General features: G+C 43.7%; 16 protein-coding genes across 37 annotated transcripts; 8 read left to right on the forward strand and 8 right to left on the reverse strand.

Moving 5' to 3' along the window:
* Positions 1–7,786: 7,786 nt before the first annotated feature.
* On the forward strand, positions 7,787–29,997 carry aak1a (AP2 associated kinase 1a). Of its 7 annotated transcripts, XM_076730097.1 has the most exons (20): positions 7,862–8,725; positions 12,542–12,660; positions 13,322–13,430; positions 14,053–14,195; positions 14,338–14,459; positions 14,541–14,622; positions 14,756–14,888; positions 15,134–15,237; positions 15,861–15,940; positions 16,033–16,196; positions 16,802–16,992; positions 17,280–17,507; positions 18,104–18,291; positions 18,596–18,789; positions 18,889–18,957; positions 21,291–21,392; positions 21,907–22,074; positions 22,443–22,532; positions 23,092–23,191; positions 27,293–27,419. In XM_076730097.1, the coding sequence occupies exons 1-19, from the start codon at positions 8,566–8,568 to the stop codon at positions 23,184–23,186; spliced, it is 2,541 nt and encodes an 846-aa protein (XP_076586212.1). In that variant the 5' UTR covers positions 7,862–8,565; the 3' UTR covers positions 23,187–23,191; positions 27,293–27,419. The 7 variants fall into 7 exon arrangements, with proteins under 7 accessions (XP_076586213.1, XP_076586212.1, XP_076586207.1 ...); XM_076730098.1 differs by lacking the exon at positions 17,280–17,507 and having other exon boundaries at positions 7,787–8,725; XM_076730092.1 differs by lacking the exon at positions 23,092–23,191 and having other exon boundaries at positions 27,293–29,997.
* A 405-nt stretch (positions 29,998–30,402) lies between these two features.
* med22 (mediator complex subunit 22) lies at positions 30,403–34,187 on the forward strand. 2 transcript variants are annotated; one of them, XM_076731466.1, is made up of 5 exons: positions 30,403–30,491; positions 30,701–30,856; positions 31,006–31,086; positions 31,435–31,643; positions 33,215–34,187. In XM_076731466.1, exons 2-5 carry the CDS (start codon positions 30,734–30,736, stop codon positions 33,405–33,407), a joined length of 606 nt encoding a protein of 201 aa, XP_076587581.1. In that variant the 5' UTR covers positions 30,403–30,491; positions 30,701–30,733; the 3' UTR covers positions 33,408–34,187. The 2 variants fall into 2 exon arrangements, with proteins under 2 accessions (XP_076587581.1, XP_076587582.1); XM_076731467.1 differs by lacking the exon at positions 33,215–34,187 and having other exon boundaries at positions 31,435–32,830.
* c5h9orf78 (chromosome 5 C9orf78 homolog) lies at positions 34,181–36,694 on the reverse strand. The gene is made up of 9 exons (XM_076731465.1): positions 36,531–36,694; positions 36,271–36,330; positions 36,117–36,168; positions 35,958–36,028; positions 35,754–35,831; positions 35,348–35,545; positions 35,115–35,251; positions 34,908–35,012; positions 34,181–34,709 (listed from the first exon to the last, which is right to left on the reverse strand). The coding sequence occupies exons 1-9, from the start codon at positions 36,605–36,607 to the stop codon at positions 34,612–34,614; spliced, it is 876 nt and encodes a 291-aa protein (XP_076587580.1). The 5' UTR covers positions 36,608–36,694; the 3' UTR covers positions 34,181–34,611.
* Positions 36,695–36,729: 35 nt separating this feature from the next.
* nfu1 (NFU1 iron-sulfur cluster scaffold homolog (S. cerevisiae)) lies at positions 36,730–40,430 on the forward strand. The gene is made up of 8 exons (XM_076730487.1): positions 36,730–36,832; positions 38,244–38,344; positions 38,448–38,583; positions 39,030–39,096; positions 39,193–39,310; positions 39,413–39,476; positions 39,566–39,740; positions 40,043–40,430. Exons 1-8 carry the CDS (start codon positions 36,774–36,776, stop codon positions 40,079–40,081), a joined length of 759 nt encoding a protein of 252 aa, XP_076586602.1. The 5' UTR covers positions 36,730–36,773; the 3' UTR covers positions 40,082–40,430.
* A 927-nt stretch (positions 40,431–41,357) lies between these two features.
* gfpt1 (glutamine--fructose-6-phosphate transaminase 1) lies at positions 41,358–57,114 on the forward strand. Its single transcript, XM_076730486.1, has 19 exons — positions 41,358–41,426; positions 43,878–43,985; positions 44,584–44,691; positions 44,813–44,938; positions 45,081–45,139; positions 45,227–45,361; positions 45,450–45,511; positions 45,595–45,674; positions 45,764–45,872; positions 46,019–46,182; positions 47,847–47,942; positions 48,263–48,360; positions 48,584–48,704; positions 49,092–49,249; positions 51,428–51,542; positions 51,949–52,076; positions 52,178–52,345; positions 52,932–53,093; positions 55,076–57,114. The coding sequence occupies exons 1-19, from the start codon at positions 41,420–41,422 to the stop codon at positions 55,118–55,120; spliced, it is 2,049 nt and encodes a 682-aa protein (XP_076586601.1). The 5' UTR covers positions 41,358–41,419; the 3' UTR covers positions 55,121–57,114.
* Positions 57,115–59,482: 2,368 nt separating this feature from the next.
* antxr1a (ANTXR cell adhesion molecule 1a) lies at positions 59,483–82,047 on the reverse strand. 2 transcript variants are annotated; one of them, XM_076731667.1, is made up of 18 exons: positions 81,489–82,047; positions 78,195–78,266; positions 78,016–78,087; positions 77,375–77,456; positions 77,154–77,187; positions 76,534–76,613; positions 75,736–75,804; positions 75,161–75,241; positions 74,255–74,315; positions 73,826–73,924; positions 70,271–70,340; positions 70,077–70,155; positions 69,652–69,747; positions 68,041–68,082; positions 66,986–67,081; positions 66,516–66,683; positions 65,612–65,692; positions 59,483–61,306 (listed from the first exon to the last, which is right to left on the reverse strand). In XM_076731667.1, the coding sequence occupies exons 1-18, from the start codon at positions 81,668–81,670 to the stop codon at positions 60,902–60,904; spliced, it is 1,869 nt and encodes a 622-aa protein (XP_076587782.1). In that variant the 5' UTR covers positions 81,671–82,047; the 3' UTR covers positions 59,483–60,901. The 2 variants fall into 2 exon arrangements, with proteins under 2 accessions (XP_076587782.1, XP_076587783.1); XM_076731668.1 differs by lacking the exon at positions 81,489–82,047 and adding an exon at positions 79,275–79,336.
* A 2,637-nt stretch (positions 82,048–84,684) lies between these two features.
* Positions 84,685–87,119, reverse strand: msmbl (microseminoprotein, beta-like). Its single transcript, XM_076730689.1, has 4 exons — positions 87,012–87,119; positions 85,227–85,308; positions 84,968–85,073; positions 84,685–84,863 (listed from the first exon to the last, which is right to left on the reverse strand). The coding sequence occupies exons 1-4, from the start codon at positions 87,099–87,101 to the stop codon at positions 84,734–84,736; spliced, it is 408 nt and encodes a 135-aa protein (XP_076586804.1). The 5' UTR covers positions 87,102–87,119; the 3' UTR covers positions 84,685–84,733.
* Positions 87,096–99,280, forward strand: kansl3 (KAT8 regulatory NSL complex subunit 3). Of its 10 annotated transcripts, none has more exons than XM_076730679.1 (21): positions 87,096–87,307; positions 87,444–87,614; positions 87,734–87,824; positions 88,928–89,113; positions 89,226–89,354; positions 89,449–89,565; positions 89,658–89,756; positions 90,292–90,363; positions 90,467–90,541; positions 90,688–90,845; positions 91,164–91,227; positions 91,359–91,547; positions 92,230–92,386; positions 92,713–92,790; positions 93,062–93,241; positions 94,374–94,461; positions 94,680–94,807; positions 95,191–95,297; positions 95,548–95,746; positions 96,710–96,828; positions 98,192–99,280. In XM_076730679.1, the coding sequence occupies exons 1-21, from the start codon at positions 87,096–87,098 to the stop codon at positions 98,195–98,197; spliced, it is 2,625 nt and encodes an 874-aa protein (XP_076586794.1). In that variant the 3' UTR covers positions 98,198–99,280. The 10 variants fall into 10 exon arrangements, 9 of the variants coding, with proteins under 9 accessions (XP_076586794.1, XP_076586795.1, XP_076586796.1 ...); XM_076730680.1 differs by having other exon boundaries at positions 96,713–96,828; XR_013077182.1 differs by lacking the exon at positions 94,680–94,807 and having other exon boundaries at positions 96,713–96,828.
* A 1,693-nt stretch (positions 99,281–100,973) lies between these two features.
* bmp1a (bone morphogenetic protein 1a) lies at positions 100,974–133,142 on the forward strand. 2 transcript variants are annotated; one of them, XM_076730644.1, is made up of 20 exons: positions 100,974–101,173; positions 109,409–109,522; positions 113,223–113,348; positions 113,938–114,055; positions 115,482–115,660; positions 117,270–117,375; positions 122,197–122,321; positions 123,966–124,081; positions 124,248–124,350; positions 125,727–125,843; positions 126,265–126,410; positions 126,509–126,704; positions 126,943–127,068; positions 128,112–128,284; positions 128,442–128,622; positions 128,738–128,863; positions 129,067–129,194; positions 129,615–129,828; positions 130,182–130,432; positions 131,819–133,142. In XM_076730644.1, exons 1-20 carry the CDS (start codon positions 101,029–101,031, stop codon positions 131,951–131,953), a joined length of 2,925 nt encoding a protein of 974 aa, XP_076586759.1. In that variant the 5' UTR covers positions 100,974–101,028; the 3' UTR covers positions 131,954–133,142. The 2 variants fall into 2 exon arrangements, with proteins under 2 accessions (XP_076586759.1, XP_076586760.1); XM_076730645.1 differs by having other exon boundaries at positions 128,112–128,272.
* Positions 133,143–134,801: 1,659 nt separating this feature from the next.
* Positions 134,802–148,060, reverse strand: disp3 (dispatched RND transporter family member 3). Of its 2 annotated transcripts, none has more exons than XM_076730646.1 (22): positions 147,996–148,060; positions 147,657–147,758; positions 142,687–143,673; positions 142,360–142,579; positions 142,132–142,268; positions 141,881–142,015; positions 141,183–141,343; positions 140,868–141,007; positions 140,657–140,748; positions 140,367–140,531; positions 139,853–140,014; positions 139,627–139,770; positions 139,381–139,517; positions 139,098–139,267; positions 138,878–139,008; positions 138,401–138,585; positions 138,161–138,287; positions 137,823–137,968; positions 137,553–137,712; positions 137,341–137,454; positions 137,065–137,237; positions 134,802–136,897 (listed from the first exon to the last, which is right to left on the reverse strand). In XM_076730646.1, exons 1-22 carry the CDS (start codon positions 148,057–148,059, stop codon positions 136,541–136,543), a joined length of 4,209 nt encoding a protein of 1,402 aa, XP_076586761.1. In that variant the 5' UTR covers position 148,060; the 3' UTR covers positions 134,802–136,540. The 2 variants fall into 2 exon arrangements, with proteins under 2 accessions (XP_076586761.1, XP_076586763.1); XM_076730648.1 differs by lacking the exon at positions 147,996–148,060 and adding an exon at positions 147,890–147,972.
* Positions 148,061–149,133: 1,073 nt separating this feature from the next.
* Positions 149,134–156,667, reverse strand: LOC143320747 (dynamin-1-like protein). Of its 3 annotated transcripts, none has more exons than XM_076730640.1 (18): positions 156,484–156,667; positions 155,782–155,908; positions 155,404–155,545; positions 155,066–155,104; positions 154,810–154,856; positions 154,639–154,710; positions 154,456–154,542; positions 154,117–154,279; positions 153,471–153,591; positions 152,997–153,335; positions 152,468–152,588; positions 152,197–152,352; positions 152,017–152,106; positions 151,814–151,912; positions 151,499–151,615; positions 151,301–151,410; positions 151,012–151,171; positions 149,134–150,883 (listed from the first exon to the last, which is right to left on the reverse strand). In XM_076730640.1, exons 2-18 carry the CDS (start codon positions 155,881–155,883, stop codon positions 150,827–150,829), a joined length of 2,022 nt encoding a protein of 673 aa, XP_076586755.1. In that variant the 5' UTR covers positions 155,884–155,908; positions 156,484–156,667; the 3' UTR covers positions 149,134–150,826. The 3 variants fall into 3 exon arrangements, with proteins under 3 accessions (XP_076586755.1, XP_076586756.1, XP_076586757.1); XM_076730641.1 differs by having other exon boundaries at positions 155,782–155,905; positions 156,484–156,648; XM_076730642.1 differs by lacking the exon at positions 155,066–155,104.
* A 237-nt stretch (positions 156,668–156,904) lies between these two features.
* Positions 156,905–160,461, reverse strand: ubl4a (ubiquitin like 4A). Its single transcript, XM_076730643.1, has 4 exons — positions 160,270–160,461; positions 158,862–158,967; positions 158,509–158,732; positions 156,905–157,557 (listed from the first exon to the last, which is right to left on the reverse strand). The coding sequence occupies exons 1-4, from the start codon at positions 160,315–160,317 to the stop codon at positions 157,450–157,452; spliced, it is 486 nt and encodes a 161-aa protein (XP_076586758.1). The 5' UTR covers positions 160,318–160,461; the 3' UTR covers positions 156,905–157,449.
* Positions 160,462–162,014: 1,553 nt separating this feature from the next.
* Positions 162,015–170,320, forward strand: prkg1l (protein kinase cGMP-dependent 1, like). The gene is made up of 20 exons (XM_076730975.1): positions 162,015–162,186; positions 163,627–163,819; positions 163,919–164,042; positions 164,244–164,410; positions 164,990–165,103; positions 166,597–166,702; positions 166,972–167,035; positions 167,293–167,370; positions 167,570–167,664; positions 167,785–167,850; positions 167,962–168,039; positions 168,140–168,236; positions 168,330–168,469; positions 168,556–168,645; positions 168,862–169,003; positions 169,082–169,245; positions 169,328–169,450; positions 169,637–169,699; positions 169,793–169,859; positions 169,947–170,320. Exons 2-20 carry the CDS (start codon positions 163,630–163,632, stop codon positions 170,028–170,030), a joined length of 2,052 nt encoding a protein of 683 aa, XP_076587090.1. The 5' UTR covers positions 162,015–162,186; positions 163,627–163,629; the 3' UTR covers positions 170,031–170,320.
* Positions 170,321–171,068: 748 nt separating this feature from the next.
* Positions 171,069–186,312, forward strand: acsl2 (acyl-CoA synthetase long chain family member 2). Its single transcript, XM_076729785.1, has 20 exons — positions 171,069–171,150; positions 178,818–179,068; positions 179,171–179,285; positions 179,553–179,617; positions 179,706–179,807; positions 180,395–180,494; positions 181,252–181,430; positions 181,554–181,586; positions 181,786–181,837; positions 181,994–182,067; positions 182,385–182,462; positions 182,554–182,688; positions 182,800–182,934; positions 183,406–183,574; positions 183,680–183,768; positions 183,850–183,966; positions 184,045–184,188; positions 184,284–184,385; positions 184,470–184,541; positions 184,630–186,312. Exons 2-20 carry the CDS (start codon positions 178,820–178,822, stop codon positions 184,768–184,770), a joined length of 2,151 nt encoding a protein of 716 aa, XP_076585900.1. The 5' UTR covers positions 171,069–171,150; positions 178,818–178,819; the 3' UTR covers positions 184,771–186,312.
* Positions 186,180–216,329, reverse strand: bin3 (bridging integrator 3). The gene is made up of 9 exons (XM_076729787.1): positions 216,214–216,329; positions 209,463–209,511; positions 208,562–208,602; positions 202,915–202,976; positions 201,186–201,322; positions 196,711–196,751; positions 191,392–191,533; positions 190,149–190,283; positions 186,180–187,748 (listed from the first exon to the last, which is right to left on the reverse strand). The coding sequence occupies exons 1-9, from the start codon at positions 216,219–216,221 to the stop codon at positions 187,602–187,604; spliced, it is 762 nt and encodes a 253-aa protein (XP_076585902.1). The 5' UTR covers positions 216,222–216,329; the 3' UTR covers positions 186,180–187,601.
* A 263-nt stretch (positions 216,330–216,592) lies between these two features.
* egr3 (early growth response 3) lies at positions 216,593–225,556 on the reverse strand. The gene is made up of 2 exons (XM_076729786.1): positions 225,056–225,556; positions 216,593–222,393 (listed from the first exon to the last, which is right to left on the reverse strand). The coding sequence occupies exons 1-2, from the start codon at positions 225,207–225,209 to the stop codon at positions 221,315–221,317; spliced, it is 1,233 nt and encodes a 410-aa protein (XP_076585901.1). The 5' UTR covers positions 225,210–225,556; the 3' UTR covers positions 216,593–221,314.
* Positions 225,557–227,188: the final 1,632 nt, after the last annotated feature.

A 227,188-nucleotide genomic window follows, 5' to 3' on the forward strand; every position in this document is an offset into this window, starting at 1 on the left:
GGCAATAAAACTTATGACTGAATCTCAAAGGGCTTTGTGACTGTCTGTCCAGCTGCATCCTGCAGTAAAGAAAGATTCAAAATATATTCAGAAGAAGTCAACTTCAGCGTATCTCACCTCCGAGTTTTTCTGGATAAAAAGCTTCACAGTAAATCTTACACTACCTGGCAGCAACCTCTGATTTTTAAGATGAACTGTGAAAGGACTCGAGCACCACGTGATATGAAATAATGTTCAATTCTTATGGCAGGTAGGTTTTTTGGTAAAAAAAATACACCTTTTCAACGTATTAGGACCATATCTGCACATATACATATACATCTTGTTGTTATCCCTGACCTGGACCGTCATTATGCAGAAAGATGACAGCTGATTTTCCGAATGTCACCAATGGAAATAATGAAATGTGTGTCCGCGTGTTGAGGCAGTGCCATCACATCCATTTCGCTGTTGTTATTACTGATCTGTGGCCTCCGGGGAGCCTGAGGTCAGGCCCAAGGACTCCGCTGACTACTCATTACTGTGATGCTACAATCCACCAGGGGATTGTTGTACATTTGATGAATGCAGTCTGTTGTGCCAGGAGCTAGATGAAAGTGGTAAGGGTATCTGTTCCAGCCACTCCGGGAAACAAGCAGCTTTATTTTCATCTACACAAAACGATATCTGAATACAGTGTGAACTTTGCACAAAAAAAAAATATTTGTCTGTTTTGTTTTTTCTCATCATTTCGAAATAATAATGGTAAATGAATAGTGATGAATAGCTGGAGTCAATTGGAACGGATGCTGTGCACCCACATAATCTGATGATAAAAGAAAGGAAATTCCACCAGGGAAATTAAAACCATGGATAAAGGAATTGGCAAAGTGCTAATTTTATTTCCTAAATCACTGAAGACATAACGAATGCTGCACCAGTGACTGTTACATATTGCATATCCAGTTTCTAGCAGCGCACATGCATACATCTGTTATCGATGACATGGTATTAAACCATATTCAACTGATTTGCTCTAGTGAATTCTTTATGGATGCAAAGGCTTAAAGCTGTGTTTTAATAGAGGAGAAAGCAGCTACAGTTAGAGATTGAAATGGTGTTTTGACAGTTTCCCCACTGGGACGCTGATTTCAGGGTCATCTCTATAAACTCTCTTATCACAGAGATGGTCAGCAGTTTCTCACTGATCTGATCAGACATCCAAAAACAATCCAACACTGGGGAATATCCTTGAAGAAACTGTATTTTAGGCACTGAAACAGTTGAATTTTGATTTTACCAACTGTTTGTTATCACATTTCATCATATGAAAAGTGATATTTTTATTTATATAGTCTAAAAGTGAACTTAATTTTCTTTAAATATTACAGATCATTAAGCAGACCTGGGTATTGTTTCAGCCACTAACCAATCGTTCTTCTATTAAAGGCCTAAAAGATTTATTCTTAAGATTATTTTAAATACATGATGAAATGCGCCATTAAAAATCAAATTAAGCATCTGACGCAGCAGCCAGCTGGTGACTCGTCCTCAGTGAAATGTGCTCTGATTCACTCGTAGCTTTCTGCATCACAGAGTCACTTCCTCATTCCTGAAAGAAGTCTTATCTTCCAAAATGACTGTCTCTGTTTACTAACACAGGGAAGTGTTCTTGCTTAGTGTACTGTGACCAGAAATCATTTAAAAAAAAAAAAAAAGAAAGAAATAGGGTAAAATGCTCCCCTCTTCTGTCTGTACGAAGCACTCCACCCTTTGCTGGAGTAAAGAGAAACATTCCACAGGAAGTTTACCCGCCGCCTCTTCCCTTCATCCCTCACTCTTCCTGCCTCCACCGATCTTAACTGATTACTGTTGGCTGGGTGGGCTGATAAGAGATGCTAATTAGGAGAGGAGACCCATAGACATTCAGTGGTGTGAAACTTATAGATAAGTTCTGCAAAAATTGCTAAAAACATCGTATGTTATATCATCAGAGGGGGAGATAAGAGAAATGAGGGTGGCATTTTATTTGTATGGCAGTCAAAAGTCAGTGTACACAGCGTGCTCTGATTTGAAAGCACAGACAGGTGACCGGCCCGTCTCAAAGCTTCATACTGCACATCCAGACTCCATCCAAGGGTCAGAGATTTGATTTTCTTTCCCTACAAAAGGACTGTTGTAGCAGCTGCCATCCAATAGCGTGATCATTCCAGGCAGGTCGGCTGTTTGTCACCACGGCCGTCAACGCCATCCGCTCCTGGTCAGCACACCTGCCGCCACTGCAATCAGAAGACTGATCCAAAAGCTGCTGCTGCATTGTCTGTGGCTGACAGAATAGCTGCCTGTCACCACAGACCTGTGAGAGGCAGCACGTCCCAGTGCCACCAACCCTGTTCATGCGCTCGGTACTCTGCTGCAGAGCAGGTGAATGTGGCCTTTACACTGTCGCTGACACACAAACATGCTCAGAGTTTTGCACAGAGAATTCAGGAGAGTGCAGCCATCACTGTGGTTCAGGGGTACAACATGTCTGCATGGCTTTCCTACGCTAAATCCGTGCATGTCGTACGAGTGATTATCTGTCTGTGCTGGTGTTAACACAGTGTTTTCCTGCCTGCTGACCCCTGCATGTCAGGCAGGGCTGGAACCAGGATTTTACAAATACTGATGCCACGTTCACAGCAGAGCGGTGTTTGGCTGGTGTAATGAGTACGTATTTGTTTGGTTTTCAGAAACTTATTATGAGGCGACAATCGAATATATTAGTTAGGGTTTGTTTTCAAACCCTAGCATGTGCTTGTCTGACAGATGGCTGCTCAATGGCAGCTACGGCTCGGACGCCAGGATACAGTCAGCAGGTTTACAGTTCAGCCACATTTGATTCTGAATAGAAATGGACAGATAAATATTAAAACTACTGACTGTACCACTAGCAGCACAAGTGTTAACTGCAACTGAAGGTGGGTTTTGACCCCTACAATATGCACATCTATATTTTGTTATTTGCAGCTGAAAAGATGTGTCTATCCTCCAGAGTTTTAACATATATTTTCTCTTGAATTAGCACTTCAAGGGGAATGAAAAGGGAATTAGCATGTGTTGGCTGACGATGAGGCATTACAACAGGCTTATACGCATCACAGCCAAACTTAAATGCAAAAAGGAAATCTGCTCTCAATTTTCTGCACTGTTACTTTCTGTGTTTCCTTTTCCAAAATGAAATTGGTGCAATGCGGGTCAAAAAGGGTGGAAAATTAAGTGAGGAAAAAGCTGGGACAATTTTCACTCAGTCACACACTGGTAAAGGGCCCCAGTCATGATCCGTGAAGCTGGAACGGGCTCTTCCCTATGTTCCCAGGGTTCTATGCAAATTGCACAAGAATGAAGGGAGGTGGACGTTTCAAATGCAATTTGAATGATAAAAATCTGTTCAGCCTCTGTGGAGATATCAATGTCTGAAGTCGAGAAAACTTCCCTACAAATGAGGGTTGTAGGTTTCAAGGAGTGTAACATCACTTGGCTCTGAACTATAGGTGGATTTCAACATATTGACCCAGGGAAACATACATTTAAGAGGAGGTATGGAAAAAACATTGCTGATGAAATAAAATCATTTGAAAACTCTCCTCAATGTGTCATATTAAGAGAATATTGAGCTGGGGACCGAGAGACCATGGAGGCATAGATACACTCCCACTGGAATATCAGAAAGTAGACCCAGCCATGAATAAAGAGTTCAAATGTGTGGCTCTAATGATGGTTAGAAGGTGAAGATTGAAGCAGAGAAAGTGAGGACAGACTGTATTCATGTTAAAAAAGCAAACACGCTATGATTTGAACCATGACGTGCACCAGGCGACCGTATAAAGGAAGTGAACATCTTATTCCTCTAAAATTTTCCTCTTGATACTCAAGATGCACTTCACTGCACAGTGTCAGGATTTCTTGAGGAGCCAAATTTCTTTCAAAATGCGCCGGTTGGGCTTCCAGAATCTCTATATAATGTCAGAGTTTGGACCATACCGATAAAAATCTTTACACGTTTGACAAATGGGCTCAGAAATTAAGGCTTGGACCTCTCCATTGCTGAATCCCAAAAAAGTCAAGAGTGTACACTCAGGTATGTGATGATTGGCTCTCTCTAACAGGGGGATGAGATCCAGATGTGTGGTGTGTCTGCTACTGGAGTGAAAGAGGGCACTCCAGCTCGCACATGTGGGCATATTGTGTCTCACACACTCCAAAAGTCTAATAATCAGCTACTCCAAAATAGCAGCCAATGCCAAAACAAGCCAGCAGATAGGAAGGAATCTGACGGTCCCTCTTCTAACAATCGTGTGAGATTTGTTTTTCAAAAATAAACCACCATCTATCAGGAACTGGGATCCGGCTGCTTTGATTGGGATTTAATATACGTAACGACTTTGTTCTGTTTTCAGCAAGCTTGATGGAATAGCTAATCAAAATTTGGATGCTGGCTTGAGGGGCTTTGATTACCTGCTGTAAATATGACAATACCATATTTTTCTTGAGTAATGCAATCCTACATTTATGAATAACATTAAAGGTCAAATTACCATCAGGGGAGAGTAATGTTTGTCTGTATTGACTAAAGGAACCATCCTAGAGTCACTACACCATTTGGCTGCAACACCCAGTTGTGACAGTTAGACAATGAACAATATACTGTATGACATTCCCCTCAGAGCGCGGGAAAGATAATGAAAGGTCATTCAATCTGGAAAAGGCCACCTTGATGAGAAAAGCTCCCTGGAATTGAGGAAAGATAAAGGTCAGGTTGTGTCATTAAGGATAAGTGGTTTCATTTTCTTTAGTGTGCTCGGCAGTACAAGCTATTTCAACCAAAGCTTGCAGTATGTAGGGACCAAATCATTCTTTCAATTCATTTCAGGAGGCTTTGAGGTGAAGTTGAGGTAAAAGCGGAAAATTAATCCTTGTTTTCTTGCCTGCTATTTTGAAATTATTGCCGTGAGAAAGGGGGCAAAGAAGTGAAACATTAATACGACTTCCATGTCCCTCTGAGAAATGTTATTCTGTGTTGAATAATTTAAAGGATCATTTCGAGCATGAAGGAGAAAAATCTGCATTTGGGAGGATTCCTGGCCGATTGTTAAAGGGAAATTCTACCCAAACCTCTTGCACTATCTTGTGATTTTGATGGAAGCAGCATATTTAGTCACATTTTTACGAACCTACGACTGTGTGGAGCAAAATGAGGGTACAGATGGACAAAAGACAAGTGGATCATGGCACAAGAGTGGTTTGAGAAGTTTCTATGTATGGATGCATTGATACTTTCAAGCCTACTGGTCTCCACTGATGAGGAAAACTATAAACCTCTTATAACTGAGCAAAAAAACCCTTCCACTAGCTTTTTCTTAAGAGTTTTACCACCTCTTTTCAATCTCACAGAGGGTTTTAAACCCAAAAGATAGATTTTGGTTAGACTGACATTTAAATATTTCCAAATCTTGGATACGTCAGATGTCAGAAATTTATTAATGTGACCACAAATCCACTTTGACTCACTAAAATAGTATAATATCAACATTAATGAGACCTTTTTCAAAGTGACCAACTTCTCTAATGACGTAGCTGAAGCTCTACTCAGTTCACAGACACCGTCAGACTCTAATGTTCTAATACTTGTTGGTATGCATATGTAATGCTTGCTTATTTGACCCTGCCTTTTCACATTATCTAAATCCAGACACCGAATTGTAAGGATGTTTTGGTTCTCAGGGGACCACACAAAATGAGAACAAAGTATGTTTACCTTCAGCTTTTGGGTCAGCAATGATTTAGCATATTGTAGATGAACACAGAGGAAAGAATGCATCAAAGCTTTGTCATTTATCACCAGGGCACTAACAACTCCGCTGCTCAAATAGCTTAATGGCTCAATTATTTTAGCAAAATGGTCACCACATGTTGAAAAGTGTGGCTAAATTGATTCCAAGACATTAGCTGTACTGGAACAAATGTCCTCTACTCTGTAAACAAATAATCATGCATACATAGATGGTCAAAGAGAGACATGAGAGCACAATATGAATCAACAGCCATGTTTCTATAAGAATTCCATTAAGCGTTAAGTATATAAACCATTTACAGTAGAAATGCTAAACACATGCACTTGGTGCTTGATTAATTATCTGTAATGAAAACACTTTAGGTGGCACTGGTAGTCAGAGATTTGGGAATAAGTGGTGAATAATTAAACTGGCTCCTGTGGAATTTCACCTGTTTACCAGTGAATAAAAAGGTCTATAAAAGAGTGAGAAAAGTCAGTAGTCAAATTTGTCCAAAGCCTAATATGGTTGCCCAAAAACACACACACAGGCAAGTACAACTCCCCTGTTGAGATAAGGAGTGATTGTCGGTAGTACTGGTGGAAAGAGAGAGGAACCAAAAAAACGGGCTCTGCACATTTATTTAGTGATGAAACAGTGACCCCTGCAGGAGAAATTCTCACACTGTCATGAAGATTTTTTTCATCATGTCATTATATCATTCATAACACACAGCCTCTGCTGCAAGATTGCAAATAATAATATAATTTGACCTGATATAGGCAAGACAGAAGGATTTATTTGACCATGTCCGTCCCTCTGGACTTATCAAAGAAAAGGAATAGACAGACAGACAGAAAGAAAGAAAGAAAGAAAGAAAGAAAGAAGGAAAGGAAAGAAAATGAAAGGAAAGGAAACAGTAATAACAGCAAGGGCACCTCATGATGCTGTACAACATTAAATATTAGAAATTGTCTTGGTAGAGATTAGATGGCAGAAGCTGAATTTTAATAATACTGTCAGCACAAACAACAAGAGTGTGGACTGTCAGTTTGTTTCAGTTTGCAGACGGCCCCAATGAGTTGTTATCTCTTAGCTCTGAAATAATATTTGACTCTAATCTGATGCTAAGTAACAAAAGGCTGGTAAAAATGATTATTAGCATCTACTCACGGTTATCATTGCTTTCCACCACAGACGATGAGGATCAGCAGGATTCCCATTACAGTTTTTCTCATATTCATAAATGCAGACTTTTAGTTTTTATTACTTTTGACATAAATTAAACCCTAAATCCTCAAAATATGAAGTTTGGGTTTCAAAAGCTACAACACTGTAAACAGGATTAGTTTTATAAAGACCTGAGATCACTACAGATACTCTAAAGGCATGTTACCTGTGCCAGTAAAGTTCATCATTCTCTGACATTGCAGTGTTCAGTGTTTCATTGCCCTCAGTGATAACCTTACCTCAGCTGCATCATCCATCCATCCCACCTCACTCTTCCTCTCAGGTGGATCCCTGCACATCAGGTTCAGTGTGACACAGTTCAGCACTCAGTCAGTCATAGAGGGGCTCACCTTGAACCTTCAGTGGTAACACAAGGAAGAAAAACAGAAAGGTGACAAAATGGAAATAATGGAAATAGAGTAGATGCAAGTCCAAGCATTTTTGGTGTTTTTCCTGTCTTAAACTACCTGCACTTAAATACAAATATAGCAGACAAAAATGCCCCACTTTTCTCCATTAAATGAGTTTTTTTTTTTTTCTCAACATCCGAATGTGTATTAGCCCATGAACTGAATCTAATCTCCTTGCACAGTCTGACAGCTGTTGGAATGAAGGACCTGCCGTTAATTATTGAAATTATTGCTCTGCAAAAAATATATTTATTTTATTGTACCTCTCCAGTCAACTTTAACATTACAGCTGATCACTGCTGGCCGGGTTAACTTGGAAGAGCTGGGACTGGTTCGGTTTTCTTACTGGGGACCAGAGTTTGGAGACAAGAGCAGACTAACAGGAAGTCGATGCTCATTTGACCAATCACAACAAGGGAAGTCCAGCAGGACGGAGCCCGCAGAGAGGAGCCCGAGAGGACTCATCTCATTAGCTTTCACACTGTTTGTAGCTCCGTTAGCTCTGTCATTAAGTTAGTTGACCAGCCTTCTTACAGCCGGCTGGACGCACAAAAGCAGCGGAGGTCTGTCACTCCTTCCACGATACAGACGAGCAGGGCAGCGGGTGAACTCGGTAATATTTCGGGTGGAAGATATCGGTGGAGATGTGTAATAAGCTGCATTGGACACTAAGGACCTACCTGGCTGCCAGTCTATCAACTGACAGCTGTCACCGCACCTAGCTGCTTAAGCTAGCTGGCTAGGTGAGCTAACAGCTAACAAGTGTTTTTTCGGACTCGTAGCCTGGCTAATTTAGCCAGCCAGGGCTGCTGTCGGTTCGCGGGGGTAAGCAGCGACTTCTGCTGATCATTATATCTTATTATTTTCTCAAGAACATTTGACTCCACCTGCTGTTCAAACTATGAGGTAACCAAGGAGCATCGGACAGCAGTGTTTGGGATATTTTGAGGTCCAGCTAGTTGGCTAACATTTAGCTTGAAGCTAGCTGACTGCATTCATTCAATTACTGGAAAACTGCTTAAGCGTTAATACCAGCACCTCAACGAACAGAACCTGGTTATACCCAAACATATTTATTGTTACGACACTAATACATTTCGGACTTGACCGTGCTTTGGCTAACCTCGGAGGAAATGAAGAAATTTTTTGATTCTCGACGGGAGTTGGTGAGCTCCGGGCCTGGCTCCGGAGTCGGAGGAGGAGGCGCTGGTTCCGGCGGCGGTGGCAGCTTCATCGGACGGGTCTTTACCATTGGACGATATCAAGTGACCGTCGAGGAAATTGTCGCCGAAGGTGAATAATTTGGCTTTCTGTTGTGTGGGTTAAAACACATGTCTTACAAACACGTTTAACTAGATCCACTATCTGACCTGTATCGCATTGTTGTGAGGATGGTCAGACAGGTAACAGTAGTTAACTGAGAGGGCCTCTTTTTGTCGGGCTATGGCCCAGATAAGACTCACCATCACCATTAGTTTATGTCACTGATAGAAAAGGCGGTGGTCATGCTTATCGGCTTTATCAGTTGGGACCACCCCAGCTCTTATGATGTTCATTTACCTGCCAGGTGGCCTTGACGCCATTCAGACTTTGTTCTTTTGTGGCCTGAGCTTATTTATTTGTGTGTTATGGTCTCAAAAGTTGGAAAAAAAACAAAATTTCAAGGCAGAAAATTCGAATATGGGAGAAGGTGTTATATAATTGACAGTTGTCAAGACTGTCTTGTCTGTGCATCACTCTTTACCTTAAGGCTGGGAGGAGCATTGTATAACTGGATTTTCTACAGTCTTGTAAAAGACCAATGCCATGCTGAGTCATGGTCATGATATTTACAGAGGGAGTGAGAAATCACAGGTGTAGATTTCAGAAGTTTTGATAAACAATTAATTAGATCAGGTTAGAAAGGGATAAAGGTTAAAAGGATGTCTAGCCACATAAAAGCATGACCTCCTGACAAGGAGCACTTTTCTATGTCAAAGCAATCTTGCATGTTCTTAAGCTGTAGGTGAAAATAAAACATGGAGAAATGTTTTGTTGGAAACAGGTCTTCACTTGAAAGGCAGTCTTTACCAGAACACAGTTAAACAGGCTTCGTGATAGAGGTTTACAGGTTTCCCAGAGTCATTTATCTTTGCAATGAGATTCTGCCATGCTCTGTTAGCCAAGAGCGCCCGGTACTAAATAATAGATGAAAGAAGACTGATTAATTCATCAGTACTATAGATGGGCCCCATCTGTTTGGCCACACTGTGGCTTTATGAATGGGTGAGACGTCTAACCGCAGTGCTACCCTGCACTGAAATGTCAGAGAAAACTTTCAACAGAATTTGTTCTGTTAGTGAGGACTTATGATAGTTTTCTTCTGAGTCACAGAAGTATGTTGGACTTGATGCAGATGTTCACTTGAGAGAGGCAGCATTGAGATTGGTAGTTCTCATAAACAGGATTTTACATATAAATCTTTGATATTTTCATATCATATTATTATTGTTATTGCTCCAGCATTGGAGCTCCTACTTGCAATGTGACTCCCCTGAGTGTCACCATACCTATTTATTCAGATGATTTTGGTTGTATTCTGGGTATTAGTTTGTTAGCCAGTCGCTGTTTTTTTCCCCTCTGTCTACTCCCTTTGTTATCATTGTTGAACTTTGTTGCCTGCAGCTGAAATATACACACTTTTCACATTACACAGACAAAAGCAGTCAGAGGGACATACTGGCTTTTGTGGCGTCAGACCCAAAGTTGCACGCTTGTTGTTTTCGTTTCAGACATTTGTGATTTGTTCTCAGCTAGTTGTCTGCGGATTTTCCAGGACACAGCTTTCTATCTTTACTATCAACAACATGTGTTTTCTTCTGTCCATGTAGAGTCACTGCTGGTAACTTTAGACCTGTTCGTGACATCTGTGTAATTTATCGCATTGTAACAGATAATGTGTCCCCAGTTCCTGCCAGACTACACAACATACCCTCATTTGTAAACCAAAATCATCCAGTTTTCCATGCATAAATTCACTTAAGCTCAGACTGGTTAGTAAATGCTAATTTTGCCTCCTGTAGGTGAAACCGCTGCTAGTATTTCTTGCTGTTATTGCAGTGTCCTGCACCCTTGCGTGTTTGTAAACAGCATAGTAGTCTTGACAACATGTGTAGTAGTCCCAAGCCTAAATGGTAGTTATGTAAGTCCCATTACACTGATGACAAACTGTGACCGAACACCATGGCCATTCACTGCGCTTTTCATAGCACTGCCCGAAGGTGTATTTTTGTGTGCATTTGCTTGAGCGTGTATGCATAAGATAGAGTGGTATAATCCTGACAGACGGTGACGTCAAGAGGCAGCAGCTATTTGTAGCTGTGCTTACAATTATTTGTTCACACTGTCTGCTGAGATTGTAGACCACTGCTCAATGTTTCTTAAGGCTGCTAATCCCTCTCATTTCTTACAGGCATCTCAGATTAGACTGTGCGAGACAGCAGGGGTTCAGCTGTCTGAACTCTGACATACCAGTCAGACACGCACAAACACAAACACACTTAGGGCCTGTGTTTCATGTGCTCATGAAGTCTGGTTCTCTGTCTTTTTTCTCATTCAGGATACGATCTCAGTTAATTTCATTGAAATCCACTTCACAAGCACATTGCTGCTCTGTGTCTTAATAACGCTAATTATGCAGCCAAGCGCTCTGCCAGTGCCACGTCGCTTGGACGCACTGTGCTCCAAATTTTTGCACTTCATTGTGAAATTTCAAGTATTGAATTTATAGGTGGTGACATGAGTGAGATTTGTTATCATCCTTGGTGACCCAGCTCCACCCTGCCGCGGAGCACTGAAACACACATGGTTTTCTAGGTGAAGGTTATGCCTTTATTGAACTTTTTGGGCACGCCTGTCAAAAAAATAATGATTCAGTCCTTCTCGTTCCCATCGCCTTTGTGTACGCTGTTCATTTCTTTGGTAATATAGCTCACAGCAATGTTGCCCAAGGCAGTCTTTATCAAACGACACCCAGACCAGTCACGTGGAGCTGTCCTTGGCTTAGCGATGCCAGCTGGATGAGTCAGCCCAGTGCGTGGCATTAATACAAGCCGTGAGCAAAAGAGCTGCAGTAGCAACAGAATTCAGACCTTTGCAGTGAAAGCAGCATGCTGTCAACATAAAATCAAGAGAGAGCCAAATGCAAGCCGAGGTCAGTTCATAAGAAGAAGTCAGTGACGACAATAGACTATTCCACAGTCCACAGCTCAGTGCAGTATTACAACCAGAACTGTTCATAGATTTTTTCTGGCTTAATTAATAAAACCAGGAAAAGCTTGAGATGTCAGCTGCATGTGTAAATGCTGTCTCACTCATGACTTGACTCAGATTATGTTTTTTATTCATCTGTTGTGGTTCAAGTTGCTGTAGATGGATACAGCCATCTCGTGGTTTTCCCCATGTGTCAGCATCATTGCAACCAAAGGTGGTATGATGAATTCTCTCACTTCCTGTATCCTCTGTCAGTTTTGTCTGTTTCTTGCCTCCTTCCCCTCAGCACACAGCTGCTGACTCACACAATGCTGTTTCGGGCCGCTCTTACCAGCGTGCCAGCCATGCACTCGTCATAGACAGTAATCCCTTGAAGCATCCCGTTCCTTACGTCATCGCTATGATAACGTGAAATTCATACATATAGAGATATATTAGTTTAACAGAAGTCAACTCCATTATTCCATCAGTCGGCCCCATTAGCTGCCTGATTAGGAGATGTCTGATCTACTAGAGTCAGAGCATAGCTGAGGGACACCGAAGACGTTCTGTGAAAGATAAATTGTGGAATCTTATGTTGCTGTCACAATCACTTTAATTGACATACAGTACTTGTACAGGAGTCTCTCTTGCACAGTCACTGTAGGGAAAAGTGAAATTAACCATATATATATGTATGTATGTATATATAATCACCATGTATGGCTGCTGTTGTTGCTGAAAGTCCTAAAATGGAGTGGAACAGGATATTTTAAGGTAGTAATTCAGGATCACCGTGTATTGATTTGGTGTTGTGCTTTTGAAATTTGTACATGTTCATTCACTTTTCCCATCCTCTCTCTCTCTACTCATTTGCAGGAGGTTTTGCCATAGTTTTTTTGGTGCGGACTCATCAAGGCCTGCGCTGTGCACTAAAAAGAATGTATGTCAACAATGAACATGATCTGCAGGTCTGCAAACTTGAAATACAGATTATGGTGAGTAAGATAGTCCAGTAACTGACTGCTGAATGCAGGAAACCACATTTTCTGTTTGACACTGCTAGGAGGTGGTGTTGTAAGAGTGGAGTGTGTATTTGCGCTCCAAGGTGGGTGTGATGACTGACATCAGGGAAATGCAGCTAGTGTAACATAACTTTCCACACACGCAGAAATACAGAATTGACACTCACACACTTGCTCTAATTTTCTGAACATGACTAACCCTGAATGCTTGAAGTCCTGTGTGCTTCATGTACAAACACTGACTTTTATTTGAAAATACTCTTTGACCCAGGAATAGTGATGCTAACAGAGGGGCCTCAGTGTCATAAATGTGCTTTTAACATGAGGAATTCTGCTGAAAATGTTGAATTGGCACTTCTAAGCTCCCTTGCTCATCCACTTACTTACTTACTGTAAGTGGAACTAAGTGGGTCCTGCAGCCACACCCTGGGTGGCGTGACTATTACTGGATGGTTATCGTCATTATTTCCTGTCCTTTGGCAGAGAGTCAGCATCTCTCAGCAGATTAAAATAGACTGATTCTTTACAAACATTAATCTTTTGTATGTTGTTATTTTGTAAGCCAAATGTGTTAGGATGGTAGAGCTGTATCTCTGTTGTTTGTCATCATTGCTCTCTGTGTTTGTTTACACAGAGGGACCTAGTGGGCAACAAAAACATAGTTGGTTTCCTGGACTCCAGCATAACTGCAGTTGGAGCTGGCGATGTGTGGGAAGTCCTAATCTTAATGGACTTCTGTCGAGGTAAATTTGCCCACCCACCCCCATCCCTCTCTGTCTCTGCTGAATTCAAAGCTCCATTACACTCAGCTCCTCACGGCATCCTGTTCTGTTCGAAGGCAAACGCTCAACTGATAGCTGTTGTGGTCAATAGAACTTCTGTCTCAGTCGATACACAACCGAGTGGTGTTATTTATAGAAAGGTCACATTTTAACATCACTGTGTAGCTGTTGAAGCGTCTGTAGAGTCAAGTTAACAGAGAACAGAAGACAGTTCTGTTGTGTTTTAAATGAACGTGCCACTATTATCTGGACAAGCTGCAGTGGTGATGCAGTGTTAAAGTGACCAGTCACAGTTACATCTACATCATCTTCTTATCTTGTTTTTTGATTTTTAAATGATCAGATTTGTTGCTCTGTAGAAAGCTGATGAAACAAATTGGTTGACGTCTTTCAGGACTTCTATGGGAACTGGCTGTTTTCAGTGTATAATGAACAATTAGATAAATGTAAGCTTTTATATTTATTGTCACTATAGACTGAGCCCTTCTTATAGCTATTGATATACCCGTTAGACGGAGACGTTGTCAACTTTGCATCAGCTGACTTTTCATAGACTCTTCGTTGACCTGTTAATCTCATGTAGGTGGTCAGGTGGTAAACCTAATGAACCAGCGGTTACAGACGGGCTTCACTGAGGCCGAGGTGTTACAAATCTTTTGTGACACTTGCGAGGCGGTCGCTCGTCTCCACCAGTGCAAGAGTCCAATCATCCATCGAGATCTCAAGGTGAGTTTGAATTCATTTACCAACATGCACATACCGCTCACCGCGTAAGGCGTGACGATTAAAGGCCTAATTATTTGGAAGTAATTTCTTGTGACGTTGTCTCATCAGTTCTGACAGGTCTCGTCTTGTCTTCCTTGTATAGGTGGAAAACATTCTTTTGCACGACCGGGGACACTATGTGCTCTGTGATTTTGGAAGTGCCACTAATCGCTTCCAAAACCCTCAGACAGAGGGGGTGGCGGTCGTGGAGGAGGAAATCAAAAAGTGAGTTTTTGAGCTGTGTATACCTCCTGTCCTCTCTCTTTGTTAGTATTCAGGTGCTCATTGGTGTGCTCTTTAAACCAGGTACACTACCCTGTCATACCGCGCTCCAGAGATGGTCAACCTCTATGGAGGAAAGATCATCACAACAAAGGCAGACATTTGGGTGAGAAGGACTGTGTTCATTAGCTCTGTGCTACATTACAATGACTGTTTGATTATGTTAAATTCACCATGATAAAGACACATGCGTGCATTACTGACATGCTAGCAATGTGTTGATGCTCTTGTCTATACAGGCCATGGGTTGTCTGCTCTATAAGCTGTGCTTCTTCATACTCCCCTTTGGGGAGAGCCAAGTGGCCATCTGTGATGGAAGTTTCACCATCCCAGACAACTCCCGCTACTCCCATGACATGCACTGTCTCATCAGTGAGTAACCCCGTTCCTCAGAATATACGCACTGCCCTACATACAGCCTGTACATCCTGTGTGTGCAGTTTAGCTTTGGGCGGTATGCTAAAATTTTCCAACCAGCCACCATCAGCCCAACAACCAGTGTTCACACAGGTGTGTTTTAGCTTTATAAGCAAAACAGAAAAATAACCCAGCTCTGATGCAGTCACGCTTTGAATGTATATTTTCACGTGTCTGAACATCCCTGTTTGATTTCTCAGGATACATGCTGGAGCCTGACCCAGAAAAGAGACCTGACATCTACCAAATATCCTACTTTGCCTTTAAACTGGCTCGACGAGAGTGTCCAGTCCAAAATGTACATGTAAGTCACTGTGGCAGGAATTTGAGATGGGAATGTGCTTTTTATGAGTCTTGCATACAGTTTTTTTCTGTTGGTTTGTTGCTTCTAAGGAAAGTAATGTAGGACATAATGATATTCAAGATTCAAGATTCAAGATTGCTTTTATTGTCATTGAGCATAGCCATGTCAATGAAATTTTTGTTGCAACCCCCGTGTGAAAAAGAAAAGATATTGGAGAGAAACTATGCTCTCTAGCTATTACCAGCTGGCTGCTCTCCATTCATCATGCTTTTCTAATGCATTTACAACCGTGATTCCAAAAAGAGTTTGCAAAGTTGTTTAGAAGGTAAATAAAAACAGAATGCAATCATTTGAAAACAAACTGTGTTTACCATTTCCAGAGCGCCTGTAGTTATTTTCATCCAATCATGTGTTCACAAAGCGCTGAACCTCACTCCATCCTCGCTTGTGAAAGATGACCCTTTCATACCTAATCATGATACTATCACCTGTTAGGCGATAATGGTGCATTCATTGAAACTGCAAATCTCAAAATGTTTTCTTGGTACCTGATTGATGTCAGAGATTTTAACTCTTTGGGTTTGATAAGCAAATAAAAATTGCAAATCCCCTTGTTGTTGTAGAATTCACCTATTCCTGCAAAACTTCCTGAGCCTATCAGAGCCAGTGAAGCTGTGGCCAAAAAGAGTCAAACCAAAGCCAGGTGAGTGAAAAGCAAAGCATATGAGTGCTGTAATCTCTGTAAGAAACTTCAACGTTACTAGTCGGCTTCCTCCTTTCCTTCCTTTCCATCAGGCTCACAGACCCCATTCCGACCACAGAAACCTCAATTGCACCTCGGCAGCGGCCCAAAGCTGGCCAGGCTCAGCCCCAGCCGATATCAGGCATTCTTCCCATCCAGCCAGCTCTCACCCCACGCAAGAGACCCAATGTGGCTGCTGGAGCCCCCCAGGCCATAGGTATAAGTAGCTCTGTGATACTGTGCGTCAGCGTTAAGACTATTCTACCAGTTAACATGGGCCTGTGTTTATGGTGACAGTTATCCTGGGAACAGTATGCTCAAATTGACATCTTGTATTAATTTCAGTTTAGTGAACTGCTCAAGAATTTAACTCTAAAGTCTACCAAGGGCTTGTTTTTTGTAGGTCACTTGTGGCTTTGGTTTAAAATGTATAATGTTGAAAAACAAACCTTAAAACATCAGAGATACAGATTTTAGCTAAGTTAAATGCTTTTGCTATATAGATATTACCTTAGGATATAGTAGAGTATTTGTCTGTTTTTGTCTTCAGAGAATTTGGAGATTAGCCCCACAGCATCAGCTTGCCAAAATATTACTGGTTATTGAAGGTCTTTTTTGACATTTAAGGAAGTCTACAGTTACACAGATACAAACATTGAATTCACCACTGATTTTTACTTGGCAGTTAGATAAAAACAACAATCTGTGCAATTCAGATTACTCAGGTCACTGGAAATGTGGTTGCTTTTAAAAAAGATGCTTTTGATGTGATAAATGATAGGTCTCTGTTCTTCTCATTGTTCTTATTGTTCTTCCTTCCAGGTGTTGGTATCAATGTCCCACCTCCAGCTGCAGCTGCAGTCCAACCTGCTCAGCAGGGTCCTGCTGCACAGGCTGCACCGCAGCCCACTCAGACTGCCAACATGCAGCCACAGGCTACACCACAGCATCAGCAGCTCCTCATGAAGCAGCAACAAGCCTCAGCCTTCTTAAGCCCACAGAGTAACCAGCAGGTAGGCTTCCTGGAAGAACGAGAATGGAAATGCTTCTTGGTCACATTGTGGAAATGGCTTTCAGGGGTGCTGACGGAGGGTGTGTGGAAATGCTGTGCACATGTGTTCACTTCATTTTCAGGCACAACGCCCTTCTCTCTGTCCTATGTTTTCTCTTGATTTCCTTTGTGTGCTGTCAAAAAACGTACATGAGAAACCCTGAAAATGATATTTTAACGCTGCTGCACTCATCAAATATCTGTGAAGTGGGTCCTCCTCACGCTTGGCTGTGTGGTATTCCTATGTAGCATCAACTGGTGCACACCCTCCTCCAGCAGCAGCAGCAGCAAACAGCGACTCAGGTGTCTCCCCTGCTGCACTCCAAAGCTAAGCCCGTCCCTCCAGTTGTTACCCTACAACTGCAACACCAGCAGCTGCAGCAGCATGTAGCCGCTGTCCATGAAACACCAGCTTCTCATCTGACCCCAATCCCCGAATCTGCAGTCATCGGTCCTGCAGCTGACCCGGAGGTCATGGTAACATCCTACCCCCGTTGCCGTCTGCTGCTCTTTTGGGCCAGGGAGTTGATTACCTGCTCATCTCTAGCCAATCACATCCAGATCTTTACTTTTCCTCTGCTGGGACACAGGGGAGGCAGAAATGCTGTGTGAATGTTGTGTAGCTAGAAATTCTTCCTGTACTGCCATCTTTGTTAGAAAGACACAGCGGTAACAGACTGTATAAATCATGTAATAACCAAATCTTTTCTTTCAGCTATCAAACCTCTTTTTTTTCATGCTTTGGTGACCTCACTCTATGTATTTTGCCTAAAGCTTGAACTTAGCAGTCTCTCGATTCATGTGTCTGTTTCCGTAAGATCTCTGTAGTGGGAATACTTTCCTCCTTTTCCATAACGCCTTTCATCTCTTTTTGCCGTGGTTTTTGAAGAATTTATAACCAGTCTTCCTTTTCAGATTTGCTTTTCCAGTGGATCTTGCTTGCTTGGTTTTTGTATGTTTGGTGGTTTGATTTGTTTCTTTCTCTTTATATTCTTAACTTTAATTCTCTCTGTTGGCATCAAGGACATTTTCCCTCATGTTTCAGCCTCTCTACCTTTTTCTTCTCCTTATAGATGGCTGGCCGAGGGGTTCACAAAGTCGGCTCCTTGACACCCCCCTCGTCGCCAAAGATGGCCCCAAAGAGCGGCCACAGACGCATCCTGAGCGATGTCACTCACAGTGCCGTGTTTGGGGTCCCGGTCAGCAAATCCACCCAGCTACTCCAGGCAGCCGCAGCTGAGGCCAGCCTCAACAAGTCCAAGTGAGCAGAATTAACTCCCTTCAGTGATCTGAGGATGAACTGTCCTTTCATGGCACTCAGTGAGCTCAGAAGGCCAATAGACAGTCCATTCATATGACAGAACCCCGAAGGAGGATAAACGACCCTTTTACATCGCAGAGAATCCAGCTAAAGAAGAATCACTCAATTCAGTCTTTAAATAACTCTGTTCACTCGCTCTTATTTGCATACATCAGTAGGCCAGAGTCCACACACTGAACGCCCATGATCAAATTTCACTGTGCGCTCTTACACTTGTTGATGTTTACACCTCTGTTTGCTGCAGATCAGCCAGCACTACTCCCTCTGGCTCCCCCTGCTCATCCCAGCAGAGTGTGTACCATCCAGGTGACGGCGATGCCCAAGCAGGCCATAGTGCACCCAACACACAGCCCAGCTGGAACCCCTTTGGCGACGATAACTTCTCTAAGCTAACAGCAGAGGAGCTGCTAAATAAAGACTTTGCAAAGCTAGCTGAGAGTAAGTTCACCTTGTTCGCTACATGCTAACACCTGCAGCATTGGTAAATAGCAGTCCGGCCTGAAACTTCTTGCTCCTTTGCTGTTTGTTTGTGCACAGCTGCTGCACCAGGAGACAAGATCACAGGCTCCAGTGAAAACCTCATTCCAGGGCTCAATGCTTTTCCAGGTAAGACTGATTCTTCTCAGTGTGCCGTCTCATTGCTTTGCATACATTATTTCCCAGGAGGCCTTTCTGTGATTGATATGCAGTATCAGCCCTGACATTTCTCTCAGCGGCCTTTGTGCCATTTTGCTGAATTAAGTTGTTGCTCTCTTGACAGATATCTACAGTCATAAAAGTTGTCATAAAAGTTAGCATATGCCCAACCCACACTCTTCTTCTGTTGTTCACGCTCTCACCTTCCTTCATTTGTTCTCTTCACTGTGTAAATTAAGGCGAAAGATCTGCAGGCATCATGAGTGCAGGTTCAGCGTTGTTGACTCTCCTGGACCATTTTATTACCCTCTCTGACACCACAGGTGGTTTTCTTGTCACAACATGATGCAGAACGAGCCGTTTCTGTGATTCTCCCAGGCCTTAGGCTCTTGAACAAATATATTCTTAGAGCTTATGAGTCACCTTTTTATTTCCTCAAGTCGTTTCCTGGATATCACACTTCCCACAGGTCAATTTATGAGGGCTAGTTTTGTGGTTTGGATTTGTACAAGGTCCTATCTTGTTGACATAGCAAGCAGCCTCACAGTGGCTCCTTGTCAGCTTCCATGAATAGAGGCCGTAGCTACAGCTAGATCGCATCTCATTTGCAGATCTGTGCTTTCGCTGTTGCCTGGCAACGTGAAGGACAAATTCTCCTTTGTTAATTGGATTGCCTCACTGCTGGAGGAGCCTGCTTACCAGTGGCCCTAAGAACAAGAGAAAGTTTAGCACGTTGCCTCGTTAAAATGATGACCCAGCCTTTCATGTTCTCCTCGGTTCAGCCTTTTGCCCTTTTGGAAGTGCATGCTTCTTAGCTGTGTAACCTCCCTTGTGCCGTTGCTGTTTCAGGCCTGGACCCAGTGGATAAAAATGTTGAGGCTATTACATAATCAGGATGTGGTTAATCTTCTCCACCCAGCCTAAGCTGTCTCTTTGACTCCCTCTGTTTGCTCACTCAAATAGGATGCACACACAAGCAAACAGCCTCCTGCTGGTGCAGCATAGAGCCCCGTCTGAGCAGGATAAGGATAGCCTTGTATAGCATTATTAATATTACATATGTTCTCTTTTGCCTTTATTCAAAGAATTAGCTGTTTGACCTTTAGGATTAATAAAGCGTTTCATCAGTGTTGGCCTCTTTCCTATAGCGAAGGGGGCAAAAGGTCACATCTGCTGTGCCATTTTCTGAGCCAACACATTCCTTGTCTAAGACCCCCCCAACCTCATTTTGCCCCATAGCAGTTTCCTGTAAGTATGAGCCCCGCTGAAATGGCAGTAATTTGTCCTTTCATGCATGGACTGTATTTCAGTTTAATCAAGTTTTTTTATATGAAGGTTCTGATAAAGCCAATTAACAAAGATGTCCTCTGCTCGTTTGTCTGCACTGGTCCAGAGATGAGCTGATGGGGTTGGCATGTGGACAGTGACAGTGCATCGGGACAATCTAATGAGTGCTGTGAAGACACTCACTTTGCTGTGTCTTGTTTTGTATGATTTAATGTTTGCTGTTGAAGTTTGTATTAGAACAGCTCCGTCCTTTTAAAGCATGGGATTTCACTCAGCGTGCTGGTCTTGGAGTGTCAGGCAGTGGTGGTTTCATAGATGCTGCACACAAGCTAACATCAAGTCATGTGAATGTAAAAAAAAATAAAAGCTTGAAATGTGGACATAATTGTCTTCATGCAGTCATGATCCTGTCATTTCCTTCCTTTCCTACATCACCGCTTGTTGCCTCTGAACATATTTTGTCCCTGAAAATATCAGCAGCTTGTCGTCTACTCTATGATAAATATTATAATCAACCTCAGTGGTATTGACCACATGTTAAATTCTTCCAACATTTCTGGCGTTCCACATCTCTTTAGTTTTCCTGCTCCTTTTTTATTTGTATGCAAAATCCTCCCTCGTGGCCTTTTTCCCCGTCTTGCCATCTGTTGCCGCCATCTTCTCTCCATCTCCTCTCTCTGGCTCGCTCACTGAGGGACTGAAGCTCCCTGAAACTTCTCTGCTGCTCCCCGACCTTTTAACCCTGGCTGACCCCTTCAGTAGTTCTGCGGGGAGCTCCACCAGTGGTATTAGATCTGTTTTTGTCCCCTGCCTCGCCCTAAAATTCCCTGTCTGCTCCGCATGCTCTACTCTTCTCCTCTTTCACTCACATGGCCATGCAGTCAGAAAACAAACATTGGGGGAATTATTAAAGAAGGCCATCTATTGTATCCACAGTAAGGCAATCTATTTTTTCTTTTAAAGTGCTATTAATATCTTTGTGTCGCTGTTTTTTTCCACTCACTGGCTCGGTGTAGCGAAGGCAGAGGTGTGTGTGGACTCATTGATTCCTGGTTTGGAAGCCCCCCAGGCCCAGCGACATTCAGGCCAGCCAGAGCTCATCCCTGCCAGCATGCCAGGTTAGCATCCTGGACCACAGAACAGGAAATCTTCACATAACTCTTTGCTGCGTTTTCACCAAGGAGTAATTGTTTCCAGCTGCGGTCGCGATGCCCTTGTCATTTGTTTATATCATCGTGACCTGAGCTTTTTTATTGAGAGAGTGCTACAACTGCAGGCACCGTCCTGGCAAAAACACGAAAACAGCTAATCATTTTGGTCTGTTGCACTTTCAACATGGCAGCTAACTTCAGTGACTGGAGCAGCTGCTTTTACGTAGCGCAGTGATGTGTACCATGAGCCGTTGAAGCGTCAGTTCTGTCCACCCACAGTCTACAGACCTGTAATGATCAGTATTAGCTGTGTAGCTTTTCATAGCGACCGCTGAATGTTAAAGTGTAGCTGCTGTCCCTGACTTTCAGAGATAAAAGTGAACTGTCTTTACTAACAAAATGCATTTTCTGCTCTGTAAGCTAACAGTCTTCTCCTCACTGTGACCCTTTGTCCCTCTGGCTTTGCTTCATCCTGTCTCAGACTCTCTCACTGGGGAGGACTCTCTGCTGGGCTGCGATCTGTTATCTCATACTTCTCCTCATGGAAGCCAGTCTGTCTCTGCTCTCCCTTCCTCCTGCTCCTCTGCTCCTCCTGGCTCCAGCTCTGGCTCCTGTCTGGAGGAGCTGCCGCCTGGTCAGACAGCTTCTGGTAAGACATCTCCCTTTGCAGCAACACTCAGCTAGCCTTACGTCCGCTGGCTGATTCGGCCCTTGAAACCATCACAGGCTACAGATCCTTGCAGAAAGAGGTGGGCCTGTTCAAACAGAGAAACCGTAGAGTGACTCATGATGTGGAAATGAAATTAGAGACATTCAGTGACAGCTTCACAGACCCTTGACTCATTTGTAGAAGAGCCAAAAGCCACCTAAGATGCATGGCTTTTAAATACTGTGACTGCCCTGGTTCCATCTATTTTTAATCTACTTGCATCCTCCTTTCTTTTAGCCCTTTTCTTTGGCTGAGTTAACTTCTTTCCCCCCTCCATCATTCCTTCACTCCCTCTTCCTTCACCGCAGACTCTGCTTTCCTCATGTCGTGTGGGGAGAAGGGCAATGACGACGAGTTTGACCCTATTCCTGTGCTCATCTCCAAAAACTCAAATCAAGGTAAGGTTAACAGAATCCAGAGATGAGCACTCACACCCGCTGAAGCGCAGACCATGAGCCGCAACGATGACTGCCTTAGCACCCACACGTAGTCGCCTTAGCTGTTTCCTGTGATGTGAGGAGGCTTGTATGGGTGTGCTTGTCACATCAAGGCTTTTTTTAACCCATCAAGCTCTCACATTAGTCACCTCTCTCTTGTTTTTACTGTTATACTGCCAGCGGTTGTCCACCTCGCAGGTGTTTGGCTCTTTGTAGCTTACCTTGAAAGTCTCCTCATGTTAGAATGGCATTCCCTGACTCTCCCCCCTGTAATGATGCAGCTGTATAAAGATTATCCCAGCTCACTCTCTGCCTGTTTCTCTCCCTCTTTCTGCCCCCGTTCACGCATCTCTCTGCTCTGCCATCATCTTCCCTCCACCTCCATCAACTCCTCGCTCTTAATTTCTCCATACAATCTCTGTTAATATTCCTTTTTGCTTGTTTTTCACCATCTCCCTCGGCTCTTCCATGTCCATCCCTCTCTCTCTCTCTCTCTCTCTCTCTTTCTGGCACGTTTCAGGTGGTCACTCGCGCAGCAACAGTGGCAGTTCAGAGTCCAGCATCCCCAACTTGGCCCGCTCCCTTCTGCTGGTGGATCAGCTCATCGACCTCTAGAGGGGGTGGGAGAGGTCGAAGGGGCAGTGTGCAATCCTAACAAAGGGAGGGAGGGTGGGGGATAGAGATGGGGAAACAGAGGCACTTAATGTAGCACCTTATGAAGTGAAACAGAGGAGCCGGCACTGATCGGTTCAGAGGAACCTTTCTTTTCACGTGCCTCCTTGGCCTCAGCTCCATCTCTAGTTGCCTGATAAGCTGGTTTCATATATCTCTGCTGGCCGTTGACATTCCCACGCTGGTAAAAATCTTCTCATTAACGCCTGAGCATATCGTCTGCTTCTGTCCCGGCTACGCCATGGTCTCCCTCATGCTTTCCTCATGTTTGCATTAATATCCCTCATTCAGTGCACTGCCATGGTGATCGACCGTCGTCGTACGCACGCGTTAAGCCGCTTGATCACAGCTGCATTGTGTTCACTTTGTGCACTTGTTCAGGGTTGAAGCTTTATTTAAACAAGCCACCTTCAGGCATGCTCATTTGTGTCATGGGTCTGACTAAAGAGTGAGGAGTCAAAATGCTGTAGACCTCCAGGATGTGCGACGCACTTTCCTGTGAGAGCTTTGAACTAAACCACTGATCAAACGAAGACGCACCTCTGAGAGCTGTTTACGCTGATGGAACCAGTTTGTAAAGAAAACAAATGTCAGCTTTGTTTTTTTCTTTACAGATTTGTGGTTCAGTCTTGTGCAAGAAGAATTAGGCTGCCTTTTTCAGACATCTAAGGAAGTCAGATCTGGTCAGTTCTGTGTTGCTGTCCCCACAGAGACCAGTTATCCTTGTCTTTAACAGCTATTTATCTAAACTAACATAGTATGCATATTAGGAGCTGCAGCTTCAGCTTAACTGTATATGGTCACCTCTTTGTGGATGTTAAGCAGGACATTATTAATCCTAAAACTGCAGCTGTAAATCTGTCAGCCGTGATGATGTGTTGAAATCCTGAAACTGGTGAAGTCAGTGTTAACATGGCTGATTCAATCGGCTCCTTTGCCACAGCACGATGCTTTCACTGTCAGCATTATGTACACCACCTCGTATGACCGTTAATGGTTTTTATGATGACAACTTTTTATGTGTAGGCTCATATGTTCACTGTCATGTCTTTGAGCCGTTGTGAAGATGAGCACAGCAGGAACAAAAAGACATTTATTTGACGTGTAGCCATGCCAAAGCTGAAGGAGAGACTTTATTATTGAGCTGTGTTCGTGGTCATGTGTCACTCTGCCCTCAGGGTCAGTGAAGATGAGCAGATTTTTAGCAGCATAGTCACAGAGAGGGAGGTTCAGTGTCGATTAAACTGTAGATACTGTGCTATCAAAGAAGTTTTACATGAAAATCTCCCTCTCCCATCGACACCCCCTCTGTGTCATCTGTCCCACACGGTGTCATTTCAGCCAGAGGAGAAATTCACAAAAACTCCTTTATGTGTACATAAAATCACTGTTTATTTTTCCTCATTTCTGCTTGTCAGCACTGGTAAAAGTAGTTTTTTGTTTGTTTTTTTTTCAGCGTGTAATATTTAAAGGCATTTCATCTATCATGGTGTGAATAAATGTGACTATTCCTGATAGTGCTTTAGAATGAATGTATGAACATTATGAGAAATGTAAAATTAAGGATATATAGATAAAACAGATATTTGTGTATGAAGCTGTATTTAAGAGTGCAAAGTCCTTCTGTCTTCACCCTCCATTCATGTCAAGCATTAAGCTAGTGCTTCTGTTTTAGACGCCATCATGGATACATGAAACAAAGTGCTTATGACTTACCTGAGGGGGTAGTATTTCTATCTCTCCATCACAATTCTTTACATAACACTGGTACTTGTTACTGGGGTAGATTTTATCCAACAGGCAGCAGAACAGAGCTAATGACGGACTTTATTTGCTGATGATTTCCTGATATCTCTGTAGCACCTTTCACCTCTGTTACCTGTTGTCTTTCATTTGGCTGATGATCAGAAGAAAGGCTCATGTGACTCGAAAAACAGCTGCATCACATCCGATCACAGTCACTACAGCAGACTTTGCGTCACATCTTTAATGTCCAAACGCCATTGAAGGTCCATTGCAAAGGCTTAAGTCTCTTTTTAGGGTGCATATCACCTTAGATGTGTACATGCAAACAGAAAACAGTACATTTTAAAGTTTTGTGCATCAGTAGCTTTCAGTAATACTTAATACAATAACACAAAAAGACACGCGCATCACAATACCCAATGGTCTGGGTGCTGGATCACAGAAGAGATCGACACACCAAACAGCTCCTGTTTGAAAGACTTTAACGAGCTGCTGAATCGTTAGCATCCTTCAGACGGGAGCTGCTTGGTGCCGATCTGTCTCCTTCGCTTTATCTTGTAAAGGTTAGTCAGAGACATTGGCTCTTCTCTAAGAGCTGGCACGGATAAATGAAACTATGATTTTTCTCTTTCATCGAATGTTCAGTTAAGTCATTTGCATTTTTGTGGTTAATCTATGCAATCCTACAATAATGCTTCACGTTCCTGTCAGACACTACAGCGCTGCGCCCTGTAGAGTTCCCGCCTTGGCCGTAGAGTTTTCCTTGTGTTGCCGTGTGAAACCGATGTACTTGTCGTGCTGGTTGGGTTGATTTGGTGGCAGGTTTAAAAATGACTTTGATTCAGATGTCCATGTGTCAAAGCAGGACCGTGATGGAGTGTGTACTTCTATTTTTATGAATTAACGTTCAAAAAGAGAGACGGAATAAAACTCATTAATGTGAATGTAAATGAAGTCTTTGGGTCACGTTATTTGATTTGTCCTCTGAAGAGAAAAGAGTCCGTCGGCTTTATTGACAGTCTGAAGATTCATTTTTTCCATTTCTGTTGTTTTAATTATCGGAGAGATCATTTTTCCTTCTGGGAACCAAATTAGATTGCAGATACTCTAACTCGATCAGAGGCCTTTCCACTCAGATTTCAGTATTGAGCCATTTTTAGTGTCTGCCGATATGGAGATTTATTTGAACCTTTCAGTACGGCCGTCGTCAGGCACTTGTGCGTCTGACAGCTTTATGGACGACTCCAGTCTTTTAAAGGTTTTCCTTTTGCTCCTCTTTCACGTCACCTCCTCGTATCTTACTTCTGTTCTTCCTGGATGTTGTAGACCTGCTGTTGTGAATCCAGGTCAGAAACTTTGGTTAAAAAACAAAACAACTTTGAGTCCCTGAATCGTGTCGCTTTGTGTTGGATTGTACCAAAGATCGACTGTAGAGTCTGAGAGCTGTAACATGAGGAGTTGTTATCTGTTTATTCCACATCATGACATGAACAGTCTCTCTGTTTGTTGCTGTGTTGGTCGTCGGCTCTGACCGCTGAGATCATCTGTAGGTCACTTTTCAGTTTCATTAACTTTGGCTTAAAATCGTGTCCTCTGTGAAGTGGACAGTTTAAAACAGACGAGCGATGAAGGAAATTTCCCTGAAGTAAAAACAAAAACTGGTGCTTTCCTTTCATGGCTTCAACTAACATCTTCCCAAGAGCTGCCCGTTAACAGCTGCTGCCGTCACCGCTGAGGTAAGACTGATCTGTCTCTGCTCACCTGTGCAAACCTGTCTGTCCCTAATCACCTCCACCTTTGCTGTGAAGGCTCTCTGTCCTTGTTTCCACAGACCAACGACTCCTTCTGAGTTCCCTCTACCTCAACACAGTCGCTCCTAACTAAAAGCTAAACTGCTGTCACCGTCTCTCCTAACACGAGGCATGTTTTTGAGTATACTGCTGCGGCTGTGGAAACCGTTTATGGAATAATTTGTGGAAACAAGGTTATTTGTTGTTGTAATGGTAGAGCTGGCTAGTCTTGTCTGTCTTATGTGACTTTCAGAGTAGAATGTGTCTGTGCTGTTGTAGTCCTGTGCTGGTTTCTCACTGTTGGGTCGTTCTCATTGATTCTTCAGTGGTTACAGATGTTACAGATGCTCCATCGGTCATATAGTATGTCACGTGTGACTGAGGTTTGATGGTCTGGTAGATAAATGGGCAGCTGGACCTGAGATGGTAACTTTTCTTGTTAAAATATTCAAACTGATGAATGTTTTTGTTCACCTCTCATATGTTCTTCTCTGTCTCTGCTCTCTGATGCAGATGCTCAAGGGGAGAGTAACGGCTACTCTGCGCTCGGTGAGGGACAAGAGACCGAACCTCCACAAGGAGATCCTCAGACAAACGAGGGATGTGTGCACTCGAGTGATGAAGATGAGGAGAAAGAAGCACACAAGGAGCAGCAGCAGGAGGGGGAGGGAGCCGTTGAGAGTCACGCGACGGCCCATGACTGCAGCGGCTCCCAGCCTCTGCTGCTGGACTCTGAGGATGAAGAGGAACCTCAGTTAGCCCTCCACTCATCGTCGCACTCCAACGCAGCACCATCACAACCATCCACTACCTTCCACCAACCCGCCCCAGGCACCTTTGCTCAGAATCATTCCCAGCAACTACACGAGCCAGCAATGGGGGCAGAAGTCGCTGCAGATGTTTTCTCAAAAGCCCCCTTTCGGATCGGACAAGAAGACGCGTGTGATGTGTTCGCCAACGCTCCGTTCCCACGCGCCCCCCTCTCAGCCCAGCAGCAGCTCGACGTGTTCTCTCAGGCTCCCTTCGGAAAAAGAAAGGAGGCCACAGGCGCTCAGGCCAAGACCTCATATCCTCACGCAGCTGGAGTCCAAGGTGTGACCCCGGAGCAAGGTGTGTTGGGACAAGTCGCCCAGCAACCGTTCCGCCCGCAAGCTCTGGCCAAATACTCCCGACACTTTGAGGGACCTGTGCCGCAGCAGCCAGTAGCAGCTCACAGAGTGGTGTCCAACGTGAGCAGACAAGCCGCTGTGGCGTCCGTCCCAGTCGGACCTCTTCACTCATGGACCTCAGAAGTGAGCGCTGTTGACCCTTTCGTCTCTGCGCCCTTTCACCTCAAGGCCCCGCAAGAAAAGCCCTGAACGCACACTCAGAGGTCGGGGCAGTGGGTACCGGCGCCACTCAGATATGCAAACTACCACAGGCGTACTGCATGCTGTCACCAGCGCTGCAGCTGGACTGCAGGCCTGCATGGATCTTATTCTTAACCGGCTCCAATTAGTTCTAATAGTGCAAGGTCATCTTTACACTTGAATGCTCCATTAGAGGAAGAAAAGTCGCATCATCCCCAGACTCCCGCTCGCCTTTTATTTTTCCTGTCACGTCCTTTTACCTTTTGAATTGTCTTTAACCCTTTTGGTACGTACATCTACACAAAGACAACCCGGTGGTCAAGCATTTGATTGTTTTCTTGCCTACCTCAGTTACTTTTTGTGTCAGCGCTAAGATGCCACACCGTGAGGCAGTTGGTTGATAGTCTGCAGCTTTGGCGCTCTCATTTCCTGTATATTTGAGCTGTACTGTGAAACCATGATCTGATAACACCTCACTCCTCCATTGTATTAGTTCTCAGAAAGGACACATTCAGCTTGAATCACATGATCATGACTTCACAGAAGCTTGAAGAGGAAAGACGATGCATCGCGCCACGAGTGAGCGAAACATCCGCAGTCTGACAACACTATTGTTTTTTGTTTTTTGTTTTTTGTGACAAGATGTTTCAGCATCAAACGACATTTTCACCGGCCTTACGATTTTCTGCTCAAAGTCACAGTTTTAGGCCCTCTGGTCCTCATGCTTGACCGATGCTGGATAATGATGCTTTGACACTTCAAGGAACATTTGTTGATATGAAATGTAACTTTTTTTTTCCAACATGTTTGCATTTTTGTCATGTGTATCATGTTCGTGGTCGCTGTCCTGTCTGCTGGAAAATCAGTGTTCATTCCATTTGAACGTGTAGAAATGCTAGAAGATACAGTGTAGTAGTTCATTTCTTATATAAAAGTAGCAGATTCACTTTTCCTTGTTTCTCCTGACATTAACAGATGACATCTCTGAAGCCTTACACTTTTAAAACACTTCCCTCCGACCACACTAGACAGCACAAAAAACACTTTTGCCTTTTGTGCCCTCCTGAAACAAACTGCTGCATTTACATCATTTTATTGCACTTGCATTCATTACCAAATACTTGTGTACAATCACGTACAACTACTGTCTGCAGAATGCTAATGCACCAAGATTCCTATCCAGCTCTTTAATGCATCTCTATCGTAGACATCTCTAGAAACTGCAAATGTGTACTAACTGTGACTCACACTTAGGAGCAACTTAAGTGAAAACTTACACTGCAGCTTTAAGAAATGCTTTCCTGCAGTCACACAAATATCGACAGCACTTACGCTTAGCAGTTCCAGTCAGGGATTGGAATAGAAGTGTCTTGTGAGATCTTGATTAGTGGCTGATTGATGACATTCCTTTTTGAATTTATTTCCATCGCCATTTGGGAATATTTTATTTTCTTTGTGCTTTGTAAAATCATGGAACACTTTTTGGTTCCCACCATGGCACTTTTGAGAAAGGGGATCCAACCTGTTTCAACCCAAAGTTTAATTCATGTATTCCTCTGTTGCAATGTAAAATCCTCTGTTTTCGTTTTGAAGTGTACAATCTTTTTTATAAATGCTCACTTTTCTCATCCAACTTGTATACATGAAGGTTGCACATAGTCACTGAAACAGAGTCAGGGTTCCCTAAGAATGTGTTTTGATTGTAACACAGCTGTAAAATGTATTTCGACCGGTGTCATATAGGAAATCTGTGGAGGATTCAACATGTTGAACAAAAAAAGCACTCGAAATACTTATTATGCTGCACAGCCTGCCTTTGAATACTATGTTGTAAGTCATAAAAAAAAATATTAAATGAATGTAAATCAATGTTGCACAGCTCTCGCAGTTATTTATCTACACTGACACATACATAGTTGTGGATGCAACTCGATACAGGATTAGACTTTACTTACAACATGTTCATAAAGTTGTTTAAAGCATGACCTTGGCGAAGTGCAGAATTAAATTACTGCTTATGTTAATACAATCAACAATAATAATCCAGTTTTATCATATAGGGGCTGACAGGGAGCCTTCTTCTGCTTTCATACTTCGAGTAAAATCTTCAGATCATACTTTTGTGCTGTAACTTAAGAATGTAGGTCGTCCACCTTTTAAAATCGTCCTCACAAACGTTATTTTATTATTGAGGTATGACATCAGTAATTATCCGCTAGAGGGCGATAGTACACAGACAAACCGGATGTTAGCCACCATTAAACATCACGAAGAAGAAGAGGAGGCGGAACCGATGTAGTAGCTTTGCGAGTGGCTGTCGTTTTATACAATAACGACACTGTTTACAAAGTATGCGGTAAAAAGTAAGTAATTAACAGCTCAGAATGTATATTAGAATATATTTATGCAGTTCTACAAGTATGAAAGTCACGCAACTCACGTTTTTTTCGCCCGTTTCTGTTTTGAAAGTACGCGCCTTTTCATGCTAGCTAGCTACTCGCTCATGAACATTTTGTCTCCGCAATGTCTTTTTATTCAAAACTTGAATGGATTTCTGTGTTAATGTGAACAGGTATCGTACACTGTTTTGCCTTTTCTGAGCACGATGGCTACTCAGAGAGTGCTCCCTCAGAGCAAAGAGACTCTGCTGCAGAACTACAACAAGAGACTGAAGGATGACATCAGGTCCATCTTGGACAACTTCACAGAAATTATCAAAACAGCGAAGGTACAAAGATACATCTGATAGAAAGTTTGGAAATATCACAAATCCTTCTTACTGGTTATCAGCATCACTTTCGTTTCCTATCTTTTCTCTAACTATTTCTCTCTTTTCCCTCCAAACACACGAGTAATATCTAATGTTTCTTCCTCCAGATTGAGGATGAGACACAGGTTTCAAGAGCAACCCAAGCAGAGCAGGACCACTATGAGATGCACGTCAGAGCAGCCAACATTGTGAGTGGAAGCAGTTACATCTGCTTCAAAAGCAGCTCAACATCAACACATCACTTTAAAGAAATCAAATTAAAAGTGGAGACATACACTGAATCTGCTGTTTGTGTTAGAATTTTTATAGCTCCATATCTTCCCTTAATTGTTCACCATGTTAAGCATTTCTATTCTTTTTGTCACAGTATTACAACTTGCAGTATTTCTTTTTATATTTCTATTCAGTTTCATTCACATCATATAAAATGAAGTGCTTCATAGCACTTCATTTTTACTGAGGCTTTGTCTAGACTTGTAGACATTATTTGGGTATCTGATATTCATTATAACTTATTTCCTGTGTTGGTGAATCAGGTGCGAGCTGGGGAGTCCCTGATGAAGCTGGTGTCCGATCTGAAGCAGTTCCTGATTCTGAACGACTTTCCCTCCGTGAACGACGCCATCAGCCTGCAGAACCAGCAGCTGCGCTCGCTGCAGGAGGAGTGTGACAAGAAGCTCACCTCGCTCCGTGACGAGATCGCCATCGACCTGTATGAGCTAGAGGAAGAATATTACTCCTCCAGGTACAAGTAGGCTCGTACTTGCCCCCATCCCACCGCCCCTCTGTTGTCCCATGCCCAGCACCATGTACTGTCTCACCTTTACCATTCACTGCTGAGCCCATGGAAGCCTTTATTTCTGCCAGCATCTAATCGTGACGCCTTTTGGGTTGAATTTATCTCATCGTCATATCAAAACGGCACCATTCATCAACACAAAGCATTGCTGAGGGTCGTTGTGATGGAGCTCATCTCACTAAGTGACTTCATGTTGTTACTGGTTAGTAAGTGCCTTGACTTTTTCCCGCTCTCTGACGTGTCATAATTGGTCAAAGTGGAGAGGACCTCAGCATTAAAGGAGTGTACAAGTGAATATCAGCAGTGTAAATGTACGCAGCTGTTGAACTACGACAGTGCAGGATGTATTTTTGGACCTTTGATGCAGTTTACTGATGCAGTATGAAAGCCAGCAGGCTTTTCTGGTGGTGACAAGGAAACAATTCAGAATTGAGAGCAGAAAGCATTGGCGTTCTTCTGCTGGGTTTATTTCTAAGTGGTGATCAGACTATCAGTTTCCTGGTCTGCAGCATCTAATAGGCTTGAGAGAGGTTTTCACAAATATTTTCAGGTGCATGGGAGAGGTGGTGCAGTGAAATGTCAGCAGTGTGACCTTTGCTAACTAAAATATTTTAATGACCAGTTCATTAAAATCCATGAATTAGAAGCACATGCTATTTTATGTATGGATGAACTGTTGTGAAAAGGCTTCTGAGTATTGCAGCTTTATAGAGAAAGTGAACTCCCTTTTAAAGAATTACACATTGAAAAAACTAAAATTATATCTGAATATACTTTTTATATAAATGTGCCATTCATGTAAGTTTATTTATATATAATATTTAAATCCTAAATGTAATGCTGATGACATAAATGGTAGATTTTAAGGATGAATGTTTGCTATAGACTGTAAAATTAGACGTGACAGCTTCTTATTTATTCAAGGTCAAAGCTGAAGCTACTGACAGTTTCTTAGTAGAATTTCTGTAAAGGTAATTAGGTATTTTTAATTGATTCCGTCCTTTAAGACCACACGTGACTCAAGCTGTAACCATGCACGCCATCACACACGGTGTGGTTGCCCATGTGTACCAGTTTGTGCCAGCTGTTCCAGTAGACCCAGAATGATTAAGAAATAAAGCAGAGACAAAGCACTGCAGTAGTTTGTCTTGTTTTCTGTGAGAAAGCATTAAAGTGTCTCTCAGCCCTGTTTGGAGCATGCTGGGTGTGGGCCTTCCTTCCTCACTGCACTCGCTCTGCTTTCTCCTCCATCAGCAACTAATTGCACCTTTTTGCTGAACTTGAAATCGGTTGAGACATCATGCGTCTGACTGCAGCATCTAGCGATACGCGGCTGTTTTATGCATTGATCCAGTTTCCAGTGCTTCTGCATAACCTCCATGCTTCTGTCGTATGTGTGCCCTCATGTGCTCCTCTACGTGTATGAATGTGCTTATTTTGACCTGCCGCTCTTGTCTGCTCCTCTCTTTCTGTGCTGCGCTGACTCTTTGCCTCTTACTGGTTTCCGCTCCACAAAGCTACAGTCAGTGGGACAGCACTGACCTGCCCCTGTGCGAGGCCTACCGCCGACGAGACAGCTGGGCCTCCCCGGGCAGCAGCTGCAGCTCTACCCAGGGTGACCGAGAGGACGCGGAGGGACCTCCTTCACAGGAGGCAAACCCCCAGCACCACCTCAACGGACACGGGACCTCCTCTATGGAGAAACCGTGAAGAGGAACGTGGACACTGATTGGAATGCTTGTGCTGTTTGGACTTCAGTGGTTTTGGCTCATTTAGTTTCCATTACACATCTGCCTCGTTTTCATGCCGTGGTATCGCTCGACTCGCGTGGAACGGTTCCTGTTGTGGACAGTACCGGGTTCTGTTGTTTTTTTTTTTAGTATCACCTTGTCGAGGTTCCAAGCAAGTTGAGCCGGTTCTAAAGGATGGAGTTCAAACACTGCACATCACTGATTGGTCAGAGAGATTCTGCATTGAAAGAAGTACCCGTCGAGCCGTACCCTGCGGCGGAAATGGGGCTATTGTGAACTCATGTCTGATTAGGTTTGCCACCATGTTATGGACAAAAACTTAAAGGATTTCTTTTGGATAAACTGTATCAGGAAAAAAAAGAGTAAACAAGAACTACCTGAAACGCTTGTTAAAATCAGAACAGTTTCCTCCAGAATACATCAGATGTAATTCTGTCAGTCTAAATTACTTCCAAAATGAACTGAATCATTTTCATACACTGGCTTATGTACTGTACATACAATACTGCTAAATTAAGATGAAGACGACTTCATGAATTTTTCACGAACCTTTGCAGCATTTAAATACCAGTACTCATTTTTTCTCATTTTTTATATTCTTAGGTTGGACTTGGCTTGAGTATTGAATATGAGTGTATTTTCTTACATTTATTTAGTATGTTTTTGTAACATTTTATTTCTGCTTTTTTTTTTTTTTTTAATCTCTAAGCACTGGTCACATTAAAGAACAACTTCAATCATGTGGTTTTATGTTTTTAATCAAATCTGTTTTTTTGAAAGCCCTAAAAACACAATTCTCCAACTAAAGGTCAAAAGTTAAAGTGAACTAAGACGCAGATCTCTCACAGTTCAGAGCAGGTATACGACTCAGCATCATGCATTAACGGATTCAGGTCCCCGGTCATCAGACGATCCTGAACCACATGATCTCCTCAGTGATATGGAATTCTCCTTTAACATAACATCGCAAAGCAAATGTACTGTGTACACGTAGCCACAGGGAGATATTTACAACCTTTACAAAACTCTGGGCTCCCTCGTTAGCCTTCTCATTAACAGTTATTTGAGAAAATCAGCCTGCTAATCTGGAGGCTTCAGTCTTTATAAAGATGGACATCGAGTTGAGTAATAATCCGTAAAAAAAAAACAAAACATCCAGCTCCTCAGTATCGCCGATTCATCTTCTTGAACTTCTCATAATGGTAGTCATCTGTGGCCTTTTCGTTGTTTGGACGTTTGCGGTAGTTTGGTGGTGACGATGCTGTGGAGTAACACAAGTTAGAGATAATAAGATTATAGCTTCGGAAGAGCAGTAAGCAACTATTACAATATTTCTATAAATGCTGCAAGTAAAAGTTTTTACGTGCTCCTCTGTTTGAGTGTGCTACAACATAACTCTGCAGTCTGGTGCTGAGCTGCTGCACCATGAGGAACAGTGCATGGCTGTGCAGCCTCTTACCCTCTGGACCTGGTTTCTCAGTGTCTCCCACACGTAGTGGCCTTGCTTTGGGCTCCTCTCTGTGTCTGTGGTGCCTCTGTGGTGCATTCACATCCTCGTGATAGACTGAGAAAAGACATTTAGATGTTTCACCAACCATTCACCTCAGTACCCTCTGGTGTCCTCTCACCATTAGACCCCCAACGTTTACAGACTGACGGAACTCACAGCGGTTGTGTTGGACGTAGTTGACAGCAATGTTGGTGGGTACAAATGATGTCCCATGGTCTTTTTTCTTGTTCCTCTGTTCTGCCAGAAGCTTGGCTTTCGCCTCCTCCGTGAAGATAATGTTCTTTATCTTTGCGCTGGGAAAGGAATCGCAGAAACAAGCAATCAGAGTTACAACCTGTCTGTCAGCTCAGACAACCAACGGGATCGTTTTGAGAGTCTTCTATACATACTCAATGCCAAGATCAACTTCAGGAATCCCGCTCAGCATCTGATTGGACAGCATCTCCTCCGTCTTCTTGGCAGAATTGACTCGGATGTTCTCAGGCAGCTCATACAGGTGGTCCTCCGCGTTCTTCACCTTAACTTTCTGTTCCTCAGCTTCCACCAAACCCTTCTTCTTTTTCAGCTCTGTCTCAATATATTTCATCCTGTGAGGATCGATTTATGGAAAAAATGAGATTTTACAGTGTTTCTGGGAAGCACAACTGTGTGCAAGTATCCATGATTGTGTCAGATTAGTCTTGTGTTTTATGTCATTTACATGTGCTGCAGAAGTATTGAAGGAAATTCACTCAGCTATTAAACTTAAAAGAGTTGTGTGTGCATGTGTGTCACAACTGGAAAAAGAAGACATACATGTCCGCATCCTCGTCTCTTCTGTTTGTTTCAGCCGAAAAGGAGGTGCCCAGGTTGAGGTCTGTCTCGTCTTCCGTCCTGCATGTGGAACAGAGGTCATCTTTGGGTCAAATCAGTGTCAAATGTGATGACACACATTTTCCATTTGGTACCGGTACACAGAGAGTGCGTCAAAATAATCAAAGCAGCCACAGGTTTGCTTACATGTCTCTATTCCTGTCTTTGACTTTCTTCATGTCCACAACCCCCCCAGTCTTCAGTTTAAAAGGATCATTCTGTGAGAAATGATTATTTCAATGGTCAGACATTACACGGTTCATTCTGGTTCATCCCAATTAATTCAAATTAAAAAATGTCACTTACATCAATTTCAGCCTCTGGCGGCAGTTTCTCTCCCACCAACAGGGCGGTCACACTAAACAAAAAGGAAATTTGAGTGTCAATTTATTTTTCACGTGTTTCGTGTGTTTCAGTCATTGTTTGAGAAACAGCATCACAAACGTTACATTCACGTTACCTGACTCCGGTCTGCCGTTTCCGCAAACTTTGAAGCTCTTTAGCCTCTTCTACTTTTGATCTAAACGACCAAGAAATACGCATTAATTATAAACAACATTGGCAAAAAATAGAACAAAGACCAACGACGAAGTTCGTTAATAAATGGGTAGTTATCGTTGTTAACTGTGATGTAGCTAGCAGTTGGCTATGCTAGCTAACATAACGTTAATCTAGATAACATTTGTATTCATGCTGTAGACTTTCAATAAAGTACTGTACCTCAGTTCTTCAGTTATTTCATCCTCCTCCACATCTGACGAGTCCCTTCTCCTCCTAAAGCTTTTACCGCTCGGCATTTTCAACGCAGCTTAACGTTGTTTCCAGGAGCTTTTACAAAACTACGTTCAAGTACAGCAGATCGCTCGGTGTCAGGGGAAGGTTTTACCAGACGTACAATAATATTATGTCACTTCCGCAAAGTAGACCGGGCACTTCCGTTCTGTTTAGGTAACCATAATAAACATGGCAACTTACAGACAGGTCGGCAGGTTGTTTGGCATTTCAGCAAGACTTTCGCGTCCGTAAGTTTACCTTTTTGTCAGTTGAGATAGTGCGATGTTTTCTCACTATGCGTTTTTATTACTTGTGTGAATGCATCGACCTCCTCATACTAGAGTCCGGCTAACGTTAGCTATTAGCGGCTAGCTAGCTAAGTACCAGAGTGACGCAGGCTGATCAGAGCAGCGTGATGGGATGAATGTGCATTTTATTGTTTTGACATAGTCAGTTATTAAAGCTTTTTTGACTCAAAAATGGCTCTTTAATGTCGCGCCATAAGCAAACCTTTTTCAAATTGAATTAAGTGAAGTACACATATACATCCTATTATCATCAGTTAACGACAGGCTTGAGTCAGTGTGCGCATTTGGACAATGCAATGTTTCATCTTAAGTTTTTTTTTTTTTTTTTTGCAAAACTGCTAAAAGTCTGTCAAAATTATCTCCAATGATTTGGAACAGTGGCCTCTTCGCAGTTTATTTGATATTACTTTGGTATGATTGAACTGAACTATAGTTCTATATTAGTGATAGTAGGTATATTTTTGTGTTATCCCTCTCTTACTGCATTTTTAGAACTTTATCATGGATTTGTTTGGAGCTTGCTTCTGTTTTTGACAGGAAATTGATCAACTAGGAACTTTCAGATAAAGATATATTTAACCAGCGATAATTAGCCACACCTCAGTTAGTCGTAGATGGTCTCCAGTCAACTAATTGTGCGATTTTTGATAACAATTGAGATGTCTGACAAGAAAGCTTAATTAATCCATTGTGATTCAATGGTGTAAAACTTTGGTTTTGACAAGCAAAGACAATATAATAATGTGCTTCATGAACCATTTGCAGGGCTTCTTTAATCAGGCCCCGTGTAACAGTCTGTATTACTTCTGCTGCAGAGGAATTATGTGTTGAGCCTAAAAGGGCTTTAGTAGATTAGTTTCACTCAGCTGGTTCTTTCTTGAATCTGTTTCTGCCACATCCACAGGTGTGAGGAAATGAAACAGGCTTACACGAGAACTGAATAATCAGATTTTTTAGCAGCATGCATTTGTTCATGAAGTGTGAGTTTTGCTGTTGTAACTAGTGGTGGAAAGTAAGGTAGCACATTTACTTAAACACTGGATTTAAATACAGTTATGAGGTACTTGTACTTTACTTGAATATTTCCATTATCTGCTACTTTATACTGCTGCTCCATACAATTTAAAACAAAATATTGTACTTTTTGCTCCACTATATTTATATGACAACTGTTGTTACTAATTACTTTGCAGATTTGCATTAATAATACAGAATTACACATTAATAATTAGCCGCACCTTTACCAGCTGCAACATTAAAACAATGCACTGTTGAATGCATCAATAACTATAATACAATAATATGGACACCACTGGTAGTAACCTTTTCAGTCTGTTATGTGTTGTCTCAGTCTTGCAGGCAGTGGATGTCAGTGCGCTGGATTACACTGGTCTTCACATAACACAGGAGTCTCTCACAGATGGCCTCAAAACCCTCTCTGGGTTGTCCCTGGTTTGTATATCAGCAGTATCCTTGTGTCTCTGTCTAACTTGGAGGAAACATTATATAATGACTGATGTTACATTCTTGCTCTTTGTGTTTTGTCTCTTTGCAGGAAGGACCATGTTTGTGCAGACGCAGGACACACCAAATCCAAACAGTCTAAAGTTTCTGCCCGGTCGCACAGTCCTTGAATCAGGAACAATGAATTTTGCCAGCCCTCGTGACGCACACTGCTCACCCTTAGCCAGGTATATGACTTCTTAAATACAAGGCCACTGAATGAAGAGTAATAAATCACTTTCACAGCTGAAATGCAGTCATATTATTATTAGTCACACTTGTGTTTGGCAAGTCACCCCTGAGCTGCCAATCCAGTGACATGAGAACCAAAGCAGTGTCTGCTCTCATAAAATAAGTTTTAGTTCTTGCTAAGTGTGTTCCTCATGTTATCATTGAGTTGCAGCCAGTGTCCTTAAAACTGAGCACACTGTTCCTCTGTCTGTCCAATGTAGTGCTTATAAACATGTGACACACAGTGTTTTCGCCAGTGTATGATTTGATTCTGTGACTGTGGTTGTTTGTCTGAGCTTTGAATCTGAATGAGCGTTAAACCTTTCAGTGTAAACAGTTCTAAAGGAAAAACTATGTGCTGCAATAAATAAGAAACTTCAGTAATGTTTAGTGTTGTCTTCAGACAGCTGTTCAGGATCGATGGAGTCAAGGGTGTGTTCCTGGGCCCAGACTTCATCACCATATCAAAGGTAAAACCACCAGGTCCAACTTATGTATACCTCATAGTGTGGCATGTTGTCATGTCCTTGCTTGGAATAACTTGTTTCATTTCGCTCACTATTTAGTCTGATGCAAATATGGAATGGAAAGTGATCAAGCCAGATGTGTTTGCTGCCATTATGGACTTTTTCACTTCTGGACTTCCTGTTGTCAATGAGAACAGCAAGCCTAGTGAGGATACAGGTAATGATTGCTGTCAGCTGTGCAGGGCAAAACACTGAAATAAAAGGAACAGGTAGGGCAAGATGTATGTGAATGTCAAGGAATCTCCATTTGTCTTTTCAGCTCCATCAGATGACGATGATGAAGTAGTTGCCATGATCAAAGAACTGCTGGATACTCGAATAAGGTAGCAAAGACACACTCCAGTATCAGCATCTGTTCCTTATTATGTCTTTATGTCCTTTTCCCACGCTCATTGATGCCCTCCCTCCCCAGGCCAACAGTGCAGGAGGATGGAGGTGATGTTCTGTATCGGGGGTTTGAAGATGGCATTGTTAAACTGAAGCTGCAGGGCTCCTGCACCAGTTGTCCCAGTTCCATTATTACTTTGAAGAGTGGAATCCAAAACATGCTGCAGTTTTACGTCCCTGAAGTTGAGTCAGTGGAGCAGGTCTGTTCTCCGGCCAGAGGATACATCGTACACATGCTGTTTAATTTAGCTGCAGTGATGCATGCGTCTGCTTTCTGACCTCTTCATCAATATTGTTTTCATTTTGCCATGTTTTAGGTCATAGTAAGGGCTCAAACAGTAATTTATGTATAACTGATAACTATATACATTGATGACTGGATAACTGTTTAGATTGGCACATGCACTGTTATTACATCTGCACACATAAAATTGCATCAAAGAAAATAAGTGGTGGAAAAAGCTACTCGAAAATGTTGGCTGAACTTTTTTTTTCTCCACAGGTGAAGGACGAGGAGGAGGAGGAAGCTGCTCAAGTTTGAACTACACTGAAACCAGAACCACATTTTCACATTCCTCCCTCCCCCTGGTCACATAATGCAAGCCATAGCTGCAATAAAATGAGGCGGTGTATCGCAAAGCAGTGTGAGAGAACTCATCGTCATCATTCATTCACGTGTTATTCTTGATTTTGCTCGGTATTTTATGTACTTTAACAGTATTTTAAAAGCTGGGATAGAAGAGCGGAGTCTTAGAAACTGATGACTGCAGAGCTGAAATAAATTTTATTTATTGTTTCATGTTGTTACACCTTTTCTGAGTCTAAACAGCCTTAATGGCTAAAATATGTATACTGTGTGTATATAAATAAAGTTTATTGAAATATTTTAAGACTGCTATGCCTCCTAATATATCAGTATATTGTGTATATGTACTGAACAATTTATGTGCTTAATATTACAGGATCATGCTTTGTTCCAAGCCTCTTCCAGTTTAATCATGTAAGAATACATTTGCTAGATATCACTCACTTTTTAAAAAGTTTTTCTAGGATTATTTAGTCATTTTGCATGTAAATATACCAAAGAATAGCATCATTACAATTTGATTACTAAGGGCTCTTTAACAGATTAGTTAAGCAATATTACTGAAGTGGGCCTGTGACTAAGATCATGTACTCTAATCTCTGTTTGACATGAAGAGGCATTACTATTCTGTAATACACAATGTTCAATGTTTTTTCAAGGCTGACTCATTTTTGTCCTTGATCAACTTTAAATTGGATTAAATCACCTTTTAAATGTATTTTTTAAGACAAAATGGATTTGGTGTTCTCCACCAGTATTCCACACCTGGCAGAGCAGCCTGGCTTTGACATGGTATTTATATCTTAGAGAGATAAGATTCAGAGGTGTGGAGTTTTAAAAATATTCAGAAAAATTCAGAAAGGCGTCAGATAGATATTATTTAAGCCTTGGATACATCCTTCTATTGAAGGCTTTACGTGCATTTCTCATTAGACACTGATAAATGATTAGTCAATTAATCAGTCTTAACAGTAACTGACAGTTCGCTCTAATGCTGCACCATATTTTGATTGGCAGTCGGTAGGGAGCGCAGGCCCAGAGTAGTGCAGTGATGTTGGTTTTAAGGGAGCAGCGGGGTCTGCTGGGTATCCTGCCCACGATCCGCATCCTGGTGCCACGTCAGGAGTGCCTGCGTTGTTAGGTACAAGTGACTGACACGCCTCTGGACCAATGAGACGGCGCCATGGAAGAAGCCGGTTGGCTCTGATTCAGTGAAATCAGAATGGGGCGAATCCTATGTGACAGGCGTTCCCAGCTACCCGAGTAGCTGTAACTGGCACCCGAGCTGTAGACATGTGTGGTGAGTACTGAATAAATCCTACATTTATATTATTCAGTGAAACATTCACCTTATTGCCTCTTTATCGGAACGGCGAGTAAATCAAATTGGAAATAAAGATAGCATCGTTAGTTTAGACTAAAGGTGCAATTAGCTGTTGAAATTAGCTAGGGGTGGCTAACCTGACTTCGCGAAGATGAGCTGGTGCTGCTGATGCTGTTAGCTTGTCAGATATAAAGCTGCCGGTGTCTCATTTTACTGTACGTGCTAACAGTGTGCTTTGACGGTAAGAGTGTCCAACGGAATGTCGACATCTGTGGGTAACGTTAAAATAATCCCGCTTTCTTCCTGCTAACGTGAGACAGTTTACGTGCTTTGCGGTAACGATACGTCCATCGCGTAACTTTCCACGAAATCTTAACGTTAGTTACTGGTTTGTTCATTCAGCGTTAAATGATTTGACTCAACTGCGACTTAATATTGACATTATGTATCAACGGGAGTCTTCCTCGTGTTGTTTTTAAAAATGAAAGTATGGATAGGGCTGCCCGATGCTTGAACGTAAATGATTAATGTGTCCCAGTTTAACTGGTGATATTCACGTGCGTGAGCCAGATGCATCGCGCGCGTGGCTTTCACTAAACCAGGAAATACACATTCCCATTACTTCGCTTTATTATGGCAGTTATTTGTCGGTGTCATTTCAGACATTGCAATAGAAACAGTTTGCAGGGGCATTAATATTGGAAATATTGGACATCTTCACGAGGAAAGATTCACTGTCTGGTCACATAAAACCAGCAAAAGTCGTTTTTCAGGCTGATGGCAGCATTGAGGGAAGATATCACATTGGTAAATACTTAACTGTGGTGTATTGTAGCCATACAACATAAAACTTTGCAGTATATTCTATAAATACTGCCAGTGTTTTCTGCCTTGCCACCAAAGTCCTTAACAAAGCCTTAACTGTTGAGATAGTACCTGGAAAATGATGCCTTGGGTCATGCTCAGTTTGGGAAATGTAGTTGAGATTCTGCTCTATCTGTTACCTTCTCTCACACACTGACTGATAACTGATGCCTTGCTGTCTCCCATCACTGTCACAACAATCTGAGTACACTAATCAGACCAGATAGACTAGTTGCTATTCTTAGGATACAGAAGCAAATGCTCTTCTTTTAGTGTCAACGTAAGACGTTGCTTTGTTCTGGTTAACTTTTACTCTTGTTAATCGCGTGATTCTTGCCTTCTTGTTGCAACATTTTCCCTTGGCCTTCGCTGCCCTCTTGAATCACCTGCTGTTCTGAATGAATGCTCTGTTGAAGCAGGCAGCCCCCTGGCTCTGCATTTGCATTTATCTGTCAGTGCTTAGCTGTATAACAGGGCTGTATTTCAGGCCTCCCCCTTGGCCAATTAAGGTGACGGTCCTGTCAGTGAGAGTTACTCGCTGGATAAAGATTGAACTGGCTGTTTCTGCTGAATCTCTGCAGGAGGACGTGCTGATTATTGCTGAAGTTTGTCAGTAACTGCTTTAGTAGTGATTTATGTCCTGAAATGGTACTATAGTAGTATTCGAGTCAGTTTTGTAATTGTACACAAACAGCTTTCAGTCTGATTTGCAGAGTGGGACTGTAAACATCTTATGATTAAGATAGGTTTGATGTTTCGTCACTGTTGTACATAAAACCAGGTTGCATTTCTGGGACAGTTACTTCCTTTTCCACGTTTTTACTAGGAAGGAGGTGTCAGCTTGCAAAACTCCACGTCTATAGATAAACTCCATTGTCTGTAAGCAGGTCTGCTTAGGCGTACCCAGTCAGGAGAACATCATCTGTTTTTCCAGTGCGGTAACCTCTCCTGTAAGACTGGTTTCTCAGGCTTTACCTACCATAGTTTCAATTTGGAATCCTAAGTTTTAGAGGTTGACATCACTAATACTTGTGCCACTTTGATATTTCTTACTAACATAATAACTTTATCGCATAATAACTTAAGGTCATTCGTTTTTGTCTTAAGCTTAGATCAGAAATTCTGTATTATTATGTATCATATTCTGTTGGTTGTATCGTCACAGTATGACAAAGCGAGTAAAGATTTTTGATTTTCATGTCTCAAGAGTTTTGTCTAGAGTAATGAATAACAGTAGAACGCAGATTACTTCATGTTTTTGCACAAACGTGTAAAATCACAACAGATATTGTATCAGAAAATATTCTTATTAATACTGTGATATGCTTAATGCCATGTCACTGAGCCCTTTGTATCTTGTTGTTTCTTAAATTTGCATGCAGTGGTGTACACTCATTTGGTGATACCAGGGCTGCAAACGGCATTAAGCGGTGAATTAACTTGCACTGGATGTACCAGTCTAGCAGGCAGTTCAATCGAACTGCAGACATGCAGTTGCACGTCTAAGCTGACTTTTAAAGAAGAACACAGCACTGAATCTTGACATTTTTCTCCTCTCTCCAGGAATCTTTGCCTATCTCAACTACCATGTGCCAAGGACTCGCCGTGAGATCCTTGAGATCCTCCTCAAAGGCCTGCAACGCCTGGAGTACCGAGGCTATGACTCAGCCGGTGAGAGAGAGATTGAAAAGGCTCATATCACCAACACACCCTCATTTGTTTCGTTTTGTTTTAATCAGGCCACTTTCCTTCAAGTTCCTGTCCTGTTCCTGTCCTGTTTGACAGCAGGACAGTTATTCTGATAATGCCACCAAGTTGCTGATAGTATTTTTAGTGGTGTCCAATGCCAAGGTTCAAGTTCAAGTTTCTTTTATTACCACATGGCTCGGTGGTAATTTAACGTTAATGCAGCATAAGTACATGTTTTGTTTATTTGTTCTAATGAGTTAGAAAAACAAAGCAAGAATGATGTTCACAGTGAATTATTGAACAGCCGTTATTGGGCTGCTGGGTTAGACTCACTGCACTGCTAATGAAACCAATTTACTATGTGTTAAGTCCATTTGCATTTCACGCAGGCCTTACATGTTTTCTCCATGCAGAAGTAAGCAGCATGTTATGTTGTAGATCTGCACTGATATTAGACAAAAAAACAAAACAAAACATGACATTACTTGCAAATTGGTAATAGCACCACATTGCTGTTGATACTGGACGACTTGTGATCAAAGTAATTCTCATGCCGTTTCTTATTTCTGAATTTTCGCAGGTGTGGGCATTGATGGCGGCAATGGTAAAGACTGGGAGTCAAATGCCAAAAGTATCCATCTGATCAAGCAACGTGGAAAAGTGAAGGTTCTTGATGAGGAGATCCACAGTAAGTCCTTCTCTTGACGAGAGTCAGTCATTAACAAATGGAGCCTTGACTTGTCATAATGTTTGCTGTTGTACAGCCGGGATACTTAATATTTTGTGTGCTGTGTTTGTTTGACCTGTAGAACAGCAGGATATGGACCTGGATGTGGAGTTTGATGTTCACATCGGCATCGCTCACACCCGCTGGGCTACCCACGGTGTACCGAGCCCGCTTAACAGCCATCCACATAGATCTGACAAGACAAATGGTTAGTTGTATTTAAAATAGAAGGATAAATCGCTCCACACAGCAAAACTTTTGACCTTGTATTACACAATAGCTCCCCTTTTTTAACCTGGGTGCAGGCATCTTGATATCTTACAGTTTATGATAATCTTTCTGGTCTGCAGAGTTCGTTGTCATTCACAATGGAATCATCACCAACTACAAAGACCTGCGGAAATTCCTGGTGAGCAAATATCTTTCATGAACTATTCTAGATGTCTTTCCATCCTGCTGACGGGTGACAGGACTAACTCTCTCTCCGTCTCCACAGGAGAGCAAAGGCTACGAGTTTGAGTCAGAGACTGACACAGAGAGCATCGCCAAGCTGGTGAAGTACATGTATGACAACCGGGAGAATGAGGACATCAGTTTCGCTACTTTGGTGGAGCAGGTGACCCAGCAGCTGGTAAGGACCTGCTTGTGCACTCCTCTGCTCCTGACGTTTTCAGCTGATAAAAGAGCCTGTCTGATGTGTTTGTTCTTCCACCTGCCAGGAGGGAGCCTTTGCTCTGGTCTTCAAGAGCGTGCACTACCCCGGAGAGGCAGTTGGCACAAGGTACGCTCCCACTGATGCTGTTAAACTGTTGTTAGTTACTGCAGATGAAGGTGTTGTTGGCTCAGACAAATGTTGCTGTGCAGGAGGGGAAGTCCCCTGCTGATGGGAGTGAGGAGTGATCACAAGCTGTCTACAGATCATATTCCTGTGGTCTACTGTTCCTGTAAGTTTCAGTTTCTGGTTTTGCTCTAATTTGACTGCATGTGGTTGCAGAAATGTGACTGAGGCCCAGTTTTTCTCTTTTCTCCTCAGCTAGTAAAGACAAGAAGGGCAGCAGTGCCCTGCCCAGGACAGACCAGGACACCTCCCTGTTCCCTGTGGATGAGAAAGCTGTGGAGTACTACTTTGCCTCTGATGCAAGGCAAGCACATACGGGCGTCTTTGCATCTTTTACAGCGTCCAAACATTCTCTATGAAACATGTTCTCAGTCCCACACGTCTCAGCTTTCTCTGTGGATTGTGAATCAAATGTTTGATGTCTCTGCTCCGCTTCTCTCGTCACAACAGCGCAGTGATCGAGCACACAAACCGTGTGATCTTCCTGGAGGACGACGATGTAGCCGCCGTGATGGACGGCCGGCTGTCCATCCACAGGATTAAGCGTACAGCCGGGGACTATCCAGCCCGCGCCGTCCAGACCCTGCAGATGGAGCTTCAGCAGATCATGAAGGGTGAGTGGAAGGTCAGCTTTTGTTCAGTTCATGTTCTCCCCACCGTTCATTTCCCCTCAACTTATTTGCTAATAAATCATGGGTGCTCTGCCTTGTAATTTTGTCCTGAACCCCGTTATTATTGTGTAAGTCTTAATGGGACAGTTGCTGCTTATTTAGCTGAACTGGCTTTTAACGTCCAGCCCTGAAGCCATCCTTGTTATCATGCATCCAGTTACAACCCTGCAGGAAGCCGCTGCCATTAAAATGACCCCTGAGTTGCAGGACTTTATCACCCTCACCTTCCCTCTTTGTGCCTGAGTGACAGTGAAGCACTTTGTAGTGTTGTTTTTAGCTTTGTGCTCCAGCATACAGCATTTGAAATTAAAGGTTCATTAGGCTAAAGTTTAAATTTCAGATTTAATTTCAGAGTATTTAGAGCAATTATAGCTTTTTTTAGAACGAGTTCCCCAAATTGAAGAAAATGTTCAACATTTTCAGAAATGTGCTTATGCTACCTTTATAACATAAAACAATGTTTAAAATTATAGTTCATCTTTGAAGTGGTGGTTGTGAGCCAGGCTGTTTCTTGGCTGGTACCAGCTGAAAGGAAACCAATGGAGACTTCACAAAGTTACTGGTCCCAGCCAAGAAATAGTCGGGCACATGACCCCCATAAAACCTTGAATTGTAGATTTTTAGACTTTGCTTTTTATGCATATTAAACAAATGTGTTAATGTGTTAATAAGTGAGTTTCAGAGGTGCTGGACCCTCTGCGAGAGCCAGGCTAGCCGTTCCCTCCTGCTTCCAGTGTTTGAGCTAAGATGGCTAACTGGCTGTAGCCTCATATGCCCACCCGACATGAGAGTCGCCTAACCCTCATCAAGAAAGCGAATAAACTTTATTTCCCAAAATATCAAACTACTCCTCTGAAGGGACTTGGGCTGTGTTTTCATTATTGCTTAAGCTGATGAACACCTAAAAAGTCGTAGTAGTAGTGTAGTGAAAATCATCCATCAGAACTTCCCAGATCCCAAAGTGATTTATTTTAAATGCCTTGTTTTATCCAACCAACAGTCCAAAACAAAAAATATATCATACATTAGTAAACCACAGTAACATTTATTCCTCTGCTGACTCTTCCTCAAGAGTCCAGCAGAGGGCAGAGGTAAACTGACGCTGGCTGGTCTCGACATTCCTTTGTGGTCCTGTCATTACTCAGCCTCTCTCCTCCGTTTCAGTTTCTGGAGCCTTTCTGCTGAATAACCTAATTCTCATGACCCAAATTGCTGTCAGAGGCAAGCTGACAAACGCTCGCATATTTCAGTGTCACAGTTTATTATTGATGGAAAAACACTATCTCCTTGATGTCTCATGCTTGTTTTTCCTTCATTTAAGGGGTGCCCAACCCTGTGGCTCTGAATATGTTAATAAAGCAACAAAAAGACATTTCCAGGAGAGCCTGATTATCAGTGAAACCCTGTAAAGAGTTTTCTTGCTCCTCCCGGAGGCTGTGGTTTGCATTTTCAGGTACTTAATGTGAGTCAACAAGACCCTTCTCAGACAGCCTCATGCGGACTCACACTTTATAAAAAGTCCATCACTGTGTTCTTAAGAGGCCTTTACCTTTTTTTTTTTAATAGTGTTGGAAATGTTCCCCTGATTTCTGATCCTCCCACCACAGGCAACTACAGCTCCTTCATGCAGAAAGAGATCTTTGAGCAGCCGGAGTCTGTGGTCAACACCATGAGAGGGAGAGTCAACTTTGACAACAACACAGGTCAGAGTGGGGTCTGCAAGCTTTCATGTAATAACACACCCACAAATGCAGCGTTAGTGCCTGCATGCTTAAACTCATGTCTGCAGTTCAGGATTTCAGAAGAGGGAAGCACATGAGAACACACTGATTATTTCAGTTACCTGCAAACCTCCAAGCTAAAATTTGTGTTTTTTCCTCACTGTGCCCGAATAGCTTTAACAGAGCTACATGAATGTGAAAAAAAGTAAAATCACTCTCACTGGCTCTTTTTGGGCCTTTTCTCAATGAGGTGGGAAATAAGGCGGCAGGATGATGGATTAACTGTTCGATTTGCTTTTCAGTGATCCTGGGTGGACTGAAGGACCACATCAAAGAGATCCAGAGGTGTCGGCGACTTATCCTCATTGCGTGCGGCACCAGCTACCATGCTGGCGTGGCGGTGAGTAGCAGCTAACCGAATGCTTTCTCTCCTTCCATGTGTGAATGCACATAATGGAAACGTGTATTGCCATCCACCTTGAATCCGTCGGACTGGTGGGAAATGTGATGTCTGTATTGTGGACACAGGTGTGAGGTTCGTGCGCTGGCACGTTCTCTGCTCTTCAGCTCGGCTGGCTTGTTTTAGCAGAATGATGCTGAGCCGCGCTCTGTTGTTTTCCCAGACCCGCCAGGTCCTGGAGGAGCTGACCGAGCTGCCTGTCATGGTGGAGCTGGCCAGCGACTTCCTGGACAGGAACACTCCTGTCTTCCGAGACGACGTCTGCTTCTTTATCAGCCAGTCAGGTGGGGAGGCTGGTGCCATTTGGACTTGATCGAGTGCACATTCCCCAGTTGTCTTCCACTTTCCATCCCTGGGAGCCATTCTGGCTCTTCCTGATTTTTCTTGTGCTCAGCTTGAGTCTGAGCAAATTGTTAATTCAGACTTGTGCAGTTGAGTTTTCTGTGCATATTCTGCTCTGCAGCTCTCTTCTGAATGTGTGTGGGGTCTTTTTGTGGGTGATATTATTTTTTGTAAGATGTGTGATATTTCTTTGATGGTTGTTCTGTGAAGCTGTTTCAAATCTGAGGCCCATGTGGTGCAAAAGCTATTTCCGAACATCTCATAAATCAGCATCATTATTGTTGCATTACGTCAACTGTTATGTTTTTCCCTCAATGCAAACCCTCCAGGGGAGACTGCTGACAGCCTCATGGCCCTGCGCTACTGTAAGGAGAGAGGAGCTCTGACTGTGGGCATCACCAACACAGTGGGCAGCTCCATCTCCAGGGAGACCGACTGCGGAGTCCACATCAACGCCGGCCCTGAGATCGGAGTAGCCAGCACCAAGGTGAGTCTATAATGTTTTTACATAAAGACACAAACAGGACACATGAATCACTTCTGTGTTAGGGGGAAATTGATATGTGCAATGTACCGTCATTACCTGAAATGATTAGTTGATCAAGAGAAAATTAAAGTTTGGTCAGTTGTTTAAGTCAGTTTTTAATGCAAAAAACTGCATTTGATCCAGCTTCATTTTCTCGTTTTCTTAGTCCTCTTAGGTGGATGTATTTGGATTTTGAACTGTTAGTTGGACAAAAAAACGCACTTTGAAGCACTTTATGTACTTTTCCAGGTACAGCTAACTCACCCACCCCCACTGAATTTATTGTTGTCACAAACGAGTGAGAACTGCCACATTTTCATCAGAGTTAGGAAGCGTACCTCACATCCAATCACACCATAAATATTTGCATTGACAGATGGCCCTGAGTTAGAGGAAACGTGTTTTTCTGTGAACTGTCTTTTATACTGAGCTCAAAGAAACTGTACATCAATTTGTTGCATCATCTCATAAATGAACTCGACGCCCACCGGCACTGAATGAAACCCAGATGAAAACTCCATTGTGAGTCTGGTCCCGCCTCTTGGAAGCTGACATTTTCCTCCACTCTGATCCCACGGGAAGTTGAAGAAGCCTGATATTCTCATCTCAACTCATGTAAAGCTAGGATCTTGGTTTTCTGCCTCTCCCCCCTCCGTCGTCTTTAAACCTGATTTGCCAGTTTGGACTGGGAGCAGAGCAGAGAGGTGGTGGAGCCCCAGCTAGTGAGGAGAGGGGGGAGAGAGTGCAGCAGGTCCCTCCCTGGCCCAGCCCTTGGGCTTGGCTCGGCGACTCTCGCGCTGCTCCAAAGCCCCAGAGCACGCCTCAGAGACGCCATCATTTACTGCTTGGCTGGCTGGGCCACATCCCCACACCCAGCTCGACCAAAAGCTGCACAACCGAGCTCATCAACTCACTGGAGAACGCGTATCGCACCCAAATGCTAAATGAGTCCAAATTCATCAACTTGGCCCCTATTTCCTACATTTCATGATAATTTGAGGTTTTTTTGTGGACTGGAAGAGAGGGGAAAAAAAGGAGAAACGTTTTTTTTTCCAATTCCTCTGATCATATTCAGGATTTATGGAAAAAAATTGAGACTTGAGGCAAAATACTTTGATGCTATCAAAAGGCAAATCCTTCTGGCGGGTCAGCTGACAGTAAATGGAAGAAGACTGCTTTCATGAATCACCATTACCATTTGTATCCATGGGGAATTTACAGGGTTACAAAGTTTGCTTTCTGCGTGAGAGGAAGCTGTTCGTGTTTCAGCTGTATGTAAGGGTGGTCATCTTTGCATGGTAACAGTTCTGCATGAAAAAAGCTGGTGACATGAACACAGAAAAACACCACGGTTTACTATGTGTGGATTAAATATGTTGCCACATCTGACCCAACAGTGCAGCCTGTCAGAGTTCTGAGGGACTGTGGTTAGCGTGCTGTCAGGGAAAAAAAAACAGCCCAAAGGTTTTACAGCTATTTTCTTGGCTCTAGACACAGGCATTTCTGAGTCTGGAGGGTCCCATGAAATGACTTGGCTTCACCCGAGCGCTGATTAAATCCCCCAAATGGGCATGGAAGGCCTCCAAACGTGCTCGCAGATGAAGGAACAGAGAGGGAGTGGGCGGTGATGACGACAGGCATGGAGTCTCTGATGTGCTGGGCTCGTGAGCGATCCGAGAGCGTGCTCTCTGATGGGATGTTGTGCGCTCACAAAGTTTTCCAGGATGAGCGGCGTTAGTTTGACTGAGCTCAACAGCATGCATTTTAATTCTGCTTGGCGTGTGCTGAAACCCACCTCTCCTGCCATGTGTCATCTGGTGCAGATTATTAGCTGGAGTTCTCAGGGAGACAAGAAGCACAGACTCAGGACTGTACTGAAAGAGAGGCTCAAGTCAGGATCTGGTCGCTGCTTTTGTATTCAGTACTGTGCTGCTAAACAGGAAAACTACTGTAACATTAGTAAACAGGTCACAGCAAGTAATATCGCAGTGTCCCTTGGAAGTTTTATGAGCATTTCTGTGTTCATGCACACATCATCAAACAGCTGTTTATCAGTCTGTGGATAAGAAATAAATAGATGAAAAGATGACTCAGATAATATTAACACATACTTTGCTTTTCTGACTCTGTGCCCTGCAGGCCTACACCAGCCAGTTTGTGGCCCTGATCATGTTTGCGCTCCTGATGTGCGATGACAGGATTTCCGTGCAGCCCAGACGCCGTGAGATAATCCAGGGTCTGAGAGTGCTCCCAGGTAAACAAGCCACCAGTATTCTGGGTCAGACAGGGAAATCCTTAACACAGGTGAGAATAAAATGTACACAGATGGAAAAGCAGCCCTGAGAGGAAAGATCAAGTACATCCAAAGCCTGTTTAGTGTTTGTGCAAACAGTCCTCTTGGAAGAGGAAGCTTAGTGATGAGAGAGAGAGAAGAGGAGCTGTTGGCTGTAAGCCCTCGCATGCTTCTCTGGATCTAAAGCATATGATGGCATATCTATAATGGTAAACTAATGCAGAATGTCTGGCCACTCAGCCGCTGCCAGTCCACGTGACAGCAGCAGAATGTTGGCCCAGTGTTTAATTCAGGATTTATTTTTGTTCATCCCACTATCAAAAAAAAATCCTCACTCATGTCTGTTTTTCTGTTCTGTCCGTGTTAGATCTGATTAAGGAGGTCCTCAGTTTGGATGATGAGATCCAGAAGCTGGCGACGGAGCTGTACAAGCAGAAGAGTGTGCTGATCATGGGCAGAGGCTACCATTATGCTACCTGCCTGGAAGGAGCGCTGGTGAGCAAGTGCAACCTTCTTTTCAGCATAAGTACAGAGATGGATATATACGGCATATACTGAGATTTTCTTAACCTGTCGCTGTTTTTAATTCCACGTAGAAAATCAAGGAAATCACGTACATGCACTCAGAGGGCATCCTGGCCGGAGAGCTGAAACACGGCCCGCTGGCCCTGGTGGATAAACTCATGCCAGTCATCATGATCATCATGAGAGACCACACCTACGTCAAATGTCAGAACGCCCTGCAGCAGGTTGTAGCCCGCCAGGTAAGACCAATACACACACCCCAAAAAATCAAACGGAATGGGCACCGTGTCATAAATGTTTTCCCCCTAAGATTATGATCCAGTCTTAAATATCCTGTTTCAGCATAAAGTGACCCTGCAGATGTATTCACTCACTGAAATGCTCGGGAAACATAGAATAGCTAATGTGTGATGCTATAAAAACGTATAACGTCCCATTGCAGAAGCTGCTTCGATCGACTTATTTGACTTTTGATTGTACATGTAATCTTTCTTTTACTTTTGTGCCGTCGCTGCGAACGTGAACGTCAGATGTTCAGTATTTACATTTTAAACTGGCTGAACATTTGATGACAGCGGTGCATTTTGCTCGTTAGGTTAAATTTCACAGTCCTGTCTGTGCTGCACCTCTGATCCTTCACTTCAATAAATACAAGGGAGGGGTTACTTCAGCGTGACATCACCGCTGTTAGTAATGTGCAGCAGATGTGGGTTTAAGAGGTGTGAAAATCAGCTGAGAAAAGCGGCGGCGGGTGGGCAGGTACTTCTCAGATTCAGCCTTGTGCGACTGGGATCACGCTGACAGTGGATTTTCTATGATTTACAGGGCCGCCCCATTGTGATCTGTGACAAAGACGATTACGAGACCATCAAGAACTCCAGCCGCACCATCAAAGTGCCTCACTGCGTGGACTGCCTGCAGGGCGTCCTGAGCGTCATCCCGCTGCAGCTGCTGTCCTTCCACCTGGCTGTGCTCCGAGGTTACGACGTAAGTGCCGTCCCTCCAGGCTAGATGATAACGGACTGTTTTGCCAGACGAGATTTATTACCTCATCTGTCAAACAGAGTTTCTCACCCTTTGTGCCTGCAGTCGTCATCCTGACGAAAAACCCTCAGCGTCGTGTTTACACACACTGCTCAGTTAAGCAGAGGAAAGTTGAGAACAAATAATTTTGACATTTAGAGGTGAAACATTCAAAAGATGCTGCACCTCATTATACTGGAGATGTGTTTTTGCACTACGCTCAGTGGGCCTGATTATCTTGCCGTACACTCATGCCAGAAATAAACAACATGCGGTGTTTATATATGCAGGTCATTGTGTTTCTGACTCGTCTGATTTTGAGTAAACTTTGTTATTTCAGAACACTGTGATGGAGGTGATAGTGAGGATTACAATTACAACCCCGACTCCAAAGAAAGTTGGGACGATGTGTAAAATGTAAATAAAATCAGAATGCAGACATTAGCAAACGAACTGTGTTTACTGACAACAGATTCATGAAGTGTTCCTGAGCTCATGTAGTAACATCCTTCATCCTATCATGTGTTCACAAAGTGGTGAACCTCGCTCCATCCTCACTGAGCCTTTCCAGGATGCCCCGTTCATGCCCAATCATTATACTATCGCCTGTTACCAATGAACCTGTTTACCTGTGGAGCATTCCAAACAGGTGTTTTTGGAGCATTCCACAACTTTCTCAGTCTTTAGTCGCTCCTGTTTCAGCGTATTTGAAATGTGCTGCTGCATCAAATTAAAAATAAGCAGATATTTACTAAAAACAAAGAAGCTGATGAGCTCAAACATTCAATATATTGTGTCTGTGCTGATTTTAGTTGAGTATATGTCAGAAATGCACAGCAAATGATCACATTTTGTTTTATTTATGTTTCATACAGCGTCCCAGCTTTTTTGGAAATGGGGTTGTACATGTAAACACCTCAATCTGTGCACAAATTCAGACTTCAGAAAACAAAAAACCCTGCTGGCAAAGAACACCAGCTATGAGTGTTATTAGTGGATCAGTTTTATTGTTTCTTTCTCCATTTTTAGACCACTATTTAAACAAGATTGGACTAGCTGTTCCTTTTGTATACTTGACTGGCTCTGCTGTACTACAGAACGACAAAGGTCAAAGTAAACAGCTTAACTGAAGTAGAGCATGAAAGTATAGCGAGTGTTGATGCTGCTTTTGGAGCACTTCACTTCAGAGAGATGACCTGACAGCGCAGCCCAGTTAGCTCTTGTTTTTAAGTCAATAAGTACTCACAGCCGCGCCAGAGTGCACTGCTGCTCTGACAGAGAAGCAAACATTTCTGTGCACGCAGCTCCATCGCACGCCCACCTGCTTTTTTTTTTTTTTTTTGGAAAAGTATGTCCAAATATATGAAGTCTGAGTGATGACCCATCAATCGAACCCTTATGAGGGGGAGTTTGGTCTCGGTCTGGACCCAAACGAACCGCAGAGCAGTTTGTTTGTGGTGGGAATGTGGTCTGACCTCGATCCGATCCAACTACTGTGACGTACTCTGCAAGTATGAGTGAACAGGCTCCCGTGGCCAGGTGTTTTGTGCATTGAAGGATGCAGATGAGCAGATTTAAGTTGCAAGTAGCTAGACGGAGAATGAGTCGAGGTCGGGTCTGGATGAGATGTAGTATGTTGTATTTGTCCAGTGGACCTCCTGCAGGACCTTTTTCCTGTGTTTTTCTTGTTCCTGCCTCAGACACATCTGACCAATGAGCTAACATTCTCACATGGTTTATAGTTCTGCACTTCACTTTGATTTTTCTCTGCATGAAAAGAAACTGAATCGAGGGGAAAACGCACCAAATTCACCAACTCATCAACTGATTCGGAAAACTGTACATGTGAAAATGTGCTTCGTCAGCAGCAGAGCTTCTTCAGTTCTTGTTGACCACACATACAGTTGTTTGTCATGCAGTAAATGACCTCTTCTGTTTGAATACAGGTGGACTGTCCAAGAAACCTGGCCAAGTCCGTGACAGTAGAGTGAGCCGCACCGTTCATCACCCAACAACAAAAGCCTGGCAGACACACATTCAAGCAGACGGCGAGGGAGCGTCTGTACGCAGAAACCAAAAGAAGACAACGCTCCGTTTATGTGTCTCGTGTCACGGCTCTTTTTAATCTTTTACTCAACAGTCGTGTATCTCACTGTTGTATATTATCTGTATCTCACCGTCTATTTTGTCAGAAACCTTTGGCATCATTGTCGTATTATTGTTAGCGAAGTTGTTTTGTCCGAGATGGCACGGCCTGGGCTGGCGCTGACATCGTCTTCATCACTCTGTGGGTTTGTGAAGCAGCTGACACTGACTGTTTGGGTTTATTCACATTCATGCTCATAACTTGTGAGCAAGCCCTCCTTGTATATTTGTGCTGATTAGTCTCACTGGGAGCATCTTGGGGCTGATGTTAAAGCTGTTGACTGACAGAAGTTAGGATTTAAAGACCTCACTGGCTCTTTTTTTTTGTCTTTACTGCAATGATTTGTAGTTTAGTTGGGGTATTTTTCTTTGGCAGCTAATCATCTGAAGTGTCTTCACTCCACAGTTGAAGTAAACGAGTCTTAAATCATTCCAAGCCACAGGTCACCGCTTCATAATTGCAGCACAGTTTGCCAGATTTGACTCTTGGACCTTCTTCTGAGGACACAGAATTCACAGCAGGAGCAGCAGCAGTTAGATCACAGAAAAGCTTGTGAATACACTACTGTGTGTGCCTGGGGAGGTTGCAAAAGCTTGTCCTGGTCTCAGTCAGCTCAGTTAACGAGAATACGCCTCGTTTACTGAGCCCCCTGCGCCAGAGTGCGACATTGTGTTTACCATTTTTACTGTCTGTGCTTTAAAGCTGTTAGTGCACAATTAAGTGATTAATTCTTGTGTTAAACCCGGTTGCCTCACTCCTCGATAGAAAGACTCCAGTTTACATTTAAACCAGAAACTGAAGTAATTCAAGCGAGATGAAGAGCGAACCTGTAGAGTAGAAGTTGCACCCAGTCGCCAGCCCGCGCCCTGCCACCACGACTTCTGCAATATTGGGACCATTTGAAGCAGTTCTTTTTTTCTTTATGTTATATTTGTTTGTCTTTAAGAAGGTAATTTTATATTATTGAAGTTACTCTTTGATCAAAAATGTGAATATTACTGTAATTTGACATGTTCTGTCAAACCAAAAATCTCTACAGTGGCTTTGGCAGTAAACCAAAACATATAGATTTTATATGTTGATCCTGCATTTTCTTTTGTAGCCAAACCTGAACTGATGCTGGTAGCTTGTGTGCTGTGAAGAGGGGCATATACACAGTTTTATGGCAGCATGTCAGACTGTAGATGTTTATTTAGATAGAAACTCAGATGCCAGGTGTGTGTGTGTGCGTGTGCGTGTGCGTGCGCGTGCGTGTGTGTGTGATCTCAAATGTCTGTTTCAAAAGCCAAGGAAAGCGTGCCGTCGTAGACAAACACACACTTATTGTAGTGAAGAAATAGGAGCTGCTTGTTTTCATCACATATTTTCAGTTTATCATATTTATCTTGCTTTTGTAATCAAGCCTTAACTCGATTTTTGCATTTATTTTCCCAAACATTGAGCTTCTTCTGAGCCAGTGGAAGGGTTTGAAAACTGGACAACGTTGGTACTTCTGTAACCCACATACACGACAGATTCTTGACTGGAGGCACTGACAAAAGGAAGCTGCACTGAATCCTAGCAACATCTGTTGGGCTACTGAGGGAGTGGGGGGCACTTTGTGTTAGTGGAACTGATGCAATAAAGTGTCATGTACTTCCCTTTTTGAGTGTCCGAGCTCATTCGCTGAAAAGGTTGTTCATGCTCGTCACAGTCCCACACATCCTGACAATGATGCCAAATATTGTGCTTTATTAGAGCAGGCTGCAAATATTTCAGAATTATTTTATTAAAATAAAAACAGTAGAAATCCATTCATAGGCTCACATTTGGAATGATATTAAAAGTTTGCAAATCATTTTTGGCTAGTTTCATGTTTTCTGTGCGTTGTATGCAAAGAGGAGACATTCAGGGGCTGCTAATGAGTGACGGCGCATCCCAAACGACTCCCAGTACCTGTGCACAGTAACCGGTCACAGTCTGGAAGGTGGACAGTAGTGACCTGATGCAGCCACATAGAGTCCTAACGGTGGACACGCTGGGTCTGGAGTCACTGCACAGAGCTGATAGTGCCACATGGATGAGGGTCCTGCAGGCACTCAGTGAACGCCTGCAGAGCGCAGGCACAGCATGCAGTGCCAACTTCAACCACCCCACGCTTCTCCCTACTCCACAGCACAGAGGAGAGCAGCTGTTGTTTCTGGAGGCCTGTGATGAAGGCCAGATGGAGCGGCTCAAGGGTCCACGCTGGTCCAGCTCCTCTCGTGAGAGGCGCACACCTGCCAGCGTCATCCTGAGGAATGCATTCAGCCTCAGCATGGTCCAAAGGCAGAAAGCTAAACTGTTGGTGAAAGCAAGTGCGACACTCAGAAGGATTTCATTGCACTCACTGACCACAACGATGGCTTCAAGTGCAGCTGCAGAGTAATTAGAGAAGGCGGCCACAGCTTTGAACAAAGGCGGCCTCCATTCTCCAACCACAGGGAGCATTGTGGGTAGTTTTTCATCTATAAAGAGCATCATTTCAGGTAAGATCATCTGTGCTGCAGCCTTCACCATGTGCACAAACCAGCAGCTGCTTTATGGAGTCTGGGTGGGACTGAGTAACTATCAGCAGGTGTCTCAATCATGACCCATTGTGAAGCAGTTCTGGGTTTTTTGATCAAACATTTAGAATTGTCGCAGCAGGAAAAGCACAGATGCAGCAAATAACACTAACGATGTATTTATGCGTCTGAGTCAGCGTGTCAGTGATCCAGCTCAGACAAAACCAGGAGCCTGAACTGGATCAGAGCTTCAGCTCCTCTTTTCATCCTATAAGCCAAAATGTCAGCTGTGAAAATGGGGCAGCGGGAGAGATGTTTTGTGTTTCTTTCTCATTTTTGAAACGCCTTTTTAGGCTCAAGACTCGAGACTTTAGATTCAATACCAAGCGATGAAGCCGGTGAATATATTGTCCTGTGTGGATCTCATGATTATACTGTCATGAAATTTTCTGCTGGGTTGGACTTTGTCGCCTGGGCCCTGTTCTTCATAGCTGAGGCAGCTTAACAACAGGGAGAGACAACAAGTGAAGTGGCCTAAAAGCATCTGTGGAGCTGAAGTCGTTTACGTGACAGCAATGAAACCGTGTGCTTTTAGTTAAAAACTTTCCCTGCTGATGGATAATTTGAAGTCAGAGATAAGCACACATTTCATTTTGAATACTGAATGATCTCAGTGCACAACCTGAACACAAACGATCAGATTTTTGATTTAATCTAATCTACCAAGAAAGATAAATGCAGGCCAGCGGCGGGTGAATGTAGGTTTAACACGAATCTGGCCTCACTTACAGAGCTGACAACAGAAAAATCTGTCAGTCACTCGTTAAGGTCAAGGGTTCACAGTGATGAAGCACGCCACTCAAATCCCTCCCCACAAATGATCTTAAAGGAGACCCAGCATAACACCAGAGCTTTTATCATATGGGAGACGTCTGAGTGATGGCTCTAATCTGTGATGCAATGTTCATATGTGTTAGTGACATCTGCGCTGTCGTAGTTTAGACAGAGTGGAAACAAAAAGCTGACAGCAGACTCGAGACATCTTGCATCGAGTTTGTCTGACATGGAAATTTCATTGAAAACAGCCCCGGTATAAAACCTGCTCGCATCCTGTCAACTTCACATGACAAAAGAAAAAGCATTAAATCTCAAAGCGCATCAGTCCACCCTGTTCCCAAATGATGTCACGGACGATTTGCACCAGCGCACCTTTCCTACAGCCTGCCCACGTTTCCTGAGGATTAGATGGTGTCTAATATTTTCCAAGATAGCTCACTCCATTCGTGGCTGTGACATAATGCAACATATGAACATCTGGAGTTAGTTAGCCATGCTCTGCATACTCTTTTCTGTTTTTTCCTCCAATCACAGGGAGCAAGTGAGGTGCTCTGAGCTTTCTGCAAACAGCCACTCTCAACTGTGTGAAGCCATCAGCCCAGATCTCCACATTACTGTTAAAGAAATGTTATATCTTAACATGCTATGGAATAAACGGCATGTGGGAGACAGAGCACCTTGTGATAAAAAGTGACTTAAGGAAACATGAGGGACAGCCCATTAAAGTCTTTACAGGCTTTTGATGAAAGCTTTCGAGAGCAAAGCAGGGCTCAGTGACTGTTTCCACGTCGTCAGCAAGTAAATCACAGCGGGTCAGCAATACAGGAAGACAAAGAGTCCAGATTAATACACTTAAACTGTTTACTTTCATTTTGAATGAAACAAACATTGGTGTCTACATACTGTACTGGTGGAAAGTTACATACAGCCTTATCAGTTATGCCATGACATTTATGCTAAAGGATGAGCTTGTAATGTGCATTCTGCTGAGATTCCTCTGATCACCATCAAAGAACAGCTTCATATGAACCTTTTATTGAACTGAACTTCATGAAACAATGCTTTTATTGTGCCCCACGGGTCATTTTGTTTGAGTTGATGGTGTACTGGCCCAGGTTGGTTTACTGCAGGAGCGCTGTCACAAATACATGTAGTAGACTAGTCTTCTCTTTCTGTCCAACGCGCACACACACACACACACACACACACACACACACACACACACACACACACACACACACACAGATATCTGAACACACATGGTTATATCAAATGCTTATTTACACATGTTGCTAGAGGCCAATGTGCAAAGCTTTCCCCTGCCTCTGACGCCTTGTTCAGGTCAGTTACAGTAACAAGGCCAATTTAGTGTCTAAACCCCAATTTATTGTTTGCTCTCGTGTGCATAAAAACTAGGCCAGCTATGACTCGCTTCAGGCTGCTTTAGTAATACGGAAGTCAAAAGTTCGGGTACGTTGCACTGCAGTTTCAATACACTTCCTGTACAAGTGTTTATCAGAAATGCTCTTCTAACCGTAAAAATCAAAACTCAGAGAATGTGACCTACTCAACGCTAAAAGTACAAATAAAAATATGTTGTATAAAACAAGGTAGAAACATTATAAAAAGAACAAAAATGCTGACTCAAACACTATTGCATGCAATTGCTCAACATTCAAGAGTACAAAAACGGGGCTTTTCAGATTCTTTTAAATCTGTGTGGAACATCTGCACTACGAGTCTTTTGTCTCTTATCAGGAAAATATAGGAATGTTACACAGGCACATATTTTACTGTCATGATCATTTTGAACACGTCTGTGCTCCTTGTTGAGGGCCTATGTGGAGAGGCGTTAGCACAAGCCTCTGTTCCTCTGCTTGGTCAGGATTCTTCCAATCTAGTGAGCTCATGGCGGGGACAACAGGGCCTGAAGCAGCTCTGAGGACAGCAGAGGCAAATGTTTTTGAGCCGGCCTGCGTGACCTCATTTGCAGGGAATGTCTGTGTAATTCAAGCATCAGAGCAATTGCACTGTTGGGCTAAATGTGTACAAAAGTCACTGTAGACAAATAGCTGGAAAGAAGTCCTCGCTGCTCCACTTCACAGGGCAGAAAGGCCGCGGCCCACCAAACGCGGCACAAGGCATTCGTGTGTCCTCGCTTGCAGGTACAATCAAGGATGGTCATGTGCTGATTGCTGGGGGGGGGGGGCTCTGAGTGGCCTTTTTAAATCCTGTTAAAGTCTCTCCCACCTGCTGCCAGAGCTCTACAGGCCAGGGCGAGGCGGCGGGCGGGCAGGTGGAGGGGCTCGTCCCGGAGGGGGTCCCTGTGGCAGAGGAGGCAGGGAGCCTGTGGGGGAGGCAGGGGGCGTAGTGGTGGGTGGGGGTGCCAGCGGGGCGGGTATGTGCAGGGTTGGAGGAAGAGCCCGGTTCGGAGGTGGCGTGTAGGGGGGAGGCGTGAGGGGAGGGGAAGGAGTGGTAGAGGTGGGAGAAGGAGGCAGCAGTGGAAGGTTGGAGGTGGAGAACGATGGAGATGATGGAGGGCTGCCGGGGGTCGGTGGGAGGGTGCCCTTCGGTGGAGGCGGAGGGTTGTAGATGGGAGATGGCTGGTGGTTGTAGTGTGGGTAGTGAGGAGGTGAAGACTTTATGCGGGTGAAGTTCATGCATTTGCCCTGAAATTTGAAAACAGCAGATTTTAGACGATAAACAACAGACTGTAGGACAAGAATAAAACGCAGCACATTGCATTATGGGATTGTTAGCAGAAACTAGTGAGCATGCAGTGGGCTCATTTTCTGTTCACTACATGGAGAATGAAAAGCTCAAAGGAAACAGCAGACAGCCCATACGCTAAACCCCAGCGTTTTAGCTAGCTACCTATCTGAAGCTAACTTTGTTCACAAACTAAAATAAAGCTAACTATCCTCACACTGTACGACAAACTGCTGCAGCATCACTGCATAAACGTTTTCAACAGTAACTAAAGCTTCTTATCTAATGAGCTAATGCTAACAAAGTTAGCTAGCTAACTAAATGAGCGAGTAAAGTCATAAACAGACGAGTAAAATGGATCAAATTTGTATTTATTCTGTCAGTGTTGCTTTTTCTACATTTGGTCAGTTTTGTAGCTCCATATGCTCGCAGTGGTAGAGCGGGAACGTGTTTATCAAACTAACAAACTAAACTAGGCTTAAAAACCCAGAGCAAAGCCAGTTTAACATATTAAAAAACTATTTTCAGACAAAATGCTCTGTAGGACCATCTCGTGTGTAATTCACATTCTGAGAACTGTGATGAATATGACATTTCTCCACCACTGTGTTTGTTTCTCATTATGCCTCTTTGGTCTAACATTAGTTTGGTAGTCTGGAGTTGGAAAATGGCATCCTTGCTTCAAAGACTTTGCTTTTCTAAACCTCATTTCTTTGACAAAACACACGACTTCCCGGCATCGACAGCTGAATCAGTCTAAGATATAAAAATGTCCCTCGCCGCTTTCTCTAACAAATCGTACGGACTGATGACTACAGCTGATGGTGCTGTGACTCCCACTTACTGAAGCCTTGCCTATTGTCCACGCACATTTACATGACTGTGTGTCAATGCCAACAAACCTCCACATATGCTGGATTTCTCAATCACAGCTTTAGTTATGGGCAGTTATGTGTATTCTCTGCTCAGCTGGACAGGATAGCCTGCCACCACTCTCCCCCCAGTCCAAACCAAAGTGAGGTCATGCAAAAGAGACTATCATATTCCAGAAACGAGCTACACCCCAGGAGCAGCTGCACTGAGGGGATCAGGGAGTTTGCGGTGGACTGATAAGGGATGACAGTGCAGCTTGGTGCCTCTCATTTACCAGCGGGGTGAAACCAGGCGAAACGTGGCATGTGCTCATGTACAGCGAGGATCGAGAGATAAACTTGAGCTGTTTTATTATTCCCTTTGTGCAGGAGAGACAGTGAAAATCATGAATCTTAATGCCTCTTAGACTCTGCTCTGCATTGTAGGTTCCACTGACCTTAAAATCAGACAATGCTGAAGAAAATGTGTTATTGTTACTCTTAAGTGTTTTAAGATGTTTAAGACGAGTTTTTAACCTGTTACATTGTGCTTTGTGTTTTGATTCCTTCACTAATTACTCAAAACAGTCTTCAAAGCTCAGAAACACATGACACGTTACAGGAACCTGACTCTCAGGCAGGCCTCCTCCCTCCCACCGCTGCCTTCATTTAGGGGAAGTTATAAAAGCAAAGCTTTGACAAGAGACTCCTAATTGCAACCAGAACAAGCTTGTTTACTGCAAATCATGAAGGATACTAGAGCTGAGCTTTTTTCCAGTGCACTAATGAAGAGCTTTATGGTGTGGAGGACTCACTCATACACTTCTAATTACACAGTGCTGTGCTAGCTGTGCTCACTGTACTGGAAAAAAAAAAAGCAGGCAATGTGACCCTTTGGGATTGTTTGACGATGAGTGAAGTGAGGTGAGCAAGTCCGCCTCACCTTCAAGGCTGATTAGTTTCCAATCGGCCCCAGGGGCCTCGTTTAGTAACACGCTCTTCGATTTATACTTGAATTTGGTCTGAAAATCATTTCCACTGTTGGAAAACTGCTTCCAGGGTGAAGACATTCAGAAACTCTGTTTGCAGTGTTGACATGTGGACAGAGAAAACTGAGTTTCTGGCTTGTGATGACAGCATGTGCTCTGTTATCTCCTTTGTTTACTCTGGCAAGGCAGGTAATGTCCTCACCATAGAAGAATTGCACCTCTACTTGCACATAGCCTACCGGTAATAGCCTCCAGCATGGTGTTAGGGTTATATCACCACCTCTTGGTTTGCATGCTCTTGACAGCACTTCAGCTGTGTTTTTGCATTTTCACGTGGATTCACATTTCTTTTTTATAATCTAATCCAATGTAAGACAACATGGTATGCTTCAGACAGTGGTCAGCAGTGAAGTATACAGTATTACTTTGTACACTGTATATACTCATAGTCTCTGTGGGGTGCTTTGCTCTCTCTATCCAGGAATGAGATGTTTTGGTAGAGTCTCAGTGCGCTGCATTAGAGTCTCATCATGCTGACACAGCTCTGGTTGTTTCTGCAGACGTCACTTTGTTGTTGCAGGCCTTCATACGCCTCCAGTGAGCAGATGGGGGCTCATTTTGTCAGCCTCTACATGAGATGAAAAAGGCCTTTTTCTGTTGTTTTCCTTAATGTATATCCTTGTTCTTACTTTCTTTCCTTCAAAAGTTTACTTTCAGAATGTTTTTTGAGCCACATCAAAGAGAAATTTCCTTCATGCACATCTGTAGTAAAAGTACAGCCTGAGGTCCTGCAAGATGGTATTTTCTCATCGATTTTGCACAGTTATGGTTAGAGAGAAGCCTTTTTTAAACATTTCTGTTTTACAAAAACTCAAAATTCACCTTAATTATTCTGTTTATGATCACCTGCAGGGGATTGCGGCGTGCATCAAACCTGCACACTTCCGTGCCACACTATCCAAATATACCTGCTGCTGTAGAGATTTCATCGACTGAAGCTGAAGGTTTGATGCAGTCTAAAAGCAGCTGGTGATAGATATTAATAATCTACCTTCAGATCAGCAGATTAAACAATGTTCTGATTCTCAGTCCCAGATTTTATAGGCTAAATTTGAGACTGATTTCACTCCAAATAGTTCATAAGATTGACAGTGTTTTAAATATGATATTTTGTTTATATATACAGAGAGAGTGTGTGTGTATGTAACTGTGGTTTAGCACTGTGGCTATAATATCTGATTTTCTGTTCATGAGATGTGTCTACAGCTGGTCGATAAAACGCTTTAGAATGAACCGTCAGACGTCTTAAGAGCTCTGTATGATTGTAAAGCATTCTGTCAACTTGTTGCAACATATCACGTCATCTGCAGTTCCAGTATACAATGATGCCTGAACTGAGGGAAATATTTATTATTTTGATGGCTGCACCATCATATCAGATGGAAATATTTTGCATAATTTAATTCACATTTCTGCTGACATACTGTAGTTGGTATCTTCACCACAAGTCTCAAATAAATCAAATTTTCCCTGGAAACTGGGCCTTTGTTATTCCTTCTCTACGTGTGTTCCTGTGAGTGGAAACAGCAGCACTTGATGATGATGGTGGCTTCCCTAAACCGTGGCCACATGGGCATTGTTTCATCCTCCCATTTAATTAAACTGTACCATATATATAAGTCTTGAGTGTCAAAACAGCTGTGTGCCACCCTACAGAGCTCGATCACAATGGGACCAGCCCTTCCGCAGACTATAGACTGTACGGAGGCCTGTGTTTAACAGCAGACATGGTTTAATATACTATAAATGACACAAAGTACAGTAACCTCGACTACAAATGAGGCTCCATGTTTGTTAAAGTGTAGAACTGAAAAGACTGAGGAGTAAATGTTAAAGTTTCTAAAGATCTTTTCAAACTTTGAGGCTAATTGCTGCTCTTAGATCAACGTTTCTTCCTCAGGGAAAGATGTAGCATTACATAAACTCATGCGGGTGAAGCATCGTTACATATATACAACCTTCCCTCAGACTCATTTTTCAACACTTGCAGATCCCACAGTCTCAGACTACATGTCAGCTGCCAGCAGCAGAGGTCATCGCACTGTTATCCCCCCACTACAGCTGGCCTTTGAGGAATTACATTTGCCTTTCTGTAATGACTTCCCCAGACGTCTTTACATCGCAGCGCACTGTGGCCAGACGCTGCAGACTGTATCCCAACTCACCACAAGTTTCATCATGAGTGTCTCTGTGCACACTGCACTGCTCACAGCTGGTTCATTCTCTCAAAGTTTTCAGATACAAAAGAATCCCCTCCTTCGCCAAATGCTAATGCACAGCCAAGGCCTTACGTCAGCCGGTAAAATACAGGCTGATTACCGGTGCAACTTTACCGCCTACCTGTGCAGCTGTGAGTTATTCTTACCTTGTCACCTGGGTGAGGTCTCATTACAGACACACGGTCGTAGCCTTTTCTTAAAAGCACCCACAGTGCGTCCAGTTTGCTCTATGAAAAAACAGAGAGAGTGGAGTCACACTTTGACACCATTGCAATAATCAGAAATTACCTTTATTTAAAGCGATGCTTTTTCCTAAACCTGATCAGGTCTCTGGTATCTCTCCTGGGGACACAAAACACAGTTCCCACACTGTGCACCTAATCCTGCAGCCATTTGAAATGAAATTGTTTCAGCCCATTGTGAACTGACTCGTCATAGTTTTTAAACAGCAAATTCTTTAAGGATAAGGGCAGAAAATGCAGCTGTTTTTCTTCACAAAACTGCTGGCTGTGCAGCCCTGCTCCCTGGAGGTCAGTCCAACAGGAGTCTGGTTTCTATTAACAATCCCCTGCTGACTGGGAAGGCTTCGGAACGACTCCTTTAACCCCATGCTGGCCCTGGAGGAAAGGACTGTGTGCCAGTAGTCACCTAAGCATTACTACCTTAACACATCTCATGCTATTTTCACTACGACATTTTAATAAAGCTATTACTTACGTATCCTCAGCCAGATTAGCATGCAGTAATTTGTAACAGATGCTGTACTTCATGCAGTACACATGCAAACAGCTGAAGGAAGCATGTCCCAGCAGAACTTTTAAACGATTGTGAATGCTTTTATTAATTTAATGTAAGCTGAGCTATATTCACAGACTTGTTGGACAAATATCTCACAAATCCTACATCATTTCTTATTTTTTATGCTGAACTGCTGTAAGTCCTACATGCTTTCATTTTTAGTTGATGTCAACAATGAGACTTGAAAGAGCATCTGCAGTCCAAACACATTCCCCAGACACTTCCTCCTGGCTGCTTCTGTTGGTGCTATACCTTGATGGGGGAGTACCACTTGCGCGGCCCTGGGGGTTTGTGCATGCCATTGTTGAGAACCCGCGTGGGCGGTGGCATATACTCCTGCTCAGGCATCTTCACTTTGGCATTTTTGGCCTTTTCCAGCTTTGCTCCTTCTTCAGTGGAGCCTTTCTCACCCCAGCGAACCTAATAATGGAGAGTACGGAGAGGAAGAGCCACGCGCTGCCTTTAAAGCTTTGCATATTTAGCAAATATGGAAATAGATGGTCAGGAGTGTATAACTGTGAACGTGTCGGGCTTCAAATTCAAAGATGAAATGCTCCTGTGCAGCGTAGGTGCAATTAAAGTGAGTTTTGATTGAACTTTATTTGAACTAGAGGTGTTGCAGTTTTCAATCATTCTACAGTTCTTCATTAGCAGGCTGCTTTCAAGCCCCTCATCCTCGTTAATTAACACAACAGACAGCTTAGAGATTTACTTGATCTCACCTCCATCCTTTTGATTCCCCCAACTCCTCTTCCTCCATAGTAGGAGGCATCTACAGTCGGCCATTTCTTCTTAGGGGCTTCAAAGTCTTCATCATCCTGTGGGAGCGTAACAGGAAGTAGGTTTTACTGTGGTATATTTATTAACGAGCCATCTAACCAGCTACAATTAAGGGACAATAAAAGGGTGAATTACCCTTCATTGTTTTTACATAAATGCACTCATACCAGATGAACGTGTCAGAGCTATCTGGCATAAATGCCATCTCACTGGTCACTGGGCAAGTAAATAGCTTTGTGTCCATCCTCCTCACTCCAAGCCCAACCCTAATATTTGTCCCCTCTGTGCTGGCTGCAAGATCAGAGGAAATTGCAAAGCCCACTGGCCAAACTTGTGATGTTTCAGCCCTTTAATACACCCTGTCTGACTCATAATCTAGCAGGATGTCAGACAGAGGAAGCCATAATCAAGGCTGAAAGTTGTCTTTGAGGGCCACGGTTGTCATTGGAGTATGTTTTTAGGATAAATTTACCAGTTAAACCTAATTTTCAGTTTAATTGGTGCAAATAAATGCAGTCTGACGTTTCCCGCAGTTGCATGTCAGCTTGCTGTTATTGCGTTGAGATTTTGGGCCGTTGAAATGTATTTTAATAGCATGAATTTGTTAATCAAAGTCACGAGAAATATCCTCATTAGTGCGTTTAATTTCACATCATATTCCATGAAGATCCTAAAGAGCTCCAGAGGAAGTGATTTGAAAAACATGAAGTCTTGAAAACAAAACTGGCTCCTTTGAAACAGGAGAGGGAAAAAAAAGCAAAGAAAAAACAGTGAAAGTCAGGATTTCATTGTTATTCTAAGAGGGCGTTAACGCACATCACATTTGATGATTTACTCAACAAGTGAAATCAGAGTTTTATGTCAGGGAGCGAGTGAATCGACGCCGCATGGCCAAATAAACTGCAGCAATTACACAACCTAAACACTGGCAACAGTCTGAAACTTAAATATGAGGAGTCATAAGAAACAGATCATGTGGAGACAGCGCAGCTCCTACCGAACTCTCCTCCACAGGCGGCGGTGGGGGCTCATGGATGATCTGTGGGGAGGGGAAAGAAAAGATCGCATGAGAGGAGAAGTGTGGAAGGTGACAACAAAAGTCACCAACACGCAAATCAAAATAGATTTTTTATATAATCGTGTCACAGCAATGTGTTCTCTGTGTGCAACAAGGAGGTTACACAACAACACATGGCTGAGGAATTGTTTTTTCCTCTGAGTCTCTACTACTTTACAAGAGCAATGCACTGACCTAGAAATCTGCTATCCAGATTTTTTGGCCTGAGGTTGTTGATTAGGAGAAGGGAAGAGTAACGGGCTCATAAATACTGTATTATGTGCCCTTACATTCTGTATGGAGCAATGTTATCCATAAAATTTTATAGTATTTATACTTTTTGTTTTTCCTTTGTATCTAAATTATTCCTTTTTATCAATCTAGTTCCATTTTCAGACTGTGCTGTAGAGCTGCTACGCTGCTGCACACAGACCGAATGTAGACTTCAGCCTCTGTCTTGTGCATTTTGTCTTTCACCGTACGTAAGTCACCTCATGAGCTGCTGCTGTGTTTTTTCACCAGCGTAATAAAGACAGCTTTTCTACATTAAATCCACTTGGCAAATTAAGCGATTCTGATTCTTATTTGTCATTTTCCTCCATGCTTCTCCAGATCCTGGAACACTAAACCATTCCCCATGGTAACCCAGCATCGCTTTCCTAAACACACTCGCTGCACAGACTTGAATTTGCAACTTAATGGACAAGAACAGAAAAAGTAAAGGGAGGGACAGCCATGTTGTAAAAGCTGACATCTCCCTCTGGCAATTCTCAACTTTCCTGTTTCCAGCGCTGGAAACATTGGAGTGGATTTTTGAAGAGACAATGCGCTCTTCATTTGAGGGCAGAAATACAGATTTTGACAGAGTGGCTGGTAACAAGTTTGTTGAAATGTTGTGATGCTGGCAGTTTGGTCACTGTCTAAATAATGGTACATACGGTAGATGCTTTTCAGCTTTTAACTGTATCCAGAGCAACTTACTGTCATAAATCAGATCACTGTTTTTTTAATTTCTGGTTATTTTGCTTCTAAAACTTTCATCTCTAAAACAGCCTATTTGAGCTTTTACTTCCGTGTCACCAGCTGGAGTTTACTAAAGTTTACTAAGTCTGACCACTTGAAGTCTCTCAGTGAATACTCTGAGGAACTGTTGAGACGTAAGACTCAGAGGTCACCTGCTGTGACCTCTGGAAAAACAAATTATTTCAACAGCAGCATAATTACTTCCACACACGTTCACCCGGTGGCCTTGACCTCTTCTGGTTGTGGACTACATTCAGCTGCAGGGATCCAAAAGGGCCACACGCCCTTATTGACTCATAGGCCCTAACCTTCTCACCATGGGAATGCTAATAAGATGCCTTAAGGGTTGTTAGCCAGACGAGACAGACCTGGAAAAGACATTTCTCTCTATCTTATTGTCCGCAAGCAATATCACTGCATTCCAGACGCGTTTGAAGCCATCTACAGTTCGAAAAGAGTGGACCAGAAGCTATCTGTAAAGCAGCATGTGTGCATATTATCATTGCATGAGTGTTTTAGAAAGCTCACCACAGTGCAGCAGAGAGGCCAGAACCACCAGAGGAGAGCCAAGACGAGGAGCAGCATCAGGATGAGCAGAGCTATGGCCAAGATGGTCCCATCAGACTGTGACAGAGACAGACACGTCAACACACACTGTCTGAATGTGTCGAGCACTAAAAAGATGTAAACCACTTCTCCAGGCTTAATGCTTTGTGCAGGAAAGAGGCTCTTTTGGTTTTATCTTCCAGAATCAGTGCGTAAAGGCTGTGATTCTGCCGATGCTGGAATGCTTTAATTAATCTGCATCCATCATTTAGACATCTTCTTAAGTTTTTATTGCACTGTTTGGATTGGTTTGTTATCTGTTAGTGCTGTTTTTACAGCTGGAACGCACCATTACCCAAATCAATACAGCTCTGAAGCTAAACGCTGGTACATTAAATTGTACTCACGCAGCCAACAGTGGTAATGGTGACCGAACTGGAGATGAAACTGAGACCTTCGTTCATACTGACATAAAGGTTTGCTGCCCTGGAAAAGAAAAAGAGAGAATGTCTCGGCTGCCATTCATGCGGTGCCTCAAAAGAGTAGATGGTGTCATTTGAAACCTCACATTTACTGTATTGAAATAAATTACAGGACTTACATCCCCTCTTCTTGAAGTACTGGTGCAGGGCAGAGGAGATATGTATCTTCCACAACCAAAGGCTTCACCACTAGAGAAGAAGAGGGAAAAGGGTCATGAAAGACAGCAAATCAGCCAAACATTCCAGCCTTGTCTTGTGGTAGGAGTCAGTATTATTCACTGAAATACAGTATAATGCTTCCAAACCAGGAGGTTTTATGAACTGAATCGCCTTTCAGATAATGTCTCTGTTTAATCTGATTACAGTGAGACATTAGGAGTTTATTGACTGATCAACGTCACATGACTTCATTTCAATTCAATAAGAGACGAGGAACCATGCACATGTTCACAGAAGTTAAATGATGTCACATCTTTCACTGCAAGTCCATTAACAGACTGTCTGAGAGGAGCGTTCCTTCAAAACAAGTGCTTTGTTGTCTACTGTCTGAAGACATCTGTATCCCTCTCAGAAACACCAACTATTTCACCCCAGCTTTTTGTTTTTCAGGCAAATCTAGGTCCTCTCCTCGTCCAGCTGGCTTTTAGGAACCCGGCTCCAACAAGCATCGTCGCCCAAGTCTGTCTGTTTATCCTGGCAGGAGGAGAGCATACCGCAGAACTGAGGAAATCAACAGACCCGCATGGGTCGCGGCTGCTCCTCTCTCGAAACACCACGCAGGACAGACGGGAGGGGGGAGCAACGCTGCCAAAAACAGCTCAGAGCCAATACAAACTGGCCCAGATTTGGTCCCGCTCAGAGTTCATCTCTGCACCCACCTTGCACTCAGAGTGGCCTCACAATATCAAAGCATGACGAAAAGGATTGAGAGCCATTTAAAGGACAAATTACAGGGAAGGCCAGTACAGAGCTGATGGGACCTGATTCTGCAGACATCCATGGTTAAAATCCCTTGAGGATAAAGATGCTGAGAGTCCATATAATGACCTTTTATTAGACTATTTACTCAAACGCAGAGAGGTCCTGTTTTATTGTACCCAGAGTTCAACTTAAGCCAGTGAATTACTTGGAATGATTGCTTAAGCTAATATCTGAGAGACCGATCTGGACACACTGTCTGCAAGGTCAGTTTAGAGAGAATTATGGGAAAACAGCAGTATCTTTAAGGTGATGAAGAAATTCACATGAAGTATTCAAATTTATCAGATTTAGCTAAAATTGTACTTGTTGGGAAATACGCAAATTTGCTTTTGATAGCACTGATAGAGTACATCTGAAGCTCCAGCCCAACTGGAGACAGCTGGGTTGACGCCTGGCTCTGTCCATTGGAAACAAAATCCACCAACCAGCATCCCTAAAGTTCAGAAATAGCTCAGGTTATATCCAGTTTGTTAAATCTGTACAAGGAAAGAAGTGTAAAAACGAAAAATTGTGGTTTTACGTGTTTCTATGTGCCAGACTATTTCCTGGCCAGGAGAAGGAACTTCCTGGAGTTTTATCGTGACAGGAGACAGAAAGTAAAACCACCAACTGTATTTTTGGTTTTTTGTAAGCGTTAAACAAATGAGATGTAATAATATGTCACTTAATGAGTTTTGGGGTGTTATTAGGCAGATTTGTTACCTTTGCAAAGAAATAAGCTCACTGTTTCCTGATGTTTTCAGTCTTTTTGCTGAGGTAAGCATAAAGGCTTTAGCTTCATATTTAGCGTACAGACAGATTGGTATCAATCTTCCCATCTTACTCTTGCCAAGAAAACAAAGGGGTATTTTCCAAAATGTTAAGCTATTTCTTTAAAGTCATGTTTGCCATTATTCACACAGTTCAATAGTGTCCATGGCACCATAGTTGCAACATCTGTCACTGAAACAATGGATAGCTCAGGACTGGACCTGCCAAATCCCGGTCCGCCTGTCTGTATTTGCTGCTACTTTTTCCTGGAGACAGATACTCAAACACTGATTCATCTGCTCAACACATGCAGGTACATGTTGCTGCTTTCCTTTTGACCATTTCACCATATCTGTTAAGTATGCAGAGGGCTGCAGCGGGGGAGTCAGCGAGGGCAAGTAAAGATGCATTCGAGAGAAGAGAAATGGTTTGCCTTATGGCCGGTCAAATACTCATATCCAGGCGAGCAAACTGTGGCCTAATTATTTTCATTTTGAGTTTACCCCTGATGTGAAGTAAACAAGTTCCAGAGGATTGTGTGTAAACGATATAGAGAAGTGAACGTATCTGGAGGAGGAGTATGCAAGTATAATGGGATTAACATAAGGAGATCATTTTAGTCAAATTGTTTCCATGTCCGCTGTTTGTCTGCAGGAAATTAGATGTTGTATCACGCAGAAAAAAGTTATGATTCTGAGAAAATCTAAATGTTTGATTGATACTTAGAAATCTTTTATTGACTTTACTTCAAGAGTTTGATTTAAAGAGCAAGATGCCAGCGCTGAATGTTGATCAGCAAAGCAATCGCATTAAAGTGAAGAAAACAGTGTCTCTGGGGGTGGCTAATAAGTCCTGCATGTGTGCTATCATGCATATGATATGCAGTATATACATGAGGAAGCAGGAAAGACAGTTAATCATCATGCAGTGTGGTGCATTGAACTCGAAAACACTTGTACAGAAGAAACCTCAGAGAGTTCACAGCAGGACACTTTCCTCCGTCAGATTATATGGAAGACGACGAGTTCCAGCGGACCGATTGAGACATGGAGACGCACCGACACGACTGTTCCCACTTCTCCCTCGGAGGAGCAGACCTTTTGTTTGTACCTCAGCGCTGGGGAATATCTTGCTTTGTAATTAGAGCAGCACCTCCTGCAGCGACTGTGGGATGCCTGGTAGGAAGTGGTTTTCACAACTATTACAGTAAGCCACCAGTAAAGACAGTGGGGAAACTGGTCGTATCCTTAAGGCCTTTGCCTCCTTCTGCCTCGTGTGTGGTACTCCTTCTCTTTTATCTCTTGTTTCTAGTTCCTTTCCAGGCTATAAAATTATCCAACGTGTTGTTCAAAACAAAGAGCCATGATACCAGCATGGCTGCGTGTTTGATCGCAGAGGACTCCAGCTGGGCGGCTGACTTGGCGTTTGACTTTGGGAAGCTCGGCTAGGTGTAATTTTGAAGGATTTCACAATGGCCCGCACGCTCATCTGTTTATTCCAGCAGTTTTTATTGTAAATGAGCTGAGCGATCAGCTTTGATGATTTGAGTCAATGTGTAGTCAGTGAAAACGCTCGTGTGATAAAACAGAGCATGGACCACATGTTCACCATGAGCTAGCTGCTTACTAGCACGCCTATTAGTAGCATATTGGCTCTTTATTAGTCATTATAAAGCACTTATTAATGCCTTATTCAGGGGGTTAGGGTTATTAAGATGGTCATCAATGTTCTTAGTTGTTGGCCTAATAGTTGGAGAATGTAGTTATGCAGAATAAGGCATTAATAAGTGCTTTATAATGACTAATAATGAGCCAAAATCTTACAAATATACATGCTAGTAAGCATCTAGTTAATGATGAATATGTGCACCTTAATATAAAGTGTTGCTAGAGTGTGTAGTGAATCGGGGACACTGAAGAGATGCTCAGTGATGTTTCACTCACTCTTTGTCAGGGTGTCGTTGATGCGGAAGCTGCACAGGACCTTATCGACATTTCGGGCGTGGAGGAACCCGTTTCCTCTCACCACCACTTGGAAGGATTCTGAGTGAGGAGATGAGAAACACAAATTTAAACTCAATTTACCATAAGAAGAAAAAGAGTTTGCAAGGAGTGCAGCTGTGTCCTTCTGGTGCTCTTCAGTTTGGGGATCCGAATAGTTAAGAATGTGTAGGCATGCGCTTACCTGTATTTTAAATTAATAGCCAGTCTGACTTAAGCTTCAAAGCAACACCCAAACGTCTCATCATGCTATGTGACAGGTATGAAACTCAAGACATGCCACAATAAAACTGTGTTACAGTTACTAAAGCAGTGAATAAAACAATGTTGTTTGGAGACCTGGAGGACCTGAAGAAAGGGGGTAAATCTCACCTCCTGCACAGATACTCGAGGGCTCTGCTGCCAGGATCTCGATGCAGGACTTCTTCAGGATCTGGAGAGATGAGCAGAAAGGCATTACACAACTCACCAATGCAATACTTTTCAGCAGACCGCCAACAAATATCAGATGTTGGGTCGTTCTTAAAAGCACAATCAAGGAGACTTTTAAAAACAGTCTTTGCTTACAGCTTCATTACTGTTTAAGGATTATCTTTTGGTGCAGTTATTTGGTTACACTGTCGCTTTCTGATCTCTTCTCTTCTAAACACAGTGACGGTTTCTGGGCTTGAAGCTTCCATTTATTGTTATATGTGCTCTGCAGATGTATCTGTGCTCGCTGCTCTTCAGGAAAGTGTAACCCTGAAGTCTGATTCATGACCCAGTGCCCCGCTCACATGAATGAGAAGCAACAGCTTTCAGTTTGCTGTTAATCTGCTCCAGACGGCAGTCAGATGCGTGACCTCCAACTCTGCCCAACAAACCTCGTATCCCAGTGACAAAAGACTCTTCATGACAAACTGTTTTTCATTTCTCGCTCGCTAGAAAATGCAAAAATTTAAGACAACACCACAGAGGTGGGTCTTAAGAGATACAGCACGCACTTTGATCGTGTTTGGCCAGACGTCAGCTGTGATGATCAAAAGCAGGAAAGTCACAGTCACAGCAGGTTTTCCTGGAATTTCGTTCCTGGCCAGGCTCCATGGATGGAATAACGTACTACGCTGTGCTTTAAACCTATTTTGTCGTCTTTCTTGTGTGCTATTTGATCAGTGTGTTGATGGATTTAAGAAGAAGTGAATGGGGAGATTATATGAAGTGCATGCAAGCAAGAGGATTTCCTGTAGACCTCTAAGACATTTTATCAGGAAACTATATAAGTGCAGTTGAACGGCTTACCGAGTCGATGACCCCTTGCAAGGCCTCAAATCCATCATTTACAGGGAAGACGTGGTCCTTACTATCAGCAATCTTTGCCAGCTAGAGAGGAAACAAGTCATTACAATCACACATGACAAATCCACACATTGATCCAAGACTCCATCCCAAGAGAATTAGTTAAGCTTACAGCATGACTGATTACAGGAGTGGCTCATATGAACACAATCAACAATATTGCCTTGTGTCCTTGTTTTGGAAGACAAACTAAAACAATTTTCACGCTAAATAGCAGAGGAAAGGGCTTCTTGACTCATACTGTAATCGTTAGGCTACCAAACACTTGGATAGTTGTGTATACACTGTTTGATGTCAATCTCATGTCCTTATTAGAACTCTTCAACCACATTTACTTCATTTTGCGGGGAAGAGGATTGGTGAGCACTTCATAACTACTGAAAAACACTGGTGTCAATGTTTTCTGATCAAAAGTTTGATTTACAGAGCTTTGAATTTACAACCTCACTATGCATTTCACTCCCTGACGTCATGAGACATTAATGTGCACACAAAAAACACAAACAAAAAAAACAAACCTGTGTCTCATTGAAGTCCTTCACCCCCACACAGTAAACTGAGGCACCCAGACTTCGGGAGCGGTTGGCCTGTCAGATATGCACAGATTCACAGCGAAAACAGGAAGAAGCTCAGCACCTGGGTTCAATTACACCTCTGCATTTCATAACACCATCCAAAACACAGTCAAAAAAGGCTCATGTTTGTCTGGCTGCTAACAAGGTTTTACAAGAAGTTGGGCAACACCGTGTTCCTGGTGAATAGATTTAGATTAAGACTTGTTGTCCAAGAGGGATTTACATCTGAATAATATTATTCAGACGTCATCTAACAAAAGAAATGTCACCCAGATGCCTGAATGCCAAACACAGCACACAAGCCAAAACTTCATTTCTAAGTAATAGTGCTTGTGGATTTTGGTGTTGACACGAAATGACAACCTAAAGCAGCCCGCAGCTGTCAAGGGAAACATATCCAGCTACTGGAAACGTCAGCCTGATTTCATCCCTGCAGTCAACGCGTGTCCAGGGGCACTCAAAGCTGATTAGAGCCTCAGGCTTTTGTACACTGTCACCTGTACTGCCTGAATTGTCTGAGGAGCATATAAATCATTAGATCCCAGTGCAGATGTGAAGAGAACGACTGGGCTTGAATATATAAATCTAACAAACGCTCTGACCCCATTTTTCCAGACTACAGGAAGAGGATCAAAGTGGTGATGTATAGGGTGGCAGTGTTTGATCTGGTCCATCACGTGCTCAGCGTTTCATCTGGTTACAATTTGTGTGGCCCATTTAACCTCTCTTCCTCTCTCTCACCTCTCGCTCAGCATAGAAGAAAAGATCCTCGTGCAGCTCTCCATCTGTGAGAGCTATGATAACACTGGCAGTGCGATAACCTGCAGACAGAAAGAACCGGTCACCCCTGCTGCAATGTCACTCTTATCTCATCCTCCACAGCAAATAACCATACAACACTGTTAAGATTAGTTTGTGGTAATGCATCTCTATTAAGAAACACACACACACACATTCATTCTGAGCTGTCACTAAGTCAAGGAGCAAATCCAAACTGCAGATACGTTTGTGTCACTGGCGACTAAAATGATATAAAGTCCACTCAGAAAGCTTTGTTCAGGGTTACATACTTCTTTAAACTGTGAGCAGGTTGTTTCATTTGAATCCTACGTATGACTGAAGCCATAAAACCTCCCAGTTTTCAAAAATACAGCAGAAAAATGTTCTTTTTCCAAAACTTTCAAATCAATTCATGACCACTCAGATATTTCTTGGACATCCCCATGCTTAGGAACCACTGACTTAATGCAAAGACCCACAGAAACAGGCAAAATCAATCATATGTTTATTTTAAAAAGTGCTGGTTTATACAATGATACTAGCTTATGAAAAATTTAGTGTGTAAGAAAAGTAATACACACCTTCAGTGTTTCCATAGTATATCTGCTCACTGGCCTGTGAAAAAAGAAGAGCTGGTTTGAACCAGTTGACTATCTATCTGGTAGCATGCAGCCAATAAAGGAACTCCTCCACGATCTAACATAACAGCAATTTAGCTCTCTGGACCGTGTGGTGTTTGTTCTGGTGCCAGAGCAGATAAAGCAGATGCCTGCTTGGAGGTGGACACACAGAGGCCGCTCACCCTCAGGATGCCCTCATGCATGAAGGTGTCTCCCCCAGGACGTACCCTCTGGAGCTCCTCCAGACCTTTGCGAATGCGTTCCCTGAGCAGACATACAGAAGACGAGCTAAGCCACATTGTTGATAATTTAATCTAATTGAAAATATTTATTTTGTCAGGTTCATTTGTGAACATACGTCTGACTAAAACCAGACGCTGGGAGGCGTGGTAACGGGATAATAGTTTCCATAAGGGCAGCATTTGCAGAAAATACCAGCAATGTGTTGCAGATGAATGAATTGAAACAGTATTGGCTTGAGAAACTGTCACGCAGATAGACAGGAAATGAGCCTTTTGTAGGATAAGATATGAAGAGTGAAACAGTGAAAAGACTTTGTGGCCGCTGAGGAAAGATTAGACACTCAAGCTGCCCACAATGTGTCAAAAACTACAGGACGAAGTAGCTGTCCAGGCCGACGACAGTACAGACAGATCACAGCGAAGGAAAGTATCTGTCTGGATTCTCTTCTTGGTCATAAAAATTCAGAGGGAATTAAATGTGTGTGACCTGTGTCCAAATCTGGTATTACACTCATTCCTTTCAGCTGGATGATAAAAAAAAGTGAAGGATTAAAAGCAGTTTTCAGGGGATCTGCACCCACCTGTCTTCTGTCAGGCTCATTAAGATCCTTCCCTCAGTGGAAAACACAATGAAGGACATTCGCAACTGTGGACTGAGGCAAGCAGAGGAGACAAATATTCTCCGTTAGATCAGTGGTCATGTCTTCTTACATGTTTTCCCACACACACTTGATGACACGATCCTGTTTCTTTCATTTACCTTATGAATTTATGAGCTAGATGTTCAACAAAGTGGTAGATTTCCGTCCAGTGATTCTGTACACTCCCAGATCTGAGAAGAGAAAAGCCAAATGAATGAGAGGATGTCTTCTTCAACCGCTGCTGTGCATCTAGACCTCCTGACCTCTGGTCTGTCCTAGAACTGAGACAAAGGACCCCAGACTGAAAGAGGCACAAAAAATGCACCTCTTTGCATTCATTTTGTATCTCTTAGCATTCATTTTGCACCTCTTCACAGCTGTTTTCTGTCTTTTTGTAGTAGGTTTGCATCTCTGTGTAGTCATTTTGTGCCTCTGTGTGATAGTTTTGTGTCTCTTTGTAGTTGTTTTGTCTCTTTGTGGTTGGTTGTATCTCATTGTGGTTGTTTTGTGTTTCTTTGTAGTCATTAAGCATCTCTTTGTACTTGTTTTGTGGTCATTTTGCATCTCTGTTGCCATTTTGCATTGTCTTTACAGTCATTTTGCATCTTTGCTCTGACCTCTGGCATCCCTGGCTGTGTGCCCAGTAGGTCAGTAGTCCATCCATGGAATAGACTCGTACAGGGAAAGTAAGAGTGAATGTTTTCAGCAGCACAGCTGGTTTACCCTGAGCAGTAGTAATGATGTTGAACTCCTCAGATTACTGTTAACATCTTTTTAATGCCCCTGTTGTTATTTGAGTGTTACTGGACTCAGATGAATGTACGCTCATTAAGCCTTCATGCAACCTGCTCTGTGATCACAGCTTGGTCAGTGTGGATGTCGTATTACACTCTATTCCCTTTTGCTAATAACTCAAAGCTGGGCTGGTGTTATTCACATTTTTTTACATGATGTTTATTGGATTGTATAGCAACACAAAGTTCTCCGTATCCTGATCTGTTGTTTGGAAATTAGGAGGGAGCCTAATTTAATTATCAAAAGATATCAAGATACAGTTGCATCAAATTTTCTAAAGAATAGTTTGTCAGCTTGGTGTTTCATTGTTGGTGCTTATCAAAATGTCTTTCATTTAAATTGCGTTTTTATAACCCCACACCCCGCTGCATCATTCCTTAAAACACCTATGTTTCCATTGTTACCATGACACAAGTCCCGGCACAAACAGCCCAGCCAACAGGCTGAAACACTGGAACATCTGGACATGATGGAGAAAGGGCAGTGCAGACATGGAGAAGAGAGAAGAGAGAAGAAGAGAAGCAAGTGGATAGTGAGGGCAGGTGGAGGACTTCACTGCTGAGAAGCAGCAGAGCGACAAAGATCCCACCTGGAGAGATGACAGTAAGAGAAAAGTAAGAGGAACAGCTAATGCAGTGAACCGATGCCCGACAATAAACGCTGTCACATCACACATGCAATATAAATGTGTCGTTAAAACATGGCTCACGCTAACAATTACTCTCTGTTACACATGATTGCCTTATTTCCCCTCAGAGGAACAGCAGTGTGCCTGGAGTTGGCAATGACATGTTGTAGGACAACTGGAAAATCCATCACCATCTTTGGAGGGAGAGCGAGAGGGCAATGGTGGACTGCAGTCCTCGTCTTCCAGGTTAGGACAATGAGTTGAATGAGGTGAATGATAAATGTTGTTGACCTAGTTGGCAAACATTTTCGTTTGGGGTAAAAAAAAATGTAATAAAAACAAGCAGTTTTAAGTCAGCTTTGCAAAACACAAATGTCATAAGGTAAGTACTCTGTTATAGTCCAAAGGAAACAGCCTGCGTAAGCTAGCAGCCGGTGCCAGAGGAGCTGTGTGCATATTTATCTACAGTATACAGTGCTTTCCCTACAGCAGCCAGTCAGCAAAACTCAGGTAAACACTACTCATGTATGGCACTGACCCATTCTGAGGACCTTAAACTGTTTTCACATGACTGGCTTAATGACTTTGCTCAGTTCCTGTTTAGCTAAATTTGAAGAGCCTGTAAATTAAAGTCTTACTTACAAATGCATCATGCATATCCTCCAGACAACTTCAGAAAAACATCAGATATTAAAAGAACTGTATCATGCCTCATCAAAATGTTACTGATACAATCAAGTAAATATTCAATTTGGTGACTTTGATCAGGTGCCCATGTTGGCTGAAGGGGAACGCAGAGATCACTGAAAACCAGGTTAGATAAACATGGAAATTGTTTCTAAATCAGACCAATGTATCCAAAAGACTTTGCAGGAAGTCCAAACATCCTGTGTCCTACTTGAGATACACTGACTATGTTAGAAATCCAAGAAGATGAGGAAGGCTGCAGATCATTTGTGCGCTTACTGGCCAGCAATTCTGGACAAAAACTGCCCACATGGTGTATGTTATGTTAAAGGTGATCAATACTAAACACAACAGTCAGCTATAGTGCTTATAGTCTGTGCCGCCTGCGGCAGACTGATGAATGGGGTGACACCTAACACAGAAGTAATCGTTACCAGCTGTAGACATATGCCAAGCTGAAACGTACGAACCAGTTCCAAAACAGGGTGAAGGCTGCGTGAAACATAAATAAAAAAAGAATGTGATAACTTGCTAATCCTTTTTGACATCTACTCAATTGAAAACAGCACAAAGACAATATATTTAATGTCTGACCTCATCGGCTTCATTGATTTTTGTAAATATCTGCTTATTGTGAATCTGATGCAGCGACACGTTTCAAACAAGTTGGGACAGGAGCAACAAAAGACTGGGGAAGATGTGGAATGCTCCAAAAACACCTGTCTGGAACATTCCACAGGTAAACAGGTTGATTGGTAACAGGTGATAGTATCATGATTGGGTATGAAAGGGCATCCTGGAAAGGCTCAGTGAGGATGGAGCGAGGTTCGCCACTTTGTGAACACATGATTGGATAAAGGAGATTACACTGCATCCCAACTATTTTGGAATCAGGGTTGTAGCTCCAGGCCTATCAGAGCAGTGCATCACCAGTCCATCCATCCATTTTCTTGCATGACATGAAACCAGCAGGCGTAATGATAACAGAATGGGGATGACGTCATGAAAACATTCTGGCAGACCGTGATGGGAGAAGCACAAGAACAAAATAAAATCATGCAAATCCACTTCATGCATTAATGTGCTTTCATGATAACGCACAAGGTCACATGTCATGATACCTTCTTTAAGGCCATCAGCATCGACAGGTGAAACATTCAAATGAAGCTCAGTCACAGGAATAATTAAAGAATATATTGTTTCTCATAGACATTCACATTAATGGCTTTCACTTGTCAACAGAAACCATCCGACTAATCCATCCACCCTAAGTGTGTCTGGTAATGTGTGTCAGGTAACTCACTTGTCCAAAACAAAGTAAAGGTCAAAGCCTCCAAAGCATGAGGACGACCCAGCCTGCCTCCTGTCCTGGTTCGGTCCAGCATTACCAGCAGTAAGAACAACCAGCGCAGCACCAAACACCACGGGAAACCAGGAGCTTCTACTCCAGCACGAAGGCATTATTCCAGCTGAAGAAAATCTCATACAGACGAGATGATGAATAAAGCCAACTTCAGTGAAAACAAAAAAGGCTGATTGCTGCAGAGTTAATCCTCCTTGCAGATTCTCCTTTCAATCCTCCACATGCGTCTTCAGCATCGAAACAAAGCAATAATCCAGAGGAAGGCAGTGAGTGTGGCTCAGAGGTTGAAGTGGAGGGGAGAGAGAAAGCATGAGTGCTGTGGGTCTCACTGTTGTTGGGAAAGTCTCATCACTGGGTCCAAAACAGTGTGCACAAAGATGAGACGAGCTCCACAGCCTCCCACTCCTGCTGCTTTTTGTTAATGACAAGGCTATGCATCAGAGAGAGCCACAGACCTTGGATGTCTGACTCTTTGCAAAACTCTCTTTGTATTTTCAACTCTCTCTCTCTCTCTCTCTCTTTGGAGAGGAAGAGAGTGATGAAGACAATATATTGCAAACACCAGAATCTGTTGGCTTGTCCTGCCCCCTAGTGGTGACATTAGCTGGTGGCTTCTTTTCAGCCACTAGACCATAACAAATATAAACTCAGTGACCCCTGAATACCATAAAACAGCATACCAGGGCGACAAACAGTGGAGAAAGTGTGTCACACAGGTGGTGACTCATTTCTAACTTAAATCTTTAGTGCTTGATTATACTGAGGGATGCTTCTGAAGTACTGATTACCTCTTTGTGCAGACCTTTTCCGGGAACCTTTGGAATTAAACAAGAGCGAGGTGTGGTCTGTCCTATCAGCCTCTGACTTCCAGTAAACCAGAGTGGAATTAAATGTCAGTCAGAGACAGATGAGCCACTGCGGGTCATATAAATGATTATCGGTTTATTTGGCACATTACATAAAACACAATGATTTTACACTCAAAAGACAGAAAGATCTTTTCATTTTAGGTTTGATACCATGATATATAGAAAGAGAAAGTCCTGAATAGCCATATATTCACTGTTTCTCCATTGAGATCCTACAGCGGGCCATGTTTTATCCACATCCTGACAGTGGGTCATGCCTGTGGGGGTATAATAATAACACTGCAATGAAGACAGATGGTGTGTGTGTACATATATACAATCCTGATTGCAAAAATCTTGGGACATTGTGTATAACATAAATAAAAACAGAATGCAATCATTTGCAAATGCCGTGTGCAATCAAGTCTTTTTTTGATGTGGGTATTGTTTCATTCACCTGGTCTCACGTCCCTTGTGAAACATTGTGCATTTCCTATCTATCACAGTCTAACACGACAGTGATGTAAAAGGCAGGAAATGATAGTATAATCATGAGATGGGTTGTTTCTTGATGGGTGCAGCGAGTTCCTGGAAGCTTGACACTGCTCCCTGCAAGTAAGAGGTGGATTTTATTATCTTTGGACAGAGCCAGGTTTGCTGTTCACTCTCACATTTTATCAAATCAAGGAAATATCAACTCGGAATCAACATTTAAACCAAACACTTGTTGTGTTACAATGAAAAGTCTCTGTATTAGAATGTGTATTGAACCTGGAAATGAACGGTGCTTCTGGATGGTGTAATGATTTTTATATATGCACAGTCAGAAGCGTTCAGTCCTCTGCAATTTGAAGGAAGGCCTCAAACAAGAACTTCATGTCTATTAAAAACACTGTTTTTCAAAATTTTATGGTTAAAAATGCACCAAACTAAAACAGTGAGCTGCTGTTTTGGGATGGTAATTTTAGGTCAAGTAAGAAAATAGTCTGTTTTTAAGGCAAAGTCTGTCTGAGTGAACAGAAACCTTTGGAGTTAAACAGGACGGAGGTGTGGTCTGTCCTATCAGCCTCTAACTTCCAGTAAACCAGCACTAAAGCATGTTTGTATGAGTGACAGATGAGCCGCTATCGGTTATGAAATACCTGATTATCGATTTTTATGGCATCTCAGCAACAGGTTCCAAGAAGATGTAGCCTTGTGTCTTTGCTCTATTGACTTTTCCTCTGGTGCCACCATGAGGTTGACATGTATGGTTTTGAGAGAAACGTCTTGACAACTGTTGGATGGACACTGATACACACATTCATGTTCCCGTCAGGATTTATTGTGATAAGTGTTCTCCTCCTTTCATTTAGCCATGATTAGGTCACATTTCCAGTGTGTCTGATACTTTGGTTGTTGGTTGCACCAACCTTTAGGGGGCCCTAATAAAAATTTCATTTAATTCAAAGGATGCATTCTTCTTTTCCTCTTTTTTATTTTCAACCCCATAAATCAAGCCGGACTATTATATTATATTGCTAAACATCACCGATCATCATTTAATATCACACGAACTTAAATAAAATAAGTAAATAAATAACTCAACAAATCTCTGATCGATATTAATCAATCATTTGCCACCAGTTGCATCCTTAAGTTGAATCCTGAGCTGAGCTCTCCTGTGTGGTTTATCTTTCTCGGCTGAAACACAACACCAGTTTGTTTGTTTTCCTCTCGTTTCGGCTGTGCGCCGATTTAATGGCTCCGCCCGGAATGGAAACTGAAAATGAATCTTCAGTTCCATCTCTTTTTTTTTTTTTTTTTTTTTTTTTGCAGGTGGTTTTACTTTAACAATGATTTCTTCCAATCTTTGTGATATGTACTCCTTTCTGTCATTTCAGTATCTCCGTTTTAAGTCAACAGACATGATATCTCACAAAACAATTTCAAGCTCTCGTGTGACATTTCAAGAGCTCGTGGGGGCCCCCTGGTGGTCACGAGGGCCCTAAGCAGGCGCTTCGGTCGCTTGCCAATTAGCATAACATTAACAACATAGGCAAACATTGGACAACTTCCTCTGGAGCCACAAAAGGCATTATACAACTACACGTCCTGATATCCAATCAGTGTAATGTTTTCTGTCACAAAAATTCTATTCTTTCACACACAAAGTTATGCAATGACAAGGAAATCTTGAGAAAATGTGTGATTTATTTATTCACTCATTTGAAATTTCATTTGTAACAGTATTTCTTTTTCCAGCAGCTGTGATTCCTGTCCAGCAAACACAACAGTGAGGGATCATGTCTCGGCTGCTCTGTCTCTCTCCAATGCGTCAGACCTGCAGACCTGTCTTTACTTTCCTACTGAAGCATAAACTGGACATTGTACACTTGGGTTGTTCTTCTTGTGCACTATGTATTCACATGCCTCAGAGTCGAACACTGACACACAGTCATCAGGGAACTGCCTGGGGGTTGAATACCTGCAATTACACATTAAACAGACAGTTAACTGTAGAATGTGTAAATACAGAGATAAATAAATAAAATTCCCATTTAAAAATGAAAATGTGATCTGTGTACTTACGCAGCACAACATCTACCACAAGAACAGTCCATACATTCACTGTTTCTCCATTGAGATCCTACAGCATGCCATGTTTTATCCACCTCGTCCTGACAGTGGGTCGTGCCTGTGAGGGGAGAAAGGAAAAGCATATGTAAAGTATATGTCAGCACAGTCATAATGTTTTATTGTCTTAATTGTTGATATTGTTCTAATGAATAAGAATTATGTGTATATGTCATAAATATCCTCTGAAAGTGTTGTTTTTCTTTTCCTTTACCTGGTTTCACTTCCTTAAAGGAGCATTGAGCGTTTGACAGTGACACCAGAGCACAGAGCAGCGAAGCCAGAGCCAAAAATTTCTTCACAGGAAACCACAAACAAATATCATGGTTTTAATATTTGGTCTCAGGATAGTGAATTCAGGTATGTGTCCACGCATTTATTTGGTGAAAAAGCGGGAAAAGTCCTTCAACGGTGTTCATTATTACTTTTACTCACTAGTAATCATCATATCAAGCATGATTTACATCCCTTTATCCTGTCAAAACACAAAAAAGCTACTGACAAGCAATTTCATAAGTCAACGTTTTATTTAAAACTCACCATGATGGCAGTCTATCGTGTTCCAGTTTTTGATGTGTTTTTGGTAAGAGGCTGAAATATTTCTCAGTGACAGGCAGTGTCTTTTAAACAGTGTATCTGCAGGGACCTTTGGAATTAAATAGTGGAGGGTAGGAGTGGTCTGCATACAGTAAGGGGTCACCACTGGTTTTATCTGTCCTCTGAGTCACATCTACGTTTACTTTTTGCATTAAAAATGTTTAAATGTTTTATTGGCTTATGATAAGATAAGGACTTTATTGATTTCACCAGTCTGGCTCGGCTGAAATCCAGTCCATGTTTTGCGTCACTCACTGACGCGCCACAGACTGGGTTGCCAGTTTGGGGCCTCGACGTCTAGTTGTTTTTAGTTCACTGAAAAGGAGGGACGTTAAGCTAGCATGGCAACAAACCACACAACAAAAGGAAGTGAGGCTTGTACGCACTAAATATATGTGTTTATATAACCTCTAGAACTTCCCGATAAAAACGTGATTCCTGGTTCACAGTTGGCTCAGAAGAAGAGTTTAAACCGTCTCGACAAACATGGAATAACAGAGCGATAAGGTGAGCAGCAGAACGCAGCGATAGCGCCATTCGGTTAGCTTTTAGCGTGCTATGCTAACGTTAGCATGCTAGGCCAGCCCACAGCCGCCAGTCCCTTTATACGGCGTTAACATGAATGCTAAATGTTGAGCTAACAGCCAAGTAAATGCGTTATTATATATAGTTATTGTGTTAATGTTTTGTGTAGAAAATAACGCTATATACTATCCAAAGATCAATATCATATGCGCTAACAATCCAGTATATGGCAGTAATGGGTGGTGCTCGCTGTGGACAAAGCACCTGCGTGTTTGAACGTCACATTATGCTAAATCTTTAACTGACTGTGACTGACATTATCATTTATTCTTAACTTAAATTAGTCTGTGAAATTCCAGAAAATGGATAAATTATATCCATTACTTTCACACAATGTAAGGCAGCGTCTTCAAATGTTTTGTTCCAAACAGAGCTTCAGCGATTATTGATTTAATCGATTAGTTGTCAGCTAATAGATTAATTGCCTGCAATTTAGGTAATTAATTAATCGGATTGAGTGATTTAGAAAAAAGTCAAAATTATCTGATTGTGGATAAAATAAGACACCTGAGGATGTCATCTTTGGCATTTGGAATTGCTGATCATGATTTTGATTGATTGACAATGGTAGTTGCTTGCTGCCCTTGTCCAAAACCTAAAGACATGTAATTTACTGTTAGTATTTAGTACAACAGCATGTAATCACTCTTAAGAAGCTGGAACCAGTTATCTTTTAGCATTTTTCTGTAAGCAATTATGTAAATGATCGATCAATTATAGAAACTGTCAACTCGAGATTATGTTCAACATCTTAATTGCTGCTTTGTAGTATTATAATCAAGCCCAAAATCCTTGGCGTTATTTCCGTCTGTCTCACATTTGGGCTCCTCTTCACCAGTTGGGTCTGAATCCACACAAGTTGTCGAGCTCTTCCCGGGGCCCTCTGGGGCCCAGGAAGAGGATGCATCGAGGTGGGGATAAGGACTTCCAGATATCAGCACGGAAGATGGGCACATCCTTGCTTTTCCAGCTGTCGGCTCATGAAAGAGAGCTGGATTTGGTGTTTCTGGACCACAGCTATGCCAAACCATGGAACGCCCACCCAGATGCCAGCAGCGCCCGGCCCACAAGGACGCTGTTTGTTACCTCCCGTCGGCAGCCCGAAGCCTCGTCGTGAGTCAAAAAGCTCCTCATCATAGCTGAACTCGATATCATGCTGCAGCTTGGGCTTGTCATCAGCCTCCCACGCTGTGTCTTGGTTCTAATGAAATGAATCTGAGCAGTAACTTGATCTTTTCTTCGTCTGCAGAGACTCTGATTCTGTAATCGATGTGGAAACGGTCACACCAACGCCCGTTCCTCTGTACGATAATCAGAAAGCTCTGAGTGTGATGAAGGAGTGTGAGCGCCACGTTCTGTTTGCTCGCACGGTTGCAGAGAGCCCCCCACCCCCCGACGACTGGGAGGAACATATAAACAAGTATGGAGCAAACCACTGTTTGTTTACTGTGGACTGTTTTACTGGATACCTGTCGAGAATAGAAGTAACAGTTGAGAATATCTCAGTTAAAGTCCGTTGTTATGGTTATTCTGTTTCAGGACTGGATGGTCAGTGACTCAGAACAAACTGTTCAATAAAGTCCTTAAAGCTCTGCAGGCTGAAAGACTGGCTCGCCTGGCCAATGAAAATGTAAGTTGTGCTCATTTATCTTATTCTTTTTTAAGACATTGTGCAGGGCAGAGCAGGAAACAAGGAAAGAAGTGTTTTGTCATTTGTGTGACACTCTTCTAATCTCAGACTCAAACGCTAATGGTTGCATGTGTGTTGAAACATGCTTAAGTTAATCTTGATCACCTTTAGCCCATTTATAGACTTTATTGCATCATTAAAACACAACAATAACAATTAATGAGTTGTTCACAGACAGTCAGACAGCAGTTTGTGGAAAAGTCAAATTATATAAATACAGTCCATTTCTTCATAATATGTAATTGCCACTTACTGTTATTGCGCCATTGGTTTTGGCCTTGGTGGCCTACATTTTGGCCAGAAAGCTACAATGAATTTGTACTTGTCGAAGGCCAAAGAGGCCTTGCCCTGAAAATGACCTGTTTGTAAGTTCTTCTGCACCGTTTGTGAGCGCTGGATTGAAACAGCTCAGCATTTATTCCTCTCTGAAATCACCAGTTATTGCACAGTGACCATGCAGAGCTTCGTGTAGAACAGAGTGTGCGCTTTCCCCCTTGTTTGAAAACACTGTAAAAAAATATGTGCATCAATGCTGTTTGGAGTGTATTATATAGCTTGTTGTCATTGCTCTGTTGGATTGTCATTATGGACGTGGATGGTTTTCATCCATCACTCAACAAGTCAATACAACTGTATCTCCAAAGCTGTTACAAAACAGTCTGCTCTGTTGGGAGTTAACATAACATTTGCCAGAGACAGACTTTGCCCACCAGTACAACATATTTTCCAGATTAAAAAATGTGTTTGGGTTTGGTCTTCATATAAGAGAGCAGATCAATAAGGTGTTCTTGTAGTCTTGTAGTCAATGCACGACCTAATCGATATCCCGTGTGAAAGTTATTAATAAATCAGCATGTAACATCATTTGAAACACACCTCTCCAGTCATTCTGTGCAGTGATACGTGTAACAGAAGTCATTTGTAAATAATTGTTTACATAACAGAATTTATTTTTCTTTTAAATTAAATCATGGCTCTGGATATTTTTTAATTATTCAGTTATTAAATTATTGAAATATTACTGGGTCTCTTGTTTTCCTCAGACTTCCAATGAGCCAATTTTGCGGAGGATAGCGGTGGACAAGTGCGCCAGGAAGGTGCGGCACGCGCTAGCCGGTGTGAACTGGGACACCAAACTGACGCAGTGGTTACACACCACCATGATTGAATCCTTAAGCCTCGCCATGCTTGCTGCTTACCTGGATGTGCTGCAGACTCTCAAAAGCAAGGTATGATGTGTGTAGTTGAATGAATCGGTCTATTTCCTGTCAGATATGTGCACTGGTGTCTGCACCATCTAGGATTCTTGATTCATCTCTACTCCTCTTTGTGTCTTGGAAGCTGCCCTTGCTGATTGACAGAATGTTGCTGACATCGGCAAAGACTGGCGCTCCGAGTGCCGAGGCTTTGTCACTGCTACTGAAACGGCCCTGGGACCCAGCTGTTGGAGTCCTGTCCCAAAACAAACCGGTAACACTTAACCCCCCTCATCCTGTGACACAAGGAGTTTTCTATTTTTCTTTTGTAACAGTTAAGACCAGATCCCGGTCTGTTTTCCTTTCAGAGCAAGCTTCCTGGATCCCCACTCATCCTGATTGCCCCATCAAGCCCGACCAATCCCGCCCTCTCTACCTCACGGCGAATGAGATTCTGGCAGTCGCAGCTCTCTTGCTTGGGAAAGGTCTTAAGTCTCATGCAATTAAATCTATTTTATATCTTATATCTTTTATAAATCTCAGAAAAATGCCTATAACAGATTTTCCTCTTCGTCAGGTCATCCCTGTGCACAGTCATGTCAGCAGCAGCGCAAATATTGGCATCACACAGTGCCTAGAGCACATGTTAGGCACTGTCAGGGCCAAGGTCATGGAGGTAGGATGGACTGTTTTTTGTCACTTACAAGACTGTGGTTGCAGTGTGATAATGATGTTTGTTAAATTCATGTCATGAACAGGCTTTATTTTCAGTGTGCACATTTAAAATGGCATTTATTTCATGCTTGCTCGGATGTGTGGAACAAGTAATTATTTTGTATTTGTGATGGCCCCCCTGTGGCCTCATTAGAGAGCAGCGTTTGCTTTTATCAGTTTGGGCTCAGGGTAAAGTTTGTGTTGTAATATATTAATTTCCTTTATTATTTCTGTCTTTTTTTTAATTTAGCTTTTTTGCTTGCAGTGGTACTTTCTTATTTGGTGCATATTAGTAAAAGACATTAAACCACACACTTACTCACTACACACATTATGTTAAAATGTCTCTTATTGAAAGTAATTTCGCTAAAATAATGTTGTCTCAGCAGTTTTTCAAAATAGAAAAATTAAAAGTGTATAAAATACGGATTCTGTTTTGCTTTATGTTTGATTTTTCCGCAGTTATGCTCATTATGTGTTATCAATCTAACCACCAGGTTCACAGCCACTTCCCTCACAAACCCATCATTCTGGTCGGCTGGAACACTGGTGCTCTCATCGCTTGTCATGTGAGATTTCTAATAACATCACAGTGATCTAATGTGAAGGCAAACAGTTTTCACCCCCGAAAAACCTCAAATGATTTTACTCATTAGCACTGATTAATTACAGGTATCCCTCATGGAGTATCTGACGGCTGTGGTTTGTCTCAGCTTCCCTCTGCTGACAGTCAACGGGCCAAGAGGGGTGAGAACAAAAGTATTATCTTCCAATACTATGCATTTTTCCTTTTTTACATTAATGCTTCTGTTAGCAGTTTCAGTATTTCTGAGAAACCTGAACTTTGGCTTCGAGTCAGTCGTAGTGAGTTTTAATGCATTGCTGGTTTGCAGGATGTGGATGACCCGCTGCTGGACATGAAGACCCCGGTGTTGTTTGTGGTCGGACAGAATGCTCTGCAGTGCAGCATAGAGGGCATGGAGGAGTTCAGAGAGAAGCTGAGGGCAGACAACAGCATGGTGATGGTGGGTGGAGCAGACGACAACCTCAGGTCAGTCTCGAACTCTGATCGGCACTTTAAAGGACCGATGTTTAGGATTTAGTGGCATCTAGTGGTGGGGTCCAGCACCTCTCGCCTCACCCTCTACGGTGGCCGTGAAAACCGAGAAAGAGCACAAACGCAGTTATTCTTATTTTAATGAAAACATGCTTATGAAAATTTGTTTTCTGTTGCTAGATCCTTCTAAGTCTTAAACACTGGTCCTTTAAGGAGAATGACATCGTACAGTCTCATCTTCTTTCCAGCTGAGTTAAAGGACTTTAACGTCATTCTCTAGTAATAGAAACACGAAAGCTTCTCCCTCCACAGAATCAATTCAGCAAAGATGAAATCAGAGGGACTGACGCAGACCATGGTGGACCGCTGCATTCAGGTTGGTCCTTGTAACTGCAAATGCTCAGTTTACAAAGTTTTCTCTGGAGTGTTTCTCATCCTCTGCAGTTCCCTTTGAGAACAAAAGTCTGTATGATGTTGATTTTTTCTTCTTTCATCTCCGACCTGCAGGATGAGATCGCTGACTTCTTGTCAGGCGTCCTCACGCGGGCGGAGGGCCATGGCCACGGCTCAGGGGAGATGAGGGACCTGGACACGGAGAAGAAGAAGAGGCCCAGACGGGAGCTTCCCTTCGAGATGGAGAGAGGACGACCTTCCTCCCCTGCACTCAGAGTTCCCATCTCACCGTCAGGTTCAGAGGTCAGTGGACATCAGCTGCAATTTCCAACATTTTTCAAAGGTTGATTGACTAATTTGCAGCCTTTAGATGAACCATCTGATTATTGTTTTGCTGTAAGAATACTTTAGATAATATTTCTGTTTTTCCATGGAATATCACTCCATGTTGCTCCGTTTACCCAAGGTTGGGGAAGTTCTAGACGAGCTGTCCAGTTGTGGAAAATGATGGGAAATAAGGGGAACTAGTAGTGTTTTGAAAGTGATTGTCTTCCTCAAAAGAAACTGACATCTTGTCACATTTCCTAATTTTCGCTGAGTGCAAAATGATAATGTAAAAACTGTGTTGAAGGTGGCATTTTTTTCTTTTGAGGCGTTTTCACGTCCTCCACTCACTAGAGTTACAGAATTCAGAATTAACTCCTGAAAAGTGGCTTTCTGAGTGAGTCCTGCCATGCCAACTCTGTATCACTGAAAATGTCTCTGTGCTGGACAGTGATTTATTGAAGAAAGAGGGAACCCCAGTTTCTTTGTTATCTGTCTTTGGCTCACAGCAATAATAACGTTTTGTACACTGTATTTGGGAGGAACATGCAGACCTTGTTTGGCAGCAACTGTGTTCACATTTACACTGTCTAGATATTCAGTGACTGACTGCGATGAATCATAACTCATCAGCCGTTTCTCTTCTTCCCTGCGTCCTCAGGATCTGTCCAGTGTCTGCAGCAGCCCCACTTCAAGTCCCAAACCCAAGACATGTGGTCTGTCTCCAGCGCAGAAGTCCAGTCTGATCACAGCCACGCAGCTCCTCAAGACACACATGCAGCGCTCTGGCACAGTGCTCACTCACAAGCAGGCTCAAGGTCAGTTGAACACCACACTCGACTCTGAGAGCGCTCTCCTTCACCTGCTCGTGCACAGTGATCCATTCTCCCCACTTGTTTGTACAAACTTGTTCCAGTGAGTCATTCACTTAAACTTCTGCTGAATTTTACGAAAAGCTGTGCCAGCTGGGCAGACGGGGTGGCATGTGAGATGTGAAACTGATTGCAAATAAAATTTGTGAGAGATTATCACGTCACGACATCTGATGGGGCAAGATGGAACGTGACTGAAATACTCTCCTCTCATCCTCTGTCTCTTCTCTTCCTTCAACTTTCCTTTCCGGCTTTTTTCCGATTCATTCCAGCTCAGTTTGCTGCTTTTATGAAACAAAACATGCTTGTGAGGAAAAATCTTCCTCCTGGCACCCCTCCTTGTATTTTTGGTAAGTGTCTGTCCCTCTTCCTTTCTCTTTCCTCTGTGTCTTTTCACTTCTTTTCTTCCCATCGCCCTAATTTTATATGAATGTCACATACTGAAATACTGATTTTTAACTAGAATAATAGGAAATTGCTTAAATGTGAGATTTAAGATCAGTGGTAGGGTTACAGGAGGATAAAACTGCCCAGCAAGTCATCTCAGCAGTCTAATCAGTATCTATGTTTGTGTGGGTGTGTGTGTGTGCTGGTGTGTGCGTGTGTGTTTGCCTGGTGCAGTGCCAGTGACCAGTGATCAGATGGAGGGCCTGGACAGAGATGAACTGAGGTCCCATGGAAAGAGGAGGCAGACGCCTAGTCCCACACCAAGCAAAGCCTCCAAGAGAGCCAAGATCAAGGTCACCATTGTTTCCCAAAACGAGTCAGCAGGGGGCGCCATGAGTGCTGCTGCACAGGAAGGTACAAAACCCAGTATCCTGATTTTGTTACTGACATGTGAGACTCTATAAGCAATTTTCTTTAAACGTTGAGGAAACCTGCCTGGGCTTTTTATGCTTTTTATGGCATTGTGTTTTCGGGTTGTCCGTACGCACGTCGCATTCTTGTGCATGTGATGTCTCAGGAACACTTCGAAGGAGTTTCTTCAAATCTGACCAAACGTCCACTTTGACTCAAAGATGAAATGATTAGATTTTGGTGGTCAAAGGTCACTGTGACCTCCCAAAACACGGTTTGGGCTATAACTCAAGGATTCATACAGTAATTCTCAGTGTCTCACAGGGTGAAAATATGACAGTTCATATCCAAAAGGCCAAAGGTCAGCTTCTCTATGACATTGTAATATTCTGCAGAAAGACTCTGCTCATCATTCACCCCATAACTCAGGAATAGAAGGGGAGACAGTATTTCGCATTTGTTCAGAGACTGAATTGGTGACTCTAATCTTGGGCGTCCACCTTCAAACTGTGTTCGTTGTAAAGATCGTCTGTGCTGCCGGGTTGAAGATGTGTGAAGCGTCCACGTTTTACAGTTTGTAGCTTCTTTGCAGCAGCATCCATATTTGAGGCATTATAGCCCACCACAAGCTCATCGGTCCTCAGATGGTTCTTTTATTATTCACTAGAGTCACACATCAGTATAGCGGAAACTTCCATTTTGCCAAAAAATACAATTAATACAGTAAAATTCTTTCAAAGTCTTTACTCCATCTGAGTCTGGACAGACATGGATGGCTGGTTGGTGGAGGCAGACAGCCAGTAATTCGAGTTTGTTAGTATGATCAGAGTAAACACACCGTTCTTTGTTGTCTTGTGGGTTGATAAAATCAGTTGTGGGCAGACAGGATGGAAATATCTGAAACTGTAAGCAGCTCATCTTCATACAGATCTTGAGATGGAAACATGAGAAGAGAAACATGTTTTTGTTTGCTTCAGTGTCGCTAAAGTGAAAGTAAGGTTTCTGAAAACGTGCTTCCTGTAGTGCATGACCGTGTAGTTGTTCTTGGTTATTGTTTTAGCCTGCGATACGCAGCATTTTTTTTCCTCCCAAGTTAAATAACCGACCATCATGACATGATCCTTTTTCCATGCAGTGGGTGTTTCTGGGAAGCCCTTAACAGTGACAGTGGGACAGACTGTGGCTGGAGCCAAGGAGCTCTCTGGACTTCTCACAGGCCAGCGGTAAGCTAGCCTCCCCTGCTACACACAGGCACATTCAGTATAGAGCGCTTAAACCCCAAGTCATGCCTGCACCCACGCCCACTCCCATCCTATTGGACAAAAGTGTGACTGGTGCAGAGGGATTGATGAGTGGTGCACTCGGAGTTTGGGAATGATGGCCAAACAGCACTTGCTGGGTTAGTTCCTGAGTAGATTGGTGGTTATGTGTGTCACTGCAGGTCTGGTAGTCTCTCAGAGATGTCTGGTGCCCTGTCCCCAGGCTCCAGCTCATTCAGCAGCGTGCAGCCTTGCATGGTGTCAGGGTCCTCCACACCAGTCCAGGCGCAAGCTCCGCCTACTGCCCAAGGTATCTCTGTCCTGTCCTGCCCTGCACGCCTGTTTGCGCTCTCAACTGTGCAGCTGATCTGTGCGCAGTAGCCTCAACACACAGTGCAGTTCTAACCACTTTGCACAAGGAGGTTAAAGTATTGAACACTGGATGAGAACAGTGTGTGAGGACAACATATTTAAGCAAACATCATCATTGATCACCTCTTGCGCCATCGCTGTCTGTCGCTGTCCCAAATCTTGCCCTTTGGACGTGATTTTCATGTGGTGTGTTTGTGCTTGTGCCCATCTAGTTTAGGCCTGTCGGGGGGGAGCAGTCTGCAAAAGTAGGATTTGTCTGGTTAATATATTTTCACCCAAATGTCAGCCCCATTGATTGACCATCTTTGTGTTTGTGTTCAGCGCCGTCCGCCAGCAGTCTGCTTCAAGGCCTAAGTTTCAGTCTTCAGGAGATCGTCACCAAAGCTCCTAGTCTGCCCTCCACTGCCGCCAACGCAGGCAGCACCCAGGTACCTCTTATATACATGAAAGTTTGATTATTTTCTTCTTTTATTTGAAATTTTCATACAAAACAAATTATTCTGTCATACAGCCCAACCCTTTGTTGTTTCAAATATTTTGTCCAATGCATTTACGTCACTAAGGCTGGGCTGAATATTAGAGACTGATGGGAGTGAAAGATGACCGACTTCACTCTGTTGTTGTTCACACCTATGACTGAACCTCACGCTCTTTGTTTGTCTTGTCCTCCACCCTCAGGCGGTTTGTGGGAAGCCCCAGGGTCAAGTCCTGAGCTCCATCGGTACCAGCAGCAGCACTCTGCTCCGGGCGGTGCCTGTGGTCACCACAGGAGGAGTGACTAAAACCACCGCCATCCACCAGCTGCTCACCAATGGCGGGCTGGCCAAACTTGCTAGCAGCTTGCCCGGCTTGGCGCACATCACCAATCAGACCGCCGGTATGTCTCGAACTGCCAAAACACGACGGCCACGTTGAACGGCCAGCGTTCATTCATCCTTTGTTTTGGAAACAGTAGATCAGGATGTCTGTAGGCCAGGCAGGACTGCAGCAGTAGAGGACCGTAGAGGACAGATAGTTTGGCTGGAAGAACGTGACTGTTAGGTTAGAGTCAGATGTGCAGCTACGCAGCATCGTGGGCAGATCAGTGGCGTGCGACATGTTTTGTTTTCATGTTCAGAAAGAGCCATATGGGAAATGTATGGTCGAAGTTCCCAGCTTATGCTTGACACATAATGTTTATGTAGAAGTGGATGCAAATGTAAAATATACAGAAATGTACGACGATACATTGAAACAGAAGAATTGTGAGTAAAGTTAAAGTCAGTGTTGGTGAGGTTGACCAGTTGAATAAGATGCCCAAAAGTTGAGTCCAGGTCACTTTTGTTTGTCAGATTTGGTTGTTAGTTGCTGAGTCATTTCATGTTTGTGTTTATTTTGTTTGCCTCTTCGTGCAGTAGCATTTTGTAAACCCTCCCATTAAACCACCTGCTTATAATATCCATAAGTATGAATGCTGACTTTCACAGAGACGTGTTGAAAAGCAATAAAACCAGCGCATGGCCTCACCGAGCTCTGTTCCTGTTGTTATAATAAAGACTGGAATCAAACTCATGTTTTCATTGCTGCTCTTTTGTTTTCTTTCCGTGTGAATCCGTTGTTTGTCTCACCCCTCTGATTTAACAAAAACCCCAGATTTGCTTTTAGTCCTCATTAAGTTCATTGTCCGACACCCTGCTGTTGTTTTAATTTGCTAACCAAACCGCAGATTAAAAGGTCATTCTGTGACTTCCATCACATGTTTGACAGCTTTTCAGAAGTCAAATGCTCAAGTCCATTTTAGTGTATTTTCAGGATCAGCATGTCCAGCTGTTAGTGCTCAGTAGTTCTGTTTGTGTGTCAGTAGGGCAGAAAGCCCCCACTTCGATAACGGTGACCCTTCGAGGAGCGCAGCCGAGTCGAGTGGGATCTCTCAGCCAAGCTGGTGAGGTCGTGACGCCGGCTCGCACCCACGAGCCAAAGGTGCGTCTCGTTTAAGCATGTAAAGACTCTGGTTGTGGGCACTTTTTACTTGGAGCTCTTTATCTTTTTACTCATCTCTCCTATGAGGGCACATGTGGTTTCTTCTTGTTGGTTCATGCAACCTCTACCTTTTCTGACTTGCTTTTTTTTTCATTAGACAAAATGATCCATGTACAACAATCCAAAGCACAAATATATCCCCCGTCCTCCTTCATTGCTCCCTCTCCAGCTGTGTAAATAACAGGGACAAACACTTCAAAAATAAATGTGGTTTCATTGAGATAAAACCTCGGTACTTTAATCCTCAGTGCAGATGAAGACTTTCAAGGACGTAAATCCACCTGGAAATACTTTGATTCATTCGCTTCCACCTTGCCCTTACTCTTGTGCTCTTCTATTATTCTGACCTGTTAGTTTCTGTGTGAAATCTTTCATACGCAGCAGCTTTTCCTGTTCCTGAGAAGCAGGTTTTCATCTGAGACTATTTTACCTTATCATTGTCGCAGCCTGGATCCATTTCTTCACACACAGCCCCAAAATGTTAAGCTATAACTTCAATAATAAAGCCATGAATCTTCATCCAGAAGTTGTTTTGGGGCATAACTGCACTGCACGTATGCGAGCGCATTTGCATTTTGTGCTTTCACACTGCCCACATCGTTATCTATACAACTCAAGGAAATTTCCTTTTTGGGTAGCTTATAATTATCTCCACTGTCATGGCAACCACAATGCCATGAAGTAATTTTGCAGACTGCAGCTATTTTTTGTAGAGTTTAAGAGGATTAAATAATAATTGATAATCTCCTCCAAATAGTCATTTTTTACCCAGTTTATCTTGGTATTTAGTAGTTTAATGTGCATTGAAGTTAAAAGCCGTACTCAGGTTTTCTATGAACAAAAGCACACTGATCCGTTTCCATGTTGTTTGAAATGATGGTGACTGCGCTTTAATTAAAGACCTTGTTTTACAGAGCAGCTGTTTCCACAGATGCCCTCTTTTAGAACATTTTCATAAATAAGAGAAAGCTGAGGAGTCGTTCTTCATATTTTGACGTAGAGTCTTCACAGGGAATTACATGAGTCTGACTGCAGAGTGGAAACGACTTCCTCAGCTGATTAAGTCTTATCTTAATCTAAATGTGAGGCTGTGCATAAAGCGGAGCTGCACTTCTGAAAATGCTTATCTGATATGGCTCAAAATATCCTCAAATTAATACTGCACATGCTGTGCACGCTCTAAAGTTGTTGTCAGCCAGTTTTAGAGCCAAAGAAGTAAATGCCAAACATTTCTTTGTCCTTAATATAAATAGGTTTATAATTACATTTTCTGTACTTTTCATTTCACTGTGCCCTTTTACAGCAGTGAAAATCTCGGCTCACGGTTCCCATGAGGTGATACACCTGATGTAAGCTGGTGCTGTGCCAGAGGCGTCTGGGAGCCAATCAGACTGTCCCCTCCCTGCAATGATGAACGCACCACCCCACAACACACAGCACACCTGCCTCACTTCCTCCAGAGAGCTCCCCGGGCGCGATGGTTGGAAAAGGCCAGGCAGTCACTGTCGGCTGCGGCTGAGCGGCGGCGATGCTTAACCTCCCTGTGCAGAGCACCGACTCTACTAACACTGCAGTGGTGGTCCTCATGCCACAGCCTGCGCTCTCTTCTCGCACCTTTAACTTTTATGAGCAAATCCTGACAGCCAGATATACAACATCATCACATGCTCTCCTCTCGGGAGGGAATTATTTCATGTGAGGATAAAGTGCAGCCTACTGGACTGTGATAATGTCCCTGTACAGGCTGCAAAGGGACAGACTGAATGATGGCACACATACAGCACATTTCAGCTAAATAAGGATTAAGAAAAACTTTTATTAGATTGCATATTAACTTGAAATCCTTTAGTCATTATCCCTTTTGCATCTCATGTATCATGGGCCATCATAGACAAGTATGATTAACAGGAAATTAAAAGAAAGGGTATCTCCATATCTGTGAGATAATTACATCTGAATGTTGATCGTGGCTTTGATATTATTTACCACAGTAATTATACTCACATCATGACAGTATTCCATCATAATTTTCTTGAAGCAGTTTTCTTTCATCATGTAATAGGCCTAAAATATGTTAAGAGCTAAATTTCCACACTAATTAAATGTCAGCATCAGGTCATAATCATGTGATTGCAGAAGCTGCAGGATATCGACTGTTGACTGTGCACCTGTGCGGTACTCTGAACAAAATGCACTCCGAAAGATGCAATACATGAGCAGGACATGTCTGTTGATATTTATGCTGACAGTATTTGTTATATTTGTTTCCTCTATAACCTCATGTCCCATAAACTACTGTAGAAGGCAATATTTCCCATCTGCACTGAGTCATGACTTATATGGACTTTTTGCTTGAAACTGCCTCAGTAAAAACAACTGATTTGCCTGCAGACACTCAACTGTGTTCCCTGTTTGCTAATCTAAATATTTGGTCCTGTGTGTTCAACACTTGTAGCGTTGAGCAAACTGAAAAACTCGTCTTATTCAAAATATAATGAAGACGCTTGCTCTCATGCGTGACGGTTATACTGCTGTGTTTACAGCAAGAGCATAAATACAGCCCACTCATCTCAGCAGACATCCTGTCTTAAATTCCACACTTAGACAGCAGTCAGATAAGATAAAGAGAGGAGTGTGTGTCTTCCCTCCAGAAACGAGGCTTTGTGTGTAATAGGCAGGGACAGGATAACTGATGCCAGTCGGACAGAGAACAACAGAGCTGCTGGCGAAGCCTCCCATCAGCAGCAGCAGCAGCAGCAGTGGATATTCAAGCAATCCACCTGAGGTCTCTCCATCTAATCTCCACATTAAGGCCAAGAAATTGACTGTGGTGTGATAAATGAAGAAGAAACCGAGCCAGCCCTCATTTCTCTCCTCTCTGAATACATTTTGGTTGATATTTCAGCCACAGTTCGATTGATTAAAGTCAGAATGGGCCAGTTACATAAGAGAGAAAATCACGCAGTATTGGAAAGATTAAGAACAAATGAATCAGTAATAGAAATTATGAATTGATGTTAGAAAGAAATTTAGACTTTAAGTCAAGGAGAGCAATCTGTGTGTGGCGAACCTGACCCAGCGTAAATAATTAATTATTCATAAATAAATTAATGAAACTATGATTTTTGGCCAAACTCAGGCTATCACGATTCACCACGCTGCCTTTCATATTTATTTACTTTTGACTCACAGTCTCTTCGTGTATTGTTCCGTTAATTGCCAACAGGTGGCGCTCTAACCACTTCGATTTGCTGGTGACTCCTCATACGCGAGTAAATCTATGCCGGAAAGGTCAAGCTCAGTCTGTTTGTTTGATTTGTTTGTTTATTTGTTTGTGCGCGCGCGTGTGATAGCGCGAGTGGGCGGCTGGAGTGCGCACTTGTGAAAAATGTACGTGCGTAAACGGTGCGCGCGTTGCCGTCTCCTGCGCCGCGTGTGCGTTAAAGGAACCCAAAAGAAAGCAGAGGAGAGTTTACGCGAGTTTAATTCAGCTGTGAAAAGATACGGAAAACAGTAAGGGCCTAACGTGTCAGGTGAGCACAGCTTTATCTCAACTTCTGAATTTTAAAAACAACACGAGCGCCAAACTTGGCGCAAAGGGGCCCCTTTTATACAAGCTCGTTCTCCAGGGAGCCAAATATGATGAAATCTTTGCTCGATTTTACACTGAAATAATGTCTTTAGCTACAAACAGAGGACTGTGGAGACACCAGAGAAGAAACTACAAGATGATATCTAGTGAACTAAATCATGGGCCCTTACAGGCTCCTCGAGGACCCCTGATGGACCAACGAGGGAGCGATAAAAACGCACAGGGGCATCACCGCGTAAAAGGCCGTTTTCACCGCCCCTGTGGAGCTGCCATATCATCAAAGTTTGTCAGGCAGGACTGCGCGCCAGCCCGAAGCTCCGGCTGGAGGAGAGAAATCACTGCCCCCAGAGCCAAGAAGACACCGGAGAGAGGCTGGATTTAAAACCCGCCCTCCGGAGGGATCTCGTTTCCCCCAAAAACCTCCCATTTTCTCTCTCTCTCTCTTTCTCTCTCACTCTTCTCTCTCTCTCTCTCTCTTTCTCTCTCTCTCTCCCTCTCTCTTCCTTTACCTTTATCCCTCGCCTTTCGCCGTTTCCCCCACCACAATAATGGATCTCACGGCGAGATGTTGGTTTCTTCTACCCTGTCTCGGCGTGATATTGGCGATCGATTTGGAAGCGATTGATCCGGGCTACTATGTGGACCCCACTGCCACATCAGAGGCGATCGACTATAAGGATCCCTGTAAAGCTGGTGAGATTTTTTCCCCCTTTTTCTCTGTTCTGCGCTGTGTGATTCACCTTTTATGTGGAGGTAGAAACATGCCACGAATCTGTTTGTGGAGCTCGCAGAGATCGGCCGGAGAAAAGGCTTTTAGAGAGATGACAGTGCGTGGATGTAGTTTGGGAAAAGCTTGATGGAACATTATGTGCATTTGTTTTGCACAGACTGACATAGTTTCTGCAGTTTGAAACATTTGAAGCACACACCGAGTCGCCTAGGATAACCCAGCTCGGAGAGCGGCTGCAAGGATCGTGAGAATGAGAATAAAAACGGATGAGTGCCTCCATACGTTATCCAGACTTGAAAAGTTTTGACCAAAGCGCTCGTAGAAAAGTTGCAGCCTGCTGTTTGCGGCTAAATCCACTTTTATTCTCTAAAAATGGGATCGTGTAGCTCCTGCAGGCTGTGTTTTATTAAAAAAAGCTTTGGGGCAAACAAAGGAAATCTGCACTTTGATTTTAAACACTTCTGCTCCCTTTCTGCTGGTTTTTGTCACTGCACAAATAGTCTTTTTTTCCACCGGCTGTTCACACGGCCACTAAAACAAAGTGGAGGAGGGGAGAGAGGAGAGTACAGTGGAGCTCAGAAATTATGCACACATAATTCTGCTGGCTGCTGTGGCTCAAGGTATAAATATGTCTGCTTCTTTTCTGCTCTGGTGAGACCTGCATATTTTGCCGTTATTTAGCCAAAGCATATCTGACTTGTCATTGTAATCTTTATGTGTGTGTGTACGTGTACTGTGAACTCTCTGTCTTGCCAAATCCCTCTGGGGGAATTTGAACAGATTGTGTTTTCCATCTGGTGAAAGTATTCAGGTTACAGATACAGAGAGCTGGCTTCAGTCGAATGACCTCTAAAGTCCTGGAAGTGCTTACTGATTTGGCATTTGACAATTTCTGATGTGGCGGTGGAGGAGAAAACCCAGTTGAACCCCGGGCCTCTCGGCCACCCGCCTGTCTGCTTTCTCCATCTTTCCCCTGAGAAGAGTCGAGGGAGACCTAAAGATCAGGCTTTAGGAGTGTTGTGGCTTCGCATAAACATGACAAAGGTCAGGCAGCAGATGACCCATGTCCTACCTGCAAGTCAGCAAAGATGTCGCTTCCTGTTTTTGCTTGATTTGAGTCATCCAAGTGGTTGCATCAGATTGTTTTTGCATCGCACGTATGGACGTGGTGTTCACATAAGGCTGAGGGGTAAACTGACGAAGGGTCGATGATGCTGTGTTTACATTTCAAGTGATTTTTCGGCCTTTGTTTAGAAGAAATCGTTGATATTTGAGGGAAATGTCTCAGCTGGGACATTTCAACTTACTAATCCCCCTTCATGTTTGGTGTTGGCCTTGTTTGTGAGGATGTTGTCATTGTTAGTAATCCACTTTCAAGCGTCACTAGAACAGAGTGCAGTTTTGCTTATGGTTTCCTCTGGGCACGTCTGCAGACAGGTGGTTGGGAGACGGTCACAAGTACAAACTCCCACTCTCTTAACCCTCCCAGTCTCCAGCTCTTCCAACACCCACCTGCTTTTCTCCTTCCCACCAAGCAGCAAAATGTCCAAGATCTCTCAGCTCTCCCTTTTTACTCCCAACTCCTCCTCACTCAGCTGCAATACACCAGAGACAGCATTTTTCACCACAGTCACACTAGCACCAAGCGCGGACTTGGTGATTCTTGCATTATTGATTTTCCTTCTTTTTGATTCTCATTTTTCAAGCACACCGCTGCACTGAGTGTATTTGATCGCTTTCTGTGGCCTCCAGGTCAGCATTTTTTATGTCATGCTGCTTCCGCCCAGGAAAATGCTTACGGCCGTGTGAGGTTTCTGGTGCAGGAAAGCTCTGTGAGGAGTTTGTTTCATGCTTGTCCTCTGCGTGGCCGTCCTTGCTTAGCACTTCCTTGATGTCAGGATTTTCACTGATTGACGGGGAGATACGTGTGTGTTGAAAGTGAACACAGTCACGACTCCTGTTCAGGTGTTTTTGATAGTTGCTCAGTTGACCAAGTGGTGACCACCATTTAATTTCCTCAGATTTCTAAAATTGCCCTCAGTGAGGTCTTCGTTTCTTGCCACATCGCATGTGTGCCACTCCTCTGCAGTTAAGCCAAAAAAAAATCCCTAAAAAATGTTCACATTTACAAAGGATTAAATAACTCATCACTATACCAGACAAGATAGAAATGTGCATTGATTGAAGCGAGCAGTGCAATAACACTGAAGTAATGCCATCTATTTAGGAAGTTAACCAGTGGAAAATTCCTTAGTTTGCAGAACTCCAAACTTGGCAGCATCCCAGGAAGTCATTTAAGACTCTAACAACCCGCTGAGATTAGATCCACTCGTTTTTGAAATGAAAAATGGATGAGAACCAGTCACGCTCATTGTCTGCTCTGCTTAAATGATGATCATGAAAACAGTGATGTGTACGTATGCGTTCATGTATGAAGCAGACATGTTAATCTATATAAGACCTCTGACAGCAGTGTGTGTCTGTGTGTGTGTGTGCATGTTTAAGCTGTGGATGAGCGCTTTTGTGCCTGAGCTCCTGGGCTGCAGACAACCTTAACACCCCCTTCTCATCTTGTCGTCTCTTACGCAAGCGGTTTTTCTCGTCTCCCTGGGCCCCCCGGCTCTCTGCTCTGACTGGCTCAAACACTTCACACAGACTGTGGGTCATTCACCTCGTGCCAGGGGGAAAGCACGGCTGGAAGGTGGAGGGCAGGCCAGCCGCGCTGTGCCACACCAGCCCAGGTGAGGAGTGCAGGCCATTCATGGCAGCACTCGGTAGGTTATCCACAACCCACTCGCTGCCTCTGAAGTGTTTGTTGCAGTCAGCGGAGACTTCTGCCGACTTTGATTTGGTCATTTAAAATACAACAGCTGGATTGTTTTAGATAGCAGTGTTTCAGAGTTTTTATTTTCTCATAAGTCTGGTTTTTATTCACTCACTTGCTGTTAAAGGCCTTTAAAAAGCCACTGTGACCTACTACATAATGATTACTCATCAGGAGGCCACTGTGCAGGAGCGACTTATAATTTGATGTTAAGATGTGAAACAATCTTCTGCTTAAAAGCATCAACATGAATTTTTAACAGGAAGTTGTGGGTTGCGTTGACTGGGTTTTTTTATGAATGGGTTCATCAGAGGCTCTGAAAACAGCAGCTGGTTGCGCAGCTCCATCCCTCAGTCCTGCTCCGGTAATGCGATGGGGCTGTTGAACTTCATGATTGGGCCTTTAAGCAACACTTAAGCAGATGCTTTTCTTTTATCATGGTATTGAGGCTGTATAGCCGAGCCCACACTGGGTGTTTTTTTACATTACAGGACCCCTGCCACTTCTCTCTCTGCAGGGTTCGGGTGATTAAGGAGCCAATCTATTGGCACGATCTTGGTGCGTTAGTTGGAACAATATGTTTGTTGTCAGAGCTAAGTAATAACTAATCTTGCATTACATTAATACCAAGTCTGAGTACGGAGCCTAACTAACAACAAATGCTTTGGACGAGCTCATTTAAATGGCTCAAAGGATGCCCAATTAGCCTGCCATAATGAACAGCTTAGCAGTCACTTCTTCATTATTCACCGTTTGTTTTTTTCGAGGTAATTCACCCGTGCTACGTTGCTGTTCATTTGGAAGAATTGTTTTTCTGTTCCCTCCACCTGTAGTGAATACTTAAGGTGTTTTCTTCAGCTGTTATTTATGGAAAGTGTTGAGGGTTGAAGATATCTTCCAGATTTAGTTCATCCACAAACCCGTTTAAACTTTGCTTTGGACATCTGTTCTGAGAAAACCTGCTCTTTCCTCGCACCAGACTGTGTGAGTATGTGTTAGTCTGCCGTCTAAACCACAAATATGAAGTCTGGATGGTCAAAATAAGTTCTGTGAAAGGTGAAAATCGCTGCCGTGTGGCGATGAATTATTCATCCATGTAAGGAGCTCAAACGCTGTGTATCGTTGACATTAAAAAAGACAAATGGCCGGCGAGCTGATGAGTCATTACAGGGGGTTCGACTGGCAGTGGGGTGTATCAGTAATCAGTGGCAGGGATGAGCTGGGAAATCCAATCTGCTAATGGGCTTGATGGAGTGTGAAATGTTAAAGGAGGAGGCAGCTTCTTGCTGTGTGCCCTTTGCATCTGAAGCCGCTCTCATTTTGTCAATAAGACTGAAGCTGCAGCGCGGTGACAGCAACGCTGATGAGACCGCAGGCTTTTATTGGAAAATAATTACTCGAATCTCAGGCTGTAGCTTGACTTCGCCTGAATCTCTCTTCTAATTATACCTTGGATAACTTTTTGAAATGAGCCGAGCGCAGATAAGTAGAGTTTTTTTTCCCTCCCTCTCCCGCCTTGAGCTCAAATTGCAGCGTTAGGAAATGTCAAGGTAAGCATTTGCTGAAGAATAACAGCTGGTGTAGTTTTTACAGAGGAGAGAGGTACCATATTTACACAACAGCAGCCCTGCATAATGCAATTCATCACTCCTTAGTTGGGAAGATGCTTTATTTTTCTTGTTTTTGCCTCAGTATTCATATTTCTGTGCTACCGTACTTCTTTTTTCTTTTTCCATGCAGTGTTTGGTGGGGCTGTGGCCAGCATGTGGCAGGAAGGGCTGGTACAGAATGAAACCTGAAAAGTGATACTTACACTGTCATCAGATGGTAATCACCTTAACGCAATACACTATTGGCCTCCATTGGAATTCAAATGCAGCGTTTGTTACCAAACAGAGGCTGTGAAAGGCGGTGCCAGGGCATTGTGATGCATTCCAGGCTTACATATTGGCCAGGCTTTCTCATCCCTCATCATTAGGTCTTGCATAGGGAAGGACTGCCTTAACGTCTGTATGAGCACAGCGAGGAGCGACCTCACAGTGGAGCTGGCCTTCTAAATATAGGCTGGTGTCGGTGTCTGTTTAGGCTTAGTATTGATGTTTGTGCAGGTTTCAGTGGCAGATGTCGCGGTCTGGCATTCACGGAAGGAGATTTATGGGAATAGTCGTGGAGCGTTTGACACCGCAGAGGTCGAGGCTAGGGCATTACACGAATCAATGGGATTAATTTGATTGAGATCGCATGTGTAATCTGACTGGGTACGGCGATTGATGGGGCCAGCCTGAGATGAGAAGGATTATGATGGGTTAGATTAACGAAAAAATTCAATGACGGGGGGAGGAGTTTGGAGTTTATCACACATTAATTATGTTCAATATTTCACTTTAAGTCATTTGTAACATGGTTTGTACTTAAAGTTAAATTCCCTTTTCTTATTCTTTTCTCCACCTTAAAGGGGATAAATGAACTATAACAGCAGCTAAAACCTACCTAAAATCTATTCTGCATAGATATTAGTATTATAACTGCAGCTGTTGTCATTTAGGTAATGAATGTTTGGACAGAGATGCAGCACTGTACTCTACGGTGATCACTTGCCATCTGCCACATTCACGAGGTTTTAATCTACAGTACAACACACGCGCCTCGCTGTGTTTGTTCTTCACATCATGACAGCGCTCTCTATCTAGATGAGTTTATCACCTTTCTCCATGGTCTGCCCTCAATCCAAGCCCAGAGTTGTGTACAAAAGATTCCCAAAACCGTGTGTCTGTGGATAATTAAAGCCAGGAGACAAGGGGATTAATTCACAATCCCTGTGAGTCTTTTCCATAAACCTGCAACAGCGTCTCCAGGACGACTGCTGCGCCCGGGGGAAATGAGTCCTAATGCCGCCGGGCCGTGCATTTGCTCACTTCAATCTCCACTGTTGTCTGAGAACAATGACACTGCGGATTAACTGGCCTGTCTTCAGCACAGTGGTGGATGATTGGGCAGAGAGCGCAGCCCTCTGTGAACCTCATGGGGGTGGAGGAAAGCCTGCACCTCGTTATTTGGTCACAGCCTGCACGTGACGCTGCTAATATTTGCCAATTGTTGTTGTTTGCTTTTCTTCAGAGTGAAAAAGAGTTTCATAGAATTGTTTTGAATACTTTTTCTCAGTGCTTATGGTCTTTTATGACAGCAACTTGGCAATAATTGTTCACGTACTGCCTGTTCTTTGCAGCGCTCAGCCAGTTCTGGGAATCACATAAAAAATGTGAAGATAAAAGAGAAGAATCTTGTCTTCAGCCTGTCCATCCTATACTGCTCGACATCTGGTAGCTTCCCCTTATCAGTGCTGTTTTTGGCAGCGCCTGTCTGATTGTCAGAAGTCTGTTTTGTGTCTCAGGGATTTTGCAGTGAATCAGTGTGTTTTTTGCGAGCACAAATTAGAGGATCCCTTTGACCTCCGGAATTTAAACCTGCCCTCTGTGCGTGCCTCGTCTTGCCGGCAGTGATCTACACCTTGTCTTATTGCTGTCATTAGCCTCTAATCCCAAACACAGTCATTCTGCGGTGCATCCTCTACGACCTGCAGGCTGGAAGACTGGCCTGCAACTCCAGACTGTTTCAATAATCCTCTTCTGCTGAACGGGGAGGCGAGCCAAGTGTGTTTTCGTCTTTGTTTCCATTGTGCTTTTCATCCCCTTTTCTCTCGTCTCAGACTTTCGTAGGAGTGCGGGAGATGAATGTTTTTGTTGCAGAAAAGGAAGGAAAAAAGTTTTGAGCGGAAATAAATAAAATCAAGTTTATCTACACATGATGAATTTTCTTTTGTATTTCACGGTGTGAGCTTTAGTGTGGTCTGCAGAGGTCCACAAGCGTGGGGTGAGATTGAGAAGGCTATGAAAACGTCACTGTCTGTGTCAGCTGAGGATTCTTAACTCAACCATTATTTTTACTTCCCATATGTCGCTGTTCATTGTATATTCAACCAATGTTTAGACTGATGAATAAATGTCTTTGAACCAATTAGTCCTTTTTTTTAGCTTTGCTTAGTCTTAAGTGTTTTGTATGTTGGAAATGTTACCGTGTTAGACATGTTAGTGAGTATATATGATAAATATCATCGGCTTAGTGTCTGAGCCAGCCTTCACATAGCTTGTCAGGGTGTCCCATTGTCTGATATGTTTGTATCTGCATTTGAACTGTGAATAACTGGACTGGAGCAGTAAAGGCAGCTTGCATCGCGTTGAAGATTTACAGACTCAAACGTTTGACAAACACAACTACTGTAAATCATTCCCATTAACTCTACAGTTTAGTGGTTCCCCCAGCTTCTTACCCCCCGCGGGTTGGTCTCCCGTCCACCACACTAACCTCCAAACACACATCCAGAAGGCTGTCATTTTCTCTCTGCTGCACATCTGTGTCCCTATTCAGAGCTGTGGTTTGGGCAGAGGGGAGATGCCTTCCTCCTCTCTTCCCTTCCCTTCCCATCTCATTGTCATCTCCTGTTCAGACATGGATTACAGTGCCACACCTTTGCCTTTCTCCCCCCCTCTGCGTCTCCAAAAAAAAAAAAACCCAACAACCCCCCGCTCACCCTCTCTCTCCCCCCCAACTTTTGCATACAAGCTGGGCCATAAATTCTAGAGACGTGCTGGTGTTAAAAGCCTGTAAAACTGAGCGCCCTGTCTCTGCGGAGAGGACTAGCTTATCCTCCACAGAAATGGGGCATTTAGTAAGGAATCCCATAAAGCACATTCCTCATAAAGTGGGACTATTTGGTTATTTTTCCCTCTCCTTGGCCTCATTAAAGAGCTATTACTTGTTCAAGGTGCCCCATATTACTCCATTGAGGCAGTGTCAGTGTCTCACTGTGTCATATCTGATAGCTCTCATTCACTTATTAAGGACGCCAAAGCGCACAGTGTGAATTGTGTTGTCGCTAACATCTGGATTGAAGATGGCTCGATTAATCACACCAGCGATCAGGTTTCTGAGTTCATCCTCTCTCCTCATTACATGAACCTGCACAAGCCATGTGCAATATGTTGCTTACATTTCCATCCTGTAATTTGGAGACCAGAGAAGGCGGCGTGCCTGTTATCCAAACAGACATGCTGTTGTTTCACAATTCTGTTTCTATTTCACTGCAAGGAAAGGGTAAACAGAGCAGACCCAAGAAAGGAATGAAGTCTATATTTTTAAATGTGTGTGCTACATGCTCTAGGCCTTCCACGAGAGCTTTGACTGGGCCTCCATGCATCCTACTCAGTCTGAGTGGCAGGAAGCGCTTGAGGCAACTGGGCGGCTCAGACTGATGCTTTGTATCGTTTGGTTGTCTCTCAGTCGTCTGACATGTGCTGTCTCTGTTTGTCTGTTTCAGCTGCCTTTCTGGGAGACATTGCTCTGGATGAGGAGGACCTGCGATCGTTTAAAGTGGACAGAATAATAGATATGGCCCAGAGAACCGTCCAGATTGTTAATCACACGGACACAGGTAACAACAGCAGAAAGCGTGGCTTGAAGGATTACAGCTTGAGGTGAAAAGTCCTCATTAGAGCACTGAGGCAAAGTCTTCTGGCTTGTCACTCCAGATAAAATTGCAACAAAACGGCTGAAATGAACTTGGTTACCTCATTTTGCTTCTCACTGGGGAATAATTGTATGTACGGCCATTTCACTCTCCAGCACTAAAAGTCAAACCGCTCACGTCCTCTGAAACTGAGAGTCTGCAGCAGCATCTGTCGGCTGTCAGCTTTGTGTTTTTATGAGCTCTCTTTAAAGGTTTTCGCCTACGACTGTCATGTTTCCACTACACGTTGCTTCACCTGCCCCACCGTGTTCGACAGTAATTGCTGGGCTTTGTCAGGTTAAATGTTGTTCTTAAAATGAAAACCGTGTTTAAGCAACAGCTGTGAGCCAGCAGGGACCAATAGGCCTCACAATCCTATAAACTATAGGTAAGCGTGAACCGACAAGTACGCGCATGTTGCCTTCGGTGCTGGAATGATGTCAATTTGCTGTTTTTCATTCAGATTAATGAGCATTTTGGGGAAAAGAAACATTTTGCAGGATTAAAAACACGTTTCAACTGCTGTTAGATTGATTTTCAGACTAAAAAGTGATCTCTGGGGTAGGGAGTTCACAGGACAGGAGACAGACTATGTGCGCACTCGTCTCTGAATAATCGTTTGTCCACTTGAGCAGATAAGTCCTTGCACATCTAATTGTTGGACAGTGGAAAAGCTACTCTAGTCTTCAGAGTTACGAAGTGTACTACAAAACTGACAAAAAGACATCAGGACCGAGGCAAATAACGAAACAGATAAATACGAATAATAAAATACAGATAAGACGTGTTGGCACATACGTTGTGAGAAGTAAAAGATGTCACTGATTCTGCAAGCCTCAGATCCTCAGGCAGGCTGAGGGGCATCACTGCAACAGCCCGGTCACCTTTGGTCCCGAGTCGGTGCTCAGGAACAGCCAGCAGAGTCCTGGCCAAGGATCTGAGGCCACCCCGGCTCACAGGGGAGCGAAGCCATGAAGCGCTCTGAAGGTGATCGGCAAAATCCTAAAATCAATTCCAAAACTGACTGGTGACCAGCGAAGAGAGGCTGAAGCAGGGCTGATATCACCCTGCCGTCTGGTATTTGTTAAAAGCCGAGCAGCTGCGTTTTGTCCCGGCTGAAGGCGGGACCGTCTCGATCAGGCCATGAGAGAAAGGAATTGATCTTTGCAATGCTCCTTGATGACTGAACAGCAGTTGTAATTTGTTTTTCACAAGAAAGGTCACTGACGGATATCACACACAGGTTTCTGGCTGCAGGTTTGTTATTTATCGACAAGAAACCAAACTGTTTCTGAAAAACAGTTTCGTCCCTGTGCACCTTCCTCAGGCTGCACACACACACACACACACACACACACACACACACACACTGCAGCATTCAGACCAGATAACCATACACAGATGTGCCTCTGAATTAGCAGCCAAGATAACCTTTTCACTTTTTTGTCATATTTTTCATTCATCCCACACGGTGTCGATGAATTCAGTTTGTCCGTCACCGTCAGTTATCATACACCTGAACGCAGCAGCTGCATGGTTAACGTGGTCATGTCTCTTCACCTGATCTCAACTGTTGCCCTCCACACATTAATCAAAGAGCAGGGACATTCGTTTGAGTAAGTAACACAATCAGAATAATAATAAAACCTTTGACCTAAAAGCCTTCCCTCTCTACCTATGAATGAAGGTGGTAGATGTAATCATATTATTGTAATTAACACGTCCACAAGTTCTGTCTCTCCAGCACTCGTTCTTATCAGTTAACCCAGCAGATTTGGCTGTTATCAGACTTTTCCTCAACACATGCACAAGTGTACGTGCTAATTGATCTCGCCAGGCTGCTAGGATTTATTCCTGCAGACCGAAATTCAACAGAACACATTGTTCCAGCAAATTAAAAAACACTTGCTGCAAACTGTGGCTTGCATGCTAATCAAATTTCGTTAGCAAAGATGAGGGCTCGCGGTAGCACGGCCTCATGCAGCCCTCATTGTGCAGGGTGTACTGAAACCAGATGTACTTGTTTTTGTCTCTACAGCGATACTTAGAGTATAAAGAACAACCTAATTGTGAGACAAACACGTTCCAGCTTGTGGCCTTCATCAGGGTCATCCAGGTAGTGTCTCACAATAAAGATCCTCTTTATGCTACAAGTGTTGCTGGAGTTATGACCTACTCAGACTGTTTCCGTCTCCATAAACCACTGAACCAGGTGCCTGAAATCCCTGCTGTGCTCTACTTTTTCTGCAGCCATCACCTAAAACTCCACAGTGCATAGAGGTCAGCATGCTAATTAATTGTTTAATAATGTTAATCATTTATTAACCCCTGACATGGACAGGCATCAGGGTACCAAGGGGATCCTGCAGGTTTTCATTAAAGACGGATTACATGAGCACCTTCGCCCAAATATGAGAAAAAGAGTGGAATCAGCTGTTGGAGTCTTTATGTGGAAAGAAAACCTCTAGTTATCCCTATCCTAAACATTTTGGTTGAATGAAAATAATTAGAAGAAACAATGTGAAGGCACAGCAGCACATGGTCTTTTTATAGAAATGTTAATTGTATGGCTTCTTCTCAACACACCCATTAAATGGCTCCTCTGCATGAACCGTATGGAAAGACGTTTTTCAATAGTTTCTCAGTCTTGGTCTACCTTTTAAACAAAGGATGTATTTATGTATAAGGACGTAATGGGAGCATGCGTTATCAAAAGTCAGCATTTGTTTCCTTTAAAGGTCACAAAGCTCATTCTCTCTCTGTAGTTCAGCACGTTTTTTTCTGCTGAAAAGGGAACGTCGCTCCGGGAAATGATGCACTGAAGCATCACTGTACCTCCAGATGTGACGCAATCTTTAATTAGATTGTCTAGAATTAAAATCTAGACGCTTGTTTGACATTTCGGCTTAATTCACGTAATAAGAGCAGATCATTGTGATGCTTTAATCTGCTTGTATTCGTTCATTTATTGCCCTGAGGGCTAATACCAAAACATAAGATACCAATTAAAACTAAAGTAATTATGTCACTGGAAAAACTCTTTCCATTCTTTTGCCGCAAAGCTGCATCATTCAGTAAATCAAACAAAAACACATGTACTTTCCATTACTTATTATTTTTATCTTCAGGATACACACTTTCTGTGTATGACTGAGGAGAGCTGAAGAGGTCCAGAGTACGTTACGTCTTTTCTGCAGCATCGTGACGTTCAGTGGGCAGATTAAGCTTTAGGTGGTTCACATATGGATGTTTCGTACTGTAATCACCAGGTTTAGGTGGGAGCTTAGTCTCCATGGTTACTCTGCATTTATGTGTGTTTGAGTGACGTTAAAGTGGCGAAATTAATTTGAAAGAAGAAAGAATTAAGCTTCAGTAAAATCCTTTAGTGCAAAACAGGAAGAACATTGTTGTTTGAACAAACGTCTCTCTTCAGGGAGCGAATGTAATTTCCTAAATGAGAAATAATAATTAGGATTTTCTGAACGGCATCAAACCTTGATTAATGTTCTGTAGTAAAGCTTTTTTGGCTCTTAATAAAAACATTGGAGAAACATTTCCTCGGTCAGACCCAGAGGTGAATTCAACCTTCTGTGTCGTTTCTGTTGTCTTGATCTGACATCTTCAGGCTCCACCGATCAGAGCAGCCAGAACAGGCAAGGCTCACACCGCAGGAAAAGGGCTGCCACCTCCAGACCTGAGCGTGTTTGGCCTGAAGGTGTTATTCCCTATGTCATCAGCGGTAACTTTAGTGGTAAGTAGCAAGCGTTTGCTAATCACTTAGATCCTTTAAATGTCACTAATTTTAAAACTGTAAAACACGATTCCTGCTTGTGGTTGTTGATGGCGTCTCGCTCCTGTAATTCACTATATTTCCCACTGAAAGGGGACGTCGCTGCAGGGAATGAAGCACTGAGGCATCGTCTTTAAGTGACTAATTCCTAAATCCTCACAGTGAATAAAGAGATAAAGAAATGCACTGCTGTCATCTGATCGTGTCGCCTTAAAAAAAAGTATAATGGGATTGTGCTGGGTGATTGTTCAAAAGCCAAATAAACATTTCTTTTATAACAAAACATGATTATGAAGCTTTGGTGTAAGTGTTAGAAAAAGCTTTACATCATGATGGCATGCATAGAGCTGTGACTTCATTTCCAGTAACTCTGTGTACAACTTCATGTCCCAAAACAGCACCCAGCTGCCTCCTTTTCTATTCATCTCCTCCTTTCTATAAAACACTGTCAGTGTGTGTGTGTGTGTGTGTGTGTGTGTGTGTGTGTGTGTGTGTGTGTGTGTGTGTGTGTCAGCTCCACTGATCTCACCCTCTCTGTCATCCCATTCAGGCAGCCAGCGGGCTATATTCCGCCAAGCCATGCGGCACTGGGAGAAGCACACCTGTGTGACCTTCATTGAGAGGACGCAGGAGGAGAGCTATATTGTCTTCACCTACCGACCATGCGGGTGAGCCGGTGGGGTTTTTTTTAGCTCCCGCGTGAAGGAACTGAACAATGGTCGTCCTCTGTTGAGCCTCCGTTATCTCCGGCTAATTATTTAGCGCCTAAGCGCTCCTCCTTGCCTCCTGCTCAGCAGCCTTTCACCATTGTTCATCCTCTCTGTTCGCAGTCTCTGTGCGAGTTGTTATTTCAGCCCCCCGCCAGTCCTGAGAGAGACGGCCATTCAGTGGCCAGGAATGTTTCCTGTGCCCCATCATCGCACCGCGTCCATCACTGAGCACTTGTGTCCTGCACGGCGAACAATATTGCACCCAAGAGCGAGACTTCCTCAGCCTCTGTAACCCTGTTTACTCTGCTGAAGTTGGGCTCAGTGTCCACTCAGCATTTCCTCAGATAGTCCGGTTGGTTGTGGCTCCTGTTGTTGCTAAGCGACTATGACAACCTGTTTGGACGCGCGGGGCTATTTTATTTAACGACGAAATATTTCTAAATTAAAGCACTTGCTGCTGTTGGGAACGCAAACCAGTTCAACCTATTAATTTGAGAATTTGAGTGAAAGAGGCCAGAGCTGTTAGAAGTATTAGAGAGGTTCCCAGAGGACACACAAACCAAAATGTTCCCAGTTCCCAATGTTTTAACCTCACACAGATTTAGAAAACAAGCTGGAACCATTATGTCATTACACACAATGCACCTCTCCCACTGATATGTATCATTCGGCGCACACAGCTTAACAAAAAGCGGATGCAGCTCATGAAACTCAACTTTTTCCAGCCAACTGTTGATAGCCATTTTTAGCCTGCTAACTGGCCTCTGGAGCAACAGGGATGACATTATCCACGCAGGCGGCAGCGGTTAGCAGTGGGAACGCTTGACTCTGCTGCATATTCAGCAGGCCCCCATCTGTCCTGTGCAAAGTTCAAGGCGTGTCTCAGGAGAGCCTGGCTGGCCTCGCAGTAATTAGAGAGCGGCTGTCTGGCCCACAGGGCCGTGATGTGTGTGCCCGTCCTCCAGACTCCCACACTGAACCTTTCATGTCACGCTGAGATGGAGCGCCGCAGCCAGCCAGCTCCCACCGTCACTCTCAGCATTTGCATTGGCACACGGATGAATGAATGTCACTGCTGTATGTGTGGATGACGGGTCGCCTCGTAAGGCTCTCCCGTAAAACAGACCAGAGGCTGTTAAGATAATGTCGCTCTCGTTACAAGCTTCATTATATATGTACAGAGCAGGTTGAAATATAGGAGCTCGTAGACGTTTTAGAGCCAGAGGCACATTCCGTCTTCTTCTCTCCTGGGAAACATGGCTGTTTTGGCCTCCCTCTGTAGTTTCCACTTGCTTGTTAGTGTTTTTTTCATTTATAAAGTCTAGTCACTACATTTTGGCTTTATTAACACTGCCTCTGTGTGTGTCTGGCTGCTGATTCATAGGTGCTGCTCCTATGTGGGTCGTCGCGGTGGAGGCCCCCAGGCCATATCCATCGGGAAAAACTGCGACAAGTTTGGTATTGTGGTGCACGAGTTGGGTCACGTGATCGGATTCTGGCACGAACACACGCGGCCTGACCGAGATGAACACGTCAGCATCATCAGGGACAACATTCAGCCAGGTATGAGCGCGTGTCTCTCAGCAATTTTGTTGGAAAGGAGCAGTGAGAGTAAGAGAACTAATAAAAGTAACACATTTGTACTCACAGAAAGTCTGGGTTATGAGGGTAAAAACACCAGCGGGGTGTACGCTCATCCACAGCCTGCAGCTTTCTATTAAACCAGGTGTTTCTTGTCTGTAGCCTCATTGTTTGATCATTTTTTAGTAGAGCTGTATTCACCTTTTGACATACAGTCATGGCCCAAAACATTGGAATCTTTGCATTTTTTAAAAAATAAAACGCCATTTCTTCCCCAAAATTGTGAAATTAAAACATCTTTTGTTATCCACCAATGTATTTCTTTGGTTTGCAGAGGAACAAAACAAAAGGTTTTTTTTAAAAAATACTGAATCCTACTTTATTCCACACAGAAATCCAACAGTAACCTGCACAATATTGGCACATTTTTAGAAGCTACAAGAGGTAATTGGATATCAAGCAGGTGATTCACCTTGGTGGTGATCACAGGTGCCTGCGATCTAATAATCTCTTGTTGAACCAGTTGCATGTCCCACACTGATGGTGTGCCAGAGAGAGTGAGAGATCAGAAAGAAAATGATCAGCATGGTCAAGGCTTCAAGACCAGTCCAAGTTTTATGACGCTTTCAAATATTATTTAGAAGTTTAGCGTCCTTGCAACCGTAGCCAGCCCCCCTGAACGCTGCGGCAGCAGGAAAATGTGAACAGTAAATAAAGAAGTGAAGATAACCGCCAAAGAGACACAAGATGAACCTCAAGCACAAGCTACGTCAGTGTCCGATCGCATCATGCGCCACTTTTTGAGCCAAAGTGGCCTCCATGGAAGAAGAGCAGCAGGGCTCCACTTTTGAAAAAAAAAAAAAATCTAAAAAAGCCAGCCTGGAATTTGCTAAAATGCATATTGACAAACCACAATCCTTCTGGGAGAAGAAACGAAGCTTTCAAAGAAAAGAACAGAGTGAAACATGGAGGTTCAGTTTTGTTTCGAGGCTGCTTTGCTGCACCTAACACAGGGTGCCTTGAATCTGTGTTGGCCATAATGAAATCTCAAGACTATCGAGGCATTCTGGGAGAAAATGAGTATCAGAAAGCTCAGTCTCAGTCACAGGTCAGGCGTCCTCTAACAGGATAATGTCCCAAAACTCACAGCTAAAAGCACCTAAGAATGGAAAAGAACAAAACACTTTCAGAACAACTATCCTGAAGTGGCCTTTTATGAATCCTGATCTGAATCTCATCAACATTGATGGAAAGAGCTGAAACTCTGCAGAAAGCATGAAACCTGAGACAGCAGTTTGTTCAGAACAAACTACCTGTTAACCGGTGCTGTGATTGCCTCTAAAGGTTGTGCAACACATTGTTAAATCATGTTTGTCAATGCTGTTTTCATTGGGTTTTATTTAAAATGTTCTGAACGTGGATAAAAATCAATCAAAAGAAAAGTCTGATTTCTTTGAGATATGGAATAAACAGTGGTGGGTGCTCATTACTTTTGTTGGTTTCAAGTTACTTCAGAGAAATGTGTGCATTCGTTGTTGCACAGTGTGACTCAGCTTCACTTTCAACTGCTTTTCTCTTTTTCCTCTCACAGGACAGGAGTATAACTTTTTGAAGATGGAGCCGGGTGAGGTGGACTCTTTGGGAGAAGTCTATGACTTTGACAGTATCATGCACTACGCCAGGAATACATTCTCCAGGTAGGAGCGCGGCCAAGTTCCACTCCGTACGCCCCAGACATGAAAACTAGTCTTAGATCAAGTCAGGCCGAGCCGTTTCAGTCCGCTGCAACCTTTTAACCCGTCATCGTGTTTTCCATCTCTGCTCAGAGTTTACAGATGTGTCATGCACCAGGTCTGTGTCTTTGGGCTGCTGCTGAGTAATGTGGCAGGACTCCCAATGCTTGGGAAGAAAGAAAGAAAGAAAGAATGAAACGCTTAATTCTTCCCAATAAACATTCATTGGAATACTGACATGCAGCCTGAGGGCATGAGGTTTAGAGAAGGCTCTCGGTTCCTTTGTCTGTCTGGGATTTGAATTGTTTCCTCACTATTTGAGTTTAAACTCAGAGCTGAAACTGATTTCTTGGGAGAAAGTGGGTCATTAGTCTGAGTTTCCTTTGGCTGGGCTTTTATTTCTTTTTCAACAATCAAAGCTCACATTGCATGGGGCATTAGGGACACCGGGGGAGCACCGATGTGATTTATGTAATATTTGGACAAGATTAAATTTCTTATTGCCGCACTGAGAATACTGAGAGTCATGAAGTATTACACTTGTGTGAAGTAACTTGTAGCAAGAAATCTGACGTGTCCAGTTCCATTTAACGTCTCCCCCTTCAGACGCAGAGTGGATCAGAGCTGATTTGTCAGCTTCACATATGGCGAGTTGTTGCTTCAAAGCTTTTACCTGTTCTGGCATCCAGTCCGTCACACTTTTCACTCTCCGTCTGGCTTTTGTCTTATTAGCAGCGTGGCGGCAGCAGCACAAGCTCTGAGCCGTGTTTTAAAATTATTAAAATCCAACATCTCTGAACTTCATAATAATTGGCAAATCTTTCCAGCTATAGTGAAAGTGCCAGCTCCTTCCCACAGCCTGTTCAAATTAAAGCTCCTCTCCTCGGCTCCTGCTGCTTTTCCAGCAGCAGCAGCTCCAGTAAAGCAGCATCAGTCCCGGGGCTGCGCTGTGGCCCAGCAGCAGTGGCCCGGCTTCATCACAACAAAATGTCTGCGCACCACTTTCAGGGTTTTGTGAAGCTTCTTGTAAAAGCTGTGGTTTCATACTATGAATCACCTCATTATGCTCCTAAAGGCCTTTGAAGAGGCTTTGATGATTAGTGTCATGATGTTCACCCTTGGCTACTGCAGATTTACTTCCTATGTTGGCTGCAAAGCTTTTTGTGCACCTTCATGGCACTCGGGTGTTTGAACACATGCTGCGCGACTAAATGTCTTCTGCACTTCAAGCACAATTCAGGTCAACCCATAATAATCACCTACATATGGCAAGGAAAGGAGGTGTTGATGTTCTATTGCATATGAAGGAAAAGTTCAGCCAAATTTCTATCGCTCCCCGGGCTCAGCAAATAGATTCACTGGACATTTGTGTATCTTAGACTTTGGCCTGTAGGTAAATAACTGATTAACAGGCACAAAGGGCTAAACTGTGACGGAGACCCAGATGAAAGCAAATTTGGTTTTCTTGGATACTGGAAACATGTTGCATAGAGAAACTTCTGTTTATGAAAGCAGAGCTGTGAATGTGTCATACTTATAACACTTTAGTTTGTCGCCAGCTGACCTCAATCCTCACTCACTCCCTGGTGCTACAGGAAGCTTCTCCAGATGTTGTGCTGTCATTCAGAGCTTCACATTGGTGCTGCGGCGTCACAGGAAGGATCTTACTAAAAAAAAAAAAACCCATGACAAACCCTGGTCAGTCTGGGCTCTCGCTCCAGTCATCCCAGGCTGTGGTTAATTTGAAGTGTTATTTACCAGCTGGGTGACTGCAAAGCCAAAATAGACCTCTTGGGAGAAATTGACTCAGATTCAGCTTCTGAGTCATCAATGTAATTTCAAGAGCATCACTACACTCGCTGCAAAGTGGCTTCTCGACAAACTGCTCACGCACTGTACATTAGATCATTTCTTAATCTGTGAAAACCGAACTTTACGTCGAGTCGTGTAAATATTATGGTTACCTCCTGCTGCCGTGTGCAGGATGTGGCCTCAGCTCTGTGTATGAAAACTGCATTTTGACCCCGACCTCGATTGCATAGATAAACAAAATGGGGAAATCCTCACAGCTGCAGGACAGCTATGCAATGTTTTACCTACAGCAGGAACAGTTTTGACAGCCCTTCGTAAGCCAGAGTGGATGTAATGTGATCTATGGACAAATGTAAGTCAGAGCAAAAAAAAAAAACAAAAACGAGCGAGCCCAGACTACAATCATTACCACCTCACTGATATGAGAACCAGCTGTTCGCTGCCCTTTTGTTCTTACTTGGCCCTCTACGTCAGCTGTATCCGTATATTTTTCTCATTTTCCACACCGCCAGCTCTCCCATGCCCTGCGTTACTCTCTCGGAGTACGGGCCTCTTCCCAAATCAACTGCCGTGCTCTTGCGGCAAGCAGATTCTGGGAAGTAGAGAGGGAACCTTTGTCCAAAGGGAGGCTGCAGCTGGGTGGAGGCCAATGTACAGAAATGCCTGTCTGGCCCCGTGCATCCAAACTGTAGGTCAAGAATGCGCCTCATGCAGAAATGCTGCACTTATCTTTGCAGAATTTGGAAGGAAAACGGGAAAATGAGGCAACAGAGAGGCATAGAATAACAACAATATCAACGACAACCTTTCCTCTGATGTGGAGTTTTAGGTCTGCGGGATCTCTTTTGGGACCTGGAGGCTGCTGCAGCTCAGAAACTGTTTTTTTTTTTTTTTGTGTCTTAGAGGACGGTTTGATCTCTTATTGGATTTCAGTCCGCTCAGCACTTCCATTCAAGTTGCGTCACGCTTGGGTCAAGACTTGGACTTAACCTCCTGATCTTGTAAATTTGTGGAATGCGCCACAGTCTGCTGCACGATGGAGCAGGCCTGCCCTCAAGTGTGTTTCCGTCCGGTAATCCACCCTGTTCTGTTTCCACTCCGGCTCCGTCGCTCTCCTGATTCTTGTTGATCAATAAGGCCGTTTAGACATCTAGAGGAATGGCTGCCACTGCTGGGGAATGTTTCACAGAGCTGTATCAGCAGACAGGGGGCTCCTGTTAGCTTTTCACAAGTCACTCCAAGCACTTTTCCTTGAGCTCTGATTGGCTGATTTACCTGTGCCTGTCTCTCTTTGTTACCCCATTATTAGCCCGCGTGTTTGCTCGGTGTTTTACAGTAAATCACCGTGGGAAGCCCAGGCCTTTGCTGCGGGTGTTGTTCGGAAGATTTCATGGCTTGTCTTGATGTTTTGCTGTGTCTCTTGGGGACAAGCAGGCCTGATCCCCTGTGCTTTTTGTCTCTGGCGTGTTACCCGACCCACGACTCTGCCTGCCCCCCTCCTTTGCTCCAGAGATACTTTTCAGGATTGGTGCATGGAGCAGTGCCAGCTCAAATAGAGACCTGCCAGTGTGCCCTTTGTCTGCTCTGACACCGGCTGGAGTGGCGTTTTTCACCGGCGGCCAGCATACGGGCTCCTGGAAGCTCACAGGCAGGCAGGCAGAGTCTAAACTGTTAGCTCAGGCTGCTCTGTTTGCACATGCCTGGCGTTGATAGGCATGTCACCATGGGAACGGCCACGGAGCCAGGCCGTTGCTCGCCAATACTTGGAGAAAAATGGAGATGATAAACTAGCAAAGTGTCAAGTGAGACAGCAGTGTGAAGAGAGTCTATCTGGACTTGCTGTTCTGTTCCGCCATTTTTTTAAAGCTACGTCGACGCTTTACCTGACCGTCTTTTACGGTCTTCATTTTGGACTTCTAACCAGAAACGTGGCAGTCGTCCACATACTTACCTTTTACAGCTCATGCAGTCATTTTGACCGCTCTGGCGAAGGGCTTCGAGCTCTTAGTTTGGGTCCATCTGTGGGGCAGACGTGTGTGAAGAATGATGTCAGCGTTAACTTCAAAAACAGACCGTGTGACCCCGACCTCAAAGGAGGGCTGTGATAAGTGACTGCAACTGTCCATCTGTTGAATTTTAGCTGCAGACGAGCAGATCTGAAGAAGAAGAAAGTAAACATTATTTCTTAAAAAAATAAATAAATAAATTTTTTAAAAAAAAGAAAAACGAATTACATAAGATCCTGAACCTGCACGCACAGTTTGACATGCATGTGTTGATGGGAGAAGGAAAAACATAAAACATCTTGATCAAAGTGATGACCCATATCCTGATTGGTCACATCCTCTTTAATTCAGAGTGTTTATTCATATATGAGAGATTTTGTAAAGCTTATTTCAGTACAAGCAGGTGAGTCAGGATCATTGTTGATAACACTCTTGCGTACAAATAAGCGTGCATGCTCATGCTGAGGTCGACAGCAACAGAAGACTTTCCAATTCCACCGGTGCCACATGTGATTACAAGCAGCTTCCATTAACTGGACGAGATGGATTTCATTAGATTTCACATCAGAAACCTCAAATGTATTTAGACATTTTATGGTAGCTAATGCATATCAGCCACCAGATTTCCATCTCAGTTTAAAAGCTAATCCAAAGTGAATATGAAGATGAGCTCTCCATGCCCCTCTTGTCTGTGTTGGATTTTGCTGTATTTTTCTACAAAACATCCACATCGTGTTTGGCTTAGTCGAGACTGACAGTGCTCATTTTCTTTGTGGTATTTAGAAGCCTTGATCCTTCAGAAAACATTAATAATAGTGTTGACAGTGATTAAATTGCAGTGATTGATGGTAAGTCACTTAATTCTTGAGCAAACATGTTTTGGGGCGTGCGTGCGTGGTGGAATGGGGATTGTATGCCGTCTGGTTTTCATGCGATATTAACATCTTTATCTCTTGCTGGATTACAGAGGCATCTTCCTGGACACCATCCTGCCACGCTACGATGTGAACGGAGTGCGGCCACCCATTGGCCAGAGAACCAGACTGAGCAAAGGGGATATCGCACAGGCACGCAAACTCTACAAATGCTCCAGTAAGACCAAAATGACAGATCCTGTCTGCTATGGGTTTTTCCGGTCTATTTTTGCATGTATGTGCAACGTCGCCCTGAGAGAGAGGCCTGTAGTTTATCCTGCCCTCCCTATATGCAGCTCGCACTGTGTGGAAATAGCCAAGCATCTCCTATTGATGTGGCGTGATTCCTTGGCTACAGTGTCCGAGACTCCCAAGCTGGGACGAGAGTAAACAGTATCCAGGGACAGGAAGTTTGTCGTCACTCTTTCCCAGATCGACGCAAAAGAACAGCTGGTCTCGAGAGGACAATGACTAAAAAGATTGTTGGGAAACGACGCTCGTGTCCGCACAGCATGTGCGAGGTAACCTGGGAGGCCATACACTAAGGAGTTACATAAGCCTGGCACTTTTCCGAAGCCGTTCGCTTTGTTTATGCTTCCAGAGAGGAGACAGAGGATTTAATGCTGCTGTAAACAGAATTTATAGCATTAACAGATGTACATTGAGAACAGCCTTCTGCTAAATAGATTTGATGTCAGAGAGTTAATTGTAGGTCAGGCCGGGAGAGCTGAGCTGTCAGCCTCACTTTAAAGCTCGCTGAATAAACATAGCTACGGTCACCAGAGCCGGACCAGCTGGTGAGGTTTTAGTGCAGAGCTGGACGTTTTTACCTGAAATGAATCTATATGTGTGTATGAGAGTCTTCACTGTCTCGTGAGGAAGAAACAGGCTGGATGATGTGACGCACATTGTGGGGGATGAGGTAGCGAGTCTCCACATGTTCCTGGAAAAAAAAATCCTTAAAGAGCCACGGATCTCCCATTCATGCTGCATTCCAGGAAGTGTTTGTCATCCCTGGTGTGTGCCCCAGTGCTTGTTAATGGTTTAGTATTGGCAACCCTCTGCCAAGCATTATTACACACAGCTCGTGGCTCAGGGCTGCTCGTTTTTATTGCTTACTCACAAACCTCGAGGGAAGCAGTGAACTCAAACAGTCGAGGGAGACGCTTTCCTTGCTCCTGCTAAAAGCAGCCCAAGGTAAAGATAACACAGAGGTACTAATGAGTGTGTACACAGTGCTGAAGATGGACAAGTGAAGATCTACCCTCTATCATTTCCTCTCTGTCTTCATTAAACACATCTTTGCCCCACTTGGCAGGAGCCTCTGTCAGTCCTTCCACGAGGCTGTGTGCTGTTTGGAATCAGTCCTCGCACACTTGCACACTTTTGCCAGTCAAACTAAGGGTGGTTTTTCACTGGCAACACGTACATAATGCATCACATCCTCCAGAGGGATGGGTTATTTATAGTGGGCCAGGTTTATTTTCAGAGGGTGCTCAGAGAAAGTGTCTCACACTCTCTCTCCCTTTGTGTGATCATCATCTGGAGTAGCTGGGGGAGGGGAGGGGGTGAGGTGCAGGGTTGTGGGTGAATATTATCAGCAGATGTGCCTTTGAACATAAAAGAGCTGCCCTTTACTTCACATTCGATGTTATAATTCCAGCATCAAGCATCTGTCTGTGCAGCGAGGTTTCAGGGGATTAACTTCAGAGCTGATGTCTGTGTAGCTTGAATTAGTGGCTTAGGTGTTTTCAGGCAGAAAGTAATTGGCCGAGCATCATGCCCACAGCTCAGGTCTGTCTCTGTTTGTCTCTGTGAACAGGATGTGGGGACAGTCTGCAGGACAGCAGCGGCAACTTCTCCTCTCCTGGCTTCCCCAATGGGTACTCGGCCTACATGCACTGCATCTGGAGAATATCAGTCACACCAGGGGAGAAGGTATGAGCAGATGGGAAGACAGGTTCAGCTTTGAGATGCATTAAAACGAGCTTAACTGGCTGTTTTTCACTGATGCGGCATCTGTTAGTTATTTATCTGAGCCTTAGCAGTGTGTGACCTTTGGCCTGAACCGTGTCAGTAATCACAATCTCTTGGTTTTTTAAAGATCATTCTCAACTTCACCTCCATGGATCTGTACAGGAGCCACTTGTGTTGGTACGACCACGTGGAAATCCGAGATGGATACTGGAGGAAGGCGCCGCTCAAAGGTCAGTTTCAACTAACGATTCATTTAATTCTACATTAATCTGATGTGTGATGACTATTGCCACTCAAAGCCACTGAGGGACCGCTGGACTGGAAAAAACTAGTCTGGACGTGTGCATGACTACACGGTCAAAAACTGTGCTCATCCCGATCCCAGTCAGCTCCACCTGTCCTGATGAGCTCACCTACATCTCCTCCTGTGCTCACACACCACCCAGTGCCCAAAAAGAATTACAGGAAATGAACAAATAATCCATCCATTCATACAAATACATATAACACATATTGTTTTACCATTTGCACATTTGCATTTACCCTTAGGACATACATATTTGCACATTTCTACTATTAGCATTATGGTTATGTGATCTTTATAGTAGTTTGCAACTTTGTAGTTTTTTTTCCCTCCTTTTTTACCATTTTTAAGGACTTCATTAATTTGTACTGCAACAACGCCATTTCCCTGCAGGGAGCAATAAAGTTTTCTGAATCTGAATCTGAATACATCCATAATGGCCGCAACTAAGACTCCAAAAGTCAAACACATTCAGTTTATTGTCATAAAAGAACCAAAAAATTAGTGTGATTTATTGTTTACCAGGACTCACAGTAGTCACAGCTAAACACACGTGTTTAAATATATGTATAAAATATGTAACTTTTTTTCCTAGAAAGTGTAGAGTAAAGGCAGAATTTTGATCGGTGGCAGAGATATAAAGTCATAGTTTCAAATAGTCGTACCTTGGACTTGCTCGATTCAAATTTACCAAACATTAAATACTAAAATAAAGCTGTGGTCGGCTGTTTATTTTTGTCATAATTGGCAAAATTTCCATAATAACCTTTCAGCATAATGTAATTCAAGTGATCTGAGAGAAAAGCAGAAAATCTGATGGCACACTTTGGCCTCAGGTCTACATCTCAGGTCATTTCAGAGACACGCCGTTCCTATTGGCTGTTCTGCAAATGCAGATGCGCATGAACGTCCCTTCAGATGGCGAAGGCCTCGTCTCGCACAGCCAGAACTATCTCCACACTGGGTTTTAGCGCTGTTCCAGTGCTGGAGAAAGTGAAAGCCTGATTCATCGGTGGAAAATCCTGCAACTTGTGATTAATTTCCAGTACCTACAACAGCGTATAAAATATGTGCAGAGAGCTTTGAGCTCATGATGTTTGATGGCGTGTTGAGTGGTTCAGTTGTTGCTTACTGCAGCTTTAATTGTAACTGCAGCTCTTATCTATTTTTGTTTTTGAATACTGTCTCTTATCCTCTCGGTCTTCTTGGTTTCCCTGACGAGCTGCGTAGAGGTATTTCAGAGCCATCACAGGTGTTCTGATGATCAAATCTTGGTTTGTGTGCATGTGTGTCTTCACCCAGGTCGTTTCTGTGGTGATAAGCTGCCTGAGCCAATCATCTCCACCGACAGCCGACTGTGGATTGAGTTCCGCAGCAGCAGTAACTGGGTGGGAAAAGGTTTCTCCGCTGTTTATGAGGGTAAGCACCCATTCCCCGACCTCCCTGAACCCCATTCCAGCACGTCGTTCAGCTGACTGAACGCATGGCCAGTCACACATCCAACAATGTGCCTAGAAGCTGCAGTAATATCCACAGTTTTTGGCTCCCCTACTGCTGATGTGTCAGGCACTTTACGCTGCATTAATCAGATTTTGGCCGGCCTTCACATTCAGCTCCATTGTTTCCAGACCGTGCAAAGGAATGATGTGTGTATGTGTGTATGTGTGTGTGGGAGCCGGTGGTGGAGGCATTTCAGTTAATCCACATTGCGTAAATCAGAACAGTGAGCACACGTTTTTTCTTTTTTCTTTTTTTTGTTTTTTCACAGAGGCATGTTGCTGATGATATTGCTATCAGGGGAGCTCAGTGTTGTTTTTATTGTTCTTACTGTCACATGCAGCCATATGTGGTGGAGAGGTGAAGAAGGACAACGGCCAGATCCAGTCCCCCAACTACCCCGATGACTACAGGCCCAACAAAGTGTGTGTGTGGAAGATTACTGTAGCTCAGGGCTACCATGTAGGCCTGACCTTCCAGTCTTTTGAGGTAAGACACCAGTGCTTTGTAATTTTGCGGATGCGATGACTGATCTGAAGATTTCGCTAATGTGCAGCTCTAACCTCAAACCATCTAACCTTCCTCAGATTGAGAGACATGACAGTTGTGCCTACGACTACCTGGAGGTGCGTGATGGAAACTCTGAAAACAGTCCCCTGATGGGCCGCTTCTGTGGCTACGACAAGCCAGATGACATCAAAACCAGCTCCAACCAGCTGTGGATGAAATTTGTTTCAGATGGTTCTGTCAACAAGGCCGGCTTTGCTGCCAACTTCTTCAAAGGTCAGAGGTTAAGGGTTGTAAACTCTTGTCTCACGTGTTCCACCGATCGCTCTCTGTCATCGTCTTTGAAATATTACAGCTGTATAAGTCTGTTTCAGATATTTTTCTTTCTCTTGCGCCTTCGGGTTCTGTTCGACCCTCTTTGCCTGGCTCTGCTGTTGTTTTGGAGGGTTTCTCTTGTAAGCCACCGAGCCAGGGGGCCGACTAAAAGGGTCCTAACACATCTTTGTGTTTTCAGAGATGGATGAGTGCTCCAAGCCGGACAACGGTCGCTGTGAGCAACGCTGTGTCAACACACTAGGCAGCTACAAGTGTGCCTGTGACCCAGGCTATGAGCTGGCTGCTGACAAGCGCAGCTGTGAGGGTAAGTACAGGGAAAAAAGTCACCAGCCCTGCTCAACGTGTAATTTACACACTTTACACAGTTAGCCACCCAAATACAATAAGTATAGTCATCTCTAAAAGCCAGAAAAGATGCCAGCAGTGATGCTTGTGCTGACCGGACTCTACCTTTTTTAAGGTTTGAGTCACAACAATGCAAGTATTATTTTTATCTCAAATTATATGTTGTTGTTGAAGACCTAACTGCTAGTATACGAGCTGTACAATATCTGTTTGACCACTTAATCACTGTTCACCCCGAGACTAACTCCAAAAATACAGAGCCTAAAAATTAAGACAAGCATATTAAATTCAATAATACAGTTCTGTCATGCACATTAATGCGATGCATATGCAATAAAAATGAGGCAGTGCAACAAAAACAGTGATATATGCTCTCACATAAACAATCCTATTGGTACATAAATAGCATGACAGAGAGCATTTGCATCTTTATAACGTTCTCACACCAACACTGCAGTCAGCTCTAATCGTATAAAATGGTAAAATGTTGCATATTTAAGTAACAAAGAACGTAGAGTTTTACATTTACATTCTGAGGAAAAACACAATTTTTATAAGGACATGAAGAACTGGTGCCGTATGTCTTTATTGCACGTAAAAATAGCTTTAGTATTGTAACTTTTACCACTCCAGCATTTCACCAATGTCCACATTTAATAACTCGACAATCCATGTATCAACACAACATCTATTGTAGTTGTTAAGGATCAACACAACACATAATTTTAGCTAAAAATAGGCGGGTGAGGGAACGGGTAACACCAGTTGTTGTAACATGCTGTGTGTTGCGTAACTGATACAAAGCTCCCAGAGGCCCCACAGGCAGTAATCGGGTTTATTCAGGACACTGGCAGGGCTTTCATTCTAACTTTGCAGCCGGACACTTGGAACATGTCCTGTTGAAACATTTGCTGATTATAATTTATTTTCTGCCGACACATCTGCATCAAGCTAACTATTTGTCCTCTATTCGTCTCGTCCCATGTTGTGTTTTCTGTCCAGCTGCCTGCGGAGGCTTCATCACCAAGCTGAATGGGTCGATCACCAGCCCCGGCTGGCCCAGAGAGTACCCCCCAAACAAGAACTGCATCTGGCAGCTGGTTGCCCCCACACAGTACCGCATCACTCTGCTCTTTGACGTCTTCGAGACTGAGGGCAATGACGTGAGCACTGGGGTTATTATGAATCGGCACGGGGTGGGTTTGTTCTGTATTCGCTCTCTCGCACTATCCACCTTCGCAGCTAATAAAGCCTTCCTCTGCTCCTTGTATTTCAAAATTAAAAGCAAATAAAATGCTGCAGCCTCTTCACGTGCTCTGGTTCTCTGCTCAGGTTTGTAAGTATGACTACGTGGAGGTGCGCAGCGGCCTGTCGGCTGATTCGAGGCTGCATGGGAAGTTCTGCGGGGCAGAGAAACCAGAAGCTATCACCTCCCAGTACAACAACATGCGCATTGAGTTCAAATCAGACAATACGGTGTCCAAGAAGGGCTTTAAAGCGCAGTTCTTCTCAGGTGAGTCCTCTGGGTGCACAGCATCACAAGCCTTTTCATTCAGTCACCCTGTGCTGCGATCTGTCAGCCCTGATGGAGAACAGTCACCAAGGCCGTGTCCTCTGTGCTTCCTCAGACAAAGATGAGTGCTCTAAGGAGAACGGCGGCTGTCAACATGAGTGTGTCAACACCTTTGGGAGCTACAGCTGTCAGTGCAGGAGCGGCTTCGTGCTGCATGAGAACAAACACGACTGTAAAGAAGGTAATTCATCTCTTGTCTCTTTGATACGGTTGCACATTTGTTCTTGTTACCGACTTATTTTTTGCACGATCAGAGCACCCATTAGGGTCACCGAGCACATGCTTACCTGTGTCAGAAACAGTTTGAGCGCAGTCTTAGTGTTGGACTGATCCACATTAGCATGGCACGGAGGTCTGTGTTGACTCAGTGATGTCTTTTTACAGCTGGCTGTGATCACACTGTGAATAGTGTGAGCGGCACCATCACCAGCCCCAATTGGCCGGATAAATACCCCAGCAAGAAGGCGTGCACCTGGGCACTCACCACCACTCCAGGCCACCGCATCAAAATCGTATGTGTCACTTCCTCCTGCTGGATGTATAATTTCGCTTGTCAATCATGTAGTTATTTGTTCGTGGCTTGTTGTGTAATTGAATTGCTAAATCCACTGAGGACATCTGTGTTTACTGTGCTGATGTCAGAAGCTGTTATGCCATTGCTAACGATGATGTGTGGCTCCCCCTTCTGTTATTATCTGCATTTTTGTCTCTTGTGTCACTGACATGCAGTGGATTAGTTCAAAAGTGAGCATTCAACTGAAAAGAAATCAGGAACAGTTTAATGTCAAAGTGATGGCTGTTCGAAATAACAATGCAATATATCAGAGCGCTCACTGTCGGGATAATGCCATCTGATTAAAAAAGAGCACTTTGATCCCATGCATTTCTATTTATAACGCACTTCTTCAAACACTCATCTTGCTTTGCCACAGGCCTTCAATGAGATCGACATGGAGGCCCACCTGGAGTGTGCCTATGACCACATTGAGCTTTACGACGGGCGAGACGGAAAAGCTCCCAGCCTGGGTCGCTTCTGTGGCACCAAGAAGCCCCCGCCCATCACGTCCAGCGGCAACAAGCTGTTCATCCGCTTCTTCTCAGACAACTCCGTGCAGAAGAAAGGATTCGAGGCCTCCCATACTGCAGGTAAGAACATGCGCGGTCCTGTTGAGGGAAGAACACAATAACAGCGAAGGGGGATTCCAGTAAAATCTCCAAACCTTCATGTTTTTGGGGCATCAAGTTAAATTTAGGTCAGTTACTCATAAGCATTACAAAGGTTTTGGGATGTAATGCATACAAGATTTTGTTTAAGTCACAATTCACCACCCTGTCTGAGAATGATTATGACTCATATTTAACAACAGAGCTTGTTTAAGGCTCCTTTTGTATCTGGATGAGTGGAAAACCACAAATGAGCCAGAGACCACAGCAGCTGTGCTTGCAGCTTATCAGCAGCCTGCAAAAAAACATGTCCAACTCAACTTTTCTGTGCGCAGAGTGTGGAGGTCGCCTGAAGGCTGAGGTCAAAACCAAGGACCTGTTCTCACACGCACAGTTTGGGGACAACAACTACCCTGGAGCCTCCGACTGTCAGTGGGTGATCTCGGCGGAGAAAGGCTACGGCGTGGAGCTCATCTTCCAGACCTTTGAGATAGAGGAGGAGGCGGACTGTGGCTACGACTACATGGAGCTCTTCGATGGGGCTGACACCAAGTCTCCACGGCTGGGACGTTACTGTGGCTCAGGGGTGAGAACGCTTTTCTAACAGCCGCTACTCTCCGAATGTCTTTTCTTTGACAAATACAACTCGCCGTGTTCGGCCTGATTGTTTGGGAATTAGCGCTGCTGTTGAGTAACCTTTGCCAGCAGTTTGTAAAAGGGCGACTTTGTGAACTACCCCGGGGCTTTTGATTCCATACTCTGGCTTTAATCACTTTGTTAAAGTCGACGTGTTTCTCTGGGTTTGGGAGTGTTGCTGTGGAGGCGGTTGTAGGCCGACACAAGTCATCAGTCCCTGGGTGCCGATAGCCTACCAGAGTCTCTGGCACTGGATTGTAACTGCAAATTAATCAGCCAATGCTGAGGCTGCAGCCGGAGTCTGGAACAATGAGGCCAACGGGGAATAGAAACACAAGTTTCCTGAGGTCAGAGAACAGCTTGATCTCATTTACACACTTCAATAATAAGCTCTGGCCTTTTACTCACGCCTGTTCCTGTGAATCGTTTGCTGGAGGGGACATAACACCCCCAGAACCCTCGGGGAGCAGCTCCTCAATCAAGTTTCCTTTTATAAAACAGGTCAAAATAAACTGACACACTTCAGTCCAAAGTAGGGTGAAAACTCATTATAGTGCGGGGAGGCTTACTTTTAGCCCAAGGGCTTCTCGTGGTTAACAGTAGACTCCGTATTGCAGGGTGTACAATAAAAACTCTAGTCCGCTTTCCTCTTGTGTTTCAAATCCCCTTCCCAATAAACCAGGACTCATGGGCGAGTGCAGATATATTATTCATGTTATGAACGGCAGCTTTAATCAACAGTCTGTGTTTTACAGTTGGTTGCACAAGCTTTGGCTGCTCCGACATCGCGGCGCTTCTTTTGTCATAACCAGAGTGCAGCTGCCTCCACCAACTAATTATTTTTCAGTATGGTGTTCGGAATTAATATTCATGTGATACCACGATTCTGACAAACAGGCCGGGTCAAGTGTTGCGTATTTTCTGCGCTCACAGAATGCAGTTAATTCCCCCTCTGTTTCGCTGGCCGCCTTTGTGCCCTAGACAGTAGAAATATATGAAGTGCTGTGCAGTATATGGTTTTGTTCAGGGAAGAATTGAGCTCTGTGGAGTGGTGCACCTGGAACTAATCATCAGAGTATATTTTATCCTCACTTCAATAGCAGCCAAAGCTGTAATCAGAATAAAGCTGGAAAGGGCCAGTCCTAGTCCCGGACCCTTACGTGGCCCCTGGCTGTTTCAGAACTAGCAGTTCTCTGCAGTCAGAAGCCATTCGTCATGGTCACTGATTTGAGTGGAGTTTCAGCATGCGAGAAGTCTTCAGTTTTAATTGAAGCGCAGTCAAAGAACCAGAAAAGCGGCGGCACGAATGAATCTGTTGTTTTGTCCCTCCTGACAGCCTCCAGAGGAGATCTACTCGGCTGGTGACTCCATTGTGATCAAGTTCCGCTCTGACGATACAATCAACAAGAAAGGATTTCACGTCCGCTACACCAGCACCAAGTTCCAGGACACACTGCACTCACGCAAGTGACCAGCGGGGGCCGGAAGGGGCCGTGCAGGGCAAAGGGGCAAACGAAGGGGCCCCCAGGGGAGGCGCCAGCCTGACGCTCGGAAACCTTCGGCCACCAAGATGAATCAGACACGACAGAACAGCCGCAAGACCACCAACCGCACCTCAGCTCCTAGGGGCTCTAGCTCCCCCCACAGACTGTGAGGAGTAAAGCCATTCTGCAGTACACCTTGTTTTTACCTTTTTATGGTTAGGATTGGGGTGGGAGGATGAACGTCCACTTTAGGCGGACAGTAGGGGAAAATTTATTGACCCAGTCCCCTCCAGATATTTTTTTGTTTGTTTCCTTTTTTTTTTTTTTTTAACATGCCTCCTAATGAGAGGCACAAAGGAAAACAGTGGATTCTCAGGACCTGTAGGAAGGCAGGCATCAGCTGGATAGATCCCTGCTTTTGTCGGGCCAGCCCACCACATCCAGGGAGAGGAGAGGGAGAGGAGGAGGAGGAGGAGTATGGGGGAAGGTCTCCTGCACTCCTCAATAATTGCTCTCCTCTCCTCACACTCTCGTCCCTTTGGTTCAAGGATTCCTATCTGTAAGAGGATTAGAAGGACTTGACTTGAGATTTTGATACTGTATGTCAGTCAATTGCATGTAATTACAAGGAAAGAAGGAAAACTGTACAGTGACAACACCAGCATTTGTAATTGGCATTGTCCTGGCAACCAGTGGCAAGATTCTCGTTGTTACCATTAACAAGGAAATTAAGGAAGCAGTTATCTTATTAAAGGACTAATAAATGAATTGTGGTCCATGTCTTCTGGTTGGTAATTGCTTGCCTGATGACTGGCATTTACTGTACCTCCATGTATAAAGTAATGTGTATGATCTTTCAAAGGGAACATGTGCTTTTCTCAGCTCGAACCAGTTAGCACTTTACAGTGAATTGTTCCAAAATCATGAGCTTATGAGTTTTTGTGAAATGCAATGCCAGTTCACTTATTTTTAAATGCATTTTATCTCTCATTCTTTTTGTTTTTGTTTTTTAATTGCTCCATTTAGTTCCTCGGGCATACTTGAACATTGTGTGTGTCCTGTGACATGGGGTAATGACTTATGTTTCAGTGTTGATTTACAGTTCTGATGTAAAATAATTTCTCTGCAGAGAAAATGCCTTTTCTTGGTACAATGAAGTATTTCTCAAGAACCAAATGAGCCTGGGTATTTATTGTTATAGTAATTACATATATAATGTAAAGGTGGAAAGGTACTGTTGAAATTAGCCCTATAATTGCCTTCTAATGTGTAGCCATTGGTCTATGTTGAATATACTATGTTGCTCACTCGTTCCTTTTCTCCATTTATTTCTCGCTCAACACTGAGAAAGATGTGACACTGCAGCAGCCTGACACACCTGTCTGATGTCCGACCTTTGTTTCACAACATCAGCCCAGAACTGCAAACCCTCTTTGTGCCGTTCCAGTGAAACCATGTCCTCCGTTGCACCGACTGAGCTGCTGGCTGAGTGCAATCCAGGACATGTGAGTAGGAGTAATCCAGAACTGAGCACTTAAGTGCAACACTGGTCTGTGTTTGAAGGAAGTTTCAGAGCATTTTTCTGAAACATGGCAAACACAACAAAGAAAACAGCAAATCCAAATATATATATATCTTATTCATCTCCTCATTGATGCACTATTTATAGATGGAGCTTGTCATTTCGAGGAGGAAAGCATTTCCTTTTCGACCTTGCTAAATATTAATTCCCCTCCATGTAACCTCACTCCCCCTCAATAATTCTTCCATTACTGGTGTGTTGTGCTGTTTTATAAAAACATGAGGAGCAGAGCAGTGTTGTTGCACAGAAAACTGCCAGACTGGCACAGCTGAAATTGGCCCTCACTTGACTTAACCCAACGAAAAATACTGCAAAATGCATGGAGACACAACAAGACTGCAGAGTTTGAGCAAACACACTTTCACACACATTCACGAATCAATGATAAAGATTCCTTTAACGTGCAGATAAACTACTTTTTTTGCTTAAAATCTGGACATAGAAACCATATGTTTAATTGAATTATATAAGCAGATGAGTACCACTTACATTATTCGGTATATTTTGGATGTGTAACCTTCACTACTCTTACCTGTATCACATTGAAATGCGTCCTCTCTCATTGTCGTCAAAACAGGGAACTGAATTTAGATCTACAGGACAAAAACATGAACGTGGGAACTGCGTTGAAAGGAATGAAGTCTGTGCTCCAGTAAGAGCAGATTGCATTTCTCTAGAAAACAACATTACAACATTGTGACCTTTCAAAAATAATACATCTTCATACACCAGCTGCACGTATGTGTTGCAAGAAGATCCATAAAGAAGAGCTCCTGTAAGAGACGAAATAAGTCCCCTCCACATTCAAACAGACCACTGACATTCAGACTAACGGCGGAGACGTGCAGACACTTGGCAACACTCTTCTTCTTCCACTGCAACACAATAAATTTGCTCAGTCAAATAAAACAGGACTCTACGGACCAGAAGTCTGCCAAGCTTTTCCTGCTTTAACTCAAATATTTGTCTTCAGCTTCCATCACGAGGAGCAGCGACGCCGCTGCATGTAGAACAACTTCCTTCGTTTTAATAACATATGAAACATTGATGCGCCGCAATTCAATGCAAAATCTGAGCCGTTTCATATGAATGATTAATGGCAGCCGAGCGGAGACGCGATGCTTTCCGCCGTAGCTCTCCCAGTATGTGTGACAAAGCGTGACAGGTCTTCATCCTGCTCCACTGCTCTGTTACATAACAATGCAGAAGAAATCAGCGCTGAGCTCTCACCAAAGAAAAGACCCGAGGCTTTCTGCACCTGTTTTATTCGACATTCACAAATAACACACACGCACAAAACAGAAATACACCGCTCAATTGAGTCAGCCCTCTCCCTGACTGTTATTGTGTTACGTGGTTTGACAAATGGCCCTCACCTTCACGGCGGGGCAGAGGGGAGCCGTTGATGGGTGCAGGAGTGCTGCTCTGAAGTGTGAGAGAGCACAGTTGGTTCCAGTGAGTGCCGACGAGTGGAGCGAACACCTGAGGACCCGACAAGAGGTCTCCTTCAATTTGTGCTGATGGCAAAAATAGAGACCTCGAAGCAGTTTGAGATCTACGATATAAATGTGACAGGGTCAGAGAAGAGGGTGATATTTTGCTAAGTGGTGGAATTTAACTAAGTACATTTGCTCAAGTGCTGCACTTAAATCCAAATCTGAGGTATTTTGAGCATTTCAATTTTATGCAGCTTTATAGTTCAAGTCCACTACATGTACTTTTTACTACAACGGTCTGACAGCTTTAGTTACTTTTCAGATTGCAATTACTCTTCCTGTCCAGTGAAAACCATGTATCTCCAGTTGTGCTGACAGTTGACAGTTCAGTTAAACTGAAGGTTTAAATGATCCTTTATGGGATGAGACCACTCTCCTGCTTCTCGAGATAAGTAAACTACTTATGGTCTTAGAGAATATGAGGCATTACTGTAGATTAAACTACCCAACTGTATGTAGTTAAATTAGCTCAACCCAAACATCTACAGCAGTAAAATGCAACACACACACGAATGCTGCAGTAATATTAATCCAAAAACATCAGATATAATAGTAAAACACTGACAGGGACCATTTTACTGCACAAAAAGTACTTTTACTTTCACTTTTGCTGATAATACTTGCAGGACTTTTACTTACAGTGGTGTATTTCCACAGTGTGGTATTTGTACTTTTACTTAAATAGAGGCTCTGAATATTCCCGCCACCACTAATATCTTGTGGTGAGTACTGGTATGCACAACTCTTCAGAACGAGTTCGCTGGCAGCATCAGAAGGTCAGTTCATGTGTGAGCGCAGCATACCGAAACACTTACATCACACCTTACATTTAACAAAACTGTGCACAGTATAAATTTGACTAGTACAGCTTTTAATCCAGCCACATGAGGACATCATAACCTTTGTTACAAATGTGGCTGAAAACACATTCAGTGCACAACTAAGAGAACACAAAAGTGATGTTTCACAAGATGGCCGTGAGTCATGTGAACCAGTAACACAAACCTTCACGGACGTCAGAGCGCGGCACCCTGACGGTGTTCACAAGAGTAGGTCACAGAACAGTCAGCGGCTTTTCACAACTCAATAAGTTACACCAATGAAATCTGTGACTCAGCCAGCGTTTCCCAGCAGTTACTCAAATCGTCTCCACCTATAGGCTGAGGGCGATAACGGATCAAACAGGACATACCTCAGCTGAATCATCACATCAGCCCAGAAAGGTCAACATGCCACTGTGAGTCACAGTCATTTACACAATGTTTTAGAAGAGGTACTTACAATCCACTGATCAATACGAGTGAAATAAAATGGATCTGTGATGAGAAACCGCTTCAAATAATGGAATAGATTCTGACATCTTTGTGCTGTAAAGTACACGATCACTTACTGATCTGATATTCCTCCTGAACATGGAGGGAAGTTCAGTGCTTACAGTTTTGCATACAGAGGAACTCCTCTGCCTGACATCAGCGTTAGTTGGCCGACAGTTGTGTTTACGTGCTGACTGGCTGCCAGGCCAACGCTCCCAGCTGTCCTCCCACCCAGCACACGGCCGCTCCCAACCCTGCAGCCGCCATCACGGCCAGGCTGGCCTTCAGCACAACGCCGGGGGATCTGCTGAAGCGGGCGGGGGCCATGCACGCCAGCATGGCCACGGTCACCGTCAGGGTGAACAAAATGGAGACGGCGGTGTTGATGGCCACTATCTGGCCAAACTTGGCAAAAGGCACAATGACACAGAAGAAGAGAGGGACTGTGGAGATCACTGTGGTGACGGCACTGGACACTATGGCAACGCCCACGTGGTTCACCGCCTCCAGGGTCCGCCTCTGCCTCTCAGCCGGAGGCTCCTGCACAGACAACACGGTTTAATAAGAAGAGAGTTTGTCTTTATTCATGAGCCTTCAGGGCGCTTCTCAATCTTAGTCATTAGCCTGTTTTAGCATGTGTGTAAAGAGAAGACGTGCTGTGAAAGTTTTTCCAATTGCTCATAATCACTACTGTGGAACTCCCATACCGAGTTATGAGCAGGCGTAGAGGGTGTGGACTGCCCCGCCAGCAGGTATCCCTCCACCACGTGGAGACAGTAATCCACAGAAGATCCCACAAGTATAGACAGAGAAATGGCCTCCACTGCTCCCATCTCCCAGCCCAGCCAGTACATGACCGCCAGCACCAGACAGATCACACCTGTCGAGGGCCAAAAGCTCAGAATTGCACACGCAGGCCTGAATGTTCAATTCTGAAATGCATTTCTGAGTGTCACTTCCAAATATACAACTTCATCTCTTACCTAGAATGGTTATGAGCACTGGCAGCAGCAGCAGAGGATGTGCAGTAAACACAGACACAGCTGCCACACAGATGGCCAGAGACAGCAGCAGACTCCAGAGGGCACTCTCCACACCTACAAACAGAGCAGAGAGCAGTGCACTCAGCTCTCACTTACTTCTGACAATTAATCCCTCTTCAGTTTGCAGGAAAAAAAAGCCACCGTTCACTTGCCTATGATTTCCATGAAGATCTGCTTCCAGTGCTCGCAGGTCTGGAAACCCCGCTGCAGAGCGGAGGACTGCGGGAGGGAGGCGAGCTGCTCCTGGATGAAGTTCTCCCACTGAAGGAAGTCGGAATAGGTCTGAAAGGAGGATTTCCCCTTGTATGTGGTCTTGGGAGAGCAGAGGTAGAGCGTTAGGCACGGCGACGACTGGATGTGAAGTGGAAATGTGCTGCTCTGTGATGCAGAGAGATGAAAAGCTGAGAGATGAAGGGACTTACGGACTCAAAGGCCATGGACAGCCAGCGGACTTTGCCTCCGTGCATCCCCACCGCTCCGTGGGAGAGCTGCCCCGGGAGGAGGTTTGGTTCAGGGAGCGAGTGACACTCAGGATGGAGCAGAGGCAGAATAGACGACAGTTTATTGCCTGAAGAGAACAGAAGAAACGATAGAGAAACCAGTGTAGTCTTGGGTCTTTTGTTTAAAAAGTGGCTTTAAAGATCAAATCAACTGATTTTTTTGTTGTTGTTGACCAATTAACTAATCAATTCATCAACAAACTGTTGATGACTGTCAGCCCTGTAAGGATTAATACTATTGCTTGTTGATATTTTGTTACCTGAAGGCAAACACTGTGCTCCTCCTGGCTTCACAAGTTGCTTGTTTGCACTGATCGCTTTGCAGATCTTGCAAAGGCGCCCCATTTCCTGGAAAATATCGAAGTCTGGATCCAATATAATGTTGCCCTTTGGAGAGAAGCAAACACCACATCAAACACATGAAAATCTAAATTACAAATCTGGCTCTGCTTTTTTTTCTGTTGTGTATTCAGATGTTCCAGCACAGGTGTGACCCTCACCATATCTCCGATAACGTGATTGTCCCTGCGTTCAGTTCGGTTGACTCCCAGGATGCCAAACACCACGAAAACCATCGCCCCGGTGTCGACCAGAGGACGCACCGCTGGGTGGCCACATACTCCGCCACTGCACGGGTTGAAGCCAAGCGTTTTGGATGGTTTCGTTTTGGCAGCAGATGAAGTATCTTTGAAAATAGAATCAGAGAAAAATCTCTAAACGGCATTTATTTATACAGTGTAAAAGCATATGTACAAGTGCTGTTGGAAATCCTCCAGAGGCCACTTTAACAAGCTACTTTTGAAAGCAGTGTCATATCGCTTCATTTTCTCTATTCTTAAGCCTCAATGACAATAAAGGACATAAAAAAGACATTTCACCAAAGTGACACATGCAGTGCGAAAATAGTTTTCCTGGTGGGCTAACACACTTTTCTTTATGATAATGATGCTTTCTGACACTGACGCTAGCTTGCTCACCACTGGGGAGAGGAGTATAAAAGGTTCCCTGTGTGGGTCCATCAGGCCCAGAACTGATGCCGCAGCCAGGAGGGTTGACACACACTCGGCTGGGATGAGGCCTCAGGCGGCACTGGGCGAAGTACAGCTTCCTAGGAGGAGAAAGCAGAGCTGAAATGACAGATCGTCCACGAAAACAACACAACAGTCTAACTTTGAATTTCCTCATCTGTGTTTTCACCTGCTGTGCTGCTGTGGAGACGATGCTCCATAAAAGGAAAACTCTGGTGTCCAGCCATGACGGGGGTCACATGAGGTGGATGTGATCATCCAGCTGGGGTACGGGTGGTACACATGGGAAACACACACTGTCATTCTGGTGGTGTAATTGCTGCGGGGCTGATTATAAGCCTATTCAGATGAAACAAAATTAGTTACAAGACGCTTTAGTGGTGCATATCACAGCTGGGAGACATAACGTTACAACTAATTATAGAAAACCATCATGTTTTTTGCTTCCTAACCTGAAATGACGGCAGCTCTCCATGCTCCGTGCTGCACAGTTTCCATGGGGAGGGAGTGCTGGTGTTAAGGGAGAAGCGGTAAATGGTTGTAGAGGCTCCGAGGTCCAACTTTGAAATGTACACTGTAAGTAAAGAGCCTAAAAAAGCAGTACAAAGTGCAATATTTTAAAATAGTGGAACAGGTTTTAAATAAGTAGAGGAGTAGTAGAGGTAGAGTAGAGGATTTTTATGTGATGAATGTTCTACCTGCTTGGTTCGTGCTTGAATTTGGTTTCACTGAGCTCCGGGGAACAGAGGTTGTTGTGCTTGGGTTCTGCTGATGTGCAGAAAACTTAAAAGCTGACGAGGAAGTGTGGGTGTACAAAGGGTGCGGCTTTTCCATGAACACACCTGCAGGACACAACGTGCAATTCAGATATTTGCTTTGGATACGGGAGGTTAACCGGTGAGCGGGCCTCCATCTCGGTCTCACCTGAGCACATGGGGCAGGAGATGCCTTGTCCGCTCAGGTTGCTCCTCAGAGCCAGCAGAGTCTGGAGGTTTGTGTCGCGGCGGAAAAGAAGGGGGGCGTGAGTGGCCGGCCTCAGGAGACAGCAGCAGCCGGCGGATAGGAGCAGAACCAGGAGGAAGACACCTGGGCCGACAGGAAGACAATGATAAACAACGGCAGGGAGGAGGGCCTGATGGAGCAGATAGAACAGCGCAGCAGCACGGATCAATTACAGTCACTCCTGAAAAGAGGCAGGATGAATACTTCATGATAGGCACTTGCTCTTCCTCTGACAGACTATATCCCCTCAGGCTGCACAGATTACAGCACCTCTTCAACAGTCTGAGCTCGAGGTTACTCTCATGGCTAAAACATTGATCAAAAGCTTGGCAGATAATATCAGCAAGAGCCAACATATAGAAGTTTTCTTGAGTATAAACTGATCTTGGCCATGGGAAAACACTCATGAGCTCTCAGAGTTTATATCAAATCTCACCTAGAACGGCTTTTCGTCGCTCCACTGCTGGCTCTGCCACTAAGTGCTTCAGGGCCCACTGGAGATTTGTGCTCACCACACCCACATGCCGCTGCCCTGAAGGGGACAGAGGTGTCTCCACTGACAGGGAAAGAATGGCTGCATCGCCGTCTGTATCACAGGAACCTGGCAGAGACAAAGACAGGGGCTTAGTGGTGCCTGGACGGCAGCTTTTCACAGCCTGGACTCGTTCCCTGTTCCCATTCTTCCCCCCCATCACTCATTCAATTCTAGGGAGATAATAATCTCACCTGGCTCCATCTCCACCGACAGAAGTGCCACATCATCGTCCTCATCTGACAAAGGGCCGTGGCTTGTTGACAGGCCTGAAAACAGCTTCCAGCTACAGAGGAAGGAGGAAGTTTAGGGAAAGAGACAGCTGAAGGGATTACATCTCGCCCGCGGTGTCGCACAGCATGCACAAATAACATCACACACAAAAGTAAGGAAGTAACGCCTTACCAATTCAACCAGGCATGTTCCTGAGGCTCCACACACTCGGTCCAGACACACAGGGCGGCTGGCATCAGGATGGACACCCAAAGCCAGCAGCAGCTGACAATGAGGGCCATGAATAGGCCGAAGTCATGCACGGCTGGGATCTAAGTGTCAGTTAAAGGAGGCGCAGTGTGAAGGACCTTGAAACATTCAATTTGTGCTTATCGCATAAAAACGCCTGTCTGCTGAGAGAGGCACTTCTATTCATCCTTAGCAGGGGAGTCACTTACACTTCCTGTGCAGATCCTATTAATGGTCGCATTTCTCTTGTGCGATTACCTGAGAGAAGGTGTTAGCCGCATAGGCAGCTGCAGTGGTGAAGGAGGTGAGGAAAGTGGCTCGGCCAGCTGTTTTAATTGTGTAGATCATTCGCTGCTGTGGCTGACGCAGATAAGACGCCTGTCTGAAGGTGCTGATGAACACAAATACATCATCCACCCCTGAGCAACAGTGAGAGAACAAAAGAGATGCCTTATTACATACAACAGTAAATGTACTGGAAAAGGGTGTTTTTTCAAGCTTTAAAGGCACAGTTTGACATTTTGGAAAACACATTAATGAAATATGAAACTGTTAGCTGCCTTAGCTTACTTAACAGCTGCTGGGGGACATTGCTTTATGGGGGTTTATGTGCTGGACTGTTTCTGTGCCTGCCGCTGTAATTTCCTGTCTCTGCTGGTCGCCCCACAGTGACTTCATGAATCTAGTGTTCTGACCAAAGCTCACTGCTGTATGGATTAAACAAATGAGATATCATGTGTTAATTTATAAGCTTCAGAGATTGGATTTTGGCACTGTTGCACAGAGCCACGCTAGCTGTTTCCCCCTGTTTCCAGTCTTTATGCTACGCTAAGTTGACTGTCTGCTGGATTTAGCATACAGACATGCGTGGTATTGATCTTCTAATCCAATTAAAAGAAAACCAGCAAGCGTATTTTCCAAAATCTCAAAATACTAGTGAATTTCTTCTCCCTTACCAATGCCAATAATAACAAAGGCAGCAACACCATTGAGGATTCCCAGGTACCTCACGCCAAAGACAACATGGTATAAGAAAAGAGCCATCAAGCAGCTCAGACCAATGCTAGCCAGCCCAAAGAATGTCAGAAACACTGCAGAGAGACAAGAAGAAACCATTCATATGCTGCCAAATACCTGACTGTGACAGTTTAGACATTGAGATGTGTACATGATGTGCAGGTGGAATAAGGAACAGGTCATACTGTACCAGAAAAGGAGGTGAGGACATACACGAGCACGGTGATGCAGGCCCCGCTGATGACAGCCAGCATCATATCATTGTGAAAGGTGTGTCTCACCTCGTCATCAAACAGCTCTGTCCCCCCGTACAGCACCTTCACCTGGCTGGCACAAGGGAAGCAGACACACAATAGTATCAGACTTCAACTGCAGTCACAGAAATAAATGGCTAATTCTGCAGCAATTTCCTCCTGACCTGGTGGACTGCTTAGCCAGGATGTCTGCATACTGAACCACAAAGTTTTTGAAGCGGGATCTTTGCTCGTCAGCTCGGTCCTGCAGGGAGTAGTAGGAAGGAAGAGGAGCGCCGAAGTGGATCTCACTGCGTAAGAGAGAGGAGGAGAGATGCTCAGGGGACAGACTCTCATCCACGTACCAGTAGAACTGTGGGTGGGTGATGGCCAGACTCAGAGAACCTGGGAATACATACATGGCAAATCAGCACTGTTAGGAGGACTCTCACAGGTATTCTTTTATGCTTGAAAGCTGTTTTTCCCCCCCACTTTCTTCACTGTAGACTCACCTTGAATATCAGCAAGATCTGGGCCCATGCCATCATAGTATATCTTCCCTCCCTTCTCACTGGGGTAGAGGTAAGACAGGAGCGAGCTGGGTGGGGAGCAGTAGGACGGCCCCAGCGGCAGATCCCTCAGCATCTCCAGAGGCTTCCAGCAGAACTGATGGAACTGCGGGTGCTGCATGAGCAGACGCTCCACGTGGTGAATCGTCTGCAGACGTTCTGGGGTGAAGATGTTGCGATCGCCTTCCCCTTGAGCTACAAACACAAGCTCGATCCTCCACAGAGCCTGGCTCTGTAAGTAGTAATTGGGGGCAAACCTGCGCCTCCTAATGAGCGGCAAAGTGGAATTTCCATCCCATGATCTCTCCTCGTCCTCCTCTGCTCTGTGATCTGAGTTCTTGTGCTTCCCCGGGTGCCCCCAACCCAATTCTGGCACTGTCCTTTCATCTCTGCCCACTGCAGCTCCTCTCTTCTGATCATCTGCTGCATGTAAAAGCTCGTTTTGAGGAGTGGAGGACCTTGTGCCCTCATTATCTGTCCTGTTAAACGCTCCCTGTCTGCCCAGCTTCTCCAGCAGGAGCTCCTGCAGGGCCTCAGACTCGCTGTTATCTAAGTCTCGCCTACGTCTGTCCCAGGACCCCAGCTGAGTCTTCACGGCGATGGTGAGGGCGTCAAAGCGCTCAGCAGAGAAGTGACTGTGAACCTCGAAGGCACTGTAGGACAGGTCTATGTCCAGAGGAGGGCAGTAGAGGAGCATGTAGGCAAAGAGGGCGCATGGTAGCAGGACAACTACCCCTAAAACCACTCCACTGGCACAGGGCCGTGTGTACACCCACGCCACCGCCCTCCACAGCCCACACACCCCAGCCTCCCCAGACAAGCACCCCCGCCCCGCCGCCTGTGCTGCTCCATCCTCTTCCTCCTCCTCACCTTCCTCCTCTCCCCAGCTGGCCTGAAACAGCAGCGGCTCATCCTCATCCATGCTGGCACCTGTCAGAGACACATAACACCACCTGATCACCGCTCGCTTACAGCACCACCCCTTCTTCTCCTCGGGCAGGTGAACAAGCATCAGACAAAATGAAGGACAAGGTAACTTCCAGCTGCACTCAGCGAGCGAGGACGTGAGAATTAAGTCCGTCCTCAAGCAGCTGTCAGCCAGGGCCCTCCATTGGCAGCTCACATGGAGAAAACTGACGAGGGGAGACCTTTTTTTCCTCAAGGGCTTATATGAGAAAACGGTTGGCTGAGTCCTGCTTTAAGATGCTGATCACAAGAGCTCGGGGGTGAGACAGGCTAAAGCTGTGATTTAATTCCTCTGTCTGTCGAGCCATTGTCACCCGGAGAGAGTCTGCTGGTGGCTCTGTACAAATCAGCAGTCAACGTAGCTGTGTCCACTCTGCAGCAAATTAAATCATCTCACTTGTCTAATTACTGACAAGAAGAGCAAGTGGGATACTAGACAAAGTTGCGGAGTAAGAGAGGGTTTATCTCTGGTGATGGGCAGCGTTTGACTAATATTGTCAATGGGTGCCACTCTTTGCCCTCCTCTTCGCACAAGCTGCTGCATTCAGTTTGCATTCAGGTGGCAGTGAGGCCACTAACTGCTGCAATTTATCTATTCTCTTTAGAACTGTGCTTTAAGGTCAGCCAGGTAAGACGGTGAATTTTGATTATGTGTAAAAGATAGCTGCGCTCAGCTCTGTAGCTGAAGTGAAAATCCATCCCAAAAAAAATGTGCAATTTACAAATTATACCATTTAATCGATATTTTTATAAAAAGAAAACATTTTTGAGTGACAAAACCAGGAGCTACAAATGAACTGGAGGCTTGCTGATTTATGAGATTTTTGTTGCTGTTCTTACACCTGAATAAACTTGCTGAAGAAGAAAATGTGCTCATGTCTGCTGCAGTGAAATCACCCTGTGTTCGGTCACAGTGTCCACAAAGTCACTCTCCGGCTCACTGATAATAGATGCGTTTCATGGCCACATCATTATCAGCCTTAGCTCTATAGTTTCTCACTCTCTGATAGTTTTTAATGTTCCCAAATGTCCACAGGACTTACATATGCTAATGCAACTTTATGCAGGATTTTTCTTTTTGCAGAAGAGATAAGAAAGCCTGTTGAGTTGATGACCAAGAGCTCCGCTGTGTGTAATGCTCTGTGAAAAAGGGCCTATTTTGGGCCATTTTTTAATCTGCACAACACTTTTATTAATCACCATGTCATCTTACCGCACCGACAAGGGCACCAGTGCACCTTTTAATGGGAGAGCGGCAGACCAGCACCTGCCCACGCAGTGTGAACATCAACGTCCTCCTCTTTTGGAGGACAAATTCATTAATGGTGTTGGGAAAGTTTGGTTTTAAAGTGTGAAAGCAGAGAACAAAATATGCAGCCTCAACAAAATCACCTAATTATATTCAGTTACTTCTGGATTACAGTGCCTTATATCTCTATAATACCGAGGGAAATAATGTGTTCCAATTTACAGGCTGTACATTTGGAGCAGCATCACTGCTTATCTGCAGCCATCATTTCCAAATGAGCACTATTATGCTGTTCTCTGTAATGTCATAATGCAATCTGCTTTTCCCCCTTCAAACGTTTTTCTGTCCAAGTAATATATGACAAATTATGTGACCAATCTCTCACATAAATGTGTGAGATATAATCATGCATTTATAGTAAATGAAATGGAATACAGCTGCTAATTTTGCTAATTAGATTACTGTAATCCTGTTACATTCCATCTCTGCCTCTCCAGCTTGTTTTGATGATGGTGCTTTCATCAACACAAGATGAGAGGAGGCACGCAGGGAAATATGATGAGAGGAGTGGAATGGAGGAAAAGGGGGAAAGAAGAGCCCGGGGAATGACTGAAGACACACAAACACAAACACACACCACAGCCGTCACCCTTCAAACACCAGCACCTCAGGAATCTGTGAAAAGAAATTGGGCTTTTCTGCTGTTTAACATTCATGGAGAAAAAATCTAAACGAGAGGACCATCGGCACATCTCCACAGCTCCATTTCTGTGTCCGTTTCAACATCAAAACAGGCTGATTAGTGATGCAGATGTCAAAGTCTGACAGTCTGAGGAACTCATTAGTGACTGATGGGCAGACAGAGCGCTTATCAGACAGTGAGGCTGAGCTCTGTGCTAACCGTCTATCGCCTACAACAGTGCACCTTGAAACAGACAGCATGCAGGTACAGTGGAGCAAAGATAACTACAGTGATGCACGGCCTCAGGGACGCATCCTTTTCTCTCGTCTTGATGAGGCTGACGCGTCTTCGCATCCAAGAACATTGCACCTCATGCACAATAATTATGAGCGGTGTACAGCTGCATAGCACTGCGAGCAGTGCAGAGCCTGGTATAACTAATGTGTTTACAAGCTCCCAGAATTGTTCATTCAAGATCAGGAGTGCACAGTAGATTTAAACCCCGTGCAGGTGTGGATTAAAAATAGGACGTAATTTTGCATCCTGCTTTCTGTATTTATTGGAATAAAAGCTGTTCCCCATATGGCTCGGCCTATATTAGAGCTATGATATTCTTAATAGTGAGGCTGTGTTTCTTTGTCTGTAGTGTAGTTTCAAACTCAAAATCGAGGCAGAGAAATGCACTGATGCCTGAAATGAACATCTACTTGCAGCTTTTGAGGTATGAAATCTTGTGTTTATCACTTGAAAGATGAATCTGCTCTTGGATTCTCTATGCTGTGTGAGTGTGTATTGGATAAACTTGCCTTTCCTCACAAAAAAAACAACTCAATTTTGAAGTTTGTGTGTAGCTTTTTCTATTGAATTCTCTTTAAACAAGTGCTGCCCAGGTGGCCACACTGTACCTGCCTGCCTGTTTGAAGTACAGCAGCTGTATCTGATGGACCGTGTTGTGCAGCACAGAGCTGCATTTGGGCTGTCTCGTGTGTCGTGCTCAGCGAGTTGTGAGCAGAAAAAGGAGGGTGAACCATAAGCTCCACTCGACTGTGTATTTTTTCCTCCTATAAAGACGTGCATAAGCTGAGTGTCAGCATTTCCTTCGCTTCGTCTCTGGATTGTGTCTGGTAGGTGAGGTGGCAGCTCTGAGCAATCCCAGCCTGCTGTGAGCCTGAACCATCACCTATAATCATCTCTCTCGTCCCTCCTTTGGGCTCGCCATCCCTCGCTCTCTTGCCCTTTTCCTCCCTGCTTCTTCTCTGTGTCTCTATCTTGTCCACAAAGGTGAAAGATTTGTAAGCTTCATTGCTGACAGCAGCTAAAAATACCCCCCAGTTTATCTCCTCTCCATCTCATCCAATATGGATATCACATGCTGCCTCTTGCCCCACACACATTCATCCTGGTGTAAACTCAGCCAGCATACCACCTCATTTAAAGGAGCATTGATTTCAGCACTGGTGCTCTATGAATATATTCCTTATTCATGAGTGCTCGGCAGTGTGTTTGTAGCGGACGTGCCTTCTGTTCTTTACGCGCAGTAAATCCGGAGTCAAGTCAAACTCTCGGGATATATTTGCACCTAACAGCGGTGTTCATTTTCTTATTGTCGGTGAATTCGCACTGAAGAGAGCGCAAAGCTCTGTGCACAGTGCGTGAAGCATCCTGGGGCCGCACCATGCAATTTCTCTCACTCTCCTGAATAAGACGGAATGCATAAGCCACATTGTACAGTGTTTTTTTTCCCTGGCAGCATATAAACAACGCATATTCAAACACACAATGGAGCCGAATTCCCAAAACTTATCTGCTTCAGAGTTACTCTGATGAACAATGCTTGCGCTCCATGCTGCCTGCAAGCAGTCAGGATGAGCTTTTATTGATTTGTTTGACTTTCTCTGCCATCCTCCAGATAACTGCACAGATTGGCGCCCCCGGTAATTAATACGTTTATCAACTAATCGGGCAAAAACAAAAGCATCCCTATCAACGCGAATGTAACAGTGAGGAGACTCTTACCTGAGGCTGAGGAGGCGAGAATTACAGGTGGTGCGACCAGGCCTACCGGGTCCACATGTAATGGGCTCAACTTGCGCTCTGCAGTTTCATCCCATCCATGCTCTGGTGTGGAGGGAGAAAATCTAATTTACTGCTTTATTGTCATAGTTAATAACTCATCAAGACAAAGAGACACCAAGGGAACCTTCATAAGAGAATGACAGGCAAAAATCCACTTTCCCCCCCACACACACTCTGAAGGAATCCTCTAATCTCAGCAGTTGATAATGTGTTGTTTTCCTCTCCTTTTATGCGCCCCGGTCCTTCCTCTCGCTCCTGCGCCCTCCCCTCCTCTCTTACCCGGTTGTCCAGGCGACAGAGTCAGCGAGAGACATTTCTTCCCAGAAGCTCCTCTCTCTCCCATGGCTTTGTTCAGCTCGCTCTGCTGGCTGGCTCACCGGCGGAGGAGAGGCGAGGAGGGGGATGCGGCGCAGAAATCCCTGCAAGCCGCTGCTGGACGGCTGGAGAGCCTGCAGGGACTTTGGAGATGAAACGCAGCGTGCTTTGGAGTGGCTTCACATGAATTCAGCTGGATTTATGTGGGCAAAAATGATGCACCGGTCATGATATTTCAGCACAGCCCCCTCCCTTTCTGCCAGAGTTGGTATGGTCTATTCTAGTCTCAGTTGGTGGAGAGGTGGGGTTTGTTAGACGGGGGTGATCAGAATAACTGGCTTCAGTGGGAGACAAAGTACAGGCAATTTAAAATAATCACCTGAAGTAAGAGTTTATTAGCTTGTAGTTCATTTTCCTTTATGGAGCACGGTGCTCTCTCACCGGATGACATGAAGCTCAGCAATCCAGCTCTCTGCTGGAGATGCAACCTGATTGCTGTGTGTACCACTAACACTGGGGTTTGGAAATTCAGCACTGATTCGACTCATCTGTTTGTCTTGTTGTGCCAATAAATGCTCTCTCCTGGACTGTAGTGCCCCCGCTCGCTCTCATCTGACATCAATGACCTGCTCTCCTCTCTTCCTGCCACATTCAACCCATCCGACAGCTCACTTCTCAACCTGTGCGCAGGTTGAACTTGGATTGCCTTCACAAGAAAAGGTAATAATCCATCATCCAAATGGGAGCGGATGACTGAAGCTTCACCCTCTGTAGCTCTTTGTACAGCAGCTGGTGCAGTGTGGAGGCAAACACAGCGAAAGCCGGTTTGGAGTCTGCTGCTCATTGTCACTTGTTAGTATGAATGTGTGTGAGTGTGTGTGTCTGTTGGCACCCTTCAGGACACTTTGTCTCCATCCTGTTGATGCAGCTGTGACAGATCCCTCTGACCAAACAGACTTTTTCAGTCACTTGAGATCAATAAAGTGAAGCAGTGTGAGTCTAATCACATCTATTGCCACGGCACCGTGGCAGACGACCAGATTTATGAAAACTGATCAATGGTTATAGCTGCATGTCGTCAATAACGCCCAGACAGACTGCGTACAGTGTCCTGTGTTCGGGTTTAATGAGTCCCTCCGATCTCACCACACTTCATTCAGTAAACATGTATCACAAGTATTGGCAGGCAAGAACTCAGAGGCAGTTGACAAATATTAATAATAATATACATTTAAATAATACAAAATATACATAAATCAGCCATTCATACATACACACACATGCACACTGAGCACACACATGCAAACTTACACTGGGCTTTGGGAAACAGAGACAGCAGGTTGTGTTCGCTCCCTGAAGTCAGAACAGTTACTGTGTGATGGTCCCATTAAGGCAGGTCTCCCTTAAATAGCCTAATTTTTAGGATATACTATTTGTTTTGGCTATGGGAAAATTTTTGAGGAATCTGCCAGAACGAGAAGAAGTTAGGAAAAGATGGAAATAATTTCTCACAGCATGCAATATTACACAATTAAATGATAATTAGCACAGAGGCAAAAGGCCCCGGCTGACTTGAGATTATCTATGTTCACAGCTGGGAATAACCTGCATGAAGGAAGTATCTGCATACTGAGTGTCTTGTACTTGGGCAGTATCCTCACTAATGGACAGGGACAATGACAGGGATCTATCTATCTTATATCTCTGTACCATTAAAAGTGGAAAATGGTGAAGAATTGGTTCCAGGAAATGAAGAGAGGCCACAGAACATTACACTCCTATCATCTGGATCTGAAGTCTAACAAATGATGGAGAACCCCACCCTAATAACAGAATCTCCTGCCTATTCTTATGCATTTTAATTAGTTTGCTTGATGCTATAATATACAAACGCTACATAATACAGTTGTCCAACTCCATGTGGGAGTCTCCTACATACCTAACATAAACTGAGGAAAATATATGTTGGGAATGTTTGGTCTCTTTGTTTATGACTACACACAAAACAAGAAAATCAGTGCAACAGTTGATAGTATAAATGGGCTGATATGTGAATGCGAGTCTGGAAAATAAACCTGATATTGATTAGCACGACTGAGCTGGAAAAACAATGTGCAGTCATCCTGTAATTTCTGCACATGGCTGTGGTCTGTCTTTAGTGTTGCACTGCAGTCGGCACTGATTGAGCTGGATTTTTACTTCATTTCAACCATTTCTGGTGAGTGCTCCAACAAAGGGGATTACAGTTGGAACACATCTAATCTCACATAATTTTAGCACCTGCTAAAGGGGCTCAGAGGAAGCCCAGTATTTGGACACTGTACAGTGTGAACACATTTTGATTCAAAAAACACCCTAGAGAACAACTTACATACCTCACATATAATTTAGATTTTACATTTACAGCAACAATTTAATGACCCAACAAACATTTTGTCACAAAAAGATTTTGTTCGCGGCTGCGTCTTTCTTATTGCCACTTTGCAATAACACTTTCGGCCTGAGTGTTTGATTAACGTCCGTCACTACACAGCGTTCACAGTGAGAAGCAACAGCCCTGGTGTATTGATCAGGGCGACGTCTGACGAGGAAAAGTAGATCTAAATGTGCTATGGTCATTGGTCCATGAGAAAACTGTGGTACTGCCACACACACACACACACACACACACACACACACACACACACACACACACACACACACACACACACACAGTCTCTCTGTGCTGTAAACTCTCACACACTCTCACACTCTCAAAGCTGTCCTACGACAAGGGAATTGCTCGTTTCCTCCGGCTACCACAGATGAGTTTCCCGGATCTCAGAGATGATGTTATTAGCTTTTTTGAGCGCCTGAGAAGGGGGGAAAAAAGAGGGTGGTTAAATCAGCGGCCTTAAAGTAATAGATGAAAGAAAAAGAAAGTCTTGCTTTTCTTGATGTTCAGAACCTATCCAGAGAACAAAAGCATCAGCCAATTTACCTCGAGCATCTGAGCAACCTCGGTCCGCTGCTGTGCCGTGTCCTGTGACTCAATGAGCAGCTCCTGCAGCAGAGGCTGTTTGTAAAGCTGACCCACCAGCTCACTCTGCAGATGCTCTTTCACAAAGTTCACCAGGAAGTGCATCACTGTCTTGGGCACACTGCAACACACAGCCCCGGGAGAAGTGAGAAAATGAGCATAAACAACAACTGAGCTCAGCAATAGACAAAGAAGGGGGGACGGGGGGAGTGTGTGCCCCCCAGGTGTTCTGGACTCGTTCCAGCCGAACCTGTCCTGGATGCTTTTACGGACAATGAGGAAGTAGCTCTTGATGAGGCGCTGGATGACCTCACAGTCCCTCTGCTCCCTCGCACTCAGCTTGCGGGATACAGGCACCGCCTGGCAAAGAGGGGCAAAGTAAAATGTTGACGGTGTGCAATGTATTCACTGCTAAGTGGTTTGTCCTCCTGCTAATCCCACCACTCACTGTGTCGAGGAGGTTAATGGCCTGGCCTTTGCTTGGGCTGCCAAAGCCTGCAGCCGGGGTTTTTTCTTCTGCAACCTTCTCGTTCTTCCAGCGCTTCCCTCCATCAAGGGCCTCTGCCTGACAGCAAGAAATCCGAGGAAGTCAGAGGGTCAAAGCAATTTTGGCTGAGCCTAGAATCCCACTACAAACTTTGAATGAGGCTGTACTGTTTGGATGTGAAACATAATGTTTAAGGCTTTAGAGGACATCTTCTGCTGTTTACCCAGCAGAATAAATGATAAATGTTAGTACCTGCTGTAAGGGACAAATAACTACCTGCTGACTGTTGACAGATGCTGAGACCTGCGCTGCATCAGTAAAGTCTGGATGTTTTGTGTTGATGTAGGCGAGCTCTATTGCTACTAAATTGTGCACCTAAAGGAAAAAGGCAGAAGAAAATACCACAGGAAGTTAACAGGACTTGGCCGTTAGTCATTATAATTAGCATGAAAGATCATCTTAGCTAAGCCGTGGATTACCATTTCATTAGTAATCGGCAAGCGCTTTCTCAGTAATCCAGTCACTACTTCCACGATGGAATCGTGCAGTTTGGGGAATCTGAGAAGCTCCTTGCAAACACAAAGACATATTTCATTAGCATGGTGTTTTCATAATTAATGCTAATGCTAATCAATGCTAATTAACATCTGTTGGCTAACCTGCGTGCTGAAGGAGGAACAGTGCTGGATGATCCTCTGCAGCTCTTCATGAACAAGCTCTACACAGCGCAGACTGGGCTCCTCCAGCCGCTTAATTTGACGCTTCACCAGCAACTCAAAGGATACCTCGGGCACAAAAAGCGCTGGCCGCGGACCCTGCAGGGCAAATCACACATACACAAATACTATTCTATTATTTACCTGCTCTTCTGCCAAATGAGGGAACTTGACTAGAATTTGGATTAAACAAATTCAATCAGGAGAGGCTCACCGTAGCATTGCGGATGGCAGTGAGGATATCGAGCTCAGTCAGTCCTCCCAGGGGGTCGATGGACTGCAAAGTGCGGCCAAAGGTCTCATGGAATATGTAACAGATCCGAGCACCCCCGCAGCTGTAGAAGAGACGGGTACAGCTGTGACACCTACGCGGTTTCTCAGTGCTGTGTGTCAGCAAAGTTAATCGCACCAAAATTGAATGCAGTCAACCAAAAAAGGTCAATATTTGCTCGCTACATATTTACATGAATTAATTGCCTCGTGGTAAGAGAGCTGTAGAGACGAAGGTGCCAACAGAAGATGCTGATACTACTTCAATTTAAAATTAACATGCCCCCAAGGACATTACCCTCATGGCATACACTGTGAACCGATGTAAATAAAATGCTGAGTTGTGCAACAAAAGTACTAAATTAGATGAGAAGAAATTTGAGACAAACTAAGACATGAAAGATGGCTGCTTTCATCATAAAAACACCTGCTTTTCAATAAAGATCCTGCTGCTGTACAGAGGTCAGACTCACAGCTCTGACGTCTGGATGTATCTGGCTGTTCCCTCGATGGTGTTGCAGTAATCGCTGGCAAACTTGGTGACAATCTGCAGCAGGGTGGCACTGTGGTCTTCTACTGGCTGGCCATAGCTGTTGAGCCGTGCCTGGTACTGGGAACTCAGCACGGTCACTCGGGTTTTGAGGTCTGGCAGGCAGTCCCGGATGTGGTGCATGAGCAGCCTGCTGAGAGTTTTGGCCAGATAACGTGAGCCGGCACGGGAGGCGAGCGAGGGGTAGTGGCGCTGCAGGAAAGCCTGCTCATCCCTCATTGAGTCCTCCAGGCTCTTCTTGGTATTAATGTCATGCTGGCTCCTGGGTGGATCACCAATTAGGGAGAGAGAGGGAGTGCAGTCAGATGATCATGATATGAACAAATTGTCACCTGCACTGTGAAGCTAAAAAACATTACAGAGCAAAAAATGCAACCAACTGTGCATTATTGCAAACCTGTTAACCACCCCGATAATCCCAAGTCTGACTGGAATGACTCGACCCAGAAGGACCTCAAGAGCATCAGTGCCGGCATCCATCAGGTCCAGTTTGCTGACCACCAGAAGCGTTCGACGACCTGATGTACACAAACACAGACTTTTGATTATATTTTTAAGAGCAGTTAAATTTAGTTTTTCATCATATATTTTGAGAGAGACAGGAGGGAAGCATACAGTAGGGCATCATAAAAGAAAATATGGAAACAGGTCTCTGATGGGACAAGACTGAGGCCAGCAGGGAAACATTTGAGCCAAGATACAGACTGGCACTCTATCAAAGTGTACATTAGGCATTTTAAGGCCATGCTGCCAACCTCCCAGACAATTATTACAGGCAGACTATCATCATCCATCAATCTAGGCCTCAGAGTGCAAAATGATGGCAACAACCATATTCTAAGCAACTGTTAACTGTAAGGATGCTGTTAGCAGTAAAGACTGGCAGGTCCAATAGCCTAAAATGACTTCAATTCCTCATGCACATTTAATAATTTAAAATGCGTTTCTACTTGAAGCATGTTATGTAATAAGCACCGATGGAGAGGAAAGAAAATGAAAATTAAATCTGAGGAGAAGAGGCGCCTGTGTACAAAATGTCCTACCATCTGGATCAACCTCACGAGCCAATTTCAGTGCATCAGAGGTGGCCAAGTCAGAGTTGGCAGGGGACACCGCGAGGATGAGGGAGTTTGGATTGGAGATGAAGGACAAGATCATCTCTTGTACTTGAGCCTCAATGTCCTCTGGCTGGTCCCCAACAGGAACCTGAGGCAACAACAATGAGCAGCCAGCGTTACTGTAAGCACAGCACAGATGGGCTGCTGCTGTGAATCGGTGATGATTGTGGATATGAAGAGCAATCAGCATTAATCATAATCTAGTGCCATTAAGTTTGCACACATGAAACAAAATCACCATCCCAGTCAAGTGGCTGAGTTTACCTTAGTAATTCCAGGTAAATCAATCAGGGTGAGATTAAGGACTTTGGGCGAGAAAATCTTCAAATATATGGGCTCAGCAGTGATTCCCTGGAGGATGTGAAAAAAGGAAAGAAATCGCATGAATGCAGTGTAAAGAGTTAAATTCAAGGCACCACTGAGTTTACATTAACGCTTTCTTTTCACCTTGTTATCCCCAGAACTGCGCTCAGTCTCTGATTCTATTTCCCGACGGATTTCCTGAAAATCTGTGAAGATCTGTCAAAAAGGTGAGAGAATGATGCATCACATAAACTTAGCACATGATACAGGACAAAGGCAACACCCACATCATTTGAATCTTTCAGATAAATGTACCTGGTTCTTGCAGTGCAGGAATGTACCCCACTCTTCAGCTTTGACACCTGAGCAAACCACAGCAGAGTGAGTGTAAGTCATTTTACAGTGAGAGTTTGGAAAGAAATTATGAACTGGAAAAAAAAAATTACAAATGGACTTAAATCATGCTTGACAGAAAGATGAAGATCAGAAAGAAAAAATGTATGAGAGAGTTCACAAGAGAAATGATGAGGCTAAACAAAGACAAGTCCAAGCAGAGCAAATATACAGAGACCTGGGTAGCTGTTTTGGGCATTTTGTTTTACCCCATTGCCTGAAAAAGTAGTGAATAAGAAGAGGAAGAAAGACTGCATGTTAGCAAAGAAAGACCACGGCTCTACAAGAAGTAGCTTGCAGTACAAACAGTGAGAGGAAGTGCCATGTCTAAGTGCTAATCACATAAACTACATCAAGCAGACCCCATGCCTAGACAGAATCAACCAACCTGCTGTCCTACTTTTAATACGTTGATATTCAGTTTATCCTTTCTTGTGCCAAAACTTGATTGTGCATTTTCAGGGACAATCAAAACAACTCCCCTCCTGTTAAAAATCTAAATAAATGCGTAGGTACCGCTCTCGATCTTCAGTCTCTCCTTCAGAGGGGCAACATTAATAAGCTGCAACACGAGAGGTCTCCTTGTGACTATTCCTGATCCCCGAGGCAAGAAATCCCATCCAACGAGGCTCTCCAGCACAGAGCTCTTTCCACTGCTCTGTTACGGCACACAATGAAAGCAATTTAGCAAAGTTTCAAGCAGCTCTGACACATTCAGCTTCTATCTGTGCACTGCAGACACATCAGAAATACATTAAAAAATACAGACGTACAATTTCTCTTCAAATCAAAAACTTTCGTAACAGCAGTGCAGTTCAGGCAATGGTTACAGATGATGGGTAAGTTTATAGTTCAGCTCTTAATTGTGTGTATGGGTGATTTTTCCTGGCTGACCTGAGATCCGACCACGACAATCTGAGGAAGCTGTATGATCTCTGCACCCACGGTGAGGAAGACCTCCTGCAGCCGGTTGATGGTGGGAATGAGAGTCTCCATCCTTCCAGCAGACTCGGCACACCTACTAAAACAGAACAAACATGAATGGACAGAAAGAAATCACAAAAAAAGAAACTCAGATGCCGTCAAATCATACTTAAAGTTGAATAACTAACGCTAAGAAACTGCTATTCCTAGAAGCCCAATGAGAATAAAGTTGGCTGCAATTTACTCTGAGCAAGAAAAACAAAAACAACACCGTGTTGGATAATTGCGACTACAGCTGGCAAATATATATATATATAAAAAATCTGTTTTTCCTCCCTGAGGACAGTAACGCTGTTGCTTTCCCACAGGGAAAAGTGATGCTGAGGAGAGGGGTGTTACCCCAAGCATCAGACCAGCCCTGTGCCGAATCCTCCCCGATCACACACTGGAAAACCGACCATTAGTTATCAATCATGTCGCTGTTGTAATGTCCATTGTCTAAGTTACATGGCAACAAACGATGTAGCAGCACAGGCCGAAAGGCTCGGTATTATCAGCTAATGTCAGCTAGCCGAAGCTAATTAGTAAATCCAGGAAGTGAGAGAGATGTGCTAGCTTTGTGCTAAAGCTAGCTTAGCCGCTGGTACAACCCACACTCCATTGTGACCTTACCGATGTTCAACAAATGTTATCCTTCCTTATCCGATGTGCCTATCCTTCATAGTTCGTGGAACAAAAGGGCGAACGTCAAAAACACTGCATTTTGTCCAAATTGTCTTTCAAAATTAGCAGCTAAAAAAATAACCGTCAGTTTACAACACCGGCGGTATCCGTATTACTCTTCATTAATCCGATTGGCCATAAAATATGAGTCACGGCCGTTACCGTCATCTGATTGGTCGACACGAAAAAGAGGCACGGTTTGGTCCCAGCTTTCCAAATCTTTACAACATCCCATTTCATTTTCATATTTAACCACTTCTACATTTTATTTTTCTTCGTATCACAAAACCTTTCCCTGGTCAACCGTCATTGCATTCTTTTAGACTCTTTAACTTCACATAAAACATCAGCACACAACAAACAATAAGTCTTGTTTTTTTTGGTTGTTTTTTTTACTGTGTTTTAATGTCTGTATATATAAACATGATATTTACAAATCATACAATGAACATCAGTTAGTTACGGAATAAAACATGTATTACCTTCTCATGGATGGTTAACACCCAGTGATCATCCCACACAGACATTACTAACAAACAGAAGGTAGTGTCCTGCTGGGAGTTGTAGCAGCCAGAGATCATGTGAAACCAACAGCATAAATGGATCCTTTGTATTCAAATGTTATGTGATCAGGTCTTGTGTCATGACTGCAACATCAATGACGAGGACCATTTCAAAAGTGGCGAAGTTTTCTTATCCAAGTCCTCTGGTCATGGATAAGAAAGCCCTATTGCTGCGATAAACAGTCAGTGCTATCTGTGTTCACTCAGCCACTGATTAGGCACACAGCTGGGGCCCTTTGCAAGAAAACTGATGCCTGTATTTTGCTCACACTCTAAACACTGTATGCACCTCCAAGCACTGGGCACCTTTCTCAAAAGACAATCACAATAAGCAACTTCCAGCTAGGCAAACTTAGTCCATGTATGAGGTGTCCATGGCCTCGCCGTCGGGGTGAAGAAGCCTTCCCGCCAAGCGCTCAATGTCATCAAGACTAAGTTGTCGAAGTGAACGTTCATAGTCCTTGAAGAAAAACAGAAAATATTTTAGCAAGTTCAAAATATTCTGCTGGATTTATTTTAACCATGTGGGGGAAAAATCTTTAATGAAGCACAGGAAAGGATGGATGACTGGAATATCTGAACTTGTTTTTTTTTTTTTTTTTTTTTTTTGCTTTTGTTAAAAAGCAGCTTTCTTAGTCTTGAGTCACTAATACATTCTGCCTCTCTGGTATTCTCCTCCTTCTCTCTTTTCACTCAGGCTCCTATCTGCTGGACCATCTGCTGTCCGGGAACCTCTCTCTCCTGGCTGTTGGTGCCTCATCCAGATGTTTGGATCTGGATCATCGTCCCCGAGGAGACTCAGCCTCTTGTCTTCTCTCCTCTCTCTCCAGTTTGCATGTTATCATATCTCTCCCTCTGTGTGTTTGTCTGTTTCTCCTCTCTGTGTGAATGCTGTGCTGCCTCATCTGTGTTGTGTGTCTTGTCCTTCTTCCAGGCCTTCGTGGCTGAGACTGTGTGGCTCTGGCTTATTCCTTACCTGAATCAAGGGCGTAAGGACAGAGGGTGCTGTACGCTGCACAGTTTGTAAAGCCCCATGGGGAAATTGTAATTTGTGATTTTAGGCTACATAAATAAAGCCTGACTTTGACTGACTTTCATAGGAGAGACTGGTTGTGTCTTCCATATTTGGGCAAAAGAAGGCTGCATTTCTTGGCCATATTTGGATGAAACTTAGCCTTTTAAGATGTGCTCAGACTTTAGAGAACCCAGCCTCTAAATTTGAAAGCAGCATTTATGCAAACAGAACAAGGCAGAAGATCAGATGTCAGTTGGAAAATATGCTGCCCTTCTTAATATTTTGATCCTCCACTGGAAGCAAAACTGCAAAACATTTAATTTCACAATTTAGAAACTCCAAATATATTGATTTTGGATTACGATGCATGGCAGCAGGCATGACACATTTAAATACCTTAATAAGCTGTTCATGGACTTTTGCTGCATCTGCTGGACTAAAATGTCTAGCAAGGATAGTAGACACAGTCTGCCACACTCTTCCCTGTGTGGTGCTGCTGCCGCTGCTGCCGCTGCTGCCGGCCACCATCCCTGACGCTCCAGTCCTCTCCCCGACTGGACGGATAACCAGATTCAATTTAGCCTCGGGCCCAATGGAGTAATCACTCAGTCTGTGCTCATCTGAGGAAAGCAATATAGAGCAATCATCAAAAATGTAAACGTTTGATTCATGTGCAAAATAGATTGGTGGATCAAGCAATTACAGTTCTGCACAAAGGTTATGAAACACTTGACTGTTGGAAAATCTACCTGCAAGCGCTTTCCCTTTATAGAGCAACCGCTGCTGGTTTGCTGGTATATTGAGACGCTCAGACACAAGTTCCTTCACTGTGGACACCTTCTCATCTTCAGTCACCTGGAAGATCAACAATGTGATCATGCAGTCACACTGCTTTGGTAAGATTTGGCAAGCACTCTCTTTTTCTGGAGACTGGAGAGAATCCAAATTGCAGGAGAGTGTAGCCAATCTTAAAAGCTTACTTTGCAACAACTTACATAACACCAACTGCTAATGGGGAAATCTCACGCACGAGTGACAAATGCACCATTGTCTCGGTAAATTGCATCTTTGGCACATTCTTCTTTTGGAAATTTAACAGCCACTGGCCTTAAGTGGTAGCATTTCTCCTATAAGCACTGCAGGCATCGCTGATGACAGACATGTTAGTGTGTGTGCAGGTAATTTTGAACTGTCAGAGCAGAGCTAGGATAACAACTGCATGGTTTGATCACTGACAAAGTTCAAGATAATTGAATTTAGAGTTACTTCTCTTCTGCTGGATACACAATGGAGTCCAGTATGCAAGATATTTCCCCATTTGATGCATACATAATACAATGCTGTGTTAGGCATCATCACTCTTTTTTAAGGTAATTACACGCATAAGACCAAGGCAGTAGCAGACTGACCATGTTAAAAACGTCAATGGTTCCTTCACTGACATACAACGCTGATAAACCTCATAGTCTCCTTTATTCAGTGGGCTGTGGGTGTTTCAACACACGTGGTCTTGTACAGCCCCAGTTTGTGCCCCATACGGTAATGTTATCATTTTATAACATGAGAGGCACAAACTGGGGCTTGGACTGAACCACAGTGAACAAATAACACCACATGTCGTTGAGAGTAGGTCCTCTAATCTACTAAAATTAAACTGCTGTTCTGACCCAACAAACCTATTTTCATAAGATACCGCTTTCTCTTTCCGGTCTTTCTTGTCTAGTGACTTCCCTTTCCTACATGAACCATCAAATAAGGACTTACAGAGCACCACTCCCTATATTTGACAGTGGCAACGTAGAGATGAGAAGTAACGGGAGCAAGTTGCTAACATTACAGTTACCGTTACTGTGTCTTCCTCAAAGAGTTAGCAAGCTAGCAAGAGTAACGTTAACGTCGATTCACCACTGACTGACCGACTGTACGATAGCTCCATTTAAGATACACTGTGTGGAGCCAACCCAACCCATGTTAGACTCAGGCATCATGGGTAGTTGCTTCATTCATAGCTGACGCTAGCTCGGCATATGACAGGACTATCTCTGTCGGCTAATGAGCTAGCTAGCTTTTCTACAAAGGCTTGCTAATGTTGCGAATTAAGCTAGCGTCATAGGGATAGCAATTAGCAGTTAGCCAGCCCGGCGGTGCTTAATTTACCTGTACACTGCACTCTTTTCCTTGAAGCGGTTTCACGGTAAGGATCATTTTCGAAGAGAACCAGAGCAAAACACAGCCACACTACAACGCCTTCAATGATTAAGCAACCAAATATGCCCAAGTAACGTTACTTTACTAGCTCAAGATAGCCACAGGGCTTCTTCTCTTGTCAACGGCCCATCTTCTTCAGATGCGGCGGCTGCTGCTCTCAGGCGCCACTACTGCCACTCACTGGCTGGAGTGCTGCATGGCTGCTGATGGCTGCTCTGTGTGGAGGATAATTCATCCAACTAAATAAAGAAAAGATAATCGGACCATAGCTAAATGTTAAAATGGAAGATGAAAGATAACCTGGGTGGAGTTTGGCATTTAAACCTTTTTTTAAAAGCAACTTTTGAAAACATATAATTACTATCTAGTTATTACTATAATGTATATTACTAAACCTACAGTGTGACTTTTTCTTTGAAGCAATTAGTGTCTCTGGTGCTTTGCAGCATATGATGGCCTTATAAAATGGACTTAAGCTGTCTGTTTATGTTTTTGCTTGGGTCCATGGCCACCCAAATGAAATTTCTGGTCCAGAAAGTTGCCTTTCTATCAGTTATGTTTGTGTAAAGAGTTGAAATGCATGTTAAAAGGAGTTATCCTGACATATTTTTATTTTCCTTCTAAGACTGTCCCAGCGAAGGCCGGTAACATTTGCACATCAATATCGATTGACCCGGTTATTTACTTTTTTCACCAAGCCACACAAGAATGAAAAGACTCTGTCAATCAAAGCTCAGCTTCGGGAAGGGAAGAGATATGAGACAAAAGGAGGAGACTGAGAGAAAAGGAAAGAGAGGAGGTGATGGAGATGAGAGAGGAAGAGCAGGATAGGATTAGCATTGTGTCCCTGTGCTGTTCCAGACAAACAAAAATTGACCTGAGCCAATTTAATCACCGTAATTACCACAGAGACATACTCTATGGTAATTACAGTGAATCTATTGGCTCAATTTAAAAACAACACAAGTGCCGAGCATAATTATAGCTTAATAATACATTACTGTATAATACACATTTTGCTTACATTTATGTATTGTTTAAGACACATTTCTATAGGTCAAATTCAAAAATGATGCAATCTAAAACACAAAGAAGGTGTATATAATTTCACTAAATTATTTTTAATATACTTTGGCAGGAGAGATGAGTGATGAGTCACAGAGTGAGGGACAGGCAGTGAATACAGAGGCTGAGAGAGAAGCAGGAGTAGAGGATGGAGAGACGAATGAGCAGAAAAAAATGTTATGTTGAAGGCAGAGACACAAGAGGAAATGAGAGAGAGGGGGCAGGTTATGGAAAGCAGAGAGACAGAGAAAAGGAGGCTGAGAGAAAGAGCACAAGAGACACAAAGGGAGACGAGAGACTGAGAAAAAGCACATATTTAGATCAGGAGAATCAACATTTGTTCAGAATCTCAGTATTTCTAAAACCCTGCATACGGCCCTGTGCACAGGTACAATAGAAGGAGAATAAAACCCCTGATCAGTGCTTACAGCCAGCCTTAAGTCTCTTTCACATTTGCCAGATATCTGGGGAATCAAATGATTGATGTTCACTGCTCAGTTTGCCGTAGACCCACCGATCCCCAGGGCTCAGAAATACCCCAAAGACCCTCTGACCCAATTGGGATCCAGTCCATGCATTTCTCATTACAGCCTCCCGGATGGTCTCCGCTGTCTTGGTCATGTGATTGCCTGTCGACTGTGCCCAGCCCTGGCCAGCCCCGAGCAGGAGAGGAGCATCTTTCACTTGGGCGTTTATAGAGGAGATCTGCACCTGTCGAATGGACCGTCTGCTGCCAAACACAGACAGACCTATTCAGGACAAGTGAGGACGACTTTCGCAGCGCCAGACAGGCTGCATGTGGTAAGTGATCTTTGTGTGTGTGTGTGATGAGAAATACAGCACAGGGATGTATTTTGCAGGACAGAGCATGCATCTGTGTTTCCAAACAGTCTATTAGAAAACATAAAACGCTGCTGTCACATTTTACCAACTCATTAATTTATTAAGGCTATTTACGGTGCATATGGCTCCAGGCAGGCTTGTGACCCACTATGAAAACATCTAGATTTTATTCTTGCAGGGACAGAAAGTGTGTGTTACTTAATAAAGAGTCTATAATGACTTTTCTTAATCTGTGGTGGTTTATCTCTTTGGCATTACTGTAGCACCTCTACTTTCTTCTTTTTCTTTCTTATCTCATCATTTTTAGTAAATTTTACCATTAGGATGAAGGACACACATAGACAAATACAGGGGCTGCGTAAGCATATTGTGTCTATAATGCATTTGTACATGTACGCTACCACTGGAAACCAAGTACTGCAAGAAGTACTGCAAGCTCACAGAGCAAGGACAGATGTATCGTCTTCTTTTCTATTGCATGGGGAGCTGTGTCATTGCATTATAACACGCAATGTTTTTGTCCTATTCAGCCTGATCAATAGGAATATCATCTATCTATGAAGCACGCAGCAAACTCTCCTGCATGCTCTAGTCTAAGTAGAAGTCATTATACCTTCTTGATTACCCATTTGTATTATTAATATTAATTATATTAATATAGGTGATCACAGGAAGAGATGCAACTGGAGAACGGCTGCAAAGCTTTGAATGAAGAGTTGAGATCGTAACAAAAGGGGAATTTGTACATGTGGTGTAACTGGACCCACTCTATGTAAGATTGGAGTCACCTGCCACAAAGGTTTGATTCAGTGCAGTCACATGACTCAGAGGACTATTCTACACTTCTGAATGGTCTTTCAAGCATTTAGGTTGTTGAAGGTCCTCTTTAGATATAGATGTAAGTGTGTAGAGTGGGTTTGCAAAAACGCTGCACAGCGGTTCAGTTGAAAGGACAGAAAAACAAAGGCTCCTCTGAGCAACAGTTAAAAACGAATATAAGAAATCAGCAGTCACTGTTTTAGTGTCAAGTGCACAGTTACACCCTTAACAAACAGGAATTAACAGGCGTGCTGCTTTAGCAAAGCTATCCTCAGAACTTCAGAATAGAAATAGAAGGTTAGCCGAGGATTAGCGCTGTTGAAATTGGATCCCAGAATATTAGCTGAACATATAATGGAATGACAAATCACACTTGAAACCTATTCAGTGCGACCACTGAGCAGACTGCAGAGTGCCCAAACAAAAGCATAATATTTAGAGCCCAATTACACTGGTGTAGTTCAATAATGACTTGAGGTCACTTATGCTTTACTAAGCTGAAGGGTATTTGGTGGAAAAAAATGGTTGCATGTTTGTGTGAGGAGATTTTGTTAATGTGTTGTCACCTGATGTCTGCAGGTAATGGGCACACTTCGGGACCTCCAGTTTGCCCTGCAGCTTAAGATTGAGGAGCTTCGCCAGAGAGACACACTGATAGATGAGTTAGAGCTGGAGTTGGACACGAAGGATGAACTCATTCGGAGGCTGCAGGAGGAACTGGATCGCTACAGAGCCACCGTCTCCCTCCCAGGACCCTCTGCAGCCAGCACAGGTAGACACCCTGGTGCTTTTTACCATCATATGCTAATGCATGCGCACATATAATCTGATTTATTACAGTGTGTGTGTGTGTGTGTGTGTTTTCCTCTAGCATGCTCGGCTCAGGTTGAGGACAAACAGAGAAGCAAAAGGAAAACAGTGATTTGTGAGCCCTTCACCCTGGACCCCGTGACTTTGGCCATGGTTTCACACAGAAGCTGTGACAAAAGCCAGGAGTAAGAACACACAGTGTTCCCACCTGCTCTCACTGGAAAATGTGTCTCTCAAACGTTCAAGGCTCGCCGAGCGCTTTCAGAATGACTCAGAATCAATAAATATTTCTAATCAATTTCAAACACAGCATGTGACACTGCATTCAGGGCGTTTAATAACTTGCCCTTAAATGTTACATCAGCATCCTGCTTTCACACCCTCAGGTCTCAGCGGCTGATTCAGGCAGCGTTTCTGAAAAATGACTTGTTGAAGAACCTTGACGAAGGAGAAATCAGAGCCATCATAGCCTGCATGTACCCCACCCCCATCAATCAAGGCTGCTATGTCATTCAGGAGGGGACCGGCGGGGCTCAGGCTTACGTTTTAGAAGGTAAATCGTTTACTTCTTACAATCGCTGACATTAATCATGCTTGAGGATAGTTATTAATGTTTCCTTGAGATGACAGGTGCTTGAGAACATCCCGATGAAATGATTAGGTTTATCATATCTTTGTATATCAATTTTCTCACCCTTGGCTCGCAATCCCATCAGATAGCAATGTGACACTGTGATGTGAGTACTGCATATTTGTGCAGGAGAAGAGGAGGCACTGCGGGGAGACACAGGTGACCCACATTGGTGCTTTGTGTTGAAATGTCAGCCTGATACAAAAGACAGACCGGTGGCAGAGTTCATCAGTGCTTGATTGTCCTCAGGAATCTCTTTGTAATATAATGGAGAGCGGCTGCTACCCATTTTTCTCCTGTCATCCCAGCCAGCGGGAGGTGGTGGCCTTGCCTGGCTCAGGGATGATTGCGGATCTGTTGTTTGTACAGTACGTCTCAGTCATCTGAAGGTCCTTGACAGAATACTTACATTTCCTGACACAAAACACATGCACTCACACACACAGCTCTACTTATTATATACGTGCCGTCTTTCTTCACTGGCTGTGTGTTTATTCACAGAAGGGAGGCTGGAGGTGACAAAAGACGGGTTGAAGCTTCTCACCATTGAGCCAGAAGACATGTTTGGAGAGCTGGCTCTCCTCTACAACTGCACCCACGCCTACTCTGTCACAGGTATCACAGCATTGTGTTGGCTTCTCGCGTCCGTGTGTGCGTGCAGATCTCACTGGAGATCATCCCCACAGAAGCACTGGTGGAGCTTCAGTGTAATTAATTTGGATTTGGTGGCAATATAAATAATTCCTGTTTAAGAGAATATCACAAGCAGGCAGATTTCTGGCTGTGGTCTTAGACAGAAGGCGTCTGTTGAATTTAAAATCAAAGACCTTTTGAGATCTTAAACAACACCACATCTTCAAAGGTTTTTCTCAGAGATGTGAGGAATTTAAAACATTTTCTTCTTTACTGCATCCCCCAGCTGTCTGACTGCCTCGTCTCCTCCCTGCAATCCAACATGCATTAGCTGGATTTTTACAGATAGCATTCTCTGAAATAATGGTGTGTTCATGTCGCTGATCGGCTGACTGGAATCTAACAAATATGCATTTCTGGTGTAAAGAATTAGTGAGATTCTTTAGGAAATAGCACGGCCGTTTCCTTCCAGTGTCTGATCGGGGCCTTGTGGGAAAACTTTCTCAGCACATCTGACCTGCTTTCACAAATAAATAGGCTGTGGAAACGGCCAGGATCAGTTTAAATTGAAAAAATCTGTTTATTTGCCTTGTTTGGTCCCTAATCATCTCATCCGCTCTTTTTCTTTTGCTGCTTTTTTTTTGTCTTGCGACCAGCAGCCTTTCCAATTTGCTATATGTCTGCTCTCTGGTATCAATGCTCAGCTGATGACGGCGGTCTGCTGTCCTTTTGTTCCATGTCCATTTCTGTCAGCCCTGCTCTTGGATCTGTTTTTATCTCCGTCCTGACCTGAAATGACTTTTTCTTTTCACTGCTGCCATCTGAGACCATCAATAAGGTTTGTGCTCATGTGGTCTCAGGTGCGGCTGAAAACAAGACGTCATTGTCACATCAGGGGCGTTCAGGGTGGCGAATGATATACTGCCAGAAAATCCTCCTTTAAGAGCAATGTTTTACTTAATTTTGACAAATTTAAAAAAATGCACATGCTTTCCAAATAAAGCCCTGAATTGCATGTCGTACTCAGATTTATCATATGGTGCTAAAGTGAAAAGTGAAGGAGTATATCCAAAGGGTGGAATTGAGATATCGGGGCGCCACATTATCAGATAGTGGATCTAATTAGACTGTCATCTTACATTTGCAGGAAGCTTCAGTTAACCAACCAGATGGGTCATTATTCATTTCCAACAGCCACTTTCAAGCTCTATTATAAAGGAAATCAGATTAGATCTATATTAAAAGTCCCTCTCTGTACAGAAAATAAGCACTTATGTTTCTTTTTATTCTACATAATGAGCATTTCTAATCGACTGCTCTTCAGGCTGTAAGCTGATCCTGCATTGCACATCCATCACAATCTACACCTTTATTTGGGAGCTGCTCCAATACTTCTTGATTGTGTTTCCACCTGAGCTCCGGTGTCACCGACGCAGCCTTCATCACTTCCTCTGCCTCTGTCTTTTGATCTGCAGCACAAACGGACAGCAAGCTGTGGGTTATTGACCGCAAGAGCTACCAGACCATACTTATGCAGAGTGGCCTCAACAGCCTTTCTCATTCGATGGAGCTGCTTAGCAGGTGAACATCGGACCGATACTCTTGATTTGACATGGAGCGGGCAGAGAAAGCTGCTTTGTATTCTGGTGCCTTCAGCACAGTATCACCAGGGTCGTGTTGTTTGTCAGTCGCCACAATGGTGCATTTAACACTGTTCAGCATCTCAACAGTCCTGTGATGTGTTTCTAAATATGCTTAGGCGCCCAGAAACCGCTTAAACATCAAGTCAAACCCTTTTCAGCCCCCATCACTGTGGGTGATGTGCTTTCTTTGTACCTGTGTGTCTGCAGCGTTCCCTTCCTGCAGTCACTACCGGAGGACGCCATCATGAAAATGTCTGATCTCATGGAGGAGGTACAGATTAATGACCTCCAGTCTGAAGCACGGCGTTGTGTACCCATCACTGCAGACAGAACGCGTGTAAACATGATTGTTTACAGGCGCTCCCTCTGTATTTTCTATTTTCAGCCCTCCTTGTGTTGCATCAGTTAACAAACAGAATCAGTGGTAATCCTTCCTTGTTACCAACCCTCATCTGTAAGAGAGCTCTTCTTTTTCTTTCCTCTTTTCGTCCTCGTTTTGCTCTTCTATCTGCCATTTATGATCTGCAGACACGCTACGCCGAAGGTGACTACATCATTCGACAAGGGGCCACAGGAGACACCTTTTATATCATTAGCAAAGGCCAGGTAAAGTTTCATGCTCTCTGCCCGCTGCACAGATGAAATGAGGCTTTCAGAGAAAAAGGTTTTTAGATTGTGGAGGACAAAATGTCAGCACAGTTTTAGAAATTGCACTATGATGGCGATAATTGACTCTGGCTTTTCTCCACATTGTTCCCCACCATTACCTCTCGTTCATTACCTCTCTCTCTCTTGGATTTTCCAGGTGAAGGTGACAGAAAAGAAGCCGGGCCACGAGGAGCAGATCATCCTCTCCAGGCTCTCTGAGAGACAGTGGTTTGGAGAAAAAGCTCTGTGGGGGTAAGGAGGAACTTTCACAGGAAATTATGCAGAGGAGCTTTTATGTCAGTTGTGCCTGCATGATATCAGTGATTTTCTTCATTCATATTTTGTGCGATTTGACATTTTCTCCGTCTTCAGAGAGGATGTTCGGACTGCGAATGTGATCGCTGCTGGTGAAGTTACGTGCTCGGTCATAGACAGGGAGTAAGTGGGGAGTATTTTGTGTTAATCAAATTCACCGCATAGAAAATGTAGCCACATTAAATCAACTTGATGTGCTTCTCTGGAGAATATTCATATGTTTCTGTGTTTCAGGACCTTCAAAGACGTCATTGGAGGGTCGGTATCTGACTGCAGTCACGAGGTGCAGCAAAGCCGTGAACCTGAAAGCGAGTGAGGAGCATTACAACACCAATCTCCGCAATAATTACATGTCATTTGCTCCAGTAGAAAACATGGTACTGTATAAGCTCACTTCTGGTTTCCTCTCCAGCTCAGACAAAGATCCTGACCTCCTCTCATCGACCACCTTGAGTGATTTCCAGATTATCTGCACTCTAGCAGCTGGAGAGTTTGGTCACGTAGACCTGGTGAGGGGCGATCTCATAGCAGCTCACGCACATTGACGCAGATCGAGATTCCATGTTTCTATAATGTAATCTGCTGCTCTCCACCTCTGCCAGGTGCAATTAAAGAGCAACATCAAGTGTCTTTTTGCCATGAGGGTCCTTAAAAAGAAGCTGATCCTCAACAGCGGTCAAAGGGAGCACATCCTGAGAGAAGGGCGCATCCTGACGGAGACTCGCTGTCCATTCATAGTCAGGTGTCTGTTCGTCAGCAGTCGTCTGACTAGGACTGCTTTGATTAGCACATATCTTTAACATTTTGCTGTATTTTCATTCATCACAGGCTGCATAAAACCTTCAGAGGCGCGGAGTGCCTGTACATTTTGACAGAAGCTGGTCTTGGTGGGGATCTCTGTGGTCTACTCAAAGATAAGTAAGAATTTTTGGACTGAAGAAAATTAGCATGCGAGGCCCTTTTTGTCATTGCACTGATAGAATATTTATAGTCCCTCCAATGTGCTTTCAGCCGAGCTTTCATCACAATGCAATTTTAAGGCTGACCAGGGTTTGATGTCTCACATCTGTCTACATCACACATGTGTTTTGTTCACTGTGATGCTTAAATTGGCGCCTCTCTGCACTGTTTCAGGGGATATTTGGACGAATGCAGCACCAGGTTCTACACAGCTTGTGTAGTTGAGGCCTTGGACTTTCTTCACCGCCGCGGTGTCATCTATAGAGATGTCACGCCCGAAAACGTGGTTCTGGATGAGCGTGGTTACGCCAAACTGGTACTGCAGTTTGTTCCCAACTGGAATCCACATTTTGAGTAAGCGTACATTCAACGTACTGATGTGTGCCTTTTGTAGATTGGCTCCAGATGTCTGAAGAGGGTTGAAGCGGGGAAGAAAACCTGGACGTTCTGCGGCACACTGGGCTACATGGCACCTGAAATCGTCTCAAACAAAGGCCACAGTGTATCTGCAGACCTCTGGTCACTGGGCGTGTTTGTGTTTGAGCTTCTGAGCAACAGGTGAGCTTTACGTTTTTTTAAGCTCATTCCTCCAGCTGCATCGGCTGAAGTGACGGTGACAGCCCCATGTTTTCCTCTCCAGCCTCCCATTCAGCGGCCCCGACCCGATGATGATTCTCACTGCAACCATTCGAGGCATCGATCAGATCGACTTCCCAAAAACCATCAGCAGAAGTGCCGCCAGTCTCATAAAGAAACTGTGCAGGTGTTGCCCAAAAACATCCTTCATCCACCCGCCAGTGCACACACAAACCAATAGGAGCAGATTAAGAGATGGTGCAGGTGTATTGGACGCGACCTGCGCTGTAACACCACCTCTCCAATGACAGAATCTGATTATTAATTCATAGTTTGTTTATGTGTGTATTCTTGTTTGCTTTCCATCACCAAGGAGCAATCCCTCAGAGAGACTGGGCAGCCAGAGAAACGGGGCCAAGGACATCCAGAAGCACAAGTGAGGCGACAGATTTATTACAGTGGAGAATCATACTGAGGCCTGTGCGAGGAAACGTGGTTTCACAGGATGTGATGTTCTGTTTTCATTCAGATGGTTTGAGGGATTCAACTGGGACGGACTGTGTAAAGGCACACTAACTCCCCCGGTTGTTCCCAAAGTAAGGCACGTTCAGGTGGCTCATCGCTGTTTGTTTTGCGGTAACTCTTGTTGCAATGAGCAGATCTACCTTTTCTTTGTCTTGCAGGCTTGGCAGCCTCTGGACAGCAGCACGTGTGATCATTACGGCGAGGGCTCAGCGGAGCTGTGGACAAACTGGGACGACTTCTGATGTGAAATGGAGAAACAAGATAGGCAACACTTCATCACCTCCAGGTTTCGTCCTCATTAATGATTCAGTGCCCTCAGTCTTAACTGCCATCAAGAATTACTTATATTTTCAGACAGAAAAATATTTTCCACAGCGTCAGTGACTGCAGATGTTTGACAGATGGACCGTGCTGCCGACCGTGTGGAGCTCAGACTGTTTTTGATGTAAAATCTCTTTAGATTTATAAACTTAAGATGTTCAGTGATGTCTCTGCTGCTGAATGGAGTTCAATAAACAAACAGGCTGCATCACGCTTGGTTTTCTTCTTTTCCTTCTTCTTCTTTTCTTCTTCTTCCCTTAAATCTGCAAACTCACCGTGAGATTTTTCTGGGATCGCACTGTTCCGTCATTAATTGATCTCTACCCAAAATGCATGACTCTGGTGAAGAAGTGACGTCAGAGCCGCCCCAGTCTTGCAGAGAAGGGTCAAGTCACAGAGACGTAGCAAGATGAATGCCGGAAGTTTTGTGTTTCACGCTTCAAAATAAAATCAATTAAACTGTAAAAGAAGTGAACACTAGCCTGTTGAGAAGAGTAGAATGACCACTTTTATGAGAGATTGTTTATTAGATTAGACCGAAATATGGAGCGGAACTCGTGAGATTTGAAGCTTGCTGTTTCTTGGTTAGAGGATGCATAACTGATCCCAAAAGTGAAATCTAATAGTAAATCATTTCAAAACAGGAAACTAATGACGTATTTTCCGATGAATACTTTGCTGCTTTTTAAAATCTAATTTCTAATTCAGTATGTTACAGCGTTGTTATTGCCAACACGTGATAATTTTATTACTTCATCACATTTCCTTCTTATATTTAGTTTTTGCTATAGTGTTGAAATATAACATATCCAGTAGTCGTCGTCGTAAACACAATTATTCTCTTTAAATGAGCTGTCTATGTTTGGGATTTAACGGGGACGCGCGCAATACGTCCATGTGGCTAGATTTTATTTTGAAGGCTTTCACCGGAAATACACGTGTATAATCTGCAACTTGACTCGTGGCCAGGTTTCGATGGATCTGCTTCAGAAGTAGTGATTTTGGAGCCCAGTCTGAGGAGACACGGGAGGCCTGCGTTAAGTAAGTTCTGTCTGTTCTTTGTTTGTTTGTTTGTTTATTTGTTTGTTTGTTGTTTGGTTTGTTTTCAGTCGTTTCCGCTCGATCACAGAGACATGACTGAACTTCGAAGGCTCAGATTCCGCTCTGAATGTACAAAGTTTGGCTGCAGCCGCTGAGTGTGCAGGCGGCCGCGCTGAGGGGCTGCAGTGGTCTTTGGGGCGCTGCGAAGATGAACCAACCTGTTAACAAACTGCACCAAGTTTCGCCTTTAAATGATCCAGAGATGAGCTGCGGGCCCCTCAGCGGCGCCGGAAACACATTTAATGAGGTGACTCTGAGCAATCATGCCTCCTCTGAATGAGATATTTGTTGTGCATTGTGCCTTTACTCAGCTGAGGCTTTGAATTAAATCAACCTCATGGTGCTGCAGGGTTTGTCGAATGGCTTTAAAGTGCAGCCCTTGAAGGTTTGGGGATATTTTTTGCAGTGTGTTTCCAAATTCTTTATAGGAACTGGGGTGCACTCATGTCTGGCTGTCAACTTAAACACAGTGCTGTGGTATTTTGTCCCCGGTCCAAGCTGAGGATAATTATGGTTGCAGAGTGTCTCAGCCCTGAACTGGAGCTTTTCTGACATTCTTTGTCAAATCTCACTCTGGTCCACGGCCTCTCCTGCGCCTGCTTCGGGTTTGCATGTGTTGAAACTGTCTTTACCTGCATGACTACATATTCTGGGCCATGCAACATGTTTGAAGTTGTCCACACGGCCAGATGCCAGCCCTCTGGCATCCTCTCTCTGTGAGGGTTTGACAGTTCCAGGCGCTGAGGTTTGGCTGGATCATCTGCTCTGCCGCACACAAACAATCAGGGATTCAGAAGTGACCTGTGAGATGTGGTGCCAGACGATCTAAATGTGGAACATCGCAGTTGTACAGCGATGGGTGAACCTGGTGCTGCTGAGATAAATGAAACTGAAACTTCAGGCTGGAGGAAAAACTGCACAAATGTTGCATTGTCTCAAGAATCAAGTGGATTTGAGGCCTCGGGGAGCAGAGCTGCAGCGATTCATCGATTATTTGTCATCTATTGAAGGAATTGACAGCTATTTTGACAATCGATTAGTCAGTTTGAAGTCACAAATGTCAGATTCTGGCTCCTAAAGTGTGAACATCTTCTGGTTTCTTCATTCTTCTGTGACAGTAAACTGACTGTCTTTGGGCAAAACAAGACATTTGAGGCCGTCATCTTGGGAAATTGATCAATGTTTTTCACCACTTTCTGATATCTCAGTCTTCAGTTGCAGCCCTGCAGGGGACCCCGGCCATCTGGAGGAAAGTGAAGGTGCTTTCTACGTGCAGTGTGCCCGATCGCCCCCATTTATTCTCCCTCCACCTCGACAAGAAACCCTTCATTGTGGCCGAGAGTGTGTCCGTGTTCTTCACGCTTGGTTTGGGAATCACAGCCGGAAAACACCCGTGCGTTTCATTCTTTCTCTTTTGCTCGTTCTGCCCCGGTCAGCCTCACGTGTCCTCCTTCCTCTCCCCCCGTAACTCTCACCTCATCTCCCCTCGATCAGACCATTCACTCGTCTGGGCACATGGAGGGAGTGCAGGGTTCTTTACTGCTGCTGCTGCTGCTGCTGCTGGTGGTGCTGGTGTGGGTACAAAACGCTGTCGCCTCTCTCTCTCTCCCTCATAAACCCCCCCCCCCCCCCTCCTCGTGCTGCCACCTCCTGTAGTTTTCTGGGTCAGGGGGAAACATTCCCCAGCTCTCATCACCACAGAAGCTCTGTGGGCTACTGTACAGACCCTCTTATCGCTCCTCGTGTAATTCAGGGGCTTATTCTATGCAGGATTTCTGCTCTGGGGGAAGGATATTATTGAATTCTGGCTCTGCTGGCAGACCAAATCCATATTTTAAATTTAACAGCAAAATGACTAAAAACGCTCTGAAAGAATATCATCAAGGTCAGACATTTCTGTCTGCTTTTTCACGCTTTCAGGCTCGACTAAAAAGTCTGCAAAATAATCTACAACTTGAACAGTCTGGCTGCCAGAGTGCTAAATGGAACAAGAAATGAACGTTTGTCTGCACCGGCTCCTATTTATGTGTTTACTCAAGCGGCCTTTACCTGACTGTGTGATGGTTGCCAACATACATTCTTAATGATTGACATTCTGCTTCTGATTATGCAAAAATCATCGCAAAAGCTTATGATGAAGCCGCTTTTTGCATTAATCAACAAACCCAGGAAGCATTCCTCCTGCAGCTGCATTTAAGCCCTGATCTGAATTAAGATGAGGTCTTTTTTTTTGGACTCTTATCACTTTTAAAATGAAATTGTAAACACGCTTTTCACCTGTGCAGCTCAATTTAAGATAAGATAAACTTTATTGATCCCACGCTGGGAAAATTGAATTGTTCCAGACAGCAAGAATAAAAAGGAGACGCAGGAAAGAACAAAGACGCGAGGCCACGCGAGGCTCGTTGCGTTTTAGCGCGCACAAATAACGTTTGACAGTTTCACAAAGTTCTAATTAGCTGATTATATGCCAGATTTTTCCAAAACCAGTTTTTGGTTTCTGTTTTCGTGCGTTCCAGGGTCTCTTGTTTTTGTCACACAGCACGCTGCAGCTCTGAATATCTCCTGTGCTCTCAGCTCTGTCTCTGCTTGTCAGCAGGAGTAAATGAGCACCGACATGCAGACCGCCTCAGGCTGTCTGTTACCCGCCTGCCGTCTCTCTCTGAACCTGTATTCTGCTGTTTTATGCCATTTCATGTCACTTTATTTCCATTTTTACATAACTACTTGATCAAACATCATTTACTCCAAACGTGCTTTTAATCCTCCACTGTGGCTCAAGCGTCACGTGTGCAAACAGCCCTCTGAATGTAAATTTATGGCCGAGCCGCCAAACCCTTCAGGTTGATCTCCTCCAGCAGGGTTGGGCACACAGGTTTCCCCTCAGTGTATTTTCACATATGTGTGCCGTTTCTTTTGTCTTCCGTCTTCCAGGGAGTAAAAGCTGGGAGCACAATGGTCCCTGTCTGGGCTGTGACAATAGCCTTTATGAATGGGAGAGAGAGAGAGAGGAGGGAGCGATGGGGAGAGGCAGAAAGAGGCTGCAGGAAGCTCTCTTTGCAGTGGGCAGTCATTTTTTTTGATGTGTAACATTTCATAAAGCCCTTTGATTTCCATTTATTTACCTCCTGAAAGGACTCAAGGGGCTCACCAGCTGCTCCGTTGCCCCAGCAGGTGTAAAGTGGCAACTGAGTTTAATTCAGATAAATTGATGCTTGGAGTAGATCATGCTTCCTCTGGGGACGAGCGTGGCATGGCTTCGCCCGTGAAGGGAAGGGGAGCAGCGCAGGAGCGGCCTTGTTAAAGAGGAGGGAGGGGTATGATATCACTCTTTATCCCCTCTCCTATTGGGTACTGGGGGAGAAAGTGGGTGAGAGGTTGAGGGGTGTGCGGGGAGGGGAGTGGATGTGGGAAAGCGCAGATTTATTCAGTGAGGTGAATTCCTTCTCCTGGCCGAAGATGAAGTGGTTTGTTGGAGCGGTTTCAGGGAGACGTGTAGCTTTTCAGTTCGCTTCGAGGTCATAGGTCGCTCTCCAGCTCTTGCTTCTCCTGCTTTCATTCAGTTTTGATATGAACAATAAAGCCTCTGGCAGAGAGTCGCGGGGGTGGGCTGGTCGGCCGGACCTCCCCCTCACCCTGTCTCACCAGCAGCCCCTCGCTACTGTACGCACCCCGAGTCTGTGGCTTCTCCCTGCTGAATGAAAGGGAGGCACGACATGACTGAGAGTAACCCCGGTGCCTGTTTCTGTTAAGCCAATCGTTATTACTTCCTGGTGTCTCTCCCCTCCGCCCTCCCACCCCTCACCCCTCATGCAGCTCAGGCCTTTTCTTCTCTTCTCCCCCCTCTGCGCGGTGCCAAGCCTGTGGCCCAGTGTGGTTCGGCCTCTTAACCAGACTCCTCAGAAACTGGTGTTTAACAGTCTCAGACGAGGACGGATGTTTTCCACTGTTTCTTTTGGGTTTTGTTTCATCTGGATTACAGCACATGAACAGAGTTAACTGTGGCGGATGGTGTGGTAGAAGTTTAAAGGTAAACATTAAAGTATGTTCAGGAGGATGTTGAGGAGCTCTACTGCACGTGAGGAAAAAGCTGCATGAAGGCTTTTGTGTGATGTCACTTCCTGCTACAAGTTTGGAGGGTTTGGATTAGAAGAATTGAGCTCCTCAGACTGGATTTAACACTGTTAGCATAACACGCCTGAACAGGGAGGTATGTCTGTTCCTGAGAACATGCTAAGAACAGAGCTTGTTCATTCATGCATCATTCCAGAGCTTATGTATGTGACGAGTTCAGTATGTTACATAGCTAATGTTGTGAAACCAGTCTGGTTAGATTTACGGCCAAAATTTTAGGAAAAGATCACGATTTCAGTTAAGTAAGTAAGCTGCCAGTAAGCAAAGGAGGCACATCATGTAAAGAGCGACGGGAAGTCGGCGTTGGAAGGAGGTCAGGGTGGATGGATGGAGGCAGGGGTTCGTTTCCGTATTTCACCCAAACCATGATGCCTTTCTCTTTCCTGCCAGTCTTTAATATCCCGCCATTGTCACAGTAAAAGGAAAAAGTAATCCAAAGTCAATCACCTCAATCTCTTGCATCTCTTGTTTAGGAACACTTAACACGTTCTCACCTGGGAACATGACCAGGACCGTAGCTCTGAATGCGCCTGATTTATTGAATCAGAGAACCAAAGAGCCTGAACTGCGTATTTTCTCTGTCGCCTTTTCTCTGCCTAAAAGCACATTTGCAGACATTGTGTGACAAACTTCAAGGAGATGTGAAAAGGTCAAAGTTGGATAAAGGATGTAAATTAATTTTTGAGCGATTCATTTTTGATCATGGAGGTATGTGCTCTGCTTTCAGTTCAGCACTGACCTGTTGAGAGTTGACGATCTTCAGAGCACGCTTAGATAACAGACAGCCAACTAAGTGTTTGTGTTTGTAAAAGCGTCGAGTCTCAAATGTTGCAGTGATGATCAGAGGTTATAGATCACTAAAAAAAGCTTCCATGGAGACCTCCATGTTCCACTGACTTTGCTCCCTATTCTTTGGGAGGCTCTACCTGCTGCTGTTGACAGGTGATAAGAGGAGTTGTCTGATGCAAGTGGCTGTTGAGAAGGCTGCCAGCGTGCTACCTAGGATTGGACCTCACCTTTGAGATCTAGAGGATCCTGGTAGTTCATCAGCTGTCAGCCATAGCACCATATCTGATTGGCTCTTCCTGCCAAGATGAGGGGAACTGGTGAATCCCAAATGTGGTTCTCCTTTATCCGCCTAATTGCTCGCTCAGTGAGCCTGGGTGCTCCGAGTTTCCCCTCTGCTGAACTGGCTTTGGTGTTTGGAAGGTGGAATGATCAATTTGGCACCAAGATCCTCCAATAGTCTCGCAGGGAGGAAGCCCTTGTCTGCCACGATTTCACCCCCTGGCTCCAGCACCTCCAAGATTTCCGACTGCCTCGTCAACCTCCTGTCAGACATGGAGCTGGTGAATAACTTGGACTCAGGAGTGATTGTGCACCACAGGGTGTGATTCCAGCAACGCAACCCCAGCCTTAAATCTTAGTTTGACTGCTAACTAGCGTATGCTAAATGATGCAAAAATTACCAGGTCAACTTTTTGTCATGTAATATTTTGCTCGGTGACTGCTGTATTTCCTCTGCGTCACACCTTCTTCTTTTTTGCTGTTTGCGCCTGCTGTGGTTTTTTTCCTCCCTTGTTATTCCACTGAGATCTGGAGGAGATAGTCTGCAGTTTCACATATTTGTGACTGGGCTCCAGGCGGGTGAGGACCTCATCCTCCTTGAAGTGCAGGTGGAGGGTGAGGCGAGGGGCGTTCTTTGGTTGCAATCACCAACCTCACCACTAGATGTCACTAAATCACACACACTGGAGTTTTAAGCTAGCGGTTAAAAATGAGCAGCAAAATGAGGAGCTTCAATGATTTTTGTAAATATCTGCTCATTCTGAATCTGAAGCAGCAACACGTTTAAAACAGGTTTGGACAGGAGCAACAAAAAAAAAAACACCTGTTTCGAACATTCCACAGGTAAACAGGTTGATTGGTAACAGGTGAGAGTATCATGATTGGGTATGAAAGGGGCGTCCTGGACATCATTTTTGATCATCGTTGGGGAGAACTATGAAAAGATCTCCGGTTCTGTCCAGCTTCAGTCCAGCTGTGTTATATGAGTGCAATCCTAAATTTCTGTTCAGTAACGATCCTGTGGGAATACAATCAGTTCTGTTTTTTATAGAGTTGTAGTTGATTTTAATGTCTGGAAAATCCTGAAATCATTTACCATGAACTTCATTTTCCAATTATATAACAAGTGCTGAACTGCTGCTTCTTGGAATTAGTTGAATTTACTGCTAAATATATATTTTACAGATTGAAGTGCTGCTGCTGCTTGATTTCTTTAATTTTGACAACCATTTAAGTTGTTCTGCAGGCAAAAAAAAATCAAAGTTTCTCTGCTTGCAGCCTCTCAGATGTAAGGATTTGCTGCTTTTCTCAGATTTTTATCATTGAAATTGAAAATCTTGTTGCACTGTTGGGAGGAGAAAACAAGGAGTTTGAAGACGTTAACGTGGGCTCTAATGTGCATTTTTGTACTATTTTTGGACATTTGACAGACTTAAGCACTACCTGATTACCTGAACTGTACGTTGTAAGTGCTGACAGGGTGTTTGTTGTTGTTGTGCTGATGTTTGCTGTGGCTCTGCCTGGCTTTGTGTTCTGTCGTGAGAATTCTTGTTTTGTTGTTGTTTCTTCTTCTTGTTGTGTCTTTGTTATCTTCATTATCGGCATTTTATGAATTTATGGCTTTCAAAACATTTCGCCAAAGGACCGCAGATGAAAATTAGCCAGCTGGCTAACAGTGGCTCATTCACAGAGATGCTGATTAATGTGTGTTGTCCTTCAAAGATAAACAAAACAAAGAACAGATAATCAGTAGCGTAGCCCAACAGATACAGGCTTTTTGAGACTGATACTGATGTCAAATTTCTGAGTATCGGTTTTGTTTTTTTCAATAGTGACATAGATACACACAGACCAAACCTAAGTTTGCATATCTGTACTGCAGCTTCCCGTCACTGACCAGCAGACACATGATGATACATCTGCAGTTAGCTGATATCAGCTGGTGTATTGGCCCAGACAATTGATCTGTCTGGCTCTGATCAATAGATTAATGCTTAATGACTCTAATTATTGGTTGTATTCTCTGATGTATCTGTCACTAATTATTTTAATTTTATCTGCATTCTCTTATATTTCATTGTTAGATTCATCTTTATTTTATTCATCTATCTGTTCGACCTGTTCGCTGTGCCGTGTGTGATTGTGTATGTGACAGTAAAACGTGATGTGGTTTTTGGTTTGAGGTGGATAAAAGACTGAAGCTTGATGTTAAGAAGTGATCTGACAGGACAAACTGAACCCGGCCGCCTGCCTCAGTCTGCTGCGTGTTTACTGGGTGCTGCCCTCTGCAGGAGATGCTTCATCCTCTGAGCTGCAGCACAATGAAGCTTTTGTGATGTGAACGAATCAAAACTTCCTCCTGTTTCACTCTGTCCTTCTTTTTTTTTTCTGTCCTCCTCTCTCAGCTATGCATTTCCAGGAGTGGTTACGGTCACTTCGCTCCAGCGCTGGACTCAAAGGCTCTGAGTCGGAGGACTTCTGGAGTCTTCTGCCGTCTCTGCCTCTGTCCTCCTTCTCCCTGTCCTCCCTGTCTCTGTCACCCTCCTCTCTGCTGGGTTTAGGAGCCCTGGCGTCTCTCACCGCGTACTGGCTGGTGACCCGTCCTCGCCCCATGCGTCCTCCCTGTGACCTCCAGGCCCAGTCTGTAGCTGTGAACGTGAGTGGCTCGCGGCTGCCGTTGCCCTCGAGATGTTTAGACTTGCATGAATGACATTAGCGTAGGAGTGCGTTGAGTTGTTTGACAGGCCTGTTTCTGCAGGGAGATCCCAGCTGCAGGCGATCGGCTCTCCTCAAAGATGACTCACTGCTGGAGTTTTACTACGACGACACCAGGACGGCCTACGACATGTTCCAGAGAGGCCTGAGGATCGCAGGTGGAAGTTCACTGAACTTTGTCCTAATTTTTATTGTAATCGTGCCAAAGAAGAGCAGAAAAAATGAAGGCTAACACTGAACTCAGTCAGGTTGCTGCTGTTGAGTGTTATAGTGTCTGTCCTCCCTCAGTTTAAATATTTAGATTGTTTTCCATTGATAGAAACAAACATAAATGCCCTGAAGTCGTCTGAAAGGACATCAAACTCTGAATCATTAGCACAAGAACGCATTAAAAAATAAAATGTTAAAGTTCTCGTGCCCCTCAGGAAACGGCTCGTGTCTTGGATTCAGAAAGCCGGGGCAGCCCTACGAGTGGATCTCCTACACCGAGGTCTGACATGTTTCAGTATTTCCTCCTGTGGTCGTCTGCACGTCTGTCATCTGCTGCTCTTTGCTGACGATGGTCTCTGACTCTTCAGGTGGCGGAGAGGGCGCAGGTGCTCGGCTCCGGGCTGCTGGCCAAAGGCTGCCGGCCGAACCCGCAGCAGTTTGTGGGCATCTTTGCACAGAACAGACCAGAGGTACGAACCCGTCGCTGTTTTGTGGTGCGATGCTCGAGAAGTCTGAATGTTGTTGATCCACTAAACGGCCCTTTAGTTCAAATTGGTATGTCACCTGAGTTGAACTGGATGTAATCTCAGGTACACATCCCCGCAGTCCCTGGAGCCCAGGATCAGATTTTTTCTCTGAATTTTGAATATTAAAACCCGCTTTTGTCTGTGTCTGCCCTGAAAGTGTGTTTGCCTTTATTCATATTGAGAGCAGAGCGCTGCTGGTGGATGTGGGTCTCCAGGGCAGTTAATATTGGAGCATGTCTGCTGCTCCCAGACTCATTTTTTAATATACCCGTCAGGCAAAGCCATATTTGTCGCTCCTGTGTAGACTGAAAGTGAAAGATAATTTTCTGCTCCATCAGAGCTCGTCACCCCTCATCAGACCAGTCTACACTCTGAGCCGTGTTCCTTGAATGTAGATTTGTTTGTAAATATGAAATGCATGGACGTGTAACTCCCTAACGTTTAGAGCCCTAACTCAACAAGTTGCCTGTAGCCTGTGAGGACTGGAGGTGAGTCTAACGTGCAGCTTTGTCTCCCTCTGCTGGTGGCAGTGGATCATCTCAGAGCTGGCCTGCTACACCTACTCCATGGCTGTGGTTCCCCTGTACGACACGCTGGGGCTGGAGGCCATGGTCCACATACTCAACCTGGGTGAGGCAGCTTGCATGCAGATGTAACAGACACACTGTTAATGAGATTTAATTGGTATTCAAAGGAATATTTCACCACTGAATATATTATTGGCTCATCTGCCAGCCTCGCATATCAAATCAAACTCGAGTGGCGACGCCTCTTCCAGAATATTATAAACTGTGTGTGTGTGTTTGCAGCTCCAGTAAAGAAAGTATAAAATCCAAAAGAATTATCTGGACATTATTAGTAATGCATTATGTTTGAATCAGCAGTGGAAGAAGTGCTGAAACGCTTCTCTTCAGTAGTGGTAGTATATGTAATACTACTGTAATACTTCACTACAAGTGAAAGTCCTGCTTTCAAAATCTGACTCAAATGTTATCAGTTAAAGGAAGTTAAATTCAAAGAGGTTGTGAATCACTGGTTTAATCTTTAAGACGGTGTTGTATTTTTTTATGCTGATTATATGTTTTTGATGTAAATGGGGCTCATGTGACATCAAAACTGTTGAGAAATGTTTGATTTTGGATTCGGTTTGATTTTGAAATTGAAGTTTTTTTACTGTCTGTGAAAAAGTAGTGGAGGCACAACGAAGTACTATTTGTGTAGTTACCATTTGTATCGGTGTATACAGTATTTAGTACTTTTGCATGCTTCATTCTTGCACAGTAGATGTTTCTAATGTGTATGGTAACGTCATTTCTCAAAGTGAGTTTTGAGTTTTCCTGCATGGGATCAATAAAGCTGACCTGTGTGTGTCGCGGTGGGTTCCTAGCGGAGATCTCTCTGGTGATCTGCGACCGGGAGGAGAAGGCAGCGTCTCTGCTGGAGAACAAGGAGAAAGGCGTGACCCCGACGCTCTCCTGCCTGGTTCTCTTTAACGATTTCAGCGACGCCTTTGTGGAGAGGGCGAAGAACTGCGAGGTGGAGGTTTTGAAACTGGAGCAGCTCATGGTGAGCAGGGTGGAAGCACTCAGTCCCTGTAATGCAAACTCATTTAAGATGATCCCCTTTAATTTGCTCATCGATGGTGATATGTAAATTGGAATGCATGACTCCCCTTTGTCCACATCTTAGGACCTGGGAAGGCAGAACCTCAAAGATCCTGTGGTGAGTTTATCGTCTCTCAGCTGCTACATCACCGCATCAAACCGGTACCAGTAAATAGCTAATCCCCCTCTAAATGCCAGGATGACAGTTTTATAGTTGCTCCGGTCCCCTAAGATATCATTAACACTCACTTGTAAACATGGCTTAAATTAAGAGTGGAGGAAGCCTCATTCTCTTATTTTATTGCTGCCTGCTGTAGCCGCCCCAGCCTCAGGATCTGGCCGTGGTTTGCTTCACCAGTGGAACCACAGGTAGCGTCTGATTTCATTGGACTCTGCATAATTATCCTTCACTCACATCATTAGACAAGTGTCCTTCAGTGCCCACTAACAACCTCTCTTTATGGCACCGCTGTAGTTTCCTTTGCTGCGCAGGGCACTGCAGTAATGTCTTGTTTATTTATCCAGGGAAGCCCAAGGGAGCCATGATCACCCACGGCAACATCGCCTCCAACACTTCCTCTGTCATTAAGATCCTGGAGGTCTGTCTACACTTCCACCTCCTTGTCTAATTGAGAACAGCCTCACAGCTAGCATCACTTCCCATCTGCTTGTGTCTGTATCTCAAAACTGTCCCTCTCCCCGCTGTGTGTAATGGTATGATTAATTGGCTGTTTGATTGCCCCCGTCGCTGCGAGGTACTTTAACTAATTGCCCCTGTATGAAGATTCTGCCATCTAACTGCTGTTGAAAAAGCCATACAGCGCGTCTGATTGCCTGCGAGGCTTCGCCGTGTGCTGCTGCCTGAGCTTTATCTCTCCCCTGTGCTTTGCTCATTTTGTTCCTCGTTCTCTCTCAGGGTTCGTTTGTGATCCGGCAGGAGGATGTGTCGATCTCTTACCTGCCGCTTGCCCACATGTTTGAGAGGATGATTCAGGTGGTTGATCCTCTCCTCAGACTTTTTTTTTTGTTTGTTTGTTTTGTGGTGTTGTGTGTGAACTCTAAATGAAGGTCTGTTTCTGTCTCAGGTCTCTATGTTCTGCCATGGGGCCAGAGTTGGCTTCTACCAAGGCGACATTTCTCTTCTCATGGATGACATTAAAACTCTCAAACCTACCTTCTTTCCTGTCGTGCCTCGTTTACTCAACCGCATCTATGACAAGGTCAGTGGATATTTTCAGACCTCATCATTTATTGCAGAAGGCTGCTGTAATTCTTACTCATATTTTAAAGCTTGTTTCTGTTTTGGGACGTTTTCTCTGGTTCCTGTAAAGATCCTGGGTTCTGTGAGCTCTCCGTTGCGGCGGGCTTTGCTTCACTACGCCGTGAGGAGAAAGCAGGCGGAGCTCAGCAGCGGGGTCGTACGTAACAACAGTCTGTGGGACAAGCTGGTGTTCAACAGGATTCAGGTCAGTTTCTTGTTTCCACCTGAGCGAATTTTCCCATGATGCTCCTGTAGGTCACCAGTTAACCCTGAACATTTAACGGCACGCCGGCTTTCGGTCTTTAGTGACATATTTTCTGTTAATCCAGGACTCCACAGTCGTCACTATTTATATTTTTGCAGTACTTAATACAGTTGTACATGTAGACCAGCAGCTCTGCAAATAGTCAATAAAACTGTATCCAAACTTTACAAGAGAAGCACTATTCCAGCAATCAATGCCAAAATCACCCAGAGCATATTGGTCCTGTGGGAGGGTATTGGAGAAGCAGGCACACAGACGAGCAAGAGCTGAAAGATTTTGGCTCGGTGTGGTCAGTGCAGATGGGAAAATATGGTCTAGGTTGAAAATGCTGTTAAAATGGAACTTCGCTTTACCCACAGTATGATTGTGTATGAACTATTTTTTTAAATGAATACTGTGCGTGTGTTTCAGGCCAGTTTAGGAGGTAACCTGCGCTTCGCCCTGACTGCCTCGGCCCCCATCTCCCCCGCCGTGCTGTCCTTCCTCAGAGCCACCCTGGGCTGTCTGATCTTCGAGGGTTACGGCCAGACGGAGTGCACCGCCGGCTGCACTTTCTCGATGCCGGGAGACTGGAGCGCAGGTAAGACCCCGTCCGGTTCGCCGCTCTCTTCTCTAAAGTTGTTGAGCTTTTGTGCCGTGCTGGTTAACCCCGCGCTCAGCAGGTATGTGGATGTGTCTTTGTCAGGTCACGTCGGCGCTCCCCTGCCCTGTGCCATGGTGAAGCTGGTCGACATCCCTGACATGAACTACTACGCTAAGAACGGAGATGGAGAGGTGGGCTGGTCTTGAGATGCGATCATGTACTAACAGCCAGTCTGGCGCCTGCTGACACTTCTCACGGCTTTGTCCTGTTAGATCTGTATCCGGGGCCCCAGTGTGTTCAGAGGCTACCTGAGGGACCCGGAACGGACATCTGAGGCTCTGGACAGCGACGGCTGGCTGCACAGCGGGGACGTGGGCCAGTGGCTTCCAGTAAGATTAGACACAACAATCCGTCTGTAGGCGACGTGTCGTCTCCTCAGTGACCGAATGTGTGTTTGCCTCTGCCAGAACGGGACGCTACGCATCATCGACAGGAAGAAGCACATCTTCAAGCTGTCCCAGGGAGAGTACATCGCTCCCGAGAAGATAGAGAACGTCTACATGCGCTGTGTCTCTGTGCTGCAGGTGTTTGTGCACGGGGACAGTTTACAGGTAGGATGCTTTACACGATGAGTTGATCTAGATTGAAAACGTTTGTGCTGTTTGAGTTAAATCTTTGTGTTTTCTCTCGTGTTTCATGTCATCAGTCTTATCTCATAGGCGTAGTCGTGCCTGACCCCGAGGTGTTTGTTGACTGGGCTAAAGAGCGCGGGTTTGTGGGATCCCACGAAGAGCTGTGCCAGAATCCTGTAAGTCCCCAAATTTTATAACTTTGACTGCTTTACATGGCTGTACGCATACAACGCAGCTGACCATCGGTCTTCATCTGACAGGATGTGAAGAAGGCGGTATTAGAGGACATGAACGCCGAGGGGAAGAGCGCAGGACTCAAGTCCTTCGAACAAGTGAGGAGACTCTGCCGATTGGTCTCGGTTCACATTTGCGAGCTGCAAACCTGTCGTGACCGTGTGTCTTACCTTCCTCTCCGTGCAGGTTAAGGACATTCACCTGCATCCAGAGACGTTCAGCGTCGCCAACGGCCTCCTCACCCCCACGCTGAAAAGCAGGCGCGCCGACATCCGCAGATTCTTTCAGGAACAAATATCGAGCATGTACAGCAAGACGGCCATTTAAAGGACGCCACTCAGTGACTCACCCGAGGGTTAGTGGTGTCCAATAAGGGAAAGAAAATGGGGCAGGGACCTGGAAGACAAAAAAACACGTCCAACAGTGCCTTATCTAAAATCTACAGTTTTGGAGTATTGGGAATATTGATATTTTGCTTCAAAGAAGTTTTAATTAACGCCCACCTCTTGCACATGTAACGTTTTAACTCTTCACATGAAAATTAAGACCAAACCATTTTTCTGGACCCCCCCGTCCCCGTCTCACTGTGGTCCTTCACTAATTCAGTTCACTGGGCGATTATGATAAATTATTGTTTAGCTGTAGAGATAAAATCACAGAAGTTATTGAGAAACGACCTGCAGAGACTTAAAGTTAGATGTTACACGTACGCTGCCCCGTTCTTCTCCTGGAGGATTTTAAAGGGATGCTGTTCTGTGTACTTGGGGTGTCGTTGCTCATAGAACTTGTATTAACTGTAGATTTGTATTTTACAGTCGTTGGGCCCTTTTTTTTGCCATGACAAGCTTCTCATGAGCATCCTCGATCTTAGCTCGAAGGTCATGCATTTTTCTAACTGGTTCAGTGTGAGCATGTGCAAACCTGATTCCAAAAACAGTTTGGGACGCTGTTTAAAACGTACTTAAAACAGAAGTTTTTTTTACAACGAACTGTTTACTGACAACAGTTTTCTGAAGTGTTCTTGAGCTCATGCAGTAATATCCTTCATCCAATCATGTGTTCACAAAGTGGTGAACCTCGCTCCATCCTCGCTTGTGAACGACTGAGCCTTTCCAGGATGCTCCTTTAATACCCAATCACGATACTATCACCTGTAACCTGTTTACCTGTGGAATGATCCAAACAGGTGTTTTTGGAGCGTTCCACATCTTTCCCAGTCTTTAGTTGCCCCTGTCCAGACTTGATTGAAGTGTGTTGCTGCATCAGATTCAGAATGAGCAGATATTTACAAAAATCAATGAAGCTGATTTTTAAAACATTAAATATATTGTCTTTGTGCTGTTTACGATTGACTATATGTCAGTAAGGATTTGATGTTTTACACGCCGTCCCAGGTCTTTTGGAGTCAGGCTTGTAATCCTTCACCTGAAGCTAAACCATTAAGACTAACGAGGGCTTCAACCAGCAGTGATTTGTAAAGAAAAATAATGGCTGAACTGTAAATACTGCTTATATTGAGATTTGTTGACAGGACACTACTGACTAATTTCCAGTAAAGTAAAAGTGAACAGAAATAAAGACTAGTACTTGATGGTAACTCTTTTGTGTGATTAAATTCTGCAACGCTTTTCCTCCTGCCAGAATAAAACCTCACTGCTCCTGAATTCACATTAAGAAATATGACGCTCGTCAAAAACACAATGGTAATTGGTTAACAATGCAGATTGTAGACGCGGTTGCCTTTCTCACAGTTCATTTATTTCATGATTGATTAGCAAATTGAGGTGACAGCTGATGACATTGTCATATAACAGATTGTGATATTAATACATTTAAAACCTAAATAAAACCAACTCTAATGTTAAAGTACTCAGTTGTGTTAAAAATAAAGCACTGCTACAACTTAACTCTTCATTATTTAGAAAAACACCTTCATTAATACAGTTATTCACTTGTAACTCAAACAGTCTGCATCGCAGAACACAAAGACCAGCAATCGACTAAGCATTTGCTTCAATTATTTCAAAATTAAAACGTCTGTCAAAGAATAAATAATCACCTTCTTGGTATGACACCTCAAGAATCCATTAACATGATATGGGAGCAATCGTGTGTGTACATTACCATTTAGCCCCATTAAGCAGAGCGTGTTCATCGTGCTGAGGCAGAACCTGATAAAGGTGGAAACAAAGGAGTGCAATGATGTAGGATTTGGTCCAAAATTTAGAGAAGCCAGAAACGAGTAGAGGGTGTAGACGGTACAGAGAGGACTTTGTCCAGAGTGCCAGCAATGTGTGAGCCTCTTTGCTAGCAGACAAACTGAACCACAGCAGAACAAATGATGGATGGTGTGAATAAAAGGATATTGTGTGTCATGATCAGTAGAGACCACTAGAGGGAGCACCAGCCTTTGTTTTGGACAGCGGTTGGACCTCGGCGGTGACTCGTTCTCTCTGCCGCCTGAGTGCTCGACCCTTCAACACCGCTGCAAAGGCACAATGTCACTTCACACAAGTTAGCGTTCGTGTTACGTCCACAGGCAGGACAAAGCAGGCACATGATGCACAGGTGATGTTACCAAAATCATCCCGTAAGCCCCAGTAAAAAGCTCCCACACAACATGGCACAGAGCTAAACTTAACAACCAGCAAAGGCCAAAACACAGAAATACATTTTCTTGCCGATAACCAGCAGTACGTTAAATAACATTCAGTCTGTAGTGTTTGTAATTTCAAAGTTGGGTAATAAAAACTATGTTTCACAGATTGTTGGTAACAAAGCAGATGTGACTAATAAAACATTTCCTCACTTATTTCCTACTTTAGAAACAAATGCTTATAGACATCTCTGAAACCAAGAACTGTAACCCTGTTAATTAGTTCAGACGAGAACGGTTTCATCCCGTTACTAAAAAAATCCAACATATTGGCTTATAATGTTGCACTTGGCTGATGGCTTAGTTAATGTGGCATTTCAGCTGCTTTGAGTCTGAGAATGAGAAATGGAAGTGTAGTGCAAGAGGAAAGGGGGTTGATGAGGCCGCAAGGAAACAAGCTGATAATCAGGTTAAGGCCACTGCTGTCCGTCTGAACTGCACGAAGGAGCCCGAAAAGAGTGCAATCCGTTCAGAGAGGCGTGAAAGGAGCCCTTCCCGGACTTCAGTCGTCGGCGACAATGGACAGAGCACGCAGCTCGCTGAGCTTGGCCTCGGTCTCCCTCTCCCTCTGCTCATCAGTCAACCCTGCCTGGTCGATCTGGTCTGTTAACTCGCTGAAGATCTTGTACATTTCGGTGAAATAGACCACCTGGGGGCCAGGAGGGAAAGAGGAAAAGACTTGGTGAAAAAGATAGTCCTGTCTGTCCTCTGATAAAGATGCGACAGGGTCAAATCCGCAGACCTTTCTTTGATGCCTCTCAGGAAAAACTCGAGTCCAAACTCTGCTCCACTCGCACAAACTAAGCTTGCTTTTACTGACAGTAGTCGGACGCTGCTGGTCTCATACCTCTTCAACCCCGCTAATGAGAAGTGATTTGAGAGGAGAAGAGGGAGCCCACAGATATCAAACAACTCCGACAAAGCCCCCAAAAACCCAGCACTTCAGCGGGTAGTGACCCTGCTTTTCTCTCCCAATCTGAACAAGAGATAGAGAGTGTTCACTGAAAGCTTTCTTGACACTTCCCACCCCTGCTTCTTCCCCTTAGTTCATGAGTCAGGCTCCCTAGAGAGTTGCTTTGATGATTAATAGACTTTAATCACATTACAAGACTCCAGAAGAGTAGGCAGAGAATGAAAGTACTGGGAAATACAACCCCTTGAAACCCACACACACACACACACACACACACACATCTCAATATTTATTCATGCAGCGATGCATACGATACCTTGCTCTTAAGGGGGCATCGTTGGCTTCTCTTAAATTGCACGTGTGTCCTATTGTAGGCCGAAATGGCAACGACCAACCAAGACAGCAGTGGGAGAAATGCTCGCTGATTAGCGAAGGGTCATGACAGAGTAAGGTCAAGTTGGAAATGAGAATTAAGAATGAGCTGAGAAGGAAGTACCGTTTGTCTCAGCATGTCATGAGCAGATTTGACACTGTCAGCCAACAGGGGGAAAAAAAAAAAGTCAAGTTTCTAAACCGCACTGTACAAGCCTTTTTAAGTGCTCAGTCTGAAAGACCTTTGCATGTTTATACCAATATTTGCCACCTAAACCACATGAGTGGGCCATAAGTATCAGGTTACTGTTGTTTGTGGGGGTAAAGCGGATATTTTTTTTTCCCAAAAGTGGCTTGTTGAAAGGTCCATCGGAAATGTCCATATGACCAATGATGATAATGTACACCAGATCAGTGTCTGGGTGCCCTCTGCTGCAAAGACACGCTACTATTACAATTAGTCGAGTCACCACGAGGAGTAAACGCAGCCTCACACAACTGTGGCCACCTACGATACAAAAAAGGAGCCTTTGGGTAAAGTGGAGCTTTAATTTACATGACTTCTGTCTGGGCATGAGATACCATAGTCCCAGCTGCTTAATATTTATACGGAGAGGTTACACTTTGACCTCTTAGCCTACAAAAATAATGAATAATTTAAGTTGCATCCTTAACAATGCGTGGCCTCTGTTTCAGGAAACAAAGAAAATCAGCTGAAGGAAGGACAAAGAAAGTGATCTTTTAAATGTGTGTGTTTTTTTTCTTTTTTTTGGACAATGAACACATGTAGCAGAGAATGCAAAACGGAGAAAAGGAAATCAAGACAATGTCTCAATTCATCAACATCTGTACAGGTGGACAGGCCAGGCCAAGTGTCCCACTGACAGCCGCTGGACAGGACTCGTGGTAGTGGAGCTGAAGGCTCACAACAAAGGCAGCCTTTGTGCCTTTTCCGGCTGCCGCTGGGAGCTGAGCGGCAACAACGGCTGGGAGAGAAGGGAGTGGAGGATGAAACCAAGCACATGCAACAAAGGCTGGGGATGAGGTCCAGTGGTCCTCTGGCCACCCACGTGTGGCTGTGTGTATGTCAACATGTGTAAACGCTCATTCATGTGCGTGAGCTGCATGAATTAAGATAATGTCGACAATGAAATAGCATGCAGTGTGACTAATAAAGAGCTCTTCCTCCGTACAAAAGCCAGGTATAACGGTAAAAATGAGATTTAAACTTAAAAGAGAAAAGACCTGAGCTCAGATTGGATGGAATGTTTAATGACGGCTATCGCTGATTGATCAGTTTGCTAATTTTAACTTCAAAGGACATCATAGAACTCCATAATTGTCATTAGGTCTGGGATAATCTAGTTTACTAATTAGGAGTGTGCCAGTGTCTGTCCCAAAGAGGAAATGACATGGCCAGGCAGGTCTGGGGTGGGGGAGGGGGACATGGTGGCGCTAACTTGAGACGCCCAGCTGCTTTAAGAGGAGCGTCAGGTTAGAGGATGACTTGCAGGGCTGCAGTGGAGCCAGACAGATGAGGCCTTCCTGAGCTAAACACAGTAGTGTGGGCCGTCACTGGGGGTTAATCACATTAGGACTGCGTGGAGGGAGACAGACTGCCAGGATTATACACTCCCTTCCATCAGACACTTTATCCACTGTTTAACCAACACTCAGAGGGCGCAACAGCACACTGTGGGGTGGGTGTGTGCGTGCATGCGTGAGCGCCTCATTGTGTGTGCATCTCTAGGGGCGATCACTAACCTGCGCCCTGATGAGAGCCTCAAAGCTGGGCTGGAAGTAGTCGATGCGGCTGTGGTAGAATTTGGGCATCTCGTCCAGCAGCTGCTTGTTCTTGACCTCGAAGTCTTCCCTGACTGGCCGGAGCTCCTCTCTGGCCTGGGGTGTGGAGAGGAGAGAGGAAACAAAAGAAGGGGTCACCAGCGGTCACCATCGCTCTGACTTTACATAACATCCCCTCATTTCACCGTGTGAGCTCACGTTATAATTTACACATAATTTAACACATTCTTCCGCAGAAACTGTAGCGCAGAGCTGCAGCGTATGAGAGAAACGAATCCCTGCAAGCAGAAACAAGTTAGTTTATGTATTTTAGCACCGGAGCCATCTTTAGTGTCCTTTCTTATTGTTCAGAAAGATATTTGCCTAATTCCCACGGAGAAGCAGTGCAAAAAAAAAAGAAAAAGAAAAAAAAAAGGCTGTAATCACGACCACAGTGAGGAGGAGTGGGTAATGTGGGCAGACTTGGCTGTGAGTGGACTCCAGCACCACTGATCTGTGTGTGAATGTATTAGTGGGTAGTCTACTGTAGGCATGGAGTTATGGAATGCACAATGAATATGTGTGAGAGGGTGAGAATTTTTATTAAAAGAGAAGGGGGGAGTTGCTATATTCAAACTACAACATATTGTTTATCTGCTGCATTTTGGTATGATCATTAGTTAGTTTTCTTTAGACATGCCGGTTGAAATGGCATACGAGTGTTTTGTCAGGATCACTTCTTTAAGTGCACAGGGATTCAAAGGGCAGGGATGTAGGGGCCTCTTCAAGGCTTTGTTCCCCTGACAGTGCTTTTCTCAATGTGTGTGGGTGGCTCGCCATGTGAGGATGTGTTAGAGGCAATAGCATAGGCAACACTGCAGCGCTATCTGTGAATGTGTGCGCTTCTGTAGTGGCCTCATAGTGTGTATGTGTGTGTCTACAATTCTCAATTACGTGCCTGTAGATGTGCAGCAGTGCCTTTTTGAAAAGGCACTACTTGAGAGCCTGGTAGCTTGCGTGGGTGAAGGAGCGCACATGTACAGTATGCATGTGCTCAACTATTTTTGTTCATATCCAGTCAGCATTTGTGTCTTTTTCCACTTATTGAGCTCTATTCACAATACGTGCAATATGTAAGAGCAAGTGAACTCTGCTCCTCTGCAGATAGAGGGAGCATTGGAGTGGACCGACACGTGCAGCGACGCAAGCTTTAAGCTCGCAGTACCTGATGGAGTTTGACCATAACGGGCCCGGTTTTTTCTTTCTCTTCGTACTTCTCCACTTTGGATTGCAAACGTTTGTAGTCCTGCAGCGCTTGTTCCCGGCGTTTCACTGCCATGTTGAGGCTGGGGAAGACGCCGCTGTATCTGCAACACATCGAGCACACAGACAACCTTAGACATCTCAGGGACACCACACGAAACACATAAAACCATGCATGTACACAAAAATACCCTGACACACACTCCAGTAGGAGAGGGCGATATGGCCCCAAAATTTCTGCGATATTCGTGACAATACGACAAAATACTGACAAGTATTCTTTGGTTTAGAACTCACAGAAGCTGTTGAGCTAAAATAAGTTTGCTGTTTTTCCTCTTGTGTTGTGAAAGCCTTCTTGCACTTCTAACACACCACTGTGGTTTGTTGGACATCTGATCTTTTCCAAACAATCCACTTCCACATCGCTAAAGTCGTTCCCCCTTCTGGAACCAGCTCCTTCACTGTGGAGCAGGTACGAACGTTACTTTCGCTTTCAGCCATGCGTGTTTTCGCCGCCTGTAACGGCACGACCTCATTACGTCAACAAGTCACAATACTGCCATTATCACGGCACGATTTTTCTTTTCTGTTATATCAAAAATGATGCTGATATTCTCGTGAGCAGTCTGATATGAGACACCCCTACATCATGGGGCAAAAAAACTATAACAGAATTGTCTGGGAGAACTGAAGTTCCTGAAATCATTAAAACAGCTTTCCTTGCTCTATGAAATTTGTAGACATGCATTCTGCATTGCATCCTATCTTAATAAAAGTCATTATGAATTAATAAAATCCCTCTTCTCAACATCTTATTGTAGAGGTACTCTCAAACCCCAGAGGACAGATCTGCATTAAGCTTCCTCTCATCTATTATCTAATTACTGTAGTTCAAAATGGCATGAAACAATTCATTTTGTGACAATTATCATATTCCAAATGAAAATATATTCTTGCAACGAGAATCCTAGTCTTCAGCACTAAAAATAGGAAAACACTCATCTGTAACTTAGCAACAGGAGTCTGAGCTTCATCCTGGGACTTGTTGCACTGGTTTTGTGGCTGCTTTTAATGGGAAGCAGGAATACTGTACATAGGAAATATTCAACCCAATAATATTTAGTAAAGAATTAAAGTTAATATACCTGAATGGCAGAAAAATCCAAACTAAAAGAATTTAGGTATGCACCATTAACATACAGCACGCTATAAAGATCCAACATTATGTATTCCTTTAAAATGAGGTGCTTAAGCTTCATTTTCATGTTTTAAACGATTAAGGATACACAGCAAATGTGAAGGGGAAATAAGACAGCAGCCTGAGCTCTTATGAAAAGCAGCAGTCATGAACGAATGAATAGCAAAGCAAACTGAACCACATGACCATTAAAAAACAAACTGACCTTTCAATCGTGTAAACACAAACCAGTGACAGTGGTGTTCAAAAGCACGTCACAAGATTATTCACACAGGTGTCTGCTACAAGTGAGTCAGCAATAAAAACAATCGTAATGAAGACGGAGATATAGCTTTTTTGAATGACTCATTTAAAGCATTTCATCAACTGTGTAGGAACACTACTACAATAGTTTATTATGTGCGCCTCCGCCCATAGTGTTATTGGCCACAAAATGTGTGGGCTTCATGATTTATGTTCCTCTCCATGCCAACCCTTGCCCTGCTCTGTGCAGCAGATGAGGGAACCACTGAGAACCTGTGGATTGATTGTGAAACCCTAGATGACGGCCACGTCGGCCTGTGCACCTTACCGGAGGGCAGGAGGGGGAAGTAGAAAGTGATGCGAACTGGGACTCAGTCTCAGACAAGCAGGGATTGTTTACTACAGGAAGTTAAGCAAGGAGTGGTCTTGTAGCGTTTGAGTGACATCACGGAGCTCAGCTCAGCCCAGCCCCGCGGCCCACGCTCTACCGCTATTTATAAAATACCACTTTGGCCCAGTTTATGGCAGGGGTGGCTGCCGATCCTCAAGTCTACTATCTGTTCCAGTGTACACATACTTGAAGTGCCAAGGGATTATGTAACTGCCCTCTAGGCATGACTGCTCTCCAAAACGATCCTATTGGCTGATGACAACGCAGCAGCAAACCAGCTTTCAGGCTGATCACATTCTCACCAGCACACTTCACCTGACAGCGCGGTACAATTTCCTCATGACACACCACAATGGCCTGCTGTTTGTGCTCTGAAGTGGGGCAACACTGCCAGCAACTACTATGTTTCAGCGCACTGAGAGACTTAAGGGCCACTGCTCTCCTGGCACTGAAGGAGGAGAAAGAGCTAGACACAAAGCCAATTGCTTCTTAACCCATTCCTGTCTTTTCCATGCTGGATGCTTTTGTTGCACTGTTGCATTCAGGGCTCTCTGTGTCCAGAAGCTATCGTGACTCAGCTGTGTCAAAGGCTGCCACACGAGAACAGGCAGCAGTGGCCCTGGTTGAAGGTGACTATACATACTTCGTAATCATAGTTTGGTCTAAAACCGTCCAGGCACAGGACTGGACTTTTCCCTCGATGTCCTGGCCTTGGCTGGACAACTACCGGTCAGCCGGCTAGCTCTGCATTTGCGGTCATTCTTGCCTAAATGAGGTCTTACGCTGGTTGAGGGCTGCACGGGGGCCAAGGGCACACCACTGTCCATGTGACAGGTCAGGGTGTGGTGAACAGGCTGGATGGAAATAGCATCTGGACCAGAGAGTGTGTTTATGAGCAGCTGCCAATCCACAGACAGGCCAGTCTGACCCATCGGCCAAGCCCAAGTCTGGTCTAGACACCCTCAGTCTAGCAGGCTGGCTGTCCCTCTTGACTATCACCGTCACATAACTCACTACTGCAAAAAACACACAGCAAACCACTAAAAATATGGGAAAGGGAATTGTTTATGTGCAAATTACCACCTCCCAAGTGTCACAGTCTTAGATGAAGACTTAAGAGTGTCAGACAAAGTTGCATCATGTGGCAAGTTTTGTTGAAATACGCTTACTCTGAATGTAAAGTAACACCTGCTGTGTAAACAGTCTAAGAGCAGTGGACCATGGGAACTTGTGTGTGTGTGTGTGTGACGTACATGCTAGCAGAACCTCCTCTGCCTACGAAGGAGGAGAGTTCGATCTGCTGCAACTTGCCTTGTGTTGTGTTCACCAAAACTCAGACAGCTCATGCAGCCTGGATACATGATACCAGAGATAACGTGGAAAAAAAAAAAACCCAAACAAAGACGTCACAGGGAACATCCTGGGTACAAAAAATGGAACTCGATTGAAATAACTGAACAACAAAAACGAGAACAAATGAAGTCCCCCTCCCCCGCCATCAGCCAAGCTAAGGCCAAACGGTCCCGTTGGCTCCGGGCCTCACAACCTGCTCCAGGGGCAGAGTCTTCCTCTGATTGAGACGAGTGAATGTGGCTTGTCCAGCCAGAGCTCAACCTGGGGCAGAGGTCTCAAAACAGACCTGACTTCTGTCTCACCCAAAAGACCGACGGAGCAGAAAGGGCTAGGTTAGGAGGCTGAGATAACATGAATGCCTCAAAGCCCACGCACTCCCCTCCCTCACATACACACAGTGATGTCACTCAGTGACCCCGCTGAGTGGATGAAATCCACGTCTGGGCCTCAGAGAGAGAAAGAGACGTGGCGTTGGGGTGGGGGGTGGGGTGGTGGCTGGGGTGGGGGCTGCCTCTTTTTTTGTTTGTTTACTGAACACTTTACAACACCAAGTATTAAGCATGGATGCCAAAATTTGAAATGGCAATCACACACAGACACGAGCATGTACCCAACACACATACACACACACACGCACAACCCATTCAAGGACTTCCATTAACATTAACGTTCTCCTTTTCAACTCTTCTCTAATTCTCTTTATGATGACACAAGATCACCAAGAGTATTTTAAGATTAAGCAAACAATGACAAATATTCATTAGCGATGGACTAATGGAATCTTAATGGAAGCTTTAAAGTATAGTAGCTTTTGTGTCTCGGGTTTCTATAGAGGACACTCTGAGAAACTAATAACTAATAGTGCTGAGATTTTAAGCAAGGAAAAAGTTAATGAAGAGGTCAGTTTAGCTTCGCCTCGAAACTCGTTTATGAACTTACTTCCTCTGCTCTATTTCAGAATCATGTAAATACCTAACTTTATGGTCTAAAATACCATCTTTGTAAAAAAGCGCCCCCTCCAAAGTCTGGGTTGGTGTTTGTGTATGTGTGTGTATGTTTGTGTGAGAGTGTGCACTGTCCTGAGACAGTTCTCCTCCTCAACCAATCCACGGCTCTGGGCCCAGGAAGCTGGGCCCTTTGCCATATTCTGAGCCTGCCCACACGTCCGCCTGCCGCCCACCAGGAAGAGGAAATTAGAACCATTCCATCCTGTCATTGCTCCGCCACCAGAGCACACGAGGAAGAAAGGGTTTAACACACACGCACGCAAGCACATGCGCGGGCACACACACACACACACACACAAACGCTGACCCAGCCTATTCATGTTTTATGGAGGAATCTCTTCACATTGGTTATTTTGAAAAATGAACTAACAGTCTTATAACCTAGCTATAGAAACATATGCACGTGCTTCTAACACAGCATATGTTGAATCCTTTGGGAGGAGCCAAGAGGAGGAAGCAAAACCTTAACAAGCGCTCCGGAAGATGGGTGGGATAGTCCAACCACTCCCTTCAGTACCTCTGCTTTGCATGTGTGTTCAGTATGTGTGTGTGTGTGTGTGTGTGTGTGTGTGTGTGTATGTGTGTTTGAAAAAGTGAGGCTTAAGGAATGGAATAGCACTCACAGCCTGCTCAAATGGGGGCGAGTATTAGGAATGAAAACCAAATAAACTTTCTTCCAGACACTCTACCACCACAGCAGCACCACTCACTCCCGAGTTCAGTTTTACAATCTGCATTACTACACTGCAGGCCTTCCTGTGGTCCTGCACCACCAGTGCAGGCCAAATAATAAAAATGTTACAGGGCACCGGACTTTATCTGGCCAAAGTGTCATATGGATTTAACACATCAGGAACATTAACTGAACTGAGAACTGAACTGGACTGCCTTGACTGTGGCATTGTAATGCATTTAAATTCACTGTATGGCCTTGTGTGAAAAACTCCACCACTTTGCTTCTCCAAACAAATGTTAAACTTACCAGCAACAACTATTTGACCCTGGTCTGGTATAGAGAGACATTTAAGGGCAACCCTTAAAATATAGCACAAAAATAAAAAAGTAAAAGAAATGAAGACGAGCACGTACTTTTTCAGAGGGTCGATAACGGTCTTCTGGATCTGGTTGACCTGTAATAAAAAGAACATGTAAATGTGAGCAGTAAGCACCACTATATCAAGGGAAGTGACATGACAAATTGTTATTCATTGTCAAGTTGCGTTACATCAAAACTGAAATCGGAACAAAATAGCTTCTACATCTCTCGTTCATTAGCTGCTAAGTAAAGCCACAGCACAAACATCAACAACTGTGTATATTTCATACAGAATACTCAAGAAAAAAAAGGGGGGGGCTCGCAAAGAAACTTTCGTGACGTTGACTCTTTTATTGTACACAAGCCCTGAGGAGAAAACCCTGAATATTCATTGAGCTTGCAATACAAAAGGATGGAACTGTCAGGGGACGGACATGAAAGCAAAGCCCAACTGATTTCAAATCCTGTGGAGGGTGGGCTGCCTTACAAGATGAAAGTTCTTTGCAAACAAACATTTTAACAATAACAGTTTATATTTTCCTGCATTCTCCTTCTGGTTGCCAGAACCGACAGGGGAGGGAAGGAGGGGAAGGGGGGTGTTAAATGGAAGTAAACGAACATCTCATCTCGAGGCCTCCAGCCCCGGCACCAAGTCTCATCGACAGAAGTTGGCGCACAATTAATAAAGTTTCCAGCGTCATTTACATTGCAGATTCAAAATGACTGTTACTGCTGCATCTTCGAGCATGACAGAATGCCGAGCTAACCAGGCAATGGAGTCAAGCGAAGAGTAAACGCCACGAACGGCGAAGGAGAATCTTTAAGCAGCGAGATGTGAAGTGACAGCTGCATGAGAACAGTGAGCAGCTCCGCTAATCATATGTTCACTCGCTATTGGAAGGACAGTCAATCACACAACAACAAGGAAGCAAGATCGCAGCTGTGCTTTGTAAAAATGCCCTGACCGTCTATGAGAACATACAGCAACACTCACTGCTTCACACCGGCAGATTTCCAAGTACAAAATGGTTGATTGTGGTTTGAGGGAAAACAGAGAACCAATAACAAATAAGTACATGGGAATTCACATTTTCTTTGTTTTACATATTCACACCATCCCCCCCTCCCCGACTTGAGCTGCGCCGCTGCTTCTAAGGTGAGAGCATGCAGCGAGGAGGGAGAACAACAGCGGCAGATTTGCTTAAGCATGCTGGTGCCCTCTACCCTCTGCCCCTTCCCACAGAGAGGGGGGGGCAGAGCTATTCCTTGGAGGCCCCGCAGAGCCTCAGGCCGACGCTCAAGCAGTAGTCTCCATCAGTGAGTCACGGGGCAGAGGCCATCCTGGCACACAGGCCTCCCAAAAATACACACAGATCGCAGAGGAAATCAATATCCCTCCAAACGGAGCATCCTCTACTGCGCTGCCGCCATCTACACTGGGGCTCAGCTTCGGCAGCAGTGTGCCGGCGGGGCTGTGCGCCCTCCTCAGCCCCAGAAATAAACACACAGACCTGGGCCACTGCTGCCTTCATTATCGCTGCACGTTTTATCTGCTGGCTCTCTCACTTGCAGGCCCTGCGGCAGAACATCTCGTCTCAACACGGAGAAGAGCAAAGGGTGGATGCTTTTGTGTCTGTTTTGCTGGAGCAATAGGGTTTGCTGTTGGTGCCGTCAGAATCAACAGTCAGCTTGAAGGGAGAAGCAGTGTTCGAGTGAGCTGTGCTGGATTTTAAACACCTAGCAAACCTGAGGTGATATTCCACATAGCAGACTGACCAAAAAGTGCTCACAATCACTATTTTGCCTTTAGCTCACTTTTAGCCACTCTACAAAAGGAGCCACACAGCCCTGCCCAAAGCTGGAACTGAACATCGTGTTAAGGCGAGGATTTTTATTTAGTAAGACTGAAAGAAGTGCAGAGAAAATCAGGTGTGACCTAGCTGTCAAAATCTACTCCGGATGAAAGTGTGTTAAAAAAAAAATACAACCACGTCAATACAGCTGGCGACTGCTGTCCTGCACAAGTGAAATACTGCGCTGCCTCGCTGAATCACCGTCAAACGCTTCTCAGTCACCCAGCCAAACAAGGGAACTACACACGAGGAAAGAGAATCACAACTATACGCTTTAAAGACAAGCTGCGTCTTCTGCTACTAGAAACTGTTTAAAATGTAAAAACACAAAGCTGAGAGCTGATGAGGGTGCTGAGGAGTGCTGTGCAGACTGAAGCAGGATCCAGTAATGGCCTGACCTCCCAGGTTACAATTTGAGACAGGGGGCAAAAGGTAAGCAGGGACAATTTGATTCTGCAAGAGCCAACCTTCAAACTTTGGTCTTCAAATGATGTGGAAAGAAAGAGGTAAATTAAGAGCACCGAAAATCCCTCCTGACAGCGAGGCATGCATGGCATCACTGGTGAAAAGTCTTCAGTTCTGAAGTGGAAGACAGTGAAATTTTTAAAAAAGCAAATTTGATATTGTATAAAATCAGAAGAATGTAAAAGTTACTCTATAGTGAAAACAGTCAAACTGGCAGGAGTGCTCTCCTGGGCTCTCGACCAAGCCAAGTCCTGGAACATACGCACCCCGGGTCACAAACCCACACGCTCCGTCCAACCCACATTCTACTTTGTCTAGTCACTCAAAATTGCTCCTGTAAAATTTGATGAGCTGTGAGCAAAGCCAGTCTGAAAGACTGGTATGTTAAAGCTGAAGAAGGAAAAAAGAAACAAAAGTGACTGCTATAGTGAAGCTGCTTCAACTCCACCTTACACGTTTAGCTTATTAGAGATTCAACACAATCATTTCCTCCTTGTCTTTGTGACATTTAAGTCGCTTTTTATAACAGATAAAAGAAAATTCTTGACAAGACATCATGCTGAAAATACAAATCTATTAATCAACTTGCTTTGTGATGAGATTTAGATTAACTGACTCCTGCTAACTACTATTTCGATGCAATTTAATTTTAATGTTAGAGGACTTCAAAACATTTCTATGGGAGTTTGGGTTGAAGCATGGACACTGCTTCACTCACACATCTTGGGGAAGAGATTATAGTTAGATTGTCTATGGAAACCGAGTCTAGTTCATGAGATTTCACAGAAAATATAAATCATGTCCATTCCACCCCATATATACAAATCCAGATGGTGTGCTATTCCCGAGATACTACACTACAATTTAACCATGGAAAAAAAAAAATAAAAAAAAGATTTTTAGAAAGATATTCGTTTTTCTCCACTTTGTTAGATCACTGTTGTGGAAAAAGTTATGAAATCATTCTGGTACACAACAACATGTGAAAGGAAAGGGGAATGTTTCGAAGGCAACAAATGTGAAAAGCACAGTACACCTAACAGCAGGGCAATGAGTCAAGAAAACACAGATGGAAAAAAGTCAATCGGTATATGCCTTAGTGTGATCTCCTGTGTTCTCCTGTGTTTTTTCCTCTTTAAAAGTCTACCCTTCACAGTGTAGTGCCTTGAGGATGCACACATGCGGTGCCACTATGATTCACATTATAACTACCTTTGGCGATGATTCTAATCAAAAACCTGAAGTGCAACCGGCAAATAATCTGAAGAGGCCTGACAGCCGAAGAGGAGATCTTCACAGCTGTGAGAGAGCGAGGCAAGAGTATGTTGTATTGCTTACAGTTCTGGAGAGAAATGTCTGCCTATCTATGGTTGCCCCTTAGGACAAAACACACAAGAGTGAAAAGCACAAAGATTACAAGAAACGCACTCCAAATCAACAAATCCTCTAAATATCACAATACAAACAAAAATGTGCAGCAAGACAGGAAATGTGTGTGAAGGAAGTGATGGACCATATTTTAGCCACACTGGTGGAGCTGCTCTATGGATGGCAAGTTTGGACTGTCGGCAGGAAGGATTGGGGAAGTTTAAGTGAGGATTATTAATTCAAGCTGATTCAGTTGCTCCTCTCCATGAAGGAAGAAACAACCAAGTTTTGCTGTAACCTTTCTATATGGGTTGGGGTGAGCTATTGATATAAAAAAAAAGTTGAACAGAAGCCAAATGTTTATTTCAATAAGTAATGCAAGCAATACAATAGACATGTTCACTGCACAAGCTGCGAGTTCGCTCTATGAATTTTGTGGTAGGGCATATTTTCCTGCTGAGAAAAGGCCTTTCCATTGTACGAGTTATTTTAGACACCAGTGAGTCACAAATGCATCAATTTTCACAGCTGATAACCAGTAGCTTGAGCTTATAGAGGATGATGCCACAGATGCTTTTCAAAAACAGCAGAAGGAAAGACATACGGATAGTTTTTAGTCCACAGGCTGCACAATATTGACAAATATGAAAACATGCATTTTCAACAAAAACTCGTCTAGTTTCCTACTTTGTATGTCTGAGGAAAGACATTTCCCCCGACACCAATCTGATGCTATCTGCGCCAATGGCAAGTGCCAAGAAAACAAAGCACAGAAAGACAGCAAAAGAGTGAGGCACACACTAGAAATATACAGTGTGAAAGACTGTGGGATTGAGCCTGACCTTCTCCTGGTTGAAGGAGTCCATCCTCTTCATGGCTGTATCTAAAGCGGCCATGGACTCCAGGAAGGCCTGGTCCTGCTCACACAGAGGGTTACTCAGCAGGTCTGCAGAGATCTTCACTGCAGCTTTGGACATGGCTGAGGGACACACACACAAAGACACAGACAAGGTTAAAATGTAGTCAATTAATAATAAAGTCAATCCTCATCTACACATTCTGATCCATTTCAACTCCAGATTTCTTTTAATTTTTCTTACATCATGGGGGCAATTTTTGTGGATTGCACAAAGGCTTAAAGAGTTTCATCAGTGTATGTGTTTGTATGTGGTAGGGTCCTCAAAAGTGAGCTTTTGGGAAAGAACTAAAGTAGTAAGAGTGCCACAGTGCTGAGGGGTTGGTGGGGCTGGCTGCCGCGTTGAATATTCACTAGAGCACCAAGAATCTTTGCAATGTTTCTACACTGACAGCACCAATTACTGTTAATCTGTACTCATGCCACTTTGTTTAGACACAGAGCACATATCAGATTATGCCTTCATAGTCAAAATAAATGAGCTTCACCGGGGAGATGCGAGCTGACAGGAGAGGCTGTGGTGAAAATGGGCTTCGTGGAGATCTGGAACAGTCTTTTCACACTACCCAAGGATTCTCTCAAGAACAATTTTCAAGCAATCAATAATTGTGCTGTGGCGTTTCTGCATCTCTCTCCATTTGACAAGTAAGAAATTGCTTGATTTGACCTCGTCTGATACGACTGAGAGACGTGTTGATTTTAGGGTCATGAAAATCAAAAGGTGGCGTGAGGGTGGTGATTTAATTATTTGCATTAGTAGTGCGCAAATAAGTGAAGTCCTTTACAATAACCTGGGGCTGAGAGGAGACAAACAGTTGTCAGTAAGAAGAGCACGGTTATCCCAGCCACGTTCTCTGCCTTCTGTTACTTAGTCTAATTGAAATTGTGAACCGAAGCAGCCCTTAAAAGATATTATCGTCCCTCTGCAGCTAATTGGCAGTGAGTTCAATGGAGCTCCGCATATCACCACCCCTGACTTGATAAATGATGGTCGATATTGAAGGCAGTGTATTAAATGCAGTGCTGACATGCAGAGTAGGTCCAGTTCTTTGTTTAGTAACAGTTGGTGGAGACGGGACCTGTGCAACAGATGGAATCCATTAACGATAATGAGGGCCTGACAGCTATGACACTTTGATGATGCAGACATCCATATTCCAGAGCACAAAGGAGAGGAAATGAAGAAGCCTCTCACGCCTCCATCCGTACCCGCTCCTCCACCCCCACAACTGACTACTTACCACAGGCCATGTCTACTGCTGCTTCCCAAATACACAACTCCAAAACCAACAAATAAGCACATAAAAAGTAGAGTAAACATGGTCTCTGTGGTCGACACATGCATGAATAAATGAAGGCAGAGTGGTAGACAAATCGAGCCCTAACTGAACACTGCATAAAAACATACACTCATGAATCCAAAACACACACTATAATAGCCTAAAAAAACCTATGGAAGATGAAGGCGAAGGCCCGCACTCTCTCGTCTCATTTGTCGAGTCGTTCGGAGAGCTGACGCACCACCAAACAAACCAAGACAACCAAATGTCTTTCTAGCCCTGAAAAACCTGCCAAGCAACATCAAGTATGTTGGCGAACAAGTGGAGATCAATGGCACACTCGGCGGGAACACACAGGTTGTTGGCAGAACACACCTAAATCAGCCTCGGTGCTTTTCTTCATGTCCTTGTGAAGCTTTTTCGTCTGATCCTCCAGCCTGTGAGACAAGAAGAAGAATGATTATCAGCCAGCTTCTGGTCCAGTAATACAGTAAAACATCAGTAACACTGAAAACAATGGGAAATAGTCTGAAACAGAACAGGCAAATATGACAAAAGATAAAAATAATAAACCATCTCCACACCGGTATCATTTAATTAAAACAATAAATCTACACGTACAATTCAAAACCTCTTCCATCCACTCCAGATGTGATGACATGGACAAAGAAAACATCCAAACCAAAAAAAAAAGGAAATTAGGACATAAAAAAAACATGGACCAAGAAGGAATTACACATTTCATTGATTCCACATAAAATATTCTAACATCCGTTAGCTAATTAATAATACAGGGAATCCTTCTTGTTACTGTCAACTACATTTGCGCTCAAAAGCATTAATGTCTTCCATCATTCCACTGCACATACTCCATTGATGGGTGTTAGAAATGGCAATTACCAGACTATGGAGGCTGAAAACACATGCCATTCATTATATCAATTAAGGCAAACGAGGGGTTTAGAATCTCCCCCGAGACTGCTGTCATATCACTTCTCCTGGTTTGATGAAAAAGGGAACATGGTGGGGTTTCATTTCCATCTTTGCTTTGAGGGATTATATTAACTAGCAAGACAATGGCTGTGTAATCCCACAGGGTTTCTGGTGGGGCATTATGGCCACATGATTTAAAGACACTGGTAACACATATGGCTATGCAAACCAAAAACGGCACTCAGTTGCCTCCAAATACACAATTCAGCTGCTGGGATACAAACAAACGGAGGGTTACTCAAGCATGTCCACAGGTGCATGAACCAAACATGACAGCATCTCTGCAGCCTCTAATGACTCTGAACGGTCAAACTAAAGGAGAAGGGCACCAAAGGAATAATGCACCAAAATTATTTTTATTTATCCTGATTATTATTATCATTACTCATTTATCAGTGAAGCTTTTAAAATGTCCACAAAACACACAGCGCGTGAGCTCATACACAAGGGACAGGAGAGTGAAGGAAGCACCCAATTTCAAACGTTTGAAGGCAAAATACTTAAACACAGTCATTTCTGAACTTCTAAATTCTCGTCCTGTACAATCACATCACAGGCGTTTTTTTACATTTTGTCACAAAAAAAGCATGCGAGTTCTGGACGACTGTCAGCAACAGAAGGGAAAACCTATTGTTTTGTGATCTTATCGCATCAGATTACATGTGTATTACAACCCTAATTCCAAAAATGATGGGACGCTGTGTAAAACGCACATTAAAACAGACAGCAAACGTTTGCAAATGAACTGTTTACGAACAACAGTTTCATGATTTCTGAGCCTGTGCAGTAATATCCTTCATCCAATCATGTGTTCACAAAGTGGTGAACCTCGCTCCATCCTCGCTTGTGAACGACTGAGCCTTTCCAGGACACCCCTTTCATACCCAATCATGATACTGTCACCCGTTACCAATGAAGCTGTTTACCTGTGAAATGCTCCAAACAGGTGTTTTTGGAGCGTTCCACATCTTTCCCAGTCTTTATTGCTCCTGTTCCAACGTGTTGCTGCATCAAATTAAGCATATATATTTGTCTTTGTACTGTTTTCAATTGATTACATGTCAAATGATCACATTCTGTTTTATTCATGTTTTACACAGCACCCTTACTTTTTGGAATCAGGGTTGTATAACTGGCTTGATTTCAGATTGTGATCTGTGACTTCAATTTCATTTATTCATTTGTTGCCCTCACAAAGGGCTAGCAAACTTTGAAGATGTAGAATCTAAGGCTAACTAAAAACCATTAATTATTTTCTATCATAACTTGTCCTCTCCATGCTTTTGTTTGTCTTGACATGTTTTAGGATTTTGCACTCAATCGCCACATACCAGATGGAGGTTGTTCCAAAAATGTCATTTGCAGTAAATGATGTAACTTCATCCCTTATTGTTCACACCACAGGAAAAAAACATTCTGTCAGAACAATCTCCACAGTAACTTCTTGTTTTCTCTCACCAATTAGATGTAACTGGGTCTCATAAGCCATCAGCCTTCCTCCAAAGTCATCAAAATATACTCTTACTTTCCAGATACTTAGAAATAGACGTTTCTAATTGCACCAAATGCTTCTCACATTATAGTCCATATTATTAGCAATAATTCAGGCATGATTTAGTCAGTATCTCTGTAATAATTAGAAGACCTCTTCCTGTTTCCATAACATAGGTTGCTTAGTAAATACATCTTCAGCAGACCAGGGAAATGAATGTGCCGTGAGGAGTTCAGGTCACTGTGTACGTATTACATTACAGTTCTGTTTTGAGTCATACCTGCAACTAGAAAACTGCTTCTGACATTGTTCAAAACATCTGGAAATACTGACATATGGTCAGTTTTATCATTTCTGTCTTTGTGATTGCGGAGAGTAGAAGCTGTTTTGAATCCTGACAACATAACTAGACTTTGTTCTGAATGTAATTCTGAACGCCAGTGGAGTCAACGGAGGGCATCATGTGAAACAGACTAAAACTAAAATAGTCTTGTAATTTGGCTGACACAGTTAACACTTGAGAGTAATGAAAGGAGACAAATATGAAATGAGAAAAATAACAGTATAACAGTAAAACCCTGCCAATCATGGAGATCGGGTTGCGGGATAGTGGGTGAAAGCATCTTACTATGTAAACAAACTAGCGTTCTCTGAGACCAATGCCTGTTTGTGCATGTGAAACTCGTGTTCCAGATAGTACCTCCTACTTTAAAATGTGTTGCACAATGTTGTTGCATCTTCCCTCTGTCAGCACTGACAGTTAGAGAGCCATCCTGGATGAGTGCCAGGTGAACCAGGAGTCTCTTTCCAAAAGGTGCTAATAGAGCGGCCTCGTGGAACAGCTGCTGCTCCTCGCTCCAGTGCCCCAACGATGGGCCTGTGCAGTCACAATCATCCCGCCACATCACCAATTGAAAACTGGAAAGACACTACGGCATTTTATATGACTTTCACACACAACCCCTTTGTATGACACTGGAAAAAGAACAGGCATTCAAACACGTTTCACACCTTTTGGGTAAATACCTGGCTATTGCCATTCACACAAGAACCAGGTCAGGCACTGCAGCACCATGCAAATCACTGCTGAAACCAAATAATTATACAGACGTTGTGTAAATCTATTTACCAACTAGGGCTGTCTCGTTTCAGTAGATTAAATCCAGCCACTGTAGGATTTGCTCTAGAAATTCACCCTGCATCAAGCAGAATTTATGCCAAATGTAATTTTTCCACACCCTTCTTACAACATGTTGAGACCCCCAGAAGGTAGTAAATAAGCTGATGGTCATTAAGCAATGAAGCGAGCCAGTCCTGTGTTCACTTCCCCCAGCGTGGGGTCAATACAGTTTTATCTTATTTTATCTTTACTGCACATTTGTGTGTGTGTGTGTGTCCAGCTTAGAGCCTGACAGATAAATAACCCAGGCCAATAGATTGCTTGATATTTACTAATAGTCTATATACCACACATGGTATGGGTGTATACGTCATATATATGTATACCAGTGACAGCGTTAAAAATTTATTTTCAAACACACAATGTTCTCACAACATATTTTGGTTATAATTATTTAAGAGCAAATTTAAGGGTTATCAAATATTTTGTGTGTTTTGCATCTATGTAATATGTCAGTTTAAGTATTGGTATGAGATTTTTTGTAACTCCTAAATATTGATATCAGTACTGGTCTCTGTCTATACTTCAAATTCAGTATTCTGAATCACACAAAATCACAATTCAAATTACACCAAAATGATCTTTTGTCAGTTTCACAGAATGCAAAAACAGGAACTATGGTGAAGCCTACGAAGTATATTTAGGTCACAGACGCACCACGTTGTGTTGATATGGATCTCTAGGGTGGAGAACCTGAATGTCTGTACATGCCTGCTGCTCTGACTCATCTATAAGGTCTATTGGCACCACACCTTCCTGATAATGGGCCCTCCTACTCAACAAAACCTGAGAGGAAAATGGTGCTCCCACTCATTGTGCGGGGCCCTCGGGGAGTTTCTCTAACCTCAGCCTCACACTGAGAGGAGGCCCGGATGTGCTGAACTCTGTGGTCTTGGGTGCTTAAATGCTCTGAAGCCCTCCTTTGTTTCATAGAAACACTAACATCATGTTGCAGATATTAAAAAACATCTGTCAACAGTTTTTAAGTAACTTTTTTTTTTTTTAGCATCTTCCATTAGAATAGCAACGTCCACAAATTAATGAAATACTTGGACATTTAAACTTTTTACCTGAATGTATGAACACCAATGATGCATTTATGGGAAATAAGATTAGAGGTGATCCGTGTAGTTTTATATGATGGTAACAGTAGATATCATGACACGGTGACTGTTCTGTAAATTCAGTTTAAAATAACCACACCATGTCCACACAACAGAAGTCACACATCTTTTAGCAACAGCTTCTTCTCCCTCATCTTGGGCTGGTTGGGATGCCTCCTGCTCTGTATTAACAATTTCACTCTCCTCCTCCATGTTTTCTTGTCACTGTCATCTTTTGCAGCAGTCTGCAAACCAGCTTAGAGGTGCATTAACCGCCGCAACCATCGCTCTCATGTCAGACTGGGGCTCCAGCTTTCCAGAATCGCAACATCAGGCAAGACTCCAGCCCTGATTTGCTACATAGCCTGACCTGAATATAGAGCTCCTGCGGTGGAAATGGTAATGCCAGATCTCGACTGGTGGACACATTTCTACTGTCGCCCACCCAGTTTATACCGTCACATCACTCAGCCCGACATAACATTTTAACTTCTTCCTTGAATCTAGGTTCATCAGAGGGAAATATCTAACAAAAAGTAAGCTCTCTTTCACAATTTCTAATTTCAGACTCCACCATAGCTCAAACGTGGGTCCTTTCACAGTTCAATGCTGAGAAAAAAAAAAGTGACCAAACACAGCGGGGATTGGCAAATTGTGCGGGGCGGAGAAACTGTACGTACAGTGAGGCGCATGTTAAGTGTTAGCTTCCCAGCATGCTTTGTAAACATGTAAAACCAAAATACCTACATGTTAAGTAAAATTACACAATAATTGTATAACACACTACGACGGTCTAATTTTGGATCAACATGCATAAATCTGTGAAAAGATCTCAGAAGGTTTTCAGATTTCCAACATTACATCATACAACATTACATTGTTTTACTTCATACTTCTATGACCAGGTACATATTTAATAATATATAATATTAATAATATAATAACTGATACATATTTTCAATAAACAACACAAACACTTCTATCAGTAGTATAGCTTCAGTGCTTATTGTCATTATTACAAAAACTAACAAAGGATCTGTGGACTCAGATATGGTGAAGGAGGAATCACCTTTCACCAAACTGAAGGCACCAAGAGACTGCAAATTTACACACATGCACGGACCTCAAACACACTGTACAGTACCCAGAAAGCAGGTTTATCAGAAAACTGTCCAAAGAGATACCAATGCCACATATAGAAAAGGCACTTTGACTGCGTACCTGAATACAGACCTTCAAAACGTAAAAACTTACTTTTGAAGCTTGTCATATTCTCGCTCGAAGTCTCTTTCAACCTAAAAAAAAGAACAAATTTCATGTCAAATTCTGGGACTTGCTTGGGGACAAAATTAGTTAACTAGTTAAAAGTGACCACATGTAATTCATACCAGCAACACCCAGTTGTGTTGCTTGTTTTTAACCTGAATTATGATAAGTTATTGCTGTCCATGGTCCCTGCCATATACTTTCACATAAACAGGGACTTTTTTGGGTGGGTGGGTGTGGTGGGTTCCAGTGGAAATCCAGGTAATACACTTTAAAGTACATCAACTTCCCTGGGTCAGCATGGGCTAAGACAGTTTGGCCAACCATTTCTCTAAACAATGCCAAGCAGGTTACAGAGGCAGCATGGGTTCCTGTCTTGTGGTTCTGTGGGCTTCTGGATTTAAACACAGAGGCCAAAACATGGAGGAAGGCAGCTGACACTTTGTCGGATCATCTAACCGGGCTGACTCTAACCCACTCCCTGGTTTTTGCCTAGGATGGCACAGGAAGCTGGAAACCCGGTCTGACAGTGGCTGCCGGGCCACAGGCCCATTACACTGGAAGTGGTTTTCTCCAGCAAGGGGAACACCCACTGGCTGTCACTTCAAGGTAACCGCCTCTGCCCCCTTGCATGGCTCAGACAAATTGGCATCTAATCAGTCTCTTGGGTGAGGCACTCTGATGACATTATTTAGACTACTAGTCATGTTGTATATATCATTTGTAAAGGTTAACAACTGCAGCTAAACCTTCACAAAAGCACATTTTTTACAAATACCGCCTCAAAGTAAGCTTTTGTTTATTAATTTGCGTAGACTTGATTGACTTTTATAAACTCTTTTGAATTACGAGTGAATTGAGTCAACTTCTGTTCCAGTGGGGGACTTACGGTTTTAGAGACAATCTGCTTCTTTGGTTGTCCAATCTTGAAAGGAATCCTGCAATCACACAAAAAGGAAATGAAACAGGTGACAGGAACTGGAACTGGAAAACGATTACTGCTTCGATTGTTATCAGGTGCACGATGGGTGACGGCAGGCTGGTACAAGTTTAAAGGTGAACAAGCGCCTCCTTCAGATCCCTGACACGGACGATCTGAAGCTGTTAATTCCGGCTTCTCTGGAGTGTGCAGTCAGAGCCGTGGACATTAACTTCATGTCAACACTAAACACATCTGGCTCCCATTGCAGGCGGATATCACTAAGCAGAAGTGAGCCTCTTCTCAGTGTGACTGGCAATCAAACACAGATGCGCATGCTTTATTGTGTATCAGAAAAACAGATACCCTAATATGTTTGGACTCAAAAGCGTACACCCAGGACAATGACTTGCTTTTCAAAGAAAACTTGAGACCAGCGCTGCAAATCAATCAAAAAGCAAAACATGTCACAGGGTTTAGTGTAACTGCAGTAGCTGCACCTAATTTTCAGAATGAAATACAAACTTTTCTTCACTCTTGAAACACAAACACACTGACATCCTGACTATAGTTTTGGGAAAAGAAAAAGAAACCTTAGTTAAAACACAATCTTTTATCCTCATTTCAAAACCTTCCCTTTGCCTTAATAAGTTGCTGCCGAGCATCACAGTGCTTTGGGAATCCAACACTGCCTTGCCAATGTGCTTGGCTGCAGGTTGTCATTGATGTGGCACTAATAGCCTGAAATCTAAGCTATATGATGGACGGTTGCTGCTGACAGGCAGGGTGAGGCAGCAGCTGCGTCAAAAGAAAGGTGTGTAGACTAATGAGATGGAAAAGTGAGGGTGTGATGTAGGGCCTCGTTGTGCAACCAGGGAATGCTACTGATGTGTGGGGAAGATCCTTTTGATGACAGCTCAATCACAAAACTCAACATGGTCAAATAACAGCAGGATTAATCTAGTAAAAAAAAAACAGGTTTCACTAGTCGCTCAGGTATCAAGATTTCCTTTTATTTGCTGTCTCTATGTTGATGCTGTGTTCCAGGTTGTAGCAGGTACCACGTGTTCTGACCTTATCTTAACTGAAGTTTTGGATTAATCCTTTATTCACTAAAATCCGAACAGATTACTGATGCCTATGAAAACGTTTTGTTGCTTTTGGCTCAAGAAAGTAGTTTCACCCATTGTGTCATCATCTGGGTGAGCCAACTCGGAAAATAACCACAGAAATTACTCACCACCATCTTATGTGCCTCACCTTCCTCTGATTATCTGATCAGTACGCTGTAGCGTCACATTGGGCACAATACGTACGTGTGTGGCGTTTCTTTTCCAAAACACAACGGTGGCATAGTTTAACAGAGCTCTTTGAGTGTAAACTTAGGCTGGAGGTCAATCAGAGCTGCAATACAGGGAACCAGCCTCACACAGCCAGAATACATCTTACAACAACACTTTCACTGAGATTTAAGTTTGGAAACAACCACCTGAGAATCAGTTCAGTCTGGTCAGACACGTACCACCCTATCAACAATAGTTTATGACTTGTCTCGCTTGAGAACACGTCCTATTAACTCTTTCAGCCAGTGTGGGTAAGCAGCACTTCTAATGACTGACTGCTCCTCTTGCTAAAGCTGTATCTTCCTTTGTTTGGCATTTGCCCTCATGATTTGGAAGACCTTTACCCACATCATTTCCCAGCATTTATAAAAGATGAGCCCCAATTCTGGAAGAAGCTTCAACTACACACAGCCACACAAGCAACTCATATATACTAATAGGTTTTATACTAATAGGTTACCATGCATCTTGCTATTGAAATGAGCCACGAAAACAAATTGAAGACACTCATTCCTCTGAGGGACATTAAAGGTTTTCTTGCTAATAATATTGCGATTGTTTTAATTAGTGTGTCTGTGTGTGATGACTGTTTTGTGTGACTGAGCTGCATTATCATGATGTATGTAATCTGTCTCAGGTTTGTCTTGTAAAAGAGATCGTGATGCCAATGAGACTTCCTGAATAAATAAAGCTTAACTCACAAATATGTACAACAGCGGTGCGTGTCCGTTTTAGCAATTAACAATCGTATGGCTGAAATTTAAGGGAACATCACACGACTCTTGAGTAAAAAGAGGGCACGCCGTAGAGGCATGGTGCTAGAACGCAGCCAGTGTGGTTGTTTTTGAAGAAAATTGACAAGTATACTGTCACTTTGACGATTTGGTGTTTTACAATCCCTTTTAAATGAAGCGCACTAGCGGTACACTCAAAGGAATTTTAAATTAGTTAATATTTTTCTGGCTGGACAATCGTTTCTCGACCAACATTGCTCAATGTTTGGCAGTAACTTTGATGTTTGCTCCCATTTGGTGGGTGTGTCAAGGAGAAAATCATGACATCCATAGCACAAACCCAATGGAAGAGTTAAGTATAAACATTACAGCGTTCCAAACAGCCATCAATGCGCCATGAAACATATATTTAAATGTTTCCTTTCAATGTTCTCTTTCGCTACATTCTGGCAGAGCCGACCATGACAGGATTTATTTCTCAATGACATCAAGAGAGTCCGTCCAAGTGTAACTGTATTAAAGTGGATTTTCCCTTTAATGTACGAAAGAATATATTTGGCTGGAAAAAATAAACTAAAGCAAGTCCTTAATTTTAAAGATTCAGAGTGTTATAGATTCTACAAGGAGCCAAAGGAAAGTGGTCACTCTCTTCAGCTGCTCATGAGAACTGGCAAACACAGCGAGTGAAGTGTGCTTCGGGGAGGGAGAGGGAAAATGTAGCAGGCAACCAGAGGGAGAGAATGAGAAAGAGGGAGGATGGTAGTCACTGTGAGAATCATTTCTAATGTTTCTTCACACAGCAATATTTCTGTAGGGGCTGTCACATTTAGAAACGTTGGTAAGACGGGTCCTGTGAACCCAGAGCTAGCGTCTGACATGGCAGAGGCCCGGCCACAAGACAGCTGAAGAGAAAACTTGTGTGTTACACCAGCTGAAGTCCAAATCTTTCTGAAAACAAATGTAAGCCTAGTGATGGCAGGGATGGCCAGTTCAGCTGAATGCTGCTTTGTTACTGAATTTATGTTATCCTAAATACTTGGACAATTTGATATATATTGTGTTCAGTCAGTATCGGCATGTTTCAGTACTTGAATCCAAAGATTAACTTAACCAACAAACATTTACTAACAGAAGTAAAAAAAAAAAAATTGTAAATGGATAGTTTCAGGGAATGGGACTTTTAGACAACCACAGCAATTTGAGAGGTTATTGGTACTATTTGGTCATTGCCTTGCATTTTCAGGCAGGGATTCATAAAGGAAAATGCTGTTACACATTTGCTGTCAGTATCATCAAATTGGTCAACGTGCACTTACACAGCTATCTGATCTTTGCTGTAATAGGCTACACGTCACTGCCATCAAGCAAGCACGTAGGCAGGAACAAAGACATAACAGTCTTCTCTATCCGGGACACATTATGCATCGACTGGAAGAGCCAATGGCTTTTCACAAAAACTGCAAATGTGTACGCCATTAGAGGGATAGTGCATCATTCAACCTTGGATATTCCATAGAGCACAGAGGGCTAGTTGAAGATGTTGGGAAGTGGGATTGTTCCGACGATGACCCCAAAGTCAAACCTCTCACGTCATAGAAGCAAGTGTGCAGGCCCTACTGGAATGCATCAGTCAGCAGAGCCCATAAAGGAGTCTTTTCACTGGTCGAGCACCCCACTCTTGACCTTGTGTTTGGTGGTGCGTGCTGGTAGAAGCGTCGCTTGCCAGCTATTGACTGTGTGACTGAACTGAGTGACGCCGTCTTGCTTACTCGATTAATGTCTTCCCTGAAAATGACACTACGAATGTGTATGACAAAATGAATTAATGTCCATACATGTCATGTGAACTGAAAGAGTTTTTGATAATACGTGTTGGTTTCTCCCCATTTCCTCTTGAACTGCATTCATGAATTGTGAGAAACGAGCACTGGATTTATTCAGACCTCATCTTAAACTCCGAAACAGCAGCACACAAATGAGGAGAACAAATCTTCCCATGCTTGTAAAAATCAATTACAGTCATAGCTGAGTCCTGAGTGAAATAATGAAATTCAAAACATGTTGTCAAAAGAACAAGACAACATTCAACCGTAGTGGATGTTAATGGGCTGCAAACTTTCATTTCTGCAAACAGATTCATTTCCTACACAGACTCAAAACCTAAACTGTGAGGACAAGTTGGGTTATTACCGTCATGATGGCCACTACAAACATTTTGATTTTCTAAGATCCCTCAGTAACTGAACAAACCACAGTAGGCTACGAAAGACAATCAAACATGCCATCCCCTGCGCGAAATATACAACATACGGAGTAATAGATGCAGACATTACAGCGGATTACACATCTTGCTTAACCTGGTGGGCAACTGCTTTCAAGCACATAAAACAAATCTTGGCTAGGAGACATGAAACAACCTGTCGCCTGTTGCCCATCCTCCCGCCTCCCCCCAAAAAAGAGGAGAACTTGCAATACCTGTCATACAGTAGGTGTACTTGTATTACAATACGTGTGGTTATATATGTGGTTGATTTTTTCCCTGTGAACAAAACATGATCAAAACATGATCAGAGTACAACGCCTGATTCAGACTAGCTATTTCTACAAATGAGAAGACACGATGGAGCCAGTGATAAATAAACTCTCGGACACCCCTGAGTGAACTTTTTCTCACAAGGAAAGATTTTGAGGAGTTTTTCCTTGTCTCCAAAGAGAGCTTGGGTTGGGTCCGGAACAAGTGCTGATGTTGGCCTTTAAAGCCCATTGATTCATCTTGTAAAGATATTATCTAAATAAACATGTCTCAGGGAAGAGTCAGGAATCAAAAATACATTTAAAACATTCTGTTGTGGTTGAACACTTATTTCTTGTTGCCATTTGGCTGAAAATGATAGCATAGCCTTGTTTGCTGTTGTTTACTTTCTCAGCGTGATCACCAGCTGGATGGAAGGCCTCTGATTACAGGACTTGCCGATTCAGCTAATATTTGTGCAGATCATCCATGCAGACTATGTCATAAGACCAACTGTTCACAACACCTCTCTTCATTCATTGAACTTAATTCCATAATCATCTGTGGCTCCATAGAAAACTGCAAAACACTACAAAGACAAAAAAAACGTGCAAATCTTCACACTGACAGAGTGGTTTAAAAGTATATACTCATATATTATACAATAATGATAACATGGTAATTATCATATTCCTTGCTGATTAGGGTGAAAACTGACCATGGTTTTAATTACTGATTAATCTGCCAATTATTTCCTCAATTCATCTTCATGGAAAAAGGTGCAAACTGCCCATCACAACAAAAGGTGGCATCTTGAAACGGATTGCTCTGACCAACCAACAGTCCCAAATGCAAAGATATTAATTTTTGTTATCACAACAAGACAAAGAAAAGCAACAAATTTGCACATTTGAGAAGCTGAAATCAGAAAATGTTTGACATTTTTGCTTTGAAAAGAATAACGGCTGCCAAATGATTTTTGGTAAAGAGACAAGTCGATTAATTGTGTCAGCTCGTTAAAGTGATTTCAGTTGTGTGGCTACACTGACAAATGATAGAGATGCTTCTAGTAAAATACAACCCAATGCAGATATAGCTGTATCACCTGTGTCCCTAAAACCTGACATTAAACTGTGTTTAGCTGTCAGAGGCTTCTTCTGCTTTCTGTAGGTAACTCCAGACTTAAAACAAATGCTCCTAAATGTGATCCTGTTCCCAAAAAGCCCACCCAACAATTATCAAACTTGTGTTATATTTCTAAAAACATCTGAATATATGGTTGTAATAGACGCTCGCAGAAACCTGATGAAACTCACAGCTTTGCTAGTAACAGTAAACATGTAAGGGGTATCAACACGCTGACCTACCCACCTACTTCTTAAGAAATACTCAATTCCTCCTTACTCCAAGAGGCATACACAGATGGTAAACTAAACAACATCGTCATATCATGTGATGTCCACACAGGAGTACAAAAAGTAGTAAAATCCTCAATGATTTTGAATTACCTGAACGTACATGTCAAAATGCTAACGCTAATTTAGCTAACAACAGTTGCCTACTGCCAACTGAGGATCAAATCCCTTTAAATGGCTTCAGTGATGACCCTCTTGACCTAACTCTATGCTACATCGGGTTTCTATGTTATGCTAAAGGAACAACTTAGGTTTACTTCAACAGTATAAACAAGCCGGAATAACTTCAGACAGCAGCGTAAGTAAGATCTAGTTTTGTATGTCTATGTTTCAGCTACCAAACTGGCGTTCACTAATGTTTGGGACTGTACAAGTTAGCTAACGTTAAATACTCGACTTAATCAAACACCCTTCGGTCGAAGTTGACCATTTGTAAGAATTACCGCTTTGCTAGCAACTATTTACCTGAGAAGACACAGCTAAAAACCTAAGAAGTGTTGGAAAAGTCTCAAAGAAAGGTTTTATTCGTGAGCCGTGAGTTTAACAAGCTAGCGCTAACTCCTGCTCTGCTGTAACGTTACTGTTTATGTAGCGCTTCCAGGAAATAGCCGTAGCCCGGTCGACTAGCCATCTGTCCTTAATCGCTACTAATGAAGCCTTTCCGAGTCATACTTTCAATCAAATACAACAAATTAATGATGCAGCAGAAGTACATACCAGCTCATTTTGAGTGAACTTTTACTCCGGTTTCATTGGGTACTTTTATTATCTTCCGAGGACCTCATCCCTTTCTACCAGTCAGCAGCCGAGCATGAAACAGGAAGTCCGGAGCTAAGCCGCTCGTGTTTCCTCTGAGGAAGTTTTTTTTTTTTTTTTGTTTTTTTTTTTGGACAGAAACAAGGAAACAGAAAAAAAACTTAAAAACGCCATAATGTGTTACCGTAATAATACATGTCAGCTAATGCAACACGTTTCATAAAACTGGTGCACGCTCTGCAGGTATATCAAGTTAAATGCCATGCGCGTGGACGTGTGGCGGGTTCACGCGCTGGTGTGCGTGTGTGCGCGTGAACGTACGGAGCCAAGTAAACGGAAGGCAAGTGATATTTTTCTTTATTCAAGTACTTACATAGAAATAACAAAACAATTGCATTACAACAAACTGAAGTGCCAGGTAAACGGGAGCACATCTCCCCATCACAAGGATATAGTAAAATTCATTTCAATATTCAGCTCATCATAAAAGGACCTTATTATAAGGTAATAAAAACATGAAATAGGCTAAAGACATCCACAACAGTTTAAACAAGACCCCTTGTTTTCTTAAAAAAAAGAAAAAAAAAGCCAACAGAACAGTTATCCCAGTGTGTGTTTTCAATTGTCTGTCTTGAATTGTTGTTGGGTTTATCCCATTTCACCCAATGTGACTTTTATTTTCATGCATAATAAAGAAATGAGCACCGCCCACAGCATCTGAGGGTAGCGCTTTGGAACATTTCCGTGCACATGCAAACATGAGGATATACTGTAATGAAAAGGAAACACAACACAACGGAAAACAGTGAGTATCGACTCCATCTGAACACCATAGTGTCACTGTTGAAGACCACAAAATCCCTGAAGCCACCCTTAAGTCCATAAGATGACATGAGTAGCCTATAATATCTACACATTATTGAAATCTCTTCAAACGTGAGTATTTTTTTTTTTAAATCCTGTGATTAGTAATTGTCACGAATGAGCCCAAGCCTATTGCCTTGCCCAAGGCCAACTTCACGGAGACTAAATCAAACAGTTAAACACAAACATTAGCACAAGGCTGCCTTCAACTGCAAGCGGACTGAGGTCACATTTATGATTTGTTGCTCCCGTGGAGTTCTCATCATCACATATTGTTTTTGATCAGCCAACCCTGCAACCCAGTTTGGCACAAAGATGGCTGCTGATGTTGGCTCAGATCCAACATGGAGCAGAGAACGAGGATGAGGCAAATTCCAATTTCAGAGCGTTCAGCCACCCACTTTTAGACAATAGAACATAAAAAACCTAAAATAAATTATTCTTGGAGAAGCACTATTAAGAGGGGGTTGTTTCTGAGGTTGTTTAACAAGTCATTGACATACAGTATATCTATAACATTCACACATTACACAGGATTATTGTTCAGAAGAACATGGTGCAGCCTGTATTGTTGTTCAACCACTAAACTATAGTGCGGAAGTGGGATGAGGGGGATCATATAAATTTTACAAAATCTATCTGTCCATTACAAAAGTGTCACGAAACAAAAGTGACAAAGACAGTGCGATGATAACTGATGAAATACTGAGTTTGCAAAGTTGTAATTACATGGCTTCATTTAGATGTGGAAATAGTTTGGTGTAGTCTCCGCCTTACTCTGCATCATTCCTTAACACAAAGCAACATGAGCACAGTTTTCTCTTAGAGGAAGCCACATTCTATATATCATAATTAAAAACATCCATTCTCGCCAGCAAAGTGTTAAATCATGAGCACACAAGAGCATACTTTTCAGTCAAATAAATTCAAAATGAGCCTGTAATGATCAGTGTTTAACATCAAGTTATTCTAGGTTAACAATAAAGATAAACATTTTGTATATCCTATCACCTCATGTGTTATATATATTCCTTTGTGCTGACTCCATGAGGCTGTCTGCTACATGATGTTTACATTAGAGGCCGTTACTCATTGCGAGATTTAACCTGGCAAATCCCAATCTAATGTGTCAGTCTTCGCTATTGCCAAGCTAATTATCTGGGATCAGAGATTAGGAAAGATGTGCAACGTAACGTGTGAGGAGTTGAATCTGACAGTTTCTAAAGTCTGTTAAGTTGCGATTTGATTTCAGCTGCATTTTATTGGGATGAGCTCAGAAAAGTTCCATTTGTCGATGACCATCCATGCAAAATAACACATTTTCAATGATACTAAACTATTGATTTACGGTTAGATGTTACAGGGCGTGTAAACTTTTAAACTATCTGAAAAAGTGCACGGAGGTCTGTTCATTTAACCATGTAGATGAGTTGAGAAAAGACTCTCTGAGGCCAAATTAATTGGAAAATAAGTGGACACTTGCCAGGAAGCTCAGCAGTGAAAACTGGTTGTTACAGGAAAGGGAAAGCATGGCCTTGGAAGCTCATCTCTGTGTGCACTGTGATCTCTGCTTCTCTAAACCTTTCTTTTGGCCTTTGCATTTGTCAGTCGATATTCTCTTTAAGTCTGATTGCCGCGTCTACTGACCAGTATATTTTTTTCCAGCTGATAACAATGTGTATATAAATTCCCTGCCTCGCATACAGCCTACACTCCTTAATAGTCAGAGAGCACAGCCAATAACCAGAAATACTGTCAGTCAAAGCAGACGGAGAGAAAGAAGGAGAAGTTTATCTGGTGTTTGAGCTATAAACTTAAATAAAATCAGAAACTATCTCAGCACATGGACAAGGCTATTACTCCTGGAACAATACATCAACAGTAATGGAATAAAAGCGAATGGTTTGTTTGCTACAACCAGCACCAATATTTTTGACATATGGGTTTCATACAAGCCGTCAGAAGTAAATACCTCATGATTGTCAGGCGTATGCATTGCAGATTTTCCCAAATTCACTGTTTTTCATTGTTTTTTTTGGCCAAAAGTGTAATAAATTTTGATGAAAATGCCATATGGGGATCTCAGTTATGGCTTTTCTGATTTTGCTCCACACACAATGCATTCCTGGAGGGAAAAAAAACCTCACAAAGATAAGTTTAGAGCAAAATTTGTCTGAAAAAAAGTTTTATCAAATGTGGTCATTGCTGTGCTTTTGCCAATATCATTAAAACACTTTTAAGAAGCTAAGGGACGAGATAAAATGCTTCATTGAATAATACAAGAGGTATTTCCTTCCATCAGGACAAAGATCAATGAGGAACCACATGTGAAAAATATTGGCTTTGGCCCTGTAATGTGTTTTGTTTAAGACAGGCTCTAATCGTTTAGTCTCCGACAACAACCAGTGTCTCCTATTCGATGGGGGAAGATGTGTTAATTGAAATAACTGATTGCGACTATAATGGAGATTCACAAAATGTAAAAAAAGAAATCTTGCTGTTTATTCAGAGAACACATTAGTGCTTCCTTAAACCAGTTACCACTTTAAAGCGTACAGATGGTGCAAATGCTATTCTTCTTTTTTTCTTTTATGGAAGATAACACCATATTTGGCACTACTGTAGTGCTCCAAAAAATTTTTGCAATGACCTATGACAACAAAATATTCTGTATTATAACTACATTACTAAAAGCTTTAAGACACATTCCGCACAAGCATTCAGTCAATTGAAAGTTCTTGTTTATGCAGACATTTGTATTTACATAGTGTGCATGAAGGCATGCACATATATGCACAATTTAATACTGAGTTATGGTGCATTTGACATTTGAGTACAAAAGTGAAACTTCTACTGTAGCTACCTGCATACATGTTCGTATACTGTACAAAAACAACAACTCCTTAGTTTACAACTCAGTCTCAGTCTCGCTGTGTTAGAAAAGATGTAAACATGGATTTGGACACTTTAATTTTTCTCTCTTCCCATATGCTGCTCGTCTTTTGGCGACTTAAACCGAGAAGTTTAGTCTTTTTACACCGTGAATCCTTATTCATCTTTGCTTTCATATGCTGCTGGTTTTGCAACCCAGTGTCGTTTATTTAAGTAGTTCAGTCTGTCTAACTGTGCTCTTAGTTAATTTGATTTACGGGTTGGTGGCATATGTCATGAATATATTGCATATAATTGCAGAACTCAAGAAAACTGAAAAAATGAACAGTATTGGTGAGCTTTTCCAAAAAAGCAACAGAAATTATATCTGGTAACACCACATAAAGCCACCATATAAAAAGGCAACAAAAATACACAGTGTCTCTCAGTGACTACAAATAAATAAGTATTGGCAAAGGCATTGATTGCTGCAGGCATGTTTGTTTTCTAAGTACAGGTTACAGGACAAAACATTGTTTGCTTTGTGTGACCCATTCAGTCATTATCGACATTTAACCGAATTGTGCAGATAAATCTAAATCTGAGATACGCTGTTTGCATCTGATCTCTCTTTTAAGTCAACATGTGTGCTAAGCTGATGTCACTTTTATGTTTGGCAAATGTCAGGCACAATAATAAGAACAAGGTTGGCTGTATCACCACAATACATTTGGCACATTCTTTTGAGAAAACAACATTCAAATAGAAAATAAAAACACGACACCTCAACAAAAAAAAAAACAACAACAAAAAGACAGTCAAGTGCCACTAATAAGGTATCCATGACAGTACACAAATATAACCAATTGCACTTTTAAACAACCTAATAAAATTAATGCATACCTCCCAGACAACTCACCCTTTAACTAAGCTCCATTGTAATTTTGTCTGTTTTGACTCCTGTGATGGATTCTGGCTTCCTTCCAATTTAGAAATTCTCAGTAAAATTTACACAAGTGTATCCACCCCAAAACCCAGATACACAGTGGCCTTTTGGACAGAATGTGCCATGGTGCCCTTCTTTGTGTTGGCACTGTGTTACAGTAGCTGAGGCTCTGAGTTACTTGAAGGAGAAGGGCGTAGCAGCCTTTCCCCTCTCACTTAAACTAAAGGCATCCATCTCAAAATAGAAGGAACTGAAAAGAGCAGTGGGATGTAAAAGAGAGGAAAAGAGTCACCTATTTATCTCATAGTGGACGTGATCCCTTCTTCCTAAGTCTCTTTATGGGGCATGGTGAGGGTCCAGTCCAAGTGCACGTAGTGACGGTCATGACGTCCCCACTGTCGGCCCCCCACAGGAGCTGGGCGGCGAGCTGTGGCTCCCAGCTGCCCCACTGCTCTTGTCAGCTGGCTTCTTGTCCTTCTGTTTCAGGTGAACCTTTGCGTGTCTCTTTCGCTCGTCACTTCTGGCAAACTTGCGTCCACAGAACTCACAGGAGAAGGGTTTCTCGCCCGTGTGTGTGCGGATGTGCGTGGTCAGGTGGTCGCTCCGGCTGAAGGAGCGCATGCATATTCGGCACTGGAAGGGTTTGTGACCTGTGTGGATGCGGAGGTGACGTGTGAGCTCGTCTGAGCGTGAGAAGCGTCTGTCACAGTTCTCTGCCGGACAGGCGTGCGGCCGTTCGTGGACGGGGGTTTTGCTGGGACGGTTGGGGTACTTCCGTGGTCGGATGGGTTTCAGGGTAAGAGTCTGTGGCGGTGGGTGGTGCTGAGGAGGGTGCTGCTGCCCGCCGATGAACCCTGGGTGAATCTGCTGCTTGTCTTTGAACGCCCTGATGGTCTCCAGGGGTGTGATGGGTGGAGGGTTGACTCGGATGGGGTCCATGGTCTGGAAGGGCTTGTGCTCCATCACGCCAACCTCCCCCTGATGATGGAAAAGGTTGTAGTCAGGGATCATGGAGAAAAGGCTGCCATCCATGGAGGCTTTGGACGTGGAGTGATAGTCATTGCCAGGGTAGGCTAGAGCCGTGCTGGTGGCAGGGCTGTGGTGGAAGGAGACCTGGTCCTGGTACAGGTCGCTGCAGGTGGAATAGGCAGGCAGTGGCGGACCATATACCTGCTCCATATCTGACGTCTGTCCGCCCATGCTGGCTGCGGAGGACGACGTCTGCGTAGTTACCGTGCCGGGTGATGGAGAAACGCCCAGGATCCCTGCACTGACGAGACTGATGATATTGTTATCAGAGCACCAGCCAGAGCCACTAATGCCACCTGACGGAGGAGTGTCAAAGGCGAACTTCCCCAGATAGGTGACAGTCTGCCCGCTGCGGTTGGACTGGAAGCTGGATCCATACTGAATCTCTGCGGCTGCTTTCTCGCTTCCCATGCCCAGATCCATGATATTATCTAGATAAAAGCAAACAAAAAACAGATCTCATGAACAAATCATCCACGTGGCTGCTCAGACATGAATATGAATGCAATCAGCTGGGAAGAAAATCCTCTAAGAGTGATATTGTGGCACAAGTTGTGAAAAAAGTCTAGAAAATTCACTTTGTCAAGCTATATGAACTTGAAGTGATACTCCTTAGTTTGTCCAAAATTCAGCTTTTCTGCATATCTCTGGAATAATGTGCCAACAAGAGATCAAAAATAAAAGAGTGCTATACAGTTCATAAAGAAATGTGAGCGCTGTCAGACCTGTAAGTTAAGTGAGTGACTGCTGCATGTGAGACAGTGGTGTGTCTCTCTCTCTCAGATCCCACAAGCTCTCATAAATCAAGACCTAAACACCCCCTTTGATCCAGTCATTGTGTCCCTCAGGAGGACAGCCAAACTGAATGGCAAGATCTGATTTCTTTACAGCAGGGAGGATTATAAGGCAGACGCCACATCTATCACGCTCAAGGATTCAAAACACATTTGCACCAAAGAACATCTGCACATAATGGGGGCAAAATTTTAAGTGTTTCCTATCCAGTCTCCGCGTTAGTGAGCTTAAGAACATTTTCACAAATTTCCTTGATATTTTAATTGTGCAGAATCTTACGCTTCACACTGAATACGCACACTCACACACACTCGCACACACATTTAACTTATTCCAGAGATGCCATAAAAACATCAAATGCAGATGTGCTTAATGGGGACACATTTACGTCCTGATCATGCTCTGAAGGCTTAATGTGTGACATTTGAAAAGAATTCCTTCTCAAACTGCAGTTAAAATAGACGTCTCTTTTCATTTGCAGGAAATCATACACAGGGTTGCTTATATACTCACTCCCAGTAATTACAGCCTGCTGGAATTTGGCTAAAGGCAAATCATAATGAACCAAACAAAGCAAAATTACGTATATTGCACAATACCATTCAACACACGAGGTACATAGGAACAATGACACATGTGCCATTTTTTTTAATTGCTTTTATTTGGGTGGGGGGGAGAGGGGGGGTATGACATTTAGAAAAGAAGCCTGAGTTGATAGCAATTCATTTTATCTAAATTTTTAGTCCTTTGAGGGTAATTTGAGCAGTGGGATTTTTAACAGAATGAGGGGCATGAAATAAAGTCACCACTCTTTTCTTACAGGTCAGCACTGAAGAGCAGAGCACACACCTGCTCCACCTGTGCAGTCACAACATGGTACTTTAAAAATGTATTATTGCTTTTTGCCCCAAAATAGCATTTTAGATATATTTATATATATTAGAGTTTCTAACGTGAATTTCACCGTGAGCAGGCGTAATTAAAACACCTGCGCTCTGCAGCATCTTTTTTTTCTTTTCAGATTCATTTCATTTATTTAAATATCTCCTGTCAAAGGTCACATAAAAATACATTTTATTGCCGTGTTAATAGAAAAATGTAATATGTCACGTGTATGTTATGAACTTAGAGTCGCTTTCACGAGTATTTAATTCACTGACTTAAAAAAAATGAAGCATTCTATTTATAAGAGCTGGCGCAGTCTTATACTGGTAAATAAGGGGACATATTTCGGGCTAAATTCAAACTGATGTGCTGTTTTTAATTCGAGAACAAAAAGACTTGAACATAAAAAAGGATTCACGAACAAAGTTGGACAAGGAAAATGTAAATTGTGGTCACTGCATCACGTGCTGATCTTCTCAGTCACACCAGGAAACTAAAGATTTTGTATATTTCGCGCAGCACTGACCCATCACCTCAGAAGGTGAGCCTCTACAATTAGTGATTGATTTAATGCCAACACAGCCGAACCAACGAGTCATCTCTCTGTAGGCGGCTGAATTAATCTGAAATATACATTATTATGGACTAAGCAATAAATCAACCCATATATCCGGCCTCGCAATTTCGAGAATATAAGATGGTTCAGGGGCCTGGCGTCCAAATATGCTTCACAGAGGGAAAAGCGGCCACACACGCCTACTAAAATCCAATCTGTGACATGTTAATAGAGTTGTGAATGAAAATCATTGTCTAAAGTAGTTGACCCATGTTTGCGGGTGGATATTAGATTAATAAATCAGTAGCATTTCTGGTATGACCACATTAATTGGACACGTTTTCTCATCATCTACAGATTTCAGTTTCTATCAGTTGCGTTTTCAGTGGACTTTGCGTAAAACAGCCTTTTTTCCACAGCCGTTCATAGCACGTTTCCTCAAACACGCCGCAGCTTTGGGGAATTAAAACCGCTACAAATACGGCACATTTGCTTGAATCTAATATCTTAGCCGATGATTAAAAAAAAATAAAAAAGTTTTGATCGGAGTCCAGTCGCCTTTTTCACGTTACGCGTGAAATCCTGACATTTCGGCTACGGACGAGGGAGACAAGCAGAGGGAAAAAATAATCACATAGCCGAACTGAAAGTCAGTCATTTTTAAAGGTGCGTCTAAATCACACTGGGCAGTGTTACACCTGACCTCGAAAAAGTACCAAGTACGAGAATCTGCCTTTGTGCGCAACAGCCGGAGCGCAAACAGGTGCTCCAAGCCCCGAGACAACTGTTGCCTTTCGCGCACATCGCAGTTTGAACCACTTTGACCAAAACACTCACGAAGTATCTGAAAATCTTACCTGTGTTCATCTGTGAATAGTGGTTAATAGATTCCGTATTGGTGAAAATATTCATAGACGTCGGGATGTCCTCTTCTGGGTAGAGACTGTCAGGGATCGTGTTTATTAAACTGCTCATGGTAAGAGGGAGCTTCTCCGCTAGTTTCCCTGTCATAGCAGTTATATTCAGTCCGACATTTATAAAGGACAACGCGCAGGTATCCACAAATACACGAAAAAATTCAGCGGGTGTTCTCAAAGTGGAAAACAGGTGTGGATCAGGCGTGGAAAAAAAGAAAAGGAGAGAGGAGCAGGGATGGATCCTGTTGCTGTAGCTATCCAAGTATCCCGCGGAGGACGAGCAGCGCTGGTTATCTCCCCCTGTGTGATCACAGGCTATTGTTGTTATTAATCTGATCTCTGTGCAAGCTGATGGGCTGCTTGTGGGGGAATTTGAAGTCTGTGAATCAATGGAGGAGGTGGTGGTGTTGGTTGCACAAGAGCGGCTCTACTTGGTCTATTGGAGCTGGATAGGGGACTCCAGTTTGCCTGTATTAAATAGGGGGATGGAACATTTGCGTGACGTAGATGACCATATATGGACAGAGCACCCAGCGCCAGGCTCTCCGCGCGTCAGTCGGTGGAAACTACAGTGGAGGCAAAAAGGCTCCGACAAGATAGATAGATAGAAAGAAAGTTATCAAAAACCTACATGTCACCTCCAGCTGCGTCCTCCTTCGGGATGAGCCGGCGGTTCTCCTCTGCTCCTGTCCGCGTGGAAAACATGACAGCGCGTTACCTCCCGTCTCTCATTGTCAGACATTATGATATTCATCGGTGACTATCAGGCACACTAAGAGCTACTTATGCAGCTGTGTGTGTGTGTGTGTGTGTGTGTGTGTGTGTGTGTGTGTGTGTGTGTAAAAGAGTGTGTTGTTGCCAGTGAGGTCTACAGATCGTGTGTTAATATTCTACCAGTACTCACCAAATATTGGAAGATGTTTTCTTTTATAGTTTTACTTCCAAACTACTTTTTATCCAAATAAATCAGTTGAAAAATGACTTTAGAGAGTTTTTTAGAGTGCTTTTGGTGAGCAGGCTCTCACCTTGTGCCGTCCTGTATTGCAGAACACTGGTTCAAAGCCAGTTTTCATGCAGGAACACTTACAAAGGCAGTAAATGACGGAGTTAATCGCTTGTAAATATTGCATGCGCTTTGTAAATCCACACAGGCTTGCTTTGACTTGGAGCCCAAGTGACCGCTTAAGTGGAAACTCCAAATAAGGCAGTGTCCGGCCCCGCCCCTGCCTGTCTGTATTTGGACATGTGAGTTCCGGGTGAAGTAGTAGTGGAAAAGTGATCGGAAGCCACAGACGTTCAAAGAGATGTCAGTGGACAAAGCGTCATGGCTCGCTTTTCACCAGTTTGTCAGCTGGTGAAAAAATACCTACACTGCCTACTTTATAGTGTTTCAAAAATATCCCCTCGCGACACGGGTTTATACGAAAAAAAAAAAAAAAAAAAAGAAAAAGAAAAGAAAGGAAAAAAAAGCTAAGAAGTACTGCGGGGTCATTCACTGATTTCACACGTATCAGCGTCACATCACAGTTAATAGCTTTTGCAGTCCGGATTCATCGTTCAGAGAAGTTTCGGTGTGAGCTTCATATAATTTCTGCTATAGCTGCAACAATATAAAACACACAGGCCTTTGCAAAATTCACAGAAAATATTGAATGAAATGTCAGTGCTTGAATATTCAGACCTGAGAAATTAATAGTACCTCAATGAACCAGAAGTGTAAACAGAGTGTGTGGGAGAATTAGTCTGAATCATGCTCTGTGTTTAGGGGGTTTACACAAACAGAGCAGCCAGTGATCTTGTGTGTCTCATTCCCACAGGCGAGTCCTCCGTGTGTGTGTTCCCTGAGCAGCAGTCACACCAGCGGGCACAGCAGGGTCCCCTCAGGGTGTCTCGGCTCCCGTCTCCTACCTCCAATCAGCAAAACGGACAATGATCCTGATGGACTTGATTCACAATTCTGCACTCTTGTGTCTGACCTCAGGTGGCTTCTCAGTGTTGACTTCATCATCCGCCTCATACTGACTCACTCTGTAAACTGGCTCTCTGCATCACTTATAGCTCACTGGTCAAGGT

Source organism: Chaetodon auriga, chromosome 5 (assembly GCF_051107435.1).
Source record: "Chaetodon auriga isolate fChaAug3 chromosome 5, fChaAug3.hap1, whole genome shotgun sequence".
Taxonomy (NCBI): domain Eukaryota; kingdom Metazoa; phylum Chordata; class Actinopteri; order Chaetodontiformes; family Chaetodontidae; genus Chaetodon; species Chaetodon auriga.

What these genes read in the sequence shown, in the direction of transcription:
- aak1a (XM_076730092.1), top strand. Translation starts at nt 8,566, where the DNA reads ATGAAGAAATTTTTTGATTCTCGACGGGAGTTGGTGAGCTCCGGGCCT. An exon ending in AACTTGAAATACAGATTATG is followed by an intron (nt 12,661 to 13,321) that starts GTGAGTAAGATA and finishes TTGTTTACACAG; the next exon opens with AGGGACCTAGTGGGCAACAA. An exon ending in AGGGCTCAATGCTTTTCCAG is followed by an intron (nt 18,958 to 21,290) that starts GTAAGACTGATT and finishes GGCTCGGTGTAG; the next exon opens with CGAAGGCAGAGGTGTGTGTG.
- med22 (XM_076731466.1), top strand. Translation starts at nt 30,734, where the DNA reads ATGGCTACTCAGAGAGTGCTCCCTCAGAGCAAAGAGACTCTGCTGCAG. An exon ending in AAATTATCAAAACAGCGAAG is followed by an intron (nt 30,857 to 31,005) that starts GTACAAAGATAC and finishes TTCTTCCTCCAG; the next exon opens with ATTGAGGATGAGACACAGGT. An exon ending in ACGTCAGAGCAGCCAACATT is followed by an intron (nt 31,087 to 31,434) that starts GTGAGTGGAAGC and finishes TTGGTGAATCAG; the next exon opens with GTGCGAGCTGGGGAGTCCCT.
- c5h9orf78 (XM_076731465.1), bottom strand. Translation starts at nt 36,607, where the DNA reads ATGCCGAGCGGTAAAAGCTTTAGGAGGAGAAGGGACTCGTCAGATGTG. An exon ending in GAAATAACTGAAGAACTGAG is followed by an intron (nt 36,331 to 36,530) that starts GTACAGTACTTT and finishes TTGGTCGTTTAG; the next exon opens with ATCAAAAGTAGAAGAGGCTA. An exon ending in TGAGAAACCAGGTCCAGAGG is followed by an intron (nt 34,710 to 34,907) that starts GTAAGAGGCTGC and finishes GTTACTCCACAG; the next exon opens with CATCGTCACCACCAAACTAC.
- nfu1 (XM_076730487.1), top strand. Translation starts at nt 36,774, where the DNA reads ATGGCAACTTACAGACAGGTCGGCAGGTTGTTTGGCATTTCAGCAAGA. An exon ending in CACTGCTCACCCTTAGCCAG is followed by an intron (nt 38,584 to 39,029) that starts GTATATGACTTC and finishes TGTTGTCTTCAG; the next exon opens with ACAGCTGTTCAGGATCGATG. An exon ending in ACTTCATCACCATATCAAAG is followed by an intron (nt 39,097 to 39,192) that starts GTAAAACCACCA and finishes CTCACTATTTAG; the next exon opens with TCTGATGCAAATATGGAATG.
- gfpt1 (XM_076730486.1), top strand. An exon ending in AGCAGGTGACCCAGCAGCTG is followed by an intron (nt 45,362 to 45,449) that starts GTAAGGACCTGC and finishes TCCACCTGCCAG; the next exon opens with GAGGGAGCCTTTGCTCTGGT. An exon ending in TACTTTGCCTCTGATGCAAG is followed by an intron (nt 45,873 to 46,018) that starts GCAAGCACATAC and finishes TCGTCACAACAG; the next exon opens with CGCAGTGATCGAGCACACAA.
- antxr1a (XM_076731667.1), bottom strand. Translation starts at nt 81,670, where the DNA reads ATGAGATTTTCTTCAGCTGGAATAATGCCTTCGTGCTGGAGTAGAAGC. An exon ending in CTAGCTCATAAATTCATAAG is followed by an intron (nt 78,088 to 78,194) that starts GTAAATGAAAGA and finishes TGCTTGCCTCAG; the next exon opens with TCCACAGTTGCGAATGTCCT. An exon ending in ATACTATGGAAACACTGAAG is followed by an intron (nt 76,614 to 77,153) that starts GTGTGTATTACT and finishes TTCTGTCTGCAG; the next exon opens with GTTATCGCACTGCCAGTGTT.
- kansl3 (XM_076730679.1), top strand. Translation starts at nt 87,096, where the DNA reads ATGCATCGAGGTGGGGATAAGGACTTCCAGATATCAGCACGGAAGATG. An exon ending in CGGCAGCCCGAAGCCTCGTC is followed by an intron (nt 87,308 to 87,443) that starts GTGAGTCAAAAA and finishes CTTCGTCTGCAG; the next exon opens with AGACTCTGATTCTGTAATCG. An exon ending in CACCCCTCCTTGTATTTTTG is followed by an intron (nt 92,791 to 93,061) that starts GTAAGTGTCTGT and finishes TGCCTGGTGCAG; the next exon opens with TGCCAGTGACCAGTGATCAG.
- msmbl (XM_076730689.1), bottom strand. Translation starts at nt 87,101, where the DNA reads ATGCATCCTCTTCCTGGGCCCCAGAGGGCCCCGGGAAGAGCTCGACAA. An exon ending in TGGTGAAGAGGAGCCCAAAT is followed by an intron (nt 85,309 to 87,011) that starts GTGAGACAGACG and finishes TTTCCTGTGAAG; the next exon opens with AAATTTTTGGCTCTGGCTTC. An exon ending in CTTTAAGGAAGTGAAACCAG is followed by an intron (nt 85,074 to 85,226) that starts GTAAAGGAAAAG and finishes CTCCCCTCACAG; the next exon opens with GCACGACCCACTGTCAGGAC.
- bmp1a (XM_076730644.1), top strand. Translation starts at nt 101,029, where the DNA reads ATGGATCTCACGGCGAGATGTTGGTTTCTTCTACCCTGTCTCGGCGTG. An exon ending in CATCAGCGGTAACTTTAGTG is followed by an intron (nt 113,349 to 113,937) that starts GTAAGTAGCAAG and finishes CATCCCATTCAG; the next exon opens with GCAGCCAGCGGGCTATATTC. An exon ending in CAAACACGACTGTAAAGAAG is followed by an intron (nt 128,864 to 129,066) that starts GTAATTCATCTC and finishes GTCTTTTTACAG; the next exon opens with CTGGCTGTGATCACACTGTG.
- disp3 (XM_076730646.1), bottom strand. Translation starts at nt 148,059, where the DNA reads ATGGGAGAGAGAGGAGCTTCTGGGAAGAAATGTCTCTCGCTGACTCTG. An exon ending in CTTTGTTATTATTGGCATTG is followed by an intron (nt 141,344 to 141,880) that starts GTAAGGGAGAAG and finishes ACTGTTGCTCAG; the next exon opens with GGGTGGATGATGTATTTGTG. An exon ending in GAGAGCTGCCGTCATTTCAG is followed by an intron (nt 139,268 to 139,380) that starts GTTAGGAAGCAA and finishes TCATCTGAATAG; the next exon opens with GCTTATAATCAGCCCCGCAG.
- LOC143320747 (XM_076730640.1), bottom strand. Translation starts at nt 155,883, where the DNA reads ATGGAGACTCTCATTCCCACCATCAACCGGCTGCAGGAGGTCTTCCTC. An exon ending in ATTTACCTGGAATTACTAAG is followed by an intron (nt 154,280 to 154,455) that starts GTAAACTCAGCC and finishes TTGTTGCCTCAG; the next exon opens with GTTCCTGTTGGGGACCAGCC. An exon ending in TGCCGATTACTAATGAAATG is followed by an intron (nt 151,913 to 152,016) that starts GTAATCCACGGC and finishes TTTTTCCTTTAG; the next exon opens with GTGCACAATTTAGTAGCAAT.
- ubl4a (XM_076730643.1), bottom strand. Translation starts at nt 160,317, where the DNA reads ATGATCCTTACCGTGAAACCGCTTCAAGGAAAAGAGTGCAGTGTACAG. An exon ending in GAAAAGAGTGCAGTGTACAG is followed by an intron (nt 158,968 to 160,269) that starts GTAAATTAAGCA and finishes TTGATCTTCCAG; the next exon opens with GTGACTGAAGATGAGAAGGT. An exon ending in TCCATGAACAGCTTATTAAG is followed by an intron (nt 157,558 to 158,508) that starts GTATTTAAATGT and finishes TTTTTCTTCAAG; the next exon opens with GACTATGAACGTTCACTTCG.
- prkg1l (XM_076730975.1), top strand. Translation starts at nt 163,630, where the DNA reads ATGGGCACACTTCGGGACCTCCAGTTTGCCCTGCAGCTTAAGATTGAG. An exon ending in TCGATGGAGCTGCTTAGCAG is followed by an intron (nt 166,703 to 166,971) that starts GTGAACATCGGA and finishes GTGTGTCTGCAG; the next exon opens with CGTTCCCTTCCTGCAGTCAC. An exon ending in AAGGACATCCAGAAGCACAA is followed by an intron (nt 169,700 to 169,792) that starts GTGAGGCGACAG and finishes GTTTTCATTCAG; the next exon opens with ATGGTTTGAGGGATTCAACT.
- acsl2 (XM_076729785.1), top strand. Translation starts at nt 178,820, where the DNA reads ATGCATTTCCAGGAGTGGTTACGGTCACTTCGCTCCAGCGCTGGACTC. An exon ending in GCCGGGAGACTGGAGCGCAG is followed by an intron (nt 183,575 to 183,679) that starts GTAAGACCCCGT and finishes TGTCTTTGTCAG; the next exon opens with GTCACGTCGGCGCTCCCCTG. An exon ending in GACTCAAGTCCTTCGAACAA is followed by an intron (nt 184,542 to 184,629) that starts GTGAGGAGACTC and finishes CTCTCCGTGCAG; the next exon opens with GTTAAGGACATTCACCTGCA.
- bin3 (XM_076729787.1), bottom strand. An exon ending in AGCAGATTGTCTCTAAAACC is followed by an intron (nt 208,603 to 209,462) that starts GTAAGTCCCCCA and finishes TCTTTTTTTTAG; the next exon opens with GTTGAAAGAGACTTCGAGCG. An exon ending in AAGCACCGAGGCTGATTTAG is followed by an intron (nt 201,323 to 202,914) that starts GTGTGTTCTGCC and finishes TGTGTCCCTCAG; the next exon opens with CCATGTCCAAAGCTGCAGTG.
- egr3 (XM_076729786.1), bottom strand. Translation starts at nt 225,209, where the DNA reads ATGACAGGGAAACTAGCGGAGAAGCTCCCTCTTACCATGAGCAGTTTA. An exon ending in CTATTCACAGATGAACACAG is followed by an intron (nt 222,394 to 225,055) that starts GTAAGATTTTCA and finishes GCTTTTATCTAG; the next exon opens with ATAATATCATGGATCTGGGC.